General features: G+C 36.6%; 15 protein-coding genes across 28 annotated transcripts in view; 8 read left to right on the forward strand and 7 right to left on the reverse strand.

The window, feature by feature from the left end:
• Positions 1 to 10,451: 10,451 nt before the first annotated feature.
• On the reverse strand, positions 10,452 to 28,956 carry LOC139970728 (lysocardiolipin acyltransferase 1-like). Of its 2 annotated transcripts, none has more exons than XM_071976674.1 (5): positions 28,952 to 28,956; positions 24,063 to 24,251; positions 22,564 to 22,695; positions 20,598 to 20,729; positions 10,452 to 19,887 (listed from the first exon to the last, which is right to left on the reverse strand). In XM_071976674.1, exons 2-5 carry the CDS (start codon positions 24,244 to 24,246, stop codon positions 19,385 to 19,387), a joined length of 951 nt encoding a protein of 316 aa, XP_071832775.1. In that variant the 5' UTR covers positions 24,247 to 24,251; positions 28,952 to 28,956; the 3' UTR covers positions 10,452 to 19,384. The 2 variants fall into 2 exon arrangements, with proteins under 2 accessions (XP_071832775.1, XP_071832773.1); XM_071976672.1 differs by lacking the exon at positions 28,952 to 28,956 and adding an exon at positions 28,181 to 28,208.
• A 28,328-nt stretch (positions 28,957 to 57,284) lies between these two features.
• Positions 57,285 to 92,162, forward strand: LOC139970731 (MAPK/MAK/MRK overlapping kinase-like). The gene is made up of 13 exons (XM_071976681.1): positions 57,285 to 58,025; positions 58,755 to 58,869; positions 62,179 to 62,268; positions 63,259 to 63,329; positions 69,639 to 69,717; positions 70,577 to 70,625; positions 71,769 to 71,854; positions 73,451 to 73,543; positions 74,978 to 75,079; positions 80,653 to 80,829; positions 83,496 to 83,649; positions 86,365 to 86,580; positions 88,485 to 92,162. The coding sequence occupies exons 1-13, from the start codon at positions 58,019 to 58,021 to the stop codon at positions 88,566 to 88,568; spliced, it is 1,323 nt and encodes a 440-aa protein (XP_071832782.1). The 5' UTR covers positions 57,285 to 58,018; the 3' UTR covers positions 88,569 to 92,162.
• A 604-nt stretch (positions 92,163 to 92,766) lies between these two features.
• On the reverse strand, positions 92,767 to 98,910 carry LOC139970734 (putative 2'-deoxynucleoside 5'-phosphate N-hydrolase 1). 4 transcript variants are annotated; one of them, XM_071976683.1, is made up of 5 exons: positions 98,770 to 98,910; positions 97,939 to 98,091; positions 97,095 to 97,154; positions 94,900 to 95,010; positions 92,767 to 93,440 (listed from the first exon to the last, which is right to left on the reverse strand). In XM_071976683.1, exons 2-5 carry the CDS (start codon positions 98,066 to 98,068, stop codon positions 93,334 to 93,336), a joined length of 408 nt encoding a protein of 135 aa, XP_071832784.1. In that variant the 5' UTR covers positions 98,069 to 98,091; positions 98,770 to 98,910; the 3' UTR covers positions 92,767 to 93,333. The 4 variants fall into 4 exon arrangements, with proteins under 4 accessions (XP_071832784.1, XP_071832787.1, XP_071832786.1 ...); XM_071976686.1 differs by lacking the exon at positions 98,770 to 98,910 and adding an exon at positions 98,656 to 98,739; XM_071976685.1 differs by lacking the exon at positions 98,770 to 98,910 and adding an exon at positions 98,566 to 98,673.
• On the forward strand, positions 98,795 to 113,131 carry LOC139970732 (MAD2L1-binding protein-like). Its single transcript, XM_071976682.1, has 2 exons — positions 98,795 to 99,157; positions 108,035 to 113,131. Exons 1-2 carry the CDS (start codon positions 98,939 to 98,941, stop codon positions 108,659 to 108,661), a joined length of 846 nt encoding a protein of 281 aa, XP_071832783.1. The 5' UTR covers positions 98,795 to 98,938; the 3' UTR covers positions 108,662 to 113,131.
• On the reverse strand, positions 112,489 to 141,197 carry LOC139970730 (putative FERM domain-containing protein FRMD8P1). Of its 3 annotated transcripts, none has more exons than XM_071976678.1 (14): positions 140,930 to 141,197; positions 132,826 to 133,036; positions 126,601 to 126,768; positions 124,608 to 124,709; positions 121,390 to 121,448; positions 120,445 to 120,614; positions 119,292 to 119,498; positions 118,907 to 119,033; positions 118,241 to 118,396; positions 117,832 to 117,947; positions 116,573 to 116,629; positions 116,119 to 116,144; positions 115,362 to 115,448; positions 112,489 to 114,563 (listed from the first exon to the last, which is right to left on the reverse strand). In XM_071976678.1, exons 2-14 carry the CDS (start codon positions 133,013 to 133,015, stop codon positions 114,496 to 114,498), a joined length of 1,533 nt encoding a protein of 510 aa, XP_071832779.1. In that variant the 5' UTR covers positions 133,016 to 133,036; positions 140,930 to 141,197; the 3' UTR covers positions 112,489 to 114,495. The 3 variants fall into 3 exon arrangements, with proteins under 3 accessions (XP_071832779.1, XP_071832780.1, XP_071832781.1); XM_071976679.1 differs by lacking the exon at positions 140,930 to 141,197 and adding an exon at positions 133,243 to 133,523; XM_071976680.1 differs by lacking the exon at positions 116,573 to 116,629 and having other exon boundaries at positions 140,930 to 141,195.
• Positions 141,198 to 144,925: 3,728 nt separating this feature from the next.
• Positions 144,926 to 153,709, forward strand: LOC139970737 (protein arginine methyltransferase NDUFAF7, mitochondrial-like). Of its 5 annotated transcripts, none has more exons than XM_071976691.1 (11): positions 144,926 to 145,244; positions 147,213 to 147,544; positions 147,793 to 147,873; positions 148,158 to 148,268; positions 148,699 to 148,939; positions 149,898 to 149,956; positions 150,648 to 150,764; positions 151,273 to 151,416; positions 151,959 to 152,064; positions 152,640 to 152,707; positions 153,442 to 153,709. In XM_071976691.1, exons 1-11 carry the CDS (start codon positions 145,238 to 145,240, stop codon positions 153,595 to 153,597), a joined length of 1,422 nt encoding a protein of 473 aa, XP_071832792.1. In that variant the 5' UTR covers positions 144,926 to 145,237; the 3' UTR covers positions 153,598 to 153,709. The 5 variants fall into 5 exon arrangements, with proteins under 5 accessions (XP_071832792.1, XP_071832791.1, XP_071832795.1 ...); XM_071976690.1 differs by having other exon boundaries at positions 144,926 to 145,169; XM_071976693.1 differs by having other exon boundaries at positions 144,930 to 145,157; positions 153,442 to 153,707.
• Positions 153,710 to 153,995: 286 nt separating this feature from the next.
• On the reverse strand, positions 153,996 to 162,956 carry LOC139970735 (ESF1 homolog). Its single transcript, XM_071976688.1, has 11 exons — positions 162,809 to 162,956; positions 161,526 to 162,127; positions 160,533 to 160,879; positions 159,331 to 159,485; positions 158,544 to 158,657; positions 158,136 to 158,392; positions 157,312 to 157,461; positions 156,812 to 156,963; positions 155,720 to 155,819; positions 155,165 to 155,247; positions 153,996 to 154,962 (listed from the first exon to the last, which is right to left on the reverse strand). The coding sequence occupies exons 2-11, from the start codon at positions 162,085 to 162,087 to the stop codon at positions 154,516 to 154,518; spliced, it is 2,367 nt and encodes a 788-aa protein (XP_071832789.1). The 5' UTR covers positions 162,088 to 162,127; positions 162,809 to 162,956; the 3' UTR covers positions 153,996 to 154,515.
• Positions 162,957 to 163,051: 95 nt separating this feature from the next.
• On the forward strand, positions 163,052 to 166,130 carry LOC139970738 (COMM domain-containing protein 1-like). Its single transcript, XM_071976695.1, has 4 exons — positions 163,052 to 163,601; positions 164,433 to 164,588; positions 165,215 to 165,352; positions 165,855 to 166,130. Exons 1-4 carry the CDS (start codon positions 163,434 to 163,436, stop codon positions 165,954 to 165,956), a joined length of 564 nt encoding a protein of 187 aa, XP_071832796.1. The 5' UTR covers positions 163,052 to 163,433; the 3' UTR covers positions 165,957 to 166,130.
• A 969-nt stretch (positions 166,131 to 167,099) lies between these two features.
• On the reverse strand, positions 167,100 to 178,276 carry LOC139970736 (uncharacterized). The gene is made up of 13 exons (XM_071976689.1): positions 178,117 to 178,276; positions 177,564 to 177,718; positions 177,070 to 177,146; positions 176,111 to 176,233; positions 175,596 to 175,673; positions 175,233 to 175,326; positions 174,259 to 174,344; positions 173,726 to 173,925; positions 170,683 to 170,785; positions 170,226 to 170,350; positions 169,780 to 169,894; positions 169,043 to 169,086; positions 167,100 to 168,778 (listed from the first exon to the last, which is right to left on the reverse strand). The coding sequence occupies exons 1-13, from the start codon at positions 178,199 to 178,201 to the stop codon at positions 167,874 to 167,876; spliced, it is 2,190 nt and encodes a 729-aa protein (XP_071832790.1). The 5' UTR covers positions 178,202 to 178,276; the 3' UTR covers positions 167,100 to 167,873.
• A 1,666-nt stretch (positions 178,277 to 179,942) lies between these two features.
• LOC139970752 (uncharacterized) lies at positions 179,943 to 187,969 on the reverse strand. 2 transcript variants are annotated; one of them, XM_071976712.1, is made up of 5 exons: positions 187,785 to 187,969; positions 183,605 to 184,118; positions 183,395 to 183,490; positions 182,823 to 182,958; positions 179,943 to 182,001 (listed from the first exon to the last, which is right to left on the reverse strand). In XM_071976712.1, the coding sequence occupies exons 1-5, from the start codon at positions 187,863 to 187,865 to the stop codon at positions 180,120 to 180,122; spliced, it is 2,709 nt and encodes a 902-aa protein (XP_071832813.1). In that variant the 5' UTR covers positions 187,866 to 187,969; the 3' UTR covers positions 179,943 to 180,119. The 2 variants fall into 2 exon arrangements, with proteins under 2 accessions (XP_071832813.1, XP_071832812.1); XM_071976711.1 differs by lacking the exon at positions 187,785 to 187,969 and adding an exon at positions 185,974 to 186,208 and having other exon boundaries at positions 179,944 to 182,001.
• Positions 187,970 to 188,159: 190 nt separating this feature from the next.
• On the forward strand, positions 188,160 to 201,018 carry LOC139970753 (uncharacterized). The gene is made up of 8 exons (XM_071976713.1): positions 188,160 to 188,316; positions 190,196 to 191,044; positions 192,358 to 192,532; positions 194,347 to 194,666; positions 196,207 to 196,303; positions 196,820 to 196,969; positions 197,926 to 198,255; positions 198,899 to 201,018. The coding sequence occupies exons 2-8, from the start codon at positions 190,302 to 190,304 to the stop codon at positions 199,220 to 199,222; spliced, it is 2,139 nt and encodes a 712-aa protein (XP_071832814.1). The 5' UTR covers positions 188,160 to 188,316; positions 190,196 to 190,301; the 3' UTR covers positions 199,223 to 201,018.
• A 549-nt stretch (positions 201,019 to 201,567) lies between these two features.
• On the reverse strand, positions 201,568 to 206,063 carry LOC139970754 (cyclin-dependent kinase 2-interacting protein-like). Of its 2 annotated transcripts, none has more exons than XM_071976715.1 (5): positions 205,877 to 206,063; positions 204,953 to 205,136; positions 204,241 to 204,376; positions 203,489 to 203,615; positions 201,568 to 202,869 (listed from the first exon to the last, which is right to left on the reverse strand). In XM_071976715.1, exons 1-5 carry the CDS (start codon positions 205,956 to 205,958, stop codon positions 202,667 to 202,669), a joined length of 732 nt encoding a protein of 243 aa, XP_071832816.1. In that variant the 5' UTR covers positions 205,959 to 206,063; the 3' UTR covers positions 201,568 to 202,666. The 2 variants fall into 2 exon arrangements, with proteins under 2 accessions (XP_071832816.1, XP_071832815.1); XM_071976714.1 differs by having other exon boundaries at positions 204,953 to 205,139; positions 205,877 to 206,060.
• Positions 206,064 to 207,482: 1,419 nt separating this feature from the next.
• On the forward strand, positions 207,483 to 225,678 carry LOC139970741 (acid phosphatase type 7-like). The gene is made up of 12 exons (XM_071976697.1): positions 207,483 to 207,888; positions 208,448 to 208,645; positions 209,277 to 209,459; positions 210,225 to 210,348; positions 215,581 to 215,649; positions 217,812 to 217,926; positions 218,913 to 219,029; positions 219,658 to 219,694; positions 220,665 to 220,732; positions 221,801 to 221,872; positions 223,264 to 223,398; positions 224,354 to 225,678. The coding sequence occupies exons 1-12, from the start codon at positions 207,771 to 207,773 to the stop codon at positions 224,414 to 224,416; spliced, it is 1,299 nt and encodes a 432-aa protein (XP_071832798.1). The 5' UTR covers positions 207,483 to 207,770; the 3' UTR covers positions 224,417 to 225,678.
• Positions 225,679 to 228,030: 2,352 nt separating this feature from the next.
• LOC139970742 (acid phosphatase type 7-like) lies at positions 228,031 to 239,982 on the forward strand. Of its 2 annotated transcripts, none has more exons than XM_071976700.1 (12): positions 228,031 to 228,137; positions 229,846 to 230,043; positions 230,855 to 231,037; positions 231,450 to 231,573; positions 233,261 to 233,329; positions 233,988 to 234,102; positions 234,852 to 234,968; positions 235,573 to 235,609; positions 236,135 to 236,202; positions 237,102 to 237,173; positions 237,622 to 237,756; positions 239,022 to 239,982. In XM_071976700.1, the coding sequence occupies exons 1-12, from the start codon at positions 228,122 to 228,124 to the stop codon at positions 239,082 to 239,084; spliced, it is 1,197 nt and encodes a 398-aa protein (XP_071832801.1). In that variant the 5' UTR covers positions 228,031 to 228,121; the 3' UTR covers positions 239,085 to 239,982. The 2 variants fall into 2 exon arrangements, with proteins under 2 accessions (XP_071832801.1, XP_071832799.1); XM_071976698.1 differs by lacking the exon at positions 228,031 to 228,137 and adding an exon at positions 228,144 to 228,502.
• A 6,400-nt stretch (positions 239,983 to 246,382) lies between these two features.
• LOC139970740 (heat shock 70 kDa protein IV-like) overlaps positions 246,383 to 250,353 on the forward strand; it is a 4,231-nt gene continuing 260 nt past the window's right edge. Inside the window, exons 1-2 of the mRNA XM_071976696.1 lie at positions 246,383 to 246,687; positions 247,717 to 250,353. The exon at positions 247,717 to 250,353 is cut by the window's right edge and continues 260 nt beyond it. Coding sequence (XP_071832797.1) covers positions 246,497 to 246,687; positions 247,717 to 249,475 — 1,950 coding nt within the window. The 5' untranslated portion in view covers positions 246,383 to 246,496 and the 3' untranslated portion in view covers positions 249,476 to 250,353. The remainder of the gene's footprint in view (positions 246,688 to 247,716) is intronic.

Raw genomic sequence — 250,353 nt, forward strand, 5'->3', positions numbered from 1 at the left:
TCACAATAATGTTTCCCAGACACCTTTGACCTCCATTATACAAAGCAAGTATCACATGATTTTCAACTAATCTTTACATATTCATAGTGCATGGATAACTTGGGGTCACACCTTCATGAAGTACATTTAATATAATACTGATAGAGATACCAACAGACACAGTTATGGTCTCTTAGGAACTACAGGTAGCTCACATATAAATTTACATGATCAGATTTTGTAATGCTTTTACGGTTTGTCAAAGTCCCTTTAGTGCTTTATTGTGTTTAATAAAACGTTCCTAATATACACAGCTCATTCGCAGAGCGGTTTGAATGCTAACATTTGAGGGAAGGGATTGAAAAAATTGTATACAAGATCAGAAACTTCTTGTAACGTCTGAAGATTTTCGTCCCTTACAAGCAAGCAGTGTACAACTTGTGTACGTTGGCTTACAGCCCACTTTATAACTGCACTGAATTTTACATATTGTAATCAAAGGTCTATTATTAAAACAGTAAACAGTGATATCACGAAAGACTACACAGAGAGGCGTTATCATCTCCGATGGAAATCGACATACCAATGTAAGTTTCCACGCTTATATGAAGTTTATTTACTATCACAACCAACTAGTATAAATGATAATGCATGTAAGCAAGCTGCCATGTCAATAGTTTAGTCCTTAACCTTTCCCTCTTACTGCAAGTCAACCGGTACAAATGCTAATGATGTTGCGCATTGGTTACAGCGAATTTCGGACTTGAATAAAGGCCAAAAAGGCACATTTTCTGGGCATTCTGCCTCAGGGCAACTGTTTACCTCAGTCTGGGATTGCCTTGTTGCTTGCACACTGCTCGGTTTCAACTTTGTGAATACTAGTCAGCAATAATTAACAAGCATGTTTGCAAGGAAATTCAAATGGGATTTTCAACTACGAGTGTAGAACAGTTTTCTCTTCAAGATGAGTGTTACACTGTCCGCCACCGGAATATCCCTTTTTATCTGGCTTTTCATGATACAAAATTTCATGCAAATGCAGTATTACTCCTCATTGCAAGTGCAAGAGAACTGCTTAAAGATACAACTTACATACTCTTTAAGGCACTATACTGCCCTAAACTCAGTTAAATTCCCAACAACTGTTTTTATTACAATTTTAATGAAGTCCTGCTTTTCAGCAAAGAGACTAATCAAACAACGGACTCTATACTTCAACTTTCAACACATGTAGGTCCAAAACCAGCAGTGTACAGTGCAATTGTTATTGTTCTGGCAGGACTAGAGTCACAAGCTATTGTTATGTTCGACTAGCAGCTTTTGCTTTGAATATCCTTCACTGAAGCAGTTAAAACACCAATCCACCCACTTCAAAAGGAAGCACCAACCACACTATTGCAATGGCATTACAGTACTTACTGTGGCACCTACTTTTCTGTACCTCCCACACACACTATATTTCAATGGTGACATATGGCTGCAAGAATTAGCCTAAGTATGGAATGTAAATTTTCATGATTATTTATATACCCTAAAACATACACACACACCCAGACACACACAGTTTCATGAGAAACTAAACAAAAAGCCAGGCATGACAAATTTGGGCATAAATTTTACTGTATTAATTGGTTTATCAAAGAGTAAGAATCAAGTTTTGATACAAAATATTTATCGCAAATTACTTCCAAGATGAAAGCATCATCGCTTTGATTACTGCCATATTAACTATTAGCTTACTAAATCCTACTGGCAGGTGACAAACTGTAGTACATGACATGATGGTAGTCCAACCCTGCATGTTGTTTCAAGAAGTAACATCAAGTGAATGCTTTATTTCTTGTTCTAAGATTGAGATCTATGATCATAACAAAGTCAACATGATATAAATGTGGACATAAATATTAAAGATTACTAATACTAAACTTACCAGGTATCTGTTAGCGAATGGCTAAGAACCTACAGTGAGTAGATACAGAAATTAAAAGTATCCTTCTAGTCATGCCTGAACTGGAACTGGGATGTTGCCTCCGAGTACTACTTTGTGATGAACTGGAATTAACCAATGATGCTTAAGCTCTTTGCAACACAAAGCTCAGAAAATAAAATATTAATACTACTGTATACTCTACAATCCACACTACCCTGGCCTTGAGTGACCTTGGTGACATTACCACCAGTGTAACCCAAGGTGTAACCTATCCTACATTATATGGGACCATATTGGCAAAATCTCATCAAATATACTGTGTCCAAAATGATTTACCTTGGTATCACAAACTTTAGTTTACAGTAGGACACAAATTGGTACCAGAATCGTTGCGATAGCTCAAGTATGAGGCATGAGGACATATGAAATCGATATTTCAACCAAAGCAGAGTTTTTGCAAACATATGACAAGGTCTTCCCTAGTTCTGGAACTGAAAATAAGTTGGAGAGATCTCTCCCTGTAAACTGAAACTGAGACCAAGTTATTTTTCTGAACTTGACATGTCTAATAGCACAGACTTGGACTATTGAACTATCTGTGACTGAGCAGCATCAGGCTACATAATTAAGGATCACTATAAGTACTTGTAGATCAATTTCTATGATAAGTGACAGTATTTTCTGTGCTGAGCACCTATAAGCTAAATGATACACAGTATCCCACACGTGTATATAGTAGTGTTTACACGGGTCCAAAAATCGGGAACCGGGTACCCGAGGGCCGTTACCCGTCGGGTATCCGGGTACCCGGAAAAAATTGTTTACCCTCGTGTATCACGATTTTCAAGAAATTACTTATTGGATGCTGTAATAAATGCATTATATTCTCTACTGACAATGTTTTCATGTTCAAATACGTAGGTCTAAGATAAGGTATAAAACCTCCCTCAATAATTTTTATTTGCTTGTGTTTCTTAATTACTTAATTATAATTAGCATTACTACTATCATCGCACTGCCGCCGCTGCTTATGCTAGCTCGTGCACGTCTATTGGATCAAACCATATAAATATCCAATTTAGCTCTTAAACAGTTTTTAATACTACTACTATCTATTATGCAGGCCCAGGGTTCGCATTAGCCGCGAGATTGCGCGAATATTTGATCGCATTTGGAATAAACGATTAGTAAAAAGCCACTTGCGATTACTATTTTTTAGTTATCCCGTCTTTAATCCATAAACATCGCGTAAAATTCCTTGTCAGCCTTTCCTTCTTTGAAATAAACGAATGAATAAATAATAATTTCTTCCACATGGTAGCCTAACACCACACTAAGTCAATGCGAAATCTAGCTAAGCCTAACCATCTGTTTATTTGCTGGAGTTGTGACGCAGTTATAAGACATCCATGGAATACTTTCGTTATTGCTGTTACGTTCGACCACATGGTTGCCTAAAACCATACTAAGTCAATGGGGGTAGTCTAGCCTAGCCATCTGTTTATTAGCTGAAATTGTGACGCAGTTATAAGATATCTATGGAAAGCTTTCGTTATTGCTGTTATCTTCGAACACATGGTAGCCTAACAACACACTAAGTCAATGGGAAATCAGCCTAACCGTCGGTTTGGCAATTTTTTTTTTTTTTTAAATCACACTTTGCTTAGGATTCGGGTAATAAATTAGGAACCGGGTAATATCGCGTCGGGCGGGTACCCGGGTACCCGGATAACCCGTGCAAACACTAGTATATAGTCATCAACAATCCATCCCGTTTTATGTTAACAGTGAAAAACATACTGATAATTTGGCTGCTTCAAAAGTGATTGTCAGTTACAGCATGTTTTTATAGAGTGTAACAATTAGTTTTGTTCACCTGGATTTTAATTATCATCAGGATTTTAAACATTACTTCCAATGCTTTTGCTTCTGTGACTGCTTCCAGCAGGATATTTGATTCCTCTGTTAACGTTTGTGACTCACTGATGGAATTCATCATCGTTTAACGTTCCAACAAATGAGATGTCTGATTCATTAGACACAATTAAGAGATTGCAATTTGTACATCCTCTTGTCTCAGCTACTATCCATCATCCAAATCACGGAGGGAGTCGCATCTAGGTAGACACTCACACTTCAGTAATAGCTACAGTAGCAAGGGTGATTTGAGGTACATGTCCTTAGTGACACATGGAGAGAGTCCGTATAGGTATACTCACACTTGAGTAATAGCTACAATAGCTGGGGTGATTTGAGGTATGTCCTCCTAAGTGACACATTGAGTGTCTGCAAAGGTATAAACTCACACTTCAGTAATACCTACAGTAGCAGGGGTGATTTGAGGTATGTCCTCCTAAGTGACACATTGAGTGTCTGCATAGGTATACACTCACACTTTAGTAATAGCTACAGTAGCTGGGGTGATTTGAGGTACATGTCCTTAGTGACACATGGAGAGAGTCCGTATAGGTATACTCACACTTGAGTAATAGCTACAGTAGCTGGGGTGATTTGAGGTATGTCCTCCTAAGTGACACATTGAGTGAGTGTCTGCAAAGGTATACTCACACTTCAGTAATAGTTACAGTAGCAGGGGTGATTTTAGGTACGTCCTTAGTGACACATTGAGAGAGTCTGCATAGGTATACACATTCACACTTCAGTAATAGCTACAGTAGCTGGGCGTGATTTGAGGTATGTCCTCCTACTGTACGCGACACATTAGAAGGTTCTTCACAGAGTATCATAATTTACCACTTGAACTTTATTTCTTTCAAACTTAAACTTTGAAGCAGTTAGTGACAAGGTCATGTTTTGGATAAATGGTTCTTGTTTAAACTGGGATAAATCAGAAGTACTGTATATCAGGTATTTTTTATTATAGTACAAGGATAACATTCATATTGATTATCATTATAAATAGAAAAAGATGGTTTATGCGCAGATTAGAAATCGATGGCGGGCAATGAAAGTCAGTCAGCTTGCTAAATGGAATCAGTTGTCACACAGTGATAAACAATTAATATGCAAATAAGAGATGGTTCTATTAATGGCAACCACTAACCAGTGAAAACAAAGTTTTCAAATGAAACCATTTTTAAGGAGACATTTATTGAAATAAGTTATTGTTATTCACATAGCCAGGATGATCTCTTGCTTTAAGCACTTCTCTCTTCAGAACTTTTGTTTTCCTATTTTGAAAAAACAAGGAATCTTAACATTTCTGACCCTGATCCCATGTGACCTAAAAATTACTACATACTGCAATATAAAAAAAAAATCACACAACATGAAACCAAGCTTAGCAGCTACCAACTGCTGTGGATAAGAAAACATTTTATCATAAATTTGCACACTAAACAATGATCCCAAATGACCACATTTTACACTTTATAGACCAAGAATTCTAGACCCAAAATGACCAAGAAGTCCTTGCTCATTTCTTGGCAAGAAAAAATTAATGTCAGCCATATATTGTGAATATCCAGGTATTCCTGAAAATTAAAATTCATGTTTCATGTTCATGTAAAATTCATGTTCTTCCCCGTAGATTATTATTGACTGCACTGATCCATTGCAACATACTTTGTAATGCTTCACCCTACGTACACTGTAGGTGTAACATTTCATATTCAGGTAAAGGAATAAGGAGACTTCAGATGTGAAAATAGATATAACAAATATATAAGCATCACAGTTTCATAAAAAGTAAAACATCTAAAACATCATGAGTAAACATGCAAACTCAAGTAAATATCATGTTATCAGAGAATTCACTTAAATGAGAACATTACATGTATTTCTACATTATGTGACATGAATGAAGGGTAACCTGAGAAGCAACTGTAGTGGACACTGCTATTGCTGTTAATAAGGTGAAAGATGGTGTCATAATCAAGGGATGATTTTGGTGTAGACATGTATCAATCAGCACAGTTAAGATGAGACTGCAATGCATACAGATCTGGGTTGCCAGTTTTTCTGTGATGTAGTACAGCCAAAATAAGTGAAATACGAGTCAATTTGCTATTATATTACGACAATTGACCCCTGTATATATAGGTAGGGGTTTATGTGGTTTTGCAATTCGTTGCAATTGGGGGTCTCTAAGATGATCATTAGGGTGTGAAACTTGGTAAAAATTGCCAATGTTTTTACCGACACATAGTCCTACATAAACCTTGGGTCTGACTGAACAACAATATGAAGCCGAATTTAACAATTTTCAGCAACTAATATTTTCAAATTGGTAGGCCATTACAAAAAAAGCAAATGGCCAACATGCTGTTTGGCTGGAGCTTTTCTTTCCCTCTGGCCAAGAAAACTTGCAAAATGCCACATTATTCATAAATTTGGCACTTAAAATGCCACATTGGTTACACATGTACTGTACTTTGGGAGAAGACTATGCAGATATTGACTTGAAGATTGCATATATTGCCATGATTAACATAACTTTGCATTTGGGGACACACATTAGGAAATCAGCATAGCTATACCTATTTTCTGGTTTTTCTTTTATAGCAATAGCTCTATAGGTATTCAGGCAAGGGTAACATGTAATTGTGTAACTTCAGGACTGCAATGTCATGATGAGAATAGGTATACAAGGAAAGGACTAGAAAGTAAAAATAATAATATTTGTAAGGTTTTAAAACCAGGACCTGAGGGCATTGTAATGCACACAATTTTTCATCCAGATACCACACCAAAATTAAGTAGTTCCCAAATAAACATCAACAGAAGGGATGTTTGACTTAAGTAATCTCAGCACACCAAAAAAATAAAGGAACAAAATGGTGTGCTCTCTGACACAGAAAAGAAGAAACTCAAACTGTTGTCAAATTGATAAAGGAGAGCAACCAAGAACAAATCCCTGTGAAATTCTAGGCAATGTATCATATTTAGTATAAAAATATAAAGGTATGAAATATGCCTACCAAGTACTTAGTATCTTTGTGGTCATTTATGGATTTATATTTAAAGGAATTCTTCTCATGTATGCATGCTTTTTTTTAATATTTAGATGATAGTGAAACTACTAGAAACTAATATATATGCACAATTAAAACCATGTGGTTTCACTTTCTACAGTTACATCACAGGATTGCATGTGATGTATAGGCTGGTTATGCATCTCTCAGCTGATTGGGTGAAAGCAAGAGTGTCAACCCTACTCAACTGTTGATCAGGTACATGTATAACAACGAACAATTAAATTTATTGAATCTCCACCCAATCACAGACCAGTTGTTATTTCTATATGGCACTAAATCCTGACAAATGATTGTTGTCTGTTGTCACATCCTCTGTCATTCAACTGTCTAGTACTTAGAGTAGAGTGACCAGATGTCCTAGATTTCCAGGGACAATCCCTAGATTGCATGTATTTAGATCACTGAAAAGAACCTTACTTGTGTAGACATTACCTGTTTGGGATAAAGTGTCAACATAGGCAACTATTGTTAGCTGCAAAGTTCACCCCCACTCACAAATAAATCCAACCTTATGTTAGAACATTGAATATTTTGACAGGCTTTGATTGGCATTCTTATGCATTTCCTTGTCACAGTTTCACGCTTCAAAAAATCAAATTCCAGTCTTTTTCAAAATCAAAACATGTTTCATGGTTGAATGTCAAGACTACCTTTGGAATGTAAGACAAGCTAATGCAGAGCTCCCAACTGACCCGCAATTCGCAGGTTGGACCCGCATTCTAACACCCAAACCCGCTGAACTGCTCAAGCGTCCGAAAAACCTGCATTGTAATTGTGTATACATAAAAAAAATTGCATCAAATTTTGACTTAGCAACCATCATTTCTTTAGCATTTAGCATAATAGAGTATTAAACCTCCTTTACAGCATCATTTGAACCTCAAATTAGCCTATATTTCTTTTCATTGGGGCGAGCAGCGAACATTTTCATGCCACAGGAAAGAATGAATTATCACCTACTATTTAATTTATTGATGTTACACACAAAAAAATGCATATTTCTCAGAAAATTTTGGGCGACAAAAGCCTTTCTAAGTGCCACCATTTTACATGTAGGCATCACCAGGATTCCAAAAAAAAATCAAAAGGGGAGGGGAACCCCTTCCCCTTATACCCCTCTCCCAGGACGGCGATTCATGGCATGGACCAGCATTTGCCTTCTCAAGAGTTGGGAGCTATGTTAATGTTAGGCCTAGAAGTAGGTTATACTGTAAATATTACTGTCAGTAAGTAACCAACCACTTTGACAAAAGTCCAGCCCAACAAGTTGTATTAAGCCATCTTGTAATTTTGCTGTTATATGCCAATGTTAGGCTAGGCCTAGTGCTAGTAGTAGTAGTACATAGTAAGTAGTATGTCTAATTAAATTTAGGTTGGTGGCTAGCCTAAGATGGAAGGAAGAACAGGAAGAGTACAACTCAGCTTGAGTAAGAATCAGACTCAATAAGACTCAGCCTGAGTAAGACCAATAGTAAGCCTAGCCAAAACAAGGTCTAGGCTACAATACTTTAGCCTAAACAAGTTAGGCCTAAGGGTCTAGTCTAGGCCGACCTTAAGCATGCATTGTGTTGTTTTTTAGGTTTTTGATAGAGTGTAAAGGCTACACACTAGGCAAACGTACCTTGAAACGACGAGAGAACTTCTTCCTCTTCAAATGAGTAGCCTCGCTTTCCTGTACCTAACTGGCCATATCTTAGTTACGGCATGTTGTTATCTTAATGCAGAGCACAGAAAACCTTCTAAATGACCTGGCTCCAAAACATCCGTCGAATTTTATCCACGCCTTCACAACATACACAAAAATTTACACATCAAATTCTGTGCTTCACAACACTCAAACAGCTGCTTTGGAAGTCGGTCAAAAGTGATGGCGGTATGACAAAAAGCTTTGCAGAGCCGTAGATAAAAATATGCTCAAATCACAGAAATTTCTGTGGCTCAGATGTTTGGTGCGGAGACTACCGTGTTGATCAATTGCAAAGTTTCATATATTGTCTACGGTACAGGTAGGACATCAAATGCACATTCCCTCTGTTTGGCCAATCCACTCGTTTTGGTTAAAAACCCGGCTAGAAATAAAAAATCATGAATTCTGAGCCAAATATGTTCAACTGACAAAACCCTATTGTTGCAACGAAATACCCTGTGGTAACATGCAGTGGATATGTTGGTCTGGGATATCTGGTGCCGGGGTACGAGTTGTCGGGATATGAGGTGTCAGGCGGTTTGAGGTGTCGGGGAGGAGGGGCGGTGAGGAGGGCTCTGGAGATTTTTTTTTTTAAAAAGCGCAATTGACATAATTTAGAATAAGTTGCTTAATCAATACGAATGCCTTAACTGGTGATGAAGGATGAAACATTAACAAAAATGAACAAAGGTCATGGAACCCATCTCACACCTTAAATCAAGCAAAGAGCATTTACATCATAAAATGAACCATGCATTTCTTGCAATGCGAGTTCCTGGTGTTTTCATGTATTCAAGATCACAGGCACTTTTATTTCATTGCCATATATCTCCCACCAGCATCACATTCTACCCAATCTCTAAGATGTCTGCGATTAGTTGTTTATGAGCCTGGAGAGTTAATGATGACAAATTGAAAGGATTTTCTGGTGGCTGCAGCTGGTTGCTTTGCAAAATTACTGAGAATGTTCTGAGTTAGGTGAAACCACTTCCTCATAGCACTTTTTATCGCCAAGATATGAATTCTTCAAATTTTGTGATATTTTGTAAATGCAACTGGCAACAGCAGGGTGGTTGATGTCATCAGGACATTTCAGCTGAAAAATGGCTTTGTTTTTCTTCATAATTAGTCAATCATTGATCCACAGACGGAAAGAATATTTCTACAAAATATTTTACACTTTGATGAAATTTTAAGTACAGAGTATTTTGACAGCTAAAGCAAGCAGTCCCAATGTATTCAGGTTTCAAGGATAAATCAACAAGAAGACTATAAAAGCCTAAAGCTTTTGACGAGCATTTGCACAGATGACATCACAGACCCCCACCCCTCACAGACCCCCACCCCTCACAGACCCCCACCCCTGACCAACTGTGATCCAATCTCCTGGAGTATAGTTGAAGGTTAAGACAGTCTCTCTTCAATATAAGTTTCACCCTGTTTGTCACCAGCAAAATCACTTGAAGCCCCAATTCTTTCATGGAATCTAGGCTAGTTACCAGCTAGGAACTAGGCTGCATACAATAGCTCTAAATGCAGTAGTGAGGTAAGTTTTGACAAAGTGTTCATGCTTACTCACGTAACCAAGATTTTCTCAGTATCATTTGGCAATGTCATTTTGCTGAAATTGATTTGACAGCAAGAGAAGTTACATTGCAAACACATCTTGGCACAGAAAATAAGTTGTACTGTGTTACACATAAAAATACCTTCTGTCTGGTCCTAATTTTTGGTTTCTTCTCTTTTGCAATAGGAAGGCAGCACACAGCAGTAAAATATTTTCAATACAGTATGCAACGACACTGTTAGTTACCATTTGTCAAAATCTGAACGTAAAGAATATAGCTGAACATTACAATTATTTTTTTCCCTTTATTTCACAAATCACATCATATTAAAGAGAGCAGTTGATGTCCAACATTGGGTCATTCTCAAGTAGGTCACACAAAACAGAAGAAAAGAATGGATATTCCAAAATTACACATCAGCAAATAGTAGCACAGACCATTAACTCAAGAAAGGAACACACCATGAATGAGAGATAGCAAAACGAAGAAGAAAAAAAATTACAGACTGACTGACTTAACTCAAAAGTTAAACTATTTCATCCAGCACTTATACAGCAATGGCTAACTGTCTAGCACTTCTCACATCACCCCTCCCCCCTCCCCCAGTGGTATATTGGCCAATGCTTGTTACACATATTAAACTGGATGCACATAGACTGCAAGACTTGAAGCTCAGACAGAAAAGTTCTGGAAAGAACCTTTCTGGCAATTACCAATGTTCACCTTACAACAGCATCTCCCCCCCCCCCATATCCCCTCTTTTTAATACAGTAGTAAGTAATGAGCAGCTATAAGCATTAATTTGTTCTGCCTTTTGGGATGTCGCCCACTACTTCACCTTCATTAAAACACTTTTTATCAAGGCTTTACCAAACTTTGTCTTTGCAGACGCTGAATAACCCGAGGAATACAAACCCTGGCAAGTTTCACAATTTTTTGAAAAACCAGGCCACACATCTAGTCAAATGTGTGGCCGAGTTTTTTACCCCGCAACTTTATCGACTTTGGTTGTGTAGTTAGTTTGGTTTCTTTACATCCAGAACTGTATTATCATGGAGAAAGTGAATTATGCTATCTCATATTTATTCATATCAGTAAATGAAAAATGGAAAACTGACTGGGTAATTTAAGGCAATGGTAAAGAGCAAAGAAATTTGATAATGGTTCGAATCCCATTTATAGCCATATATTTTCCCCATTAAATAGTTATTTAAATCCTTGAAATAGGAGATAATCAGTCATATTCATAACATGATTAAAGACCGTTATGCAAGTCTTGACAAATCTCCTGCTTCATTAGCTGCTTCATGAAACATGCAGACACTAACAAATATAACACACATTCTTCAATGTTGACTTTCTCCTCCTTACCTCAACTTAACAATACAGAGGAAATAATTCTTAATTTCAATTCTGGTTACTCAAATTATGGCTTAGAAGAAACCTTCACTCAAATGTTGAGTAAGTTTATTAAAAAAAAAAAAAGTGAGAAAAAGAGCAAGAAAATATAACAACTTTGGTTCAAAATTGAACAAATCATACAAATCAATTTGCTCTAACCTGATTATGCATAAAAATGACTTCACAAAAAATAGAAAAAGAACAAAAAAAGGGACCTAAGGACAACAAACAAGTTGAGAAACTTTGGATGAAAAGTTTGGTTCTGTTTTGGAATGATGACATGACGATGAGGGAGGAATGATGAATAAATACAGAATATGATCTCACACTAAATACACAGATAGTAATATAATACATTCTCAAAAAATCCATATATATGCAGACACTGTACACTATGCTGAACCATGTCATAGTAACAAGGCTAGAGTAGTTCTTTGTTACTGTGACTATTATAGACAGATTTTAAACTGTTTCAAGCTTGGCTTCTTGGTACCCTGTCTGAAGCTGGCAGGTAGTGCTCATTAATCATAGATATATATATATATATATACTATGTAAATTAGCCAAAAGAAGAAAAAGAAATAGGAATCCTTACTAATTTAAATATTTACATATCATTATCAGCTAGCAGGTGTTTGTGTTATATTGTTTAATTTCCCTATCAATGATACATTCATACTGCTCCACTTATAAGTGCTTCTATATACTTATACTTATTTCCTGGTGTATATCTACAGAGCAAGTCTCTCCGTAGGTGTTCCATTTATAAATGCTTCTATTTTTGCTCCTTTCATATTTATTTCTGGAGGTAGATCTGGAGAGTGAGTCACTCTCTCTCTCTCTATCAAGTATTTCATCTAAACTCTGATTATTATTATCAATGGCAGTAGAGACATATCTTGTAAAATGATCAAAGTTACTAATCTAAATACAGCCAGAAGAAAGTTTTGCTGTGAAAAGGTTAGATAGTTCCCCAACAGCCAGGCTTTTAGCTTATCGACCTTAAAATTCATTTTATCCTCTCCATTCCAATGACTTTGACTCAATATACATTTTGGTTAAAAAAAAAAAAAAAAAAAAAAAAAAACAATTACAGTGATAGTCTTTTGGTATGCCATATAATCAACTGGGAACCATCAAGGAGAGGCAGACAAAGGTATAGCCAATCTCAACCCCATCTCCCCTCACCCACTTCTAAAATGCACTATGCAGGGAATGGACACATTCTTTTTTAGGTAAACTATTGTGCATGAATTGCCTGAATAATTAATATGATTTTAGTCACTTAAAACAATCACAACAAAACTTACCAGACCTTCAACCATTACATTATATAAAGACAAAAAGGCTTACATGTGCTTATGAAAAGAACAAGTATAAAAGAAACAGTCACGGCATTGACAAAATCTTTTTGTGACCAAAATAAGGAGAGAGAAATGTTGCATCCCTAGATATATAAGAAAGGCCAAAAGAGAAGATCCAGTGATTCACACAAATCACCTTAAGGCTTGTATAAATAAAAACAATTAAAAAAACAATGAATCACCACTAAAGCAACAGTAATAAACAAGCAATAACAAAAATACACACAAATAAACAAACATTGAAAATCAAGACACGAATTAATACTGAGGCAAACCTTGGAAAGCAAATAAAACAGAACCAACAGATTGGGCAGTTTCTCTCTGATGACAAGGCTAGCAGCCAAATGATACACCAATGTCATATGGGTAAACACTTATTAAATTAACAAAATAACATAGACAATTAATTATCATTATTAACTATTATTAGTTTTATTATTGCACTTTCTGGGCTTCGTCTCCGTTCATCATCGTCAGCTGACAGCGTGCTTAGCACCTTCGAGATGAGGAAACTTTTTTTTAATTTTATATACAACCTTCAATTCATTTCTGTACTTTTTTAACCAATTATTTTTCTTGATCATATTTTGAAACATATTGATGACACAACTTAAAGACGTCCAGCATAAATTCTTTCCTTAAATTTCATTAGTAAGCTAAAAATGTAAAAAAAAACTTTCAAAAAGAAAGATTATCCTATGGAGTACTTAAAGACCAACTATGGAGGCAAATTTTTTGGGGGGGATTTTCCATTAATTTGGGAGTTTACATACCCATAATCAACATGTGTAAAAAATAAACTTCGAAAACCTACTATAACCCATCAAAAAACGACCACGAAAATGGACATTTTGGGTAGTCACGTGACATGAACCTCTGGAATGTCTGAAAACAGAGATTGACCCAAAGGAGCCTCTGGTCACCGTGTGACGTCATTGTTTGTATACGAAAATCAAACGCTGATATAAGCACTGTTTATACACAGATAGCGAACAATTGTACTGTACTTGGCTTCCAATTTAGAGCATTTGAAAAGCTGTTAGCTTAAAACAAGAACACACGAAGGTAAACAAATAGTTTTAAGACAATTTTAAGAAGAAAATTTAGTTTAATTGGTTATTTTATTAGCAAAATTTCCACTCCAATGGAAGCATCTTTTACATAGCGGAGCGTCAATAGGTCCGTACGGTACAATATACTGTAGAACATGCAAGCAGCTTGGCGATTCCGTAATACAATTTGATCGCAAGATACCGTAAACTGAACAGAAGAATATACCTAAAAGATGCCTCATGCGTGATATGTGACGGAAAATGGCTTACGTTACTGTCAACAAATTACCAAAAAGACACTAAACATAATCGAACAACTACGAGAAGACGCTGACCTGAATCGACCAGGGTAGCATATACATGACTAAGCTTCAGCTGAACATAGTACTTACTCGTTTTAATATCCAAAAGTACAAACACAGAAAAAGTATCCTTTCAATAAACAAAATTTAACAGTGAATATCCAAATCCACGTTTCTCGTTCAATCCTGGGCGAAATACTACCGTGACTCTGTGTAATTCCATAGAGTTAGGTCTAGTTGAAACAGGCCTTGACCAGTTACATCCCACAATCACAAGACAGTCACTAACAAAATAAAACGTCCGATCGCTACATAGAACCGTTTTTATTCAACTCCTTGGACCATGCAGATGCCGGAATAAACATAAAGGACAATATAACACAATGTATCACAAACTCACGATACTGGAATACAACAAAGGAAATAGATAAATGCGATGAAATCCTAACATGACTATTTACACATGCTGTGAGCCAACTCACTACATGTACTAACAATGCTACCCTATATAGGCACGGTATATACACGGTCATCTCTTACAGTAAATATTATACTGTCAATTGCGTGATATAATGTTACATGTAAGGACGTCCAGAGCTTGTTTACGGTCAATTTCACATTAGCTATGTCCGACCATGGTCCGACACAGCTGTCGACAGTATATAATTTTCGCAGAATGAGACATTTACAGCATACACAGAAGCAGGGTCATGCATGTGGACTCGTGGGCTTGAGATACTCCGGGTGCTGAAAAATCTTTCCGCGTGGATCTCAAAAAATTGATCCAATGTCTGCGGCATTTTACGTCGGTTCTTTTACTCGGAAATCTAAAAAAGCTGATGCTTTTGTTGGATGAGGTATAACTACAACCTCCAACAACACAGAATTGTGGCATTTCGGGGGAAAAGGAGTAATATCGTTGATGTTTTTCGCAGCTCAAGTATACAACTTTACACACTAAAAGTATTGTTGTGAGTGAGGTATACAAACAGTGACGTCACAGGGTCACCTGATGTCTTCGGAATGTTTCAGGAATGTCTGAAATAGGTTTCATAAAAAGCTGACTTTTCTTCCCATTTTTCACGTATTTAACGTCCGAAATTGGTAAAGTTAATTACAGCAATGTAATTGGAGGATTACATTAAGGATTACATACATGCAAAATGGTGGGATTTTATGTTCATCGAAAAGTCTCCATAGTTGGTCTTTAATAAATAGCTTGTGCATTCTGTATGTCAGGGAGAACAGCTGCAACATCACAAAGAATAAGTCTTTGAGGAAGGAAACAAAGGCCAATTAAATATTCAATTTGACTTGTGTCATAAAGTCTTTGAGAGGTGGAACCATTTTGTTTCTTTTTTTGCCACTGAAAGCTAAAGCCAGAATACACAGGTACGTGGACTAAATATAACTGTTTTTAGGGCAGCCAAAAGGCATTTGTCTTAGAGTAAAAACTGATTGAAGAAACATACATTGAATGTTACCATAACTTCCTTTTAACAACAAATATACCAGCACATTTCTATTAAACTGTTCTGTTTAATGTTGGCATTTTAAGTATAAGTAGTTTCAGGGAAACATAACAGTCATACAATGGGATACTAGATATCACCTAGTCTTTAACCTTTTAATGGAACTCCCTGAAATGTGTAATTATAGATATATCCTGAAGAAGGGAACCATTATTAGTAAATGTCGTCAAGGGCAACTGTAAGGGCTAGTTCATACTCCACATATGTATCGCGGGCAATAGATGTAAACAAACCATATATGGTAAAAGAATACTTATCTTCATTGCACATTTTAAGCACAGCCAAGAATTTTAAATTTTGTTCATCTGTTACAGTGCTATAAATATCTCTGATGTGCTGCTTGTAAGTTCAAAGAACTATCTGATCTCCCAGCCTCAGATGGATGACAACTTTAGCCGACCAATTTAAGGAGCGCCGGCTTCATGTGTGAAGGTTTCCCTGTACTTTGAGACCACCAAAGAGCTGAATACAAAGACATCGTAAAGAAGGCGAAAAGATGGGCAGTAGTAGCTTCTCAAGAAGGATATCATTATAATAGTTTGCTATATTTTAGTTTATTGTGATTTTTTAGGGTTTGTTTAGGGAGGACCAATTAAACTATTCACATTATGCAAGCTAACTTGCTATGTATGCCTATACAGAGTATACTGTGTGCATTACCATACGTTCCACTGATACCTGGTAAACACATAGTTATAGCCGTTAAGTCTGAATCAATTACATAGTAACAGAGTGCGACACTGTTATAGTTTTAGACATAGCTACAGTGCCCATTACTTGAGTATGAACCGGCCTAGATTTCTATAAATTACTATTTAACTTTCGTGATTCACTGGAGACTCATTTCACCAATGACCACTTCCTTTCTTCTTACCAGGGACAGGTACATCCTCAGGTAAATTCTACTAGATTTTAAAGACAAGCAGATGAGGTGATAACACACTTATGAGTGTTAATTTTTTGCTGACAGGTAGTTAAACATTATCACCCTTAACCATGGCAATCCAAAACCAGACACTCAGTGATGTATCATTCTTGTATCATGTATCATTCTTCATTCAATTCTAAATATTTGGAATTCCTTTTCACACACATGACATGGAATTTTGGGAAATAAATGGAAAAGAATATTGCCAGGTACAGTACCCCACTTTATAACCAGGAGTATCTAGCTTTGGTATATCATTGTCCACTTTAATTAGATACTTTTCCTTAGAAGGAGAAAACAGAAGAAAACTGTTCTTGCATTTCTAAAAGTATCCTCGGCACATCACTTCAATTATAATCAGGGTGACACCTTAGAGCCTCTACTTTTGCTACAACAATATTCGTTCTTCCGTCAAAGACAACAAAATATATATATATACCATTAAGTAAACATTGTGCTATTCTTTCATCTCCATCCTATACACACAAAATAAACTTCATAACATATCCCAGCTAACTTATAAATACTTATTTTATATTTTGATCTGATACACGAGACCACATGTGACATGGAATGGCTTATTTATTGCTCAAAATTTGTAAAATTCACTACTTGTATTCTGATGGTATTGATTCTACATTAATGTTCTGACTAGTACACATTGAGGAAGGTCTTTGAATACTTAGAACTCATCTAGTCTGTAAATTCCTGTACTGAGATTATTTATGCTTTTGCAACTTTGTGAAATGATAAAAATTGAACTTTGTCCCATGCAGTAAGCAACATCGAATCCAGCTACATTTTCATCAACTTTGTACTTATTTGGAATTTCACTTAAACAGTAAATATTCACAATACAACCAAACCACCTACATCCGCTATTTAGTTTTGCACTAAATTCCCTTGTTGTCTCTTTCATTGTGTTTATGCATCTATGGTAATAAATAACCTTGACTCAGACCATGCATTAAATTTTATGACATATTTTGACAAGGAAACTCTCATGGACTACTATACAATCTTTATTTTCCCTAGATATAATTATATTATAATAAATTATAATTGCAAGCAAGAACAGGTTTGAAGCATTTGTTTACTACCGGTTTTTACTTTACTACTGTCCCCAAAAACTGATCGTTTTCTGCAAAATAAAATTCAGTCTTCATTCTTCCACAGATACTCATCCACAAAAATATCCCACAATACTGTACCCATAGAGTATCGTAATTGATAACAATTTTAGATATGTCCTAAAGGGTGTAGCAACGGTCACATAAAGGGGAAGTTTATTTTCCTACATTAAGAACATCAACATTTGTGATATTTGTATCAACCAATTAACACCTAATACCCTGATTTGGCAAGAGAAACTGGTTACACCATATAAAACAAAGACAAAGGGAAGGGAAGCCCCCTCGGACAGCACACCAGAAAAGAACGTGGGGACAAGAATTTTCAGATGACCAAACAAAGCTATGGTAAGTAACAAAACGGAAAATATGACACACAACGCTGCATCAATAAATAGAAATGATTCTTATCCTCTGAAACTGCTACCAGTCAACTGCCTAATATACTGCTCACATAATATACTTAAATACAGCACAAAAATCATGTTCATAGACAACACACAGTGTAACAGCATTGAATGCGACAGCCTACCATTGATTCCTTATTGGCAGTGTGCAACGAAAGACACTAGTTGTTTAAATATTACAACTTCTAGTACTATCATCTTTGCTTTGACTCTTGCACAAACTTCACATGTATATATATCCATGTCTATCCTGAGCAAGTAGCATGCAAAATGCATGTATGCAAACCACAACTGTTAGTCACACTGTATGCATGTACAGTATATCCTGAGCAAGAATCATGCAAACAGCATGTATTTGAACCATGACAGGCAGTCATCTGCTATACTTGTAAACTGTGACAGACAGTCACACAATTTGCATGTATATCCTGAATGAAAATAATGTGAAATGCATGTATTGCAATCCATGACAGGAAGTCATTCGATATGCTTGCAACCCATAAATGGCAGTCACATGTATACATGCATGTCTATCCTGAGCAAACATCATGTAAAATGGCAGTTATGCAATCTATGAATGGCAGTCACACAATATGCTTTGAAATCCATGACAGGTAGTCAGTCATTCAATATGCAAACCATAGCTGGCAGTTGTGCAAAATGTAAAAATCCTGACAATTATTCCATACACAGATATATCCTGACTGGTTAGCAGTAGTGACTGAGAGACACAAATATGCAAATATACTTTCGATGGGAATCATTCCATATGCATGTATACTCTGAAGAGGAGTCATGGAGATTGCAAGCATGTTAGACACATTGTAAATATGCATGAATGTGTCAACTGTCAGTCAGTCACTAATGCATGTGCAGCTTTAACTGGTAGTTTACTCCACCGATTTCAGGCAGTCTCACAATACACACCTATATCCCTAATTGGTAATCACTCAAAATGCAATTTTGTATGTTGTAAATCAGTATTCATTAAATATGCACATGCACGCTGACTGACTGACTGACTGACAGTTGGATTGACTGCAAGACACGATGTTGCTCAACACTCATTCACAAACATGCATTCACTTCTTGACTAGCACACAGCTGTCAAGAAAACAACTTACTGGTTTTACCATAACGCCAAGACATTGTACAGAATGCTAGCTTTTCGACGCCACCGAGTAGATTCACCAGATGCATCAGTATACCAAAGATTACTACCTGATATCTAGCTAGAGATGAATACCATAGTAGAGTCGGTACAAAGATAGCAAATATCACCCAGAACCCCATCACAGACCACAGGACAAACCTGTCTATAGTGGTAGATTTGCCTTGCACGTTGTTGGTCACGCCATTTTGATGGTCGTCATGGAAACATTTATCCTTCTGGTAAAATTTCTCCAGAGTCTTCTCTTTCTCCTTCCATTTTTCTATACACCAGTTCTCCAGGTCTTCGTCAGAGGTTGGGATGGTGTCTATGGAATGCCTGCGTATATGAAAGTGTACCTCGTCTGGGAAGTTACCGTACAGGGAATCTAGCTCTCCGCAGGCCGGTATTTGGCAGGGGTAACCAACGGTGACATCATAGATAGCATCGATAACACCCTCTGTGAAACATGAAAATTATGCAAAATTGCAAACAGGTCAAGCTTTCCCTTATGTTTCGACCATATTCATGAGTATTGAAAGCCAGAGAAAGTATAAACATGTCAAGGTTGAAAAGCATAAAACATATCAAATTCAATCAACTTCGCACCTGGGTAAAATGGGTGAAATGGTGGTGCGTATAAATAACCTACTTTCAAATGCTTTCTATTTTTTCAGGAAAAGGAATTGGGTATTATACATAACACAGTGACAAGTGACCATTTGAACTAATATCATTGCCCATATTCATCCACACATTCATCCAGTCTTACTCATGTTTATCTTATATGCCTGCAGTTCATGTAATATCTATGCCAATCAAACATTTGCTTGGAGGAAAACAGAAAGCCTGGATCTTAAAAAATCACTGATGCCATTTCGCTCTAAACATGAAATGTTTCAATTTTGTCAAGATTATATGACCTAAAATTTGGTCACTTAGTGCCAAAAGAGCTGGTATTGCTTGAAAACTTTACAAAGCAATATATCCAGCTGTGGTATGGTGACTTCTGAAGCCAAATGCAAGCATTTTTACTTGTATGGCTCACAATAGAGATAAAATTCTTGCCAACGCTATCACTCCACATTCACCCATTTCATCATCGGGAGCCGTCTTAGATGAAGAACCATTTTTTTACTACGCTAGCAATCCATGTCACAAATCACTTACTCTCTCTCATGGTCTGAGCGATGTACACAAACCCTGTGGTCCGAGGATGAAGGACATACTCAAAGGACTGCAGTCCGTTCTTTTTAGCGTATGAATGACTCTTGGACAATGATCTCTCATTCATGTCAGTGCCTGCAAAGTCACAAAATGTAAGCACAAAAAAAATTCAATTCCTGACATGGAACATGTTACTGCCAAACCGTAAGGAGAAACAAATATGACACAGAATACAGAAAAATAATTTAAAAAAAGTTTAATTGTTATATACAGGGATGAGCCTGGGGTTCAAAAAATATCATGGAACTTTTCAAATTTGCAATATAGGCTCCAGTTTGCGTATGCTACAGTGTGTTAGGATAATAGTTTTTGTCACCAAGGTAGAAAAGAAATCACGGATATCCCGCAAATTCGCGGAAAAAGCTCATGTCTGTATATCTGCTTCCACTCATCCAGTGGTCTGGGATGGAAGAGAAATAGAATGTGGAGAACAATCCTTCTCTTCGACTCCTCCTAGATGAGATGATTGACTTGGAAATATAAAGACCTTCATTTGTTTAACTCAAGAGTAAAAGTTACAATTAACAAAGAAAATAAATAACACTTCACTGAGGGCTCACAAATAAAAATAATAACAATAATCATAATAATAAAAACACATGAACTAAGAAGAAAAGCTTTTTTTAACAGGAAGTTTTATTTTTCTTGAACTGAAGTTGTGAACTAGTCTTTCACTAGAAACCAGTCCTAATAAGCAAACCATCTTAAAACTGGAAACAGTTTGAATTTAAGTTCCATTTGTTAAAGTTACATGGAAAAACAATTTAAAAAAACCCTGCAATAACTACAGTACTGGAGGAAAAGGAATTTGACTAATAACTCAACTTACTCAAGGTTTGCTTTGTTACGTTTTTATCACAACCTGACTTTGAGGCAGATCGCTTTCTTATTCAAACATTGAATAAATTTCAGTTAGTGTTCATTGTGCATGGTATGGTAGTGTAGTGTTTTGCTTTACAATATGCAGTAACAACTGTGATTTTCTGTTAAGATTGACCACAAAAGACTGACCTAGCATTGATTACATGTTTCGATACCAATTTGATTCATTTGATTCAATTGTTACTCAATGATGCAATGCTTCTTAGGGTGTCCCTTCATATACAACTACACAGTAGACACTGCTTTGAGAAGCAAGTAATATGAAGGAAGTTTTTTATATAATTTGTCCAATTGTTTCACCTCCCCCCCAGCCCCCTCTCTCCCATTCCAGATCCTCACCTCTTTCTGTGACCCATCTTTTCTACTTACATTCTTTGCTACTCTTTAAAAATAAAATATTAGAGAGTTTTGAGGTTACTGAACAATATATATTGTCTTTGATCCCTGCCTTCCTTCTTCGTTTAAAGTATCCAAAATACAAGTCCCATTCTTCATATAATGGGCTCCAAGCAACTTTAACATGTTGTAAATAATAAATGCAGCAACATAAATCATGATTTTTAAGAGTGACATATTGATAGACCTTTATCACACATCAACCTGTATAGATCTACAAACCATGTGTGAGGCTTCACAAGACTCCCCCCCCACCCCCTCTATAGACATCCTGTTTACAACATTGTCATCCATCAACATCTGTTGACCTCATGTGACAAATAACTTAAAATGTGAGATTCAATGCTACATTGACAAAAGTTCAGTATATTTGGGATACAACTTCAGAAAAGAATTCCAGTAACTCTGTGACCATAAATCTACAATCACTACATTTAATGCTAATGTAATATAAAGTTTTCTACACTTGATCAGAGGTCGCTCTATGTTAATAATGGCAAATTGAAAACAATAACATTTGGTACTAAATTATTGGCAAACTCTCTTTGTCACGGTATAAGTATGCAATTCTGCAGCTTCATAGTAAACATTTCAACTTTTTTTCAACAGATAACAACCAACTTCAGCTTACCTTCTGGAAAAATTAAAATTTGAGCTTTGTATTTAAGTTGCTGAAAGTAATCCAACATCATCTTTATCCACGGTTGGTCAACCTCCCACTTTCTTGCCAGGAATACATACATGGCAATCTGCATTGCCCAACCTGTTGAAAAAGACAGAACTAGCTGTTAAGATGCGAATCACTACTTTATTTAATAACAACCATCATAAGACACATGCAAGAGACAATGGCTTATTACACTGCACGTGGGGTGGTTATCCAATATATGTGGATTTCCATTGTGGAAAAATCTCTCCCCCTTCCTTTGCTTTGGCCAACCAGGTGTTGAACCAACAACCTCCCAGATGCTAGGTCGCATTGCTTCTAATACCACAGCCTCTATCCAAGGGACAATAGCGTTTGACCATAGCAGGCATGACATGCATGAAAGCTGCAGTTTGAGTTGGATTGTAACAGCGTACCATTCCAGCTAAAAATATGTAAATATATTACTAAATAAATTGGAAACCACCGTCAATTTCACTTAGGGATCTATGCCATTGACACCATTTTGGTTGCCCAACTATCGCGTTACTAATGATACAATCTGGTATGGAAAATTCTTGTCCCAAAAATTTTATGGAATGTGTGATTGTTTTATTGCCAAAAACTTAGGAATTTTGGACCCATTTCACATCTTCTGATGCAAATTTGACAAAGAAAGAGAGATGCTTTGAGTTGCCTTATCTTTCTCCTAAGACCATCAAGCTTTACAAGATTATGGAAACTTTAATTCAAGAGGGAGCTGTAATTTGAACTTCATTACAACATTCCAAGTTCAGTCGTACAAACTTGTTAACATAATTTGTTTCCAAATGACTGACTCCTTGTTCTATTAAAAACATGATGTGAAACACACCATAGTGATGCACCTGTTGATGCCACTTAGTGCAATAATTCACAGCAACATTTCAATTATCAGGATACTAAAAAAAAATCAGCCAGGCAGAGATCAGTATACACTTTTTATTCCATCTAAAAGAAGGGGAATGATGGGTCTTTAAATCTTACAGCCTGACCATGCTGCTATTGAATCCAAACCCATGGAGATAGGGAATAGTAGATATTTTTCATGATGGGAAGGAGGATAGTTTCACCCCTCTTCCCCATTTGGCCTACTTGTTGTTTGCTATAAAGTCAAACCTTTTAGCAGCGGCAAACTTTTAGCCTTTAAGCCAGGGGTTCCCTAACTGGGGTGCATGAAACCCCAGGAAAACTCTGGTATCCACAGGGGGTTCGTGGGGGGATAAAGTTAGGGAAACCCTGCTTTAAAGCAGTCTAGCAAACCCTCCATGAACAACACAATCAACCTCTTCCCTACCAGATCCAAGTTTTCACTTTCCAACAATGAATGTGTTATTTATTCCTAAAATGTGAAAGGAAAAATAACTGAAAGAGCGGAATTTTGATGCACTGTCATATATCGGGGATAATTCTACGAACAGACAAATTTTATAAGTCAGACTTACCAAAGCCAGGGACCCATTTTAAAGATCTTTTGAGGATAATTTTTTCACTTTTAACGGAACTCTGTTGCCAGAATACTTCCCAGAAGAATAGCCAATCGATGGTAGTCCTGTGGTTCATCATGATAAGGGAACTTTCATTTACTTTCAGTTTGTCTCCAGTGATGAAGAATTTTACATCAAACATCAGCTCTGTGACAAAAACAGGATACAAAAGAAGAAAAACAATTGTTTGAAAATGAAAACTGAAATGAGCCATACAAATAAAGTATCTCATTATTTTAAGATTCACGAGAAAGAATGCATTTATTAGACAGGAAGCTATCAGCTGGGGTATGAATCTGTAGAGGCTATTATGATACAAAAGGGAAATTGCTCTTTAACACTTTCAAGTTGACCTGTGAAAGTCAATTTCATCAGTCATCTGACATGGTACAAAACATCTGGACCAGTGTGATTTTAAATCTGATATTCCCACACTATCAGAGTCATGTAATAAGCTATTGTTGTTACTGTGCAAAAGTATGGCAAGTTGAAAGATACAGTGGGACTAATAGATGTAGCCAGTGACTGTGAATTGCAAGTAACTGTGATGGGGTTTATGAATATTCATGATATCACAACATGTTTTGACAGAAGATGAGTGCTACAAGTGGCGAAGGAAACTCTTGTGATATGAAGCACACACCTACTGTACTACTGTACTCAAAGAAAATAATGGGATAGCTTTTAGATTTTCAGATGACATAATGAAATGGACAGAATAAGGTTTAAGGGCATTCTCAACTGTTATTTATATTAACCACAAAAGAACCAAAATGTAGACTTGAACTAAGACAACCCGTAAGTTCCGTTCCTTATTAATAATTCATCCATAAAGCCTCATCATGCATTAGATCTTGCTCTAGAGAATATTTTTTAGGCGCAGCTGTGTCATAATTAATCACACAATCTTGACTATTTTGCCAAAAGCTTGGCCCATTTACAGAGATCAAGCTTTTGAAAATGTCAAGAAATAAGAATCCCTTGTTGGCGAATGTCTTGACCTCAAGAAATAATATTGGAATACAATGTCACCTACACAGTGAACAATTTTTCTCTGGACTCAGTATAGAAAAAATATCAATTGATCGAGGGCATTTATGGAATGTGTCCTGCAAGGTGCTCTCTATGCTACTGAAACATTATTGGGTAGGGAGAGAAAGGGACAATTACATAATGGTGCTGGTACGGTGATAGCATAAAAGAAACTAGCCTGGCGTACCGCCCTACGTACCGAAACGTCAAGACATATATGCCAGCCCCATTAATGTTTTGAACTCGACCGAAACAATGAAACATTCAAGACACGATGCATTTGTTTCAATTTTTTCATTCGCTTGATCTCTGCAAATGGACCAAGACTTTACCCTTAAAAAAAGTACATCATGATGATTGTGTGATAATTTACTACACAACATTACCAAAAACTACTTCAGGGTGAGGGATTGCTTAGTTCGTAGTTATAATGGAGTGCTTAATGAGGCTTAACAAAACATGCTGGCATAATGCATTAAGTGATCTTCACACTGAGTTGCTTTGATTTATGTGAAACATTATGATGGTGTAATGTGACACAAGGACATCCATTAGTCTAGATTTGATATTATTCATAGCACCACACTGTAACTGATAATATTTCAAGGCATCCCATGCTGGCTTTACATTGATCCTTTGTACGTTACTGTTACATCGAATTCTACAGCAGTACCTTTCTTGCCGACGTCCAAGATATAATCAATGCTACTAACCTGTGTTGATCATAATGTGCTGCCTGTTTTAGTTTTTAACCATGATACTCCCATGACCAAACAATTACATTAATAAGAGGAATCACTTTCCATTTCCATTTCAATGTACAATAAACATAAACTGGTATTCAAAAAACTGAAAATTCCTTTCAGGATGACTTTTGATGATGCATACTAAAGTGAAAATTATCAATATCCTTACTTGGCACATTTTAGTAGAAAGTCCCATTTCCAGATCTATTGATATTTAAACTGTATGCTTTTGCTTGCAAAGAAACTTCATCATTCTTTCTCTTCATTATTCTGATTGGTTCAAAGTACATCTTGAACATTTTATAACCTTCTCAATGTGTCTAATGACAAATTTGTGAAGGAACTAAGAAATAATTATTATGTACTTTCCTTTTAAATCTGTTACCAATTTGGGCGTGTCTTTACTAAAAGAAATCAATGATATGAAGGATTCAATTCCGAATTCCTGAAACATCAAACTACAGAATTGCCGTCTAAAACACAATATACCTGTACAAAGTTTAATTTTGTGTTGTTTTCCTGGTATCAAAATCTAGCAATTTGTCTCTTCAGTGCTACATGCTAGGTTCAGTTAAATTATTCTGTATATATGGGCCACCTGCCAGCAGATGTTGAAGATGGAATAAATATGATGGTATCCTATTATTATTAAAATATTTACCTAACAAGGGCAGCAATCATGAGTACCATTGGAAGTTACTTCCTGATAGCTCTTCAACCTTATAGCTCTTTGTCATGGGAATAGTGGCATGGTAAGAGTTTCAAAAATGGCAATTCTACTTTGATGTCTGTCTTTAAGTTGGTTATAAAAACTGCTTTATTGGCATTAAATTGGTAAAGTTTGATGTTTGATTCATATTAAAATTTACGGAACAATTTCTTTAGCTTGAGACTTCGAAATAATGAAAAGAACATAAAAATTTAAATTTCATACCCGTTTTATTTGCGATTAATACTAATATAGTGTAGGATTCTTAAACTACTCCTAAGCATTATATCAGTCCAAACCACTACCAAAGCTTCTGTACTGTGATCCCTGGCTATCTAAGAATAATATTCTGTATCTTGAAGATTTTGACTTGTGAATAAGCACAAACAATTGTTTTAATTGTTTGGGAGCATAATTTAAGACATAATGGCGCTTCAATTACTGAATACACTGGTACCAACCCACATCCTAAAAGGTGTAATGGAGACTGAAACCAATGAGAAATCCATGTGGAGTAAGCAACTGCCCATCTGTGACATTTCGACTGATTTTATACAACAGATCAGATTTGCTAATCTACGACAGAAATTAATTCCAGTTTTCATATTCAGCAAGAGGTGTGGTCAAGATAACGAGGAGCATATTGGCATGTTCTACTATAAGACCCAGACTAAGGTTGTTTTGGCTTTGTCATAAATGTTGATAAAATATGAATAAAACTGAGCACAGCTGCATTCTGACTATTGATTTAAATGTATGAGGCAGTACTCTGTATTTCACTTTACCCTGTTTCATTTTCCTCAGTGCTATATTGAGTCATTTGAAGATTTGAAGAGATGTACTTCCCTGATACTCGTCAACACAGAGCTGACATAGAGGACTATTTATACCCTAAGCCACTTAGTGGCGTCAAGGAAACAGGTCAGGCCCCTAAAAACTAAGTCACTGAGTTGTCTTCATGGAATGTTCATTTATGCCCAGGGGCCAGGTTTATAATTAGAATGGGAATAAATTATTTAATCCACTGCTTCCAGGGACCTCTTATTGATTCCAGGCCCAGGGCAAGAGTCCTTCTGACCCTCCCCCTCCTCTTGTCAGGCCTGCAATCACTACGGATGGGAGCGTGATATTTGCAAGAGGTTTAAGCAGGTTTTGCATGGAAAATTGACAATTCGATGATGCAAATATATTCATCACCTCAAAATTAAACTTGCATCCATGCATGAGTGGGTTTTTTCCCACTACATCCACGTAGCAATCTCTCTGACCTACTCCTTCTCAGGATCACTATCAACAAACAGGCCTCGTCCACACTCCAATTGCAATCTCGTCATTCACTATGCAAGGTAAATTGTCTCCCCATTGTACTACTATTAACATACTTGCCTACGTACAGTCTGTTGAAAGAGTTCATACAGTACAGCTAAGGAACATAGGATATTGCACACCGACACCATTAATAGCAAAATCAAGAACACTTACATTGTACACACAAGTTTACATGTAGAGAAGAGGACAGGTAAGAGAGGGGCGGAGTAAATACTTATCATTCTATACCGTATGAGATGACTGTTATATGCTACACCTACTTGTAAATATCATGGGCTGTCCCTAGGAGCAGGATCTCACGCCAGTATTTAATAATGTAAAGCTGATACATCTCTGAACTTTTACTAAGGTTTCTAAATGTTTATTGTGCATTGAACAGTTGAGCACACTAAAAGCCAATGAGAACTGCTACTAAACAGTACTAACTTGGCTAAAGTCAACTTCATTGCCAGTAGTCATTGCCCTGATTTTCCCTTTGATGTTGTAATACAACATGTGGAAGTGAAAAATAATCATTTCAAATAGGAAAATTACCATTGCAGGAAGGAGGATGTGCTCCATTGAGGTGAAGGTACACTAGAGTTCAAGTTGCGCATTGCTTTTTATTTACTGTATGTGTGCACGTGATGGTACCACACCATGTAACCTTGCTATTGGCTATTTTTGTGAAAAACATCAGAACATTGTAACTTGTGGTTGGAGATATGGCAGCATCACATAAAGTACTTGTCAATTCCATCGTGAACAGCACAGTATTCACAACATCTTTGTTGTGCTATTGAATGTGACTTTTCTTGCTGCATACAGTTATTATTTCTACTTGTGACTTTACAACAATGGTGATTCCAAACTCTGATTCCAAACTGAAATTTATTCACATACCTTTTTGACATTGACATTGATCCTAGGGGGGGAAAAATACCATAAACATTACATACTTATGCAATGCAGCAATCCATACAATACCAAAAGCTTCTGGTGAAGATAACGACTAGGCAAATACCAAAGATCAACTTCAATGGGCAACTCACCTATTAAACCCTGTGAATGAAGAGATAAAGAAAAATGGAATCTCATAATCAATTGTACAACATGTCATGTGTTTACTTTCATCAGATCTAAGGATGTGTGTAGCTAGATAGCACACAATACAATCCTTCCAAAACACTCAGGTAGATCTGTAAGTTCTTTATCATGCATGACTGTTCATTTAATTTTACCAGTCTCAACAAAATTGTTCTTATCTGGCAATGCTGATTGTAGGTTAATTGTCATATAGAAACCAAATGTAAGTGTCCCTTCCAAAGTATTTCTTGTTCTGCATGGCTTGAAATTCTGGCTAATTTTCTTGGTGCATGATGCTTGCATTAAGCAGGTCAAAATGATTGTATCTTAATATCTAGAGAGAGGCATCCATCACATAGACTATACAAAAAAATGTGCCAACTACTGTACTCATTTTCATTATGAGCTCTATACAGAATATCAACAAAGCTGTTAAGGTCATGATCTAGTAACAAGTATATTCAGACTCAGAGCGGTACCACAACACCCCAATCACACAATGCCCCAATCACACAACACTCCAATCACACAACACACAATGCCCCAATCACACAACACCCCAATCACACAATACACCAACCACACAGTATTCCCAACCACACAACACCCTCAACCACACAACATTCTCAACCACAACCACAACATTCTCAACCAAACAACATCCCAACCATTATCAGTCTTGTAATGAATACACTTATGTTACTGTAGATTGGATCCATGATAGTATGTACTCATTATAGTGTTACCAGCATCATGTCAGGGGAAAGTCTGTGCACACAATAACCATCTGCTAGTATTATGAATCTGGCATTTAACAAGCTCAGCGTACATGCTTAAGAATGAGATAAATGGAGATCAGTAGCACCATTCAGCTACTTAACTTCCATGAATTTGTGACGTACATTCTTTTATGGCTGATATGATAAAGAATCAATCCACACTTAACAATAATTTGCCAAGTTGGTAGGAACATTTTATATCACAAAGATGTCATGACTGGTGGTCAAACTCTCTCTGGCATATATGCTAACAAAAGTAGGTGAGGGATTCATTTGTTAGCATAGGAAACTGAAGAAATATTTGTTGTGTCACAAGAACAATACACTAGAAGTGGCCAAATTTTTGGTGATTGAAAGAAAGATCAACCCACAATTTGAATAAGGGGGCAGCGAAAGTTGCTCTGGTAAGAGTGTTAGATGTTGAATGTATAAAAATCTAAGAACAGTTGTATTGTATTAGATTAACAGTCTATTTCTGGTGCATTTATCTTGAGGACAAAGTGACCAAAATTTTGCAAAAATGCCAGGACACAAATGAGAGGGAGCCACTACTCCACTCCTAAACGGAGTAATGACTCAAAGTTGGTGTCAAGTTACTTTACCAAGCAAAATCAACACATAAAGGGCTTACCAATCTCTTGAGAGCCTTGGAGAAAAGATTATATGAGAACTTGACTTTAATAACAGGGGCCTTCAGTGATGCACACAGTATCACTTGTCATACTTTCACCAAAGTTCAGTATATAACTAAGATTCCTAGTACATCCATTTCCCATGCTTCTGATACAAGTAACTGAACTACGAAAGTTGATGCACAGTTTCAGAGAATGTTAACATTCATTCTTGTTTAAAAGTGCACATACTCACCACTGGAAGTATCAGCCAAAGTCCCATCAGGTTATCCATAATTTTTCGATACGTGTAAGGGTACAGGATCATTAATGGTAGCAGGGGGGCCATGATGAGTACAACGCCAATGCTGGCAGTTAAGAACAGAATCATGAGGTAGAGGAATCCTCCAAATGTATTCCTGAATATATGTGGCATTTTCTGTTGACAGAAATAGGAAGTTGTTTACAATATTTACTTTACTTGAGTTGACACTATAATAATCTGTTCATGACTTCATGTAAACATGTGAATAGCAAATTGATAGTTGTAATTATGTAGGAGGGACAAGATCAGTGTGTTTGTTAAGGACTCTACCATGTAAAGTAGAAAATAATTAAATGTAGCAATATTTCTATCTGTAATTTAAGCTACCTGCACTGGATACACAATATATAAAGAAATTATCTACAGCTCAGGGCAATGCTTTGTACAAAGGGAATGCAACATAAAACTTAGGTACATCAATATTTGGGGGTGGGGGGAGGGGGGCTGGGCAAAAGCATGATTAGATTAATACAGAGACCATTTACAATAAAGAAGTTAACTAGTAATAATAATAATCATAATAATAATCAGCAGTTATTTTAACGACGCTTAAACGACCACAAATGTGGGAGAAACCCGCAAGGGCTTATGAATTACAACTTACACGTCGGGCGGCTTCCAATTCAATATTTTAACTCAAATTTGGAATCTTTTCAATTTAGAAAGTCATTTCAGATGGGAAAATCGTAGATTGCTCTTGGATGAAAAACCCACCTTACTATGACCCGGCCGGGAATCGAACCCCAAATCTCCCAATTGCTAAGCCTCATTGCTTCAAATGCCACTGCCTTTATCCACTCGGCCACAGCACCGGTCAGGTGATAACTCACAGTAAATATGTTTCACCGTATTTTTAAACCACCTTATTCACGGCAAGAAATTGCTGGCAATAATTGGCAAATTGACAGTAAGATGACTGAATTTTCAGCCAGTCACAGAAATATATTCTATATTGTGAGTCACATAATTTGTTTTGATTCGTGAAATTTATGCCACTACTACAGCCAACAGGTGCTCCCAACATATATGGCCTACATAAAAGAAAGGCAAGATCGCAGTGTACCTACCTCAACCGTATGTCAACTGCAATGTTCGGTGACGATATTTACCAATTACTTACTTATGGCCAAGTCTGCATAAATAATAATAATTAGTCTTTAAAGTGCAGACTCCTATGTGCTATGTGCTTTATGGGGTGCTGAATGTGCAAAAACTAATAGATTAGAGAGAAAAGAATAGTTTTAAGACAGCGCTTGAATTGAATAATAGAATCTAAAGACCTAATTTCAACTGGGATGGAGTTCCATAAACGTGGTACAGCATTCAGAAAGCTACGATCACCCAAAGATCTTGTATGTGACATTGGAACCTGAAATTTATAATGCGAACGTAATAAGCCTGAACAACATAAATGTACCGCAATGATAAAGCAATTTGCTTGGCTAGTAAAACAGATATGGTTGTTATTACTTTGTGCAATCCTGCCACGGAGCATCCTAATATTTTTATAAAGGCGGTTATTTGGTAGTTAGGCATAAGATTTGGCTTATCCAACCATTTAAATATTTAAACATCAACTTCTTATTTTTCTTGGAAATATTGAATGAAATGCTTTTCTTCTTTCTGTATTTGCATTTCCATTTTTGTTCCATTTCTTTAATGCAGTGTTTGTTATCTCTGACCATGTGGTAAACTTTGTTACACCTGGCCTGACTGGTGATCGGGTACATGAGCATCACGGCAACACTTTTTTAACAAAAGATTGGATAAATATCTCATCCACCGATGATCAGGTAAATAAGTGAAAATACCATCCTTGTTTAACTATTGATCAGGTCAAGAAGCATTAGTAAATCACTAATTTAACAAGAATTGTACAAATAGTGCCCACCATTTTTTTACTAGTATTAATACAGCTGAGTTATGCCCAACGGCTTACCAGTCAAAACGTCCCTTAACCAAAACGTCCCTTAACCAAAACGTCCCTTAACCAAAACGTCCCCGCTTTTGGTCAAAACGTCCCCGTTGGTCAAAACGTCCCGTAAGTCAAAACGTCCCTGTCTAATACATTCATTCACAGTTGTTAATATATATTAATTTTAAGTTATTATTTGGCTAAGTTATCGGCATGCAAGTTGGATTACAGGATTACAGGCGCTAAATAAATCATGAAGAACTATATATATATCGTTTAGGGCAGAGACGGGAACGGGGGCTTTAGCCGTAGTCCCCCTTCTAGACCATCAAAAGATAAGAAGGCAGAATAAATTCTGGAAAAGGGTAGCAAAATAGGCAAGCAATCACGAAAATCAAAAATATAATGTGTCTTCAGAAAAAAAAATAAACGTATGTGCTGTAGGAAAATATATATCACTTTCATCCAGTCCGTCTCGCATATTCCAAAAGTAACTTGTTGTACATAAACAAAACAAAATTTTTTTTATATTCCCTTCCCTCAATATCGTATATATTCATTCATACAGAAACCAACTCGTGTTTAAAAAAAATCCTATTACCCTACAGCCCTCTTGCATTCCCTTTTCTAATATCTTACCTCAGAAAATTCAAAAATGTTTCCGCCCACATACCCAGCACTTCCCACTTCTAAAAACTGTGTTTTCAACCTAAACTATACTTATCCTTACTCTTTGATTTGAACTAAAAACATCCACACTTGCATTCCAACTGATTATAAAAGCGGGGACGTTTTGACTCACGGGGACGTTTTGACTGCGGGGAAGTTTTGGTAAAAAGCGGGGATGTTTTGGTCTTAAAAAGCGGGGACGTTTTGGTAAAGGGACGTTTTGACTGGATACCGCCCAACGTAGGCCTTGGTCCTTAAGTTTGGCCTAGCCTAGTTGGGGAGCCTTGCCCTTAGGCTAGATCATCTTTTCAATTTGATGAAGTAGGCTAGTTTCATTTTGCTTCATCTGGCATCAAGTCACTTTGTTATCCTACTGTCTAGGCTAAGTTGTTTGGCCCAAGTTCTAACGCTAGGGCCTAGGTCTCTACGAGTGCAGTCCTTAGGACCCAATACTAGTAATACTACTTAAAGTACTTAGGCCTAGGCTAGTAATATTATTATTAGTAGTAGTACTTACTCAGGCCTGGGCCTTGACTAGTATTAGCCTCTAGTACTAGGCAATATTACCAACTTTGCCTAGCCTAACCGGTAAACCTAACGTTGAATTACTAACTTCAAGTATATATGGTCGCTGGTGTATTCCTGAAACGTCCTTAGAAGAATTGGACTACGTCAACTGTGCATTTGTAAAATCGTCTTAAATTGCAAATGAACTTCATGAATAATTGTTGAGCCTGATCATCTTGCGTTAGACAAAATTATCGAACAAACAGAATGTTTTGCTTCGATTCGTGTCTTGGTCTACCATTCACGTACCGACCGACCATTATGTTGCTATGCAGCATGCTTGCATAATGCATTGTTTGGGGTTTTCATACAGGTTATCTAGCTAGCTGCAGTGCAGCCTACAAAAACCACCAAACCACCGGTGTGAAGACCGGTGTGAAGTTAGATACTTATTCCCCGTTCCTCGTTCGACATTCGCGAATGAGTAACTGCTATCGATTCAGTTACGTATTCGACAATGGTATCGACGTAACACCTCTGGCAAGACAAAAGCTTTCTTACAAGATGTTCAACATATGGTCGTGGAAAGAGGTTTATCTATGGCCCATGGGTCATATGAACTCTAATGACTATGTGGAAGGGTACCATAATGCATCTTGCCCGGTCCAAATAGTTTTTGACCAACTAAAATGACCAGTACTTCATCAGCTCTTAAATTAATGTAAAAAAATTACTTTAGGCCCTAATCAAGACTAGCACGCCTTGGACCACCTTACCAATGGGTCATATGAATTCTTAACACATTGTAGAAGGATACCATAATGCGTCTTGCCCGCTCCAAAGAGTGCTTGACCAATTAAAATGACCATTAAATCAACATTTTTTTTAAATAAATGTAACGGGAACTGAAATAAAAACATTTGGACCCTAATCAAATCCAGCACGCCTTGGACCGCCCAACCAATGGGTCATGGGAAGTCTGAGGACCTTGTAGAAGGGTACCATAATGCGTCTTGCCCGGTCCAAAGAGTGCTTGACCAATTTAAATGACCATTAAATCATTACTTCTTCAATGAGTGTAACGGGACCACGAAAAAGCTTTGGGCCCTAATCCATGCAGCACGCTTTGGACCACCTAACCAATGGGTAACATTAACTCTAAGGACATTGTAGAAGAGTACCATAATGCGTCTTGCCCGGTCCAAAGAGTGCTTGACCAATTTAAATGACCACTAAATCATTACTTCTTTAATGAGTGTAATTGGACCATGAAAAAGCTTTGGGCCCTTATCCATGCAGCACGCTTTGGACCACCTAACCAATGGGTAACATGTACTCTAAGGACTTTGTAAAAGAGTACCATAATGCGTCTTGCCCGGTCCAAAGCGTGCTTGACCAATTAAACTGACCATTAAATCATTACTTCATCATCGAGTGTAACGGGACCACGAAAAAGCTTTGGGCCCTAATCCATGCAGCACGCTTTGGACCACCTAACCGATGGTTAACATGAACTCTAAGGACATTGTAGAAGAGTACCATAATGCGTCTTGCCCGGTCCAAAGCGTGCTTGACCAATTTAAATGACCACTAAATCATTACTTCATCATCGAGTGTAACGGGACCACGAAAAAGCTTTGGGCCCTAATCCATGCAGCACGCTTTGGACCACCAAACCGATGGTTAACATGAACTCTAAGGACATTGTAGAAGAGTACCATAATGCGTCTTGCCCGGTCCAAAGCGTGTTTGACCAATTTAAATGACCACTAAATCATTACTTCTTTAATGAGTGAAACGGGACCACGAAAAGCTTTGGGCCCTAATCCATGCAGCACGCTTTGGACCACCTAACCAATGGGTAATATAAACTCTAAGGACATTGTAGAAGAGTACCATAATGCGTCTTGCCCGGTCCAAAGAGTGCTTGACCAATTTAAATGACCACTAAATCATTACTTCTTCAATGAGTGTAATTGGACCATGAAAAAGCTTTGGGCCCTAATCCATGCAGCACGCTTTGGACCACCTAACCAATTGGTAACATGTACTCTAAGGACATTGTAAAAGAGTACCATAATGCGTCTTGCCCGGTCCAAAGAGTTCTTGACCAATTTAAATGACCACTAAATCATTACTTCTTTAATGAGTGTAATTGGACCATGAAAAAGCTTTGGGCCCTAATCCATGCAGCACGCTTTGGACCACCAAACCGATGGTTAACATGAACTCTAAGGACATTGTAGAAGGGTACCATAATGCGTCTCGCCCGGTCCAAAGCGTGCTTGACCAATTTAAATGACCACTAAATCATTGCTTCTTTAATGAGTGAAACGGGACCACGAAAAAGCTTTGGGCCCTAATCCAGACCAGAACGCCTTGGACCACCTAACCGATGGTTAACATGAACTCTAAGGACATTGTAGAAGGGTACCATAATGCGTCTTGCCCGGTCCAAAGCGTGCTTGACCAATTAAACTGACCATGAAATCATTACTTCATCATCGAGTGTGACGGGACCACGAAAAAGCTTTGGGCCCTAATCCATGCAGCACGCTTTGGACCACCAAACCGATGGTTAACATGAACTCTAAGGACATTGTAGAAGGGTACCATAATGCGTCTTGCCCGGTCCAAAGCGTGCTTGACCAATTAAACTGACCATTAAATCATTACTTCATCATCGAGTGTAACGGGACCACGAAAAAGCTTTGGGCCCTAATCCATGCAGCACGCTTTGGACCACCAAACCGATGGTTAACATGAACTCTAAGGACATTGTAGAAGAGTACCATAATGCGTCTTGCCCGGTCCAAAGCGTGCTTGACCAATTTAAATGACCACTAAATCATTACTTCTTTAATGAGTGAAACGGGACCACGAAAAGCTTTGGGCCCTAATCCATGCAGCACGCTTTGGACCACCTAACCAATGGGTAATATAAACTCTAAGGACATTGTAGAAGAGTACCATAATGCGTCTTGCCCGGTCCAAAGAGTGCTTGACCAATTTAAATGACCACTAAATCATTACTTCTTCAATGAGTGTAATTGGACCATGAAAAAGCTTTGGGCCCTAATCCATGCAGCACGCTTTGGACCACCTAACCAATTGGTAACATGTACTCTAAGGACATTGTAAAAGAGTACCATAATGCGTCTTGCCCGGTCCAAAGAGTGCTTGACCAATTTAAATGACCACTAAATCATAGCTTCTTTAATGAGTGAAACGGGACCACGAAAAAGCTTTGGGCCCTAATCCAGACCAGAACGCCTTGGACCACCTAACCGATGGTTAACATGAACTCAAAGGACATTGTAGAAGGGTACCATAATGCGTCTCGCCCGGTCCAAAGCGTGCTTGACCAATTAAACTGACCATGAAATCATTACTTCATCATCGAGTGTGACGGGACCACGAATAAGCTTTGGGCCCTAATCCATGCAGCACGCTTTGGACCACCAAACCGATGGTTAACATGAACTCTAAGGACATTGTAGAAGGGTACCATAATGCGTCTCGCCCGGTCCAAAGCGTGCTTGACCAATTTAAATGACCACTAAATCATTGCTTCTTTAATGAGTGAAAAGGGACCACGAAAAAGCTTTGGGCCCTAATCCAGACCAGAACGCCTTGGACCACCTAACCGATGGGTCATATGATTTTTTAAGACAGTGTAGAAGAGTACCATAATACGTCTTGCCAGGTCCAAAGTGTGCTTGACCAATTTAAATGACCACTACATCATCACTTCTTAAATGAGTGTCCATCTCATATGTTATGTATCGTGCGTTTAGTGTCAACCGTTAGCATTACAAATTGCACTTGGGACCCTCAAGGAATGAAAAAGAGAGAACTCGTTTTAAGTGCATTCCAATTAATGGCAGAATGTCTATATACATGGCCAAATTCTGTCGGAAAGTTTTTACAATTTAAAAAAGCCTCTAAATGACTTCCGAATTCATCGATATGTTAGCATATAACACTTTAACTTACTCAAATCACTTACGAAATTTCAGCCTAATCAAAAGGGAAAAATTGCAATGTGGCAGATATTTGAACACGATGGCATAAAGCGACAGCATCTTTCTATGGCTGTAGCAAGGCCGTAGCAAGGCTGTAGCAGGCTTGTAGCAGGCTTGCACTGTCATGATAGCCCAATGAAGCTTATGAAGCTTACAGCCGGAGAAACAATCAAAGAAATAAACCATCCCCTATATAGGCCTACCAAGTACCATGCAGTAATGGTACATGCAGTAACGTTCAAACATTGAACAATATCACTTTAACTCTCCTAACGTGGGTCAGAGACATTCGTAGAAGGAAAGATATTCCGATATTTCATTCATTTGGGAATACAAATGCAAAAAAAGCAGTTAAACTGTCAACATGCTGCAGATTATTTCAGTTATCTATCAATTTTAATGGTTCGACGCAAGGGAGCAATCACGCTATGATAAATATGAACTCTCAGCCTTTTAAAGGTATTCCATGGACGTTAAATGACGGTAGGCAGTCAGCTCGTACATCGGTATCAATTAGTTCGAGCCTAATGTTCAAGCGCTCTTTTACGAGAGAAAACTTCTAGGAAACATCCTGAATGAATCATTCAATTACAATCAGAACGCATGGTCCTTTATTCCGCTCCTTCAAATTTATCTCATGAAGTATTGAGTAATAGTGTATGGAACATCTTTGCACATAGATTGGTAAAAGTGTATCAATTCTACCAGATTAAAGTAATTTGGCATGAAAATTTTTCTTCTGCAAGTACATTTCAATCCAATCAGAGAATAAATGGGGAGTGGTGGGGGGGGGGGGTGGATATTAAGCATGTAATATTTCTCTTGACTTCTATACTTCCATAATTGACTCAGCATATAGCCTAATTGATATTTACCGAAGAATTAATACATTAAATACAATTGTAAGTGATTAGAAAGTGTATTTTTGACTTAAATTAACAAACGCGAAATTGACCTTAAATCTAGCACTTTTGCTAATGGATTGAATGTGTTTTGTGTATTGTGTAAACTTTGTATAGCTAGATACAGGGACGTAGCTAATGCATGATGATTGGGGGTTTAGTGGCTGAAATTCCAACTGGATGGGTTTTGGAGCCAGAAAATTCCGACTGCTGCCTTGTACCCCCCCCCCCCCCGCACTATACTCGTCAACGATACGGTCAGTGTCAGTCAGACACCCTATCTTTCGCGACTGCACTTTTGTTCCAAACTTTTCTCGGTACATTTGTACCACTGGCCCTCACTTTACAAACTTATCAATCACTCTGGTTAAGCGAGTAAGCAACTGAGTACAAGTTATCTGCTTGATAAGCTACATAGACTACTGACTAAAAAAGCTATGTTAATGTAACAAAGGGGAAACTTTTTTTCGAAAATTATATTCGACGACATAGTGAATTACCCAAAAATACAGTGCTTTTTCCTAGCGGGCTTAATATTATTTTCTTGGGGGTGGGGGTGGGGCTATTTATCACTCACATGAATAAAAAAAAACATTGTTCACTTCATTCCAACTGAGCATTTGGAATGATGTGAACAATTAAACATTTTGCAGAAAAATGTTGAGTTGACGTTATACGATAAGTTGTCAATTAAACATTTTGCAGAAATTTTTTCAATTGCTCAATTGGAATGAAGTAAACAATTGAACATTTTGCCAAAAATGTCCAATTGACGAGATAAGATAAGTTGTCAATTAAACATTTCTCAGAAAAGTTTTTCAATTGTTCTTATGGAATGAAGTAAACAAATGAACATTTTGCAGCAAAAAATGACTAATTGACGAGATTTGATTAGTTTTCAATTAAACATTTTTCACAAAATTGTTCAATTACTCATTTAAAGCAAGTAAGCAATGCAACATTTTTCTGTTTTTTGATAACATTTTATCTTGTTATCTAAACAATTTACAGAAAAATTTCACCTTATGGGGCAAAGTTTTTCTTATGTTGATGGCATTTTTAAGCTTCCGTAGATTAGCATTGAGCGTTTTAATAGTATATGTTGTGCAGAAGTTCTATTAGGCATTTTTTTAGAGTATTCAAAATCATACGAAGTTTTGTATGGTGGAGTATAAAGATCGCGACATACAATTTCTCATTGTGACAAGGAAATCGTAGCAAATATGACTGATTCAAGGTCAAGTTTGACCGAAAATTTTAGGTCACTACAAGAATATTTGAAAATTCGAGTGCGCCAGTCGGAAAAATTCGAGTGCGACAGTCGGAAATTCCGACTGTCGCACAAAAATTTTCCAACTTTCGTCAGTTTTACCAAGATTGGGGGGGGGGGATGAGACACCCCACACCCCCTCTAGCGACGTCCTTGGCTAGATTATGGACGTTATAATTAATAATTAGGTAGAACTGAATGAAAGGAAATCAACTAAAAAGTCACACTAACTCTGGTCTATGTTTAGTTGGAATAAACCCAGTGAGACTTTTTATGGTGGATTTGCCTTCTACACTCCAATAGAAACTTTCTATTGAAAAATCGCTAAGAGAAAGAACAAGCACATGCATGGGAACACGATACAATCAAAATGCATAGAATGGCACTACAGGGTAACTTGGATGGTTCATTACCAACTATGGCTAATGGAGATCATAAATAAATCAGAAAGGGATTTCGGCATAAAATATATGTCTGGGTAGACCTATTTCACTTGAAGACTATTTTGCTAAATAAACTATTAAAGTCAGTTTATCTCCGCTTGACCCGAGATGACTGATTGTCTGTTTATAGCTCCATGGTCAGCTCTACAATGTAGCAGTGGAATCTTTCAGAATCTACGATGGGGGTTAAAGCGTTCAAAACCACTTTCAAGAAGAGAGGCAAGAACACTTCTTTGTTCTTTGAATCTGTAAATATGTGAAGGGTTGACGGGTGAAATGAATAAAAGAAATAAAATTTAGTTCTATAAACGAATAATTAAAACAAAAACGTTTTCAGTTCGTTGCCAGTTTACAGAAATCACTTCATTCTGAAAATGTAGTTGCGCTAAGGGCCCTCCCCCCCCCCCCCCCAAAAAAAAGAAGAAGAGTGCGCGTGTGTTTCTCCGGAATGGGAAGGAAACTTTGTATGCTGATGATTGTAAAGCACCAATAAGCATTAAACTTGCGAGCCAAAGGTGTTGCTTTTGTTTTGTATCACCACACTGGTACAGACGTAGAGTTGAAATTCAAAAAAGAAGATATTGATGAATCTACTGGATAATGATTGTGCATTAGTCGTTTGTATTGGTCAAATACTCTTTGGACCGGGTAAGACGCATTATGGAACTCTTCAACAATGTCCTTAGAATTCATAAGACCAATTGGTTGGGTGGTCCGAGGCGTGCTGGTCTTCACAAGGGCCTAAACATATTTGCAGGTCCATTAACATTCATTAACGAAGTAATGATTTAGTGGTCATTTAAATTGGTCAAGCACTCTTTGGACCGGGCAAGACGCATCATGGTACCGTTCTACAATGTTCTTGGACTTCCTGTGACCTATTGGTTAGGTGGTCCAAGGCGTGCTGGTCTTGATTGGGGCTCAAAGCTTTTTCGTGGTCCCTTTACACTCATTGAAGAAGTAATGATTTAGTGGTCATTTAAATTGGTCAAGCACTCTTTGGACCGGGCAAGACGCATTATGGTACTCTTCTACAATGTCCTTAGAGTACATGTTACCGATTGGTTAGGTGGTCCAAACCGTGCTGCATGGATTAGGGCCCAAAGTTTTTTCGCGGTCCCTTTGCACTCATTTAATAAGTAATGATTTAAAGGTCAGTTTAATTGGTCAAGCACGCTTTGGACCGGGCAAGACGCATTATGGTACTATTCTACAATGTCTTTAGAGTACATTTTACCGATTGGTTAGGTGGTCCAAAGCGTGCTGCATGGATTAGGGCCCAAAGCTTTTTCGTGGTCCCGTTACACTCGATGATGTAGTAATGATTTAGTGGTCATTTAAATTGGTCAAGCACTCTTTGGACCGGGCAAGACGCATTATGGTACTCTTCTACAATGTCCTTAGAGTACATGTTACCCATTGGTTAGGTGGTCCAAGGCGTGCTGCATGGATTAGGGCCCAAAGCTTTTTCGTGGTCCCGTTACACTCGATGATGAAGTAATGATTTAATGGTCAGTTTAATTGGTCAAGCACTCTTTGGACCGGGCAAGACGCATTATGGTACTCTTTTACAATGTCCTTAGAGTTCATGTTAACCATCAGTTAGGTGGTCCAAAGCGTGCTGCATGGATTAGGGCCCAAAGCTTTTCGTGGTCCCGTTTCACTCATTGAAGAAGTAATGATTTAGTGGTCATTTAAATTGGTCAAGCACGCTTTGGACCGGGCAAGACGCATTATGGTACTCTTTTACAATGTCCTTAGAGTACATGTTACCCATTGGTTAGGTGGTCCAAAGCGTGCTGCATGGATTAGGGCCCAAAGCTTTTTCATGGTCCAATTACACTCATTGAAGAAGTAATGATTTAGTGGTCATTTAAATTGGTCAAGCACTCTTTGGACCGGGCAAGACGCATTATGGTACTCTTCTACAATGTCCTTAGAGTTTATATTACCCATTGGTTAGGTGGTCCAAAGCGTGCTGCATGGATTAGGGCCCAAAGCTTTTCGTGGTCCCGTTTCACTCATTAAAGAAGCAATGATTTAGTGGTCATTTAAATTGGTCAAGCACGCTTTGGACCGGGCAAGACGCATTATGGTACTCTTCTACAATGTCCTTAGAGTTCATGTTAACCATCGGTTTGGTGGTCCAAAGCGTGCTGCATGGATTAGGGCCCAAAGCTTTTTCGTGGTCCCGTTACACTCGATGATGAAGTAATGATTTAATGGTCAGTTTAATTGGTCAAGCACGCTTTGGACCGGGCAAGACGCATTATGGTACTCTTTTACAATGTCCTTAGAGTACATGTTACCCATTGGTTAGGTGGTCCAAAGCGTGCTGCATGGTTTAGGGCCCAAAGCTTTTTCATGGTCCAATTACACTCATTAAAGAAGTAATGATTTAGTGGTCATTTAAATTGGTCAAGCACGCTTTGGACCGGGCAAGACGCATTATGGTACTCTTTTACAATGTCCTTAGAGTACATGTTACCCATTGGTTAGGTGGTCCAAAGCGTGCTGCATGGATTAGGGCCCAAAGCTTTTTCGTGGTCCCGTTACGCTCATTGATGAAGTAGTAATTTAGTGGTCATTTTAATTGGTCAAGCACTCTTTGGACCGGGCAAGACGCATTATGGTACTCTTCTACAATGTCCTTAGAGTTAATGTTACCCATTGGTTAGGTGGTCCAAAGCGTGCTGCATGGATTAGGGCCCAAAGCTTTTTCGTGGTCCCGTTACACTCATTAAAGAAGTAATGATTTAGTGGTCATTTATATTGGTCAAGCACGCTTTGGACCGAGCAAGACGCATTATGTTACCCTTCTACAAGGTCCTTAGACTTCCTATGACCCATTGGTTAGGTGGTCCAAGGCGTGCTGCATGGATTAGGGCCCAAAGCTTTTTCGTGGTCACGTTACACTCATTAAAGAAGTAATGATTTAGTGGTCATTTATATTGGTCAAGCACGCTTTGGACCGAGCAAGACGCATTATGTTACCCTTCTACAAGGTCCTTAGACTTCCTATGACCCATTGGTTAGGCGGTCCAAGACGTGCTGGTTTTGATTAGGGCCCAAATGTTTTTATTTCAGTTCCCGTTACATTTATTTACAAAAATGTTGATTTAATGGTCATTTTAATTGGTCAAACACTCTTTGGACCGGGCAAGACGCATTATGGTATCCTTCTACAATGTGTTAAGAATTCATATGACCCATTGGTAAGGTGGTCCAAGGCGTGCTAGTCTTGATTAGGGCCTAAAGTGATTTTTTCTGGTCCAGTTACATTAATTTAAGAACTGATGAAGTACTGGTCATTTTAGTTGGTCAAGAACTATTTGGACCGGGCAAGATGCATTATGGTACCCTTCCACATAGTCGTTACAGTTCATATGACCCATGGGCCATTGATAAAACCTCTTTCCACGACCATATGTTGAACATCTTGTAAGAAGCTTTTGTCTTGCCAGAGGTGTTACGTCGATATCATTGTCGAATACGTAACTGAATAGCTAGCTCAGTTACTCATACGCGAATATCGAACGAGGAACGGGGAATAAGTATCTAACTTCACACCGGTCACCAAACCTTCAATTTTACTCAATGGAGGCCATACAAAGGCAAGTCGTTTAGGCCAGTAACAAATCAAGCTAGTAAGAAGTCACTCTGTCTGTGGCGCTCATATGGCAAGCCGTTTTACTTTTTATTCGATATTTGATGATATCATCAAATATTTGGTGATATCAGCAAATAATTGTTGATATCATCAAATCATTTGATGATATCATCAAATAATTGCTGATATCAACAATTATTTGCTGATATCACCAAATAATTGTTGATATCAGCAATTCATTTGCTGATATCACCAATTCATTTGCTGATATCATTAATTCATTTGTTGATATCATCAAATAATTGCTGATATCAACAAATAATTGCTGATATCAACAAATATTTGCAGATATCAGCAATTATTTGGTGATATCAGCAAATGAATTGGTGATATCAGCAAATCATTTGATGATATCAGCAAATCATTTGATGATATCAACAATTATTTGCTGATATCATCAAATAATTGGTGATATCAGCAAATCATTTGATGATATCAACAATTCCAACATATCACTTATTCATTTGCTGATATCAACAAATCAATTGGTGATATCAGTAATTGATTTAATGATATCAGCAAATGAACCGTACATATCACTAATGCATGCTTTTGTTGATATCACCAATTCATTTGTTGATATCACCAATTCATTTCATGATATCAACAAATCATTTGCTGATATCAGTAATTCAACCGTGACGATGATATCAGTAATTCAACCGTGGCAGCCCGTCTTACAAGCATGCGCACACGATGTCAGTGTACTAAGCAGTACATGCAAATGACAGTGACGAGACAACATGGTACGGGTAGTGTTACTTTCACCTTGGCGATTGCGGTAAACTTGATGAAGCACAGATCGTTATTGACAGAAGTTCTCGGATTTTGGGCGAAGTAGAGAGGCTCTTAACTGGCAATGAGAATGCTTCTGAAGCGAAAGAACGTCTTCTCCAAGCAAAGAGAAATTTAGAACGGATTAACGCGAGCATCGATGAGCACAGGTTCAATTTAATAGCAGCTGTGCACGATCAGCTCCTTTCCATCGCAGACGCACAGGCACAGCCAGACGGAACGGAACGTTGCAGCCATGAGCGGCGATCATGGGGGGGGGGGCATATTTTAGGTGGGGGATATAGTATCTAATATCCCCCCCCAATATTTGTTGGCATAGTGTTTTTGTGTGGCTATAAATAGAAAATAATGCATGAGATTATTTATCCAAATCCTATTTGGCGGTGGCTAAAACTTTATCCAACACATGCGCTATGAGGTAAATGACTCTTCGTCGTCGTTTCTGTGACTTGTGACCGTATAGCATCTTGTCAATCATGATTATTATCATAATGTCTGTACATCTCTCGTGTATGAGTGTACGTACGTACAATCATATATATGATCCACATCGATATGGGTTCACTGGGTTTCCATTTGGCATGTTTCCTACAAGATTTCTAACCGCAGGCACGTAGCCAAGTAGGGGGGGGGGGTGGGGCGAAGATATTTTTTGTCTTTTTTAACGATATCGAAGTTTTATATTTATAATATTTGTACACAATAAATTAACTGTGTCTGAATTTTCGAAAATTCCCTGACCAACATTCTTCATCATACTTCCCTCTACTCGTGCCATTTTGACCGGTCTGTTAGGGGTTGAAGGTTTTTTTTCTATATTAGTTGACCATAGATGAAATTTTGTGCAACATTTATGGATATGTTTTGAAGTGAATTTATAATTCAAATTCTGGACAAATAATGGGCTTCAAACCTTGAAAAGTGGGGCTGACGGGTATTGTATAGGCCGTTACGTAGTACTACCTTCCAAAGCAATGATCCACAGGAGAAGCGATGAGGTCGAACATGATGTGTGACTGGTGACAATCTTGAAAAAGGTTATGGATGGAAAAAAAAACTATTGGGAAAACTTGATTCTCAGGCCAAAGTGTACAACTTGTTGATGATTTTCAAGCCCGAGAAGTGCCATTTCCTGTGATCTGGGGGGCTATAAAAACCAGAAATTTTCTGTGGCGCTCCCCTTAGATAGTAATTTGATCGCGCCCCCGGGTTAGAAAATCCTGGATACACGCCTGTATTTATATAGACATATATATATACATATACATATATATATATATATATATATATATATATATATACATATATATATATATATACATATATATATATATATATATATATATATATACATATATATATATATATATATATATATATATATATATGTATGTATGTATATTTATATATATATATATGTTATATGTATGTATATATAGCCTATATATATATATATATATACAAAATAACGAAGTGCGCGAACAATTTTAATTTGGGGGTGGGGGAATTGTTACGCGTCTGCACCCAAGTTAAAGTCCCCCCACCCCAATATTTGAAACAAATCGCCGCCACTGGTTGCAGCCACCATCGGGGAGCCAGTCTAATGGACACAGTTCCCAGCCTGTTTCTGTCGCCCGCCGACCAGGGTATACTTTTTACATTTTGGTATTTCATATTGAGCTACTTAACCACCCCGATATTATTTTTCATAGGTTTATAGGCCTGGCCTACTCGGTGCTTGCCCAATGTTTGTCTTCCCTGTCACAAGTGCATGAGTAGCCACGGTACCTCTCCCAGTGGCAGTAGTGGTACTGTGTAACTTAGTCCCCTTTCCCCTCCCGTTGATCGCTATAACCAAGGCTGAAATTAACCGCGCACCAGGCGCCTTTCTGTGCCCGCTACCAGCCAAACAGCGCCCTTAAGACCCAAAAAGAATGCCTGTTGATGGCGCTCGTTTCTAATTCCTTTTTGTAGACGTTGGTTCGATACGCTTGAATTACTGATATCAGCAAATGAATTGGTGATATCAGCAAATGAATTGTTGATATCAGCAATTCCAACATATCGCCAATTCAATTGCTGATATCAGCAAATCTTTTAATGATATCACCAAATCATTTCATGATATCAGCAATCCGGTTCCTCATATCACTAATTAATTAGTGATATGTCGGAATTGTTGATATCAGCAAATCAATTGCTGATATCACCAATTCATTTGCTGATATCAGCAAATATTTGTTGATATCAGCTATTATTTATTGATATCAGCAATTATTTGGTGATATCAGCAAATGAATTGGTGATATCAGCAAATGAATTGGTGATATCAGCAAATGAATTGCTGATATCAACAATTATTTGGTGATATCAGCAAATAATTGTTGATATCAGCAATTATTTGATGATATCATCAAATGATTTGATGATATCAACAATTATTTGCTGATATCACCAAATATTTGATGATATCATCAAATATCGAATAAAAAGTAAAACGGCTTGCCATACGCTCATACCACAGATATCTCTGTGTCTACTTTACAGGTTCGATGTAATAACAGAAGCACGTCCTCCCTCCCCTCAAACCACGTTTATGGCAAGCCAAATGCCAGATTCACCCAAATATCCCAGGCTTTTCAGTCGAAAACGTGCAATATGAATATCGGCCGATAAACCTAATCCGATAATCCACGTTTTTCGACCAGGTTTATCGCTCGATAATCCAAGTTTTTCGCCAATTAAATGGATATCTTCTCAATTGAAAAACTTGGATTATCGGTCAATTTTGGGGAATTGATAATCAAAATTTTTCGGAGACAACCCTGGACATTTTCTTGCGATAATCCAGGCTCTTGCGATAATCCAGGCTTATCGCCCTCTACACTTGGCAACGTTCATGAAACTTCAGGGACGGACATCTAATCCAGTCAATGTATATACACAGTGTCCCTTCCGACATTGCGATACACGTGATAGTACAGATGAACAAACTTGCTTGCTATAATGTTGGCAAACTGAACGTGAATATTTAGTACGGAATTAGAATAAAATTATGTACGGCGCACTTCTGATGCATGCATCTGCAAAGTTTTCAGTTAATGGACAACACCTTTAACTGGAATATGATTCTGGATATGAAATGGGAGATGAGCAGGGGGTGGGAGTATTGAATGTTCGTAAAGGGAGTTCTATATGCTAGTATACTAGCAGTTTGGTATAGTATTTCCCAAAAGATTACGGGTTATGTAGCTACAACAGCGCTGTGCCGTGCAGAACAATCTGCAAGACCATAGTTCTGCAAAATAATAGGAAACTGAAGACACATACACACACACACAATTGTTATCATAGCTGATTACAATGGCGGAATTTGATGTGTGAAAGTGTGGGGGGGGGGACTTGGGGGAGAGGTCAGTAGCGTAACTCCTATGGGCTCGGACCGTGCTGAGCCGGGGGCCCCGACCAAAAGTGTCCCCCGCTATACTGATGCATAAGAAAAGGGTACCTCTTTGGAAAGGGAGGGCACGATTATACTGGGATAGAAAAACTCATGCAAGACTGAACAAGACAAAATTCATATTTTCACGTGATACGGAATACGGACATCATGATCATGGGCTCATTTGGGTATTAATGTATGTATTGAGCTATGTGTGTTATTTATTATTATAATGAAAACAAAGTATATAATTTAAAACCCAATTCCAGCCAATGTTGTACCGAGTACAACATCGAGACATGATTTTTTGAAAAATTCTAAAACGATAACCCAACACCCCACAGAATTGAAACTGCGTTCATTTGAAAGTAAAAAGGGCAGGGCTTTCATATAAATATAATAATAAAAGGTAAGAATAAAGATGCCTTCGGGGCATCTGGTAAGTAACAAAGCACAATAAATTAGGCCTAGATGTAGACAAAGTTTCAGCCGAAATTAGGCCTATGCCTAGGTTTGATAGGAGTATTTTTTGGCAGAAAACATATACGCTCCGCGCCAACTGATGGTGGCGCTCCGCTTAGATAGTATCAAGTAACTACTTGACCTACTGAACCCCCCCCCCCACCCACCTAACTTGTGAACATTTCTGCGGACGCCCTTATAATTGCTTGGACCTCCCGATAGGGCCCCTTTGGGCCAGGAGCCAGGGCCCCCAGGCTCATCGTTACGCACTGGGAGAGGTCTAAGGTGTGGCGGTGTTTTGGATTTCATAAATCCCCTAGAAGTAATATGATGCAATATTTATAGGTTATTCGGCAGTACTAGTGTATATTTGAAAATGTAATTATGCTGTTTGCATAAAAGTGTTGTCCGATTTATTGAGAGACAAAAATATTAAAAAATGGTAAGACTCGTTACGATAGGTCGATCTTTTTAATTGGCTGTTTAATGGCATTATGAATAAGTACAAAGCTATCGCAGAGTTGTCTGTATTACTGTGATGATTTTTTTTTTTAAATTAACGACTATTTATTAATAGTGTTACATGAATTCAACATTATATAAGGAAGCTTTACTTGTCATATAACCAAGGTCGTACATTAACCATTTTCCAGATGGATATTGATTGATTTGTGCACGCAGTGACTAGTTGAGCAATGTTTCGCAAAATAACCAAAGCGGCAACTTTCTTTATAATTACAACTTTGCATTGTTATTGGCTGTTAGTGCTGGCACCCAGAAGCTGCAGCAGTTTTAGATATAGGCCTACTTGTTCGCCTTTGCAGCGCTCTTGGAGTGCAAAAATACATGCCAGAGAGATAATTTCACTTAAATTTCGCTGGAATGTATCTCAGGGCTCTACTGGGGTCCAGGAGACCAAGGGGAGGGGGGAGGGGGGGTACATGGAGTGAAACCCCAGGAAGCTCAATCCTTTTCAGATATTCCTTGTTCTCTCGTATCGAGTTTAAAGCTCAATATATGTGAGAAATATAGAGTGAAATTCAAGTGGAATTTACATCAGGCCCTGGTGGGGTCAAGGGGACGAATTCCTTGGAACTTGTAGGTTTTTGAGATATTTCTCGTTCTCTCATAGAGATTTTTAAGCACGACTAATCAAATGTCAGGAAGAGGAAATTAATTTCCGGGGAAAATATTCCAAGCCCCTGAAGCTGCAGTGCTATTAGACATGTTCTGTTTGGGCTATTTTTACGTAAGCACCAGTGGCGTAGCCAGGATTTTTTTCAGTGGGGGGGGGGCGCTGCAGGGGCTTGACCATTTCCTGGGAGGGCGTCTTGTTTCTATCTAAGCGGAGCGCCACCTGGGTTGGAATTTTTTAGCTAAAAAGGCTTCCTATAGATCGTTGGAAATGACACTTCCCAGGCCTTGTAAGCTGCTCTAAAGTTTTCTCAACAACCTTTATTTTGAGATCCCATGTCTTGATATGGTCATGAAATAGTCTAGTGATATAGAAAAAAAAAACCAGTCTGGTAAGTTACTTTGAAATATCATGACATATCTTTTGTGAATTTGACACCGGCATCGACATTTTTCGACAAATCTGCAAATTGCGCGTGGAAAATAAGGAAAGATTGACTGGGCTTTCAGGCAAGTAATATACTGAAATGACCGAACTATATGTAAAACTGGCATCAAAGATTGCGTCTGAATATAATTAGGGTGATAGACTGATTGGCCGGTAGTTTTCAGCGATACTATTGTCGCCTTTCTTGAAAATTTGGTTTTTTAGCGGTTTTAAGAGCATCAGGGCACGTCCCAAAAGTAAAAACCCGATTGAAAATGTAACAGAGTATCGAGGCAATGACGCGAGCAATGATGTGAGAAACCTGTATGACGTCAGCATTTTTTACTTTTAACATCTTCTTCGGCATTCCAGTACCTGGAAACCACCTTTCTATAAGTATAAGGGTATATAGTATAGCTCACTAGCTTGTTTGATCAGTTGATGCGCACTGGTTACATGATCCTGATTGGCTGTTTGTATTAGTATTTATTCAGGCGCGTAGCGAGGAATTTGCCAAGGAAAGGACGAACCTGTAGGAAAATAACCAGAGCCGTAGATTCGGCTTTGGAAACTATCTAAGCGTATTTTTGCCGAAAATGCCTCCCATATCGCTGGAAATGGCACTTCCCAGGCCTTACAAGTTGCATCTAAACATTTTCTTTTTTGAAATTACTAGCGATACCATAAAAACGTACAAAAAATATGCTCAAGGGTGGGGGGGGGGGCGGTCGCGCCTGTATTTATTAGAGCAGGAATTATATTATTCGACGGTCGTTAACATTCGTTTTCGGTAAAGTGCGACTACTGTAGATGTCTTCTTGGCCTATGCGCTATGTCACGTCAGGTTTTTCAGCAACTATAGCATACTGCCGGTCCGCGGTCGAAGGGTCGTTTCATGAGTGGTCATCATGGAGATTCGAGACCATTCAGACCAATGATATATTTTTCGCACATGTATTTTTTTTCGACATCCAAATTCCCAGTGGGAGGGCGACTGGGGGCGATAAGCTTTCATGGGGGGGGGGGGGGCTGTCGCCCCCACGCCCCCCCCCCCCCCGTGGCTACGCCACTGGTAAGCACAGAAAGACATCCAAGAGATTTCAATTTTATTGGAATGTACCGTATTTCAAAGCCCAGTAGGGAAATCCCCAGGAAGGAAATCTGGATGTAAGGGAGAATGTTTCAGTTTTGTATTACCGTAAACAACTGAAATGGGCAACATGGTGGGGGGGGGGGATGGGGGGGGGAAGCAGCTTGATTGGGGAAGGAGAAATTCCCCCATGCCACCTTGGCTCCTCCGAAAATGCTTACTCCGCCCGTACCCTTCCATAACCCTTCCTATACCTATATACTGTATCAGTCGGGGGAAATATAAATGTCTGCAGGGGCGGATCTATAGGATTTAAAAAAGGAAGGGGAGAGGCTTTAAGGTAGAGGGTATGGGAGTCCTCTCCCATAAGAAATGATAAGACGTGAAATGATGCTATTTGTAGCCATAAAGTTAGGCTATATAAGGCCTATAATTAGGTCTACACGCAAGGTTGTGATAATAACTATTAATAATATATATATATATATTCATAACGGGATGGAAAAAGATGAAATGCTTTCCCGCCGGGGTCTACCATTCTACCCATCGTCGATTTCATTCCTCACATGAAACCAGGTATTGAAAACATTGAGGGTGAGTATATAATTTGTGAATGCATGAGTGGTTAATAGTAAGATGCGCATGGCCATGCAATGTTGCCGGCCTTTGAGTAGGCCTATATAGTGCGTCCGTATGGCAAGCCGTTTTAACATTTACCTCGCAATTAGACTTAAGTCGAATACATTTCACTTAAGTGGAATACATTCTACTTAAGTGAAATGGAATTCCACTTAAGTGAAATGTATTCCACTTAAGTGGAATTCAATTTCACTTAAGTGGAATTCAATTTCACTTAAGTAGAAATGGACATTTCTATTTCACTTAAGTGGAAATGCATTCCACTTAAGTGGAATTGTATTTCACTTAAGTGGAATACATTTCCACTTAAGTGGAATACATTTCCACTTAAGTGGAATTGTATTCCACTTAAGCTAAATAGCCCATCTATTTCACTTAAGTGGAATACAATTCCACTTAAGTGGAATGCATTTCCACTTAAGTGAAATACAATTCCACTTAAGTGGAATGCATTTCCACTTAAGTGGAATTGTATTCCGCTTAAGTAGAATACAATTTCACTTAAGTGGAATAACATCTTTTGGGCGTCAATTTCACTTAAGTGGAATTCTATTCTGCTTAAATAAAATACAATTCCACTTAAGTGGAAATGTTGATATGTGGCTTACATATAAATACAATTTAGGGTAATGTTCGTCGTAACGCATTCAATTGCTCATCACATATGATGATTTAGTCGATCCTCGTTGCACGTGTACATCATGGCTACGGCTAATCATTCACATCTAACATTGCTGGAATGCGATCAAATAATTGTTGTTGTTAGAGACACAATTCGAAGTGTTGTTTCCTCACTTGCACAGGGGAACAATCAGTATGATGCACAACAGAGGCGACTTACATCTTGTTTAAGTAACATAGGCAGAATTCGTAACTTTTTAGATAGTGAAACTTTTGACGAAATAAAAGATTCCATCCAAAACCCAAAATCCACAAAAAGTAAAACGTTTTTTTGCCCTTGTCAATGCGTTTTCGGCTGTAGCTCCAACCACTTAAAATGTATTTGCCATGGCTTTATTTTGGTAATGGTATTCGTCAGGTACCAGGTCAGGTACGTATACGTACACACCTTGCACGGATGTTAAGTGCTAGCTGGATCCCGATGGACAGCCGATATTCATTGTGCACATATCGACACCACGTACGTACGTACACGTATCGCGGCAAGTTGTTTATAATGACGCGCAAAGGCATGGGCAAAGTTTGGCGGTAAATGTACTAGCCAATCACATTCCACTTAAGTGGAATAGACTAGCCAATCACATTCCACTTAAGTGAAATAGACTATCCAATCACATTTCACTGAAGTGGAATTGTATTCCACTTAAGTGGAATTGTATTCCACTTAAGTGAAATAGACAGGACATTCCACTTAAGTGGAATTGTATTCCACTTAAGTAGAATACAATTCCACTTAAGTGAAATGCATTTCCACTTAAGTGGAATACAATTCCACTTAAGTGGAATGCAATTCCACTTAAGTGAAATAGAATTTATCTTAAGTAAAATGCAGTGACAAGTTGATGAATTCAGCTTAAGTAAAATACAATTAAGCTTAAGTGGAATGGTTTTCCACTTAAGTGAAATAGAATTCCACTTAAGCTAAATAGTATTCTGCTTAAGTGAAATTGAATTCCACTTAAGTGAAATGTATTCGACTTAAGTCGAATTGCGAGGTAAATGTTAAAACGGCTTGCCATACGTCCGGGTGAAGAGGTTTGGCCTCGGACGAACTAGCATAATTTCCCACGGAAGCGGACTGAAGTCGGCAAATCAACCTAGCGGCCCAACCTGTGGCGCCTCGGAACCGGTGCGCCGCTGTGTCCGAGTAAACCGGCAGGCCAATCCGCCCCTGGGTGGGGAAGGGCTGATGAGATGGACCGGTCGTCTCTGTGATATTGCGTCTGGTGACTATCCATACTATCACAGAATAATCATTATACTTGAGTTGGAAATTTATCCCGTGTAACTCACGACTTTTGGGGAAACCTGAACGATTTATCTCAAAATTTCATCTCCGAAATATGACATTTTTGAAATAATGTCGAAATTTTGACGCTTGATCACGGCATTTCGACGGTCAACGTTGACATTTTATTTCATGATTTGAAGATTTATTTCGAGAATGTGACATTTTATCATCAAACTCATGCGTTTTATGTCGACATTCGACGCTTTATCTCGAAATCATGACGTTCGATGTAACCATTTCCGTATTGAAAACGTTATACGCTTAGCATCACATTGCGAAGTCTTCTTTCGAAATTTCGATGGTTTAGGCCTACCTCGAAATTGTAAAGTTTAGTCTCAATATATATAATTACGTTTTGTCCCTAAATTAAGATGATTTAACTTTCCACACTTCGCCTCAAATTTGTATTGTTTGATATCAAATAGTGACATTTTATTTATTTTTCATCTCGAAAATGTGACGTTTTGTCCTAGAAAATACCAGAATGTTAAAAAAAAAACGTAAATTAAAGTAGAAATTTTTAAGTAATATTACTGTGGCACGCCGTTTCGATATACACAGTGTTTCAAGGCTAACATAACGCGAATCGTGAGATATCATGTGTATTCATCCTTAATTTACGTTCACTGTCAGTTCTGTAAAATCACATGACGTTATGAACGTAAAGGCACAGTAACTTACCGTAAATTAACATTCACTATTTTCGTAGACTCAGAAGTTGAACGCACCATTAATTGCATAATAAGTCTAAATGGTGGGTTCAATGACTTGACACCCATTTTGTGTGAATAAATACAATAACACTTTATTACCGTTTTGTATATATCATTAACCATATGTCGGGACTGTTAATTAGCATATTCCGTAGTGAAGGTGATACTCAAATTTTGTGTGTTATATTCTTGTTAGGTGGTTAAGGTGCTTAAGTGCACATGTGTCTAATTAATCATGTAGGTTGTTAGAAATATTGTATTTATGACAGCATGTGTTTATTGCGTGAAACTGTTGATGTTTGTGCTAAAATAAGAGTGTTTCCCCTTTACTATTGCAAATACACAAGGTTGGTATAGGCAAAATGCTTCACTTACCGCTCGGGCAATTATATTTTATACAACTGTTACTTTCCTTCAATTAAAGAGTCGCAAATTGACCATTTTGCGTTAATCACTATAGCCTCTCATGGCAAAAGTACGGTAGTATTCAGATTAATGAAATATAAGTGTTAAAATTATGAAGAAAAATCAACCCGATAAAAGGAGAAAACTTTGCAATAGAGGAATTGTCATTGAACAGAAAATAACGACGTGAAATCACTATTTCTAGATAGCCGTAAGTAAACGTCGCACGGCGTTTTTTTTTTTTAAAAAAAAAACGGCTATTAAGTTAGCGCAGGCTGCCGGTATTCTAGAGTAAAAATAGAACATTTTTGGGTAACAGTGAACGATTTATTTCGACGCTTTATCTCAAAGTGTTGACGTTGTTTCTTAAACTATTTGCATTCTGCCTCAAATATGTGACGTTCACTTGCGACATTAAATTATACGACAGTTTCACTTGACATCCGTCGACAACCTCAAAATTTCGACATTTTATCCAAAAACATCTGCCCGTTTTCATCACAACATTAATTTGTGACGTGTTATGAAATTTCGGCGACATTTTCCTCTGAAACTTTGGGACGTTTCATCTGAGAGTGTTTACATTTAATCTCGATTGACATTTGTCTTAATCCACATAAAAATTAACATTTTCGGAATATGAGAGTAAATGAACCACACGAATGCTCAATTGTTCATATATGCGCGGTGTCAGCATCCATGACGCTCTTGTTAGGAGTTTTCGTCATGAGAAATCCCAGACTATTTGTGGCGACAAACAGACTTTGTTGGGCAAATTGACATCACCCCTTCAAAGCTCCCCAGTCGTCATACCTTAGTGACACCACTGGCGGATCTAAGGGGGGGGTAAGGGGGGCCATGGCCCCCCCCCCAAAGGTGAGCCAAAAAGTGTTTCCGAACATCCGCTAAATCATATGATTGGAAATTAAAAAAATCGAGAGGAATAGCAGTGGTAGACTAGTCTAAACCTTTTCGTTTTCTGGTTTAAAATTAAATGCAGAGCTCCCAACTGACCCGCAATTCGCGGGAATTAGGCCCGCATTCTAACACCCAAACCCGCTCACCCGCACAAGCGTCCGAAAAAACCGCATTGTAATTGTCAAGTATACATAAAAAAATTTGCATCAAATTTTGACTTAGCAACCATCATTTCTTTAGCATTTAGCATAATAGAGTATAAAACCTCCTTTACAGCATCATTTGAACCTCAAATTAGCCTACATTTCTTTTCATTGGGGCGAGCAGCGAACATTTTCATGCCACGGGAAAGAATGAATTATCACCTACTATTCAATTTATTGATGTTACACACAAAAAAATGCATATTTCTCAGAAAATTTTGGTGACAAAAGCCTTTCTAAGTGCCACCATTTTACATGTAGGCATCACCAGGATTCCCAAAAAATTCAAAAGGGGAGGGGGACACCCCCTCCCCTTATACCCCTCCCCCAGGACGGCGATTCGTGGCATGGACCAGCATTTGCCTTCTCAAGAGTTGGGAGCTATGTAAATGTATGAGCATGAGGATTTACAGTTTAACACCATTTTGCAGTTACAGGCTGGTTGTAAGAAATTTATAACCTATGAGAAATAAAATTTCTTGAGAAAGATGTGATCCCAACTTTGTTTTATAAATATTTAAGAAAATTACACCTGGGAAACATTTTTTTTAGAAGTAAATTAACATCACCATTGTACACTTTTGTCGCACCAAATTGCATCTGAGGGCATTCAGCTATGGAAAATTTTCCAAAGGGGAGGGGACCCCTCCCCTTAGACCCCTCCCCCATATCACTCTAATGCCACTTTGGCCCCTCCCAAACAAAGGCCCTGGATCCGCCAGTGAGTGACACCCCCTCCCCCACCCCACACCCGCCTCTTTCTTATCAACAGGCTCAGCTGGTTTATTTCACCAACTGATATATAGTCTCTTAACAATGAAAGCATTTACAAAAGGACACGTCGTGTTTTGCAGAATTATTTATAGACTTTGTCTATATCTTTTGTATTCGCTCTGTCCAGTTTTCGGGATCGCTTTTTATCAATGCCTCCTAGCTGTTTGTGTGTACAACGCAAGTCTCTTTTCACTGCTGTGACATGCATAAACAAACAGGTATAATAAGTCTCAACATGGTTAGCGTACTCGGTTGCTGTTAGCAACTAAATCTGGTACACATGCTGGGTCGATGAGAGGGCCTGGTAGATACACCATTGTGTTTTTACTGTTAAACTGGATTTGATATAAATAATGTTAGAAGTAAACACACAAATCCGACAGGGAAGCACTGTCTTGGTGCAATAGGACTGGTTTGGAATTGCTTAATAACACCGTGTGGATTTAATTTCATTTCAAGTTCACGAGTCGGATGAACTCGAACTGAAAATCACAAGCTAAACGAGTGTCGATTTCTTTGGACTAGAGTAAGATGGCAACTATCTGATGATAAGCTATAGCAGTAAGCGTAGGCAGTCATTTTCGGAATTGCCTTCTGCACTGTATTTGATTTTCCAGAGCTTCACAAGTTTCGTATTTCAGTTACAAGCTTTTTCGCCGACGTTCAATTCCATTCAACGTTCAAGTTTATTAGAAAACATGAGTGAATATCTGATGGACGGTATCGTTGTTTGTACTTTCAATTGCACCTGTCGTGTAAAAAATGCGTTAGCAATGGTTCTGTAAGCCATGTAACCAACTGGACACAATCTATACTGATCACTGAAGAAAAGGAATGATCGTGATTTGAACCAGCACCTGCGGCTCATGGAATGGAGAAAGCAAAAACATTTTATACATCGGTACTATATGATCGTTTGAAAGGAAATCGTTGAACGGTCAAAATGCACAGTAAGTTGTTGTGAAGTGAATGTTAGAATTAATTTGTAAGAAATTCGATCGACTGAAAGTGACTTGAAACGAAACCATCCCACACTAATTGGCCATTGGGATATTTCTGGTTATGTCTTACTTTGAGGGTCAATCGAGGTAAAGTTAGGCCGTGATTTCATTGAATGTTCCAAATGATCAGGCGAATGCTCCTATAATTGCTGCATATTGGGTAGTGGAGATAATGGATAGTCATCGAACTTTGTGCTATAGGCATATGTAGGCCTAGTCTAGGCCTAAGTTGTATCATGTATGCTGGCAAAAGGCCTAGAAATACGACATTTTATTAGGCTGCCCTTATCATAATTTAGTTGATATACACCTTTGTAATTGACAGATATACAAAGAAAACTATTGCCATAACACATTCATCATGCTTTATGCTAACTTCATTGCTTGTTTCTTGATAATTGAAACTACCAATATGAGGATTCAATGAGGGGAGTGGGAGGGAGATCGATTGATTGAGAGGACACGGTGACTGCCAGAAATCTGATTGTTTTTGACTTATATATCAATTGTAAATGCAGCTGGATCAATCAGAGATAAGTTTCAATGGAGTAGAACTGTTAATTGTAGAACATCGTATCATGATTTTCGTCAGTCCTATGCTATTATTACATTTGTAATACCCTTTCAACATGTTTTAATATACTTAACCTTGACTGTTTGTTTATACATTTTCTACAGAGTATCGAATGCTAGGAAAGAAGGGAGAGGGAACATTCTCCGAGGTTCTAAAATGTCAGAATATACAGGATGGCACTCAATATGCCTGCAAGAGAATGAAACAGACATATACCAGGTAATGAACAAAAAGTAACATGCAGGTGTACATTGTATAAAATTTAATGCATTTTACAGTAAAAGTTATTTGTAAATATAAGTCCTTTTTGTATGTCATTTAGCTAAAAAACACACACACACACATACACTTGTCTGTTAAAAACTTGCATAGCCAGGTATGCATTTCACATTAATTATGTTTCTCTTGGAGAATTTGTTCACGGTGTTAAGCTCAAATTGCTATCATTTCGATTATCCACCAATTATTGGTTGGCCATGAAGTACTGTATTATACTGAATGTGTGAGACCTGTACAGTTCAAACATACATATACATAAAGTTGTATTCTTGGTGAGAAGTGAGTCCCTGTGACCAAACTGGAAATGTGGGGATCTTCTCTCTTGCAGAATTAGACATGTAAAGCAATCCCATATATTTATTAGCAAGCATGTACATGCACGATTATAATTTATAAAGAGATAATTTCATTGATTCACTCTCAGAGGTTTATCAGAAGTGTAAGGTATATCCTAGAGTTTATAAAGTTTAATGAAACCAAAGTTATCATTTAATAACAACATTCAGCTTACACAAAATGCATATATTTTATGCTAATTAAAATGAGCAAATGTTTTCATCCCATGGGTGCAACATGATTGATAAAAGCATCGGGATGAATGTAGACATGGAGAGCATGCTTTCACTTGTCAAGGGACCTTCATCTTTTATCGTCAATTCAATTTTGTACACAGTGAAAAAATCAGCAAAGTGTTCTTTTAAGTTTAAATGTGAATTTGAGATAACTCAGTTTTCAGAAGATGCTGAACACGTACACAGCTTTCATTGCAACTTTTTCTTACAATAATAGTAAAGTCTTGAAAGTTTTGACACTCAACCAGTACAAATATATCTGAACTGAGAGATACCATAGTATAAAGTAAAATTATTTGTATACTGAATGTTAAAAGACACAACTAACATCACAATTTCTGTTTTTAATATTCAAGAAAGCAAACAGAAATCAAACACTCTGAACATTAATGTTGACAGTTTAGGATAGAAAGAGGTTGATCAAGCAGAAGAAACAATCCATAATTTTCAGTTGTAACTGTAGAAAGAAAAAAAACAGTGCAAAATTGGTATACAGTATATAATTGATTATTTTTAATCATTTAGTTTTGTAAACAGATAATAATTTCTTTGATCAAATTTTGAGTGCCAGTTTTGAATCATTGGAACTGTGTCTCTATGCAGTGCCATTGTTCCTGTATACGCATAACCTACTGTACATCTCTGCACTTGAATATATATCAAATTTCCCATTTTGCGTATCATTTTGCAAATTGATATGGGATAAATTGTTCCCTGGTATGGTCTGGAAGGTTTCTATTTTCTCTAGCTTCATTTTCTATTTTAATGTTTATATACAGTGACATTGTTCCTGTATACGCAAAACCTACTGTACACCTCTGCACTTTTATATCAAATTTCCCATTTTGCGCATTATTTTGCAAATTGATATGGGATAAATTGTTCCCTGGTATGGTCTGGAAGGTTTTTATTTTCTCTAGCTTCATTTTCTATTTTAATGTTTATATGTTGTGACGTCTAATGCCACATCTCTCCATGCCTCTATTTTTATTTTGCCACTTTTTAGTTAAAATTGTTTCCTAACAATGAAACTCTTACATGATTTGAATATATTTCAAGTGCACGCTCTTTGCGTCAGCTGCTTTGTTGTAAAATTTTGCTATTGATTAGTGAGCATGTAACAGATTACTTGTAAAATAGAGCTCTCTGTTTTAAGTGGGTCAAATACAATTTGAAATTTCATTTGTTGCCTAGTAACAGCTCTGTTGCCCATTGGAAAGCAGAGCTTGAACTATGGTCCTTTTGTATCGATGGGAATATTAACTTGAATTCTATATGTAGAACAGTGCAATTCTATATGTAGAACAGTGCAATTTTACCTATCATATTGTTCAACCTTTACCAAAAAAAAAAAACTGACAATGGTTAAAAGGAAAAGGTTAAAAGGTAATTAGATATTCATAAAAATGTGAATTAGGGTCCTGTTGGGTCCTTTACTCAGACATGTTGTTATGCAGTTTTTCCTTTGAAACAGTGAGGAGTAAATTTGGTCAATTAAGTACTACTCCCTTTTTCCCGTCACCTTCCAATAAACTAGTGTTGTATTTTTATTTTTATCCAAATATTTGTTCAGTAATATAAGCACTATTTTTGGACAATGTTTACTGTTAGTTGAGCATATTTAGAATAAGTGGCAATGCATGAAAACTTGTGGGATTGACTGATAACTGGTGCAGTAGTGCTTCATCTTTGGAGAAAGGAAGGGAGAGGTAAATTTTAGTCTTGCTTATAATGATATAAATATTAGGCATGAGGATATGTATACTCTTGCATGTCCCCGTACTCTGTTCTGGCCTTTTCAGTATACCTTGCTTTGGTCATAAATCACAACATTTAATTTGCCGCTCTGGGTCATTTAGCTGATGTGCGTAGTGGCTCCCTATTGGATAAATGGATCTAGTTCGTTTGACCAGATGTTACAATAAACTTTTGAAAGAATTGGTACAGTATATTACATCTTAAGTCATGTTACACTGCCCAGTAAAGTAATGAGTTAATTTGCCACCTAAACTTCTTTGGAATGGCAAGGTTGGCATTGCCTCTAGACCATAATAGGTCTCCTTTTTCCCCCTCTTTCTTATTAATAAATGCCAGAGCCTTGAGTTACAGTAGCTGGCCTCCCAATGATAAGAAATCTCTGAATAACATAGCAATTATGACATCCCTGGTAATGTAATATTTAACAGCTTATAAGTTCCCCATCACAGAGCCCCACTTACAGTTATGCAGTGGCCTATCAATAAGTACTGTATGAAGTCATTGCATAAAGTGTCAATATATATGATATATATTTATATTTATATATATAAGAAATGAATGTGTAGTAAGTGGTATGACAGATATATAGTAAATAAATAAAGATACTCCAGAAAAATCGTGATGAGTCCCAAAAGGAAACCGGTTGTGAAGTGGAATTTTTCTGGTGTGTTGATCTTTTTATATATATATATACAGTATATAAATATATATATTATATATATATATATATATATATATATTTATATATCCCACTCAGTGTCACTCTCTTTTGCTTTCTACTCAGAATCTGTTTCGTTGAACAATGTTTACTGCATTATTTAGAGTGCTGCCTTTCTCATTTGATCTCATCTGCAACATTTGTTATATCTTACAAATCACGCAAAAGGGGTTACTTTTTCTCTCTCCATTCCGTTTACAGCTTGGAACAGGTGAATAATTTACGAGAAATTCAGGCGATGCGTAGACTCAGCCCTCATGCTAATATACTGCAGCTGGTTGAAGTTATATTGTAAGTGGAAGTATTCAGGCTTGAAAGCAATGTTCGTTTTTTTTAATCCTCTGGCATCTCTCATTTGTATAGTGGAAAATGGTTTGTAAGAAATTGCAGGTGACATTAATGTCTTTAGGACTACTGCAGTTGCCAGATGGTGACAACAGGCATTATTTTCTTGTTCTATAAGATTGAGATTTCATTGAGAGTTTAATGAATTTTATTTTTAGGGCTTCAGAAGGATAGATTAACTCATTAGGGATTCCATGATATATATATTTATATTCAAGGTTTTTAATTTCCTTTCCCAGTTTGACTTCCCTGTGTTTATTTTTCTCTCAGTTTCATTACTGTTCTCAGATTCTAATGTCTGTGCAATTAATTTGTTTAAGGTTAATTAGTCAGCAGTATGATTAAGACAATGAGTGTAGGGCTGAGCTAATTTCATTTCAGACAACAAGAGGTTTGTTTGTAAAGTTAGTTGTCGATCGCTATAAAGCGGCCTTGAGAGCACCTTGAATTTGCCTCAACCTGGCAGAATACCTGAAAACATAAACTGAGAACAAAAACTATACTCAAGTCTACATGAAACAAGTCTTGTGCCCATCTTTAAATTTTTGTCCTCCCACCCCCCCCCTCACCTCCCTCTCCCTGAAATGTTTTGTGCCCGGCAAACTCAGAATTCCTAGCTATGGGTCAGCAGGTCTCATGTATAAACGGTAGGAAAACTTGGGATAATATGAAATAATGGAATTTATCCATATCCAACAGTATGTGATTTATTTCTCCATCTCTGCTGAGTTTATACATAAGTCCCTCCAATGAATTTTGCCTAGTGATGTAGATATATTAAAATTATAAATTGAAAATGTTTAAAAATATTGCTGTGTTAAATTTATGGAGTAACATATATGATTATATGAGTGAGAATATGTCACATACATATTTAATTAGCAATTTGATAGAAAAATGCCTTAATCTTAATTTACTCTGCTTTTTATTTGCCAGTGAAAAGAAGTCTGGACATTTATCGTTAGTGTGTGAATTAATGGAGATGAATATTTATGAAGTTATAAGAGGTAAGTTTAGATATTTTTTACTCCCATCTTGATTAATTTCATTGAATGTCGTTCCATACCCTTGTCATATTGGTGTCATTGTTTTGTTATTGCTCGGAAGTTCGTTAATATTCAAATAATTTAAATGTTTTCAAAGGCATGCTGGGAATGGTGACTGCACTGTTTGGGAGGCAGTTTAAATCTTTACGGAGGAAGAATTATCCACAGTAAACAAGATTGTTCATAAATGTTTTAATATTTTTTTTCAGTTAATTTTCTTGAATGGAGGGGGAGGTGGGGTTGGTGGGGGCTGGTAGGCTGTGACAGAAATGATCTTTTCCCAGAAGGCCTCTCATTGAACACCTTTGATTTAATACAGTACTACTTTAGCCATAAATTTCTTATTTTTTGGGCTACAAGTATTTTCATGAGGTTGATGACAATGTTACCATGAGCTATTTGCAGATACTGTATTAAGGTATCAATAAACAAATTTACTGGTTTATGAAAAGAATATTTCTCAAAGAAAAATATTGCCATGGCACTTGGAAAGTAAGGTGCTGAAAATGTTACAGTTTATGTAGTATATATGCCACTGTTGTATAGTAGCTTGTGTGGACAGATATCACTTGTAAAGTACATATACCACTGTTTACAGTAGCTTGTGTGGACAGATATCACTCATAAAGTATGCAACTGTTGTATAGTAGCTTGTGTGGACAGATTTTGCTTATGTACATGCCAATGTGTATAGTAGCTTGTGTGGACAGATATCACTCATAAAGTATGCCACTGTTGTATAGTAGCTTGTGTGGACAGATTTTGCTTATGTACATGCCAATGTATATAGTAGCTTGTGTGGACAGATTTTGCTGAAAAAGTATATGCCACTGTTGTACAGTAGCTTGTGTGGGCAGATTTTACTAATATAGTGTATATGCCACTGTTGTATAGTACTTAGCTTGTGTGGACAGATATTTCTTATACAGTATATATGCCACTGTTGTACGGTAGCTTGTATGGGCAGATTTTACTTATTGCCACTGTTGTATCTATAGTAGCTAAATTGTGTGTTCAGATTTTGCTTATAGTATATGCCACTGTTGTACAGTAGCTTGTGTGGGCAATTTTACTAATATAGTATATATATGCCACTGTTGTATAGTAGCTTGTGTGGACAGATATGCCACTGTTGTATCTATAGTAGCTCAATTGTGTGGGCAGATTTTGCTTATGAATACAGTATATGCCACTGTTTTATAGTAGCTTGTGTGGGCAGATTTTGCTTGTATACAGTATGTATCTATTTAAAATCCTAAATTTAAAAACCAAGTGAGAATTGTTCATATGTAGTGATCTACAACTTTAAAGTGCACATGTCCCACTTTCATGATTTTGCATGCCATCTCCACTACTTCTGTGTATTCATCGACTAAAACGAAAAGGTCGCACATCACCAATAATATCTCCTTCTCGGCCTAAAAGTAAGCACGCTCATTGTTTGTGATAAACACCATGTACCGTATTGATCGCATGCATCCTTGGCAGATGTTTATTCTGATAGTTGTAGATCTTTATTGCATTTATGATGTAAAAAGAGCTCACCCTCAGGGTCGATTAGAAATAATCTAAAGATGAAATCCTCAAGGCCTTGCTGCCTCTGCGCGTCGTGACTCGCCATTGATTGTCGTGATTGTATCTTTTGCTGAGAACAGTTCATGTGTGTGTGTATTGAAGAGAATTTGTTCAAGAAAGTGCAATTTCCTCTATTTCCTACTATGCAGTATTTATTGCACTTCTGAAAGATGTCATGTTACCTTATGTTCGCCCTGACCTACATGGAAACGATATTGAATGTGAAATTTTCATGATGTTTCGGTGACTTCTGTTTAAACCTGAATCAGTTTTGATCTGCACAATTGTGGTATCGGATTTTGAAAGCTGAAGAATAAATGGATGACTGTGGCATGCATGTAGAAGTACATTAGTAAAGTATATCTTCTATGTATAATTTAGCATTGGCCTATACTGAGTAATTGCTTCCAATCATTAGGTCCCAAGTTCCAGTCACTCCAAGATTAATGTATGTCGTCCAGTTACAGAGTTGTTTACAATTGACAACTCATAACCATGGACGTTAAATTTATATGAATGTAAGAGACTGACTTCGGTCAGCTTGCAGCTTTGATAAGCCAATGATGGCTTCTTTGCTAGTTCCTGCTTGCAGGAGGATAAAAAAATACATATATACTGTACATACATTGTCATGCATTGCACATGTATAGCAGTTCTTGAGATTCAATCTTTAAAAGTGATTGTGGTGTTTGAAGAAACTTGCTCTAATAATGCTTTAAAACATGCTCCATTTGCTTGAAAAAAAAAACATGAGATTGCAAGAACAATGTAGCTACTTCTTTTGGTAAAATTGATCTCCCCCCCCCCCTCCCTCCCCCTTTTAACTTAGTCCAAAAGTTCTGAATAGTTCTAGCAATCGTGATATTTAGAAACTTTCCTGTTCGCTCTAAGAGTACAGTCTTCATACTCAGTAGCCTGTAGTTTCTTCTTCGTCAGTGAATTTGATTTCCAGTACGGTGGGGTGAAGCTTTAAAATATGAATTAAGGGCTAGTTCATACAGAGAACAACTACCTTTCAGATGTAATTTATAGTTCCTGTGTTTGGATTTAATCTCTAATAAATCGGTTCTTACAGAGTGGGCATTTGAGTATTTCACAGCTCTAGCATTTCCTGTTAACTTTTGTATACTATACCATCCGTGATAGATACTTTTGTATGTCCTCACACAATTGCACCATAATGCCATAACCCCCCAATTTGTACTCGAAATTGCCCCTGGATCCATCGCTTCAACCGCCCCCCCCTCTCCCGCACTCCTTTATTCTCTACTGATTCACACACTTCCGCATTGCTGTTCGACATCCTTGCCAAATTTTAAGGAATGCCATCATCACTCTTGTGGATTTTGACTGCCAATTGCCTTAATTGTATCATGCCAAATTGATGTATAATGTTATGTTAGTACTGTATTTAAGTAGTTCCAATCTGTGTACATTTCTTGTACATTGGAATGTAAACCAAATATGTTTGTCTTTAGTAAGCAGATTATGCAGGGATGTATCAGGGCCACCAAAGCAACAAGGTACTCCCTCAGTGTAATAATTAAACAGACCTCTTCAGTTGAAATGGAGTTTTAAATTACTCAACCACTCCTAGAAGTTTTCATCACCTAGCTACCTTATCTCGTTTGGCTCTTAGTTTGGAATATAATCATTTCATCAAATTTGTCCATTTTCTTTTTTTTGAGAGGGAAGGAGCTTGTGGTGTGGGAGGGGGGGGGAGGGTGTAGCAAATGGATGGACTTTGAAAGTAGCTTCATGATTAAGATGATTTTTTTCGAAACTTCTTAGTAAGCGGTTACATTTTAAAATTATATTGAGCATTACCCCTGGTGTAGCTCTTTTTTTGTGTTGATGTTTGCATACTGTAAATTTTCTGCTATCTACTTGTGCTTTAAAAGTATAAGAAAGAGCTATATGATCAATTCCACTATTTTAGCAATCAGTTGGAGAGCATTGTTTGCATTGCTTTTGACATCATGTTGCTAGGTAACTGTTCCTTGGAAAGGAAGATCAGAGTAGTAATAAACTTCCTGGATAAAAGGGTTTCAAAATAAGGTATATGTCTCAGTTAAAATAGCTAGCCGTTATTGCTTTTGCTTAATTGTCGAAATGCTATCCCTTCGCTCTTTGTCACTTTCTGCCATCTCCCTCCGCATTAGCTCAATGAATGTAAGATGAATGAAAACGTGGTCTATTATGCGTTATTGAATTGAGAACTCTAATGAATGGATGGATGAGATAGAAAAGTAATTAAAAATTGTCATTTACAGTATGAATTAGATGTGTGACGTCCACGAGGTCTAAATTTTAATATAGTAGATTTAAAACTCATGATATGCAAAGAGATTTCACTCATGATAGTGAAAGATTCTAGCTGGCTGGGGAAAAGTGGAGATCATTTTGCAGATTGCCTTAAATTCATAGTTAAGTAATATTTAATAGATTGAAAGCAATTTTCTCATTGTAGAATTGCACTCATGCTTTACATGTACGTATGAGACTAAACTGCCATTTTCATGGTTTTGTAAGCTAGGCATCTCTGTGTGTCATCTGCACATACTGTACCCCGAAAAATAAATAAATAAATCATAAATTAATGATTAGCATATATGTAGTCTGATGTTTTTACTGTGTGGTGAATCTTGCACATATATGTTTCAGAACAAGAGTTATTACTGGTGAATTTCTGTGAGTACTTAGTATTTACACTGACATCTATTCTGTCATATCTGCACTAAGCATATATACAGCCTCGTCACCCATGCTCCATTTGCCGGTCTTGTAGGAGCTGACAATAGTCAACATTCCCTTGAATGGTGTGCACACAATAATATACTTAATGCATTTATAATACATAGTGGTAGGTCTCAGGATATTGATTTTTTTACATCTCCCCAGCATCTTGTAGACTGTTGTTGCAGCTGTCAATATCTACCTCTTTCTGATTTGCTTAATATCATATATGATGATTTTTTTGTATTTATGATCATGTTAATCCAAACTGAAATTTATAACAAAGTAATTTTGTATTGTATATATATCAGACTACTATCTAACCTATCTAGTTGTAGACTTGTTGTAGTCTGTGTTGTTTCTTAATAGCTAATATCAGATTTGTGGAAAAATTTCACGATTTGATTTCATTCGCCTTATTTAACCTCTATGCAGAGCAAGACACTGTACATGCAGCAATGTAACACTGAGTTATATCCCCCTTGAGATGTGTCAGAAGCCAAAAAATTGGAAACACTTTCAAACATGTCATTATGACCTTACACTGTGCTACTGTATAACAAGGTGAATGCAGCTATATAATTTACTGGCTACTCGTGTTTTGTTAAGTTGTTCAGTACATCCACATGTGTGGCATTCTACATTAGAAATATATAAAACACTGTTAAAATTTGCCATTTACTCTGTATGTATTTATTATGAGAGTGTTTAAAGCTGAATTCTACGTTTATTACCTGTATGTGCCCGAAGCATTTATATCAAATAATTCATACGCTTTACAATCTTAGTAATGCCCCAGTTTGTAATGTGCTTACACCTAATTGAATTGTACACGAATATGTACTCTACACAGAGAAGGTAATTTAGGGAGGTCATCGTAGAACTAGTAGCGAAGGTGTTCTGTTTCTCAATTACTTTGACTGGTGAATTGATACTGCACAAATTGAGTGTAATGAAGTATTCAAGGTCATATTACTCAATTAGATTTCTTTAATCTTGCGTTTATATTATACTTCATTTGAATAAGAGCTAAACACGCATTGGCCTTATTCAATATCTGTCCTCTACTCAAGGCTCAGTGGTAACATCTAGACATAAAATTAATCAACTGGAGAGGAAAGAAATGAACAGTAATAAGATAGACCTACAAAACCAAATTCGAATGAGAGTTAAACCATGGAGCTATAAATGAAAGATATAGCTTCATGGTTAAACAAAGTGACTTCATTTTACTGTGTTCTCATGGAGTATCACCAAGGTGAAATTGTATAAGATGGAAGGAATAACAGGTTTATGATTGCTAAGGTGTAATCATGGAGCTATTAATGTTAATGGCTCAATGGTGTAATCAACTGCCATACACTGTCCCTGAACTTGACACCATTTCTTCATGGTTTTCCTTTCCAGATTCCACTTTGTCTGTTAAATCCAATGGGTACTTCACTGATCAGTCTAAACCTCACCAATAATATCTCCTCACATTAACTGCACACTTGCTCTTCTCTCTCATCAAGGAACCCTTTCTGAGCATTTTTTACTTTTCTTTCTCTATGATGGGATCATTCTTGTATACTGCCCTCTGTATTTATTATGATACCATCAAAAGTTTGATAGTTTTTTATTGATTGATTTATTAATTTTGACAAGGGGGGGGGGGGGGGCGTTGAGAGGAGGTGGATGAATAAGAGAGATTTAAATCTCCAAAATCGTATGAAGTATTTTTTTTTCAATCAAAGTCACTGGCTTTCCACCAACATGCATGGCACTTCTCATAGCTCTAGTTTGCTTTAGTGGAAGATTACATGTGTAAGGACTGAATCATCAGAATAACTAACTTTAGTATTAAATATTGTTGGAGTCAATTCCTAGCTATTAATGATATGAATCCATTGTCCATCTGCTGTTTGTTGCCTCTGTTACTCAAATTTGCATGCTTAGAGACTCTTATTCTGTTTTCAGGTAGACGACATTATTTGCCGGAGTTCAAGGTGAAAAGTTACATGTACCAACTGTTAAAATCATTAGATCACATGCACAGGTAAGAATCCACGTTTGCTTCCATGGATTATTTCATAATTCTTCTTTTGAATTTAAATTAGTATTTCTGGTTAAATCTGTTACATTTGGAACGTATGCGAAGCTGTCAAATTACTTTGTTCTTATTATTTCATCAAAATGTATCATTTTTGTTAAAAATATTCTTTTCCTATTTTGGATAATAATTGACAAATTCTAATGAAAAACAAAGGCATTTTTAGCTGAAGTGCTCTGACGACATTCTGCTGTAGCCAGATGCCATTTACAAAATAAGACAAAATTTTGAAAATTCATATTTTAACGATATACAAAATACTATGAGGATGTGGTTTTAAAAATAGATTTAAAAAATAATTCATCAACTTTGGTAAGCAATCAACTTAAGCCACCAGAATACCCTTTTAATCAGGTGTTTCATTGAATTTAATTTTCAATTTATCAGAAAAAAAATATCATCAGTAATGATTAAAAAAAAAATAGTGATGTTTGCATTGAACTACAATAGTTTTTTCCAGTAACACTAACAGTTAAAGTGACCTTTGTTTTGTCATTTACAGTTGACAGAGGACCTAACTTGTCATTAATATTTGTTTGTTTCGAAATGTAAGAGATATAGTTAACAATTTTTAGCACAAAAAAACAAGAATAAAAGAACAAACAAAGCAAGGAATGGAAGTGTGGAGAGGGGGGGGGGGGGCAGGAAGTAATTTATCTGGTATCACAAAAAACTTCAATTTTAGAGCCCTGAGGTTCTGAGAAAAGGTAGATGTCACATTTGACGTAACTGTTGTTCTGTGTCTCATAATTTTCTTTCCTCCTATAAATTTTTTCCCTTTTATTTTCTTCTTTTTTTCTCTTAGAAACGGAATATTTCACCGAGATGTCAAGCCAGAGAATATTTTAGTTAAAGTATGTATCGATCTAGCAAAGGGAATGACACATTTGTCGTTAATATCAATATGCTTTAAATGTCATTCGGCCGACTAGGTTTAATGATACTCATTAAGTAGGGTAGTTAGCAACATTAGTAAGGATGGGATTAAATGTCAGCTTATTGGTTTTAAAGAGTGGGAGAATCAATTTATATTATTTCTAATTCCTCTATGGCATGACGTTTTTGTTTTTTTTGTCAACTGGGAATATTTCGGCAAAGGAAACAAGGGTGAGCAATGGGAAGGACCAATGATTTTACATAGTCCACCCATCCATTCCCCTTCCCCCTCCCCTCCCCTTCCTGCTTCCCTCCCCTCCCCTCCCAAAGCCAAGTAAAATATGTATCATATTTTTAGTTTCTTTGTACTTATGTTTTTGATTTCCTATTTTTTGCTCACAAAGTTGCTACTGAAATTTAGGGCTCTTCCTCACTTTTCTGGGGGTGGTGGGGAGGAGGGTCCATTTTGAAGGAAGATGGTATTAAAAAGCTTAGAAGCTCAAAAAAAAGGGTAGAAGCTTAAGAAAAGGTTAAAAAGGTTAAGCTCAATGGAAATCAGGACAGTTGAATGATTGTTAGAATTCACAATTTTCCTCAACTAGCTGACCAGCTAGATCACCAAGTCATAATCAAGAAAGTTTTCCACTTTATACCGACTATAAAAAGGGTGATTTATTAAGATTTGTTCATCCACCTGGATCCTCATGAAAGATAGAGAATAGGAGGACATGTCCAGGGAAATCTGTACATGTGTGACCCTGAACTTTGCTCAAGTTTGCTGATCTGGAGAAGCAAACTATGTTTAGCGTGTCCTTTTCCTTTCTCTCTTTCCCTCTTCCAATTGTTTTTCAATTTCAGAATTTCCAAAACCAAAAAATAATATTTATTTTATTGTCTGTATTAGACATTAGTTATATTATGCGTGAAACACACAAACAAATGCTCAATATGCATGTCATCTTTGGAGGCAATTACCCGTGTCCTCAATTACTTATGGAAGCACTTCATTGCACAGCATTAATTTTTTGTTTAATAATGCATGCATGGTCTACTTAGACTATTAAAAGTAATGACAAGCTGAGTCTGAAATTGTTTTCTGGTCGCCCGGTTATATCTTGCAGGACGACGTCTTGAAGTTAGCGGATTTTGGTTCTTGTCGTAGCGTTTATTCTAAGCAGCCTTACACAGAATATATATCAACAAGATGGTAAGCTAAGTAGAAATTTCAGGCAGTAATTTAGCAATGTTTTTTTCAGCACATAAACAAACTAGTGATATGTGAAAAGTAGCTAGAACTCTTTTGAATATTTATTTGATGTGGTTTAATATAAAAATGTTGTGGAAATGGATTTTGCGATACACATCTGGGCTTAGATTGTCTTCTCTCTTGCCTGTCCAGCTGTATAGCTTTGGTACACCTTGGATGGTATAGCCTAGTGCAGTATCATCTTGGGCAAAGTTACTGCTCTTCGTTTAGAACACGTCTTCATTCGTCAATTCTGGGTGAGCAGTGGAAGAGGTGGAGAGGGAGGGAGGGAGGGGGGGCGGGTTGTCCTGCATTGTCTAAGATTTCACTTCTGAAATTTTTTTTGAACCAAATATTTTGGAAAAAAATTTGGGCAATATGTTGAGAATTTTTCGGGCACCTACTAAAAGAAATATAATTTGCAATGTGTTTTTCAATGGTTAAACTGATATTATTATTAATAAAACAGCAAATGATTGTATGTATTGGCATGCGATGTAATAACCGATTCATGCCTAAATGATGTGCACATTGCACAAATGTTGGCTATATTTTTCGGGCAGCCCCCCAAATCAAATTGGTTTCCTACGCCTATGCAAACATGTCCTGTTAAAATTCGATGACTGGTCTATGAGTTAATAGCTTTGATTGAAAGGTCACTTTCTAAAAGCCCGAGCAACTGAAGCAAGCGCGCCGTACTTTACTAAATTGATTCATCGATGCCAAAATTGAGTTATACCACAACACATGAGAAAAGTGTAGTTGGAAATTTTTCAGCCAGTCATGCAATGCAAACACGGTTAGATCTTCCTGATTTCATTGTGTTCAAACCCTTATATATATTTTTCAGTACTTCAAACCCATCAACAGCTTGCTAAGAATAGCTTTTATACATAATTCTTGACTATTATATAATATATACTCTGTAGTAATAATCTAAAACAGAGCATCTCGTGCAACCTCAGTAATTATGAAATCATTTCTCCTATGTATTATGACAGCAGCAGCAACCATTCTTATATTCTTTCTGTTTGCTTTGTCACAGTCACTATAAATAAACCTTTAATCAAATCAGTCCATGACACAATCCTCTCTAATATTAGTTAAGCCGAAGTGTTAATTTGCTGTAGGAGGTGAGGAATTAATTTGCCACTGTACAATATATGACCTTCAGGAAAATGCAGAAAAAAAAAAGAAAAGCCAAACATCCCAATAGAGTAAGATGTATACTGTAGGTTTTTTGCTTTTTGGCAAGTTAATAAATTTCCCAGATGGCCGTTGCGGCATGGCTTTGATACATTCAGAAGCCTTCAGCAATTTGCAGAGACCTTTGTGTCTCATTTTTTTCTTCCTTTATTTAAATTCTGCATTTAACAAAACATGGTCTTGTTTTTATTAAAGCTGTAGATAGAAGGCTGCCTGAGGCTGGGGTGTTATAACAGTTGCTATGGTTGCAGGCATCATTCTCTAGAGATACTTAATGCATCTGTAATGTATAGGTTCACTGTTATCATGTCATCTGGTATTAATACTGTACGTTTTGTGTTGGATTGTCAGGTACAGGGCACCAGAATGCTTATTAACAGATGGTTTCTACACTTACAAGATGGATCTTTGGAGTGTGGGCTGCGTTTTCTTTGAGGTGCTAAGGTCAGTATTCCTAGTGCATCCTCAGGATTGCCTGATCCTGGTTATTAACTTTAAAATGAAATCTGCCAGCCAAAGATGAGTTTGATATTTTATGATGTTATGCTAAATTAGAAAGCCACACCTAAATCCAGGTTGACCTAGTGACTTTATATATAAATAATAAAAAATTAACTTATGCGAATGAAGGCAATATGTTAAGTACCAGCTAGAAATGTGTACTCACTGACCAATATCTCAGAGTATACTGAAAAGACATGAAGGTAATGTACAATTCCCACTTCTGACACTATGCAAAATACCCTGTGCAAATAATCTTAATTTAAGACAAGATAGAGAGTATCATCATTAAATGTGTATTTACTGGACATTTTCTCAAGGCATAATGATCAGAAAAGAAGGTATGAAGTTCCCACTTCTGACACCATGTAAAATGCCCTGTGGTAATAAAGTTAATTGAAAGATATTGAGTATCATTGATAAGTGTGTATTCACTGGACAACATCTCAAAGCTTACTTATTAAGAAATGACGGTTTACAATTCCCACTTCTGACACCATGTATAATACTTTTACAAATAATGTTAATGGAGGACAAGATATATCATCTATTATCATCTATAAATGTGTATTTACTGGTCAATGGCTTAGATTGATTACCCATAATTTATCCAACATTGTTAAATACAAGAAGATGTTAGTTCATATGGGTTTCATCTATCGTTGGTTAATACAAAATGCCAAAAGCAATATTTAGACACAAATGACAATGATTTTTTTTTTGTATTTGCTTCCACTGCCTTCCTCATTCTACTTTCCAAAGTTTTTATTTGAGGTTCTTATATTTTTTACACTGGATATTTTATCTTCGTTCTTGTTTACTATCCGACTTCAGGTTGAACCTTACAGTAGTAACATTTTTCTCATTTTTCCCTATCAACTATTGCCATTGCTCTGAGTGACTGTCTTTCCCATATAGTGAACTATAATTAGCTAGATTGGTTAGTGAAAACTTTGTTTTATGTATTCAAAACAAAGGCACTTTCTCAGGTCCACAGCTGAAACACTTTGATACATCTACATGTGCAACCTTTGCACTACTTAACAGGATTTGCTGCTAAAATGTTTACATTTGAGAACTCAGTGAGTGTATGTTATACGATATGCGTAATATAACGTTGCGATAAAGGGAGAGAGGAGTTGCCGCACAGAAGATTGTAACTGAAGATTTACTTCGCTCCTTACTTAACTGTCTCCTCACAACAACTGCACACTCGCTGTACCGTTTCTAGAGTGACCCGGTAACCTTTGTTGTGAGGAGATGGATAAGTTTGTCTCCGGTAAATATCCAAACCAGGTAAGTTTTTAGAAAAATTAAGAACTTGATGAAGACACTGGTTTTATCTGAATGGATTTATTTCTCCTCTTCCTCCTCTAGTCTGCATCCTCTTTTTCCCGGTGCCAATGAAGTAGATCAGATTGCCAAGATTCACGATGTCATGGGAACACCAGATGATGTTGTCATGAATAAATTTAGAAAGTAAGTAGATAAGAACTTTAATTGCTTGTTTGGGTGTCACTCGCCAGACTCTGGCGAGCCGTTGTTGAAAGAAGGAGAATGTGATTAGAATCCACAGAGGGATCTTGACGCCAGATAATTACAGGCAGCTGATCGTAAGGTAACACTCGAACTGAATTCGTTACTGGTATCATATGTTGGATCCATATGGAATCTTACGTTTGACATTACTACTTGCTCAAAATGAGTAAGGTAGCAGATAATCTGAAACTTAAAGTGGGAACAAAAATCAACCCACATCCTGTCATGCTTGAAGCTGTTACTCTGTGAGATGACACACTCATGACCATTTGCCAGATATTTTCCGTTCTACCTTGAGGACAATTTCTGATAAAAGTATTTCCATTGACGACCGAGTGCTCCAGTTCCAACAGAATTGCATGATCTTGGTCTCTTCAGGATTTATGTAGAGGTGAACTTTTGACACAGTTTTATTACACACACACATGCACACACACTTGTTGTATAGAAACCCTTGATTTTCGAATGATACAACAAAAATAAGACAGGAATTTCTCTACTTTGCTTTTTGAGAAATAGAGACCAATCCCAACCCAGTTTGTGAAAGAGACTATTAACAAGAAATACATTCTCTCACTATAAATTGAAGAGTGATATTAAGTGCAGAACAAAACTTTCAGCAGTGTTAGTAATGAGCCATGATTCTAGTCAACCATTCTCTAATATGAAAGGAGACATACAAACTTTGTGGAAACTGTAACTGCATAGATAAGAGGGGTTTTATGATTTGTGAATTTTTTAACATCTCCAGCAAATAACAGACGAAGTGAGTTCATCAGAGTAAATGAGCTGAAGAAGCAGTTGCACTCTTTGGAATGTTACCACATAAATAATTCTCTATTAATAAATACATTTTACGTAGAAGTGTATTCATATTTGGTTTCGATAATAACCGTAACCTTTCTAGTCATGTAGGCTGATGAGTGTGTGTGCATGTGTGTGTGACGCCTTGCTTGTAAACACGATATCCCAAGAAAAGAAACTTTGACCAATCTCATATGTAGTATGTAGTTGTGACACGTTGATTACAAGAAGCCTATTGTTTGTGGTGGATGTCAAAGGTCATTTGTAGTCACCAGGGGTCAAATTCTGGAAACCTTGTTTATAATCTACCGTATCTCCCACCGACCAGCCTATTAGATAACTGTGCGTTTCCCCTCATAAGAATCAATCTGTATGCTGAATACAAGGATAGTTTCCATCTTGGTCATCTACTGCCAATGTGAATATTGCTTGTCATATGTCAATGCTTTTTGCTGTATTACTTAGATTGAAGTATGTTTATCATCTTAGCTATACTCTACAGAGGAGTGTATCACATTCATATATGATTATTCATGTAGTATTATCGAAACCACACTGCAGTTTCGCTGTCTGGTTTTCTTTTTTTTCATGTCTGTAGTTACTGTGACATTAATTGCTTAGCTACTATTCCAGATTTGAAGTAATATGAACAAGAAAACACTGAATAGAAAAAGTTACAAGATTTTGCACTGAATTTTGCCTTCATAAAAATGCAGACAACCCACTAAGTTCTTTTTTTCCGAGCACTAAGTCACACTGCTGAAGTTAGATTGTTATAGATAAGAACAATATTCTGATCCAGCAGCAAGATCTTTTGAAAGGATGATTTTTTGTTCCAGTGTCTTCACTTTAATACACCCTTGAGAATTCCTTTCATTGGTTGATAGTATTTGTGATTAGCCCCCTCTATTTATCAGATACTTGCCTAGACACGTGTAAATCCTTGGAATTAGCAGCAGGAGAGTTTGTTTAATCAATAAGGCTTCATCAAGTTGTTCTTGCAGAATGAAAACGTGATGATTAAAGAATAGATATTGATCTTTATTGACAAAATCTCACATGTTCATTTGCCTCCTCGCAAAAGATGTTAAATACATCAGTGTAATGGTGATCGATAAATATGGTTGTTTGTTTTACCAATGCGGTTTGCAAATCTGTTCGGAAAATCTGCAGCGGGAGGATGATGGCTCATGCATGGTTGGTTGTGTGATCAAGTGAAAACAATGTTCACTTCTGGGCTGATCTATGTTAAAATGGTATTCAGGGTACTCCATATCTTTATTCAAATGGTACTTAAGGTACTCAATAAAAGAATGGTCAATTGGGATCAAGAAAAAACAGCTTGATATCTCAGTAAATTTGAGTACAAGACTAAGTGTCCATTTGTAGGCTGATCTTTGTTACAATGGTATGCATGTAAGGTACTCAATACCTTTGTTAAAATGGTACTCAATAAATGAATTGGCTTAATAGGGATCACCACCAATATTCAGCTTGATATCTCAGTTATGAGTATAGGACTTTGATATCCATTTTTGAGCTGACCTTTTGAATTGGTACCCAAGGTACTCTAAGGAAAGGTTAATAGGGTTCACCACCAGAACTTAATCAAGCACAAACTGGTATCGACAAGATTACTTCTGGTCTTTTACAAATGGTGTAAGCAAGCAGCTGTTTGCTCTTCAAAAAATTGTGTTCTCTGTATGTTAAATTAAATCTTCATTCAAGACTGACACGATGAGGCCAGCTTTTACATCATGTTCTCACATTATTGGTGTTACCTTTCATTGTACAGCAATTTAACTATCATTTACTGTGGTATGAATAATCTGCTAACTTAATAGCAAGATGTCAGTGTGAGCTTTAAGTTCCAGAGTTACAATGTGAAATATTTGTAGTATAAACTTAAATCACATCAACTGCAAATTCCATCTCACTTGGTGGGGTTTACATTTGGTCATTAGTCCCCCTCCTCCCTCATCCCCCCCCCAAAAAAAAATTAACCCAATTGCAAATGTATCAAACCAAACAAAAAACTTGTCATGAAATTTGATATTGCTTTTGAAAGTTCAAGATAATATTAAGATAATATGAATACAGTAAACTGCAAAAAAAAAAAAAAAAAAAATTAAGCAGGTCCTTTTTTGAAGTGTGGGAAATGTCAATAATGGCACCTATGCTTGGATGTAAAAACCGCTGACACACTCAGGCAGACTATAATTACTGGTATCTGGGAAAATTCAATTCACAGAGATGCTCCCTGCTGATGTGGAGCCAATGTGTGAAAGGTATACTCCAACCATCACAGTTATTGAGAAGGCTGTGAAAATTTGCAAATTTGGGAAAGCAAGGCATTTCTCTAGAGGGTAGGGATGGTAGATACGGTGTGTAATTATCCGATTTAATTTCGTTTGTGCGATCCATGTACTGTTATGAAAGTGTGTTGCACTTACTTTCTATAATTGAAGCGTTGCCCAAAAGGTAGAATGCAAAAGAAATTGCCAATATTTGTGAGAAAGACAAAAAAAGTGGTAACTTCTTGAACATGAAGTACTTACAAATATAACAGAGCTTTTGAATCCAAGCACCCTAAATCAAATAAAAACTGCTCAAAGTTAAGGGAAAAATTCTCCCCTATAGACCCCTTTCCCAGGCCACAACATCCACCTTGGAGGGATGCCAAGATGAAGATAATATTGGGGTCACCAAGCAAAAAATGTTTGAATACCATTGATTTTGGGTATATATATTCATCACAAAGGATACACATTTTGAGAAGTCATTATTGCATGATGTCGTCGCTTACATCTCCCCCCCCCCCCCATTGCACATCTTGTGACAGTTATGCCCTTCTTGCAACAGTTAACCAGCATTGTACATCAAGGACAAAGAAATATAACTAATCTCACATCCAGTATATTCAGGTAAAGAGTGTTAATTCAAAGGTACCATGAATACTCAAAATTAGTATTACATTGTCACCTACATGATGATAGGTATGCAAGTATAGAACGTTGCCGGAAGATCTCCATTAACAGATATTTACTTTAGTTTCATTCTGCTAAAAAAATAACATATCAAATTACAGATTGACAGGGAAATTCCCCAAGCCCTGACATCCTTCAAGATACAGCATACAAGAACAATATTGTCAATAAATTAAATTCCTACCATTCTAACGATGATTTTGATGAAATTTTGTAAATAATGACTATATTGGAGGATATAAAGGATCCAAATAACTTTGCATTGTTGAGTGATTTTCAAAGATGTCAACTGATTCTATCAGTACTCCTTATTAAAGCAACTTAAAGATGTTATCAGTAAATTCTGGTGGATTTGTTCAAAATTTGCTTAAAATGACAAAATTCCAGGAAACCTAACACCCTTAGGTTTAGACAAGTTGGTACATAAGAGATCATTTGACTTTCATAATCGGACACTTTCCTGGTTACCATTAAGATACCAATGATATTTGAACATATTCTGGACAGTCAGGCTGCATTGAAAATATTTTGTTCCTTCCAAGTGGCTGCCATTTTGCTCTGACATATATATGTTATCTCATGAGTTCGACCCATACACCTCATCAATCACCCGATACATAACAGAAGGTATTTCAATTTGAAGTTTTTTATAACCAAAGAGGGTATTACCCACCATGATGTTTCTACAGTGAGTGTTGTTTCAGTACTAACGCCCACAGTAGGAAAATGTTTTGCTTCACTCCAATCAAAACAACCATGACTATATCAAATAGCTTTTAGAAGGAAATCTTATCAATAAAATATTTTACCTGGTGTCATAATCACTCAAGTAGGCCTGGTGGGAGAAAACAGTTGACTGTGTATGAATTACCAGTGAGGGGGTGTGGGGGGGGAGGGCAAATCTTTGTGGTGTGAAATGCATGTCTGTGATCATCTTAGTGTACAAAAATAGGAGGGAGTGATAGATAGAGTTGAAGTTAACAAATTCAAGCATGATAGATGTTGATTTGCTAAACAATGTGTTAAATATTCAGATCCAGCTTTTGTGCTGAAATGTCAAATTCCTTTTGAAAAATTTCTTGTCAGTACTATTAAGTAATTACATCATTTTTATGACTACCAAGTTAATGTAAGTTGCATTCAAAGCTTGCCATTTAGTAGAGGCAAGAGCCAGGGGCTCCACCACCGTTTTTTTTTTACTGATAGGGGTGGGATGGGGGGGGGGGAAGAAGGGACTAAGAGTTTGGATAAAAAGGAGTGTTCTAAGATGCAAATTGGTGCTATAGTATTGCAACTTTTTGAAACAAAGCAGAATTTTTGACTGGTTTAGTTATACTGCATGCATGTGTTACATATTTATGTGTTGTACACTAGGAGTCTATATACTATCCTGTCTGCCAGTTTGGTGGATGGTGGTGGGGGGGGGGGGTTAGGGGGCGGTTGAGCTTCCAATTTTTACTCGGGATGGAGGAGTGGGACTAAAAGTATACATAGTTGTACTCCTGGCTAGAGCAATTCTTCTTATATTCTAGTGTGCTTTAATTGGTAACTTATAACCTTGTGCACATAATACAGTCACTCACCCTTCCTTTTATTGTGTGTGGAGGCTTTTTTGTCAGTCTTCCATAATATGTCAATTTTAACATTCTCATCGACAATTTGTGAAATAAGATTTTACTGTTTGATCCTTTTAAAATTGCCATTCTTCTTCTTAACTTACAGCAAAGCTAGAGGAATGAACTATAATTTTCCAAAGAAAACAGGTTCAGGCATTGAAAAGCTTCTATCAAATGCTTCAAAGGAAAGCATAGAACTAATTCATAAACTCTGTACATATGACTGCGATGAGAGGATATCAGCCAGACAAGCGTTAAGGCATCCGTACTTTAAAGAGTTAAGGTAAGTCACTGCCTTTTCTGTATTGATTTTTGGCAATTTTTTTTATATAGTTAATGTGATAATAATCCAATTACTAATTTGAATTTATTCATGTTTCAATTCAATTAATCAAGGAAATGTTACATCTTTCGATAATTTGCATTCCTTTCCTATTATCATCATTAATATAACAGTGTCTGCAAGAAATAAATGGGAACTATTGAGTGTCTTGCTGTTAATGACTTCATAATGAACTAACAGTTAGTGGAAACATCCAGGGGGTTGAAGTAAGCCTTTTTGTTGGCAAACTGCGATCTTATTTTGAGTACTGTACATACTCAGTAGACTTTAGAATTTGCCAGAAATTAGCCAACAAAAAGTTTTAAAAAAAACTGCTTGCATTTAGCATACAATTTATATTAAGGTATTGGGTATGTAAGCACTGAATGTATCGTTAGTGAAAGAGAATTTACTATAATAATAGAACCATGCCTACTTTAAGTATGAGTATTGTCAAACATGGGATAGGTACACTGTATGAGCATTTCGAAAGATTCAACAAAAGCAGTTTAAAGTGACATGGTATCTGTGCCCCTCTGTGCCCCTCCTTGAAAGTTTGAAACTAGGACAATTTAAACTGTCATGTATGAAACCCTCGTGAATGCATTTTATGAAAAAGCATTGTAAAATGGCTTGCATATTAGGTTTTAATCAATGAAGATTTAGTTCAAACTGAAAATTAAGGTTAGGCTTATGAAGTTAGGATTTCTCAGATTCTCATTTAGTTGATGGGATGTTGCTGATGGGATGTTGCTATAGTTTTGATCAGTTTTCTCTCCTTTTAATTTTTTTTTTCTGCCCTAAATCTGTAGGGATCTCTGTCCTGTCACAGGCTATTATGTTGGGACTTCACTCAATTTCTGTTCTTTGTTATACTTTTCTGCTAATGTCATTTTCAACTCGAAAGGTTTCTCTGTTATCACTTTCTTCAATTTCATCATGGCTTGCAAGTAATTCATTTGTTGCCATAGCGACCATTTACCCTGTCTTTCTTTTGAGTGCTAGCTTTGACGTACTTTCATCGGATTTTACCTCAAAGCTTTATTCACTTCAGTTTTGCACGTTGAGGGGCCAAATTGACAGAAAGTTGCACGTGAATGCCTAAAGCTTAACCTAGGGACGAACATATTCCTCCGAGTCTTCTAGTTGTGTGTATGCGTATGTGTGTGTGTCTGGTTTGAAGTGATTAGCACTGATCTAATAGGACTTTGACTGTCCTTCTTTGGACCATCTCAATATCTTGTGGTTGATTACTGTGTGTTTTTCCTGTTTTTATAATTCCTTGTGTACACTTTGTATTTGATAAGCAAGAGGGGATTACAGTTCATCAGTAGTTAAGTTTTTGGCATTTTGAAGTGACTGAACTGGAAGCTTTTAGGCTGCAGGAGATCAGATACTTGCATCCAATGATCACCAGTAGACCCACTGTCTGCTCCGCTCTCCTAAAGGCAACAAAACTTAAAGAACCATCAAAGGTGGAGAACAGAGCAGTCAACGTCTGTTGGCAAAATTGTTTAGAAATGCCAGGCAGGATAAATTGTTTTGTCTGTGAATAGTCTGGGTTTGGTATGAGTTGACAGGGATATGCTTTCAGATCTAGGAGAGAGATAGAGAGACAGAGTACCTGTGATTGGTTATTCAAGGTTGTCACCTGATTCTACGTAGGATGTGCCAGTTACTATGTTACTGCATTGTTTGGATCATGTTGAGAGGAACATGAATACATCCAACGTCATGTTTCGTTAGACGGGAGGTAGCGAAGCTTTGAATTAATTCAGAGGAATTGGAAAGAATCAAAATCGCTTGGATCGATTCTCAGATGGAATCTACAGGATCAGCAAAACAATAACCTTTGAATAAGTGTGCTGTGGCCTGCTTTTGACATCTACTGTACTGGGCGTGGAAATCCCTTTTTATTCGTGTTTTCAGGAAATTTCCAGATTTATTGACAAGAGAATGAGCTTCATTTGAGGGTTACTCGGACAGATCTGCCGCAGATAATCCAGTGAGATTGCTAGCAAAGGCACAATCTGTAGCTATCCCTGTGGAGTTCTGTCTGTGCATTTAACTTAATCATCTACAGTAATACTTGCAACTGCAACTTTAGAGAAAAAATGTACTTTTTTGTGTTGAATAATTTGAAATGGGCCCCTCAGCTCAATCTAAGAGGGAACTTGTCTTGGATCTGAAAATGAGTAGAGGTTTTAGGATGGCTCCAGATGTTAATATTTTATCCTTATATCAAAGGTATGATTGATGTTTTTATAAATTGTGTAACCTATCCATAGAGAATTGTCACATATTTGTTGCTTTGTTATTTTGTTTCCTTAACATTTCTCTTTTATACATACTGGTGGGGGTATTTTTTCAAGAATGGAGGTAAATTTTTTGGTCTTTAAATTCAATTGGAACATGACATATTTCTACATGTAATGGTTGACTTGGACCTATTACTCTTGAATTTCTGGTCTTCACTGTCTTGCAATGAATTATTTTTCCTTGATGTTGTATTTGGAACAAGATTTCAGGATGGTAACCTTTGCAACATGATTAGAATTACGTTGAAGTGTTTTACGATGCAACAGTTATCACATTGTTTTTTTTTCTCTTCTTTTCCCCCACGGTAGAGATGCAGATAAAAGAAAACAATTAGTAAAAGCTGAGAAGAAAGAGGATAACACTGACAAGTCATCTACGGTATCCGGGGAAACGGCAAAGGCTAACAACATGGTCAGCAAAGATAACGATCCTAGCATTAATCAGAATCCACACAGGAGACGGGTAAGTCGATTCTGTTTAAGAAGAATGAGATGATATGAAAGAGCTGAGCAACATTAGCTCACCAACTGTTCTCATCTTCCTGGTGTGAAGGGGTCGGGGAGGGATTGAAATTGAGGAGGGGGATGGGGGAAGACAATGAACCTCCCCCCTTGCCTCAAAGCAAAACTGAACCAGCTTACTTTGTGTTTAAGCATTTTGCGGAATGTTAGCTTTGTACCTCCCAAATGTCTTTTTGAATGACATTCAGTCAAATTGAATAGTCATCATTAAACCCCCCTCCCATTTTCCACCTCTCCCCCCCCACCCATTTGTTGTTCACTTTTACCAAATTTGAACATGCCAAGGATGTCAAAGCTTTCTGGAGGTTCTGACCCTCCAAATTCCGGTCAGACAAGGAATACTGTTGAATGATGCAGTTATCTTAAGTGTAAAGTTAGAAGAAAACGATGATTATGTTCCATTTTGGCGATGGTTGTAATCTGGTTAAAACAAAATCAAAGAAAATCTCAAGAGAGAGAGAGCCACCAATAAATGAAAAGATATGTTTTATACTTTCATAATTTGTCATCAAAATTAAGGTATTTCAAGTTAACTGAAGGGCACCAATGTTGTGTATTAAGTTAGATCATATGACATCTACAGATAAATGCTACATCCAATTTAGTAGTTTAGAATTGATTTTGTTTAAAGAAGCATTTTACAAGCATTTTTGGAAACATTGTCATAAATTTGCATCAATAAGACATAACTGTCTCTTGTTCTAGCTACTACACAGATAGAATATACAGAGCTCCTTTTAAAGACATGTTCCCACAATTTACCTATATGACACTAATCTACTGGTTACTTTTTGCTCGAGTCAACCTACTTTCCTGGAAACTTGTTTTAAATTCATTCTAATGACAAAATCAGTGCCTTTAGGAAAGAAAATCAATAAGAAGACCGTCAAAGTGAGATTAGTTTTCTGTCATTCTGTTTGTAATTCTCACAAACAAGATTGGAACACTAATTAAATAAATAGCTGCGATAGTATAGTACAGCTGAATGCTACAATTTTTACTCACTCTTTTATAAAAAAGAATCTGTTTCTTTCATTTCGTACCTAAAAACACTTTCTGAGTTCCATCGGCTGCTGAAAATGTTATACAAAGTGAAATACATCTTTCAATATTTAAGAAAAATCATACATGTGCAAGCAATTGGAAATGACTGAGTTAGCAAGAAGTTAAATTTTGTTTTTGCAGCATACTTAGAGACAAGTACTTAATTTTGAGCATGCTGACATTTCAACATAGATACGTCTCTAGTAATATAATTGTAATATAGCCACATATCCCAGGTACTGTGGGAACTATTATGATATCTCTGGAAACAACATAGTTCCTAACAAAACAAAGTTTACGTGGGGTTGGGGGGGGGGGGGTCATTTGCACAGGGCTATAAAAACAGATAAAGCATCTGAATAACTTTTTTTCCCCCATTTTTCTGAAGAAACTTAGTAACAGAAAAGAATAAGTAGAAATAGAAACATACTTTAGGTGGGGTATTTTTGCACAGGGTAAAGAACATAGCATCTTAATAATAATTTCCCCCTGTTTTTGGAAGAATTTATTAACAGAAAGGAATAAGTTGAACATGCCTACTGATTAGGTGTAACTACTATGTTTTTACCAAATTCATCGCCCAGAAGTAAATGTTTTTAGTTCATTTTATATTTCTCTTGGGCCTGCTGATTGGGAAATATATTGCAATATTATCAACAGTGTTAGTCTTCAGAGATTCTTGGAATTCTTAAACAGCAGCTGTTTCCATGTATCTCAGTGGTTATTCATCACTGCATTTTCCCTGCCTGGGATTTGAGGAAATGTTATTAGTCCCATATATGCAGGTAGCAAAGCTAAATACTTCATATCTTAAGTCAGGTATGAATTTATTATACTTGTTATTGTGCCATATATTTGGGGGAAGATATTAATAAATTTACTTGGCTTTCTCACTTACCTGTCTCAAACAACTGCACTCTTGATATTGTACCTGAAAAGCTTTGAATTTCACTGGGCAGAACTTATTAATTTACCTAATATGAAATTGAAGATATTCTTAATGATTATTGCATACAGCTTTACACATCATGTAATTCAATCATGACATCATATCATGTTATACATCCAAAGATAATGTATTTACATTATGTGACAGCACATTTCACACTGGTTTACCTACACTACAATAGTATTATTGTAATTAAACCATGTTACATGTTGTAATTTCAACAGGTGGTTAGTTGCATTTCACTAATGTGAACCATACATTCCCCAAGGTTAATAGAACGAAATAGTGTATGTTCACAAGAAAGTCAAAATTATTTTACTGCATTTCTCTCATACACAATCTGCAATTCTTACATGAAAAGAAGGCTAGGCCTACCAATGGCTACTATGAAAGTACTGGAAGGCTTAATAGGCCTAGAGGAATGATATGCATAAAAAGAAGCTTGCACTTTAGTGATGAATAATAAGTCTGTTAATTGCATCACTAACTCAACAATAGTTTATAGTTTGCACAATTGTATTTTATGTTGAAGGAGCTGGTATTACTGCAAATGCGTTCAAAGACTTTTCTGTAAAATTGATAAATAAATGAAAAAATTTATGCCATCTATCTGTAGAAATTATACCTTTTGTAATGATCTTTTTGTGTCTTTTCATATTTCAGAGGAGAGGGAAAAAGGCCTTGGAGACAGAGAACACTTACCATGGGTCATTATTACCAAAAGTGCCCCAAAGCAAAATTATTTCTCACAATATCTCCAACTACCCTGTCACAACTTTCCCATCTTCAACCAACTTTCCCAAGATACACAATGGGCCGTCCATGTTACCAAGTATAGCCAATACGCATTATAACAAGCACCATGCAGGAATGAAAAAGGTAAGCAATTTTATCCAGTGTTTGAAGTTTAGTAAAATATGAGATGAGATGGTTGCAATTGGCTAGAATCGTTTAATAATTATATTATCACAAATTCTACTGCATTGACTTGTTAAAAAATGTTGTTTTGTTCTTTCTTCTCAAACCTTGCTGCTAACGGAGCATCGGTTAAAGAATAACAAAATAAGAATATCATAAATAATCATAATGTGGGCATTGATCATATATTTGATGTTTCCTGAAGGTTCACAAATGTGTAGGCTATTTGGTCCTATAGATAACTGGAATCTAGAAAACCAAAGGTAGTATTTGGTTCCATTTGTAGATGTAATAGAAAGTTGTATTTACTTCTATCTATTCACAATTAAATATGGGTTAATTTGACCTAATTAAGTTTTGGTTTATCTTTGATTTAACATATGGACCCTTTAGTAGAAATACAATGTTTGTGTTCAATAGCAGAAATTTTTGGAGAGATCCATACTGATTTTTGAATAATGAAAAAAAAATTATTTGCAAATGTCTTGATCTGCACTACATACATTATTTCCATAGGAAACAAAATATTGCATTTTCACCACTCCCCTCCCCTATCACTTGTCTTGATGTGCTGTAAAGGTTAACCAAACAGTAGACACATTAAAAGTCTTTTATGATATCAATATTTAAACAAAATCCTTTTAAAAGATACTCAAATGACAATATTCCAGTGACCTTTAACTGTTCAACAATTATCTTAAAATAAATTTAAATAAAGAAAGAAAGAACTTAAGCAAGCCAATATCTCTTGTCTCTGGGAAATAGTGGAGTAGTATTCCCAGGATTACAACAGAGTACTTGAGAAGTGTTAGGCTGTAGAGCAGATTAATCGGAGACACCATTAGACTGATAAGGTTTCAGATATTTGGTCTACACATTGGAGTTGTTATGTCTGAGAATTCTCTTACCACTGTGGATTTTCTAAGAGGATCATTTTCGGAATTGGTATGGCATGTTGTCATGTTCTGTCAACTGATTCCAACTAGTCATGTATAAGAACTAATTAAATTCAGGCAGGAAAGAATTGGAGTAAGAGGATGAGGCGGGGTGTCTACCAGGAGGAGAAGGAAGACCGAAAGTTGAGTGAAATGAGATTGGTGTAAGGGAATGTTTGAATAAGTTCAAAATGGCGGTATTGTTTTATTGTCTGTTAGGTGGGGGAGAAATGTTAAAAAAAAAATACAGAAATCAAACGGGTTGAAATTGACAAAATGTACCGATAAAATTAAAAAAAAACTGGACCACGAATAATGATGAAGAACTTTAATTGCAAGTGAAACAAAAGTTGATGAAAGATTTTATCACTGTGGTACATTCAAGACTGACATTATCAAAAACATAATTTAGAATATGATGTAGAATTCAGTGACAGCACAAAGGCATCCATGATGTTTAATTTTACCATCTCTCCAACTGCGAACTGTTGTATAACATTGAGGGTTAGAGACTATGGGGGATGTGGAAGGTAAGAAACCAGAAAAAAAGTTAATTTAAAATATAACCCCATTGAAATGGACAGATAGCTCATAACATGGCTTTATGATTTTCAAAAACTCTTTTGACAATTATAGAGGATATTCTTTCATGGCACAGCATTTGTATGGATCATTGGGTTTTACACTGTCACCATAGTAGGACTGACTCGGGGGGGGGGGGGGGGGGTGACCATGTCTATTTCATCGAATGTGTCTTTCTTCAGGCAGGAGGAAGGAAAGATTTGTACTTTGTCAGAGCAACTGCCAAGATAAAAATGTTGGGCGTTTCAATTGATCAAACGTTTGTAAATATGCAATATCACACTGTTCTAGATGCCAACAGCTCATTACGATAGTAGCAATTGTTTGCATTTCTTATATTTTACTCAGAGTTACCAGCCCCCAAGTAAGAATGTGTATGGCCATTACCAGCTTCCCTCCATACATCACAAAAATAAAGAGGATCACTTCTGAAGTGAGTGCAGCTCCAGTTACTTCAGAAAGAGGCTACTCCAGAAAGTAATCTCAGCGAGTCACTTTGTAAAGTGGCTGCTCGGGGTACTTTAGACGGTGGATGCTCCTGTGACTTCTGCTCTTAGCTGCTCAACTAACTTCAAGAGAGTGACTGCTCCGGGAGTAACTGCTGAAAGAGGCTACTCCAGAAGACAATCTCACCGAGTAACTTGTGGCTGTTCCAGGTACTTTACACGGTGGATGCTCGTGTGACTGCTGATCTTAGCTGCTCAACTAACTTCTAGAGAATGACTGCTCCTGTAGTTACTTCTGAAAGAGGCTACTCCAGAAGTTAATTTCACCGAGTAACTTCGTAAAGTGGCTGCTCCAGGTGGATGCTCGTGTGACTTCTGATCTGAGCTGCTCAACTAACTTCTAGAGAGTGACTGCTCCGGTAGTTTATTAGAGTGACTCAGCTGTGTGGTCTGTATGCTGATGTGGGTTTCTGTCATGTATCATTACTGACAAACAGTCTTAACCGCATTTTGAAGACGGAGATTAATTACGGACATCGTTGGACGTTTTTGATCATCGTGAGGCCATTTCTAGGAAGGAACCAAACTAAGGGTGTCTTTCAGTGGGAGATTAAAACATTCCTGGGAGAAAAGACATATATTTTATAGCAATCACCGAATTGGCTCCCAGAGCAGTTTTATAAGAGTGCAATTGATAACTTTCTCCAACATCACAATGTCGGACTAGAAGACTTGAAGTGGAATTGTTGGAGAGAGCTGAACTTTGAAAAAACAGGGTATAAACTGTAAATGTACACAAACTACATAAGAAATTGCTGATCCACATCACCATGGTGACAGCCTGAATGAAAGCAGGCACAAAAGAGTCATGGAGATTCATCTCTTGAAAGATTTTTGCTTTTGCTGTGGATCTGTAATTGCATCATTTTGGTACGTTACAGTACTATCATGGCCAGTAGATTTACAGACGTTGAATAATAATCATACAAACATTTGTCACCATGGGGACAAGGAGATGTTTTGCCAGTATTAAACAGAGAGATGTAATATAAATAATGATGGATCTTTGTTCAAGAAGTAGGTCTATTCTGTGAAGTAGGTCTATTCTATTTTGTATCCTTGTACACCCTCTGGACGATAATTTCCTTCACTGGCACATTTGTTTCCAAACTGGATAGGAATCTTCAACAACAATGGAGTAGAAAGCGAAACAGTGAAAGACATACTGCTTCACTCATAGCCGAACATTAAACTATGAAAGCGATCCAAATCTTTGGTTATAGATTGCATTTAACAATTATTTATTCAGTGTGTGCTATAATATTATATTAAAGTTAAGTTTCAATTAAGGCATTCCATTGACTTTGAGTGCTAAGCTAGAAGTACAAAAGATTTAAAGTGAAATGAAATTATGCAGTTAAATTGCCACAATATGTGGGCAGCTTTGCTCAAGTCACCTGAACTTGATATGATCATTTCTATCAATTATCTCTGTTACTAATTAAGGCAGGGTTTGATTTAAATAAGGTTGCTGATAAAGGGTTTTTGTATTTTCCAATTGATTTAAAAAATCAAATGTTCAGTCATTAAACAAGTACTTAGAAGTGATCAGTTCTAACTGATAGCTCAGTTTATAAACCATTAAGATGCTTCATATCTTACCACAGAAGAAAAATAATTGGCAAATTTTTGAAGTTTGGTTGACATTCACAGTCAGGGACTCTGTTGTATTGGCAGTCTACAATGGAAAAATATCGCAAGTGACTTCACATTCAGCAAAATCCAAGAAAGTAGATGTTTTTGAAAGAGATCGTTGTATTTCTATTATTAAGTAGAAAACAGTCTATGCCAAGCAAACTGTTGAATATAGTTCATTTCAGATGTACTTGCCGATTTTGATAAATAATGGTAATCTAAATCAGTTGAAAATGGAAGCACAGATCGCTTAAATATTTTGGTGTGGTCAGTTTAGTCGTGATTCATGCTAGGGCAGAAATGCGCATAAAATTGATTTTACAACCAAGTAAACCCTATTTATGTTAATTAAAGTGCTGTTTGTAACTGGACTAAGTTGTACTTTGGAAGTGATTCTGTTTGTTAGACTAAAGTGATCTGTGGATTGCGTGTGGACTGTACTGTTGAGAGGGTAATCAAATATACACCTATACAGACTCAATGATCTTGCTAAAATTCTATTTCTCATTTCAGTACTAGGTGCTAACTTCTCACAAAGATGACGTTGGTTGTATTATAATTTAATAATTGTGAAAGCATCCTCTTAATTGTATGGTACCATAAACCTATCATGTCGTATTGTAAATTGTGTGAACAGGACTAGCTTTGTCTTCAGACTTGGTTTATGGAAATCGTGACAGAAAAGATTTGTTATTCTAGATCATAATATCGTCATAACGTCATCCAACTGTATGAAGTTGTTGTAGATCTGATTTATGAAGGAAGGATTTCATATGACTAAAAATTATAGGAGGCAATGATTTCATCTTTGGCGGTTAGGTTTTGTAATTTCATTATTAGTATCATATTACTCACAATAAATTGAGAAAAAACAAGTTTCTGTCGCACAATTACAGGAGAACAATGACAGGAATATTGATGCCCCTCTGTATTTCTAACAACCTCAAAAAAAGTTTCACAGGTTATAACCATTTTCATCGTTGGTATATTGTAAACCTGTATCATTCTATGCTTTGAATAACAGAATTCTTTGAAATTTCAATGTGGTATTTGAATTAGTAAGTTACCACAGAAAAGGTGAATATAAAACCATAGGAATGGTAGAATAACCCCTGAAGGCACTATTGAAAATATGACTTTCATTGTCTTAGGTAACTTACCTAAAAGACAACAGATCAAGTTCTAATTTTTTTTTCTTAAAACAAAGTAAAAAAGTCATCACACATGATACAGAATGCATTGCTATAAATTGTTAAGCATATGTTATGTTAAGCATATATTAAAGCATATATATATATGTTTTGCATATTAAAGCTATAAAAGCCTATGAGGTTTGCAAGCCAGTTAGAGAAAGGCAAGTATCAGTTTTTAAAATGAAAATACTTTGATAACCAACGGAAGAATTATAGCACTGTCCAGTGGAAGTAAGGACTGGTCGCTGACATAGAGGCCTTACTTTTATTGAATGACTCTTCAGATGAGCTCTTTGATGTGGCAAGTTGCATGAGGACAAGGACAAGTATGCAAATGATTGGTCAACAATGGCTTAGGTTTGTCTGGTCAAAATGTATTCATCTCCAAATGAAAAGAAAGCTTGATATCAGCTGCATTGTTCATATAAAAGTGAAAATGTCTCTAGTATACTCATTTAACCAAACCTTGTGGTGCCTCAAGAAAAAAAAAAGTCAGAAAATTGTAAAGGTTGCCAAGAAAGTGACAAGAGAGTTTTACATACTGTATGCATCCTTTGGAAAATTAAGATAACTGTTCAACCTTACATTGTTTATGTATTCAAACCATTTATTTTTCTTGCAACCTTTACAATCATGTCAATGGAAGATACCTTGCATAACCCCACCTTCCACCCTACAGTATAACTTTTTTTTACAAATAAAAGTGTTCCTAAAACACAGGTGAAAAACTGTTCTCAACATGTTAGAATATGGAGGAATGCATGAATGACTATGTAGGGAGATTCGGGGTTGCAACTTGTAAACAGGTACGTGTAAGAAGCATATGGACTATAAACAGAGTTAACAGGCAGAGCTTTACACAATTTAATGACTAATGTTGCTGTAGATACTTTGTAACTAGCATTGATTAAGCTCAGGTTGCATTCGTTTGAACATGCGAGTATTTCAGTTATTATCTCATCGCACCCATAGGGAGAATGAGATACTGTAGTTCCTTTGCCAGTTGGGTCACATACAGCTATGTCAGTTGTCATACCAACAGTTGCCATGTTAATGGTTAAGCTACCTCTAGGGGGGGGGTCATTCATAGGTCCATGACTGAGGGAGGGGGTAAAATGTTTTCGTTTGTGTGTCCAAGTTTGTGTCAATCTGGACCGAATTCCTTCGAACTTGGTGGGAAAGTACCCCAGGGTGAACCCTTGTGTCGCACAGACACAGATCAGAGGTTATAATTAGCTGATGTTTATTCATAAATAAAACTAGAATTGAGAAAAGACTTGTAAAATGGTCAATCTGTGATGGATTTTGATGGGAGTTGCATCTATTTTCATGATTTGTAATGCCTGTTAGAGTGATTAGGACAATGGTGTCTGTAGACCTTTAAAATCTACGATACCCAGTCTTATGACTGAAAGCACTTTTAAACAAAAGATTCTTTGTTTTATGTTTCCATTCCATCTTTGCACAAAGTGGTTCACTTTTATCCTTTGTTTGAATGCCAAATGTATATTTGAAGATTGTTTTAATCTATAGCTTAAAGTCTGTAAGATATGTTCATTGCTGAGAATGCATTAAAATATACCAAAGATGGAATATACAATAATTATATTTTATTATTGATTTTGTGTCAATAAATAAATATGTGGTATTTGAATTAATAAGTTACCACGGAAAAGGTGAATATAAAACCATAAGAAGTGGAAGAATAACCCCTGAAGGCACGATTGAAAATATGACTTTCATTGTCCTAGGTAACTTACCTAAAAGACAACAGATCTAGTTCTAAGTTTTTTTCTTAAAACAAAGTACAAAAGTCATAACACACGATACACTATTCAACAATGAAATTCTAGCAGACAATGTTTAGCTCTCTAAGAATTCCTTTAGAAGCTGTGGCACATCTTTCTCTGCATAGTCCTTCACAAGAAAGGTCTTGCCATTATCGGCCCCTCGGATCATTGCTGATAATGCTGCAGAGAGGGACAAAGATTAATGAATAATTACATCTAGTTGAAAAACTTAAAAAGAGGTTTTTTTATTTGTAGCAATGCAGTAGAAAAGTCAGCTTTTACAGTGACTGTCAAGTTAGTAATATGCCACTTAAACCAGTAATTCTTTGTAATAGCCGATATACAATGGAATTTCTGTTCAAGCAAGTACATAAGTGTTCACACACACAGTGTCACAGGGTCTAAAACTTTCCAATCAAGCTTGGACTTAGACCTGTCAATTGTTTGATCCAATGAGAAACAGACGCATAGGCAAGGGGGGGGGGGGCAAAGGGGCGACTGCCCCCCCTTGAGCATCCTTTTTTTGTTCGTTTTTTATGATATCGCTAGTAATTTCAAATAGATAATGCTTATAGATGCAACTTGCAAGGCCTGGGAAGTGCCATTTACAGCGATATGGGAGGCATTTACGGCCAAAATTTCCAATGCCGAATCTACGGCTCTGATAATTTGCCTACAGATTCGCCCCTCCCTTGGCAAATTCCTCGCTCCGCGCCTGATGAGAAAAACACAATGTTGTGAACAAAACTAAATGAAAGCATTGAGAATGACTCTCAAGGGAGATGGGACAGCATTTTGAGCATTTTTCTTCTTTTGCAAGCAAACTCGGATGTGATAACATATCACCCAATATAAATGTGTGACTACTGTGATAAAATTCAGCTATTAGTGGGCTGTAGTATCAGAGAGACTAAATTATAGAAATGTACACAAATTTTCACTTAGGATTCTTACAATCTTCTTCATATATAAGTGATGTTGTACTAGCTTGAGCAAGGTATTTGCCCAACCCCACTCAAGCTTGCAGTTGTCAAACTCTGATAAGAAATGCAGCAATTGTTGAGTCTTTCTTTTATACTGCATGAACAGGAGGAATAAATTATACATATAATGGTTCCCCATCCGAGTTCTTTATAGCTATTCCCAGCAGACCTCTGAGGTTTCTGCTCTCAAGAAGTTTGAGATTGCACTGCTTTTATCCATACTAGAGGAGAACTCAGGAGATGACAGGTAGCCACTGCACATCTTTTATCAATCTGGAGGATGGTCAACGATATTCTATAAATAGCACTTCACTCTTATTAAACTGAAATATAAGGATCGTGCAAGGGTAGGTGACAGTCATCCATTGTATTGGTATATAAATTATTGATGATACAGAAATCAAGAGAATGTGGATTCCCGTTTTCTGTTTTCCCCTTCTGAATTTGTCAAAGGCAGGTAATTGCTTACAGAAATACACACCAATCAACAGCAACAGTTTTGCATGTTTAAGAAATACACACAAGTTTTGAAATTACACAGCCAGTTGTCTAAAGAGCCTCACTTTGAAGGACATGTTTGCTCTGTCTTTTCCATGTTCCATTTCTGAATGCGATAATACAACTTCTCAATACAATGGACAATTAAAGAAACTCACACTTTCCTTCAGTTGGACGGTAAAGGCAAAGGATCTTTTTGTTCATTGCTACCGCTCTGCCAATCTCATAGCCAACTCCTAAGGACGTTTGTGTCACCTCTGCGACAACAACTGCAAGATATGATAAAGACAACATTTACCGACAAGTAGAGTCAGAGAGTGAAAAACCGCTTAGGCTAACGTTGAAAATCAGCAGTATGGACTCCAAATTTCAACATGTTAAATTATATATTATTCAAAGTTTGCAAAGAACTCTTCAGGAGGTTTTGACCATCAAAACTTTTCCCAGACATTGAGATATGTTGAATTAGATTTAAAATTTTACAGAGGGCAAGTAAATTGAGGGTGACGGTAGAACGTTTCTTGCAGTTTAAGCACGAGTAACCATTATTTAGTTTCCTACCATATTTGGGGGTAACACAGCTGTAAATATGCTAACAATGATACATGTCAACTGTGTTGAATGTAATGTCTACTTGATTCTAAATTCTGATCCTTAAATTTATCGCCAAACATGTGAACAATAAAAGTGTTAACACCATTGAGTGCAGTGACTACAGATACTGATTCTGTGGGTACTATGGCTTTCTATCCAATACAACTACTAAACATGACAAATATCCATTGTACCATTCATTTTTACTGGAATATCTTACTTAATGACCTAAGCATCAACTCTGTTTGCAGACTAACCATGAACTGAACATATGTTGACCCGCTAACCTGTCTGGCACCAAAATAGCTTAAGATAACAAAAATTCCAACTGAAAAAGCGGGAGATTAGGAAAGAAAATAGGGAGAATTTGGCAAAAACTTCCAACTAAAGCAAGATAGCGATATAGTAAGAAACATATATAGAACTCACTTCACATCTGTAATAATATAGGCTAATTTAGCACTGCAGAACACAATGGCATAGGCCTAAGCATTTTATTCCACTATTTTTATGAAAAAGAAAGTGGAATTTCTCCAAGTTCCTAACCCAGGTAAAAGCATACTTGCTGCCCATTTCACTTCAACATTTCGATACTGCTGTGATATGAGCCGGTGAAAATAGGAGAGCACAAGATTGCCTGTAACACTGGGTATCTCCCGGTAAAATAGGGAAAAATGGCAGGTCTACATTCTGATCTTTGAAACTTGGTCTTTTCAAATCATCCTTTTGTATTTTTGTCTAAACTTCCCTTTAACAACCAGCTTTGTTTGGCATACTATACTTCATATGGATTAGAGTTTCAATCAAGGACAATGATATACTGTACCAATAACACAAATACAGTGAGAAAAGTCACTGTTTACATCTCGATCACAAGGATTAGTAACAATATTGGGGTGTTACTAAAACGAATGACAATTGCGTTACACATAACGAATGACAATATGTTGTACACACTAAAAAAAAGCGTTGACTAAAACGAATGACAGTAATGACAGCACAGACATTTGCTTCAACCGGATATCACTGTTCAAACTTCGTGGGTATCTAGATCTAGTAAAGTACGGACAAGATAAAAACGCACCTTATAGTAAGCGAAATGGTAAGTCTGATTTTAAAAAGTAAATTTAACTTTATTTTTTCCGATATTAATTGTTTGAAACTAACAATACTATATTATCTTGAAATGGCTTCAGTTATTTTTTTATATTATTCTACAGAGGTAAAAAGCACAGCACTCAAGCGCAATCTCACACAAAAACTTTCCCTGATGTGGTTTCTATCCGTAAATTACACCAAAACCCTGCAACCACGTGATGCGATTTTCCTCAAATCATTTTTGCGCAGAAACCAATAACCGCATTTACTCCACTCCGTTAATCATTCATTCTCTTCTCAACACTGTCCTTCGTTGTCATTCGTTGTCATTCGATGTCATTCGCTGTCATTCGCAAATGATAATTAATCCTGTACAAAGTCAATTGTCATGCGGTCATTCGCTGTCATTCGTTTTAGTTTGTCCCCAATATTGCACCCTCAGTTTAATATAAACATGCATTTCTCACATGTAAACAACATTATAAGGAGTTTTGATGATCCTTTCCCCCTAGTCTGTGAAAAGTACTACTATGAAAAGACAATCTACTCTGCAGGCTATCCATCTCTCTAGATCTGAAAGAGTCTAAATATGAACAACCTAACCTCCCCTCACACCCTCCCCTCCCCCCCCTGTCCCTGTCCTGCAGTTCCTTCTACCTACCATCAGATTCTTGCAGCCAATCGCAGTCTCTGTCATGAATGTGTTTTTCAGAAGGGTTCTCTGAAAAGATATCAGAAGAGTTCATTATTGTCACAGGTAGGAGCTGAATATGTATTTTAGATCCTCCTGCAAGCAGGAACTCGCGAAGAAGGCTCATCGAAGCGGCAAGCTGATCAAAGTCAGTCTCTTACATTCATCATTATAAATTGTCAATTATCAACAACTCTGTAACTGTATGACATACATTAACCTTGGAGTGACTCGAACCAGGGACCTTATGATTGGAAGGAACCGGCGTTAACCACTGAGCTAATACTCCATTTAGAGAGCTAACACTCCACAATAGAGAAGGTTAACTCCCTGATTATTGCCTGTTGAGCAATATCAGACTAAATATCTGATTATTATGAAACCACATAGTGCTGCAATCAAGATTCCAAGTGGCTTTGAACTATTCTGGAACTAGTAATGATCATACTCAGCACTCACTCTATGAGTTTGCTTTGGATTTAAACCAAGCTCTGATTATGGAGAAATTGGAACCAGATTATATAGGCCTACTGTAGTTATCAATAATATAGAAATGTGGCTCAATAATATCATGTACAGACTTAAAGTATGACTTTAGGCAGAATTTTTAGTCTTAATATGATATAGTGTAAGAAACAAAAAAGAGCCAAAAAATGAGTGCTGGTAAAGTTTCTATAGATATTGAGGTTTTCAAGATATTCACCTTTAAAATATTCATAAAATATGGAATACCAGACTTTAGTTTTAAGGCACATATAGGTAAGTAATAATGGATGGGATTGCTTCTCCTTTTAAAATGAAGCACTTGACAAACCTTTAAAACTGAGGTCCCCAACATGTTCAGTAAGGACCTTTCCATAGGTCTTTAGCTGATTTATGATTCTCATGTAAAGGTCTGCATCTTGACGACCTCCACGGATACTTCCACAAAAGTAGATCTTCATCTTTAGAGTTTAACTTCCTGAATCTATTATAAAGTGAGATAGACCTGCATCATTGTGTGTTTCATGTAACCATGCTTGTGATCGACTTTTGGAGCAAACAAAAATAAACTGCTGAGTCTAACCATCGCAACTTAGTACCTTATTGCTACTGCAGTAAAAAAAGTCCAATGGAATCATGCATATTGGTCTATTACTACTGTAGTAGATACTATTACATTAGACTGGAAAAATTTCTTGCTACCAAATTATGGAAAGTTGTTGTATATCATACACGGAGTCTCATTCTCTTTACCCTTTCAGATCATTAATGATTAATAATTATTAGAAACAAAACGATTAAATCTCAATAGGGCTATGAATATGAAAATCCTGACTTAGGCTAGTAGTACATATCGAGCAATTGTAATGACTACCTCCCATGCCCTAGATAAGCTAGACCAGCTAGTATAGCCTAGCCTAGGCGCCAAGTCTGACCATGGAGGTAAAACAGACTTTACCTCCATGGTCTGACAAAGCTGATGTTAATTTGTAATCAGTGGAGCAGGCGAAGTAGTAGTAGAGCGAAGTAGTAGAGAAGATACTATTACTAGTAATACGCTAGTGTAAATGACTGTGACTGTGAAGTGTGAGGACTGCCACTGAAGCATCATGAAAATATGTCTTCATTTTAGATACTGAAAGATAAAATGCTGAGAACTTACACTTTGTAAAACCATGTACATCAAGTTGCATCAGCAAATCGTCAAGATTGTTTTTCATACGAAACCCTTAATACCCAAAACAATAACAGTTGGCTACACACTTCGAAGTTAATAATTATCTCGCGCGCTTTGTCGTAGAGCGCTCTTCAGTATACTTCCGGTGATAAAAATGACGTCATCTCAGCAAGAAATTTTGAATCTGACAATGGCTACGGCTAACACCAGAAATATCAAGCAAATAAGTCATGTTAGAGATATTGTTTTGAACGGTCGAATATCTCCAGAAGTACAGAGCCGACTAGTAAAAGATATACTGAAGTTTCTGCTCTACCACCGTGATCAAATTCCGTTACCATATGATCAGTTGAAGTATTACTTTGAGAAACAGGTGAATACATTTATCGTGGAAGGGGTACCGTACTATAGCTTGAGCCTAGTGCCTGTTCGGTGTCTAAATTGCATACTGCGGGTAACGTAGTGGTTGGGCGGAGGGAAGGGATCATATTAGTTACTAGCCTAGTGAGGGCCTAGGTGGGAGATATTCACCCACATTTCCCTTCGATAAACACTTCATTCATTCATTTATTTCCAGCAAGTAACAACTATTACAGTAGTATTATAGAATAAAGACCAGTGTGTACATAACACAAATGATTTTTACATTTGTTTTAAACATTTGTTTGTTTTATTTTACATTTGGCGGTAGCAAATTTAAAACGAAAGTACAGTATGACTCACCAATTCGTCTAGCACAGCAATAATAAGCCCGAGACGACTGCGTCGGATTGTTGTGAATGAACGTAATAGAAAATGTAGGCGATTAACGTAGTTCATCATGTTGAGCGGTCGAAAGTCGAAGTGGTGTAAGTTCGAGCTAGCGGTAACTACAAAGGTAATTCAGGGCGCCATCAACTGCCGTATCAGTATTGATGTCAAATTACGCTGAGACATAATCCCCCTCACAGATCACTGACGGATACAAAGAAAGAAAAGGGAGTAAAACAAAATGAATATAAAACATATTTAGGAAAATCCTTAATCGATATCGTGTCATCCTAAGCAAGGGATCGGCAGAAGTGCCTATAGAAGTAGCTTTGTTGGTAGACGATGTAGCTGGCACGCATGATAACTTAACAGGCGTTACGGGGAACACCCCTCAGTCCGACAAGTTTTCAGTCCGACAAGTTTTCAGTCCGAAAATAAAATACACGTTTTCAGTCCGAAAATGAAATATACGTTTTCAGTCCGAAAATGAAATACACGTTTTCAGTCCGAAAATGAGATACACGTTTTCAGTTGGAGAATGAAAGCATGCAGTTTTAATGCCATAATACCACCAATAAACGGTGACAGCCCGAACTGATAGTAAAGAAATCGATTGAATCTTTCGTATTATGTCTCACATCACCGGCCTCAACCCCTTAACAACTATCAGTTACAAACATATGTAATCCGTTCTTTGCTCCTTAATCCGCTTCCTGTATAGTCATGGTTTATTTGGTTCTAATTCCATCAATGCAATTTACACTTACCTAGCGTCATACTTTCATTGTGTTACATTTTGTACTTTTCATTCGACTGCCAAGTATTGCTGACAAAGGTCTCAATATATTTTCTAAAACTTAACTCCTTATTTGTCACTTATGAGTCATATATATATATATATATATGTATATATATATATATATATATATATATATATATATATATATATATATATATATATATGTGTGTGTGTATATATATATATATATATATATATATATATATGTGTGTGTGTGTATATATATGTGTGTGTGTGTATATATATATATGTGTGTGTATATATATATATGTATATATATATATATATATGTGTATATATATATATTTTTTTGTGTGCAATTTTTGCAATTTAATAAAACAACATTCAAATACTTGAATATGTAGTACAAAATGCACAGAAGGTCCACTTTGTTGGGGCAGTTTTAGGTGATTTTGTGGTTTTCCCCTTCATACCAAAGTTAAGTGTACCACTGCCCTTGGAAGTCACCCCCCCCCCCCATCCATAAACTGAACCTTCAGACTCACACATAGACTCGTAGACCTGACGTCAAACTAGGTAAATTGTTATTTTTACAATTGGACACATTCTACTAGGAGCAGGGATACTAGGAGCAGGGATATTATTATTATTATACGGTGGAGGGTGGGGCGTGACCGTTTGAAAATGTGATCATAAAGACCTCTAAATGCAATGATTATAAAGCAAACATTTAACTGATGTAACTTTGGACACTCCCTCACCCCTTCTCGGCCTTGTGCACCCCCTCACCCCCTTCTCCCCTTTTACACCCCTCACCCCCTTCTCACCCTCTTATATCCCCCTCGAACTCGATAATCTTGTTCATATACGATACTTTTCTTTCTACATCTTCTACAATACATATAAGCAATAATACAACCGTCATCTTGTATGCAATTCAGAAAAGGCTATAAGAAAGCCTTGTCGTTAAGCACTGGCAAGCAATAATTGATTCATTTATTAACGTAACGTTAAGTTTGACTTGACAAGACTCTTCGACCGAGGAGCCGAGGATTATGGTTCATTTCGTCTTATATGTTTACAAGAGGAACAATTAAAAATCAGTAATCGCACCAAATGAACTAAACTCGGGCTATGATTTTTTTATGAGGTAGTAATAATCTTGAAGCGAGCGACTTTTCTTTTTTTTTAATAATGTAGAATTTTGAAGCCGTGGTTGCTTCTATCAAGATTGATAATTTGTACACAATGATCAGTTTAAAGAAACACATGACGATAAGAAACCCTTTGTTGTTCATTTTAATTGTCTTTTATGGCGTTTAGAGATAATCGATTTCAAACTCATGTGTGCGGCCTTTGTACTCTCAGTAAGATGTATCTATTGAGACAGAAATGTTCATATATATTGGCCATTCAAGTGATTCAACAGGCAATATATAAACTCAACATAATACGCGGTATAAACGGGGAGGTTTTCTGCTGTCTCTTTAGATTGTTACAATTTTTTTATTATTATTATTATCACCACAAGCATTGTAAATATACTTTGATGTAAATATATCTATTCTTAGAATTTTCTTATAAAGTTTCCATATTGATATTTTTTATCGTCATATGGCTTTATCACTGCTTTGCATATATGCCTATTATCAATAAAAATGAGCAAGGTTCAGTATGGCCTATATACGGTATACAAAGCCAATTTTGAAGGAAAATGTAGAGAGATCTTTTAGAAACATATCATCTTTCTTGATGATTAATTTTGAAAGTGTCTAAATGGTTTGTATCATATGACTAATAATTTCAGTTTTTAATATAATATTTCCCCGTAGACGTGTGTATTCCAGAAAGAAAAAGAAAGAAGTAGATATTAAAATATTAAAAGTTATCGCGTCCTCATATATTTGTAACGAACATTATTTATTATGTGCAAATAAAGATTTATTTTCAATATTGTACCCTGTCACTGAACATTTATGTTAATTATATCATTTTCAATGTTACCTACATAAAAAGAACAGCATATCAAATTTTATGAGATGCAGGTAAACATTTACAGATTTACAGATATAAATCGAACGTAACGTATACATGCGCATGTAGGGAATGGTTACCCCCGCCCCCCCCCCTACGTGCACGGACTCCCATGGGGTTTATGCGAGACCTGGATATGAGTATAAAAATTAATTAGCAAACAGCATACTGCCTTGAGGGAAAACACTTTCTTCACCTTTTCCTCAGCTTATTCTATCCGAAACAACATATATAAATATATATATATATATATATATATATATATATATATATATATAGGCCTATATATATATACATAGGCCTATATATATATATATATAGGCCTATATATTTATATATATATATATATATATAGGCCTATATATATATATATATATATGATAATTTAATAATATATAGGCCTATATATATAATGAACAGAATATATTTAAGCTCCGACTGAGAATGTGGATTTTATGAGAACGTGGATTTTATTTTCAGACTGAGAACGTGTCGGACTGAAAACTCGTTTTTTTCGAACTGAAAACGTGTATTTTATTTTCGGACTGAAAATGTGTATTTTATTTTCGGACTGAAAACGTGTATTTTATTTTCGGACTGAAAACGTGTATTTTATTTTCGGACTGAAAACGTGTCGGACTGAAAACTCGTTTTTTCGGACTGAGAACGTGTATTTTATTTTCGGACTGAAAACGTGTCCGACTGACAACGTGTACCCGGCGTTACGTCTGTGAGTGTAAGCTGCAGAAAGTAAGTTATTTCATCCTGATCAGTCCACTCTACTTTAAGCCGGTCAAGCGACACTGTGTCGTGCTTAGAACTTATGTCTACCACAAAAGTTTTATCTCCTTTGGAGATGATTTGGCAAACTTTGCGTAAGGACGGTGGTTGAGGAAAATCATTAATAGCTTTGACCTTCGCCGGTAAGGGGTGAATTTCTTTGGAATCAACTGTATGTCCAAGAAATGCAAGTGTAGGAACTCCAAATTAATTTTTACCTGGGTTAATGACAACTCTTTTTTCTTGAAGTCTCAAATGATCCATATGTTTGTTGTTTGATTTGCTAACTAGTGATGATTTTATCATCAATGTTCATAGACATAACAAAATTCCAGTCCACGCATATTTACGCATTACCACATCCATGAAGCGCTGCAATGTTTGTTCCGCAATAATGAGACTGAATGTCATACTTTTGCATTTGAACAGACCGAAAGGTGTTGTTATTGCCGTTTTGCAAATGTCCGACTCCTTAAATGGGATGTGGTGATATTCTTGTACTAGGTCAATCTTGGAATAAACTTTGCGCCATTACGTGAAAGCAGAAAAGGCTTTTTGGTTCCTTGCTTTTTGCAAAGCAAGGAACCTATGCGTTCAACTTGGCGTGTGTGTGTATGTGTGTGTGTATGTGTGTGTGTGTGTGTATGTGTGTGTGTGTGTATGTGACGCTTGGCTTGTGTACACGATATCTCAATAAGGAAATGATGTATCATGATCAAACTTGTTGGGTGGATAGCCCATAGTAAGAGGAAGATCCCTATTTTTTTTGGTGCCCGCAAAGGTCACCAAAGGTCAGTTAGATGCCAAAAACCAATATATTAAAAACAGCAATAACTCCCATTGACAGGGTCCCACATGATTGATATTTTGGGAGTAGTTGTGAATGGGGTAAGGGATCGTTTTCAAACATAACGGTAATGTGATCCAAGGTCAACAAAGGTCAATTAATGATAAAAAACTAGTATTTTTGCGATAACTTGAGAACGAAATGTCCGTTGGGAGTTGCTTCAGAGTTATCCAATTGTCGACCCGCATCTGGGTGACCCTTGACCTCAATTTGACCTCTGGTGACCTTTACGTGTTTTGGGGGATTTTTACAGTTTTGATGCTATTTTCAGATGTCAAAGGTACCTTCTGATCATAAATGTCAATAGGTTGACCCCGTGTGACCTTTATGTGCGAAGATATATGGGGTCAAAGTTTTTCGGTCGGAGTTAGGATGGCTGTACAGACTTGTCGTTTTGTTTTTTGGAATCAGGAGATTAAACTACATCTGAAACCAAGGTCAAAAGGTCAAAGGTCAAATTTGAAAAAATGTGCTTATTTTGGGAGGAAACGAGCAAAAAAGAAAATGTTAGGTTTTGATGCTAGATTTGGATATCAAAGGTACCTTTCGATCAAAAATGTCAATTGGTTGACCTTCGTGTGACCTTCGTGTGCGAAGTTATACGAGGTCAAAGTTAATTTTCAGACATTTAATGCAACAACTCCCAGTTCCAAGGTGTGACATGCTTGATATTTTTGGACAAGTTGCAATTGGTATAGGGGAATATTTTCAAACTTAACGGTCATGTGATCCGAGGTCACCAAAGGTCAATTAATGTTAAAAAACTAGTATTTTGGGGGTAGAAAATGGGCAAAGAAAAAAATGTTTGAATTTGTATAGTTTGATTCTCTATTTAGGTCTCATCAATCAAAAATGTCAATAAGTTGACCCAAGGTGACCTTTGTGTGTTAAGTTATATGAGGTCAAAGTTAATTTTCAGACATTTAGTGTAATAACTCCCAGTGCCAAGGTGTTGCACAGTTGATATTTTGAGACAAGTTGCAAATGGTATAGGGGAATATTTTCAAACTTAACGGTCATGTGATCCGAGGTCACCAAAGGTCAATTAATGATAAAAAACTAATATTTTTGCGATAACTTGAGAACAAATTGTCTGTTAGGGTTGGGAGTTGCTTCAATGTAATCCAATTGTCGACCCGCATCTGGGTGACCCTTGACCTCAATTTGACCTTTGGTGACCTTTTCGTGTTTTGTGGATTTTTACAGTTTCGATGCTATTTTCAGATGTTAAAGGTACCTTCTGATCATAAATGTCAATGGGTTGACCCCCGTGTGACCTTCGTGTGCGAAGTTATATGAGGTCAAAGTTAATTTTCAGACATTTAATGCAATAACTCCCAGTTCCAAGGTGCGACAAGGCTGATTTTTTTGGAAAAGTTGCAAATGGTATAGGGGAATATTTTCAAACTTAACGGTCATGTGATCCAAGGTCACCAAAGGTCAATTAATGATAAAAAACTAATATTTTTGCGATAACTTGAGAACAAATTGTCTGTTTGGGTTGGAGGTTGCTTCAATGTAATCCAATTGTCGACCCACATCTGGGTGACCCTTGACCTCAATTTGACCTCTGGTGACCTTTTTGTGTTTTGTGGATTTTTACAGTTTTGATGCTATTTTCAGATGTTAAAGGTACCTTCTGATCAAAAATGTCAATGGGTTGACCCCCGTGTGACCTTCGTGTGCGAAGTTATATGAGGTCAAAGTTAATTTTCAGACATTTAATGCAATAACTCCCAGTTCCAAGGTGCGACAAGGCTGATTTTTTTAGAGAAGTTGCAAATGGTATAGGGGAATATTTTCAAACTTAACGGTCATGTGATACAAGGTCACCAAAGCTCAACTAATAATAAAAAACTAGTATTTTTGCGATCACTTGAGAACAAATTGTCCGTTACGGTTGGGAGTTGCTTCAATGTAATCCAATTGTTGACACGCATCTGGGTGACCCTTGACCTCAATTTGACCTTTGGTGACCTTTTCGTGTTTTGTGGAGTTTTACAGTTTCGATGCTATTTTCAGATGTCAAAGGTACCTTCTGATCACAAATGTCAACAGGTTGACCCCTGTGTGACCTTCGTGTGCGAAGTTATATGAGGTCAAAGTTAATTTTCAGACATTTAATGCAATAACTCCCAGTTCCAAGGTGTTACAAGGTTCATTTTTTTGGAAAAGTTGCAAATGGTATAGGAGAATATTTTCAAACTTAGCGGTCATGTGATCCAACGTCACCAAAGGTCAGCTAATGATAAAAAAGTAGTATTTTGGGGGGAGAAATTGGGCAAAGAAAAAATGTTTGAATTTTGACAGTCATGCTCTATTTAGGTCTCACCGATCAAAAATGTCAATTGGTTGACCTCTGGGTGACCTTTGTGTGTGAAGTTATGTATACAAGTTCAAAGTTAATTTTTAGACATTTAATGCAATTAAATCTCAATGTCAAGGTGTGACATGGTTGATATTTTGGGACAAGTTGTGAATGGGGTGGTGGAACATTTTGAAACTTAAAGGTCATGCCATCTGAGGTCACCAATGTTATCATATCTGTTGACACGCTTGTAGGTCTCTTATATTTCTTACATTTTCGACGCCATATTTAGATCTCAAAAGTGCCTTTTGATCAAAAATCCGATCACATTTTGTGATCACAAAAGTGTTGGCTACAGTGTTGGTTACTTTATGGGAACATGTAGGACCACCATAACTTGGACTATTTGAGCCCAATCTTGCTTGATAATATTATGTGTATTGTCATATACCCTAAGCAAGGAACCACAGTGCCCTTGGGTTCTTGTTAGATGGTTCTTAATAGAAACTACAGGATCCATCCATAATATAATAAAAAGTATGTTGAGATCCTTCACAAAATATGAAAAGTTTATATAACGAAATGAAGGAATGCGATTCCGATTAATAAATCAATAGGGGTCCGATAGGGATGTTTCCCAAATCAATGAGAACTATCCTATCTAAAATAATAAGGCGATTAACGCAGTTGGTACTCCTCGTTTTGAGCAGTCGAAGTCGAAAGTTGAAGTGGTTTAAGTTCAATCTAGCAATACTACAAGGGTAATTGAGGGCGCTATCAATTGATGGAAAAAGTAGTGGTGTCAAATTACGCTGCTACATACAAACTGTTATTGTACCTTTATTGCATGGAAAAGGATACAACTAAGTGATAAACTGGTGCTTGTTTACCCAATGGTTGGTTAAATAACTATGACACTCTCATATATACCTGATCGTCCGTTCAGAAGGCATTGCTTACTGTATCAACCAATCATCCGATAAATATGCCTTGTGGAATGCTTCGTTAACCAACTAGGGAACTTAACACAAATGTTGGCAAATGTCCAACCTGGGTAAGGGTCTTAAAGAGAAAATTTTGCTTTGGTTAAGGTGCTATCATTTCCATTATTTTAAATACATTCATATAATACAGTACATGTATTTATTTTTTAGCATGTGTTATTGAATGTAAGGCCATTTGCAAGAAAGTCTGAAATGTTATGTTTATTTGGGAGGTGAGGACATTGAAATTATTGTTCTGCTTATGAAGATTAATTTTGGTCTCTTACAGTGACCTCATTATGTCTTCCATTATGCAAAACCTCATTGTGGATCAGATATATATTGTGGATAAACAAAGAGTATGTTATTGTCTGAACTCTTTGAATGTGACCAAATTTTGGCAAAAAATGTATAAGTCATTTCCTACTGAATGGTATCAAAAATGTATTTATTTTTGAGACCATTGAGATTGAGTGCATAATGAGGCCTTAAAAAGATACAGCACCTGAAGGTTTACAATAGTGTATAATATGTTACAAACAAATACACATGATACATTGACGTGAACAGTTATAGTGGAATGCACATAATTATAATGAATAAATTTCACAATTTTATATCTCAACAATGGAACAAGTTAGCATGAAGCTAATGTTTGAACACAGATCCATGGGTCACTTTTTACATGCTCTGTATTATGTATCTTTTAAAAAAATTAAAAACATCTTTATACATTTAATACTGGAATAGTTTTTATATTTGTCTTTCCCATTTTCATCCAAATACAGGAGAACATTAAGAAAGGATCAGAGGCGAGCAAACTGAGCCAGCTCCTAGATGCTGTCCAAGATTTTTGCGATAATCTTGATGTAATATTCTCACAGTCGGTGTCTGTTGAAAGTCTTTGGATTCTTATTGGTCCAACTGTGGCCACACCTAAGGAGGTTTTCCAGATTCACTTTTCTAATCATTCTTCTTCAGAGCCATTGAGTACTATTCCATCGACCAAACTGTGTAGCCGTCTTCTACACAAGAGTCTAGTTACATACAATGCATTAATTGATACCAATCCACCTCCGATTACATCATTGCATATACTGTTTCAAGGTCAAAGGTCGAGTAATATACAATGGTTTAAACCCAAGCACAGTTTCAAGGTCCCTAAGAGAGGGCAGTCTTTTACATTTCATATTTTGAGCTATAAAGAGTTGTCAATGGTAGAGGAAGCATCAAATATGGCCAAAGAGAAAGATCCTCAGCTACACCAAAGAGAAGACTTCAACAGGATAGGAAACAATACCAGCGATTACAACAGAGAAGACGATTTGATATGGTATGCAGCACCAAAGGCAATTAAAGGTGTGAGAGATACTGTCCTATGTATACCAAAGCAAGGAGAAACATGGGTGCAATAAATACACAATATTGATGATGATAATGAAAATGTTGATGTGTGATGAATTTAAGGTGTACATTTAAATAGAATTTTAACTTACTAGAATCTAGTTGAACTATTTACAGTACTATTCAAGATAATGAGATTTTTATATATTCAGGTTTAGACATGTTTTGTTCCATCTTATTACCTAGATTGTATTTCGTTGGCTTTGTAAGTCAATGACATACAGGAGTCTGAATTGCAAGTACAGTATTATTTTACAGGATTTCATTTTGGAAGTCAAAACTCATGTAAATTAATGTTAACATCCAAAAATATTTGTACAAACTAAAGAAAAATGTTCATGTGTGAAAATTTTGTTTCATTTTATTTGAGAAGCATAAAATCTATGACCACTACCTGAAATATAATCTATGAACACTACCTAAAACATATACTGTGAGTAACAGTATACTGCGTATGTCAAATGTCAGGAACACACACAAAAATGTATCATTGTATTTACTACTGGGGTTGAGGTGATCCAGTTCTGTGTGTGAATCTGTTTGAATGTGGTACGGGCGGAGGGGGTGGGGGGATGGGGAGGAAGGGGGTGGGGAGGAGGATGAGGGTAGGATTGTGGTTTAGATTTGTGGATTATGATGTCTTACTGTGGTTGCAATGTAATTCGAAATACAAATTGGAGATTGGGTTCGTATTTTACCATTTTTGTAGATTTCGGTCCAACTCATTTGATAGTTGGACCAAGATATTCTGACTCCTATACTTAAGTTTCTTTACAATATCCGAACTGTTTCTCCAATCTTAGAATCGCTTTTATGAAAATGTAAAAAGAATTAAGTAACCACCCACCCACCCACTAAGTTTTCTCTCCACATACCTTCTTAGAAAGTGTTTGTAAATTGGGGAGGGGGGGGGGGGAGGAGGAGGGGGATGCAAAAGATTGATGCAGTGTAATTTAATAAACTTGTTTTAGTGATTGCACCTAACTTGATTCAAAGACTGCCTTTACAAGTCTCTGCCACATTGCATACCTCGGAAGCTCTACGATTCTCACAAATTTATGAATACCATGTAATTAATTATCTCCAAATCAGTCAAAGAAATGAGTTGTCAGCTTTTCAAGCATTGCCTGTTACTTTCTTACATATATCAGTTTTTTTTTTATGTTTCGATTTACTCGTTAACAGAGTGTGTGGACACACTGACGAGGATGGGTAGCTATGGATACTATACGCTGGAGAGGGTGGCTAAATATGGATACCAAATTACTGATTCCGTAGTTGTTATTACTGGTTAGTCAGAAATTCCAGAATGGTACCATTTTTTAAGGCTACCATAACATCTTGTTTTCTAGAAGTGCAGAGCTTTCACAGTGTGTCAGGGAGTATCACAATGTGGTTTTAATGTAAAACTGTGATACGTGTTCTGCAATTTTTTTCTGTTCCATTCGACATACTCTCAACTGGGACATCTTTCAGTGGTCATGTTAAAGTCAAGTATATCAAAAATTATCTCAGGGGTTGTTTTCTATGGCCCAGCGTGGTTGGTAGAATTGATCTTTTCAAATTGAATGCTCTGGCACCTTATACTTATTACAATGGCAAAACAGATTTTATATGGCAATTTTACCTAGTATGAAAATGAAATGAAAGTGATGTAAAAATCAGTATATAGCACTTGTTTGCTGGAGAAAGGATATCAAGATATGTCCATGGATTTGGTCGAGTTGCTTTCTTCATCGAGAAAGTTTAGATATTTCTCGTGAGCTTAAGAATATTCTATACCTCAATAGTATTTTATAATACAGAGAGTGTGTGAGCGATTGTGTGGGGGCTTCAGTTGTATGGTATACAAATTCAGCCAGGAGTCAGGACCCAAAATGCTAAATCATGTTATATATGGTTTCTGGAATAATATCCATAAATAATTAAGCTTCAGCCTCAGATATTTTTTTCTCTGTTTTAGCTTTCATAAATTGCAGAATCCAAACCATGTAACACAATTTGACTCTTGTTACATGAATATTCAATTCCACATAGCAACCATTTTGCAGTGATATGCCTGCAAGGATAGTATTCTTCACATGATGTCATTGAACAGAATACCAAGAAACAATTTCCAAAGCCCAATTATTTATATTTTTCTTTAAAAAAAAGGAGGCAACTTTCAGTTTAATATGCCACTATTAAACTAAATTTCTGTGCAGACTCCAAAATCTATGTTGTAATAGATGCTGTGTAATTACTGACTGTGGATGAGTTTTATTACCATAGCAACAATCCTATCAGCCCGGTTCATTTGTTCATCTTTCTTCATAACTTTTCTGTGTGTGAACTTACAATTGATCATTTGAGTCTTGGCATTGCACTGAACTTTGCAGACTTATTGTTTATGTTGCTAGTACAAATGAACAATTTATGTGAAAGATTTCTTTTATTATCAAATGTTCATGTCATATCATATATTATATATACTAGATCTTCCTTTTTTGATAATAAAATATGTAGAAATTTTTTATAAAATTGATTTCATTATTGTACATGTTTCCTTTACTTTAAAGTTTTTATACTTCCTATGTATGGGATTACAGAAATTAATAGCTGTTACATTTGTTGTACAGAATAAATGAATTTTCCTTTCTTTACATTACAATTGGCGAAGCCAATTTTGTGGGCTCGCGAGCATTGCCCCAGTAATGATTAAAAATTGTGGCATTTTTGGGGGCTGGTGGCGAAGGCACATGATGATGTTTCTTAGGAAGCCTCTTCGATGAAACCTTGTACAACGGGTAAAATTTACTCAACCCTAACCCTATAAGACTAGTATAAGAGAATTCGGTGACTCCCACCAACCACTGCACACTACGTATTAGGTATTTACCAAGGTTATGATGTGTGGAAGCCTTGCTCAATCGAACCCAGCTCTTCCCAGTGCATGCAGCAAGTAGTAATAAAAACAAAAATAATTTAGTACTAACATGCATTTATACGACTAGCCATTGATCGATCAATCTTCTAATTATCGGTTAATAATAGGTCAAAGATCCGAAGAAAAAAAGTGGATCATATTTGTCTACACTTGAAAAAATTGCGATTATTCGAAGGAAAGGGCTGTAGTAGAATCCTTCTATTTTCAATACAATTAACCGTTAATTGTATTGTACCTATTCTGCCTCGAATATGAGCAATAATTGGAATAACTTATACAGCGTGATATCTATACAGTCCGACACTTCTATCAGTTCTCCCGTTCTATTGTCAATACACAAAGTATTATTACGTTCTCTTTATTTGTTAATTTGTTTTCAATAAATAGAAATTACCTCACCGATTCGAAATATATCTCCTTTAATACTACTGGGCCTCATATGCACACGTCAAACGGTTTTGCTGCTTTTTTATTGCATTGTTCATCTCCATTTTTCTGCATTATTCTGATAGTGATAACGGTCACACATTTCTTATGAAACCAGTGTACCATTGAGGATTGCAAGAAATCTTTGAGATAGGCTCTAATTGGGCAGTACCTGTCATCTGATCACGGAGAAACATACATAGCTCTGATTGAGTCCCCGGGTCACTTGTGTCAAGAATACACTAATAAACGCTGTGAAATTGATTTTATGAAGTTGATAACTTTGCAGGGTAGGGTATGGGCTCGCGAGGACGGCTCGGAAGACGAATTGGGCTCGTGATCGAAAAAAGGCTGAAAACCAAGGCATTAAGAGGATAAGCCAATCAAGTACCCTATTTGAAGATTTAATTTCTGTCTTCATTGACATCAGTGAAATTTGTCATAACAAGATGAATGCATAGAAAGATGGACACAAAAAGTCACAAATAATTGTTTTCAATATTTTATTGCAGTTTGATCTCTCATGATGTAAGTAATTGGTCAATTCTAGACTTCTGAGTTTAATATGTTAGCATTGTATCTTAGCCTCAAAATTGAGAGTTGTTAATGTCAACTCGTAACACAACATTTAAGTTCAGATAATATTAAGTTAAGATAACATTGCAGAGCAAAAGCATTAATCTGCATTCACCTACCAGTTCTCTAAAACTAATTTGTAAACCTTGTTCTCTGTAATTTATAAATTAATAAGTTAATTAGATAAAAAGCAATGTATCACACTTTGGCTATTCATGCCTGCTGAAGGATCTCACTTATTATGGCTTGCTTTTCCTTCATTTTATTTTCATCTAAAACTAAGCATTAGACCTCGGTGTAAAAGAATAAAAGCCCCTTTCTCCATAAATATCAAATAACGGGTCAAGGACATTTTACTCTGTTTTGAAATCGAAGGTTAATGTCATTTCTGAAAGCATTCTGGTTAATATTATCAGCTTGATAAATAAACTCTTAAAATGTTAACATAAACAAAGCTTACTACAATATGACAATGAACAATTTTCCCATTGAAGATATTACATTCAATGACCTTTGACCTTCCACACAATCCTAACCAAAACGTTAAAATTTATATTTAAAAAAAAAAATGCATCACATTGCTAGAAGATTCTTCTCTGTTCTATATTTTGCCTACTTTAAAAGTTTCATATTCAACAGTTTCTAAACTAATATTTTTAGCAAATTTTGATAGACAAAGACATTTGTCAAGGAGACAGAATTTAGTCTCCTGACCAAAGAATGCAAAAGAGCAAATCTTTCACCTCCAACATGTTTTTTAATTTCGTGGAGCCTTGCAATCTTCTCTCTACTATCACCAACATGAACTGGACAAGCCAACCTCCTGTGGGGCAAGTATGTAACAAATCAAAAACTAATCTAGAAGGAATGATGCCTCACTGTCAATATTAACTGACATCATTTGTCTGAGTTGTACGTGAAAAAATCTGTACGTCTGTGCATCTGCTTCTGACACTTCAAAAAACTCATGTTTAAACAGTTCGACTACAACTCGAATGAGCATGCCTCCCTCGCTCAGAATCCCTTGAATTTTTTTTTAAGAACCTTTCTCCTGCATAAATTTTCACACATAATATTTCTGAATATTGCACAGAAACTATACAGGCCTTTTAAATTTTTAATGTACAATTCTCTTGATCGTGAAAGAAACGCATATAGTACACAAACTTTACAAAATATTACAAAAAATGGACCGTACCGAAACTGACACACAAGACTGGTAGCAAGAAATATGATGACATCGACTTATGAAGTACTATATATAGTAAGAAAGGAACAGAATAATAAAAAGCTGCACTGCGGTAGTTAAGTGTTTACAAAACATTGGTAAACTTAATCAAACAAACCTAGTGACCTTTATTATGTAGTACATAGATACAGATGGTATCAACATTAAGTACTTTTAGTTCAAGATGTTAATGTATACTGTTCTACATATACCATGGCAAGCCAAACGGATACAAAATACACCAGTTGGACCTCTCTATGGATTACCAACTTTTAAGTACTGGCTGTGTTTTGGTTAGGCGATCATAATTAAGTCGCAAATCTTCTTCCTGTATTTTTTTAGTTTTTGCATCCCTCCGTCGGCCATGATCTCCTTGGTGACCCAAAGAATATAAAATATTCACTGGCAGTTGGATTCTTGGCATAATCACCGATAAAAAGGTCAAAAGTAGTTAACTGAGAAGGCATCACCGTACGTCTTCTGTACAAAGTACTTTTTAAGATCACGATTATCCCAGCCTATGGATCCGACTATCTCGAAGAGTCTATTGTTTGTCTCCTTCCAATCACCGTAATATCATTTAGCAACATTTCCACAGAGGTATCCACACAAGAACAATGTTAGCACCATGTGTAACTGACTCGATTGCCCATTCAACCTCAAGAGTAGTGATAGGCAGAAAATATCAGCTACAACCTGAAAATACTAGGAAAGGTGAAAGGTCTCTTAACTTTGCACTTGCTTTCAATCAGCTCTCCTGGGAAGTGAAAAAAGGAAGGAAAGAAAGCATAAATCATCTACTAAGATCTCGGGAAGTATCGTCGTTTACAATACAGAGGGTCAATCCATTCATTTTCTACTATAGAAGGTGGAAGGGCATGTCAACATTATGATATAAACGAAGTCACATAACAATGTTGCAGTTTGCAGTCAACGTTATAAAATCTTCATTTGCAGTCAACGTTATAAAAGTTAAGAATGGACAGTACCTTGTTGATATTACTTTAAGTTTGTACATATCTGTAATACTTTACTACTTAATTTTCAGGGGAATAATAAAAGTTTACCAGTCGTTTATTCTTACCCAGTTAACAAGTATAATACCTCAGATGTTACAGTACAGTTGCCTTCTTGTTACTATTGTAAGAGTGTTGACAAATAAAGTTGCCTGCATATCGGGTAGTGACATTGTACACTAGCCTACTCACTATTCCTTCCTTTAAGGGTGTGTACTATCAATCTTGGCAGGTTATTGCCCTACAAAATGTTTTCAAACCGCTACTAAAGTGCAATCTATATTCCAGGGTAAGTCGTATACAGGCTACAGCACAACAAATGTTCTGAGCAGGACACTGGAGTTGAAGAACTTCCTCTTGGCAGTTTACTTTGTTTACTTAAGGAGAAGTAAAGACTTTCTCCAGACTGTGTAACAGTGTGTGATCTTGTCTGTGCAAACTTGTCCCTTTCAAACTAGATGCTTGGTACGGAAAGGCAGATTTCCTGAGTTTTTATTGTAAATACTGAGCATATTTGCAGAACCGAAGCTGACACTTACCATTATCGGAGTATGTGCTGAGACAAAGTCGGTTGGTCTTAGCACAGAGGCTTGTTTTGGGTTCCTTCACAGGCATACCAATAAGAACTGCAATAAAATGATGAAATGCTGTTAAGTGAATGGTTGGATTCACAGATACGATGCCACATTCAGTTTGACAAGATCCTCCCTGGCTTAAAAAATTGAGTTACTTAACCTCCGTTGCTTCGTTCGGAAGACTCAAAGTTAAGGAAAATATATTTGGAAATGTTTAGCAATGACTAATGTTATTGGAGACAATACATGATTACCTATACACGGTATATTGTTATACATAAGAATTGACCAAAATACAATTCCATGGAAAGCCTTAATACGTTCTGTGTCTGTTTGATTGGCATCATAAACTTGTCCACTGGCAATGATAGAGTCAATAACAAACAATATCTTTGATAAGCTTCTCAGACAAAGTTATTCAAAAAGATATGAGTCATGAGATTGTAAATTTAAAGTTCCAAAACAAAACATCGATAAGTTTCCTCAGCAACAGTGTTTGAACTGACTGATGGATTCATGGAAGAGAAGTAGAATTAATTTGTCACAGGTATTTTCCCTAAAAATGTTTGTGTATTAAACATTAAACTGACTGCATTGTCTATTGCCTAAGTTTTGAGTGCAGCAGTTAAAGCACAGTGAATAACTGTCCATTAAGTTGAAGTGATACATCAAAACTTCCTAGTTTTAGTAGCAAAACTTTCTTCGTAACCAGAATATTTACCTGGAGCAGATGTTTCGATGGCAACTCTGTAAAATATGAGAGAGAGAGGAGAGAGAAAACGAAATGTAAGTAAATGCAGCCACTTAAGTCAAGGCACTGCCAACTTGGTGCACAGGCACGTTGGCCTTTGTACAGAGTTGACAATCGTCAGGGAAAAGTTACATTATAACACATAAATTTTGCTATAAAACACTTATCAAAGTTAAGATAAACTTCTTCTCTGAAAGACGAAAGCATGCCGATAGGGGAGCTACGAGCAGCTGATTCGTGGAAAGACAAATAAATAATTCAACTTGAACATTCACGTTTACAACATGTGCGAGGCCACACAGCGAGGTTAAACGTTAGGTGATTAATCTTGAAACAATGACTGAGCCATTCTCATCAATCATCAAGCCACTGATGACTAATTTCATAAACAATGGTGAAGATGAGGTAAGATTTTTTAATGTACCTGTCATCAGCTGACCCAGATAGAGATTCCAGGACTTCGTGGTTAGTGTAAGAAGCGCTGCATGGTTAGAAATGGTGAGGAGGTGATACAAGGGATGTTAGTCGATTGGTGATGATGATCATGAATGAAGCAGTAAAATTGTCCTTGACAAATTCAACTTGCAGAAAAAAGTGTATTGCGGTTTGTTCGGCAAACATACAATTGTCGGTCGGATTTCTGTTGTTAATTTGCTTATATTCCTTTTATGAATGTTCTGGTAACGATCCAATATTTTGAGCACCTTCCCTCAAGATTTAAAGGTTTTTTTATTCTCCTTTCGTTTTGAAGATTATAATCAGTTTTAAAGGATTCCTTCTAACTTCATTTATGATCCAAACCCATCTTTTTTTTATCAGGGATTAATGCAGTGTTTGATAATACCTTCATGAAGCTCCTCGATATTTTTTACTTCATACTCCAATCATTTATTCCAAAAAGAGGACCAAAAACAAGATATTATTGCACAGTTGTCATGGTAACCAGAAATCTTTGAATGATTTGAAATAGTGAAACTGACAGGTTGTCTGCTTCCCTGCACAACTATTATCACCGTGGTTTTCAAAGGTAAGATGCAAACCAAATGCAATGAAAGAACAAGAACTGCAGCTTAATAATAAGAGGCACTCGTGAGGTTAGTAAGCTTTACAAATTATCATCAACTCTATTTCAGAAGAAAAGCCAAAAGAATACAGAAAATGAGCATGTAGTTTGCCAATGTTGCATTGGTTAGCAGAAGTTAGTAATAGCCAGTGTGGCTGAATGTAGTGGATGAATGGATGCAATGTTAGCTGCTGATTGGACAAGAGGTACTTGAAGACAGCTAGGATTAAGAAGTAAATTTTGAATCTACATTTCTGCATCATGAGGATGTGGATACTGAAATACTGAAAATACTCAAGTTCTGCTTATGAAAACTGCTATACAGCATTCCTTTTGTGCTAAATTTTGTTTCCTTTTTGTTCTTCAGCAGTTTGGTATGTGATATCAGCCTATATTCTTTACTAAGTAACCAAAATACCAAAATAAATGAGTTACGATGAAATGATGAGAAATGAGCAGACTATACAACAATGTAAACCTCAGAAGTATGTGCTGTTGTAAACTGGCAACTGAGGCTCAATGGTAACCTTGTATTAGTTATTATTTGCATTAGTAAGAACCTTTAAGACAAGCATAATGAGGTACAGTGAGGTACAGTTATGATGCATAAGCAGACTCACCTCAAGAGACCCCCGACGACACTCTTCTTCTCGCTGACGGGTGGAGGAGTAATTGCTCTGTCTTTCTTATTCAGTTCTTCTACACAAGCCTCAATCATAGCATTCATCATAACAGACTGCAAAGGAGAAAGAAAATTTCAATCATAACTACCATCTCCATTCGACATAATCGATTTCGACAGTGTCGACTAATTACCGTAACACAGAGGGCACTACAGCTGTGATACGGTCCAGGTAGGATTCCACTTCTTGCAAGACGACAGAGAAAGGTCTCATGGAAGACCAAGACAATGAGGAAAGGGAATAAAATGCAACGATCACCTTCTTCGTGGACAGAATTACAAGTTACAATTTTATGGCATCACTAGCTTTTCAACTCAATTCTTGATTTAGTAATAAAAGCTCTCACCTGTTTGGAAAATATTTGCAGTAGTTTACTACATTTCTGAGGTCCTTGGTCCAGATCAAACTCCAGCCACAGGCACGGCAGACAGTTGGGTTTACCCTTTGCCGGTTCCGTGTATTCCCACGAGATCGAATCAAACATTCTACCGAGTAATAGTTCCTGAAAGATAATCAGAAGTAGTTTGTCAAAGTAAGAGTAAGGAACTTCCAAACTTCAATGGTATGTTTAATGGCAACCATGTTACACAACCATCCAACCTTTCTCATATTAATCAAATATTAATCACATTTATATCTGATTTTTTTCTTATTTTTATTTTTATATACTAAATTGTCTAATTTCTGAGATCTGCCCTTTTTAAATGTGTCACAGTCATGACGAAAAAGAGGAAAGAGTTTTCAGATGCTTAAAGACGGATCTATCTTACAGGTTATTTAAACATCTTTAATTTAGTAGCATGTACTCTCAATCTGCACTGACCTAGATTGCATAGTAATCAATACATGGTCATCACATGGGTAACCCCACCACGCTTATTTCACTGACCTAGAGTGCAATGTAATCAATACATGGTCATTACATGGGTAGCCCAACCACGCTAACCTCACTGACCTAGAGTGCAATGTAATCAATACATGGTCATTACATGGGTAACCCAACCACGCTAACCTGTTTGCATGAATCCATGATGAAGATCCCATCTCTGTTGATTCCAACTCGTACCGGTCGATCCGGACAATCCCTCAGATGGATGCCCGATGAAACTTTCTCAATTTGGCCGGAGAAAAAAACACATCTGTGAAACAAAGGAATGGGGTATTAAATATACATATACACCAAAGTGAGCTGCAGTAACCAAGGCTACAGTATGTAAACAAGACCAGACTGCCTAAAAAGCAGACACATCAATTTTCTCTAAAGTGAGTGTGTTATATTATGTCCTTTGGCTGGCGTTCGATGGAAAATTTATTAAGTTGAACCTGAAAACTTGCTAAAGATGAGAAAACCGTGAGTTTCATCATTTTTTTTTATCAAAACATGGTTCTCCACTTACCCATAAAAAGGTAACTTCCAACAAAACTTCATAAACAGCTGCATTGCCTCTGTCTTGGTTTGAACTTTCTCTGATATTTGGTCCCACTGTCTGAATAGACGTTGTTCCACGATGCCAGCCGCTGCGGTAGCAGTTTTCCCTTTCAACCAGGACCATCTATCGCCCTCCCTGTACATGCAGGTTGGCACATACTCTGTGAGATTGGATCTAATAGGAACAGAAAAAATGAAGAATATTGCATGTTATCACAAAAATCTCATATGAAGAGGTGTTATATGATTATTTAATGTTGCGGATGCCTATCAGTGAATTGTTCCTTGTTGGACAAGAACAAAGGCTACACACCACATCACACAGTATGTTGACAACAAACCTGATTTGAGTGAATCTGATAAGAAGGGGAAAGAGAGTTTAAGGCATCCAGCTTTACTTAAGGTCAGACTCAATTTAACCTTTTCGGTAAATGATGCCTTAGTCGCAGGAAACCATAACCCCTCATGAAACATCCCGACGAATCTAAATGACTTTTCGTTAAGGTTATCCAGTGTATGAATGATGGACTGTCATAGGAATAGCAGGAGTATTTAATACCTGAAAATACCAGTTCTCTTCCCGCCATAAACACCTCATTCCTCACACCGGCCAATTATCGTTGATCTGAACATTATGTAGACAGGTTGAAGACATGATCGACTGGAATTGCTACCAGTGATGACTAAGTGTCATGCAGTATAACCCTCCAAGAGTGCTGACACTATCATGCACACATACAGTACAGATATTATTCACAAAACCATAGGCTTTGACAAATATGATTGATCTCCATGTCTCTCTGCTTACAAGGCCAGTATAAATTGCTTGAAGATACCCAGGTCAATATCACATACCCTCTATCTACTTTGATGCCCTTCAAATAATTTTTTTTACATTTTTTTTTTAAATGAAGAATTAAAATCTATTTTTTTTTTTTAGCCAAACAACCACTTCACAATGTTTGCCTTATCAAAGTGTACAAATTAAAAGGTAATGGGCATGAAAAAGACAAAGTTTTCAACCATTTCCCCCCCCTCCCCCGAGTAAAATATCACCTCCTATATGAGACTAGTAGTTGTGGGGTTCATAGCAGTCCTGATTTTCTATGATATAGACTTACTTGAGGAAACCGGTTGGGTGGATCTCAGGGTCGTATTTGCCATGGGCTAACCAAGATAGGATCCCTCCTAAATATTCATAGTCCTCACCGTCACAGGGATAATTGCCGGTCAGGACGTTACTCTTAGCCTCGCTGAATAACCAAACCAAAATCTTGGTATTGGAAAACATCTGTAGAGAGAAAGACAGTTTTGAAAGACAAAAAGTTAAAACTCAGGACAGTTACAAGCGGCTCTACATTACCAGAAAGGTTCTTTGTAATAACCTACATATCTAACATGGAAATTAAAATTGTGATTGATTTGAATTACCACAAATACTTCAGAGGTAGGGGATTGAAGAACACAGACCCGCAGTGCAGGCTTTGTTGGAAGCAGTTTTTACTGTATAAATTCATGTAAATCAATCAATGTAATGCTGTTTAGAGCAAGAAGACATTTTTGACAGGTTTCTTTGAGTCATATTCTTGCTAAGAGTTAAGTTTCTCTATACCATGGTACTACAGGGTGATTTAATTAGTTAAGTGGGTGGCCCTACCAGAGTCAGCCTCAAAGAAGTCGGCAAAATAAATCATATTTCAGTCCTTCCCTTGACTTGAATGTTTACTTTGCAGTGCTATCACAGAGTCACCACAATGAAAAAAACCCCCACTATTTCTGGTGATAAACAACATGTAAAGGGGATCTTCTACAAAATAAACAGTTTCTGCGGTAGAGGGAATCTAAACAAATCACAGTAGGATATATTTTTCAAAGTTACATGTTCATTGCTCCAAACTGATTGCAATGACAACAAACTACAAAGGGAGACATTGGACAGAGAAGCAACTTCTCCACTCTCACATTGTATTGTAAAAGATTCGGTCGTAAATTTGTCCATTCGATACGATTTATTTCCATGAACCGATGACAAAACTCATCTTGTTTCTACTTCTTTGAAAACTTACCTCCATTTCTCTTTCTTTGCAAAGGAAAGCATTCCTTTGATAGCACACCACTGGTTCATCTGTGAAGAACAAAGTCATGGGGGAGGGAATCTGTTAATAGAACATTACAAAATCACATAGTGACTAAATTCTATATTTATCCATTATGTAATTGTTACACTTCAAATGAACTCACATATTAAAACGGTTTTAAACAGGACGGTATGATCCTAAAAGCTCTATGCACAAACTTGTACAATGTTGACTCCTATGAGCTTCTGATATGGTTTACAACTATCACAGCATATCAGTCCCTAACAAATTTCAAATCAGTTAATACCAACCTTTCTTTCTTTCATTTTTTTTTTTCAATATTATTTTGGTAACATTGCTACCGCCACAAATATTGTTTTTCTCTTTTTAATCAAGGATCTAACGGTAACCTACTGCACTGTACCTCAATTTCATAACTGAACAGTAAATTAAAATAGCCTTTAAGGATCGGTGAAAATGCCATCAGAATACAGAATTGGGTACATGTGCTTATTACAAAATGTGTGGGATGGCTATGCAGTATTGTATGCTATTGATAGTTAGTTTATACAACAATTAGAAAAAGAAAGACAAAAGGCAAATAGACAACAACAAAAAAGTCAGTTTTGACTTTGTAAATGACATTCCCAAATTTTGAACACAATGTCAAATAAACCTAAACCATTCCCTTTGGTGGTTGATTTTTCTCACAACATGAGGCTAGGTAGTAGGCTTAGAGTGTATCTCTATTTTCAGGTAATACTATGACTGCCTGGCCAGCCAGTTTCATTCCTTTAACCACAAAAAATCAAATGATAAGATGCACAGACTGTAATCCAAAACTGCTCTCTGCTAAACAACATTTATCAACAGTTGTAAGATAAACTTCAGTCTCCAAGAGACAGATCTATACATAATCAATAATGTGCAAGGTTTATCAAAGTCTGAACTCTGAAGGCATTGCTACCGGAGAATACATTAGTTAGCTGATAGCCAGCCTGGCGTAACATGGTATTGACAGTTGTGTTTACATTTCATGATGTGTTTATCATGAACTGTTACCCTGACAGTCACATCACACCTCCTCTCAGATATTCTATCTACCTTTCAATTCATGATGTTTTTTTCTCTACAATAACATGTATTGTATTCCATTTTCTCCCTCCCCCCCTTCTATCACAAATTTTCTCCCTACAATAACATGCATTATATATACTTCTCTATCATTTGCAAACAATGACTTGCCTCCCTACAATTAAATGTATTGTATCCCTTTTTGCCCCCCCCCCCACCCTTTCATTGACTGACTTTGACAGTAACATGTATTGTCTCCTCAATTTCACTAAAAGCATCTTATTTTTACAAGCTCTGTCAGTTGCATAGGAAGTCTGTTACATCTCTGCCACAAAGTATTCTCTCAGTGTATAAATCTCCCACATTGCCCTAGGTATAGTATTGCAAGCAACCAAAGTGTGCGGTGACTCCAATGTGCCCAAACACAAACCAGACATCAACCCATCATTTTATGAAAGAAAACTGTTCCATCTCAGACTACCTCAGAGGTTCCCCTCATCAAAATTGCCTGGTTTTAAATTGTTTATTCAACCTCAAGTCGGGTTTTCACTCTTAACCTGCCATTTGCTCCATCAAAAGTCTAAGGCCTGCATGAAGTTTATTTTGTTTATGTCGGAGAAACAGATCGTAAGTCAATCCATTTTATCACCTAATACATGTCCATAACAGTTTAAAGAGCTCTCTAGAATTCATGAATATTCTTTAAGTTCAGAAAGTCTGTATCTTATCTTAATCTTAAAGTAACATTTTGAATAGTCCATTATGAAGGCTAGATTCCTTGCTCATAATTACCCCATTAACATGCAATTAATTATGTAGAATTTTATTTTGATTATTGAGAAGAATAAATTATATTACAATCAGTTTTTTGTTAGGACATCTTGTCATGAAGAGAATGGGAATCTCTTGGAAACAAATTTATCAATACTTATTGTATTTTGGTAAGCATTGGCTAAATAGCGAGCTTTGAGTGATAAAATACAAATTTAATATTTTGCCACATTTGATATCAAACTGACTCACTAACGGTGATTGGTATGCATTATTGTCTCATGTTGAGCTGAACAATGTTATTTTATAATTTCTCTTTATTCTACTTTTTTCTTATTACAGTCCTGTCTCTATGGTAACCCACCATAAATTATATCAACTGAAATGTCAGTGTATTAAAGTTTTAATTTTTAATTCTGAATGAATGTAGATGGTTCCTAATGAAAGATGATCGACATTTTCAATCATTAAATATTTCAATTCAAAGGAATGGATTCTAACTTCAAGACTGACACAACCAGAGAGATAAACGACAGCAAGCAGCTCATCCTCAGTAAAGGTCCCCTTTAATGTTTGACATGACATGACTTTATAAAGCACCCAGTCAGACTGGCGCCAGTGACAGATTATACCACACTAGGGTGACTCATACCAAACTTTGTGGTTTAAAGGCAGGGATGGATTCTTTAGCGACTATTCCTACAGTCAGCTGTTTAATCCAATCTAGGGCAACTGTGCAGGCAAATACTAGGCGGTAACAGTGGAGAATCCTTAATCCAGAGAACTTTAATTCAATTAGATAGATGGTGGTGAACCCGCGCTCCATTAAACTGACTCACTATGGCCTATTAATACAAGGCAACCATCTACAATATTACTGTTATGATCGAGTTCAACATCCAGGAAGAGAGAGAAAGAGAGAGCAGTCAGACAGACAAACAGACAGATCTACTCAACATTTATATTGCTGTCAACCTAAAATTTCAATTAATTCCTGTTCTAGTCTGCTTGAAGTAATTCAGGTCATATGACCAGTTTGTAGTTGTGACCTTTAGTAAACTTCAGAGCAAATGAGTTGATTAATCTTCGATTTGCTAACATACCACACTATGTGGAGGAAAAGAACTAATACTTGTTGTATATATGCATTTTTTTTTGGTACTTACTCTATCTAAAAGTCAACTTTAAATAGATGACCAAAAAATTATTTTACACTTCAATGTCATATTCAAACAACTGTATAATATTGAAAGAATTAGATTGCACATATATGTGACTTTCTAAGAATCTCTTCTTACATCGAAATCAAAGAACCTGGCTGAAAAGCTTTGAAGATATGATATCGTATCAGGGCTACTTACCAACAGCTTTTTGCTCATCTGTGGCAGTGGTAAATTTATCCAGCAAGTCATGCCATTGTCGGCAGAGTTTGAACGGAACGTGATGCGGTTTTAGCTGCAATTCTGTATTGAATGAAAACCAAAGATCTGGTCAATCATGAGTTATCACATAAACAATGTTGATAGCATTTTACTCTTTTTAAAATTTGGGACAAACTCAAGAAATATAATAAAATTATCATAATATAATAGTACTTATATAGCGCATTCATCAGCAACGCTGCTCGAAGCGCTTTACAGGAATTGAAACAATTAATATACAAAAAATACAGGAAACATCCAAAAGCAAATGGTATAAAAGTATCGCCTAAACGGTATAAACCATAGAACTTAAAATAGGATAGAAAAATACATTAAAGCTATGGTGATACAAAAATACTGTCACAAAAGTAAAATATTGAATATTGAAATACAAGAAATATTGTCACAAAATTACACAATACTTTCTCTTTGAGGATTATTTCCTGCTCCTTCCGATCTCAAATATGAACATCCTTCCCCCCTCCCCCTCCCCCCTTTCCTGTCCCATAGGGTCACTTTATATGTTCTTTAAAAAAGTCAACATTGGCATATTTCCAAATTTCATATTACTAGAAATGGAGATAACTGAATTTAAAAAAAAAAATTGTACTTAAAGACTGTAAAGAATGACGGAACAGTTTATATTGAATATTATCGACAAGTTGATTTGGAATAATCATAGAGCGCTCAATTCTAAACATTCGCCAGATACATCATAGAACCTGTACAGTATCTACTTCCTGTTTCGATATTGCTTACAATTGATAGAATGGCCTCCATATTTGTCTTATTGTTATGTTTATTAGGGTGTTCACTACTGGGCATTCCAAAGGCAATATAACAATAGATGCTTCCGAATGCACTTTTATTTCCTTTTACGTTGGCAATAAACACAAAATTATGCCGGTTTTGCACATTCTTTAGGTCATATATTGTTCAAATTGCACAAACTAAGCAACAACTGTTTACTCTGACGTACTGCAGCAGTAGAGAATTTTCCGAGTATAAGGCGACAAAAACTATATTTCAGATCTTTGTTTAAAATTTGACCTTAAATTAGCCTTTAATGAAGCATGAATTGTCCTTGAGGACTTAAAGTCTCTCTAGTGTTACGAGCAAGCTGACCTAAATTTTTAAGTACCACTAATTGTGCCGGGCCAATGTGAATGGAATACAATATAATGTGTACTTATACTGAGTACTCCAATGAAATCAATATAATCCATGTTACAAAGAAACGGTAATTGATCAATACAACCCCAATAGGAACCAGTTCAACCCATGGACAATATTCCTCCTTCATAAATCATTTCCTTCACTCTTTTCATACCCTTGGTCCCTCGGACATAAATTGATTACAGAACAATTCACTGTGGGAAAGTTTTGAAAACTTTTTACGGTTGGAGCTGGTCTTTCATGCTTTGTTAATGTATTTTATTTTCAGCTTGATTTCATCATTTCATAACCTGTCAAACATGATCTCCAAGTAATCACAATCTAATCTTCTTTTCATTAGCTTTTTTCTTACTTGTAAGTTATTGACTGGTCAAAATTAGACTCACAAAGCAATTGAGCCAGACACAATAGCTCCTTGCACTCAAAAACCCGCACTGAACAAAATAACAGCTCAGGAGCAGAAGTCTACAAGGGGGAGGGAGGTTTTTAGCCAGTAAACACACAAGAGAGTTTAACAATAAGTCAATTGGCTTTTTAATCTCTTTTGCTCTAATGCAGCTTTTCTGTAACTGTAGCATTTATAATGCCTCTTTAAAATAACAATGGAAACAGATTTATCAGTCTACTAGGCTAAGCCAATTACTTTTAACAGTCCACAAGGAGAGAATAGAATCACAAATCGAACATCGGGTGACAAGATTTTGCGTATCCATGCCAAAGTAAGAGCTGAATGAATGACGAACTAGGAGAAACTCACGAAGTAGAGGTGATGTTATCCAAAGTGCAAACATGTCTTTAGCTTCAGGTGGAATAGCCAGGCAGTCCTCCACCTTGAGAAGTAACTCGCTAGCATGCTCAGTCCATGCATTCTCCAGGTAAAGCTCGTGAACGGAACCATCTTTCATGAAAACGCACACTTCCAATGCTGATGGGGAAAACAGAACAGCGAATCAAGATTGAAAACGATTATTACTAATTCCAAACTTAAAGCAACTGGTTGTAATTTCCTTAATGTGAATTCATTCCTTACCATATTCAATCAAATTTCATTCAACTCATCAATTTTTTTTTTTTTTTTTTGTCTTCTGGTAAATTGTACTCAACAATTAATGACAAAAAAAAACCGAGCTTCACATCTGATTCTTATGCAAAGTCAAATATGTAAATTTGATATGAAAGTGGTCAATGTATGTTTTGAACATTAACAGACTGTTCTTAGATAATTTGGACATCATCTCATGTAATAACCGTCATAATAATAGTAAGAAGAATAATAAGAATATCATCTGCTATGACATCCATGCAAACTAACTAACAACATGTGCACAACAATGTTGCCATGCAATGTCAAGTTTGTTTATATAATTAATTATAGAGACAAAATAATGATATGACAACAAACACCAAATTCTCACATATTCATTTTTCTCTATTTAGTTTCATGAGTATTTTTCAATTGACTTACTTCTTGTAAAATGATGTGAACCTAGTGTGAGTGCAAACATTATAACCCTGCATTTTGATCCCATTTCCTTCTATATTTATGTTGAATATGATATTTTGTTACAGATGACGGTAGTTTTAAAGCAATTTGCGCCATGTACTTCTGCCACGCAATGGGCACACTTCAAAGTCACGTGTGTACTAATAACACACTATTTGTACTATTCATAGCTTGCACATCTTAATACAGTATATATCATACGATATACATGCATAGTCACAGCATTGCCACAATTAACGTTCAAACTGAATCAGTCAAGCAAGCAGAAGTTAAAAATAATGCTAACTGAATAAACAGGTTCTTCAAATAAAGGAAACCGCCAAAGCGTAGAATGCTGGTGTTAGAGCAAGTCTGTATACACAACCCTTTCCCATCCAAGCATGAAATTATATGCAAGGATTGCTGGAAATGGCTGTTACCAGTATAACTAAATATTATAATACACTCTATAGTGTACTCTTAACACAACCAAACCACACAAAGTCATAAACCCCACCGGCGTTTCTAGTTTTTCTTACCAGAGAGATCAGTGTTATACTGATGACTAAATTATTGTTACATCCTGAATTACTAGAAATGTCATCAATTTCTGATTTTACTGAAAAAAACCAGTCACATGACAAAAAAAAATGATGTCTGAACAGATAACATATTATTTTACAAATTGACTTTAACTACATCAGTTTTTAGTTAAATTTGTTACCAAAAGGAATGTGTTCCATAATGAGTTAACATATATACAGTATATGTATTTAACACATTTACAGATATTATAGACCTATTTATGGCCACTTTTCATTTCACCAGGTAGTCGCTAGCAACTCCCTGATTTCACAACAAGAAATCAGTTGAAACGACAAAAATACAGTGACAGTACATCAATACTGTACCTACCTAGAAACTTTTCAATTGAAATATCCTATTTTTTTTACATATCTTAAGAATCAGTTACTAATAATTATATTTTAATGTATGTAACAAATTGTCACCACATTGTTAATGTCCTCAGCATGCTAGTGTCAAACAGTTCAACAAGTTACAACCGCTGGCTATGTTACTAACAATATTAACTATAACTAGCACAGGCATTGAAAACATGTTATCTTTAGTTATAACAACACTATGCACAAGGTCAGTCAAGCTATTATCATGTTATGTTAGAGGATTGTAAAATGTCCTGTTATTGAGATCATTGACAGCTAATGTGTTTCACAAATATGATCTTAGTAAATCACTATTATGATCTACAGTAGGCAAAAGATATGCTATATTTTTTAATTTATTTATGGATGACTTGAAATGATTTGAAATGATCAAGCTTTCCTTACAGATCTTCCAATATAGATTGCAGTAAGAATAATTAATCAGTTCAATGCTACAGTAAATATACATTATCTACATTTTGCAAGCCCTCTTTTGACATTCAAACCTTCCTTTTTTTTTCTTCTTTTTTTCTTTTTTTATACAAGTCTATTCTACAGTATTTGTATTTACCAAGATAAAATCCAATGTAAAGAAATGTCTCCTTAGAATTGAACAACTGGTTCGAAACTCATAAGTAAAACCCTATGAATAAAGAAGAAGTCGTTCCATACTGCTTTACAGTACATGTCCCTAATAACGACACTGAGCAATCACACAACCAGAATTTAATTTTGTTTTATAAGGTGAAATCTTATTAATGACACCAGTGTAAATCTTTACTTACACAGCGAACGATATGGAATTGCTGTAAATTAATAGTCATGAGCAGAAGTAGGCCATGGAATTAACAGACCAGTGCAGACTAAAAACAATTAATATTCATGTGCAGAAGTAGGCCATAGAATAAACAGACCGGTGCTGACTAACGACGATTAATATTCATGTACTGAAGTAGGCCATGGAATTAACAGACTGGTGCAGACTAACGATGATTAATATTCATGTACTGAAGTAGGCCATGGAATTAACAGACCGTTGCAGACTAACGATGATTAATATTCATGTACTGAAGTAGGCCATGGAATTAACAGACCGGTGTGCGAACTAACAACGATAATGAGACCGGTGTGATGAATTGGCCATTTGCCAACGTGTGAAGACACTATAATTTGATTAAAGATATCGTCTGCTATCAGAACACCACATCTTGAGCTATTTCCATGATGTACGTGGTTTGGGTTAAATTGATGAAGTATTTAGTTTCAGCATTTTCAAGATGTTTGACAGTGACACTCTTCTACCAATAGTACAAATTTGCACACACTGACTGCTGGTTTACCGGTTAAACAATTATCTGGATGTACGTACTGTATCTATTTGCATGAACCCGACTACCCATCATCCCGCTGTGCTAACCGTTTCTTACTCGTGAAAGTGGACAGACATAGTAGATCTACCTTCCGTGCCTCTCCCTAATATTACGGTCACCATGGACACCCCTTTGAAAATAAAGCCACAAACTTAATATCCTGACGGTATCAATGTCTCAAAATTTTGTAGCCTTTTTATATTGTACTTCAGAGTAATATGCTCACTGTACCGCTAAAAAGCTTTTCTAAAAATGTATAAGTAATTGAATCGCAAGACAGGCTGACCGCCTAGCAGCTGTTGTTTGTTTCTCCAGCGCTATTGGTTTACAAAAACGAACGAGCTTTGCAGCATCTCCATTTGACAAAAGAGTGAATTTTCTCATTCATACGTGATATATTTTTGTTTTTTTAAAGCAGATCTGATAAAGACAGAGTGACGGGAGATCCAATCTGTTACAATTCATGAATAAATTTTGTAGACGTCATTCAACGCTGAGCTGATTACAGCTAACTAGGAACGACTTCCTGCAATAAATTGAGCATTATTGCAAAGTCACATTAATAAGGATGATTCAAGATGAATAAATGAATGCTATTTACTAGATAGAACAAACTTGTTTTTTGTTACTTCATTTGTTCTGGTTTTTCTTTGCAAACTTTTTGTTGTCACAATAAACACCCTGAATTATTTGAGATTCTTCCACAGTAGGTCAAATTCAATCATTAACCCTTTCATGTAGCTATTCAGCAGACTACACTTCCTTTTTTATGTCCAATAACAAGGCTGAGATACAGCTTAACACCTAAATGTGGTATACCTGTGTGTAGGAACTTTGCCTCACATAACAAGATACATATACTGTACAACACTGTTCTTGTGTGGAATGGCTGATACAGTAAATGTATTGTGAAGGCAAAATATCCACCACATTAATGTTAATGAGTAACATATTAATAGCCATGTAATACAAAGACTCATTGTTCCTTCTGAGCTAGTTATATATTGTTATTTGAATAGCATTAGCAATTAAAAATTAATATACATCTTTAATTAAAGGATGTGTGTAAATTATATGCCTTTGTGTAACAGTGTAGCTCAATCGCACTGGGGAACTTAAAAAGCGGCTCCCCAATGATATGTATGATGTACAGTATGTGTTTGCAGGCAAGTGTGTATATACTAGCTACCAAGAGGATTGGATCCATCACTTACTGTCACAGCCTAATCATAACAAACTGCTAGAGTTGCTTATTATAAATTGATACCATAATCAATCAAATCCTAAGTTTATAGTGTGTGAAGCAGTAGGTGGTACTGCCCATTGCTCTTGTCAGTAGACTTATATGTTGTATAAACTCCAAACTGTATCTAGTCTTGTAGTGTACTACAACTGCACACTAACATATAAACTGTTCAAGTTTTGGTTCAATCCTATCACAGTTTCAAACACAGACTTTTAAATATACACTGACTTTTAAATTGATCCTAAACATACATTAATCATTAAATTGAATCACTTTTGACCATCATAAAACTGATATTTTTGACCCTTTGACATTGTAAGGAAATATCTATAATCTATTGACATTACAGCAGTTTTCATACTACCAACACCTTTTGTGGGCAATGGGTTGAAAGGCCATAAACTTTAACCTGAGAATTTTCAACTAAGTGCAGAGAAGAACTGATTCCATTATGATTTTAGATTTGACTTGAGGGTACATCTTAAAAGCCCTGATGTAAATCTGCCTGTCAACTTCAATCAGCCTGGTAATAAAACACCAACCTCATCATATATCCCATACTGTGACCTTATCAATGACCTCATGACATGACCTCATTGGTACAAGGTACAACCTCAGCGGGGCTCTTCTAAATTAGCTTCATGAGCTCAGATTTCCCAAGAAAGATGGTTCTTCCTTTCCACATAAAACGTTCAAGTTCCGTTTTTTTATTGTAAGCTGGAGGGAATATACTTTTTGATGAGGGTTCCGGCACAGCATGAGAAAATGATCTCATTGGAGCTTAACTGACATTTACGATCATGGCATTATCTTTAAACTTAATTATTGACAGATGCTTGACTCACATCTCCCAACAAAGGATATCATTTACCAGTTGCTGGAGAGAAAAAAAAAAACTTTGGAAAAGCACAGAGCACTCATGAATATGAAATCAAACAAGCTCTCCTTTTGTACTTTGCTGTTTGAATTTTATTTCATTTTATGTTAATAGCAGTTAGGTTAGAAGTGTTTCTAGACTATAGATTGACTGACATTGTGACTAAGAATAAAGAACAACAGTATATATACTGTATTGTATACTGTGGTAGTACAGTGGTAGCGTGTGTTTGGTTAACAAACTCTGACATCAATACAGTCTACGTTTGCTCTGCCTTCAGTAAACATCGTTGCATATTGAAAAGCATATTATTCACAATGATGGGGATGTCAAACCCTAAAAACTTAAAGTAAGGCTCACTAAAGCTAACACCATTTTGCTTCTTCACACTTCATTCAGCTGGGACGTGTGTACAGTGTACTGAACTAGTGGTGCATGACACTCTGCAGCTACGCAGTCATTACCTTATCGTGCCACACCAGTTAGTCAATTTATCACTGATAAGAATTTATTTGAACAGTAATCCACTGGAAAAGTAAATGACTGCCATAAAAGACTGCCAACCCTGATTGTAATGTCGCATCATTTAAGAGTGAACTTTGAACAAGATTCGATCGCACAAGTTTAATTGAAGTTAACTCAGATTATATCCCCAAACAGTGCTATCTTGAATCGAACTTAAATAGACTTATAGAACTCTATGTATCTGAGTCCTTATCAGTTAAGTGCTCTCCCCCTCCCCCCCCCCCCCCCATCATCAAAAGTTAATTAATCAGACGTACTTATGATGTACACACAGTTGAATGCTGTGGAGCAATTAATCATTATGCAGTTTTCTAAACCATGTCTGTTAGTATTCAAGTTAATAACATAAAAGATGCCACAGCTCAAGATTAAAAAAACTTACTGATTTATCAAGAGATTGCAACCAAATCAGATCTATGCAAATTGACTGAGAGCTGCTTAATAAGCTAAGAACTGTCTTCAGAGACAACAAAAACTCATCAATAAGTTTAGGCCACATAAATTAATTTAAATTACAAAATTTATAAATTGACTTACATTTAGCTGACTTAGAGGATGAAGTACTGCTCCCCAGTCTCTGAATCTCTGGTCGCGTCATGCTGAGAGGAGACGGACAATCGGGGAAAATGACTTGCGAGAGAGGACTCTTGATTTGAGGGAGATGTTTTATAGAAACTTCTTCGATCGGTGAATACTTCTGACGAGTAAGCACCTGAGCCGATGCCATCACAAGCAAATCACAAAGTATCTGAAAAGAAGACAACAATGAACCGAGAGATTAGTTGATGAGTCATAAATACAGAACAATTAGATGAAAACACAACATTTTTAAACAATGTCGCAAGCATTTTGTTTGTTGAAAAAAAAATGTCAATTTTTGATAGAAAACAGCGTCAGACACTTTAAGGCAATTAAACTCTGACGATAAGACACCATCTTTTTTTTCTATCTTACCGATTTTGAACAAAAACAACTGCCTGCAAAGATAACAGTTTGTGGCGGTTGTCCTTTATTATCAGCTCAGATTGCGATTTTATCAATAGGCTTTACCATGAAGTACGGAATGATTCACTTCCAATATCTTTCAACGATTCGAGAATCAAAGCAAAACAATAATATAGTAGTCTTGTTGATAAGTTGATGCGATACTATCAGAATAAAAGTTAAGATATTCTACTCTCCTTGAGTGTGTATATAATATGAAAACAGAGACCAGATTGTTAATATGTCATGCTGAACCAACTGATGAGGGAAATATATCCCAGGAATATATCCTATAAAGATAACATAGATGTTTAATCTTCTGACAGGAAGTAGTAACCATAGAAACAGGAAGGAAGTTTCAAGAATATAGCACAAAGGTTGAATGGATTTGTTACAGATCAAAATTGGCTAGCTCATGATGACGTTACTACTTTTTATATACAGTATATACTTATTACAGGTGTTATAAATTGCTGTAAAGTGGCAACATTGAGTGACTAAGAGAGGTAATTTTAGGAATTTTTAACAAATAAAAGTGACAAAATCAACTATCAATATGAATACTGTAGGTTCAATGGTTGATTTTAAAATCAACAAATTAACCACAGATTTTAAAGTTACTTTTGCCAGGCTTTCACTTTCCCCACTGCCATCTTGATATTTTGATTTGATAATATTTAACACTATATTCTGTGTTTTATTTCAGAAACTTTTCTTAAAAACCTGGTTTATGGTCAAAAACTTTGAAAAATACATTTCATAAAAGGACTGTTGAATAAATGTGCACACCAATATTATAAATTCCTTTTTTTTTTCCTTTTTTAAAAGACAAAACAAAAACAGGACAGTTTCAAGTTACTGTTGTAATGTATGTCAGGTCGGATATCAAAGCAGGAAGCAGGAATTACGGTGAATCTTGGCATGTACAGTGCATGAACTAATTTTAGTTTCTTTTATATTCATTCAAACAGGGTTTCCTTTATATTGATGGATCCACTCTTTTACCACAAAAAAATGTGGCTAATTTGGTTTCTTCTTTCAAGAAATGACTTCCCTTGACCCTTGTCAAGGCTATTTATTAAACAAAGCAGTTTACAGGAAACTATACAAAACCATTATTCTATCACATCCTTTTACCTCTTTGATTCAAGTATGACGTAAATTGCAGTTTAAATTAAGCAGAAAGAGTTGGACGACGTTTGTCAAATATTCCTAGAACTTTTTGAGGCAAACAACAGGGTTGGTCAGCTACAGCACTAGCACCCACATATATGCTTGAAAGACCAATAATACTACTGGTCAACTATCTGTGAACATCTTTAATGTATCTCTTTGACATCATGTCATCCCAATGATATTCTGAGACACATCATTGTAAAGATTAACTAATCCCCAAAACTGGTTACATGATCACTTTCCCCACTGCCATCTTGATATTTTGATTTGATAATATTTAACACTATATTCTGTGTTTTATTTCAGAAACTTTTCTTAAAAACCTGGTTTATGGTCAAAAAATTTGAAAAATACATTTCATAAAAGGACTGTTGAATAAATGTGCACACCAATATTATAAATTCCCTTTTTTTTTCCTTTTTTAAAAGACAAAACAAAAACAGGACAGTTTCAAGTTACTGTTGTAATGTATGTCAGGTCGGATATCAAAGCAGGAAGCAGGAATTACGGTGAATCTTGGCATGTACAGTGCATGAACTAATTTTAGTTCCTTTTATATTCATTCAAACAGGGTTTCCTTTATATTGATGGATCCACTCTTTTACCACAAAAAAATGTGGCTAATTTGGTTTCTTCTTTCAAGAAATGACTTCCCTTGTAAAGGCTATTTATTAAACAAAGCAGTTTACAGGAAACTATACAAAACCATTATTCTATCACATCCTTTTACCTCTTTGGTTCAAGTATGACGTAAATTGCAGTTTAAATTAAGCAGAAAGAGTTGGACGACGTTTGTCAAATATTCCTAGAACTTTTTGAGGCAAACAACAGGGTTGGTCAGCTACAGCACTAGCACCCACATATATGCTTGAAAGACCAATAATACTACTGGTCAACTATCTGTGAACATCTTTAATGTATCTCTTTGACATCATGTCATCCCAATGATATTCTGAGACACATCATTGTATAGATTAACTAATCCCCAAAACTGGTTACATGATCATAATCTCAATAAGCTCAACACAGCACTTCCATTATTTTTGTTTTTATATTTTACATAGATTGACCCAAGCAGAAGATATAATATCATATGGCATTCCAGTTAAACATAAATTGCATTTTTTTTTACACAAACTTAAAATCTTTTTTGAAACTCAAAATAATGTAATGGCTTTTGCAGCATGTTTTAGATTTTTAGAGACAATTGTTTGGATGAAGGTATTAGAGGCTAAAATTCTATTAATTGCCTAAGTGTTTTCATATTTCAATATGTGGCTTAGACAAAATCTTTCAAGTCTTCATACCCTGAGAAAATGCACCATTTCTTAGAATTTGATAGACCATTCTCAGAAACACCATAGGTGAACAAGCATGAGGTCATAAAAACCTGGACAGAATGTGTGCCAATGCTCACAAGTTCACATAACAAAGTCATCTAAATGATGATGCCAACGAGATTGTTTTTAATTATTGAAATGGTCCTCTCTGCCAAATTTATTTTGACAGCTGGAACCTCTAGGGTAACACCTTTGAACTGAATGAACTCCATCCAGTATGAAATCTGACATCACTAGCCTGTGAGATAAAAATATGTCTGAAAAAACATCCCTGCCTCCTCCTGACTTCCTCCACAGCCACAGCTGTTTCTTTATCTTCAATGAATGCTTACTAACACACAAAACATTCCAAAGATTTTCTGGTTAGGTAAATAGGCCCCAGGAGTGAGGGCATGAACATTAAACTGGTCAGGAACAGACTTCACACTTCACAAAAATGCTTGCAATCAGACTCCCTATCACTTCTTTCTCACTAATATCATTTTCAATTTTTCACTGTGATGTGATGTTACTTTGAAATAATCCTGCAGCACCAAGACGAAAATGAAAAAAAAAAAGACATTATCCTTGAAATGTTCCTAATGTCACTATGTGCTGTACACATCACTGAAACAGTCAACATTTGGCACCAAATTCCCAACATATTAGCAGTAGACAAGAGTCTGTAGGCACTTAGTGTAAAGTACAGTATACTGGTGAAAGGAAGAGACCATAGTTTAGTACTATTTTCCTCTTTAAATAGTGTCCTTGATGAAATGATACAAATGAACAAAACTGAAAATATGTATTTGAAATAATAATTTTCTTTGTGGATGAACATTTTTCATTCCTAATTTCAAGAATGTAAAATAACATTGTATGATAAGATTGGCCATGCTACTTTATTAGCAGTTCAACTTGTGTGACACTTGATTTAATTCAACTGAAATTGACAGCACAATTTCCATTGAATTGTACATGTATGACAAAATGAAATTAATAGACATGTGCTAGAGTGACAGGGCCATGGGTGTGAGGGGACAGGTAAGTAGGGAAATGAAATGAAGACTACCACGTCCAGCCATGAGGGATAAATCAAGTGGACCTTTAATTCGACCCCAAACTGGAAGGAGCTATATTGTAAGTTATCATGAGATAAGATACCAACCACCTTCTATTTTCGTCTGGATAATCAGTTTTAGAACTATTGTAAATTCAGAGTTTGAAACTTTTAAGATGTTCAAGGCCGAAGCCCTCTAACAGGACCTTTACAACTTCACCCTGGTCATTGGTTACTTGTCACACCACACACCAAAGTGTGCAAAAATTCAATCAACCTATCCTGGGGCACCACAGAGACATGTCCCCCTGGGGACTTCCCAAAGGTTGCAGCCATAAACAGGTGCACACAAGTATATTTACAAGTTACCTTGCAAGTCCCCATTCTTTCAACACCTGGATGAAGGGAGACATGCCAATGGAGATAAAAAGCCTTGCCCTAGGACACAACGTAATGATCAGGCCAGAACTCGATCCTGTAACCCTTAAATCACAAGTCCACTGCCTTAACCACAACACCCCAAACCCCCTCCTCCTAAACTACAAAAGTTGGTCCTTTGTCATATATACAAAACTTCTATTAAATTGTGGAAAATTCTCCCCTTTTCCATTCTTATTATAAATCAGTTTCGGTATAATACCAGCTATACCACAAAAAACCAAATAAAACCCACGCAACAATGGCAAATACTACAGATAATGGTAGCCTACTTGGTTATACAATTGTTGGGAGCGGGCCTTTCCCCCTTCTTAAAACCCAGTCACGCATAAGAGTCGCTGATAACACACTTCTCTTGTATTCTATTGACCTTGTCAACACTTGTTTGTTAACACCAGCTATTCATCAGTTCTTAACAGGTAAGAGGGATTCAAAGTACACAGAGAAATATGAAAGAAAATAAAAGACTTGTTCACCTTGACTGCTTGCCTTTGTGAATGATTAACTGGAGGTGTAAACAAGCCAACCCTATCCTCTTTCGATTTTAAATATATAGTTATAAATATGAAACTCTCGAGTTACCGGCAGCCAATAGTGAATCACTACGTGTGCCATTTTAAAAAAAGGGTAAACAAATCCTCACGTGGGGGTTAAACAAAAGGCAAAAGGGTGGTCAATGGTTACTTTATAATTTGTATTGAATGAAAGGGAACAATACACCAAGGTTTTTTTTTGTGAGTGTGTATGTGTGTGCGTGTGTGTTCAATTGACAAACACAATTCAGCGTTGTAAGGAATTGTAAGGTACTATACACAAGACAGTTTTTATATTTTGATTTGAATGAAGGCACATGTGATCATTAGGCAAATTCTGCTGTACACAACCTTTTATAAGGTGACACTGTATTAATTCCATCCTGCAGTGTAGGATATACAGTAAAAGTCTTAGGAATGACTTGCACTGCCTACTTAATCACTTCTCACAATTTTATTTTTGCATCCCATCTCACATTCACTCTGAAACAGTCAAAACAGTGTCAGTCAAATTGATGCCAGTGTTAACTTAACATCAACAATAGTAAAAATTACCACAAACTTTTGGATGACTACATTTTCATTTCCCCTTCACGCCCCCCCCCCCCCTTCACATCTCCTCCCCCCTTCCCCCCTTCAACCAAAAATGTCTGTAAAACATTTCATCTGACATGCCAGATCTTAAGATGCTGCATGCTGCCTCCCCATCTCATCTGCAGTAAGAATTTTATTTACGTTATTTTATTATTCTAAATCAATATCAATTAATGTTTCTTGTTCAATAGAAAATTGAAAAGTGAAATAATCTTCATGGGATCAAACATGCATTAATATCACTCAGACAAACCAAAATGGGGATCAAGTTATAAAACAGGACCTCTCACCCAATTGATCCTTTCTTGTAGCAAAGGTGAAACTTTGTATGCCATTTGGTTAAAACAAACCAAAGAACACTCTAAGTGTGCTTTGGAGGTTAAAATGTCTATTTATACAGACTCTAAGAATGATTAATTCTCTGACTTTGCTAGCCACTTCAATGGCCTTTTGAACTAAATGTCCTCCAATGTGGGAAACATTTTCCATTCTTGATAAATCAGTTTCCGGTATAATACCAGCTATACCACAAAAAACAAAATAAAACCCACACAACAATAGCAAATACTATAATGGTAGCCTACTTGGTTATACAATTGTTGGGAGCGGGCTTTTCCCCCTTCTTAAAACCCAGTCATGCATAAGAGTCGCTGATAACACACTTCTCTTGTATTCTATTGACCTTGTCAACACTTGTTTGTTAACACTGGTCAGCTATTCATCAACTTAACATCAACAATGGTAAACATTACCACAAACTTTTGGATGACTTCATTTTCATTTCCCCTTCATGCCCCCCCCCCTTCACATCTCCTCCCCCCTTCCCCCCTTCAACCAAAAATGTCTGTAAAACATTTCATCTGACATGCCAGATCTTAAGATGCTGCATGCTGCCTCCCCATCTCATCTGCAGTAAGAATTTTATTTACGTTATTTATTATTTTACATCAATATCAATGTTTCTTGTTTAATTGAAACTTGAAAAGTTAAATATTCTTTATGTGATCAAACATGCATTAATATCACTCAGACAAACCAAAATGGGGATCAAGTTATAAAACAGGACCTCTCACCCAATTGTTCCTTTCTTGTAGCAAAGGTGAAACTTTGTAGGCCATTTGGTTAAAACAAACCAAAGAACACTCTAAGTGTGTTTTGGAAGTTAAAATGTCTATATATACAGACTCTAAGAAATGATTAATTCTCTGACTTTGCTAGCCACTTCAATGGCCTTTTGAACTAAATGTCCTCCAATGTGGGAAACATTTTAATTCTGTTAGCTAGTGATAACCGATAGCAAACCATACACTGAGTTGGCTTCTTCAAATTTACATTTCGTCTTTAAGCATACATCTCCCAAGGTGTATGAGACTTGTCTTATTACATAATCAAAGACCTTGCAAGGCCAGTGATTGACACGTGCGATTCAAAGCCAATTAAAGCTCAATTTGAAGAAAGAGGAGAGTTCTTAGACTCTTAGTTAGCCGTTACAATGTAATTTTTCCATACATAGTAATAGCATTAATCTAATCAAAACTTGTATAGAAAGTTGTAAAAGAAATACAGTTTTGATTACATTGATTATCTTTTGGAGAGAACAATTTTTATATAGTTGACAAAAATGTGTTGTACTTAAAATTAATTATCAAAGTTTTATTTTTAAATTTTGATTTGAGAAATAAACACTACAGGACATTAAAGGTACTCTTCAGTATGATTTAACTTAATTTTCATTCACAAAAATATTTGAAAGGGAAAAAGTCATTGTGCATTTAATATCTGACAAGAATATTCAATAATGCAAACTATATTTACAACATATTAACTGTGAGGACAAAACTCTCTTCTTTCTTTTTTATTAACAGATAATATGAATTAGTTTTGCATTTGGGCATAAGACTTAAGAGGGCATATAACCGATGATTAGTTATATATTTAAGATTCCTGGTTTTATAGTGTTTATAATTGTAATGTTCAAGCCTTATTTCAGAACCACACTGAAATATTCAATGTTTTACCAAAGGTTTTGGCTATGACATAAAGACTAGCAAAAGTGTTCAATGGAGGTCTGCACCTGAACAGGTAGATAGGCATATTAAGTCTCAGTCACAAAATAACTTACTATGACATTTGTTTAAGCAGTCAAATCTAGTATTATTTATTTGTTACTGTCAAAAGTGTTACTATCAAGTAAATGACTAACATACTAACAAGTTCACAAAACCCAGTAATTTACATTGGCTAATTTCTCCTGTAAAACCACGTAGTACGATTTAATCAAAGTTAGGGGTTTATTATCTCATGTGGCAAATTTAGGTAACCTGCTGTCTCTAGTCCATGGGAATTTCGAATTGCCGTACTACGAGTACGACTAGGCCTAAATCTAAGAATACGGTAACACTGTTAAGTGTAAGGTCTATAACAACAATACTGTAATAAAATGATGAACAGTCCATGGTAAATGAGATCAGACCTGCGTCCTATAGTAATATAGTAAACAGTATCATGTAACCCAGTATTTGGGTAAAATTACATACCGTAAAAGTATCGGATCTAACAGATCAGTTGAACAGGACTTGATTCTGCAGAAAATCGAGAGTGTTTGATCAAACAACTCCCTGGTTTGATCAATTAACTCTTGGCTTTCGTTCCGGTTATCCTTGATGGCCAAGGAACTTGTGTCAAAACACAGATCGTAAGATACGATGGATGGTGTGTGGTTGTTTTGATTCTGACTGTTCTTCACCACTGCACTATATTGACGGAGCAAACGTGACACTCGCCATGCATACACAATTGGCCGCGGCTGTTAGTGTACAACAGCTGAGCTGCGATAAAATGACGTATTTCAGCACCGTCCATTATTCTCACAGATAGTAACATACATAAACAGTTAATTAGAAATTCTCTTATTTCAGATAACTTAAGTCTACTAATAATTTGCAGAAGGGAATTAAGAAAGCAAAGATTAAAAAGATTTCAATAAACATACGATACATGTCAATGTAACTACCGTACATATTTTATTTCCCCTACCACTGAAAGTGGAATCGTCCCGATACTCTCTGGAGAACGGATTACCTGGAATTGTTACGTATGTAATTCTCGCGTTCGTTTACATGCACTACATAACCTCTCCCCTGATTTACTCTGACTCACGTCTTCTAGAAATTACTGCCGAGAGAAAAGATAAATTGTTTGAATCAACAAATTTAATCAATTGTGTTTATAAGCTAACTTTGCATCTCATATATGTTATGACTACAAATTTAAGTTGAAATGTTTAGTGTTATAACATGTAGCGCAGGCTAATCTGAAGGAAGGGAAAGTAGCTGACTGTTTAAGGGGATATCGCCGGAATCGCTCATTTGTTTAAATTATTACCAGTGCAACACTTTACAACTTAATACTCCTGTAGCTGCTGAAAACAGTAACGGTTCACGGCCTGAATCAAATAGACACCTACGCATGATTGGCACATATGAAAAGTATCCTTCTTAAAAGTTAGCACATGGTCTACATTCATTTATAGTGCAACCAGGGAGCTGCTACTCTAACAGCAGCTCCCTGGTGCAACCAACATTAGGACCAAATATAGCTCTTTTCACATTTTTATTGCTGCATGAGGGGATAAGCAGTATATACTTGTTTCAGACTTAATCTAAGTTATTCGTCCTCCGTCTCCCCAACCCCCACCCCTTGCTAACCTCTCCACTAATGGTGCAAGGGTTGACGTGTTTCTGTGTGTGTGTGTGTGGGGGGGGGTAGGGGAGGTGGGTTTTGGGTGGGTGGTGGGTGACCCGATCAATACTTTTTTCAAGCTGGCAGTCAGTAGACACTCTAGTCCGTGCACTGCCGATTTCCCTCCTGAAACGTCAATATATCGAAATTTATGAATACTTAGTACTTTCTTATAACTGCAGGGTACCGTCTTTATGTAAATAAACATAGACCAATGTATATATATTGGTACTAAGAACAAAATCGTCGGTAACAATAGTTAGAGTTATAGCATGCGGGAGTTGCCATTTGTATGGCACCTTCATAGTTCAAAATAATCACGGTACATTTCATACAAATACACTTCGTAGACTTTGTGAGTGCGCCCTCACTTTAGTTTCACGCGCTCTGGTTTCATAAAGAGAAGTTTACATGGATCTTTGGTGATCAAAATGTTTAACGGCTGTATTTCATTGATCACGTTTCTTCTGAACTAAAAATAGTGTCCTATTTGCCGTGGCAGTACTTAAGTTACATACTTTGCGTCTGTAACAGAAGTCTACATTCAAACTATTTCTGGTAAAACTGTAAGAAAAAAAAGGATAAACCACGGATATCGGAACCAAAACCGAATTCTAAACCGTAATTAGTGAATATTTTAATTTAATATAGAACATAGCTAAATATCTCATCGACACTTTTCGGAAGTGCACTTTGTTGGTAACCTTTAATATTCTTGTGGCTATTTAAACAATTATTTTGTTATCCGATCAGTATTAAATTCAAGCTAACTTACAGCGACTATACTTTACTTCTACCGCAGACTTTGATCAGTGTACTATATTTATGGCAGATCTCCACTTTCACATGTCAGAAAGTTCAACTCTTCCATCATCGTAATATTTGCAATAAAGTATCACATTCGAACGCAAACATACACACACACATGTGTTCAGACGTATAACGGTCAAGTGGCACCGACGCCTTGCAAGGAATTAAATTATTAATTAAAAAAAATGAAAATTCATGTTTGCGTTATTTTCAATTAGACCAGAAATGTTACCATACGTAAAGTAACAGTTTGTGTGGATAACCAAAATTCCTTTACTCGATGGATATGGCACAATCCGATTGGCTAATGCATTGACAAATTATTTTAATAAAGCAATTTACCGAAACCCAACTACCGTATCATTTTCAGCGTATATGATACAGAGCCATATTTGGGGGTATCATCTTTCACATCTGTGATGTCATACCGTAGTGCCACTAGAATTTGAGATCTTTGATTTTCTATTTCAGTTACTTTAATTTTGAAATATTTCGAAGCAGAATGTTAACAATGTTGATATTGAATGTCGCTTTTTCATTGAGTTCAGAGCTGAATGTTACATACTCTAAGGGGAAGATTCTATTTTGTCAAATCGGCTCTAGAACTTCCAGGAGAGCTGTTCGTTGATGTGCAGACTGACCCTTCTGGGAAACTCCCCAGAATCTGACCACAATCTCAAGTACTAAATGAATTTGTGAATGCAACTTCTTCAACACCTCTATAAAAAGTGCAACCGGATCCGGCAGCAATTAAAACTCACAACAAAGAAGTAGGATATCAACAGGGAATTACCCTCAATACCACTTCACACCTAACCAGGACGGCTAGGCGGAAGATTGTTAAATCTGGTGGAGGTTATGGCAAGCCACATGTGCAATAATTCGATAAACCGAGTTTATCGCCGTTAAACTCTGTTTTTCGATCGATAAACTGAGTCTTTCGACTGGATAACCGTGTTTTTCGCGATAAACTCAGTTAATCGAGCGAAAAGCAGAGCTTAACGGCGATAAACTCGGTTTTATCGAATAATTGCACACGTGGCGTGCCATATCCAATTCGATAAACTCGGTTTATCGAGCGATTAACTTAGTTTATCGAGCGAAAAACATAGTTCCCATTTGATAAACTCGGTTTATCGTCGATAATCTTAGTTTATCGAGGTAACCCTGCTTTTCGCTCGATAAACTGAGTTTACCGCGAAAAAGACGGTTATCCATTCAATAAACTGAGTTATCGGGTTATCGGTTTATCGAATTATTGCACATATGGCTTGCTGTAGGAGGAGGTGGTGGTAGTGGCGTATGTTTTTATGTGGGGGGTGGTTGTGGTGGGGGGGGGGGGTTGGCACAATCTTGGAGGGATAGTGGTAACTTAAATTTGAGCGTGGAAAAAATGACTATAAAACCTGAGAAAATGATAATGTTTTTCATACCACAAATTCTAGTATTTGCATGCTCTTTTAAAAGCGTTTTATTAAAATGAAATCCGCTTAAATGTTTTACCAAAACGACACTTTCATATAACACAGGTCCAAAGATTGGTAAATGGTCCTTTTCATACCGACGTATATCACTTCCGTTGTCATTACGTACGCCACGCCATACCTCACCGTAAAGCTTGATCACGATCATAGGGTAGCATACGCCCAATATAAGCCCCATTGACTTACACACTAAATCACATAAGTAATGTGGTTTCTGAGTCTAGATAGAAGTTTTCACTAGCTAAACGCTACCATCACCGGATAGCTGACAAGTTGGCCTTTCATGGCAGCATCAATTTTCCGTATCATGACCATGTAGATTTTTTGCTATCCGAGCCGGAAGTTTTCGTCACTTGTAATCAAACCTCTTCACTCAGTAGTAAACAATTTTCCTACGCTGCTCCTGGGAGGCCTAAAGGGGTCTAAAATTGACCCAATTTTCTCACAACATGTACTTCCATTCATATTCTTCAACATGCAAGCACAACAAACTAGATCATGATTGATAACAGGTCAAAAAAGATGTTCTCCTGCTGCTTTTGGCACTTTTCCTGAAACAGGAGAACAATCGAGCGGATGGAGACTCGAATAGGAGTATGCCACCACAGAGCAGAATATATTCTGCCCTGTGATCACGATATAGTTTTGCGAAACGCAGAGCCGTATCTAACTTGCGAAACGAACACAACATTACAATTCTGAGGAATTGTTACTAGCCATGCTAATCTCAGTATGTTTATATGTATGTATATTTAAGATCCTCCTGCAAGCAGGAACTTGCGAAGAAGCCATCATTGGCTTATAAGTTATATGAGAGGTAAACTGGTAATGAAACCCAGAATCTACCTTAACTAAGGTCAAAAGTGACACAAGGATATTTTTCGGTATAGGGTAAGCCTACACTTATTTAATTGATCGCAGGCTCTGCAAACATGCTTAACTTCGCAGATGTGTAGGCCAAGGGCCTTTACCTAGGATAGGTCCCTTTCCCTACAGTATAGCCTCGTTAGCCCACAGGACCTCCCAAAGATTGTCACAACTCCCAGGTCACCAAGTATAGCACACGTCTCTAGCCTCTGTGGTTATCGTAACCAGGCCGATATTAAGTTATGCAAATGGCTCAAGTTACACTTGTTTCAATATTATTGTGGATTTGGTAGAAGTCTAGGTTTGAGCCTATACTTTACTGTAGACATAACTAGTACTAGCTAATATAGTAGCATGTTTGGCTCATAATTGACACACTTAAAGATCTGCTTTATTGGCTCCAATTATAGCACGCTATAACTAGGAAAGTTTTGTGATTATGTAATTGACCTGCCACGTTCGTAAATTGACCTCAGGCTTAACAATTAGCCTGCATCGCTTCATAACACCATTAGGCTCTTTGTGTAAACATTGAGTGGAAATATGTTCATGTCTACAGTGTTTTTAATCATACAGCATTCACACAAAGACCCACATACAAGAAAAAATATGTGGGTCACAGACTAATTGTTAAAAAGAGGTCATTTCATGACCAAAGGCAGGTAAATTATGTAATCTCAAGAAATTTTTCCATGAAAGCTTGCTATAGTTGGGGTCTATACAGCGGCCTTTTAAGGATTTGATTAGCGATGCCTATCAACAAAAAATTGAAATCACTCAACTGTATTTGTTTTCAGATGTGTAGTTAATCAGAAATGTAGTGATCTCAAAATATTTGTTGTTCTGTTGCCTATGCAACATACAATTGAGCAGAATTTGACCTCAAAATGTCTGATGTGTCAAGTTCATCATACCCCTAAATTGACACATTCGTCGATAAGCTAACTGTAGTGTAGGCCTAAGTATCCATCCATTGAATTTGGATGCTGTTTGCTATGCTTTGAGCCTCTAAGCTCAGACAGGTCAGGTCCCAGTGAGTAGTGGTATTATACTGAGGTAATTTTGGTTCTTTGTAGGGAGTAAGATTTCCAAATGCCTAAAAAATGTGCAAAACTGGTGGAGGGTATTAAAAAGCTTTAAAAAAAAAAAAATTTGATCAGCATGTACCTGAAATGGATTTAAACTCATCAAATATGTAGTTCTGCTTGACTGCAAAAAGTTTAGGTTGTTAATATTTCAAGGTGCGTCAATTACGAAGGTGCGTCAATTATGAAGCCTTTACTATACTACTAGTAAGTAGTAGTACTAGTAGCCTATTAGGCCTAGTAAGTTAGATTTGTGCTAGGCCTACGTATATTATGTTATGCAATACTTAAAGGTCTCAGCTATTCACCAGCAGCCAGTGGAAAGAGAGAAATGCGGTATGTTGACAAAAAAGGTGCTCTCACTATTCACCTGGCTGAGCTCAAATTAGGGAATGTAACATGTTATTGCCCCAACACTAGGATGAATAAGGTCTAACACTTACATTTTTCTCACAACTGCTAGCCGAATGAGAAAAGAAAGAATTATAGAACTGATTGATAGATAGATGATTGACATATAAAATGATATTTGTAATTTGTACTTTCAGACTAAGAGCTGGTTGAGACAGGAGGTTATTGAAATGGCACCTAAACTTGCTAGAGTTGATTCTCATCACATCATCAAAGCATTGATATTGCAACCTACTTTCAAATCCATTTTAATAACCTTTCATATATGAAGAAAAGGCCTTTTATACCAGAAAGGATCTTGAAATAAATTTGTATGCATCATTATTTGATTTGTTCCTCAGTAAATGTGTTTCCAGATTTTTTTTATTTTTCATTTTTTGTTACAATTTAATTTAATTTCATACTTTTCTATATAATTTCAGGGATCATTGGAAATGGACAAGACCAGCAAGGAATCATGATGAAGAATATGAAAACAGTTTGCAACATTTTATCAGTAATATTTCACTCCCAAAGTGGTCCAAGCTTAGGGATTGCCACATTACCCAGTCATAGAAGTACATGTTGCTTGTCTTCATTGACAAGAAATGGGTTTGATGGAAAACATTCCCATGTGAGATGTCTGTACACAACACCTAATGTGTCTAAAGGTGAACGGTTATCCACGCTCGACATTATCAAGACTCGCATCAACGCTGCTGGCCCTCTAACAGTGTCAGAGTTCATGACTGCTGTACTTACAAACCCAAATACGGTATGATTCAAATAAGTCAAAACATATTAGTTCCGCTTTTTCAATAGCTGTGTAATTACCTCAAAGTTGCAATTTCTAATATTAATAAAATAAAATTGTTAGCAAACTGCTTATCCACTAGAGAGCCTGTGTAAGAGAATGTGTATAAGTAAGTTGGCTTGACGTTTTTCTAATATAGTTAGGAGAGTTGCAGTTGATATAATTTCAAATAATGTTGACTTGCTACTTCTTGCTTTTGTTTTCTCCAGGGTTACTACATGAAGAAAGATGTCTTTGGGAAGCAGGGAGACTTCATTACTTCACCTGAGATAAGTCAGATGTTTGGTGAGGTAAAAATCATTTTTCACCACATCTCCTACCCTCAGTGACATTAAGTACTACTTGATGGTCAGAATAATATATTCAGTTTTATAATTGAGTAACAGATTTTCCTGCATTTCTAGTTTGGCTAAGCTGGATTGACAAATGGATGGTTGAAAAATTTGCTTCTATAAAATCATGTTCAAAGAAATGTCATTGAACCCTGCAGTTTCTAGGCCACATATGATATTGATATTATGTACTGTTCTGTTTGTAGATATTAAAGTAGTTTCTGTTGGTTTTTATTTGACAGTTGTTAGCTGTTTGGATTGTTCATGAATGGTCCCAGCTTGGTTCTCCTACCCCTTTCCAACTGGTTGAACTTGGACCCGGCAGGGGAACATTGGCTGATGATATCTTGAGGGTAAGTAGACACCAACGATGGCTTTGGTCAAAATCTTTCTGTCAATTATTCTGAAATTTCTTACTAATTTTTCTTTTTCCAGTAGACCCTCACTCATCTTAGATGATTTGATGAGGTTGTACATGTTTCTCTCATAGTCACTAGTAGCAACTAGCTTTATAATGGAAGTTTCCATGTAAAGCTATTGATACATAATCATTCAAAAATTGAATGTTGTCTTGGTCACTTATTACTCTAAATTGATTGCAACAAATTTCAGAAAAAAAAAACAAGAAAAAAAACACTAAAGAATATGGAACCATAGTTTTTAAGCACAACTGCCCTAATTGGCCCTCCTACTTCTAACAACACTTAATCACATATTTTTACTGCTCTGATACAAACTTAAAGTGAATCAGTTATCTTTTAAAATAGAATCTGAATTTTGCAGGTGATCCATCGATTAAAATTGCTCCCTAAAGAAGATCTCTCTTTGCATCTTGTGGAGATTAGTCCAAAGATGAGTGAGCTGCAGGCAGACAAACTAACAAGTGGAGCTACCGGTCCTGATGAGGACATGAATGTCAATGGTCAACCTCACCAGCAGGATAGAGGATCCCCTTACAGAAGTGCTTGCAGTAAGACTGGTGTGCCTGTTCACTGGTATGACACCCTCTCTAAAGTTCCAAGAGGTACATATGAGAAATTTAAAAGTGGGAAGGAAATGGAGAGTTTGAAAATAAAATAACATTCAAAGTCCTTTGTTTCAGACAGCTACAGGTAAGACAACATATATGCCAAGATATCTGAATAATATCAGAGTCAGACCCAATTCAGACATTGACAAGGATGGTTCAATGGCTTTGGGTGTTTCTGGTATAAAGAACAAGTTAGTTACTTAGTTGCACAAAAGAACATGAAAAATAGTATTAAATGCCAGGCAGAGTACCCAACGTCATTGGAGGAAACGATGGTGGGAGGGGGGGGGGGAAGCTTGTGTATTTAGGATGAATTCCGAAGTAAGATGATTTCCAGGAACAAAAAAATGAATTATTTTCCCATAAATCCTTTGATTTCTTCACAAGCAAGACCATTTTCCAAGGATTTATTGGAGCAAACATGTGGATAATTGGGTGTCGCTGAAATATTGTTATGTACATTCTGTATTAAATAGCTTATGAAGTCTCCATTCCTATCTTATTCTGTGCCCCTATCTTTTTATTGATCATTCAGTTCTGCGTCCACAAGAAGTCTTCCACACTAGTTAAATTTCAATGTATTCAGACGCGTAGCGAGGAATTTTTTAGAGCCATAGATACGGCATTGCAAACTATCTAAGCGTAGCGCCACCATGGGTTGGGGCGAAAATTTTGGCTGAAAATGCCTCCCAGATCACTGGAAATGGCACTTCCCAGGCCTTGTTAGTTGCATCTTAGCATTTTCTCTTTTGAAATTACTAGCGATATCATAAAAAATATGCTCACGGGGGGGAGGCTGCCCCCTTTGCCCCCCCCCCCTTGGCTACGCGCCTGAATGTATTACTTTTCATCCATATTTCAACATTCGGGGGAAAAATGATGACGATGGCCCCAATAACATAAAGTTGCTCTGTTTTATTAATGACAGTTACTTTCTATTTTACTGTCACAGGCTGCTCTTGTTTTATTGCCCATGAATTTCTTGATGCTCTTCCAATTCACAAGTTCCAGGTAAGATTTGTTAAAATTTCCTCCTCTTTCTTTATACTCAAAAACATTTGCTTTTTTTGGCAAACGTGTGAGATTCTCATTGAAATACTACTGAATACATTTTACCGTAAATACCTAGGCTTATATACTTTTTCGGTGCAAAAAATAGAGTTTCAATTGAAGTAGCACGTCCTAGCTATCAACAGATTTAATCTTCAGATCATTGTTCTCCTCAGAGATGTGACTTTTCAGCTTCCTTTAAATTTAGTTTTGTGTCTGACTGATACTCATTGAGGTCTCCGTATTGAAGACAATTAAAAATAGTTGAATATTCATCGTTTCCAGGGTTGGAAATACTCTCTCATGTCTCTTTTCATGCCATGTGTATTGAAACCTTTCAGTTGAAGACATTGGAACTGATCTGTCATTTTAAAATTGTTTCTGACAATCTTTTGAAATATTACCCGGGTTGAAAATTGCTAGAAGTATCTGCAACCGTTGTGATGCGTCTAACATCACCACAACCACAACCACAAGCATGTAATACTGAAGAGCTGCTGCACTGCATTACAATTCAGCAAAATTTACAGAAAAGTGAACTGAAAATATATTAAAATTGGGATAAAACTCCAGAGAAGTGTGTGATAACATTGATACTTTATACCAGATGATGCCACAGTGGTTAGCTCTGTTCATTCTTGCTTGTTCTCAGAGAACCCCCTCCGGGTGGAGAGAGGTCCTCGTGAATATTGACGAGAGCGATGGACCAGATGAGCTGTGCTTCGTGTTATCAGCTGCTGCTACCCCTGCCACTACTGTCCTCATTAGGGTAGGTTAATTATAAAAAATAGATTGTATTGGCAAATAAAAACATTCAAGATAGGTTTTTAAGACAATCTAGAAACATTTAGTATTAATTGGTGTGTTATTTCCTCCTAATTCTTTGTGTCTCTAGTACCAACTCAGTCTCCTCGCTGGCTGTTCCAATTGTTGGAGGTGCTTTAAATACACTCCTTAGATTGTGCCAGGTGAGTGGCTGCATTCAACCCCCTTATGTTTCTAATTTTGGGCCAAAGTCTATATCTTAGAAACATTTCTAATCACCGGACATAGCCACAGATGAAAAGTCACTCAATTTCATGGCCGAGTCACATTTATTTCCTGTTAGTTCTCTGACTGGACCTGTTGCTGCAGGCACTGTGTCAAAAAGAACCCAAGAAGGCGGACTAACGTGTTAGATTCTTTCATTTTCTCGAAAAAGTTTGAGAACTTTTGCATTACAGCTATCTTTTAATATCTGGTATTTATTGATGTAAATAATGCATTGCATACTGCAGGAAGATGAGAAGAGAGATCACCTGGAAGTGAGCCCTCAATCAGGAGTAGTGGTCCAGGAATTAGCAGATCGCATTAACACCGATGGAGGTATGTCGTTAGTCATTGACTACGGACACAGTGGCGAGAAAGAAGACACGTTAAGGGTAAAGATCGTTTGCTTGTTTTAGCAGCACACAGTGTCATGTATGTGTCTGTCTGTCTGTTGTCTGTCTACTCAATACTATTTTAGTTATTTAGGTGGATTGGGTAGGTGAGGTGAGTACCTCTGAGGTATCCTTCACTTGTACAATGCAAGTATAAGGCTCAATGTTCTCAATAGCTGTTTCTTAGTCTGTGTTACAGCTGCTTTTTCAATAGAACATGAATTCTATCTGTTGACATTGTTACATTAGCTCATGCACACACTCACATATAGACAAATACATGTAGATACATTTACATATTCATCACTCACAGGAATGTTTCTAGATATTTTTTTTTATCCTTGAAATAAGATTAGCTTTCATTTGTCTACTGTATATTGCAAATTTGAACTAACAAAACATCAATGTCGATTGTTCAACAATGTTTATTAAAGATGTGCTGTGCAAAGGTTGTGTAGATGTTTAGAAAATTCTGCATAAAAAAGCTGTTTTCTATCTTTGTGAAATAAGCAGAAATGTGTTCATGACCTTATTTTCCACAGGCATTCAAAGAGCATAAACTACACAATGTTTTGAAAGAGCCCGGTACGGCTGACGTCACTGCAGATGTTGATTTTAGCTACCTTCAAAAGACAGCAGGAAATTTAGGTGAGGCTTATAGTAGATAAGACCTATATAAATCATGGATAGTGTGTAGCTGAGATGCAACTGTAGTTGAAGTCAGTGGCTACACTTGCCTTGAGAAAGTAGGACTGGCCTCACTTTCAAATTGCCAAAAACAAACGTGGCCAGACATTTATCAACAGCCCAAATATTATTAGCTCTACATCAAACCATTGGATATATATGGTATTTCTTGTTTAGCAGGGTGTGTTTGTGCATTTGTGAATGTTTGTTTCTTCAGTTCATTGCAACAGGGTGGTGACACATTTCTGAGTGCTGCTCATTGAGAGACACATGTATAATGGATCAATGCACATGTAAATTGCCTGCATATATTTTTTGTTTCTTTTCCTTGAGAATGATACCATTTCTTCATCTTGCACATGACATTTGCTGTGAATGCTATACAATCGGTTAGCCAATGAAAGTGCCCTCAGTATCACTGTGCCCTCAGTATCACTGCATCATAACTATATAGAGCTAAATGTTACCGCTTTTATTGAGAATATTTCATGTTTGATTCACACCATGAACTCATCTATGTCTTCTTTTCTCTTTAGTCTCTTCCTTTGGACCAGTTCCTCAAGGACAATTTCTTCAGATGATGGGAATCCAGACAAGATTAGCAGTAAGTTTTGCCGTGGATGGAAATTGTGAAATGTAGAGGGGCTAAGTTCAATGAGTCTAATGATACATGTGGAACTTTAAGTGGTTTCCCGATAAATATTACACATCAAACATTGGGAGTTGCATCTTTGATTAGGAAGAACTCCATCAGAAACTGTTTGGCATTGTTATATTGTTATCTATGAAAAATGCCTTTATCCAAACGATGGAGAGTTTTTAATATATATTCAACTGTCTGAATGACTGGTTGTATGCAGCATAGATTTGAAGGTAGCAACACTGAGGGTCCAATGTATTATTAAGGAGACAAACAGAAATACAACCATTTATGTCTTCACTAATGACATTGATATGCATATTCATTGCATGTCTATTGATTAATGTAATAATTATGTAATAACATTCAAATATAGATCAAATATATATGGAAGTCATGTTACAAATTTAAGGCGTAAGTATGTTTGGGCGTTTCATATTTAACTTTCATGCTTCGTAATTGATATTCAATTGTATTAAACAGTGTGTAGATTGTGGTATCCACTCCTTGATGAAAAATGTTCGGATTGTATCCAATCCCTTGAAAAGTCTTGGTGACCGGTTTTTATGTACAGTAAATCATGCAATTTTAAACAAAGAGTAAAAGAAGATACTACTTCTGTGTCAAAGACAAAGCACCACCCCATTGTCATTTAGTCTTGTCTTTCTCTCATAACTGTTTCCATTTTACTCTTTCAGATGCTTTTGCGTCAGGCCGACCATAAGCAACAGACAGATTTAGTGAGTGGTTTCAAAATGCTGGTGGATCCATCTCAAATGGGGGAGAGGTTTAAGATGTGGGCAATGTTTCCTCACCGAAAAGACAACTACAGACCTGCCGGTTTCCCTCCTTGATGCGACTAAATTAGTAGTACGATTTTGTGATCAGGACGAATTGTACTTGGGACCATGTTCAGAGGAGGCTCTATGATATAGGAAATATGAGCATGAAGAGCAGAGCTATGTGCAGTTTACTATGTTATAAAGCACTGTAATAATGAATCGTGATGTGTGTTGAGAGGGCCGTGGTGCCATGATAATAAACAGAAAATGTACAAAACACTTTCTCGATATTTTTTCCTCTGTGCGTACTTGAAGATGACTTTGTAAACATCCTTAAGTTTAATAGAATCTTAAATGTCATACAACAAACCAGCAACAATTAAGATGAAAGACAGGTTCTTGCATATGCAAGTAACACTTTTATTGGTTTTCAACTTTTCATTGATATTTTGTTTCAAATTGTGGAAAGTGGAAAGTAACATGTAAGTAAAATCTGGCATATTTACACTGCCACTTACAATTGATAAAGGCCAAGATGCATTTAAGATATATCCTAACGTACTCCATACCATAGATAAGATATGTAACATGTTCTGCCATGTTTGACTAAATAGGTAACATCATGATCAATAATGCTCAAGTACAATTTGAATGAGTAGGTGAGACCAACCAGAAACTTCCTATACCTTCAATCTAAAAAGGTTGATTACTTCATGGTATATTGTAGTATATTAATTTGGATGTGCCATGCAAGAGATATGATAGAATAGAAGACACTACAGATCCTTTTGTTTCTCTTTAATAAGTATGCTACAAGTTTATAGCAAATGTAATTTGTGCAATTTGTATTACTACAGCTGAAACTACAATGGACCAGTTGGACTTGTGATACAGCAGACGTTGCATCTAGTATCTTTGATCCTCTTGATAAACCTGTTACTATCTCAAACAAGGTAATAATGTGAGTTCAGTACACTAACAACTCTTTTGTCATTTCTTTATGCTCCTTGGCTGGACCTTCCCTGCTATATTACTAGTATTCCGCTTAATGGACTTTATCAGAGCAGACACTTCACTCTTCGATGCTACTTTCTCGTCCAACTTGGTTTCCTTGTCTTGATGTGTTTTAGTAATTTTCGATTCCCCTCTCGCTCTCCTAGTCTGGTTTTCTTCCATTATCGCCTGCATTGATTTGGTACATTTAAAGTGAGGATCGGACGGATCTATCGCAAAGTGATGAGAAGAATAAATGGCATCGAATCTAGAGTCCTTAACGTCAACCTCAAATGTGTCCTCTACTTTATCATCATCGTCTTCATCTTGCGTCCTGTTCTTCCTCTTCTTCTTCTTCTTAGGTTTCTCTTTCTCCATGATGTCCTTGAGATTGAAATGTTGTTTATTGTCTTCATCATCCATCATCAATAATTCCAGTTCAGCCTGACAAAAACAGAAACAAACAAAAATGTCACAATGGCAATGACAATATTAAATACTACTGGCAAAGTGGATGCCAGTATTCACAGTATGACTAATACTATTTTGTAGATGTCACAACTTCTAAATTTATGGTCACTTAACATATTAAGGTAAAAACAGGTCAATTGAAAAATAAAATTATCAAAACCTCTTCAATTCTTACTTTTCTCTTTAACTTATCTTCTTTGTCTTCTTCCTCATCTTCATCATCTCTCCTCTTTGAACCTTTCCTGTTTTTCTTTCCGTCTAAAGAGAACAAAATATATGTGTATAGTGTATGATACCATGATCTAGTTTTGTCAAAATCTTGGAAACTCTAAACAAGTGTAATAGACAAACACTTAAAAATATGGCATATTGCCTCGTTCTTTTCAAGGGAAAAACAAAACAAAAAACAATCAGTTTACATAATGATATGTTGAACACCCAAGCAACTTTAGATCCTGTTATACACATTGTGACAAGAAATACTAGTATTATTTATCACCATGTTATTACTATTTACTTTTCTGTTTTTCTTGGCAAGGATCTCTTCTGATGACACACAAACTATAGTTGAACTGATGTAACATATAACTCTCATCCTATCAGCTGTACATATGGAAATACCCCTCTTTTCATTTGAAGCCATGTTCACCAAGTTTCTTCTTTCTGTTCACATCTTGTAATTGACTTTGCCAAACAAGCTAAACTGAATAGTATGTTTTGTTTTACAAACCTTTGGGTTCTTCTGACGAGAAGAATGGGTCATTCAGGTCAACTCCCTCTGGTAGTTCGTCATCGCTAAATGCATCTTCTCCATCTGAGCCTCCTCCAAGCTAATAAAAAGAAGACATGAATCTCTAATGAAACCACTTTACCTCGATTACTTCATGAGATTATAGAGTCAACTACAAATCAAGCATTTCAATATTTTGAAAGGTACTGATTAATTGTTTTCATCCTCTATAGATTACAACAAATTATATCAGAGAACAACATCCTGTTTATACGATATAATTGGAATTTGGACCTACCCTTTGTTCCTCTTCGAAGGTAATTGCAAGACAATACAATGTCTCACAATGGGTGGGGTGGGGGGAGATGGGGGAGGGGAACGAGAGGGGCTTGATAAGTATTAATCCTTTCATCTCATATGAACAATATAAAATCATTTCAATTAGGTAAACCATCACCAATACTCGGGCAAAGTTGCTGAAATGCAGCATCCAGAAAATACACAAAAGGCTTTTACAATTTATATGATATAAAATACAAATGATTCATACCTGTTAATTGTATATAGTGAAGGATAAAGTTAATTGTGCAATGCACATGTCCAACAGTTAAAGACAACCATTTGAATACTCTGATAGGCTTTACAAATGGATACAGTACAGACAGCACCTTTAGAGTACCTTGGTTAAACTAGATACTAGACAATTGTGGCATTAGAATTACCTATTGCGATCAGACCTTGTTGCATAGTTTCTGTTTTACTGGTTAGGGACTACTTTTGTAATTGTTTTGTTGCTCCATAGGTCAATAGTAGCTATGTGGTTCTTAAGTATTATGACTCAGAGCTCCAGTAAACGTTTGGTGGTCAATGGTGTAATAAATAATATGTTAAGTTTCTCATAGTCGATTATCGATAATGAAACTATTGTCTGGGTCTTTGTACACATGTCTCTCTGTATTCTAGATAGCAATGTACGACTGTTACACAAGCACAAACAACTCTAAAGTCTCCTTAAATTCATGTTGGTTATCTTTAATGTCCACACAATCTCATTCACACTACATTTAAGGCTTGACATACAAGCCTAGTCACCTTTATATTTTTCTCTTTCTCTCTCTGTTCAGTTTCCTTCCTCTCCTTCTTTTTCTCCTTTTTCTTGTTGAGATACTGTTGCCATGGAGAGTTATCAGTTTCCTCTTCTTCCAGTTTCTTAGTTACCAAGTCTTCTGTTGTCTCCTTCAAAGCTGTTTTGGAAGAAGACCAGCAATATTTTCTTTGAGTAAGGACTGTTTGCAAATCTGCCAGTACACTGCTGCTATCAGTGCACTAGGTAAACAATCACAGATTTTCTTTAGTTCCCACAATGCTATATACCTGTGATTTCATATGGGGCCAGCCTATCACTTACTTCAAAAAGACCATGCAAACTTGCTTAAACAGAGGTAAAGATGTCAAGAATTAAGAATTCCAGAAGTGAAAGTAGTTTATCAACAAGACAGATCACCTAAAAGTGAAATAATGATATTCGTTTGATTGCATTATTATTCTACATGCTATTTTTAATGTTTATCATATTTGACTGTGATTATGACCTGGTTCCCATGTTATCTCCATCTCAGCATCCACATCTTCTTCCTCTTTCTCCCTCTCCAGGTCTTTCACCAAAGACTTGTATTTCTCCAGTCTCTCTTCCTCTGTGAGATGAGGCAGATCTCCTTCTTCATCTGAACCTTGATTGTCCTCTGATTAATAAAGTAAAGAAACAGATATCTGATGAGGTTCTATAGACTATATGGTTGGGTTTCAACCTATTTCGACTTCTTTTCGACTGATAGGTTCAATGTCACATGACACATGATATGGTGAAACATTGATTCTTCACGTTCACCTTCCGCTGCACAACCCACAGTCACAACAGACTTAGTTTTGAAACCCAAAGGTGACGATTAAGGATGAAATACTAGCTAACTTCAAGTTTACCCTTTTTAATGAGGCATGTCAGTGATCACTTTCACACCCATTCCTGCTTCATGAACTTCCACACTCACCCCCTTCTCAGATACTTAGGGAGGTGACAACACACACTTAAACATCACTGTGGTACGACATTTGGCGAATGATGTAACACTATATTACTGAAAGCAGTGAAAGACTGCAATCTAGCCCTTACGTCTCACTGTACAAACCTGATTAGTCTGCCCGTCACTACTGCACTGCAAAAAATTGAATATGTTAAAGAATATTGATCTAGTCTGTTTTGAAGCTGGCAACCTGTGGAGCAGACACTCTTACCACTGCAAGAGGCCTACACCATAATTCCAAACCAATGCATCTTGAAAAACTAGTTCAGGTTTATATGCAAGCAAATCTCCATGGTAACCACATCTACTGAAATACCATGTAAGTTTCAGCTTACCCCCTTCGCTATCATCCTCCTCACTGCTTGAAGCCAAGTAAGCCTTGAAGTCTGCCTTCTCTAGCTCCTCTTTGTTAAAGGATCCTTTCGTATTCTTGATTCTATCCGGATCATCTTCGTCCCATGTCAGGTTGACCTTTGACTGCTGGAGAGCTGAGTTGACAAACTCAGACGGTTTGTAAAAGTCCAAATCCAAAGAATCGCTTTCTGCAACCTCCTTAGGCTCACGGTCGAAGGTCATGTCATCTGGAATAAATCTACAAAACAACAGAAATGAGTTTGATCGGATTGTGCTAGCAACTGTTGATTCACAGTAGAAAAAGTGTTGCCAAAAGTAAAATGAGGGATTGAAGAGAAGTTGATATTACATGTGATTAAAATTATTTTGAAAAAAACAAATCTATTTACCTTAGATCAAGTTTCACAGCACTGCTCTCAAATTCATATCCATCACATTGTTCATAAATGTGTCCAGCTGTCTGTACACTGTCACATTCCACAACTCCATAGAAGTACTTTAGTCTGGTGATACAAAGCAGAATTAAAATAAATATTTCTTTGTTAAGATTTATATCTGGATACAACAGTAACATAACTCTAACGGAAACATAGAGCTGATTTAATTACAGAACTTCCCTTATTATTTTCTGAAGAAAGCTAGCAGCATATTTCTTTTTAACAAACTTTTTGACATTTACGTCAATTTGAGTTGATCCTACCTCCTTACAAATTGAAGGATTTCAAAACTATTGTTATTTGTGTAGCAAATTCAAAATGTGCTAAAGGAGACACAAACCTAACCATTATCTTTGGTCTATATGACAGAGATTTTTGTGAATAGCAACTCCCTCAAACAACTGAGAAAATCTTGGTCCCTTTGAAAAATATCCTAGTTTAAAATCGTGTACGTGACCTGTCCCTTTGTAAATCGGTGATGTCACAGTGGTGTATGGATCTGAAAGCATTTACATTTTTTAGTTTAAATACATATTTCTTTATATTTTCAAGGTAGAATATTAACTGAAACCAAGCCCTCATTAGTTGTTAGGTTAAGAGGTTCAATGTTTTAGATTTATCTATTGCAAAACATATTTCTCATACAGAAAACAAACATTTAATAAGTAAAGACAAAAACAACTAAAGTACGAGTGGATCGATGATCTCATATTTAGACTTGGTCGACTCTTCTTGTTACCTTTGGAGTTGGTATTTCCTTAGTTTCTCCCTAAAATATTTCTTCTCTGCCAGTTCTCCAAGGTTCTCAAATTTTTCATCTTTCTCTACCAATTCTCTTGGGCCATGGATATCTTCATCTTTTATCCTCTCAAGACCAAGATCAGAGACGTATATCTGTGAAATTAAAATAGAGCTCTTGTTATGTTAGTATGCTCTAATAACTCTGTTCCTCTTGTAACATCTTCATATCTTTGGTATCATATATCATGGTGGTACAAAATTCTAAATTTTCAACTTTTGGAAGAGGTTCTGACCCAGTATTAGTCTTAAAATTGAGTTATAGACAGTAATTGTCATGGCTCAAGTCATCGTCTATAAGATGACATTAGAAGCCTTCCTTTTGGAAAAGTGCGACTAGAGTCATGACTGATAAAAACCTAGGTAAAGCACTGCAGAATACCAGAAGAAGAAAGAAATTTCTAAGAAAAAAAATATGTAAAATAGGTGACCATTAAAATTCTTTGAATGTCTAGGGGAACCACAGAAAAAACATAGAAAGTCTGGAAAGTTCTGAAAACAGTAAATGCAGTTTAAACACTTCAGCCATTTCTTAGTTTTAAGTGAGAAACATTGTATCCACCATTTTAAGTTTTATAAATTAAGTTATAGACAGCAATTCTCATGGCTCAGGTCATCGGATGTAAGATTAAATTTGAATCATTTCCCATTGGAAAAAGTATGACTAGAGTCATGAATGATTAGAACCTAGGTAAAGCACTGCAGAATACCAGAAGAGAGAAATTTCTAAGTAAAAAGTATGTAAACTAGTAGACCATTAAAATTCTTTCAATGTCCAGGGAATCACAGAAAAGAACATAGAAAGCCTGGAAAGTTGTGAAAACAGTAAATGCACTTCGTACACTTCAGCCATTCCTCAGTTCTCTATTTGAGAACCATTGCAACCACCTTTCTTTGGTACTTGGATGAAGCTTACATCCCATTAACAGATCAAATAATGGCACAATACGCTCCACATTTTTCATTGTAATCTGAGTTTTGATTTTTTTCAGAAAGCAAACCTTTTAAGTAAACTTCCTTACCCCTACATTGCAGAACCATCCGAGGACATAATTAACACCATACAGTACACTCATTCATTAGCTACAAACATGTCAGATACTAATATATGGACCTATGATGTCCTACATAGCAGGAACATACCTTGACAGATTTAATGATGCTGCCTGGAGGTTTAAAGGAAGATAGGAGAACTAGGATATCGTTTGCTGTAATCCTATCCCAATCCATGTTGCAGACAGCCAAGCGAGATGAGATCTCCTCTGTTCGCTTGGCCCCCGTGTCCAACTCTCCCCATCTATGCTCCACGTCAACATCCTCATTGCCCTCTGAATCACTTTCGTCTGAGCTGGAGGACTCCATCAAGACCTCCCCTCGACTGTAATCGACTCGCCTATCGGTGGAGGGCCCTGCTTCATCCGAAGAATCGTCCTCATCTGAAGAATCCGACGAGGATGATACTGATGATGATGGGTTCTTGAGAAGGTCACCTGTAAAAAGGTATGATATAATATTGAAGGGTGTGATAAACTGACACCTATACAGTTTGGAACGTACTACCCCAAAGACATGTAATCAAATAAATTCTAAATAAATCATTAATAGAAGAAACTGAAGAAAACTTATGAATGAAAAGTTACTTATCTGCCTCTGCATGTGAATGGGTAAAACCCATGATTATGATGATATCAATATCACTATTTCAATTTCCTGAAATAATTAATTTATTAGTAACCTACACATCTCAACATTCCACAACACTTCCTTCTTTTAAACTCAGTTTTCTTCAAGGTTGCTTAACTCTCAACAAAACATCTATGTAATGATCATGGACTAGCATTGCGATGAATAGGAAAGCAAAGGCTGACTTAATCTAAAATGTGTGTTTGAATAAGTTCATGCATAAGTTGATTAAGTTCAAGTAAAATCAAGGACATCTTTAACATTTTCAGTACTTTAGTACTATAGCTCATAGCCTCTTTGTATTTACTTCTAGTTTTTATATAGTTAATCAACAAATCAACTTCAAAAACTAAGGAGACTGCTTTAAAGTTATCTTGCCGAATCATTTGCAGAATTCAATGGAGAAATAGGTTACATGCAAATTATACAAAAACTGATGAACTTGATAAATACCTTTCCCCACGGAGACCTTGTGGACAGCATCTTCTTGCCCATTGTCCTGCTCGCCTTCCACCTGTTTTTCCTCTTTTTGTTCTCTCTCTAGTTGTTTGTTCGTGCCTTGGGTCTTACCCTTCTTTTGATTGCCTAACTTCTTCCTCTGTAATAACAATAACTTCAGTTCTTCTCTTCCACTCCGCCTTCTCTTTTTAGTTTGTGATTTCCCATTTTTTGACAAATCCTCCTCCCCTGTTACACTTATTAATTTTCCAGACTCTCCATCATCCCTCTCTTGGGAGACCATCGTTTTACCTCCTTTAATTTTCTCCTCTTCTGCTTCATCATCACTCAGTCCAGAGTCTGAATCTGAGAGGTCATAAAATCTTTTCAAGGTTTCATCAGACCTCTGCTGTACGGGACGCCCACGTTTATCAATCGTCGATTTAATTTTGAATTTTTTGTCTTTAAACATAGCTTCAAACCGTCTGTCTATTTTTACTTTCCTCTCCCGTTTGCGCATCACTTTAAATCTTGGATCGCTTCCTATAGTGGAAAATCTTGCATCCTCTTCCTCCATAGTGCAGGCTTTTACGTTCTCCAACGTATAAATATTATTCCTTTAAAATCAAAGTGAAATTATGGAAGATTACTTTTCAGGAGGATAACTTGATCATGAGGTATCAGGTTACTTAAATTATCTGGTTTTTGAATCAAATGGAATTGTTCAAAAGTTTCATTGAGTGAAAAATTGTAGCAAGTCACAGTTTGTAAGATTGCTATATTTTTATTTCTACTTTGCTACTTACTGTTATTCTTATAGATTTGGGTAACATTGTCAGAAATTGGTTACACATTGCAAAAAGCTGTATTTAGTGCAAATGAATGATGTTTCAGTTGCAGTAACCAAATGCACTCGGGATGTTGTGTCTGATACCTCATAACCTGCTTCATGAATCATGAACTCTGACAGGGACTTGTCAAAAACCAGTGCATAGGCCTCCAACAGAAGGGTGGTCCCTCTCATCATGTAATGAAAGACATTGTTAATGTGCTCTAGGCCTAGTCTAAGTATTCACGTCATAACTGCCTGATTGAAACTATTATTGAATGCTTAACGTTTACCCTTAACACTGCAACTTCGTTGCACAACGTACAAGCCTGGCATAGATGCGTCAAATACGTTGTCTTGCTATACTCTACTATTTACTATTACGTGGAGTGTAATATAGCGAACAACAGTACTAGTGGGACACAACAGTTATGACCTATGCATTGATAGTTGGCCTATGATTCCTTACCTTTATCAACCGGTGTGATTTCAGATATGTGGCTAATACTAGAAATGTAACAGCTGTTTCCTGTATTCAACTTTCAAAATATAGTATACTGCTGGTGAAGATTGAACTAGGTACTCTGTTCATAACTACTGTACTTGAAGAGCCGCCTGTAGTGTCTTGATGACAATCTAAGTTGTGTAGCAGGTTGAGGCACATGTGTTTTTAAATGTTGCGTAATACTACGACGATTGTAACCTATGACCTGCAGGTTGGTGACTGCCCTCAGAAGTAATGTTGTTGCGCCTCCGACGGAACATTTATTCACGATAAATTTATACCCAACCAGCTGAAAGTGTTAGGACCACAGCATCCAATTTTACATTGACGATTGAGGAAAGAGTATAGATTGCTGTGTTGCTTGGATATTTAAGTTGTATTATTAGTTGGGTTACATTGTACGCACGAACAGCATTCATAAACACTATTACTTACTTGGCCTAGGCTGATACTTCAGTAGTATTAGTAATACTAATACTAATTGTAGGGAACCTTTAATATGCTTAGTGATCGTGTATAAAGAAATTCAGGCTATAGTGTGGACAACAAGTTTCGCTCAGCTATTTAAGCCGAACTTAGACACATTATTATGGCAGACGAAGGCAATAGTACTGTAGGACTCCTGAATGGGATAGCAAAACGTGAATACTATGGAAGCACTGACATAACCGATGAGTTCCTGAAAGAAGAATTGTTTCCAAATCTTTCCACCGAAGAATTTACAGCAGTTTACGCAAAATGCAGTCATCTGTTGAAGGTAACTAAGGATTAACTTTCATTACCATTGCATTCATAAATTAAAAAAATTGTAGCCAGCAGTATCAATGCAATCACAAATTTAAATTTGCTTTCAGAAATTTGACTGGATTATCATTTTTAAAGGCATTGAAGACTCGCCCGAAACCGCGTGCTGCGCTCTGAAAAAGTTTACTTTCCATTGCTTGCAAGTGAAGTTTTCTTCTTGTCGCTACAAAATGCAGACAGTAAAGAAATGTGACACCTTGTTATCTTTTATCTAGCCCAGAGATGTCCATTGTACACTGTGTTGTGGGTATTGACCATAGCTGTATGTATTGACTGTACACTAGTGTCTAATTATGGACGGTAGCAAGCTGTGTGTGTATTTTCTGTGATCGTGATCTGTGATGGTGGTGTCTAACACTTCTGTTACACCTCATTCGAAACTAGGTCAGATACCCGGCATGAGACATTTCTTTGTGCGCGAGTCTTCACACCCTTTAAGTGCGGGATTGCAGTGTTGCACTTTATATCTTCATGAGTGAAAACGGTTGTGAAATTGCAATAAATGTTCAGCATCACAATTCCTTTGATTTGTACAAATTTGTAGCACACTACATTTGTAATGCCTGTATTATTGCGACACTTTTGACAAGTTCAACCTGAATGGGAAATTTGTATTGTATACTACTGTATCAGCCGAGTACAAACTGAAGTACCTTTAACAACTTGTAGTTATTGGGTCAGCCTCTGAAGAACCTCCTGATAGGATTGAAACGTCAGGCCTGCTAACTTTTTCATATTTACCTACACAAAGTTTTTGCAACATTCATTCTGTTTTGCTTCACAGAGTATTGCATCAGCAGGAATGGACTTCAATCAACTTGAAGCTTTTCTAACCAGTCAGACTAAAAAGAAAGGTGGCCTTAGTGAGCCACAAGCTGCTGCATTTTCTAAATTTTGGAAGAATAACAAAACTAAAATACATAATGTTATGGTCTCGAGAGTAAGTATTTCCTTCTCTGTTGCTTTCTGCTATGAATGTGTGAAAATCAGCATTTGTTAACAGATAGAAACTTGAAATACCTTGTTTTGTATACAACAATGATTTCAATATTTCTAGGAAGAATAACAATTTATTCAATTTTTTTTATAGAATTTAAGGCTTGTTTTGAGTCTCATTCAACCATATTCATCTTTCCCTAATATATCCTACTATATAACAGATGGTTGCATGGATTCTCAGGGCAAATATTTGTAAGAATTTTTTCTGAGTTGTCCTTCAGACAACCAGGTCTCACTTTGTTTGTGGTTGCTGGAAAAGCAACTTTGATTGTACGAAAAAGTGTAGCAAAATAACAAAGAAGAAGAACCAATATTTACACAGTAGGATAGAGATGTGTAGGTTTCTATTTCATCTCCAAAAGTAATGGAGGGTGATACCAATTTATCATTTGACCTATTTGGGGATAATTAGTAAAAATGCAATCTGAAGTTAACACTATTCAATTTTGTCATAGACCCCCCCCCCCCCCAAAGCTGATTTTGGTTGTCTGAAAATTTGGTCTTCTTGGATAATCGTTAAAAATTTGCACTGCATCATCTTATCATCACTCTTTGTCTTCTCTGCAGTCGACATATGGAAAAACCTTGAAAAATTTGAGCTGGAGAATAGATATCAAAGCCCAGGCAAAGAAAGTGGATCAGATAAATACTCCAACAGCAATAGTAGAATTACAACTAGCCAACAAGAACCAGTCACAAAGCAAGGTAGGTAACAGATTTGTAAATATTAAAAATATATATGTCAGAAGGTTATTTAGGCTAGGAGTGAATTTTTACCCTTTTCATGCTGCTTAAATAAATAAAGACTACGGAGTAATGTTTTTGTTTTGTTTTTCCGAAGAGGGATTAGTACAACTTGTCTGATTTCAAGTTTATGGGGAGAGGAGGGTGATAGTGGTTAGAGAAATGACTTCCCTAACTACATTTGTATGAGGATCACATGCCCCAGAGTCATACTGTGCTGGCAAGACTTTCTTCCAAAAATATTTTAAAACAATTTGAAAAAGAGAGGGGCAATGCCGCAAAGAATTGGATATCAGTAATGATGGATGATCCGTCTGAGTATATTGGCACTATGGGGTCAAAAATTTTCATATTAAGGTTAGCATTTTGAAAATCTTTCAGCTTTGTAAACATTTGCCATATCAGATTAACATGTAAAGACAAGGTTATTTATTTTCTTCCACCCTTCTTCCTTTCCTTTTAGGAAGATGATGTAGTGCAGTTTGAGTTGGATGAAGTAATGCTGGGTTCACTTACAAGGAGCTTAGAAGAAATCGAAGAACGCCTTATTACCTTCGCTAAATGATTCTGTGATTTATAGGTCATTGGTGTTGCACCCCAATTATGCTAGACAGTCAGATAATGGTCACCCATCTTCAATTTTTTAACAAGCATTTTACTGTCTTTGTCTCTAGTTATCCACAATGAGACATTTAATAGTCTTATTTTTATTATCCCTCAATAACTGAATAAACTAAAACACTAGAGTATCAAGAAAAAAAGTACTTTTGAAAACTTCTTGCAGTTTTTAGCCTGCTAAAATTTGCTGCCAACACTGATGACCTTTTAACATGAAACATAAAGTTCATCAATTAAGGGACCAAAGCACTTATATTGAATCATTTCTATGAGTCAACATTCCAACGAGAGAAGTGTTGCTGTGAGTGACTATGAGATAATAATTACCTTAATTGCAGTTCTTTCCATTTAGTATTTACTTTATAGTGCTCAAACTTCCTGAAATTCTTATCTTACTAAGCCTAAGGTGTTTGTGAAAATGAGAGTCCTGCTTTGTAAGTTTTATATCAAAGTGAATATTCTTTTCCATATCGAGTTTTTGCAGTCATGCACACCAAATGTCCATCTCATGTTAAGACATTTGACATACAGACCACAGAAGCTTGTACCACAATTTTGAATTAACAGTGTAACAGGGAAGTGCGATGGGTTTACTAAAATCTATGCTGCAAGAGACATTTACCAGATTTTATTCATCCTAATGAAGCCAGTCTCTTTTAAAAAATGAGACACAATTTGCCAAGATAATATTTTCTTTGTATTTAAGATGTACATGTACAGTAACCTATTAAGGGAAATATTATTGCTACAAATATCAGACAAAAGCATTGTTTTATCTAATTTTATGGTCGGAGAATTTAAAATTCCTTGCTATACCTGTAAAATTGATTTATTACTGATGGAGCATGGGGGTGGATGTGATGCTGGGAGAGGGGGTAATGATGCAAGTTCAATGATCAATAGTCATTGAGGCATAAATTGAAACATGGTGTAAATGTCAAATTTCATTTGGATAGCAAATTATTTTTTATACATGAATATTCAAAACCTGGAATGTAAACTCTTGTGCCACATGATTTGCTCGCCTCTTGAAATTTGAACGCAGGCTCATGTATCAAGAAGAATAAAAGAGAACATGAACAAGATGCAATAGTGTTTAACTCTTTTTGTCTCATTGTTTGATTTTTAAATATTAAATTCTCACACACAGACAGAAATATCAGAGTTCCCCGGAAGACAAGACTGTTTCATTATTTTAAAATATCATTCTTAGTAAGGATTATGCATTGTGAATCATGACTGTGGTCTACCCATTCAAAGTGACAACAAGATAGGTTGTACCATGGAACCATTTTTGTTGTTGTTGACAATGTCAGTACACCGGAGCACCTGATTAACAAAACGGAAGATACACATTGTAATTAAAGACATAAATAGATGAAAAACAAATTTTCCTCTAACAGTAGCACCTTGTTAAGAAAAACAATTTGCTACAAATTAAAGCATGTAAGTGGACCATGTGTTGAATGCAGTCGGTAGTTAACACAAGCATATGATACTGTGTACAAAAGAGAATACACAATCGTGAAATTAAAACCAGAAAGCCAGTTGGCTTAATAGTGATTCCATACCAATTTTGAATAAGAACACTAAGCAGTAAAACAAGATTTAAAGTGTTGACCATTACTGACTTCAAGTGACCAGATCTATTGCCAAAAAACAAACAAATAAATGCCATCCAAATTTGTAAGAAGGATTTGTCTATTTTCATATACTAGGTATGTAATCAATGAACACAACTTATATATATGTTCCAGCCCTGTAATTTTTACACTGTAAATGATATATTACTTCACAAGCCCTTCAATCTTTCATTCCAGCATCTTTAACTAACCAATCGTATAACCTTTCTCAGATAATTTACCTATATATCAATTATAAACCTTTTCTTCTTTTTCCTTCTCTTCTTCTTGTTACCATTGGTTATGTTACTCTTTAACACTAAGGCATTCATTTCAGCAGCTGATCTTAAATCTAGTCCATTGTTATTATTTCCAGCTTGCTCAGCTCCTCCCGAAGGACCGGCAATGTTCGTCTGTCTTTTTACCTCCAAAGATGCTCTTTCACTTTCATCATAAAGAGAAGAGTGATTCACATTCTTCTTCTTCTTCTTCGTCTTCTTCTTCATCGGAGCAGCTGTTTCTTGTTTCACTGTAATTGCTGACTGCATCTCATGCTCTATCAGTGTCTTCTCAGATGCCTGCTGAGGATGAAAACTCAACCTATCCTCTTCATCGGTATCTATGTTTTTCCAATGTTTCTTCTTTCTCTTCTTCGAGATGACATCTGAGTCCACCACAGGAGTTGTTCCTGCCTCAGATCCTAAGGGTACCTCTGTGCTCTTTTCCATTCCGGGAGAATTTAATCCTATCCCATCATAACCCAATTCAGCTTTCTGTCTCTTTCTCGTTTTGTTACCATTAAGTGGACTAGTTCTTATTCCAAGGTTGTTGAGAGGGTCACATTCATCTGCAGCTTGTTCAGTACCTACTTTAGACCTTTTAAGTTTCTTTTTGGCACCATGAGAGTCATCTGTAGGTGCATTTGAACCACTCAAAGTTTCTGACATCATTAACCATTCATCAAATAGTTCTTGCTTAGAAATATTGCTGCTCAGTTTATTTTTTTTCTTTTTCTTCTTCTTGGCAATATTAGCTGGCTGTGTTTGCTCATCCTCAACTCTGGGATCATCTGTCAATAACTCCATATTTACCAGTTCAATAGCTTTCTCACCTTTGAGACCTCCATGTTCCCCCTTCAATAAATGATCTGGAAATTAAAATTGGGAATTGATCATTATTATAAATGACATAATCATAGCATTAAATCAGTTTCTTCTCCAAAGTACAGGCTAGAAACTAACCTTGAATGTAATAATTTACTTCCCATCAGTGGCACTATTTTGAAATTAATTTTGCCTTTTCAAATCTTCAAGATTTCTTAATCTTAAACAGTGTGCAAAGTTGGCCTCTGTTAAATCGCTAATTACAATTGTTTCGTTATTCGTTATAGTAACACTTCCTTCACACGAACCTTGCATGAAAGTTTCCTCCTTTTGTATTGGCTGTTCCTTCATCCTGAAACGAGAGAAAGATAAGTTCAGTAGTTAATCCATTCACTTTTGCAGAATTTGAGGAAAGTAAAGGATAGGGGTAGATTGTATGGAGGAGGGAAGAGTTGTGTGTTCAAATCTAATTGAACAATAGAAGGGCAATGTTGTACTGAATGTACATAGTAACAATAATAATAATAATACTGATAATAAACACACACACACGTACAAACACACATGTTTGTATTACATTTCAACCGAGAACCCCATTGTATTTTCCATTGTTCAAATCCACGTACCCTAACCTTAACAATACCCCATACAATAGAATTCTTCCGAGGACGTGGTGATTCTTTAAAAATCACAACCGAGGACCTGGAATTCTTTTGTTCAAGTGCTCGGTCAGATAGAAAAACAAACGCACGCATTCACACACACATCAATCCACGCATATGCACACACATACACACATACATATCAATGCATTGACACATACAAACACATACAAATACACAAATACATACACACATACAAATACATACGTAGAGAAATTCTTTCATACATACACATTGTCATGGATGCCCGTTCAGTCATTACAGCATATAGCTTGTAAAAGTATGGTGAATACTATACAACAAAGTTAAATTTCAAAGTTCTTGCTTTACATGTAATACTCATATGGCTTCACATTAAGTTTCTATTCCTTTAATCAACAAACCTTTTATGAAAATCACTGTCTCCAAACAAATCATCTTCATTTCTCTTTCTTTTCAGTTCTTTCTTCTTTTTCTTTCTCTTAGTTTGTTCCTGGTGTTCCTCCCTCGAGATTGGAACTACAAACACAAAACAAGAGTACATAAAACCTGTTTGATCAAGAACTCTGTTCAACTTCAAATCGACTTCTCATATGTTTACACAAATGCCAATATAAGCGTAAAACCAGAAAGCGAGAAGGCTTTTGTGATTTCCTTGCCTTAAAATGTTGTATGCAGTCACCTGATTGATAGAGAAATTGAGGAAAAGTTCAAGAACCAGAACATCAGAGACTTCCAGATCCTTCTTAGGGTTGTTCAGGGTCATATGAGAAAGTGAAGCCCCCTCAAAGCTACTAAAGGAACAAAGATTAAACCGTCAAATCCTGTGACAGTTAAATGTAATGCTTACCCCCAAGATCTTGTGATTGGTTGACATCAACTTCAGATTTGAAATAGCTGGTCTGGGTCTCCTTCAATTTATCTTCTCTATTTTGCCCGTTATTCTTTGTCGATAGTTCTCCATCCTTTGATATCCTGCAAACAGCGACAGAATAGCTAAAGTAATAATTACCAGCCTGTTCGTTTTGCATCGAGTATCAATGTACAGAGTATCAATGTACAGGGTACATACAAAAGATGTCTTATGGAATGCTTGTGGACTTGAATTAATAACAATGCTTTACTTTTTTTTCTAATCTTGATCATGTATCTTCAAAGTTGATGCAGCGATGATAGTTTGTGAATAAAAAGTAACAATATTACAAACAAAATTTCTGGTGTTAAAGAAACATGGCAAAGGTCTCACCCTTGGAGTGACAAAGAAAGGATATATAATTTACAAGGAACCAGTGAAATGAGTCTCTTACATATTTGGTGTAATTTGATCATTGTCTTCCAGTGTCTTTGACTTTTCTCTTCTGCTTCCTTCACCCTTCTGTTTTACCATTGATAATGTTGAACTTTTCTTGACTGTGAATAAAAGACCAGAAAAATACAGTTACTATTCAATACATCTATACATTAGTGGCTAAGCCACAGAAGGCTTTATATGCCCCCCCCCCAAAAAAAACAAGAGCCCAAGGGCACTGTGGTTCCTTGCTTGGGGTATATGAAAATACACATAATATTATCAAGCAAGATTAGGCTCAAATAGTCCTAGTAATTGTGGTCCTACATGTTCCCATAAAGTAACCAACACTATAGCCAACACTTTTGTGATCACAATATGTGATCGGATTTTTGATCAAAAGGCACTTTTGAGATCTAAATATGGCATCGAAAATGTAAGAAATATATGAGACCTACAAGCGTGTCAACAGATATGATAACATTGGTGACCTCAGATGACATGACCTTTAAGTTTCAAAATGTTCCACCACCCCATTCACAACTTGTCCCAAAATATCAACCATGTCACACCTTGGCATTGAGATTTAATTGCATTAAATGTCTAAAAATTAACTTTAAACTTGTATACATAACTTCACACACAAAAGGTCACCCTGAGGTCAACCAATTGACATTTTTGATCAGTGAGACCTAAATAGAGCATGACTGTAAAAATTCAAAACATTTTTTCTTTGCCCATTTTCTCCCCCCAAAATACTACTTTTTTAACATTAATTGACCTTTGGTGACCTTGTATCACATGACCGTTAAGTTTGAAAATATTCCCCTACACCACTTGCAACTACTCCAAATATATCAACCTTGTCACACCTTGGAACTGGGAGTTATTGCATTAAATGTGTGAAAATTAACTTTGACCTCATATAACTTCGCACACGAAGGTCACACAGGGGTCAACCCATTGACATTTATGATCAGAAGGTACCTTTAACATCTGAAAATAGCATCGAAACTGTAAAAATCCACAAAACACGAAAAGGTCACCAGAGGTCAAATTGAGGTCAAGGATCACCCAGATGCGGGTCGATAATTGGATTACATTGAAGCAACTCCCAACCCTAAAGGACGATTTGTTCTCAAGTTATCGCAAAAATACTAGTTTTTTATCATTAATTGACCTTTGGTGACCTCGGATCACATGACCGTTAAGTTTGAAAATATTCCCCTATACCATTTGCAACTTGTCTCAAAATATCAACTGTGTAACACCTTGGCACTGGGAGTTATTACACTAAATGTCTGAAAATTAACTTTGACCTCATATAACTTAACATACAAAGGTCACCTTGGGTCAACTTATTGACATTATTGATTGATGAGACCTAAATAGAGCATCAAACTATACAAATTCAAACATTTTTTTCTTTGCCCATTTTCTACCCCCAAAATACTAGTTTTTTAACATTAATTGACCTTTGGTGACCTCGGATCACATGACCGTTAAGTTTGAAAATATTCCCCTATACCATTTGCAACTTGTCCAAAAATATCAACCATCTCACACCTTGGAACTGGGAGTTGTTGCATTAAATGTCTGAAAATTAACTTTGACCTCATATAACTTCGCACACCAAGGTCACACGGGTGTCAACCAATTGACATTTTTGATCGGAGGGTACCTTTGATATCCAAATCTAGCATCAAAACCAAACATTTTCTTTTTTGCTCGTTTCCTCCCAAAATAAGCACATTTTTTCTAATGTGACCTTTGACCTTTTGACCTTGGTTTCAGATGTAGTTTAATCTCCTGATTCCAAAAAACAAAACGACAAGTCTGTACAACCATCCTAACTCCGACCGAAAAACTTTGACCCCATATCACTTCGCACATAAAGGTCACACGGGGTCAACCTATTGACATTTATGATCAGAAGGTACCTTTGACATCTGAAAATAGCATCAAAACTGTAAAAATCCCCAAAAACACGTAAAGGTCACCAGAGGTCAAATTGAGGTCAAGGGTCACCCAGATGCGGGTCGACAATTGGATGACACTGAAGCAACTCCCAAACCTAACGGACATTTCGTTCTCAAGTTATCGCAAAAATACTAGTTTTTTATCATTAATTGACCTTTGTTGACCTTCGATCACATAACCGTTATGTTTGGAAACAATCCCTTACCCCATTCACAACTACTCCCAAAATATCAACCATGTCGGACCCTGTCAATGGGAGTTATTGCTGTTTTTAATATATTGGTTTTTGGCATCTAACTGACCTTTGGTGAACTTTGCGGGCACCAAAAACAATAGGGATCTTCCTCTCACTATGGGCTATCCACCCAACAAGTTTGATCATGATACATAATTTCCTTATTGAGATATCGTGTACACAAGCCAAGCGTCACATACACACACACACACACACACACATACACACACACATACACACACACACACACACGCCAAGTTGAACGCATAGGTTCCTTGCTTTGCAAAAAGCAAGGAACCAAAAAAAGAAAACTAGCTAAATATAACCAAAACAGAGTATGTACAATACCACAGGATTCATCCAGTACAAGCAACATACCTGCCATAATACCGTTTGAGATTCTCAAAGTTTAGAGTTTGCTAAACCCATGCTACCGGACTCGATAAAAAAAGAAATGCTCACTTTTTCTGCACACAACTTTCTATACTAAACCAGCATGTTAACTTCCATAAGCTAACCAAGTACTACTACTTTAGGTCCAATAAAGCAAAACCATGATTTTCTTCAAAACATTCTCCACCCTTCTTTTCTTGAGTATCTCATTGTCACTTAAAAAGTAGGTGACAGTCTGAATATTCTTCTGTATTTAGTCTTTGGAACTATGCCAAGTTGAGTACAATCCAGACATACTCAAATATTGTTCAAGGATTTCAATTCACGCTTGAAAAGACATACAGTATTTCGACCATTTGCCCCCCCCCCCCAAAAAAAAGAGGCAAGTGGGACCAATGGGCACAATTATCAAATTTTATAGAGCGAAAAAGAAACGTCAGACTGTGAATGTCACCTGATAGATCTACAAGACCATTGAAAATGTCATCTAGTGACATCTCAACACTTTTCATGCTCTCTGCCTCTTTCTTCATCCCTGAACTCTTGGACACCACGTCATCTTTCAAGACCAACTGGGGGAGCATATCTTCAGAATCTCTCATGCCGAAAATCTTGTCTAGAATTGATTTCTTGACATTTTCCTTCTTAGTTCCCCTGAAAAAAAGGTAATAGCAGCCATTTTTGTGTGTGTTGAATGAAGCAACCACTTAGAGTTAGTTGTGGAAGTGCCTTTCTAATTTGCAGCCATCTTTCCTAGAATTAATTAAGCTGACAGAAAAATTTAAAGAATTGCAACGGAGCCAGACACAGCAAACTAATTAGACAGTTTCCCTTAATGAACTGATGGTTGCTTGATATGAACATCTTCATGAGCAAGTTTAATACTAGAATTGATGCTTTTGTCTTTTTATTAACAGACAGTATTTCACATATGCTGCCTTGTGTCCTGAAATAACATTGATGCTTTGATAGATAAACGTGACTCACCTCTGTGAGGCAATATTTCTGAGTTCGACCAGTTTACTGCCAAGTGCTTCTTCTACACTATTAGGTAGGGTGGCTCCCTCCGGTAGCTGTTGAAGATAATAATAAATACACTGATAAGTGCTTGAATCTATTAGTCTCTACAATAGCATTTGGTTATTTTGGTTTTTCATATAGTACTACCTCAAAATCTAACTAGTAAATATCTTTCCAAATTACCTGAAAACAATGAATTATGACTAGTTTAAGATGAAAGCAGCATTCATTGTTTCATAGAGCTTCAAGAATTCTGTCATTGAGGTTCACATTATTGACTGTTAAACCCGGGAAATGACAAAAGCATCTCAAAACTTGGCACACAAGGTGAAAAGAAGGTTAATTCAAGTAAAGTTGGGTTCTTTTCATGGATTACCTTAAAGAAACAGATACCCTAGGGAGTAAGATATTGAGATGGGATTTTCAGCTATCACTTTGGATTACTTGAATCTATCTTGTCGGTATCACACACTCTACCATTGTCACATTAGACATCGACATTGGTGGATCTTTTTGCCTTTCTTGGTTTTGCTCTTTAAATGGAGTTTTCAACCTTTTCAACAATATCACAATTCTTTTAATATTCAAAACTCTGATTGGACAAGAAATGGAGCATTTGCATCATCGTGCTACTGCTTGAAAACTCAGAAATTAGTGAGATAACCCTGAGGCACTACATTAGTGTAAGATGCATACAACTGAAGTCAGTGTATGTAGTGCATCCAGATTATCACAACAGATAGTACAGACCAGTTTTCACATTTCTACGTATTCTCATTACAAAAATGTTCTGTATTTACAGACAGGAGTTAGGTAGTATTTTTTAATGAATACAAGCTATGCCAAAGGTAAGCAAGTGAGCTACCTCACAAAATCATTCTAGTTGATATTTACAGTTCAAATTTACAAGTGAAATGTAAATAAATCATTAACGTTCTTACCCAATCAGCTTCTAGCTTTGGTAGACATTGCAACCACGGGTAGAGGACAGTGTACCAGCGACAAGACTTCTCAAGAAGATGCTCTGAGAGAATCCTGTTATTGGAATCAGAGAACGATAGAGAATGAATGAAAAACTGTTAACCTCTCAATGATTACGATGGGAAATTCTTAATTTGAGATTACAAAACTGAGAAGAGCTACTTTTCAAATACACACACTTTCTGAACAATTGAGTGTTATATTGTAATTGATACATAATTGTTCCATTTAGTATTAACTTGACAGTCCAGTTGGTCGTAACTGATTGTCTATACGCAGATGTTCAACATCCGTCTTGTGCTCGACGTTTGAAATTTACTTACTGCATCCGAGATATGCAACCAAATTTGGAGAAGTGCCGGAAGAAGAGGATATTTTTCTCTATGTTTTGAAGTAACAGTCTGAAAGAAAGGAATGCAAAGATGCAAATGTTATACAACATGCCAAGACATAGCCAAATTTAGGAATTTGTTTCAAAAGTTTATACCGTCAAAATTTACTGACATTCTACTCATTTTAACATCCATAAACAATTCTCAAAGCCAGCAAAAGATTTGTCTGTATCTGAGATGTTAAATTTTTTTTTTTTTCACCTTGAACCAAACACAATCTGTCAAACATAAAGGCAGGCTTCTACATAGTCTTGTTTTTCATTTGACTGCTAAAATAGAGCAAAATGTCTTCACTAGACCACAAAGTACATCAGTATATAAAAAGTGACCAGGCTTTTCGTTCCCAGTTAAATAACAGATGGTGAGGGAGGTATGAGTTATTTGATACATTTCAAAACGATGATACGAAGGAAAGATCTGCAAGAAAAATGTCAAAGGTGACTTACTGATTTGTCTTATATCCCTTAGACCAAATATACTGACAGAGGGCAGCAAACCCAATAAGCCTGACAAGGAAGTACTCCAACATCTGACAGCTTGGCCAACGGTTGGATCCTTGTAAGTTATCACTGCAGGGAAGAATAAAGCACATGGCAATTTATGTCCATTCTTTTGAGCATGCAAAATATCTTTCTAGTCTTGCATCAAAACGATGCTTTAACCTAGCCTTGGATTGGTCATAAATAGGGTTATGTTCCAGAGGATGCACACAGCTAGCAAGTGTAGGCTTATCTATATCAAGATCATTTCAATACACATATAAAGAGCATCAATAAATGACCTGAAACATTCTTTGCTTAACATATGACGAAAATAATAAATCGTTTACTGACGGGCAAGACAAGATTTATTTCACAGCTCATTTGGAGTACCATTTCAGATGGGTAAACTATAGGCCTTTCCTGGATGAAAACAGCCAGGTTTAGCCGGCCAGGGATCGAGCCCACCTACTTCCAACTTCTAGGTTTCATTACTTTTATAGCCACAAGTTTATCCAATTTACAATAGTACTGGTCTATTAGCACTTTTACCGTTGCAACATAATTAACATAATAACAACTTGGTAACTTTGATCACGAATATATTGAACAGTTTCAACATCAATACGTAGGCTGCAAAGCTCTTACAAGCGAAATAATCAAGTTTGCTGGCACAGTGGGTTATTGATGCTCCAGCAGGTGAAACTTTTCACAATTTTAACAGAAAAAAATGACAGAAAAGAGAAAAACATGGTTCATACAAAAAATCTTGCTGTAGTGCTTAAAATGTTTGTGGTTTGACATGTAAAGTTTGAAGTGTGCAAAGAAAATGTATCTTGTAGGATATTTGGTGCTGTGCACAATTTATTTCTTGACGTCAACACATGCCCAAATTATGACATTATCGTAAGGAGGAGTATACTCACTTATCAGTCAGCGGTTGCATAGCAGCAGTGATATCTTCAATCTTCATCTTTCTTAGACGATCAAAACAATTCAAAATCTAAATGAGAGAGAAAAAAAACAAGTTAGTCACTGTATGTTATTGTTAATATTACATGGATGATGGTTTCTTCCAGTGGTTCATACATGTAATAAATGCTTTTACCATATTTTCAAGAAGGAAGAACCATAAGGCAGTTATCATTACTCTTACAACATTGTGTTGTACAACGTACTCATGTAGTCTAATGAAAATTAATCCAGTAAATTTTCTTCAAATAATTCAATGTTCTTTTACTTGTCTGAATGTAACAAGCTCAAATGTCTTTTTTGATCAATGGCATTCCTCTAATTTTCATTGAAGGAAAAGGTAGTGCATCTGTGATTTATGCCATATTTCATAACTTTACCAGACTTTCAATGAGATGTTCTCCTGATAACTCAAATTATTATCTCTCTTTTTCTAGTTACTTCTCACCGCTTTACACTCACGAAACCATTTCATGTTCTTCTCAGATTCTTCACATTTGGAGAGAATTCGATGAAAGATCCAAGCTTCTTTCTGCATGACGTTGAGGAGTCTGAGCTCTGCTTTCATATCTGTAAGGATTGCCTGATACTTCTGAAGGGTAACTAAAAACATAAATGGAAATATATACTATTTGCATTTGAGGTACAGTAAATTGATCCCAGAGAAATCTGGGTGGATGAAATAAAAACAAAGGCTATTTCACTGTTTGATCACAATATGTCAATCTCGGTTTCACTTCCACTGAATAGGTTTATTATTTTATTGGGCATAAACAGTACCACAATATTAGCCTGGGCTATGCCTAGTCCTTATAAGTACAGTACTACTAGTAGTACTAGTATTACCGAAGTACACGCTGAGTAGCAACTAGCATATTAATGGCAGCAAGGTTGTGCTCGTTTTCATAATAAACTTCATGTAGACTAGGCCTAGGCTTAGTTACGCAAAAATATTGAACTACACTAAGCGGGTGTTTAAAAAGCTTAGATCAAACACAAACCATTTTCACTGAGGGTAAATGACACAGGTAAATGGACGATTGGTGGACTCGTCAAATTCCTCTGATTCCAGATGGGGGTCGCCATCTTGCTTCAAAAGTTGAAGATATTCTTCAATGTAAACTCATTCATCATGTAATTCTGTATCTAACTTGGGCGGAGGGGCGACGTACGGAAGCGTAGAAGAAACAAGTACATTGACGACGTACACACATTACAAAACGTCAAAAATCTATATATAAAAAAGTGTTTTGCACACTTACTATAATCTATCCAAACCCGATAAAACTTTGGAAAACAGTAATAGATTTTGACCTTTTTTTATACGCAACGTATATGGATGTAATGTGGTGTCCTTTTTACGCCACCGTGGTAAACGGTGAAGATCTGAGTAATACCCTAATTGTGTGCATAAATCTGAGCACATGGGGACCATGAGTGAGAAATATTAGAACCTTGCAAAATAGATGAAAGATCAAACCGACCATCCTACCTCCTCCCCTCCCAAACAATAATAATGTTATTAATTCTCAGAGGTGACCGTATGTACTTTCATAGCTTCTAAATTTAAAGAATAGTCATACTGTAATGAAAGCCATAGCCTACCATAAAGTAGAGAGTTTGGACTGGAATGCTGTGACGGCTTAAGTTCCGAAGTTATCATCATAGAGGTAGCCTTGAGTGTTATTCAATCACGTGACAGAGGTGATAATGTGGATGAACAATGGTCTTTATAGATTTGGAAATTGTACTCCAATTAACAGTCCATCGCCAAATTACATAGTACGCTGTACTTACGACATACGCGTTTAGTATGTTTAGTTTTAATCGTTTTCTTTGGTCATACGGTAACTCATGAAATCATCAATCGGGTAGCGAAGTAGCATTTAGCGTTCCTATATAGTGGTGTTTACTAGCATTCCTACATCCACTCAACATCCACCAAACTTGGATTTCTAGGTGATAATGATAGCATTAGTTTCATCACCGGTAGTAATATATTCTAGCTGGTGCGGTATTTTATATTCCGATTGGGGTCTTTGTTGCGCCGGTTACAACTTAATATTAACTATCAATTAGTTCAGATACTAATACACTGATATCGTTAGAGCAATTCTTCAAACTCGGCTTATATCCAAGGTGTTTTTTAATCGGCTCATGCATGTGTCTGATTAGTCACAACTTTCACTTCCTCCGTCATAACATACACCAGCTGAATGGTTCTGGTTCACAATCTCAAAATAACTGAATTCCATGCAGTAACTCATGCGATTATTCGTGTGAGGTCACTTCCCAAAGAACTTTTGTTCAAGTTCGGTCCTTTCATACATTTCGATAGCTTAACTAACTGTATAAGATGTAACGACGTAATGACAATTGTTTGCAAACGTACAAATAATTCGATTGGTATTCCCACATATGGATCTTACCGGGGGGGGGGGGGGACCGGGGGTGCGGAGGGGGGGGGGCAGGAGACATCTTCTTGTTCTTTCAATTCTTTACAACATGAGCTTATAGCTATATACATTTACATATAGCAGAATAAAGGCGAGAGTGGTTAGAGGTTGAGGCTCGAGTCGCTATTCTGATTTCATTGCAAATATGAACCAAATAGCCTTTGTTAAATATAGTATCACAGAACCTTAAGAATATGCAATTCCAGCATGTTATGATTATAGAATATTTAGATGAAGTACATACTCTTCTATAACTGGTGATGTTACTGGGAAATTGCTTAACCATCATTCCAAACACACATACACACCCATGCAAACAAACTAATTTCTCTCAAGCAAAGGATTTAGTTTTTTATAGTGTTTTATTTACTTATTCTTTATTTATAGTTTTTTATTTACTTTTTCTTTATTTTTAGTTATTTATTTCAATATCAGTCATCATCAAAAGCATTTTAGCAGTTTAGAAAGAATGTTTTTTAATAGTATTTTAGCAATTTGGAAATCTTGTTTTTTATAACATTTTGTTTAAATATATAGCAGACAAAAATTTAATTGAAGAAACGATTTTGTATAAAAGTTATTGTGAGGAAAAACAAGGTTTCTTCGAGATTCGGGTACCGGAGACCGTTTGGAAGACTTCCAGTGCCGGTGAGTTGTTCGGTTATCTCGGTGCGAAGGTCGTTACTGCGGTTGGCGGTTTCAACGATATGGTTATGTCGAAGAGGACGGATGATATAGTCAGTTGCCAGTGGTAACTCAAGGGTGCAGGCTCTATTTCTGTTTGGAACGTCATTAGCCTGTATCACTGCAGAGTCAAGGCTACCATCGCAGGATGGAAACAGTAACTCCAGGTGGTAGGAGTCGTCGTTAAATGGATCTTCGTCTTCATCAGTCGTTAAGCCGGTAGAATACTCAAAAGAGGAGTACTCAGTTGGCTGGTAGGTAGACCCGCCAGAGCTCATCAGAATGTCATGATTATTGACGTCATCGATGACGTCATCTTCACTACTGATCGATGAAGTAGACGAAGAGGATGCCAGGCTGGAGGTGATGTCACTGGATGAACTGCTCAGGCTGGAGATGGTTGAGATGTTCTCAAACCCGAATGGTAAATCCAATCTGCGAGGTTCATGGCTGTGTGGAATGTCGTACATCTGCGTGAATTCAGCGCTACCAAACGAGTTTGCAAATGGTAATTCAAGGTGGTAAGGATTACCGTAATGGGACACTTCATCTTCATCGGTCTCTGAGTCCCAGGATGCCTCAAAGTCAAATGGACTGCTTTCGTCTGCCTGTGACTGGGTGTTAGACCTGTCAGATGCAAATATATCATCAGCAAATGGATCCACGTAGTCCTCTTGAGTTAAAAGCGATGAAGAACTGGAGGGAGATACCAATCTGGAACTCGAGTCACTGGAGGGAGGCGATACAGTGCAGAAGTTATCAAACTCCAATGGTAAGTCAATGGCGTATGCTCCATTATTGCGTGGAATGTCGTTCTCTTGGATCGTAGAGTAGAGGCTATCATCGGATGATGGAAACAGTAGCTCGAGATGGTAGGAGTCATCTTCAAATGGATCTTCGTTTACTTCAGCCTCTGAGTAAAGGCTGTCAATTGCCATGACATCATCAACAGATGGTGCTATGTAGTCCTCTTGACTAATAATTGATGAAGACAGCAGGCTAGAACTCGAGTCACTGGAGGGAGGCGATACAGTGCAGAAGTTATCAAACTCCAATGGTAAGTCAATGGCGTATGCTCCATTATTGCGTGGAATGTCGTTCTCTTGGATCGTAGAGTAGAGGCTATCATCGGATGATGGAAACAGTAGCTCGAGATGGTAGGAGTCATCTTCAAATGGATCTTCGTTTGCTTCGGTCTCTGAGTAAAGGCTGTCAAATGCCATGACATCATCAACAGATGGTGCTGTGTAGTCCTCTTGACTGATAATTGATAAAGACAGCAGGCTGGAAGTCGAGCCACTGGAGGAAAGCGACAATCTTGAAGTGGTATCAGTAACCGATGGTAACACAAGAATGCGTGCTTCGTTTCTGTTTGGGCCGCCGTATTTCGTGCTCGTACCACCAAGGGTCGATTCATGGTTGGAAGCAGATGTAGAGGTACTGATCTCGTCTGGTCGGTTGTGTGCAGATCTCTTTCTATTATTCAAGCCGCAGATGACGTCTGGCGTGACAGTGAAGAATGACGAATGACACAGAACTGGGGGCAACCGACTGAAACTGCTGACTATGGGTGAAGATGACCGACTGGAGGTGGTAACAGTTGGTGAAGATAGCACACTAGAGGTTGTGACGATGGAGGTGGTGTAGACAGATGACGAAGACTCATGACGAAATACATCTTTGATACTCCTGGCACCATGGTCAATTGTTATTGTTGGTGAATAACGAGTTGGGTGTAGGAAACGTCTAGGAAACAATAGATAAGTAATATTTTACAATCGTTGAAAAGCTACACACTAATCGTTTGATAATACTGTAACATTTACTCAGTCTAAGATTCAGGGGGTGCCTAAATATTCCCTACAGAGGAATGGTGGTGGTATGGAAACAATTCGGTTTGGATGGTTGTGTGTTAGTAGCGACGAGCTTTGAACCTCGCTATTACATGCAGAGAATATAACACATAGATAAACGAGTAAAGAACGAACTCTGAGATTTCGTAATCTATTACTACAATCAGCCACAATACATCGGCACGAAGCCCTCAATAATAAATAGAAAACATGTACTTAAACGAAAATGGTTACAAACGAGGTCTCGAGATTGATCCACCTTATATGATGGACAGACGTCACGTGATATGTATTACGTCACTGTCCACATGGAAAGCACATGTGGCTAAAAACGTTGACATGTAGCCTGAATAAATAGAGGGCGACATATATGATGACCAACGCCATCACACTACAATATGATTAATTTCTCCACCTAATTTAAGTTAAGTCCAGTTTAGAAAATTTACTGAGAGGGAGTTCCATGAAGGGGGAGAGGGGGGGGGGCATCCTTTTATCTTAATCTTTACATTTATAACTTCCCTGTTTCTCCCATATAGTTATCACAGTGGAACTATGATTAAGGTTCACATATTGGGAGGATAGAGAGGAATATTAGTAAGTCGTCTTTAATTTATACTTTGCAAGGAAAGAAAATGCCAATGAGTTGCTTGCAAATGTTAGTTATTTTGTTTATTTTGTTTGCCACTATTATTCATCATTGCATGGATTTACCTCTGCCGGATTTTATGACCGATGTTTTCTTCAAGTGCACGAGTGTCAAACGAGGTAGATCCCCATGGCAATAGCTGAACAGTTCTACATATCCTGTTCTGTTCGATGTTCTTGTCCTTAGGAATGCCACCGTCAGCTAAAGGGAGTTGAAAAGGAATATGTTTGTATAATCTGATTTTGTATCTGCAAATGAATAATTGGATGGAGAGGAATGGCCAAGATATAAAGTTAGCTTAAGACATGTAACGTAGACAGATTAGCTGCACTAACCGAAGTAACTAGACCGTGTAAAGAAATTCAACCAGTGATTATTTGGTTGGCCTCTTAATGAAGAATTCATTTACTTAAGTTTTGTTATTAACGAATATACTGACCAGCTTTGAAATAATTATGTGACATTGCCGGGAAGACGATAACTGCTGTTAACAATTAAGGAGGTATGATGTACATATATAAACAATTAAAGTTAAGATGATGGTTCTTCGCTTGCAAATCAACTTAACAACTGACTAAATTACACAATGAGGGTACCTATAATTCTACAGAAGTCGCAGCCTAAGAATAATTCTTACCATTATCATAGAGGGCGGGAAGGTGTTCATTTGGATCATGATTTCTGTTCGAGAGTCGCCTCATGTATGTATGCAGCACGGTCTGGATGATTATACCTGAAATAAAAGAACATAAATAATTAGAATAACAACTAATCAAGTTTAAATAGTTATGTAATTCAATGTGACAACAGTCTTATGATATTATGAGATGAAAACACCAAGACTTACCACAAGTAAGTACAAACAGCAAGGTGGTCATTTGAAGATCAGAGAGGGCGTCCTTCAGTCGATCATTCTTGGTAGTAGTTGGGCAAGTCATATTCCATTGATAATCCATTGAGTTCTCAGTTGGAATCTGCTCGAAGTAACTAAGCATACCGAAGAAGACTTGATAAACGAAGGAGATGAATTCTCTTTGAAAGACTAGCAACTCGTCCACCGCTGATGAAAGGATGTCAAAGATGTACTTCGTCCATGAATGTAGATCCACGAATGCTTCTCTACTTATTCGCTGGACTCGGTGGTTAACTTTGTGGTATTGGTCAATCATGCAGTAGACGAGGGATGATAAGAGGTGCTCAGTGTTTGCTCCAGTAGTCACATGATCACTCTCAAGCTCTGAATATTCATCGTCAATATTCGTCAGATTTGTGAGAGACAAGTTTCCTTTACTCTTTCTGTCGCTGTCGAGTCCGGAAGAGTCCATACAGTATTTGGTGTACCGATGCTGTGTTTGTGTGAACTGTGAGAAGAGAAGATAAAAAAAATCTATAAAAATATGAAAGATGAAGCATATGTTCAAAATGCAAGCACGCATTATTCATATATTTAATACAACAACGCCACATGGGATTATCAATTAAAACATTGAGTACAAGGGCGAGGAAAGTGAGTATTTGTAGACACATCAAGGTAGTATCACATACACACACACAAACTATTTCTCTTCCTGATAACAGACAGACAGGTCTTGAAGCTCAACGTCAGATCATGCAGCAATTATAGATTCCTATCTTTTAGAAAACCAGAGATTATCTAAACGATGACCAAAAGAAGTCATTTATACAAAAATTTCCTTGTTAACTATAGACATGGAGATATTATCGGTAGGGTGAGATAGGGAAGTGTGGGGGGGGGTAGGGCTTTAAGCCTTTTGGTTTTTCAGTTTCAGTTTATTTTATTGTTTTGATGCTCCCAGGACAAGAAAAAATCATTACATAAGGTACGGAGAAAGGTAAGAAGGAATATGAAACAGTTGCCTAACCCTGTATAAGTCAACAAGATAAGAGTACTCAGTACTTAATGCTTTTTATAATTTCACGACAAAGACGCAAAACATTCTTAGTTTTAGTTTGAAAAGAGACTTTTATATGTGATGGGATTCAGCCTGTAGTACTGGATATATGAATATCTCTCTTGTCTGAAAATGCTGAGTATTCAAACACTAAATGGATTACATCAACCATTTTTCACTCCAAACATTTAAATTACTAATCCTTTCATGAAATACAAAGTTCTGGAATTTGCCGATAACTGAAAAAAGCGCATTGCGGTGTTATTACATAGTATAGTTGAACACATGCTTATGCGGCCAAACTTTTTAAATTTGCTCCGACTGAGCTATACAAAACGTGAAGTAGTACGATACTTATATTCATTTAGCTTATTGTATTTCACTTGACTTCTCTAATCGGCCGTTGTAAGTCACAATACGACATAATTAGTGACACTACATTTCAAGCGTATAGGAAACAAGCTCATTACTATATATCATTTGGACTAGAGTTCCTTTATGAAGGAACTCTAATTTGGACTGTCTGGACAAAGTGAATCTGTCTTTGGTCAAGTTTTTTTGTATTACATTTTGCTATCATTGATATGCGAAAACTTCTGGACTGTTTTTAATATGAATACTTATTTTTTTTTTGAAAGAAGTTGGAGGGGGCCGGGGGGGGGCGGGATAATAATTTTTAGCTATTGCGATATTCAAGATAATCACCTTTAAAATGTACCAAGCCTTTGCTCAATTAACTTGGATAAATTGATGATGACGTTGGCTCCTCAGTGCTTGACTTAATGTTACTGTTAATCCGCTGTTTCATAAATTCCAACAAGTCGCTTGTTTTTTCATATACTCCATTTAAAACAACAGAGCACACTCGGATACATTCAACACCATTTTCCACTGACAAATTTGTTACACATTAATAACATGTGTTGCATCTGAGGAACTGATCTTGTCATTTGTGTCTTAGACTACATTATCCAGTCACTCTAATGGTCATTCCTGAAAAATTAATCGTGTTATATGATACCACGTGGATTGATATCAGTGATGTTAAACGGTCCACATCATATCAACTAATAATTGTATGCTTTAAGTCTTAAGTTTCTGTAATTCCTTTTACACTATGTTAACCTTACTTAGCCTGGAACTCTCGATTACAACATTCTGTGAATTGAATACCATACGTTTGCGTTTGTTTGTGCGATATAGTCGAGACTGAAATGGTCTTGATACGGAATATTGATATGAATGCGTCCATTAGCCTTTATGATAGTAGTTGTAGATAAACGCGTAACGTTTAATTCCTTACCAGGTTGAGACTGTTGACGATTTCAGATGCATTTACTTCAGCAAAAATCCCAACACTTTCCGAATTAACGTGTAAATCCACATCAATGATAGTTCGTGCAACCAAACAGAACAAAACACAAGCAGCTCCGAAGAAGAAAATGCGAACCATTTCACTTCGATATAGGTAAACTGGTATTGAGAGTCTTGTAAACGATTTATATTAATGATGAACCGGTCAGCATATGAATCTATGCATATGTTGTTGGCAAGCAATCTTTTAACTGTTCGCGTGTGACGTCACAGATACAGTTTCATCCAATCAGAGATCAACATACCATAATTGCGTAGAATATATCGAAGTTTGTAATTGGTCAATCCACGTTACACGTAGATACGAGAACGCGCGCCTACCCACAGGTATGTTGTATAGTGCATCTTTGGGCCAGAGATACATGCTGTGTACAAAGATCGCAGGCTACACAGTGTGCAGCGCGCGCGTATACACTCAATGATGAAGTCAGCTTCTTGTGTGCGCCAAAGATCTTGAGCACCTTGGCTCAAGACATTTGACTGTTACATAAATTGTATTAATGAAAATATTAGAAATATTTTCTTTCTGAATAATAGGTAAGGTACACCTTAGCCTAAAGCCAAGTAAGTTTTTGCAGCAATGAAGTTCTCGATCCATTCGTCCTTACATCAGACCCAGGCATACAATTTCATAATTTTTAGCCACTTGGTGAAAAAAGTGAAATTGCTACAAATCCACTGTCTAAAATAAATTCCCAACGGACATGTTCTTGAATTACACCACACATCGTTACTCTGCAGACTAATGAAAGCAGCGCAAACATATTTTCTGATAATAAGCAATAATAATTTTCCCGGTACGTTTTAGGTACGCAAATAATGCAATTTTTAGACGGACGATTGCTACACCCGACTTATGTGTAGCCTACATATTTTAATGTTTACTGGCAAGAAATTCAAGTTTTTCCTTCTAACGGCACTGAATCCACCGTGGCATAAAGTTTGTATATAGCCTGAAGTTCGAGGCTTACATTCCTTTGTAGGAAGCAATGTAACTCTAAGCTTAAATTTGACCTCTGAAAAAATTAGATTTGATCGCTGTTGTATTACAAATATGTGGCTAAGTCCTTGCCACATACTTCATACATTTCACCGTTGGATATAGGCCAGACACAGAGCACCAGGACCGTCCATTGTTACCAGCTAGGCCTAGTGTGTAAATTTTTTAGTTTAGATATAAAACTGTCAAACGAGCCTTTTTTTCAGTTTTTAAGATTTTACCATTTCTTGTCCGAGCCAAAGCGGAGAGTGTAAGCTTTGATTGATTGACGAAACGGGTACGGCCAAAATGAATAAAAGAATGATAAATGATAAAGGCCTATATATGATACTGGTCAGGCCATGTATATAGCATGGCGTGGTCTGCTTCTCAGATATATATACTAAACATAAAATGCGATCACTCTGAACAAGTTAACTTTGATTCAGTGATGATACATTTAGTCTCAAATCGGTTTGCATCTTATGGCACTTGTTTGCCGTCTCTAATGAAAACACAACATCGCCATTTGGATCAATCGAGATATGAAATACCTGCGTATATACCTACCATGTACAGTATGGATAAATGTTTGATCATATATAGTTAATTTGCACAGGGCGCCGTAGCCACTTGGATGATGAAGACACGGTGCCTGTAATTCTCCCCCTGTCCCCAAACATTCGATCATATGGCTAACATCTTATAACACGCACGGACGCAAAGTCTACACAAATGTAGTTAAAAAGATGGAAACTTACATATTTTTCATCTAACCACCTTACCGAAACAAGACACCCCTGCAATTGGATCAACGTATATCCTTTCCCTTTCACCGCCATGTGCCAAATTCCGTCCCGTCTCCACACGGGCGCTGGATGTCATTTTTGTCCCTATTTTATAGACAGTATCCTGGTTCAAGCATGTTTCCCAATTGTCAATTGTTGGACCTGTCACTTTAAAACTAGTCCCTTGGTAATCCCCTTGCCAGGACCTCGACGTGTTTGCTTCCGGTTGCATCACTTCATATCCAGGCAGCTGTTTCCGTTAGTTGAGCTGTAAAGTCTGACTACACAGCTATTTATACTTAGAAACGCCGTACACTTTAAATATACATTTGTTGACGTACAGACTACCGTACTCAATATAACCAGATACTGTGCAACTTCCATAAGATTAAGAAGTTAAAAGACGAACAAAGCGGTACCTTTGTTCAAAGGAAAGCGTGAAAATCTAGAAGAGATTAATTCTTTGTCAGGCCAAATGAGATATGACTTCGTGGCTACAAAAGTGGTAGAAAATATATTTCATATTAGGACTGATTGGATTTTGTAATATCATTTATCTGTCGTTCAATTGACATCATACATGATATTTGATACAGTAAACGTAAGCCTAAGTTAGGCTAAGCTTGTAATACTTTAGTAGTACTACTACTACTAGTAGGAATAGGATAGGCCTATCGTATATTACAATGGCTAGGCCTATACTGTCTTACCGTATTGTATTGTAAGGTGGGAACGGTAACTTCGCTATGCTAAACGAACAAACGTTCATTTAAATGACAAACTTAATGATAATATATTATATTGCTCTTTGGTTTAGTTTTATCCTTCAGATACAGTATTTCATCATTATTTTGATCAGATTCCTCTAGAATAAGATTTATACTGTTTACAGTAATAAAAGCCGGGTGAAAAAGTGGAAGGAAAAATTTCCTGAACTTGGCACATGTTTTACAGTATAATTCCTGTAAATGGGTGAAATACTATGTGAGAATGCATCAACTTACATAAAGACAGACAGCTAAGTTGGATAATTGAACCAGGTTAGTGGTCTCTCCAACCGTCCCTTTTGGATGTGTCTGTTTCCCTTTCACTGTTTCTTAAATTATGAAGATCCTGCTAGGATCGATAAGTATGGCACTCATACTTTTGAATATTTAACTACACTGGCTCATGACAATAGATAAGCAGTTTTATAATGTTGTTCTCACATTGATTTTCACAGTTAGGCCTAGGTATTTAAATGCTACATCCCCAAAAATCTGTAGAATTGGGTAAAAATAGGCTGAGTTGCGCAAAATCCGTCTTAAACAAGGTAGCAATTTTAAAAGTAATATAGGGCCTATAAAACATCTGTGGGTTTTACACATCCACCTCTGAAGTAGTAAAGGCTATGTAAATTGAATGGTCTCCCTAACATCGTTCCTGCAGAACACAATGGCAGAGCTAATTTTTTAACAATCGTAGGATCATCCGAGACGACCCAAAGTTTAATCCTTCACCAACTCTTTCTGAAAATTTACACTAGAAAAATTTGACAAAGAATGTAATGTGAACATGTATCATTCTTACATGTTCCTGCAAAAAGAGGAAGTTTCATTAAAAAATATTTCAGCATTAGGAGATGCTATGCAATGCGATATCTTTGAAGTGAAGCAAGGTTACTGCTAATGACAGGTTGGTGCAGATATATAGTTGGTGATCAGTATAATTTAGCTGCTTGGCTGGATATTGCCGATCAAATTATGAGTTTCTATATTTATCGATAATCAAAACATTAATATCTTGAGTAGTAGATAGAAGTACTTGTAAAGACAAGTTATAAAATTCTGCCAGTATATCACCATCAAATATGCTCCTCTTTTTTAAGTGTAATCAAATGTAACATAATGTAATTGTGTCACTTTCTCACTAGTTTGAGAATGAACACAAGAGACTTCTATAATGTATGTACATCTAATCAGAAATGCATCATACTAGTAAACTTATGATGAATGTTTATTAAGGCAATGACAGAATATACAATATATGATGATATGCAGCCAGAGTGAATAGCTTGCTAATCACGTATCTCAGAGAGTCAACTATAATGCACGGTGACGCTTTTGAGTTTCAAGAATGTGATTACCCATTGAAGATTTGTTTTACTTTTAACATTATATACATGTACAGGCCAAGGATGCTTTTGATTTGAAAAAGGCTCAATTGTATTCTTTACATAAAACAATGAATGGCATTGTTTACCTTCAAAGTTTCTGACTTTACCATTGTTTCCTAGATAGGCTGCTTTGAATTTCAAACAAATAATACTCACCGAAAAACATAAAACGATTGTTGATACGTTAGTGTTAAATGACTATCACATAAATTCTTTCCCACCCTGGCAGGATTCATGTGAAGTTGGGAAAAGCCTTCATTGAAGTAAGACCGAAAAACTGTACCAAAATGCAAACCGCAACGATTTCTTAAATTCTTGGACTACCTTGTAACAAAATGGAAGAGAGCAACACAGTTGGCCAACAACCTGAGGATACAATGCTGTATCCATTGGTTCATACATCTCTTGAAAAAGATTTAAGTATACCATCAGGAAGTACACCATCTGTGGATGATTTGATGAATCCAAGTAAGAGCAGCAACCTCTCTTTGCCTGTCGCATCGTGTCACGAGACGTCCTTGATCCCGCAACAGCCGTCTTCGACCTTACCCTCGCAGCAGGTGGTCAGCACCAGCATAACCACGTCGGGTTCTAATCCCTTGCAAGTCTCTGTAAAGACAGTTCCCGGTACAAATACCATCGTTAATCAGGCGCTCATCAATAATATAGTTAATTCAGAGGCTGTGCAGACCCTGTTGAGAGACAACCCCGGTCAACCTATCACGATCGTCAGAATGCCAGAAACCTTGCAGCTACCAAAGGTAAACTATCCCTTCACGCCGATTAACAACTTGAATTTGAACAATCTCAAGACCAGAAAGAGGAACGGAACAACTTTATCTTTGAGAGGCAAACGAGCGAGAAAGCCCAAAGTTGAGGGAACTCAGGAGGAAAAGACAAATGTTCTACAGTTCCAGAAATCCTTGCAGGTCAAAACTAGGTCTGGAAGAGTTTCAAAGCCACCTCTATACAGGGTTAAGGAGACGTTGCGTCCAAATTCAGGAGAGCAGAGCAATAAGGCCAAAGATGGATCTGTGGTTGAGACGGAGGGAGTAACCATCCACTCACAGCAAGACAGGTATAAATTTAGAACTTACAGCTTAGTCATGTCAGTAAAATAATATAATATGTCCTTTTGTAACTTTTTCCATTATCCAAATTAGTGCAAAAACTTGAGGAGGTAAAAACAACAATATTTTATATAGCCATGCACTAATGGAAATCTGTCTATATTACGGTTTACTATATATAGATCATATTTTGATCAGTTTGTAGGCATTAACGGTTTATCTTCAAATTTGCACAGTTGAACAAATGGTACATTTGTTTTTTGTTTCATGACAATCATTTAATTAAGTACATAAGACTTTCGTTAAATATTGGTAATTTGCACGGTAAGCTATGAACTAGTGAGTGTAACACCTCTCCCTACCACTATTTTTGTTTTATGTCAATATATCCAAAGTAATGTAGTGTAATCAAAATTTATGGTTGTTACCTATTTGGGAGTATTTTGTTACAACGCCATCTGAATTTGATACAAGCAACTAATTGTCTTGGACCACAACCTCAATAGCTGATTTTTTTTTCTGTCCGAATATTAGAAAATTTTGGTTGTTTCAGATGGTAAAATTTGCTCTATAGAAAATGTTTTTAGAGTTATATAGAACTTTATATTTGATTCACAAATATGACTTACATTAAATATTGGTTCTATCACAGCTGAGTATCAGCCAGTGGTTAACCACTGCCCATAACAGTAGGAATTTACGATGAACTGCCCAACAAATTTGTGTAGTCCAACATTAGAAGAAAACTGACACATTCTGTCCACCCTTTCCTTTGCAATCATTAAGATAGTGTTACAGATATGTAGTACGGATAATAGTTCACAAGACCTTTACCGCGAAAATATCTATGCACAGTCTATTCCACAGTCCAAAGTTAATTTGCTGATAATGAAATTAAAGTACATGACATGTGAATATCAAACTTCTATCTTAACTAAGAATACTAGAATACCATCTGATGGAATAGGCACCCTTATATGACCCTCTGCATTGCTTATACTGTACCACAGTGGAGTTGAATGTTTTTGTGGCTTAGGAAAAGTTGAATGAGATTTTTGTTTTTCTGTAAACTTTCATAGCATCTTCAGTATCATTGCACTGATGATGAAAGGGTTGCTTTCATCTCTGTCTATACTTGAAACAGGTAATGGCAGACTATAAGATTGTTGAAGGTGTCCACACGGAAATAGTGGATGAGTCTCGATTGTTTGCAGTATTTCTGTGAGCACTTGTCAGGACTCGGGAAGTACAAACTTACTATTCCGTAAAATGATATTGTAAGTTATTATTCTGAAGTCGTATAAATGTCTCCCTTTCTTAGCTTGCCCCTCGAAGAGACAGGGCACACAACAACACCTACCGCTGCCATCAGGGGTCAGCATACCCCACGGAGAGGTCATAGAGGTTTTAGAGGTTACAGCAGGGGCAGAAGGAGAGCTAGAGGTCGAGTTGGGAACTTTGGTAACAGGTTATCATCTTCTGCAAAGTTAAAAGAAGTAAGTAACTACAATATCATGATAATTCCACACAGTATATAGTCTTTAATACGATTATTTCTTGTGTTGTGTATAGCACCTCGATGCATGACATGATGGGAGTAAGGGCTTGATTCTTGCATAGTGGTATATTTATATTTAATATAAACAACACATATACCAATAACCCTTACAGGTACATAAATTTGTGAAACATGATCACCTCACAATCATTTCACACTGTATAGTCTTCAAACTATATCCATCAATGAATGAGCTTCTTGTGTGCATCATGTACAAACAATGATCAAGTCAGCTTCTTGTGTGCGCCAGAGATCTTGAGCACCTTGGCGCAAGACACTTGACTGTTGTACAAACTGTAATGTAAATATTACAAATATTTTCTTTCTGAATAACAGGTAAGGTACACCTTAGCCTCACGCCAAGTAAGTTTTTGCAGCAGTGATTCTCGATCCATTCCATATGTTTCATATGTTTCATATCGCGGCTCGTCTTAATAACACAGTGAATTTTTTAATGTCAAAACATGTGAGGGCCCCCTAAATGTGGGCGGGGGGGCAGGTGTCACAGCCCTGCTTAAGCCGCCTTTAACCTGGTACTGAAAGCAGGGTATTCTCATTTAACTGCTGATTTCAAAATTTTCAAATCAAAGGAACATTGTGAAATGTGTCAACAGAGAATTGAAGACAACTTTTGTAGGTACATATTTTACCTTTCGATAGCACTGACTTTCACTGATAAACATTGGTAATTCATCAATCAAAGTGGCTTGACTACCTACTGTAAGTGTAGGAAACAGCCCTTGAAATCAACGCAAAGTCAAAAGGGAAATAAAAGGGTAAGACTTATTTACGCTTCATTGCATTATTTTGTCGTTCAAAAAGGGAGGGAATCCATCCCCAGGTTTCTCTCTTGTTTAGTTGAAGCTGAAAGAATATTTTTATAGAGTGAAAAATGTTTAACCAATGAGGAAATAGGAACTGGCTTGGTCACGATCATGAGGTTTTAACAAATTGTCAAAATAGGTTTATGTGGTAGCTAAATTACCTTGAAATGACAACAAAGAAATCTCAATATTGGTGTAGAAAGGTTGCATATACATCAATGTTATTAGATATGTTTTGTATACTGTATAAACATTGAACTTCTATCTAATGTTATCCTTGATGGTTTGTTATTTGTTTGACCATATTTCCAACCTCTTCAAAGGTAATATTTGAGGCAATAGTGAAGGATTTAGTTGGCCTTGCACTGACAGGGAAGTGTTGAGTCCCATAGATCTGCGATATCACTTTGCACATTTTCTGTACAAATCATGGAACATGCCATTATACCATAAGTGCAAGACTTGGAATTCAGGCTGTTCTACTGGCTAACTGCCGGTAGATTTTTCTGTTTGCCAGTAGAAAAAAAAGGCACTAGCATTTTTTCTGCCTGTAGTATTTAAGAACATAAAGGTTTGGTAAGTTGGTTAACAATCGTCAATCAAAGAATCCAAATGATTTCCTGATTGCAGCATATAATCAGCATACATTATTGGGCTGCTCTCAACAGCCGGTACAGTAACTGATGTGACCTGCAATACAGGAAAATGACAACTTTGATTTTAACCAGTATATGTTTTAAGCACTTGCAGTTTTTAAAGCAAGTGGCGAAACGTTTGGAATTCTAGGCCTGAAATGGTGAAATTTTGTACTATATTTATCGATCATATGAGCCAATGTTATGATTAATCCAGAGAGAGATAGAGAGAACAGGATCCCTCAGCTGGCCAAACTAACAGCCAATTGATATTATTTAACTTCTCCTTTCAGCTCCTTACTGAAATACCAGATGAAGATCTAATCTCTTTGACTATGCCTAGACTTTCTGAAATATTATCACCTTGGGATTTTCTTTTGATGAGGGCATTCAAAAAAAGGAAGACAGAACCGGATAAGATCAGCTTTGTGACCCTCTTGAAGGAGTTTGAGGATTTGTTGGATCAGTTAAAGACTGTAAGCAGGGAGTGTTTGGTCTCTGACAGAGAGACAGACGACCGACCAATGGTAGAACTCTCTGGAGAACTTAGTGGAGTGTTAGGGACGAGTAAGGGATACATCTGTGATATCCGTAAAGAATCTTTACCACCAAGGTGAGTAGTGTGGTATTACCAAGTTGGACTGTTCAACGTGATATTACTTGGTCACTCAATATGGCATATAAACAGTTAAAATGGATGGCTTATTACATGTTATTACTTGTTATGAATATTTTTATTACATCAGTAACCATGGCTCAATTTTTTATTCAGATATGAGGGCTGTTTTTGATTGTGCATGTGTGTGGATGGTGGTATAGTTTTACAGATTTTATTTTATTTTTTTAGGGGGGGGGGGTGATTTATGAGAACTATTCAAGGTTTTTTTTTCTCTATCAGTACACTAAATTTAACAACCTTTTTTGATGTGTTTTTTTTCTTATACCGTACTTAAGGTTGGTACAACAGCAATCAATGTATTTAATAGATGAAAATACATTAATTAAATGTCAAGTTACATGAGTTGGAATGGTTCTTTGAATATATTTTTTAAGCCACTTCTGCTACATGTATGAAGTAGGCTGTGCAAATATATTCCTGTAGCAAATTTGTTAACATTGGGTCTTTAGACCTTTCAACAAACATGCCACACAAACATGCCACACATATAATATCTTGTATATGTGAGATTGCGAGGAGATATGACATGTAAATGCAAAATAAAGAGATTCTTACAAGTGTATCTTATCATAGGAAACAAGACTCTTCTTCACAAGGGACCAGTTTTTAATTTTAATGATATTGGCTTTGCCCTGGTATTTCTTACTAGAGATCTATTTTCATGCTTTTAAGAACGAACTGCCCATCGCCCTTCGACCCTCTCAACCAATAATCCATAGGAGGCTAAATGCAGGTTATGAAAGTTGACCAATGCTAAAGGTGTTCAAGCTTTTAGAACTTGTTTGTCACACCCTCAGAATGTGAATACTTTTCATGTTTCCATCGTTTCATACTTTATAATAAAATTAAAAGTTTCATATGAGATTTAGCACAATTGCACTAGTAAGAAAAGTACAGTATTTGTTACCAACGTTTTACTGTACTTGGTATCGTGAGTGAAAGAAATGCTCTCGCCATGGTGACTGTGTGTGACAACAACAAAGTCATCAAGAATTGGCAAAAGGGTGTAATCATTGTAGTGTTTCATTTTATGTTAATCACTAATATAGATACAGTTGCTGTTGTCACAGAGATATGTTGCAGTATATGCTGCTACCATATAAACTATGTAATATTTCCATGTTTACATTTTATTGAGAGTTTATGTTAACTTGTACATCATAAACATAACTTAGTATCTGTATACTAAAACAGCTATTGTGAATCTTCCCATTGAAACAATTTGACCGTTTTGCGTATTCAACAGTCCATGTCCATTTTGCATATTCAACATGCCATGTCCAATTTGCATATTCAACAGTCCATGTCCATTTTGCATATTCAACAGTCCATTTTGCATATTCAACATTCCATGTCCATTTTGCATATTCAACAGTCCATGCCCATTTTGCATATTCAACATGCCATGTCCATTTTGTTATACCAGGCAAAGTGCACTATGTGTGCAATTGAATCCATCTGTTTATATTTACAGTGTCGTTAAACTGATGGAATCGACGTCGGAGTCTGCAAAATCAACAACAGTTATTGATGAAGAGATAACAGACGTTGATGCACCCTCGTTGTCTTCCGTGAGTTTGCACTGAGTTATGATCTATGCATAGTGACATGGTTAAATAACTCCTCTTACCCTGACAACTATCCTCAATAGCGAGACAAACCAAGTACCATTTGTGAGGCACCGATCCGGATCAAGCAATGTCCTATTTCTGCAATATGCAATGTTTGTAGCACCTTCAGAAAGTGAAATATCTTTAGCTGTCCATTGTGTATCTCTGCATAGTATCTTCCTGCAAAAGGAGCACTTTTACATACCAGTGTTTGTAATATAAAATATTTGATTAGTTACAAAAAATTTAAAACTGTTGAAGGTACAAAGCAATCTGTTTTAGCCAACCTTATAGAAACGACTTTTCTTCCAAGTGTTGATGTACGTGTTGGTTTAAATGGCATGATCACAACATTTAATTTAATTTCTGTCTTCTGATTTCATCTCAGAAAGTAGTGACGAAAGTCGTCGATTTGTCACAACTCTGGTTAAGGGTTTCTGTTTCATAGGTGTTAATATGGAGATTTATATCTTGCAGGAACTAGCAGCTGCCCAGGGATTGTTACAAGTCCCTAAATGCACAAAAATTGGTGATAAAATTTTGGGAGTGGAAACCATCTTCCCTGATAATGCCTTGAAGAGCTCAGCAACCAACACAGTGGCAGAAACAGCAGCCAGTAAATTATCCGTAAGTAAATATACTTTGGTTCTCATCGGTCTTTTAGGTTTGGTTATGTTTGATATTTATACATCACTACTCACTTCTTAGTTGATGATACAGGTGAATCAAAGCCAAACAGATGTGCTAAAGAATTCAACTAAAGTCAAGCAGCTGATTGTCCTGGTGGAGGGGGGGTAAGTTGTTATGTCACCCACGGGAAAGGGTCTAAGGGTGGCCCCTCCCTTTGAGAAAATTTGCTTGGATGCAAAATGGTACTATTTGTTAAAACTTTTGAAACAATGTTGAAGAAGTAATCGCTCACAAGAAACAAATCAGAAAACTGTTGAAATTTTCCATTTTCTTCATTGATTGAAATTGAAAATGGACTAGTGAAGTGACAGAATAGCATTGTTATTGCGTTTATGGTGTACACTAGATTGAAAAATGAGCAACCTCAATGCCAAGAAAAAGGTGTAAGTTATCAAATGTGTTGCTTTTGTTCAAATTAGTGGCATTTTATTAATTTATTATAATTTTTGCCACATTCTTGTAAGGCAGGCAAAGCATGGTAACCATGGAAACACAGTGACCATGGAAACAAAGTGACCATGGTTGTTGACTTGGCACGTTTTATGCCTTGTAGCTGAACTGGCATATTACAATGCAAGTACTATTTGTGTTATATTTCTTGTGTGCCTGGGCCAGTTTTGTGCTGAATCGCAAACACGAATTAAGTTGATGAAGAAATTGTTCAGCTCGGACACAAGTCCATATTTAATCGTTTTTTGAATGGTTCAGTATAGAAATCTGGGTAATGAACAATCCTAGTAGTTAGACGACTGGATATTAATCCAGCTTTGTACTATAAATGTTTTTTGTTTACATTAGAGAAGTGTCAGACTAAATTTCCCACCCCCCCACCCTTGTTTTGGCCAGTTGTAAAGAGATCACCCATCAGATAATGTAATATCATCAACTCACAGGTCCCAACTGTGAAGACTCTTATTCAGATTCAGCCGTGCAGTGAAGCATCTGTAGATGTAGGTGGTATGATTGTCAATGTCGAGGAGCTCGACTCAACAGTATTAAATTCAGGAGCGGACGATCTCAACCTGAACCAGACGGTTCAGCCTACTGACTCCTCGGTTCATTTGGAATCTGAGCATGGTGCTCTCCATGAGCCTGCCACTGCCCTATCTATTCATGACCCAGCCAGCTCCCTCACAGAGGCCATACCTCTACAGGAGCCAACAGACACCTTGTCCAATCCATTGCCGCCTGTGGTATCCACGTTAAGTGCCGATTCGGTCCAGGTGAGTCTCTGAGTAGTTTTTTTTGGGGCTTAGCTTACTTTTATAGAGACTGTCCAGGTAATTTGTCCCATCTTTTTTCCAGGGACTTTCAAGCTGTTCATAGTTCAGAAACTCCCAATTCGCACCTTCAGACAGTTTTGATTTCTGTTGTTTTCTACAGTTCAATAAACAAAACAATTGTAAAGTGTCAACCTGGATTGAATTTCTTATTTCAAAGTCACAAAAATTTCACAACAGCTGAAAATTGAATATTCAGAATACTTTAAGTTGTACTCTGGATGATCATAACCAACGATTTTTGTTTGAGGCTTAAACTCACTATAAACTTCACTGTGAACTACAGGACCAGCAACCATAGCACCAGTTGGCAGAGGTTTTGTGAACATAGCTAAGTACTTGCCAATTAAATGTACCTAGAAATATTCCATTGATGTTTTAGCTGTATTTCCAGTATTGAAACACACAGGGGTATGTTTATATTTAATGTAATTAATGCTATACATGCCTCTTTGTGTGGTTCATAAAGGTGTAACAAGGCATTGAATTCCCATCAATGATCGTTTGGCATTGTTGCAAGAATTTCTTAGAAAAATGTATAGATTTTGGCCAGCATAATTGTTTACTCTTTCACCTCGTTTTTTAGGATCACTCGACAGTCATCCAGGCAATGGTACCAGAAGCCTTGCCATCACCTCAGTCGTTGCAGCCTGCTACTACACCAATGGTTCCAGAGGGGAGCACCATCCTACAAATGTCAGATGGCAATTTCCTAGTCCAGAAACCTGATGGTACTGCAATGCAAATACAAGCCCCTGAAGGCATGACCATTGAGACCATTCAAGCTCTACTGACTGTTGAGACTGAAGTGTTTGATCAGGGGGATCCTGAGAGGCCAGCCGTACCTACATCAGTGCAGACCACAGATCAGGTACCTTTCCTTTCTGTGGAAGATCCTGTAGCCAGCTAGTGTCATGGTATCTGGTCCTTTTCAGTGTCTGGTTCCTACAACTAAAGATGTGGTAACACCTCATTTAAGCTAATTAAGTTGGGAGACCTACTTAGGCTTGGGTGAATTTCCAATACACATTTGGAGTTCCCACGTGAGATGGAGTGGATGCCATCAAAACAGCTAGGAGTAATCCGATGACTAGCCACAGTTGTCATCTCCAGATAACAGTGGGTTTATGGTCAGTCTTTTACTGTAATCATTTGAGGGTCATATGCCGGTGACTAGGAGTGTCTACTCGATGGATACCAGTAGTCCAGTGACTGGGTGTGACTGTAATCATGAAATAAATGATGCCAGTTGCTGCTTAACATATAAACAGTATTCCCTTGTCTGAATGTATCTGTAATCATATAGAGCTCTTTATGCCAAATCATGCTAGTGCCAGATCGCAGAAGTCTCACAAACTATATGGTACTAGAATGTTTGTATCATATTGTGAAGATTGAAAGATTACTGTGATAACACCATGTACTGTAATTGTTGCACCATTAATGGTAGTGACTTTACTAGGACATGAAAGCTTTATAAATTGACTGTTTATTGCATGATAATAAGTAATTTTGTTGCTTTTACATTACTTTTGATGTATACATAGAAAAGTACAGGGATCTTTTACTCAGGAAATATTTGAATATCAGAATGAAGCCAAAAATAACAAATATGACATTCCCTAACTTTTGGTCATCCTTCTCTCAGTGTTCTGCCATAGCTACCTTCTTCTTTGATCTTAATTAAAAAAATAAAATTATGCATTTTGTTTCCTTCAGAGTAACGTTCAAAGATTTACACACAAATTATACAGGCTGAGTTTCTTTATTTTCCTTCTTCGTCTTGAAACTGCAAACTTGCATGTTGATATTGTGAGCTGTTTTGAAAGTTTTTTGGCACCCTTTAGGCCAATTCTCTTGCATATAGATATGGCCATTTCATAAATTTTATGGATATAGAGTGTGATTGACTTATTGCTAGATTGTTTATGAACCTTGTAAAGTGACCTTTATTTAATAGTAAGATATGGTAAGTGCTATAAGTAAGAATAATTTCTCATTTTTGAGCCATGAAAACTAAGTCTCAACATGTGTGTGTATGTGAGCAAGAAACCAGTCTTGAACACTACAATCAAGCAAACAGGATATAAATCTCAGCAGCTAGCTGAAGCTTTGGTTCCTACTATTAGTTGTTTTGTTACTATGCCAAACGAAATAGGTATTGTTCTACACTATAGTCCATCCCTTAAAAAAATACTTCAAATCATGTGCTATCTGGATGTGTTTTATATCTTTATATAAGCTGGAAAAAAGCACTTTTAATAGTAAGCCAGTTCCTATAATTGTGTATGTGATGTCACAAAGTTTTCAGGCTGAAAGTTGAAGTTGCCACCTTTGCTTCATGTTTAAGAAACATATTTGAGGATGGTTATGTTATTGTAGAGACATGACTATGAGAAATAGTCTTCAAAAAGTTAGTCTAGGAGGGAATTTAAGTTATAATTGATAAAATAAAAACATTGTAAAAGCATTCTTGCAACATTTGCATTCAATTCCTATGTACTGCTTTTGAGAAGAATTTGAAACATTTTGTACCAAAGTGAACTTGAAGCATACATTTATGTAATTGTAGGACACAGATAAAAAAATTACATTGCTTTGCTCTGATATATTGACCTTGGATTGGATAGGGTGCCAACCTTACCTTAAAGTTGTGTAGATAACCATATATATATATATATATATATATATATATATATATATATATATATATATATATATATATATATATATATATATATATATATATATATATATAGGAAATGTATTGCACAAGTGGTGTATTCATGTTGTGACCATCCCAATTTTGAAGTAGTTATTTAAATGCACCCCTGTGACATCACAACTGTTTGCTTCAATACCCTTTTGGTTTCAAATCTTTCAGTATCTCAACTGTGGTATGTGATGAATTCAAATTTTTCAAGAATGTTCCATGTTTCTCTTCCATTAGTCAAAAGTAAAATAATCCCTGTGCTAGTATTATGAATTGCATTTTAAACACCCTATAGGTTTACTACTCAGTAATATTTTATCATGGTTTTGAAATGCCATAATACTGTAAATCACCTTTAAGTTAAAAGTAATATTGCTTACTTTTAATAAAAGACATTGTTCATACATTTTCTGTGTGGTTTCCTTTATTCAGTTCAATTAATTTATTCAGCCAATGTATTAAAATATTACACATCGAAAAACAGAACATGCCTTCTGTAAGTGGGTATGTAACATACTACTGTCAACTTGAATAAATGAAATACCATTTATTGAATGTACCCTTCCAGTCTAGTTTTAGAGATTCTAACATCATTCCAAAATTCTCATAGCTACTTGTTGGTGCTGCCACGGAAGAAGTCCCAACAAATTTTAATCACCAAACAAACAGCTTTTATGATCCCAAATTGTATTAGCAGATGAGACTGACAAGAAATTTGCCTTTATCTATCAGTGTTACAAAATTGATCAAATTTCTGCTGATAGTCATGAACCATGGAGCCAAATAATTTACCACATCCTTGATGAAATACTTGATGACATCAAATCAGATGTGAAGTAAAAGCAATTATCGAAAGGAAAAGCTTTCGAGCAAACATCTGTCCTGGGTATGCAGCTTGGAATGAACAAATGTGATGTGTGCTTATCTTTGGACAACCTGACCTCAAATGGAGGTGGCACATTAACATGAGTAGTTGGAATTATAAAAAGCGATAAAAATGAATCATGCACAGAGAAATGAGGTAAGTCAGCATTGACTCAAGTGTATTCAGAATGTATCAAGAAGCATGTTGGTAGTCTGTATTAACACAAGCATATATCTGTCTATTGGATACTTTTGTCAAGTTTCAAGTTAGTCTAATTTTTCCTTGAATCACATTCATCTCCTGGAAACCATGGTCCTTTAGAGAAAAGGGCACAAATTCAGGGAATTGCTGTTGGAATAGACTGATCAAAATATACAAATATTGCTGGCCTTCCTTTTCTATGCAAACCCTGGTATATTGCTAACCCTTCCAAACACATTCATGGTACCAGCACACACCTTGCTGTGCACACTGCTTTTTACACTATGTGTCATTCCATATTAGCAGCAGTAGCCTGGAAAGCTTTCAACACAATGCAGTCCATGATACCAGTAGACACATGATACCAGTAGACACTGCACTGTTCTATGTATAGTAGTATCTGTGCTGTGTACTTGGAACCAGAGCTCTTCCTTGCATCACTGAATATTGTCACCAATGTCCTGATGGTCCTTTCAATTGCTAGTACCTTTAAACATACCCAACTTCATGTTGCCTATACATGCAGTGCATACTGTTCTATGAGGTACTACACTGAATGCTCACAATGGTAATCCTCATGGATCTACCCAGCCAGTTTCCAAGAGCATGCTTTTTAACATCAAATGATTCCTTTCTTCCAGATAGGGCTGATGATGCCAAAGTGAAATGTACGTCATCAGAACGTCTCGGCTCATCTGGTGGGCAATGTCCTGAACGATGCTTTCTTTCAATTTAATTTCTTGACTGTACATTCCCTCTAGTTCTTCTGATATTTCACCTGGGAAGTAAGAAAGAAAAGATATTGAGATCCATCTGTTATGCAATGTATGGACTTATTGGACTTATTTAATAAGACTGGTTGAAGACTTGTCCAGTGCAAACCATTTCATTCAATTAAAATGATTCTCATATTTTCTAAACAAATATCAATGTTTTTCCAATACATTAAATTATTTGCCATGTAGGTCATTTAGGCACCCTCCCAGACTCCCCTTCCAAAAATCAGTCAAACAAAGTGAAAATAATAACAGGGATAACTGTTGTGTCTTATACTAAAAATAGTTAAAAAATCAGCAGTGTCAGTATCTTGGATGAACCAAACATGAAAGACAAGTCCGAATAATAACTGAGAAAGATGCAAAGGATTAAAAAATGAGTGCCAAAGGTATTCTGCAAATAAAATGCCCTGCGACAAACAGTTAAGTAACTAGAATAACATTTTGGCAATTGCAATCGTCTTCAGACAGTAGTGTTAATGTTTCATTACTCCATGACAGAAGATATAAAACACAGGGCAGGGTGTATTGCAAATCGACCTAGGTAAAAGTCGTTTAGCTGGTTAATAAACAACAGGACAATATCTGCTTCCGAAGATATTATCCAAGTTGACTACTTACAGAATCGATCAACCGTCCAAGTGTCAAACAGCGGTTCTGGATCCTCATCAATGGAGGTATGATATTCCAGTCTTCGCACACCCTCAAAATGAACTGTGATGTTGTGCATTTTTTCGGCCAAGTGTTTCTGTAAAGAAACAAGACATGAGCTGAAGGGATTCACTGGCTGAGCAGTTCAAACCCAAACAAGATACACTGAGCAAGAAACCTGTCAGAAATAGCAGACAGTCACGGTGTGATGTTAACAGAGAGATGACAAATGAAGGTACATTTGAGTCACATAAAATGTTTGACCCAACCTAGTAACCTCAAATTGTTTCTAAAGCTTCAAAGTCATTATAAAAGATTTTACTTATAACATGTCTCAATAGGTATAAAGTGACTAAAGTCTCTTAAGGTGGTAGAAAACCTTAACTTTACTTGTACAGCAATAGGTAACCAACTTTAAGCTTTCTAACATTTTAGTTGAGGTCTTTTAAGGTCAAAGTCTTTTCATTACTGAGTACTACTGACTTGAATGTCACGACTTGAGTCTGTGTGCATATTTTCCATGGAGGAGCATAACTCTTTAGAGTACACTACTTATAATTATAAAGCGATTATATAGACAGCAGAAGAAAACTACTGGAGCCTTCAGTGTGCAATAGTCTCCAGCCATTCAGTCTCTCATCTTGGTCAATAAACGTACTCTTTCTCTTTTCCCATTGTTGATGTCAACTCAATATCTATCAAATTCATACATGTCAACTCACCAGTGAAGTGTAGACATCTGCAAATTTGTTGCAGAGATCTTCCAAACCCTCGGGGTAACAAATTTCATCTTTCGTCTTCTCACTTTCAGCACCAGAATCATGTGCTAGTAAAGCCTCTGTAGATTGTACCTGCTTTCTATATGAAAAATGAATAATGGAGGAAAAAAGCAAGAAGAAACATTTACATGAAATGACAAATATTTCATTTTGTTCTTGCATGATGAATTGCAGTACTACTATGTAAACCTTCCAACTGAGAACCTAACCATCAGATGTTATTTTCTAACAAGGAATATTCTGAAAAGTTTACATAAGGGCATTAAATTTAAGCAATGAAAAGCACTTCAATTAAAACTTCTAAAACAAAAACACAATTAACAACTAAAACTTCAATAAAACTTCATCATTGCAAGAAAGCTCTAAGTCATTGATACAAAATTTTAAACTTCAAAGTAATTCCTGTTATGTTGAACAGAATGACTGGTAAGGAAAACTACCAAGACTACATCACACGGAAGGTCGATCAAGCTAAAGAAGACTGTCCTTGGTAACCACTCACTGACTAGAAAGTCGGAGCTACAAGGATTGGCTTTTCATATCAAAACTTGGCTCAAAATCTTGATGTTAATAGGTTCATAAAGTAGGCTACTTTACTTCAATTTCTAGATCATAATCAGAAAGTAGTACAGTGTACAGTAGGTGAAGAACTCACTCTTGATGAAGTTTCAGATTGATAATCTTGTTTGCTAGCTGAAATCCTTTATCATTCAGTTCATCCCATCTCTCCATAAAATTGTTCCAATCAGCACAGTGATCTTTTATAATCCGAGCTGAGCCTTGTAATCGTATTTGTGAAAGGTTTGCTGGGCTTGCTCTGTGACTTGGCGTTTGAGAATCTTCTAAAATTTAAGAAGGTGATTTGCAGTGTCATCTTTGTTGGCAAGACAATTCAATGACAATCAAAATGACATTATATGTTACATTTTGACATTATTGTGTAATATTTTACATAGGCTAGGCACAGGCTGCAACTCCTCACCATTCAGTGTAGGTATACTTTTGGTTACTACTACCAATATGCATCACCTCTCATTTATTAATATTAAAAAGGATTTGCTACGAATGAGACCAGGAAAAAAAATCCAAATTCATTTAAAATTTCTCAGAATTGTTTTTGGAAGAGACTTCAGAATACAGTTAGGTGTCATCAGCAAACTTCTTGACTATACACAAAAATATCACGGTCAATTTCATTTTACATAGGCAACAAACAACAAGGGACCCAAAACAGACCCTTGTGGAACCCCACTAGCAACTTCATATAATTGCATGGAAAAAGGTTAGCCTACAACGACCTCTGCTTTATAATTGAGAAGTAGCGCCTATTTTGCCTTTTAAAACAAGACTCCCACTCTTCCTTCCATTTCTTAAGGCTAAATGTAAATGACACTCTTGAGTTTTCGTGGGCCTAGGCCAATACGAATGATATTGTAAGTTGTAACTACAAGCAGTATAAAGCACACATGTGAATTGTGATAATCAGCATAGCCATGTGCCCCTACTACTAGTAATAGTACTATGTATGAAAAGTCATTATTAGAACAATTTGTATGATCATTCACAGGGAAAACGGTACCTTCCCCTCTGCGATTTTCTCTATCTGCAGGGTTTCCGCTTCTTCCTCTCCTAGGTTGGGGAGTCTGAGAGTTCCCGTTCATGGTTGTTGCAGTGTAGATCAGTGTACAGAAGTCACTATAGTATAGTATAAGCAACTGTGTTGATTAAACTTAGGCGCAGGCCTAGATGTGCGAAAATGGTCACGCTTGTTTGTGTACCTAACTTGAGTAATCGAAAGATTTCTATGGGACGCCACGAGGTAGAGCTAGTTTACGATGCGTGATCATTATAATGTGATAGATACAACTCCCCAAACAACTTTAAAAGATCTTCTTCCATACGGGAGAATCGCATTTTTTAATGTTCCTCCACACACATGACTGAAGGCCAAAATCGTTTCATTCCAGACATCTCACAGTCTTTGTTATGTTAGGCCTACATGACGTGGGTTACTGGAGTTCTTCAGTAAATTGAAGTACCGCGATAATTTACTTTTATTGAAATCGTAGTGAGTTGGAAAAACCAGAACAGTGAAAAACTTACAGCCTCTACCGGGATTCGAACCCAGGCCTCCCGCTTTATATGCGGACACCCTCATCACTAGGCTATGGACGCTGATTGTCAGTGGCGGAGATAGGGGTATTGGTCAGAGGGGGCGAGAATGGTCTGTAGGGGCGCTTTCAACACTATCTAAGCGGAGCGCCACCGCACGTTGGCGCGGAGCGTACAGATTTTTTTTTTTGAGTAAAGATACTCCCTAGATCGTCGGAAATGACCCTTTCCGGGCCTTGCTAATTTGCAGATAAACGAAGAATAAATAGCCGTTAGAGCTTTTTTCCAGAAAATTACACCCAAAAAATGTGACAAATGTCAATAGGTAGATGAGAGCGCAGTAAAATGTCAATAATCGCGAATAAGTAAAAAGTGGTAAAAAGCTGAAAAGGGCGCCAGCAGTCCATTTGAGTCCGTCAGGGGGGGGGGGGGGGAAGGGCATCCGCCCCTGACTGTATGGACGCTCCACCACTGCTGATTGTATTTCAGGAGGTTCCAAACCGGTAAGGAAAGTTGTATTCCACTATAGGCGTTTTTCACCTGTATCGAACAATACTAGTTCTGTATATATATATATATATATATATATATATATATATATATATATATGTGATTGAAATTGTAGTAAGTGAATCCAGAACAGTACAAAAACTTCCAGCCTCCACCGGATTTTCGAAACCGGTTTCTACCGTGGGGGCTTATTAAAATACATGTCCACAAATATTTTGTTTTGTATATTATGCGGTACATCACGACGCATATACGATTGGTCAATATTGCTTATGTATAGTAGTACTGCCGCAGTCGCTACCCGGTTTGTGTTGATCAAAAATGTATTCTTTGGAAACAAAAACAGGAAAAAAATAGTCTGGAAACCAGAAACATAGTCATCAGAAAAAGCTAATAATGTTTTCGGAATTTTTTGTTTGTTTGTCCAGAATACAAAAATTAACTTTCTGAAAACAAATAATTTTCAGAATGTAAGTCTTGTCGCGTGGCTCGAATAGGCTTCCGTAGATTTATGCAATTCGAAGATCATAATTACGCAAGAATCAGCTGATCAGCAGTTGTATAACGCATCACTGATCAGTTCAGTTGTACTTTCGATATGAAACGATTGTTTCCTAAAATAAAAACATGGCATGCCATATGCCCACAAAAGTAGGAACGTAACAATGGTAGGACTACACTTTAGTATTACTGCCTACGTGACCTTTGGCCAACCACCTAAAAGCGGATATTAGAAGGCAGTAGGCCTCCGTTCAATTCGTATTAAACCAATTGACAATCCGACATATATTCTAGCTACGACTCGAGCTTGGTACAGTTCTCTCTCTCTCTCAGTTTTTTTGAAAGTTACCATGGCCCAACTGAACCTGACGATGGCCTGTTCTGTTGTCTGGGCGATAATGCTCAGTGTTGTTTCCGTGAAAGCGATTTTGGAAATTCAACCGGAACAAATTCACATTTCGTCCACAAGTAAGTGCGATGGATTGATCCTGGAATTGCATATTCTACATAAGTTCTAACATTTACGAAAGATATTTGTCATGTAAAACTTTTCCCTGTATCCACTTTGTCAAAAGTGCAGTCCAGCTACTTGGGGCTGGAGGCTAGCTTTCACTTGAAGTTGAAGGTATACCCATTGTGACCTGCTTATTGAATGAAATGTATAAGTTTTCATGTTTTTCTGTGTTGTTTCAGGCATTCTAGAATCTAATCCCTGTTTTAAGTATCACTTCATTCATGATTCATTTGCTGTGGAGAATTGAAAAAGGGAGGATAGCCTCCACCCTGGTTAATTTGTCAAAATGACAAAGTGCAGTCATTCTAGGAGTTTGCCTTCAGTTTGCACTAGCACCCGTCGAGACATGCCCTGTTACTTTTCCAACCCAGCAAGACGTATTCTCCCCCATTACCCTACAGACCCCACCCCCATGTTAATAATTAGTACCAGATTACCTGCAGATGTGTGCAAGTTCTTTCAATAACAATGTTTAAAAAGTTCTGCTTTGTTCAATATGTGTCTTCCTTTCAGATGACATTACAGAGATGGTAGTTACATGGAGTACTTTTAACAACACAAACACATCTGTGGTGCAATTTGGCTTTCATGGGAATCTCTCATATTCAGCAGTGGGATCATCAACTAAATTTGTTGATGGAGGCCCTGAAAAGCATACGCAGTACATACATCGAGTTAAAATGACCAGTTTAAAACCAAATTTAACATACAGTAAGTAATCATGGTATATTTGTGGGATTGCAATATGTTTTCCATCTCACGGTACCTATAATAATAATCAGGTAGTTATTTTTACAACGCTTCAGTGACTACGAATGTGGAAGAAGCCTGAAGGGCTTATGGATTGGGGCTTATGGATTACAACTTTCACGTTGGGTGGCTTCCAATTCAACATTTAAACTCAAATTTGGAATCTTTTCAATTTAGAAAGTCGTTTCAGATGGGAAAACCGTAGATTGCTCTTGGATGAAAAACCCACCTTACTACAGTATCACCCAACCAGAGATCAAACCCCTGAACTCCCGATTGCTAAGCCTCATTGCTTCAAATGCCACCGCCTTTATGACCTACACACAGGACACATGTTGATTCTGTAGGTACAGAACTCTTACATGGTATGGCAAAAAGTCAACTCTTGCATCTAAAGTGATAGGCAAGATCTGCATATGTTTCCTTTTCATGTGTGCCCATTACATAACAACATTATCACCTGGGCATACCTTTTGGTAGAAGCAGATTTTATAGTTTCAATCAATAAGTTCGATTTTTGTCATGCAGTCTTTCTTTTACTTTGATATAAACAGGTTAACATTTCTTCAATTTATCTTTTCCTTTTTTTCAGCTTATCACTGTGGGAGCCCAGGTGGATGGAGTCCATTATTCACCTTTAGGACTTTCCCTGAGGGTACCAAGTGGAGTCCTCATTTAGTTGTGTATGGTGATATGGGTAACGAGAATCCTCAATCACTCGGCAGACTTCAGGAAGAAGTCCAGCAAGGAATGTATGATGCTATATTGCATGTCGGTAAGGCTGAGCAAAAATTATTATAATATTGTATTTACTGTTCAACATTTAAGTAATAAACTGGCTAGCATTTTTAAGTTCAATGAAATGGCATAAGAGATGGTGAACATTATATATGGCATGCAAATAAAGTAGTTTTAAACTGGAATAAGAAATGGTACCAAAATGGAACCAAATTCATCCATATGGTTATTCTGTTTCCTTGTAACGACACTGTGAACACAGCATGTCTCACAAGGTGAATGTAAAAGGGAATGTAAACTGAGGGACCCGTTCAGGTTGTGCATAACATAGTTCCCTCGGGTAGAGGAATTATGGCTAACTATCTGAATGCAAATGATTAATGAGTTTGTGAGAGAGCATAGATCCAGAAGCAGGGATTCATCAGCTGAAGTAAAAATGGAGATTAGGCATGCTAGACAAAAGGAGTGAAAATAGACCGTGAAATTTATACAAAACCACCCAGAGGCCAACCTGTTCACAGCCATAGGGATGTTCCACTCACAAGTGTTCTGCCTAACAAGACATCTAACAACAACTATCAAGGAATACTTATCCTTTGAAAACTTGTGAAAAATTGGTTTGTAAGTTTATGAAATATTGCAGTATAATTCTAGCACATCAAAAAAATTTGGTGGTCACTTTATAGAATCCCTTTAATACATATGAAACTGAACACTCCATAAATAGTACTTTGATATTAATAATATTTACTTTACATGAAAAGTTGTATATAATTGTATATAAATCTCCCTCATTCTTCAGGCGACTTTGCCTATGATTTTGATTTTGACAATGCCAGAGTTGGAGACAGTTTTATGAACCAAATTGAATCTGTTGCGGCCTACCTCCCTTACATGACATGCCCAGGAAATCATGAGGAAGCATAGTAAGTTGACTAGTATCGTTAAGCATAATTTAGACATACAAAATAATTTTAAAAATCTGATACTTTTGTATTATTAAAGGCTAAACAATATGTATACAGGTAGGGGCCCCTCAGAATGTAGGTGTTTTTTGTAAGTCACCTACAGCTCACCAGTTTTACATTATTGGGTAAAACAATGAATAATTATGAAGATTATCTATTAACTTAGATTGCATTTGGGTCCAAACATGAAAATATTTTTTTTATTATTTTTTTTTTGCATGGAGAAAAACCACACTAAAAAACACTTGCCCCTCAAAACGTTGGTCAACAATTTTGCTAATAATTTTCCAGGAACGTGATGAATTAACAACAAATTTTGACTGGTTCACTCATTTTAAACTCTCTAAGAGTTATATAAAAATTGATTGTGTTTCTTGTATTTTTTCCCACTGAGGTTCCCAAAATGCTGGTGTATTGCCCCTCAGAATGCTGATTTTCCCTAATGAAAAATACAAAACATGACACCTCCTTTTCAAATTTTTTGTTTGTTTTCCCATTCCTTGGCATATTGACAGTCAACAAATGGAAAAATATTCCCCACTTAAGTAATAAAAGAGCAAAAGTAACCAACAAACATCCTAAAGACAATTAACAATACTTTGGATTTCTTCTAACTCAACTATCTACACTTGTACATATGGCTCCTGACATTGCTGTCAAGTACATTCCAAATCTTCTTATATCAACAACTGAACGTGGTTCTCAAGCACATGAATCCCTGTTGTCAGCGTACAAGTGATTAGATTGACTCTTACAGTAGCAGCACAGAAGGTAGCAAGACCAGTTGTCATTGTTTCTGATGGCCACAGTTCCAGATTTGATGTTGAGGTTCTTGAGAGCAAAAGAAATGCATCTTTTCATCACTCCACTTGATACCACTGGAGTCACACAATTACATGACCAAATCAATCAAAATTTGCACTGTGAATACCATAACAGCAAGGGAGAACTCTTTTCAGCAGAATGCACAGTCAACAGGGATGGTTTCATGAAGAAATTGGCAGATGTTTGGCCACGGTGGGCAAACAAACTTGAAATAATAACAAATTCAGCAAAACGTGTTGGTGTAACCATGGAGCTATTAATCCCAGGTTTATAGCTCCATGGTGTAACTAACCATGGCCTGAGTGTTGAATGGATGCAAAAGGACAAATTTGTTCAAGCATCATCTGTTATTCAAGATGAAACTGATGAAACAGCAGGACCTTCATCATCAACTTCCAACACATCAATGGTTGAGTCGCCAGTTGGCATCAAGAAGTACACCAAGCAGTACTATATGCAAAAACTGGAGAACTCATTAGAAACCATCCAGAAGCTTGAAGATTCATTCAAGAGTACACCATTGGAGGAGATTGATGGACTACTGACAATTAAGAAAGTGAAGCCAAACCAAAGGTGGCAAGTAACATGAGGGTAACTCAAGTCTATGGATCCATGGAAGGACAACAAATATAAGAGTCAGTGGAGTTATTGAATAAAGAGAACGAAGCAAGGGACAAAGCCAGACAAGACAATAAGTTGAAGAAACAGTGTAATCTAGAGACATTTTTGAAGTGCAAGTCACATTTGTTTGCTTGAAACCAGATGGCAAGTGTGAGGCAGAGAAGTTGAAACTGTGTCCCAAATGCTTGAATGTGCTGGCTTCCCAATTATATGCAGTAAAGCTGCATGTAAAGATGAAAATGGAGTCAAGCCTGATATGATTTTTCCTGCTTGCACACAAGGGAAGCCTGTGCGTTGGCGACTTCTTGTTGATAACTCATCTGTTGAAGAGATGTCTGTAGATGATATTTGAGGTTGAAGGTGCAGAAGAGGTTGAGGTTGATGGTGCAGATGACGTTGAGGTTGAAGGTGTAGATGCTGTCGAGGTTGAAGGTGTAGATGTGATGGTGTTAAGAAGGTTGGATATGAAGGATGTGAAAGTGTCGATGTGGGTTAAGGTGAAATATGAAGAAGAAGTGTTTATTGGTACAGGTAGAGTTCTACAAAAGGTGGAAGATGATGTCTGTGTGGGATGTTTAGGGAAGCCATTTGGAGTAGATAAGGGTATGCCACAGGAAATGGAAAAGAGTCTGCTTCCATATTTTATGGTGAAGTGTATGAAGCAGACGTGCAACCAGGGATGGTGAAATGTGGAAGAATGTAGAAATACATTTATCACTAAACATGTGTATGTGAAATGAAAAATTGATTAATTTTATAGTTTAGTTATTACCCTTTACAAGTTTGTCTTTTCTGATGATGCTTTATTTGTTTCATTAAAGTTTCAAATGATAAATTGTTTATTACCTGTTAAATATAAATCATTACAGTTAAAAAAAGATTGTTCTTTCTTCAGCTACATGAAACTGTTACATGTGAATGTAGGTTCTTTAAAGTGTAATTAATATTCGTTTATACTATATGTGTGTGGTACTGTATTTTGTGCCAACCCATAAGCACCAACCCAGTTGAACTGACCCACAATGTTAAAAATCTTAAAGGTAGCAAAACTTACATCCAAATGAGATCTTCATTTATATAGTAGTCATTTTGGCAGTATGTTGTGAATTGTACATATCTTAGTAAATGTAATGGACATAGAATTGAGGGAATACTGTAGAAGGAAATAGTAAATATTTCTCAGAACATTTAAAAAAAAAATGAGAGCAACTTATTTAACGTAGTTAAATTACAAAATATGTGAGGTAAGTGTTTATTTTTGGTGTTATTAGTGTAAAATTATATGTTTCATGTAAAAATACAGTTTTGATATTACACTATAATGGATTTATTAATTTTTCATATTTGTTTTTATTGACCCTCAAAACGCTGGTTTAATGCCCCTCAAAATGCTGACTCTGATCAAGTAATGATGTTTTCAAAAATATCAAGTTACGTACAAAGTGCTATATTTCACTGATCATCATTCTACAAACATGTAATTTTGCAATGTAAATTACCCCCTAGTTGTCCGTTTTCGATGCAGTGCCAAGAAGGTACACTTCAATTAATAGCAAATTTTAGATGCACGGTAAGCAAATAGATGATTGTACCCATATATTTTTTTGGAAACTATAAAATAATTTTTGAGTTGTTGGCAATTTTAAATTCATCATACATATATCCTATCTAAAAAGTATAATAGAAAGTTCATGACAGGTTCAGTTTTTTTTCTAGCCAATAATATTTGTTCACCTACATTTTGAGGGGCACCAGCATTCTGAGGGGCCCCTACCTGTAGATATGATATCTACACTTTGGGAGCAATAAAGATATTAATTTTAATATTACCTGTACTATACCCACAAAGCTGTTTATTGTGATGGGTGTCAACTTTGTGAGTTTGTGTCACTCTGGAAAAACTGTAAACTATTTACACTAAGTGAATACCTCTCGGTCTAAGAGATGGGATTACTATGTCATTGAAAAATTCTCAGTCTAACGAAGAGATCTATGTGACTAACAAATCTTTGAATACCCCTAAGTCTAACTAAGAGATTTATGTGAGTATGTCATTGATTACACCTCAGTCTAAGAGATCTATGTGATATTGTGATTACTATGTCATTGAATACTCCTCAGTCTAACTAAGAGTAAGAGATCTATGTGATAACATCATTGACTAGTAACCCTCAGTCTAAGAGATCTATGTGATATTGTGATTACTATGTCATTGAATACTTCTCAGTCTAACTAAGAGATCTACTTGATTACTATGTCATTGAATACTTATCAGTCTAACTAAGAGATCTATGTGATTACTATGTCATTGAATATTCCTCAGTCTAACTAAGATGTGATTACTATGGCATTGAATACTCCTCAGTCTAACTAAGAGATCTATGTGATTACTATGTCATTGAATACTCCTCAGTCTAACTAAGAGATCTATGTAATTACTATGTCATTGAATATTCCTCAGTCTAAATAAGAGATCTATTTGATTACTATGTCATTGAATACTTCTCAGTCTAACTAAGAGATCTATTTGATTACTATGTCATTGAATACTCCTCAGTCTAACTAAGAGATCTATGTGATTACTATGTCATTGAATACTCCTCAGTCTAACTAAGAGATCTATGTAATTACTATGTCATTGAATATTCCTCAGTCTAAATAAGAGATCTATTTGATTACTATGTCATTGAATACTCCTCAGTCTAACTAAGAGATTTATTTGATTACTATGTCATTGAATACTCCTCAGTCTAACTAAGAGATCTATTTTATTACTATGTCATTGAATACTCCTCAGTCTAACTAAGAGATCTATGTGATTACTATGTCATTGAATACTCCTCAGTCTAACTAAAAGATCTATTTGATTACTATGTCATTGAATACTCCTCAGTCTAACTAAGAGATCTATTTTATTACTATGTCATTGAATACTCCTCAGTCTAACTAAGAGATCTATGTGATTACTATGTCATTGAATACTCCTCAGTCTAACTAAGAGATCTATGTAATTACTATGTCATTGAATACTCCTCAGTTTTACTAAGAGATCTTTTTGATTAATATGTCATTGAATACTTATCAGTCTAATTAAGAGATCTATGTGATACAACCAATTTGCTGTTTCGTGTTATTAACAATTTACCTAAATGACCTATTCGAGTGTATACAGTACACTTGATAACACTTTCAGTATGAGCCACATGGACAGGATTAGAGTTAAAATTGATTGCCTTTGATGTATGTTGTGCATTACAACAAAGTTAAGCTAACAAGGAAATTTAATATGACCATAGACAGGTCAAGTAAACCATCACACAAAGTTTAAAGTAGCAGCTGTCTCCATACGAAGGCCACAGACAGTGTTAAGCCTCTTGTCAGTACAGCTGTTACTGTAGATTCAAGTTGAACTGCATAATTGATGGTTATCCAGTCATGCATGTTATAGGTTCCAGCACTCTTCCTAACAGGCTAACATACTTTAGAATATTGTGGATGTGAATGAGAAAGGTCAGTGGGAACTATACTGGCAATCATGTAATAAAGACCATGCTAGAATCAGGCCTAGAATTTCACAACAGTTTAATAGCCACTTGCTAAAATATTCCTGTGCTTAAGAAAGCAACTGGCTATAAATGATGTTACACCTTCCATCTCTCTGACACACTTTCCCTCCGAACACCCCCCCCCCTCCTAAAAAAAAAAAACTAATAACAGTAATTTCTCTTTATTTTCTCCCTGCAGCAATTTTTCCAATTACAAAAATAGGTTCACAATGCCAAATTATGAGAAAACTCAGAACTTGTGGTACAGGTATGTACTATGTTTTAGATTTGCTTGATCTCTTAAATGCTACATTTTGCTATGTTCTGTTCCATTGCCATATCGAACATGTTGTAAAGATGGCCGGGCGTTAATCTGAGGTTGCAAGTTTTAAACAACAAACTTCTCTGCTTTCTGCTTTGTCATTAAAATATGTACTTGTATTTGGTTTGACATGTGTAATGTATGATTGGTAGAGCTTTTAAAAAAAAAAAAAAAAAAATTGGAGCTTGAGAGAATAGAGAGAACATAATGTTAGATTTCAGGTCATCTGAATGAAGAAATGGGTCGTCGTTGTTTGTCAAGTAAGAAGTAAAGAGTGTGGGTGTGTTTACCCACCATATACTGACTATCTGTGGTCTTACAACCTTTAAAGATATGCATTTGATTGTGAAAGTAATACTTTCTAGTCTGAGAGACGACATAAGACCGCCTAAACCTAAGTCATACATTGCAAAGTATTTTTAGACTTTGACAACATACTGTAGACAGTCAATTGTATGTATTTCCTGCAGTTCAATGGTCACAAAGTACCCTTTATACAGTTCAGTCAATGATTGCATTACTAACATGATTCAGTTCAGGTACCTTTTTTTTTATATAATGATAATGATATGAAACCAAACAGCAAAACTGCAGTGTGGTTTCGATGTCTACATGAATAGTTCTTTTATGAATGTGACACACTACGCTGTAGCATATAGCCAGGATGAACAACATACTTCAATCTAAGTAGTACAGCAAAAAGCATTGAGATATGACAAACAATATTCACATCAGCAGCTGATGGCAGAGATGGAAACTAGCTTTTCTTGTATTCAGCATACAGATTGATCTCTACCAAAGAAAACAGGCATCTTCTCAACAAATATTTTTAAAAGTACTCACCATTTGGCGACCATGACTAAAAACCTACTCCCCAAATTGCAAAATTCACTCGCCACTATGGTTCTTCAGAGTACAGATCTATAACATTAATACTTTCTGTGAACAAAGGTTAGGCACTTAGGCAGATACATGGTGCTACGTAACTGCACATAGGAAATTACGTTTCCGTGCAGTTTGAAATTTGGACTTTTTTATCAAAAGTAAGTGATGTACAAAGTAAAAACATGTCGCAAAATCATAAATAAGCAGCTAGGCCTACTGTAGTGTCTCAAACAATTTAAAGAAAAAAGCATCTGCAAAAATACCTCCGAAGATAGATAGGCTTCTGTTGCATCAGGGCTCTTCTAGTACTAGACATTATACTATACAGTAGCTAGGTGTGGGCGAGTCGTAAACCTATACAGTACCTGCTACTTTGAATCGCTACTGTATCAGCCATTAGATTAGATCTTAGGCCACCTTAAGTGTATTAGTATTCTGACACGTCATATATTTTCTTCATGTTTTGTGTTGATGAACCCAATTTCATCCTATTGATATATTGGTATTAAACATTGAGGCCTAATCAACTCGGCAGTTACATGCTTTGTTGTCGAAAATATTTTACCAAAATGACTGATATATATTATGTACTGTTGATTTGTTAACTGCAGATCAAGTCTAAACTTATAAATTTTAATATCGCAGAACTCGGACTAAAGTGACCTTTGACCTCCACCAAAAACAATAGGGATCTTGAACTCAAGGTGTCACACATACATGTTTACAAGGTTTTCACAATTTGACCCCTGGTGGTCCCAAATGACCTTTGACCTCCTCCAAAAAAAAATGTAGGCTTCTTCTACTCAATGTGGTACTCCTACACAGGAAATATGAGATTGGTCCAAGCTTCCCTTCTTGAGATACATCATGTTTACAAGCAAGGCTTCACGCACACTTACTCACACACACACACTCACACATGTTTGTATTACATTCCAACCGAGGACCCCATTGTATTTTCCATTGTTCAAATCCACGTACCCTAACCTTAACAATACCCCATACAATAGAATTCTTCTGAGGACGTGGTGATTCTTTAGAAATCACAACCGAGGACCTGGAATTCTTTTGTTCAAGTCCTCGGTCAGATAAAAAAACAAACGCATATCCGCCTGCATGACTACATAAGTCACAATTATCATCGAAACCAAAAATTGAGGAGAAACCATCATTTATGAAGCTCATTATTATTTCCTTACTTTTTCCCCCTCACTATGTCGCAGTTGGAATATTGGACCTACCCACATCATTTCTCTGTCAACAGAGGTTTACTTTTTCTTCAATTATGGTCTTCATCAGATCAAAAACCAGCTCGAGTGGCTAATTGCAGATCTTGAGGTAAATTATAGATTTAAAAGGCAGTCACCATCTGAATATTACTTTTACAGTGCAGAAGTTGTTAAAACATGACAAACCATTACTGTGTGAGGTCTATTATTCTGAAGCTACTAAGGGTAAGTGTTGGGTGGGGGGGAGGGGCTGGTGGAATATGGAAAAAGAGCAAACTGGCGGGGACATGGCCAGGGATCATGAAAAACACCCATTCACATGGTTGAAATACCAGGTGCTGGTGGATCATTTTGGCCTTGTGGGTTGTGGCCACTTCAACTATTACGTAGAAAAATGATACTATTTTATGTCGATGTATGTGAAAATGTGTTGCAGAAAATAGGGTAAGGGGAAAACCCACAAGAAAGTTTGCGTTCAATAGTTCTCCAACCCTAGTGTATAGCATATGCACTGTACAAAGAAGAATGAACTTAGTAGAGTGTTGTGGTATGGTATGATTATACTTTTATCAATTGAATTGTGCCTAATATGTTGTTCTCTTGTTATCAGAGCAAGCGATATTAATGAGAATCTGTTTTGATGAGGGGAGGGGTGGAATGGGGGGGGTGTTTAAATGTAGGCCCGACTAAAGAAAGTGGATCTTTTTGTCTAAATCCTGACATGTCAGCTATAAATGGGTGTAATATTAAAAGCAATGTTAGAATTGAAAAGTAAATATTTAGTGATGTTAGCAAGAAAGTATACATTGACAGCTTGCCAAAATGGCTCAGACATTTATGCAACGATTAGTGAGCATAGGAGTGGTAAAGTTGGGTGGTATCCTTGCAGTGTGCTTGTTGACCAAACACAGATCAGTAACACTGATACCCTTCAGGACAGTCCTGTAGTATTATACTGCCGAACAGTGCAGTGTAATCACAGATTATCACCATGTTAGTTAGCTCATGATTATAAAAGTAAAGCAAAAGGAGCATTGTTGATCTTGAGATGACTAAGGTGTCTTTGGTTTAATCTTAATTTAATGCACCCACTAGGAAGCCAATTCTCCTGAGGCAAGGAAACAGAGGCCGTGGATCATAACTGTTGGCCACAGACCACCATACTGCTCAGATACTTTAACCAGACAATGTGAATTATTGTATTCGGAAACAGTAAGTGACACATATGAAAGTATGGTTGAATATTCAGTGAACCCTGGCGTAATATAAACAAAACATTGAGTGTTATTTATAATTTGATTGAAATTGGATTTTCTAAAAGTAATTTTCGGTTTGTGATCAGTTTTGTTAGCTATGAGTTCGTGGAAGTAGTTAAAATTCAATATTCCTTTCGTTTATGAAAAAGAAAAAAGAAAAAAAATCCAGCAATGCAGCAGGATCTAAAAGCATTGTCATATTTCATTTCCCACCACATTCACCTACATAAATATTACAATGGTATTTATGGGCTGCAAAATATTGCCTTGTCCAACTTTTGCAAAAATTGATCTCTTATTGACGGATTATTTGTCCATAACAATTGTCTGCCTCTGCCCTGAAAAATGGTAGGCTAGTTTGATCTGGTATGAAATGGGTTATATAGGCCAAGTGACAGTGAGATTGTCATGTCACCCTGGAATTGTTTCTTGAAGTCCAAGGGCACCAAATTGTACCAATTAAATATCTTAATGAGGAATTGACTAAACCTTAATATATGGTTGTCAAATTGTAGCATAGTTTTCAATAGCTTTGACCCTTATTAATAAAGTTATATTAATTCATTTAAACTGATTGTTTCCAGGTAAGAGGTGCATTTGAAGATATCTTTTACAAGTATGGTAAGTACTCTGTTTAGGTCAGTTTCATTTTCAGTACAATTAATTTTACCCATTTAACTAACATGTTCAGCTTCCTTTGGTTCATTATAGAGATACAACTTAAACTTTCTGTTTCACTACTGAGACTTTCATCTTCTTAGCTTGAAACAGAGAATGATTCGTTACAGAGTTAGCCTTCAAAAGGTCATGCTCCACCGACATTCAAATCCTGTTTACAAATGGTCTTGTGTGGGGGGGGGTTGGAAGGTGGGTTAAAGAGAAAGACTCATCCAATCCATGGAAATGCATTTCAGTAGACTTCCCTAGTCAGTTTGCACAATGAATTATGCCTTTAATAACCCACTTTTTAGAGTCCAGGTTTCAACAGTACTGTTCCTCCCCTCTCTCATAGCACCTATCGATTTCCATGAAACTGATTTGAGGAGTTAGAGAAGTTATCTTTCAGAAATGTCACCGTGATTCTAATTGGCAGAGGTTTGCCACAGGTCAAAACTTTGGCAAATCAGGATTTGCCTCGAGCAAATCACTCGAAATCACGTCAGTGCTACAGATGTATAACACTATAACAAAGCAGTGGGTGTATAAAGTCGACTTCACATGTTTCATGCTCAGCAGCTATGAGTCAGGTCAAACCGATGACTAGCATTTTGGATGATTACTGTGCTGTGATATGTGCCACAAAGAAATGATATGTGATTAGCCTACCACCATTATTGTTTAAATTGCTTTGAAGAACTGCAGCTAAATATGTGCAGTTAAAGGGTTATTTATTTAGTAGTACAACCTACCACTTACAGGGCAATACCTAAGTACCTTTTGTAACACACTAATATTGAAGCCATTCAGATGGTAAAAATGTCACTAACCCTGCTAAAAAAATTGCCACATGGCTTTTGTGTGACTGCTATTTGGAATTTTTAAACTGCTGGTTTTAGTAAATACTTAAAATCTTTCCTTTTTTCTTTCTCAGGTGTTGATCTTTCCTTTTGGGGTCATGAACATAATTATGAAAGATTTTGGCCTCTCTACAATTACACGGTGAATATTTCATTTTGATATATAACCAAAGTGATTTTCATTGGCTCCAGTCACTGTTCTTGCTACATCACACCATTTTAGTTCTGGTTTAAAGTAGACCATAACAACTCATGTGAAACGGGAAGGAAAGTATAAACGTTTCCTCAGACACAATTCAACTGTTGTTGTTGTTGTTGTTGGATATCCTGTTGAATGGTAGATTGTTGACAAATTCAACAAACCTCAGCAACTTCCTATTGCATCATAGAGACCCAATTCCAACTTTCTCTTTCACTACTATGACGTTCTTTGTTTTCTTAGCTTGAAACAGAACTTGTTTACAAATGGATTGGTGAGGGGCAGGGGGGGGGGGGGCCAGGGGTTGAAGGTGGGTTGAAGAGAAAGACTCATCTAATCCATTTAAGTAGACTTCCCAATTCAGTTTGCACAATGAACTATGCCTATGGTAACCCATTTTAGAGTGAAGGTTTCAACAGTATTGTTCCTCCCCATCTCTCATAGCACCTATCGATTTCCATGAAACTGATTTGGGGAGTTAGAGAAGTTATCTTTCAGAAATGTCGCCATGTTTCTACTAATGATATATCCTGTTGAATGGTACATTCTTGAAACTGTGACATTACCAACTTGGATGTACTTTTACACTTGGTGTAATGTAATTATTAAAATTAATTGTAACATGAAATGTGAAATATTTGGCTCTTCTTGCTATTATATTTTTGCAGATGAGTAAGACATTGAAGTGCAGCAATAGAATAACAATTTTGAAACAGTAGTAATTTTATAATGTATAATTAATATCAGTAGAACTGTATGGTATTTTTTTTTATGCATTTTGGATACCAATTGAATATTACCTCTGTAGTCAAGTAATCAGATAAATACTGATTTATCGTTGGCCACCAAAGCTTACTAGTTGTGCAAATTTAGGAAAGGATATAAACAAATTGAGGATGTTTTATTTTCATTTTTACTTTTCGTTTGGATAATCCTAACATGGAGTTTGAAGAATTAATACACATAAAAAAAAAACTGTGTTGTCAGCTTCTTCCATTCCCCTTTGTCTAGGTCCACAACGGTAGTACCTCAGAGCCATACACCAATCCTACATCACCTGTTCACATCATTACCGGATCGGCAGTAAGTGTTCTTCCATATCTTTCTCATCTTCTATTTATCGATTAGCTGAAATTGGGCCTTCCCGCTGCAAACAGTCTTTTGCAAATGGCATTGTTTTTTTAAACTGAAAATAATTTAGAATAGAGAAGGCTTTAAGTAAGATGTTTCTTGTGTCATGTGTAAACATGATTTGTGCCATTTGAGAGTGGCATGCATAAAGGGTGGGGGGGGGGGGAATTAGACCACTACTACTACTACCACTACTATGGAGAAACCCCACCCCCAAATTGTTTACTAGCACTATCTTGCGTTTAGAACTACTTATATAGAATTAACTTACAGTATAGTTTAAAATCTCTAAATATGCCTCATAATGTACCATTTGATGTCTAAGTATTTCATTTTTTTCTGGGGTAGGATGATCTTCTTTCAATGGATTTGGCTTCAAAGGGCAGCATAAACTCCTTTATAGAATTCTTGATTTACCTCTGCTCCCAACCTCTCCCCACCCCAATTAAAACTTAATTATGTATATTATTTGGGTTAGCAACTTTCATTAAACATTTGTTTTATGTCTTTGCCATAAGTAGCATCTACTTATTCAGTTAGTTTATAACAAAGTCTTAAAAGTCACTCCTTACAGCAACATTTCATGGTAAATTTTGAGAAGCACTGCATGCATCATAAATGGAACTTTCAAAAACTGATACAATAGCACTAATTATTATCTATGAGACAGCGGGGTACTCAAGGTCATTTAAGTGGTCTGCTGTCAATCATGCCATCCACAATTTCAGACAAGAAAAATTGAAAATTGTTTCGTTTGAAAACGTCAGTCACCACTACTGCATTATCTAAGAAGTGAGTCAACAAAAGACTGAAGCTTCTGTGTAATCATCATAGATTAAAAGGATAGCCCAGTTGAAACTTTTTTGGGGGGTTTATGAAAGAGGAACATGTTTGTCAGCAACCTGATGTAGTTGGCCTTCAACTCCTAACAACATATTAACAGCAAATGAAGTTGACAAGTTTTGTACCAAAGGGAACTAAAAGGAACGTGCAATGTCCTTGGTGAAACCTTGTTTTTGTTTTTCAAAAATTTACATTTAACTTCCTATTTCGAAAATTGGGCTCTATCGCAATATGAAGATCTTGCATTTCATTGGGATATTGTTAGATATTTACAGTTGGAACCCTATCCAATCCAAGGAATCATTATTTTGTCAGCATATATGGGTAATAACACACCTTGAGAGCTTACATGATGATCTTGGATACATCATAAATAAAGTTTAACTCTGAGTAAATGCCATTGAAATTTTTTAAAGTCTGTTCTTTCAACTAGATGTTATTATTGAGTAGTTTGTGTAGCTACTGTATATTTTAGTTTGCATTTTAATCACTTGTTCCAGGGTTGTAGGGAGGCACACAGTCGTTTTGGACCCATGAGGTACTACGATGCCTTTAGATCCAGTGACTATGGCTATACTAGACTACAAATCATCAACGATACACACATTAACATGCAGCAGGTCTCTGACGATCAGGTTGGTGGTCAGTTTTTTTAATTTTAGCAGAGACTTGATAATTTTCTAAGGGGATGTTCAATTTCTGTCAATCCTTTGCTCACCCTGAAAGAAGCAACAATTTGCTTAATTATTAATATCCTGACATACTTAATCTCATCAAGAATGGCTTGACAGGAGGTGGCAGTTGGTAAGTTTTGTCATAGGGTCGGAAATAATACTCTTTGAATTGGCATTTATGTATGTGCCGTACTTACAGCATATACAATGGGATACTGTATTGGCATAGTAAGGAGCAACAGGGTCCCAGTGTAGCAATGGAATTGGGCCCTCAAAGGAGGGTCCACATTCACCGAAGCCCAACCGTGGTTTGGGTGAGCCATTTTTAATATTTGGCACTGCCAGATGCCTGGATATGGCCCTCTCATGCTTTCTCCTTTGAGGACAGGATTTTGTTTGAATTCCAGTTTTGGCATATGGCCAGCGACTGGCACCAGCTGATGGTTAGTTATGTTTGTTTTCCCCTCACCCCACTCAACTGCTCCCACCTGCCACACTGGGGTAGTTATGGCAACTGCCACCACTCACCATCAGAAGGATACAGTGTTAACTGTGATCCTTCATAGCAAGTTTTAGCTTAAAAGTCATCTCTCTCTCCTCTAAGTCTCAGCGTACTGAACTTCTAGAAATTTGCATCCCTCAACAAGTTGCCCAGACATTGGTGGTGAAAATACTCATCCATTCATATTCTGTTCTTTACTTTGCAATCGTGCTTAGTTGACAAAGTTATTGCATCAACTGTTATTTTATTCTGTAATCTCTGTTAAACCATAAACAGAAAACAGTTTTTTTGAGGCATTTGTACGAACAAAATTCCATAGGATCCAATTGAAGGCATATTGCGTATAAATGCTAACTTGAATCATAAGAAAATCATATTGCAAGTTACTCCTATAAATCCCACTCATGTTCACAGGACGGAAAAATCGTGGACAAGGTGACACTTGTCAAGACGAAACATGGAATGAGATGGAACTAACATTTGGAGGATCTTTTGGAAAGCTTCCTTTGCATAGGAAATCTTATCAGATCTCCATACTCAGCATTTGTCCTTGGTTTCCATAAGACCTCTTTGCATAGGAAATCTTATCAGATCTTCATACTCAGCATTTATCTTTTGTTTACATAAGACCTCATTGGCCATGAAGTCGTTTTCAGATGTGCAGGAAGTTATAAGCTTTTGATTTCCTTTTCTTTTTTCTAATTGACATACTTGTGTAATAGAGTAGTATAGCGTTATTTCAATAACTTCAACTGAAAATTTCTTTCAAATAAAAACTGGATAAATTAATCGTTCTTAAAAGTATTGCTTTTGGCTTTGTGAGTCAATATTTGGACTCTTTCTTTCTACAGTACCTAGTAAAACCAAGTTTTGCACTTCTGTTTATAAACAGAGTTGATTACTTTGTATTTGGCAAAATGTAATGTACTACACAGATAAATGTATCCTTGTTTGGAAGTCCTAAGTCTATACTCGTGTGTGTCTAATTAATCAAATTATTTGTTTTATATTAAAGGAAAATATTGTATAAGAAGTAATCAACTTTTGTATATTTCTGTAGAATGGAAAATGACAAACACAATTTTTTTATTTTTTTTATTCATCATCCTCAAGTCCTTCATATCCCAATTTCCATCTTTTTTAACCCAAAAGTGTCAAGTTTTAATAAGAAATTTGATAGAGAAATCTTGTCTCTTGCTTTTCAGCTATTTTTTGCTCTGTATTGATTAAACATTCTGACTTGTTCATGATTCATAATGTATTGCAATTAGAACAAATAAAATTTAATAAGAAATGTGTATCGTTAACTATTCAAAATGCATTATGGACGAATCTTTATTCTGTCTTTTTATAAGTATAGTTTTTGCTCTGTATACACCAGGTTTTTCTAGCAAGCTAATGTGCAATAGTGCATTGCAATTTAACCAAATGGTGTAAAAAGGACAAGCCTTCCTGTTTGTTTTGTGTAATATGTGTATTGTGAAAGCTATTCTGTACTCTGTAAGAGACATTAATAGAATATATCTGGAAATTAAACAGACATAAATACATGGAATTTGTTGCTTAAAGTTCCTTGTTTAGCCTTAAGTGAGTTTTACCGCAGTATATATTGAATTTGATGTCTCCCACTTTTCATATTCTTGTATTATCTACTACTTTTAAAGAGGTTTTCTGTATATGATGATATCTTTTTTATATATTTGAAAGATAAATACAATATATATATATACTACAACAAACGCCTCTGGCATTTTTTGGACGTTAGATTTTTTCTTGTCATTTTTAAGGTGTAGAAATGGTACTTGAAGCAGAGTCTATGTTCGCAAAGGCATCAATTTGGGAGAGCATGTGGTCAATATGTCCCCCCCCTTAACTACTTGGTTACACTAATGCCCCTCCCACATTGTATACTTTTTAGTTCTTTATGTAGGTTCACTACAGAACTTTTCTCCTCTCCATTGATCACTTGTTTCATGAATAACCTGCATCCTGACACAGATAATTGAAATAATGCCAGGCAATCAATTATTCATACTTATTATCTCAAAATTGTGGATGAAAAGGCAAAGTTTGAACATGTAAAGTCAAAAATAACAATGAAACCCTCATAGTTCCACACTATATTTGTTTCCTTTCCTCATAAAAGGTGGCAATTTCAGTAAAAAGACAAAAGCTAAAAATGTTGCAATTTTCAGATAGAATATATCTCATAAATTTGAAAAAATTAATGAAATAAACTAGTAATTTCGCAGAATGTCAAAAGTTTGATTTAAAATGGTGGAACATATATACTTTTGATATGAACGTTCAACCTTTCAAGCAAACAGTCATAAATCCGAATATATATCTAATATATAAAAAATATAATATAGTCAAATCGTTGATATAAAATTTCAATAGAGAAGGCCAAAATTTTCAAATGAAGGAAAACGTCAAATTGAAATTCCAATTTTCGAGCAAATAGTCACCATTGTGAGAAGAATTAGCCTAAATTTTAGGGTAAATTTTAAGGGTGAAAATGTCAGTGTAAAAAGTCGACACTCTGAGGAAGAAAGTCACCTAGATAGACAATTCTAATTTCGAGAGAAAAAGGTTGAATTTTCCAATGGGCGTCTATATGGGATAGAACTCCTAACCCAGCCGGTCATCTTCCCTCTACATGTTTTCTTCCTTTGACACATCATTGCATCTCTCCTCCCTCCCCCACCCCTCCCCGCAACTCCGTGGATTGACAACTTCTTCGCAAATTTAAAAAATCCACGACATGCCTTGGATTTTTAGGCAATCTTTGTACTCGAAATGCAGTTGATAATCCTGGTTTTCTGCATATTTTCCGGCAAATTTTATGTTATCATGATGTATAACGTAATAGCCCTAAGATTATGACTGGAGTGGAAGTGATATATCATAATTTATGGATTAATTAGACAACTTAAGAGCCTCTAATTAAGACGAATACTGGAGAAATCAAGCGCTCTTATAAACCGACGGCGCGCACAGCAGTTAGCCATCGGTTCCTGACCACTTGCCGAGAACTGTGCTCTGAAAATCACCCTTTACTGATTGCCACAACTAGTGTACTCCTGCAAATTAGTTTCTATAATAGTTACAGTGGTGTAGCCAGAGGGGCAGAGTTCCCCCAACCCCAACATAAATATTCGGGAACGAAACGAGGACGCTCAATAAATTGCACTCACGTAACTTAAGTCATATACCTAGGATATAACACAAATGTAGTTGAAATGATAGCACTTGTTTGCAGTTAATCCACCTCCAAATTAACATACCGCAAATTTCTCAAAAATTATATTTGCAACTAGAATTGCAAGCCAACTGTGAAATTGAAGATTTGTCGACAAGAATATATTCTGACTAAGTATATTCTGTAAGATAGGCCTACGCATTGTCGACTCATGAGATGAGGTAGCCTGTACACCTACACGTTGTTACTTGACATTGCAAACATGTCAGAGCATGAAAGGACCATCAAACAACTGTAGGCCTACTTGACGCGGGCCGTTAAAACGAAAAAAGAAGAAATTGAGGGGAACATATCCTGATTAAAAGTTGCCTGTGACATACTCATGTAAGTAGCCCACCAAATAACGAGATGCTGGGCCACATGTCGATTTATATAACCGAAAAGGTCATGACTTATTGCCGACAATATCATCGTTCTGCTATAAAAAAATAAGTTTCACAAGCAAGCCATTATATAACATAGAAGTTGTCGAAATAATAAGTTTTTAACTTTAATTTGTTTGACAAATCTATAGACATAACAAATTGCGATGTCGTTATTTGACAACTATATGAGACTGTCAAATTAGTACTATAGTATGTCGTTACTTGGACAATACGAGTATAGGCCTACAATAAATAGGTCTCATTGTGTTTTGGCATGATTGAGGACGTCAAATAGTGACGTTTACTCACTGTTTTATGACACTGCTGATGAAGAAGGAAGAATGAAGTGTGTGTCGATCATGTATTCCATGCACTGATCTACAGTGTAGATCAGTGATGGCATGCCATATACGACTTCGGTTGCTGAAGTTTAGTCTATTTTTGCGTTCCATACGTATTTGATCACATAATAGATGTAGTTTGGTTTTCGGTTTCAGTTTCAGTTTTGTCGAAAATGAAGCTGTTTACGAATACGATTTTAAAGTGGTCAAGTGCATGTCACCTAACTTTGGTAATTTGGAAAGTTGATAGTTGTTAACATTTTAAATTTGTTAAAAGTTTCACTTCAATTACTACTGGTAGGCCCTAGATCGGGTCAGTGACATGAACCTGCTTTGTCGTCTACTGCCTGGTACGACCAAACTTGGCCTAGGCTTCGTGATATGCGACTATAAATTCATTATCGACGGAAAAGGAATGGATTTTATAAAGCCATTTGTCGAAATAGCATCAGAGTCAGGGCTCGAGGTCTGAAAGTTACCATGGCAAAACTGTGTCTCACATGGAACGTTATCTGTATGGTAGTGCTGAGTTGCATTGTTTCGGTGAAATCGATTTTGGAAATTCAACCGGAACAGATCCACATTTCATCCACAAGTAAGACAGAGCGAGATCATAATATCATGGTCTCCACAGCATACAGGCCTATTTCTCAATTTTTTGAATAGTGTTGTAAACTTTGCTCATTTCTATCATTTAGTTTGGCGTCCATCATCATCATGGGCGGCGATCCTGGGGGGGGAAGGGGGATATATCCCCCCCATGAAAATGGACACCATATCCCCCCACCAAATGCCAGGGATAAGAATATTTTCATGCCTACATTTATGCATCATCGTGAATGTACGGCTCTTTTTTAGCTTCATTTCTCGCCTACCATAAAGGAAGTGCAATCTTTTCAAATAAACCGTCTTTATAAAGCAAGAATAGTTGACTGTAGGCTTCATTGGCCCTATAACAACAAAATGTATTATTGCGCCCACGGTATTGATATAGTACATATATGCACCCTCATAGTATTCATATAGGCCCTATAGAAGGCCTTCACACGTACATGTTCCCTCGAACAGCTGAGAATCTCATGTTGGTAATGCTTAATACACGTTTCACCTGGATGCCCTAGCAATCGGTACCTAGGAATGTAACTATGTGTAATTGTGTATTGCATGTGTATAGGCCTATAATATTAATGGCCTGCATGAGGCCATTTTCTTCATCGAATAATATAAAAGAGCTCTCGAACATTCTAACGTAGCGTCTGAAACAAGGTTGACAGTGGCAATTTTCCCAAAATAACACCCGAAATTAAAAAAAAAGTATTTTGGATCCTGATTATGAGATATTTCGGACATGATATCCCTACTTTAAAGTTGGGTATATGCCGCTTGGAAACCTTGGGAAGTGCCGTTTCCGGCCATCTAGAGGGTTTGTAAATCCCAAAATTGTCTTGTACGCTTCGCACCAACCAATGGTGGCGCTACGCTTAGATAGTCAACAAGGTCATATCCCCCCCCCACTCGGAAGTACGGATCACCGCCCATGATCATCATCACTCTAGCTTTTGCCCTAGCCATTTACAGGATTGGGAACCCCAACATCCTACATGTCCCCAAAGTTTTGACAGTTAAACTAAAGATCACCAACGAGGCAACGAATATTAAAATCTAATTACAGCTAATTGCTTAAGTAATGGCCTTTCCACTTCCAGGTTTTGTCCTTGTCACCCCTTTCCCAGCCCATCTTATTAGTACCTTACCAGGACTCTATTCCCCTGTAAGCCTGAGCTTATAATAAGCTATTGTTATGGTAAATGATCTAGATGTATTTGACTTGTACAGGATGTCTACTTCAACCAAAAAGGTTTTACTTCAGATAGCTATAATGCCTAATTGTAGTTACCTACTTTTCAGTCACAGTAAACTTTTCATGTTTTCTTTCAGATGACATTTCAGAGATGACAGTAACATGGAGCACATTTAACAATACAAATACATCTGTGGTGCAATTTGGGCTTCATGGTGATCTTTCTCATTCAGCAATTGGATCAGCGACTAAATTTGTTGATGGAGGCCCAGAAAGACATACCCAGTATATACATCGGGTGGTACTAAGTGGATTAAAACCAAACTCTACTTACAGTAAGTCATGATACATTTGACAGTGCTGTACTTGCTCTTAAAAAAGCTTTTAAGATGCGAGCAGCACATAAACAATATATTCTGTACTGATAATTAGTATCATGTCAGAATGATCAGGGCTCTAATTTAACGGTCGTCAGATTGTCTGACATAATAGACGTAACAGAGTACAGACGCTTGCTTTCTGCCCCACGGCCGCACGCACGTATGACAAGCTAGCTAGAGTATAATGTGTATGCAGTAATATACTGTGCATGTAGGCAAACCACATGCTCATTTTTGTTGCTGCAATGTATATGCTGTAAACCCTGAGCTTACCCTGTCTCTGGAAATGATCGAAAAACGATTATGGAAATCATTTTTCACTACCAGAGAATTCCTGCAACCCAACATGATTAATCATGAACAGTGCCATACCTGTACACCACATAAAATGTCTATAACTCCACTACAGTTCTATTCAAGACTTACCTAAAAGTCCTAAAACGAATGGCTCTCGCGCAAAGCATGCCGTTTTAAAAATCTAAATGCTTTAAATTTGTACACCCAAAAAATCCTTCGGACATCCAAATATGAAGGCAAGGTTTTCCGAAGGACAACCTTAAAATTTTCTTAAAAATCAGCCCTGAAGATGATGTCATGTAGGTTCTCAAATTACTCTGGGAGCTGATAGGCAAACGATTTTCTTATTTGGTGTTGTGTTTACATGTATTGCCAGGTGCATGGATGAACATGGATGAACACAGATGGTGTTGGACATACATTGATGCTTAACATTCTCTAAACATTTGTTCACCTTTCCTGTTCACAGCTTATCACTGTGGGAGCCCAAGGGGATGGAGTCCATTATTCACCTTCAGGACTTTCCCTGAGGGTACCAAATGGAGTCCTCATTTAGTTGTGTATGGTGATATGGGTAACGAGAATCCTCAATCACTCGGCAGACTTCAGGAAGAAATCCAAGAAGGAATGTATAATGCTGTATTGCATGTAGGTAAGACTATGTAAGAGTGTATATAGATCTGGTACATCTATAATGACGTTTTATTTTAGCAAGAGATAAAAAAAAAACGATGTATCGAGCAAAAAGTTATAGTATTGATGGTGTCACTGATTGAATTTAGTGACTAGGAGGTGTACAGTTCCAGCTGTACCACTTTTGTTTCATTTCAATTCATCAACCAGAGTGACCATGATAATTAATGTAAGTAAAGAACTTATCGATTACCATCTTGAATAATTTATCAAGTATATATTCCTCACTGCATGATACATGGAAGTATTTGTATCTACAAATTTGGCATGCAGATATGTACAGATAGGGTTATAGAGGGATCAAAAAAACAGAATACACCACATTACAACAGGCTGTAAGTATGCATGTAAATTTTCTTATTTATTTTCAGGTGATTTTGCTTATGATTTTGATTTTGACAACGCCAAAGTTGGAGACAGTTTTATGAACCAAATTGAATCTGTTGCGGCCTACCTCCCTTACATGACATGTCCAGGAAATCATGAAGAAGCATAGTAAGTTGACTAGTAATGTTAAGCAGCATTTAGACTTGTTGACTTGCATTGAACCTTATCATGAGTATGATTTAAATTGTATGCCATTTGGGTGCAGTTGTGCTGGTTTTACCATGTTTAGTGATTTATTCTCCTGTATAAGCCACCATTTCGTTCTGTCTACATACTGCTCAATAAGTGTTCCTCAGTTCCTCCAAAACATGCCAGAAAGTCCAAATATGGGTCACCCTTGTTACCACTTTTCTAACCAGTATGAAAGAGAATGGACTTCGACACTGACATTTACCTTGTCTGAGCCTTTAGTATGTCAATGTGTTCTAATTTATGAAGAAATGAAATTATCTCATATAAACGGCTTCGTGCCTCAAGCCATACTTATCATTTGTTTTAACTTACATGTGTCAACAATCATCACCACTATCAACTCAAGGTATAGGTATATATGTGTTGAACAGAACATTACTTCGATCTGTACTGTACTATTCAGTTATCATATCTAAAGCTGAAACTTTGAGCAATAACATTGTACACTGGAAAAGATGGGTTTTAAGTGGCAAAAGATCTCATTTTCAGACGTCATGAATCAGGAAGAAACCAGCTCATATCAGACTTAAGTGGCTCCATGGTTACAACGATACAGTTTGTAATGTTTTGCCAAGGCAAATGGCGGAAAAGTTTGTAATAATTTAGTGTTATATTTCGCCCAGTCATGTTTAGAATGGTAGCTATCATATATCAAAGAGAGAGAGAAAAGGTTGTAACAAACTGCTCATTTATTACCTAAAAATATACAAAACAGGTATTGTTTTCCATTAAATACTGTAGGCTCAGTGAAAGTACTACAACACTTCGCTATAAACAGATAAATTGTTCTCTGCATGTGACCTTAAATCAGGTCAGGTTAACCACTAAACCTTTCGCAAAAGCTTAATTATATAAAACTAACAAAAGCCAACCAGCATTGTTGAGTCTCTTGTCACCTGTACAGATGGTGGTAACAATCTGCAAATTGATTGAAAGTCTCTGACAGTTCTTCTAAGATAGCTATTGGGAGACAAGATTAAGATATATTTGGATTTTAAATGCATCCTGTACCAGTAAATTACAACAAGGTTAACATCAAAGTAAGTGGGTATACAACTATTGAAGGAGGAATTAAATTTTAATGTTTCATCAGATCATTTTCACCATTGCACAAAAGATAATGTTACTGTCATGTAAGGCCACAGACAGTCTCTTAGTCAATATTGCTGTGGTACTGCCAAACTACAAATTGATCGTAAGTCACTGATCATGCTTCTCAGAGGACTTAAAAAAGTAAGATAAAGTTGATTGGAATAAAATGCATTTTGTCGTATTGAGTGCAAGACACTTGTTATTAGTACTTCCAAACTACAAATTGATTGACAGTCATAAGTGCATCTCAGATATAGCTTGTGCAGTTTAAAGATACGTTAGATACATTAGGAATACAAAACTACAAAGTACATTAGAGTTTGGACAGATACTAAGATGACACACTGATTGATATGATTATATAGAATTGTATTATCATGGAAAAGGCAGTTAAATTCTTTTGAAATATTGCTAGTCATTTGCATTTGAAAATGTCACCCCTTTTGCCATATACAAACATTCACACATACAGAGAGGGAAAGAAAAAATAACAATGTTTTTGTTCCTTCAGCAATTTTTCTAACTACAAAAATAGGTTCACTATGCCAAAGTATGAAGAAACAGAGAACTTATGGTACAGGTATGTAATATTTATTGCTGTTATTTCATTTGGATGTTTAAGGTACCAAACACTCATTAGCCTATATTGTAACCATTGCAAGAAAATAATTCTTACTTGATTAACAAGTACAGTAATTACTAATGTTTTACAAATGAGAAATTAATGTTGTGTTTGTGTATTGTCTAGAGGTGTAACACAATAGGAGAGGGGATATATCCAGAGATAAAAAAGAGTAAGCCCAGTCTCTGTTTAGCTATATTAAAAGTTAAATCTTGCAATACCCACATCAAGTGACTAAATGGAACTTGTGTAGGGCATAAAAAATGTCTACTGACAGGAACTATACGAATAGATTTACCGAACCGTGCAACTGTAGAAAAGAAACGTGTAACCATTTGGTAGTCCCTACCACTAACTATCTTTGCTGACACAAATGATACTGTTGTTGCTGTGACTAAATTAATGACTAGCTAGAGAAGGATGGGGGAATACCAGAATGCCATTGCACTGGTTTATTGTTTGATGTCAAAACTAAAATAAAACCCCAGTTAACTCCTGCTGTGATCCATACCCTGTTTCATTTAAAGTGCATTTTCTCCAAGTAACAGACATAACTTACATTAATGTGAACAATTGTTGAGTAATTGTCATGACATATATCCTCGCTATGTTGCAGTTGGAATGTTGGACCGGCTCACATCATTTCCCTGTCTACCGAGGTTTATTTCTTCCTATTTTACGGTCTTCAACAGAAGAAAAACCAAATGGACTGGTTGATTGCAGATCTTAAGGTAAAAATAGTGTAGTTGGTTGCTACTGACAATGATATTTTAATGTAATTTGGGATGTCATAATAATTATAGAGGGAAAGTGAAAGTATCCTAAGCAATGATGGGCAGATTTTGTGCTTGCATTTATTGTGAAAGAACCAAGCAAGATTTCAGACTTGTGAGACCCAACAGTCTATGGTGTGACGCAAAAGGTTCCTGTGGGTCAATTGAACCCTCCCCCCTCCCCATCCTCCACAGCCTCTGCCATTGATCAAACATTATGATTTAACTGCAGTTCAAAAACATCATTTTCCTCATCACAGCTTTTATTTGTAAACATATTCATGGTCAGATTGACTCATCTTTTGGTTTGTGTGTTACTGAAAACCATTCTTTACCTTTGAAAGGGAGTGTTAGTGTTTCTCAGGCACTTGATGTGTCTAGTAAATAAACATCAACCTTACATCAAACGGTAAAACAAGCTAATACCAGTCATATGTATTGCCAACTATGAATACTCTACCACAGAGATGTACACATGCAGAAGGAGAAAACACAACAGGCACTAGTAATCTGTGGAAGTTACCGTTGAGACATTGCAGTACGATGTTTACTTTCATTGGCCTATCTTGCTATCTCTATATCAGAGCATAACGTAAGATAAATTGTAAGACACATGTACCGTAGTAACTCAAATTGATTTTGCTAATCTTGGTATAGCTACGTGGAATGTTATAGAGGTATTTAACATAAATTACTGTGTCCTCTAGGAAGCCAATTCTCCCGAGGCTAGAAAGCAGAGGCCCTGGATTATAACCATTGGCCACAGACCACCATACTGCTCCGACGTTGTAACCAGACCATGTAATTTAGTCTATGCAGAAACGGTTAGTGAATGATTGTAACATGAGTTTGTGCTCCTGTAGTGAACATTTATCATGTATGATAATGTAGTATTTACTGTTTGAATACTTCAGCCTTCATGAAGAATTAATAATAAGCATCGTACATGCAAATGATATCTATTCATAACATTCAAAGAAACTTTCGTTTTCAAAATTCGGTTCAAGATTATCTGTACTTTCCATAAATTTTAAACTGCTTGACTCACAAAAATAAGCCAAATCTACTTTCCTGCAATTTGTATAAACCCTCCAAATAATTGATCATAGTCAAACTTGGTCAAAATAAACAATTGAATATCTCAGTGAATGAAGTTTCCTTTCTGAAATTTAAGAGAGGTTTAAAACTGAACATAGGTGACCATTTTGTGTCTTTCTAGCATATATCTGGATATTGAATCAATCTAAGGAGCACACAACAATTATGCCTGTCAGCCACCATCATCAGTAATCGTTGTATCAGTGGTTGTAGAACAATAAAACATATTAGAGCTTGCCTTAATTTAACTAATGGTGTAAAATGAATAGTTAACTTGCAGTGGAGTCGGATTTGAGTTAATTATAATTTTTTCACATATTTTCTGTCTAGGTCAGAAGTGCATTAGAAGATACCTTATACAAATATGGTAGGTTAGCTTGTTTTCCTTTTTGCCAATTTTAAACTAGTCTTGCATAAACACCTAAGGTTCCGGTTGACAAAGTGCCATAATGAATTCTCCATATGAGGTAAATCTTATATGGATTTTCTTCCCTCCACACAGGTGCATAGTTGGTCTTCTTTCTTAGGGGGGGGCTGAATGCTTTTCTTGGGAAGAGGGGGGGGGGAAGGCAAAACCTATTTTCTAAAAAAATCAATTCTGACATTTTCATTGGAAACAAATATTCCACCCCCTCCTCGATAGCTATGGCATCGCCCTCATTAGTTCAGATTACATGCATTAGTTCAGAATAATTAACAGCTAACCAACTCATGGTTTTCACTGGTCATATATCTATATTTACTATCGTAAGAAATATTCTACTGACGAGAGAAAAAAATCTGGATGAAAGGTACTTAATTATGTCATTTGTTTTGTTACACAAGGTACCTTGTGGTAGTCAAGAAAGCTGGTTTGGTTTGATCATACTCTGTATTTTTTTTTCTTTCTCAGGTGTTGATCTTTCTTTTTGGGGTCATGAACATAACTATGAAAGATTTTGGCCTATCTACAATTACAAAGTGAGTATTAAACTGCATTGTCTTCATTTGTTCAATTGACTTTGCTTTTACCTATGATTTATGTAACCCACACATTTATCAATATCTGTTGTGATTTCAGAATGTATATTTTACAAGGTCTCACTTTTGGGATAATTTTTAGTTGCAGTGTTAATGCATATATGCAAGTAGTCTGGCCCAGGTTGACCCCTTGCTGGCCCAGGTTGACCCTGTAGGCATCTGGCCCAGGTTGACCCTGTAGACATCTAAATTTTTCTTATCACAAAGTACACACACGTACTAACTTGATATAGGACTTTTTAATGCAGAATGCAGTATAAAGCTATGAATTTGTTGTTTTTTTACGCTGCATTGTGTTGGAAATTCCCTACCCCATCTTTCTTCCATAAGCCATGCACACTATGCAAAGCTTGACAGTATATAGTTACCACATTTCACATCCCTATCTTGTTTAGTTAAGGAATTATAGCAGGGTAGGATATCCTAAACTTCCTGTGACATTTAATCTTTGATTGGATTGAGGTATTAAACATGATACTTCCCTACACATGGGAATATTTCATATATTATTCCATTTCATATTAGCTATAATACATTTAGCAAGAGTTTTTTTCTAATAGCCTAACGGAAACCTCAGGTAATTAAGAGAAATAATATACACTTCTAATCTTCATTGTTTACCTCTCGTGCTTGTGACATTTAATCTATGATTGGATTGTGGTATTAAACATGATATTTCCCTACAAATAGGAAGTTTCATATATTATTCCATTTCACACTAGCTATAAAACATTTAGTGAGAATATTTTTCTAATAGCATTACGGAAACCTCAGGTAATTTAGAGAAAAAAATATACACTTCTAACCACCATTGTTTTACCTCTCGTGCTCTTGTTAAGGTCCACAACGGCAGTTTATCAGAGCCGTACACCAACCCCACATCTCCCGTCCATATCATCACAGGATCAGCAGTAAGTCTTTTCATTGTACTTTTTCTAGGGATCATTCGACAAGAAACAATGGCCTTTCAAATTGAAAAATAATGTTGATATGCTTGTTTTGAAATGCTGATGTTTTAGAAACTCTTTGTGCATCGAGTTCACCAATACAGAATTCCTGCAAATTTACCAAACAAAATGTAACTTATCTAGTTTGTCCATATCATATTGTTCTGTATAAACACTCTGAAATTCTGTATGAGAAGAAGCAACCCAATTAAAACTTAACACTGCAGTGGTATTGTTTGCAACTCTTTGTAAGTTTTGTTTCCCCTGTTGATTTAATATTGTTTGTTCTAATAGATAGTATTTGATAGTGTGTTTGTCCCACAGCCTTTAATTATCACATCTTGGTGGGTGACTGATTTAGATTTTTTTGTGTGTAGTTTTCATCACTGTTGTTGCATTCATTTCCATGCAGGGTTGTAGTGAGGAACACAGTCAGTTTGGACCCATGAGGTACTTTGATGCCTTTAGATCCAGTGACTATGGCTATACTAGACTACAAATCATCAACGATACACACATTAACATGCAGCAGGTCTCAGACGATCAGGTTTGTGATTTATTTGTGTGCTACTACTCAATTTAAAGGGACCTCTCTTGCCAACTTTATACAAACAATATGCAATGTATATCAACTTGGCTTGAACAAATACATTCACCAACTCACAATTTGTGAGTAGAAGTTTGGCTTTTGTGACTGAACACGAAGTATGCTTAAATTGAGGATTGCACAGGAATGTCATTTGCCAAGGTTCTATAAGCAGTGCCATGTACATGCCTATAGCCTATGTTAGAAGTATATAGTGTTGGATTTGTTTACTACTTCGAAGTAAGTACAAGGACCTAAAAAATGATACCTTGAAAAAAAATCATACCTTGTGGAAAGTACAAATGTTCATATTCACACTCGCAGAATAGCTAGTAGTTATAATATTTGTTGTCAGACTTAGTGATGTACATATATACACTTTAACTTGCTAGTTTATACTCACCTCCCTCACTCTTATAAGAGGCGGTACTATGAATCCGTATGACAGTAACTTTAGGGGTGACACAATGTGACATTTATTTACATTATCTGGATGTTAGCCTCCTTGTGAAAAGTAGTTTGACTGTACTTGTAAAGTACATGGAATGGACTATCCTTAGTTACGATGCTAGCTTGGGAAGGGAAACATTGTAATGTTTTCTTGGTGTTAACACTTTTAAAGAATGTAATACTGGTACTATGTGCCTTGCAAATAGTAGTGACTAATATTACAGCTACTACAGATAGATATGTAGTTGAGGAGGTCTTAATTTGCTTTTAAATATATTTTCCTCTTTAATAGTTAATTAAATCTGAGCAGATTCATTGGACATTGCTGTAAGATTCAAATCTATTTACATCAAGTAGCACAAATTATCTGGCCTTTTTATTGGGTGGGGATGGCAAAGAGGGGAGGGGAATGGATGTTGTGGTTTTCAAAGATTTTTTTTAAATTTGGTTTTGAACTTAAAAGGGGACTGTTTAGCTAAACGTTTAAGTACTGTTACACCTTCTGAGGTTCAGGAGTTGCATCTGGAAGGAAAAATTGCTCACCCAACCAACTGCCATTGTGTGAAAATGCACATGTTAACACGAATAATTTGTTTACAAGCGAATAAGAAAGTATTCCGTATTGTAGGTAATGGTAAAGTGTTAATTGCTAATGGAAAAGTCCTTCGGTAAAATAATAAAAAAGGAAATGATAGTAGTTGAGGATTACTTACAATTGCCTTGGACTCAATTTGACTTTTCTATTCTTCGACTTTCACTTCTCACTCCTCTCACAGGACGGGAAAATCATAGACGAGATGACACTGATCAAGACCCAGCACGGAATGAGATGGAGTTGATATTTCAACATTTTAATTGCCAAAGAGTCTTTCCAAAGAGTCTTTCCTTTGCATAGGAAATCTGTGCATATTTTACACTGTTTGTCCATTCGTTTATACTATAAGATAATAACTGGTTACTCCATTTGTTTACATAAGATGCTATTAATTGGTTGTTATAAAGTTAATGACTGTACTTTTCCGATATGCAGGAAGTAGTCAATCTTATTGCTTGTTTGTTTCTATTTTTTTTATTGGATACATTGCTAGTATTAAATATCAAAACATGAAATAATCCAATTAAAAAGGTTCCTTCCTCTTTTCTAATAATAGCTGCAAAGATGGTTCATTATTAGTGATTGGTTTGCTTGAATTAAAAAAAAATGGTGCTAATAACAACTTCATGGCAAATTAGCACTTTATTATATATATTGTTTTTATTTCAAATCGATCATATAAGTTTCTATATTTAATGTTTTTTTCAAACAAATGTGAAAAGATTATTGTTCTGTGCTGTTGTGTTTTTTTAATTATTTGAAATCTTGAACCCACATTCATGTATTTAATTTATGGTAATTATTAACACATTTTGCATAAAATTGAAAGAGTTATATACTGTATATCTTGACTGAATGACACATGTTGCACACTGTGTGAAGTCAAGACTATCAAAATGGTTTCTACTTTGTACTCTAAGAATAATTTTCATATGTATTAATCTTGATATTTCATATTATAATTGTATATTTTTATGCCAGCAATGTGTTAAACCAGTTATTAGTATAATAACTGTGGTTAAACTCAAGTTTGGCAAAGGTAATAATTAACTTCTTTGAGCTTTTTATTGCAGTTGAGCTGTATCTGGTCTGTATAAACCATGTTTACTAATGTGTTATAATATATTGTCAATGTTATAGTATGCCCTTTTATCTGTATTTTCATATGTGTATGTAAATATTTACATGGTACGTTTGGTACGTTGGATTGGCATCTACATGGCCCAGAGTGCTCTATGTCCGGTGGATAGAGTAAAGTATAGGTGAGAATGAGTTGAGACCAGTGAAACACTAGTAGTTGTTACTCAGAGTTTCACGCGTTGAGCAATCATCAGACAACTATATATAGAAATAGAGGGCATATCCCTCCCCTCACCCCTCCCAACCTCCAGTTTTGTGAAAATATATGATAAAAGCAACTTCCCAATTATAAGAAGTGCCATTTAAGTATGTATGTAGGAAAGTATCATTTATTCTTGCATGTTTGGGCCTTGTTAATTTGCAGATAAACAAAGAAGAAATATGTGTCATTGCCATTTGCGACAAGTCGGAAGTTTATATGGGTGTTGAAAGTACATGCGCTTCATCACAATCCCTGTGGTATCTTTGTGAGGCTCATGTTTTTCGAAAATATAGAAAACCCCGTACAGTTCTTTGAAAGAGTTTTGTACCACAGAATTAAGTGCTGATACATTAAATACCGCCGTACGTCAGAGCATTTTGTCAGTAAACTACACCAACAAAATGTGACAAATGTCAATAGGCAGATGAGAGTGCAATAAAAAAGTCAATAATCGCGAATAATTAAAAAGTGCTAAAAAGGGCGCCAGCAGTCCATTTGAGTCCGTCGTGGGGGGGGGCATCCGCCCCCTGAATGTTTGGACGCTCCGCCACTGTTGGCCGGTAGTTCTCAGCGATAGTGTTGTCTCCTTTCTTGAAAATTTGGTTTTTAGGCGGTTTTAAGAGCATCAGGGTACGTCCCAGAAGTGAATACCCGATTGAAAATGTAACAGGGTATCGAGGCAATGACGCGAGCAATGATGTGAGAAACGTGTATGATGTCAGCATTTTTTACCTTTTAAAATCTTCTTTGGCATTCAAGTACTTGGGAACCACCTTTCTATAAGGGTATAGTATTGCTCACTAGCTTGTTTGATCAGTTAATGCGCACTGGTTACAAGATGCTGATTGGCTGTTTGTATTAGTATTTATTTGTATGTTAGGGATTATGGATATTTAAAAAAAAAAGTGACAAAGGCAAAGTTTGCCCGAACAGTCGAACACACAGATTCAGTAGTAAACATTGTGTGTTGTAGTCTTGTAGAGCAGGAATTATATTATTCGATGGTCGTTAATATGCGTTTTCAGTACTGTGCGACTACTGTAGACTTCTCGGCCTATGCGCTATGTCACGTCAGGTTTTTCAGCAACTATAGCCTACTGCCGGTCCGCGTTCGAAGGGTCGTTCATGAGTGGTCATAATGGAGATTCGAGACCATTCAGACCAATGATATATTTTTGGCACATCTAATTTTTTTTCGACACCCAAAATCCCAATGGGCGGTCACTGGGGGGACAAGCTTTCATGGGGGCTGTCGCCCCCCGCCCCCCCCCCCCCCCCCCCGTAGCTACGTCACTGGTATTTATAAGCTGAAAATCCAAGTTTTGGCAACTATTTTCCCACATATCAATGAATGTATGTAAGGAATACATAAATCTGCCTGTAGTCACATGGGCATGAAATGTTGAAGATAGCTAACTGGAATTCTATTGTGAATTGAATAATTGATGGGTTGAAATTAATTTTGATATACTGTAGACTACTAAAACAAAACGTGTTATTAGTCCATGTTGTATTTGCATATCACTTTAATTTTTGAGAACTAACCCTCTGACCCATCTAGGGCTCATCAATAAAAGTGTTGGCCTACTTTAGTCTTTACAGACAGACCATTTGGTCACTTTTCTCCCTTTGTATCCTCACAGAGGTGTTAAAGACTGGTAACATTTTACTAAATATACACACCTGAAAGCAAACAGACTTTGTGATTCCTTGCTAAATTTTGTATGAGACCATTAATGAAGTACATACATAATTTAACTTTTTTTAACAAGATTTTTATACTTTAACCTATGTAAACCGCAAATGACCTTTGAGCACAAACAGCAGTGTTATTGTATTCCATAGTGTGGACCCACATATGGAGTATCTAGAGTTTACCCAAACTTAATATTTTCAGTTGTTCATGCATAGATTGCAACAGTTGATCTCCGTTTGCCTGAAAGGACCTTTGACCTCCACAGAGTAGATTAGAATCAGTGGCGGAGCATCCATATTGTCAGGGGGGGGCGAATGCCCCCCCCCCTGACGGACTCAGATGGACTGCTGGCGCCCTTTTCAGCTTTTTACCATGTTTACTTATTCGAGATTATTTACTTTTTTATTGCGCTCTCATCTACCTATTGACATTTGTCACATTTTGTTGGCGATGACACCTATTTATTCTTCGTTTATCTGCAAATTAGTAGGCCAGGAAAGGGTCATTTCCGGCGATCTAGGAAGTATCTTTATTCAAAAAATTTCTGTACGCTCCGCGCCAACCTGTGGTGGCGCTCCGCTTAGAAAGTGTCGAAAAAGCGCCCCTACAGACCATTCTCGCCCCCCTTGACCAATACCCCTAGCTCCGCCACTGATTAGAATGATTGTACTCACTAAGCTGAATCCATGTTGACCATCCTACATGCATAGCACATCCAATCTTTACTTAGAAGTTATTGTGCTAGTATATTTTCAGACTTAAGTTAACCTTTTTTTGACCTTGAATGAGCCTTGACCACAAAAAAAACAATTGCACTCAATAAGGTGGATCCATGTAACGGGTATGGCATTCATCCAAGGTTTATCATGAAAGCTTTCAGAGTTGGAACTCTGTAGGCCTTAAATGACCATACAGTTTACCTCCACAGAAAGCAATAGGATTCTTGTACCTTATATGGTGGACCCTCATACATGAGTATAAAGTGCATCCAAGGTTCATTTTTTAAGATATCATGTGTACAAGGTTTCAGATTTCGACATTTGCTGACTCAAAATTATCTTTCACCACTTGCCAACCAAAAAGACTCTACTTAAATTACGAAATTGAATATACCTGTCAAAATGAAGTTCATCCAAGCTTTACTTTTGCAGCAATTGTGTATACAAGGTTTTCATACTAACTGACTACTGTTGATTTCAAGTGACCATCGACCGCCATCAACATTTTGATAGGGTTCTTTACTTACCAACTGGATCTACATACCAAGAACGAACAGTATCCAAGTACTAGAGTTTGACCTCTGTTGATATGAAAGCTCATTTGAGGTCACCAGAGGTTAATGTCTGAAATGCTTGTAAACATGATAACTCCACAAGTAAAGCTGGGATGAACTTCATATTTAGTATCTCGTTCCACAATAGTGAGTAGAAAAACACATTAGTTTCTGGATGTTCAGCTTCTCTAGAAATGCTCATTGGCAAATTGATTTACACAATCGCACCAAAGAGATATTCTTGCCAGCGGGCCACCAAGCAATCTGCCCTTTCTCACCAGATTTCCATACAGCATTTGAATTGCTTGTTAGCTTGGGGTAGGAATCGAACCTACCTACTTTCAAGAATATCTGTTGTAGTGCACAACCTGAAATAATTATTTAATTTTGTTTTTATTGTATATTTACAATTGAGTGGTAAGTTGAGAATTTTTACCATTCAAATATAAATTTTGACACCAGTAGTATGTCTGCTAAACCAGTTGGAAGGCCCGTGACTACCTTGCTTGGAAAAATAAAGTCGCAATTCAAGGACATTAATATTAACAGTTTCGAGGAAGCAATAAACCTTGCGCAAGATCGTAAAACGTGGCGAAGGTTAATCACTGAGCATGTCAAATAGACGAGACTCAACTTACTACTACTACTAGTATGTCTGTTAAATAATATGACAAACCTTTTATTGTATCATATAAAGCTATTATTTGGCATTTGTTTCCAAATACCAATTATTAATTTCCTTCAACTTTAAAAGAAGTGATCTGATTTTTGTTTTCTTCTCCATGCAAGTGCTACTGTACTTCAGAATCAAACCATTAGTGGTGTAAACCTTTGCTGAGAGCTTCTTTTTTTTTGCTGGGGTAGCAAATGGGTCAAAGTAGTGAGGATGTAAAAAGGAATGTGGTGCAGGACTGCATGATAAAACACACAATAAAAGAAACAAATGTGTTACTACAGCATTAGTTGTTGATAGTCACATCTGGTCTAAGCACTTTGGAGAGTTTTACATTTACAGTACTTCATCATGTTAATATACACAGCCCGTTTACTTCACTTTAAATGAAGAAAGTTCTTCACAACATGTCATCCCAAAATATTTTCCTCAAGTGACAAGACCTATGCCACCTACCAGAGAACTGGCTAGAACTATGTTTGGACTGGATCCCATTTTTCACTAAACAATTCCTTTAAGGATTTGATCAAAAATGTCTATCAAGGAAAAGCTCCAATCAATCAACTGTATGCATTTTTCATAAGTGTAGTTCCTCAGAATATATGTAACGATCTCAAACAATTTAGTTCTGTGCCTACACAATGTAAAAGTTGAACAGAATTTGACCACAAAATTTCTATTGTGTCAAGTTCTTTCATACCCCAAATTTGACACATTCATCAATGAGCTTACTGTAAGTATACATACATTGAGTCTGGATACTGTTTTCTGTGCTCTGAACCTCTTAAGTTCAGGTCCCAGAGAGTAGTGATATCATGTTGAGGTAATTTTGGTTATTTGTTGGGATTTAGATTTCCAAATGCCAAAAATATGTGCAAAACTGTGGGTAGGGTGTTAAAAGTTAAAAAAACACAATTTGATCATCACACACCTGAAATGGATTTAAACTTATGAAATATGTAACGCTGCCAAAAGTATTGGTGCTTTTTACGTGACCCGCCATGCGGGATACAAAACGTCACAGCCAAACAGCACTACCGAACCATCCCATTCTGACAAACGAAATTCAGGTCAAGCGAGCCAAAAAAAATAGTATTGGTTGCCTGATGTGTCCCCTACACTCTACTAATACTAATAGTAATAATAGCCTATGCCTAGGTTCGTGTTGTATCCCAGGCTGTGGATAGTGTAAGTCAAATTACAAGCGTGTAACTGTACGCCAGGAACAATCAGTTTGCTATAACCTTGAACTAGGCTTACAAACCTCATACATCGAATCCGTCATTACTTCAGCCCAATGTTATCATAACTGAAATCTAAGTTAGGACTTACGTTAGCAAAGGGCCTAATTATGTCTAAATTTATCTAGCGTTAGGTACAGTTTACGCATGTACTAGGCCTACTACTAATACTATACTAGTCACTAAGTAGTACAATACAATACAATACAAGTAGTAGTATAGTCAAGGCTTCATAATTGACGCACCCCCGTAATTGACGCACCTTCAGTTATTACTAGCAAAGATACAGCAGGCAACCTAAACTTTTTGCAGTCAAGCAGAATGACACATTTTATGACTTGGATTCAACTTCAGCTATTTGCTGACCATATTGTTGTATTTTTTAAGCTTTTAACACCCTCCCACAGTTTTGCACATTTTTTTTGACATTTGGAAATCTTACTCCCTAAAAATAACCAAAATTACCTCAATATACTACCACTTCTCTCTGGGACCTGACCTGTCTGAGCTTAAAGGTTCAGAGCATAGCAAACAGCATCCAAAGTCAATGGATGTATACTTAGGCCTACACTACAGTTAGTTAATCGACGAATGTGTCAATTTAGGGGTATGAAAGACCTTGACACAGCAGACATTTTGTGGCCAAATTCTGCTCAATTGTACGGTGCATAAGCACAGAACCTTAAATCTTTTGAGATCATAACATTTCTGAGGAACTACACATATGAAAAACACATACAGTTGAGTGATTTGGAGTTTTCCTTGATAGACATTGTTGATTAAATCCTTAAGTGCGTCAATTATGAGCCCACCATGCTACAATACAATACAATACAATACAATACAATACAATTGTCAGTAGCCTAACTTAGGCTGGTAACGATAGTGTTCGATTGCAAAACATACTCAGTTTTCTACTCAAGAAATTTTGCTCTCTGTCACTTTGCCAGTTTAATCCCAAAATCTATATAAACTGCTCTGAAAAGAAAGCCCTGGAACTTTCAGGAAAGGCAGCCAACCGATGTATACCGTCGCGCAATTGACCGAGTCTTACAAGTTACAATTACGATAAAGTTACAATTACGATAAACGATGTTGATGACGTAATTAGAATTATGGACAGAAAGGTCGAGAAACATCTAGCAGATCCGACAGAAGTCATTTGACCAATCAGAGCTAAGTATGTTGTAAGCCGCGAAATTTCCATCAAGAACAGTAGAACTTTCGCGAATCGAATCAACTCAAAACGTTTAGAACGTTCCAGTAACGTCTTTCTGTGTTTCATTTCAACTTAAAAAGCGAGAGATAGGGAGAGGAGAATCATTCGAAAACTGCAACAAGAGACGATAGCACGGCTGTACATGATATTCGAGTTGAACATTCGACAATATCATTTCAAATTTTATTCAGAAACGTAAGCAAAGTCACAAAATGCCTGGAAAAGGGACATCACCTGCAATCGGCATTGATTTGGGGACAACATACTCATGTGTGGGAGTGTTTCAACATGGAAAAGTCGAGATAATCGCAAATGACCAAGGAAACAGGACAACTCCAAGTTACGTTGCGTTTACAGACACAGAGAGGCTGATCGGGGATGCTGCCAAAAACCAAGTCGCCATGTAAGTACACAACTAATATCAAATCTCTTTTTTTTTGTCTTTTTTTTTCTATTCCATCGCTCTTCGTTGCCCTCGCATGATTTGAAAGTAAAAACAAGAAAGAGTGCTATTAGCATTAGCAACAACTGATTGAAATTGGCTACCAGTATTGCATATATATATATATAAATATATATATATATATATATATATATATATATATATATATATATATATATATATTTATATATATATATATATATGTGTGTGTGTGTGTGTGTGTGTGTGTGTGTGTGTGTGTGTGTGCTTATCGTCATCTGTATGTTCAAACGAGCATGCGTACAGTGTGCCGCCTGGGCTCCTTAACAAATTTCAGCAAGTTTGTAGCGTGATACAATTATCTGACTAAACCCATCTTCACCTCCTGTAAATACTTTCGAGTGTCTAAAACGTCAGGAAATTTCTTTTAAAACCTTTTGAAAAATATTTTTTAAAAGCGAATTCAATATTGTTGCAAATAATGAAGGCATTAATGTTACAGAGAAAAAATAAGTAGCCAGGGAAGAATTAGAGATGTCAGTTTGAAAAGCAAGAAAAAAAAAGGAGTAGCGCTAGGATATGATTGACATATTGATATAACAATGAGATTATAATAATAATAATCAGCAGCTATTCTTACCGTTAAGCGACCACAAATGATTGCTGAGCTTTATTTCTTCAAATGCCACCGCCTTAATGCACTCGGTCATACTTAAAGAATTAATATTAGCAAAATATTAGTGGAGTTGAGTCATTATATACTGCAGCTGTTGTTTCATAATTCAAATCCTCATCGTTCATCGTGTGGGTCTTTACCAGGTGGGATGGGAGTGGAACGTGCAACATTTTCACGTAATGGGAACACCTGCCTGGAATGCGTAATTAACACAAAGGATATGATAATGTCATTTTTTTCAGATTATGCCAATAAGAAGTATGGTATCCAAGACTTGGTCTTTTCAAGCTGATAATGATGAAAACTAAACTAGAATTTCATTCCTTACTTGACAGGAACCCAACAAATACCATCTTTGATGCCAAACGTCTGATTGGTCGATCGTTTAGTGATACAGCAGTTCAGTCTGATATGAAGAACTGGCCCTTTAAGGTCATTAACAAAGCAGGGAAACCAGTCCTACAGGCGGAACACATGAATGAGTTGAAGACATTCAACCCGGAAGAGATTAGCTCGATGGTTCTTACAAAGATGAAAGAAACGGCTGAATCATACCTGGGTCAAAAGGTCACCGATGCTGTAGTCACCGTACCTGCCTACTTCAACGATTCACAGCGACAAGCCACGAAAGACGCAGGGGTCATCGCTGGACTTAACGTTTTGAGAATAATTAACGAGCCGACGGCTGCAGCTCTCGCCTATGGGCTCGATAAGAAACTTAAAGGTGAACAACACGTCCTCATCTTTGATCTCGGAGGAGGGACATTTGACGTCTCTATCCTCTGTATCGACGACGGAATGTTTGAAGTCAAGTCAACAGCGGGAGACACACATCTCGGAGGAGAAGACTTCGACAATATTCTTGTCGATCATTTCTCGGCGGAATTCAAACGTAAACACAAGAAAGACATCACCGGTAATGCTCGGGCTCTGCGTCGACTGAGAACTGCCTCGGAGAGAGCCAAGAGAACATTGTCAAGCAGTGCGCAGGCTAACGTGGAGATCGATTCGCTGTTTGAAGGAGTAGACTTCTATACTTCTATTACCCGAGCTCGTTTCGAAGATCTTTGTTCTGACCAATTCAGAAAATGCCTAGAACCAGTAGAGAAAGCAATAATCGACGCTAAAATTAGTAAGAGTGCCATCGATACAATTGTTCTCGTCGGAGGTTCGACTCGAATCCCTAAAATACAGAAAATGTTGACGGATTTCTTCAACGGTAAAGACTTGAACAAGTCCATCAACCCAGATGAGGCTGTAGCTTATGGAGCGGCTGTACAGGCGGCAATCTTGTCTGGAGATCAAAGTGAAGAGGTAAAAGACATTTTGCTAGTTGACGTAGCTCCCCTGTCTCTGGGTCTTGAAACAGCAGGGGGTGTCATGACAACACTTATTGAAAGGAACAGCCGCATCCCTTGTAAGAAGGAACAGACATTTTCAACGTTCTCTGATAACCAAATAGGGGTATCGATTCAGGTATTCGAGGGTGAAAGAGCATTGACGAAGGACAACAACCGCCTTGGTCAATTTGAACTTTCGGGAATCCTTCCAGCCCCACGAGGCGTTCCTAAGATAGAAGTGACCTATGACATCGACGCTAATGGAATTTTGAATGTTTCTGCTAAGGACTCGAGTACTGGTAAATCCAACACAATCACCATCACGAACGACAAAGGCAGATTGTCAAAGGAAGAGATTGATCGCATGGTGGCTGAAGCGGAACAATACAAGGCGGAAGACGACGCACAAAGGGAACGCATCACTGCGCGCAATCAACTGGAGAACTACGCATACAGTGTAAAAAGCGCAGTTCAAGATGCTCCAGAGGGAAAATTGAGTCAAGAAGATCGAGAAACCGTCATGAAGCTAGTCAATGAAACGACAACGTGGCTGGATAGCAATCTCCTTGCAGAAAAGGATGAATGTACCTACAAATTCGAGGAACTGCAGAAGACAGTCGCGCCTATTATGACGAAGATTCATCAAAATGGAGGAAGCGCAAGCGACGGAGAAGCGGGTCCTTCCAGCTGTGGGTCTCAATCTAACCAGGGGCCAAGCCAAAGTCATGGGCCAACGGTCGAAGAGGTGTATTAATAAGTAAATTGGATTAAAGAAGTAAATGGAATGGATATTATCCATTAATATGCTAAAATTTTAAAAAAATTGTAACCTTATTTTCAAGCTACAAGAAGTTAATTTACTATAAGCTACAAAAGAAAGAAGTCGTCGCTGAGTCATTCCGTTTAGTTGCCTATACAGAGATCTTGATTTTTTTAAAATAACTTGATGTTTCGAGATCTCAGACAAACCGTGCCTGGACCATCTGGGGTCGCAACACCATTTTTATCCGGGGTCGGGGGGGGGGGGGTAGCAATTAATGCCGTCCAGGGGAGGGGTGTTCCCTCTCTTTTAGAAAATTTGGTCAAGTGGAGGGTGCTGAAGTGCAACTTAACTATACATAGTGTTTCAATATTTTGCAAATTTGGAATCAATGTTGAACACTTTTCGACCGCACATATTATATATTTATGTATACAGTACACTAGGATTCTTTGTTATATTCCGTCTATACTAATGAAAGCAGGGGCTGAGCCCATTTGAATTTATTTGGAGGGGAATGGGATGGCGTTAGCCGGGAAGACAGAACCATATATAGTAACGCCCTGTATTCGGTATACTGATTAATATTGTGCTACAATGTAGTGTATTTGAAGTAGTAGACGGTGCAACAAGTCACTATCATCAGGATCGGAAACGGAGTGATCTGATATATTTACTTTGCTTTCATTATATTCCATGAAACAGACATTTCAGATTGATGCAAGTCATCAATGTCAGTTTGGATTTCATGATATATTGTATTCCTTTAAGTAAGTCAAGCACCTTAAAATGCTGCTTTAAAGCCTGTTTTTGTCAGTATTTCATTTTATGCGAATTTTTGTTTTAAAAACATTAGTTTTCTTACAATTATC

The sequence above is a fragment of the Apostichopus japonicus genome, chromosome 8 (genome assembly GCF_037975245.1).
Source record: "Apostichopus japonicus isolate 1M-3 chromosome 8, ASM3797524v1, whole genome shotgun sequence".
In the NCBI taxonomy this organism is placed as follows: Eukaryota; Metazoa; Echinodermata; class Holothuroidea; order Aspidochirotida; family Stichopodidae; genus Apostichopus; species Apostichopus japonicus.

Bases quoted from the DNA above. Each gene is read 5' to 3' on its own strand.
- LOC139970728 (XM_071976672.1), bottom strand. The intron at 20,730-22,563 runs GTAAGCTGAAGT...GTGACTTTGCAG, and splicing joins AATTTTAATTTTTCCAGAAG to GCACTGACATGAATGAGAGA. The intron at 19,888-20,597 runs GTAAGTGATTTG...CATGTTTCACAG, and splicing joins CGCTCAGACCATGAGAGAGA to AGGGTGTTATCGATGCTATC.
- LOC139970731 (XM_071976681.1), top strand. The intron at 62,269-63,258 runs GTAAGTGGAAGT...TTTATTTGCCAG, and splicing joins CAGCTGGTTGAAGTTATATT to TGAAAAGAAGTCTGGACATT. The intron at 71,855-73,450 runs GTAAGCTAAGTA...TTGGATTGTCAG, and splicing joins GAATATATATCAACAAGATG to GTACAGGGCACCAGAATGCT.
- LOC139970734 (XM_071976683.1), bottom strand. From the start codon at position 98,068: ATGAAGATCTACTTTTGTGGAAGTATCCGTGGAGGTCGTCAAGATGCA. The intron at 97,155-97,938 runs GTTTGTCAAGTG...ATATCTTTTCAG, and splicing joins TGGGGACCTCAGTTTTAAAG to AGAACCCTTCTGAAAAACAC. The intron at 93,441-94,899 runs GTGAGTTTCTTT...CCCTCTCTGCAG, and splicing joins CCGTCCAACTGAAGGAAAGT to CATTATCAGCAATGATCCGA.
- LOC139970732 (XM_071976682.1), top strand. From the start codon at position 98,939: ATGACGTCATCTCAGCAAGAAATTTTGAATCTGACAATGGCTACGGCT. The intron at 99,158-108,034 runs GTGAATACATTT...ATCCAAATACAG, and splicing joins AGTATTACTTTGAGAAACAG to GAGAACATTAAGAAAGGATC.
- LOC139970730 (XM_071976678.1), bottom strand. From the start codon at position 133,015: ATGGCATCGGCTCAGGTGCTTACTCGTCAGAAGTATTCACCGATCGAA. The intron at 118,397-118,906 runs GTTAGCGTGGTT...ATTATCTTTCAG, and splicing joins TCATGGATTCATGCAAACAG to GAACTATTACTCGGTAGAAT. The intron at 116,630-117,831 runs GTGAGTCTGCTT...CTAACCATGCAG, and splicing joins GTCGTCGGGGGTCTCTTGAG to CGCTTCTTACACTAACCACG.
- LOC139970737 (XM_071976690.1), top strand. The intron at 148,269-148,698 runs GTAAGTAGACAC...TGAATTTTGCAG, and splicing joins TGGCTGATGATATCTTGAGG to GTGATCCATCGATTAAAATT. The intron at 151,417-151,958 runs GTAAAGATCGTT...TATTTTCCACAG, and splicing joins AGAAAGAAGACACGTTAAGG to GCATTCAAAGAGCATAAACT.
- LOC139970735 (XM_071976688.1), bottom strand. From the start codon at position 162,087: ATGGAGGAAGAGGATGCAAGATTTTCCACTATAGGAAGCGATCCAAGA. The intron at 160,880-161,525 runs GTATTTATCAAG...ACCTTTTTACAG, and splicing joins CAAGGTCTCCGTGGGGAAAG to GTGACCTTCTCAAGAACCCA. The intron at 156,964-157,311 runs GTCATAATCACA...CTTCCAAAACAG, and splicing joins GGAGATAACATGGGAACCAG to CTTTGAAGGAGACAACAGAA.
- LOC139970738 (XM_071976695.1), top strand. From the start codon at position 163,434: ATGGCAGACGAAGGCAATAGTACTGTAGGACTCCTGAATGGGATAGCA. The intron at 163,602-164,432 runs GTAACTAAGGAT...TTTGCTTCACAG, and splicing joins AATGCAGTCATCTGTTGAAG to AGTATTGCATCAGCAGGAAT. The intron at 164,589-165,214 runs GTAAGTATTTCC...TCTTCTCTGCAG, and splicing joins ATAATGTTATGGTCTCGAGA to TCGACATATGGAAAAACCTT.
- LOC139970736 (XM_071976689.1), bottom strand. From the start codon at position 178,201: ATGGCGACCCCCATCTGGAATCAGAGGAATTTGACGAGTCCACCAATC. The intron at 170,786-173,725 runs GTGACATTCACA...TTTTATTCACAG, and splicing joins TGGTCTTGTAGATCTATCAG to TCAAGAAAAGTTCAACATTA. The intron at 169,087-169,779 runs GTTTGTTGATTA...CTCTCGTTTCAG, and splicing joins GACAGTGATTTTCATAAAAG to GATGAAGGAACAGCCAATAC.
- LOC139970752 (XM_071976711.1), bottom strand. From the start codon at position 186,123: ATGGTTCGCATTTTCTTCTTCGGAGCTGCTTGTGTTTTGTTCTGTTTG. The intron at 184,119-185,973 runs GTAAGGAATTAA...CTCTTCTCACAG, and splicing joins TCGTCAACAGTCTCAACCTG to TTCACACAAACACAGCATCG. The intron at 182,002-182,822 runs GTAAATCCATGC...ATTGTTTCCTAG, and splicing joins GGTCATAAAATCCGGCAGAG to ACGTTTCCTACACCCAACTC.
- LOC139970753 (XM_071976713.1), top strand. From the start codon at position 190,302: ATGGAAGAGAGCAACACAGTTGGCCAACAACCTGAGGATACAATGCTG. The intron at 196,304-196,819 runs GTGAGTTTGCAC...TATATCTTGCAG, and splicing joins ATGCACCCTCGTTGTCTTCC to GAACTAGCAGCTGCCCAGGG. The intron at 196,970-197,925 runs GTAAGTAAATAT...ATCAACTCACAG, and splicing joins CAGCAGCCAGTAAATTATCC to GTCCCAACTGTGAAGACTCT.
- LOC139970754 (XM_071976714.1), bottom strand. From the start codon at position 205,958: ATGAACGGGAACTCTCAGACTCCCCAACCTAGGAGAGGAAGAAGCGGA. The intron at 205,140-205,876 runs GTACCGTTTTCC...CTTAAATTTTAG, and splicing joins AGAAAATCGCAGAGGGGAAG to AAGATTCTCAAACGCCAAGT. The intron at 204,377-204,952 runs GTGAGTTCTTCA...TTTTTCATATAG, and splicing joins AATCTGAAACTTCATCAAGA to AAAGCAGGTACAATCTACAG.
- LOC139970741 (XM_071976697.1), top strand. From the start codon at position 207,771: ATGGCCCAACTGAACCTGACGATGGCCTGTTCTGTTGTCTGGGCGATA. The intron at 207,889-208,447 runs GTAAGTGCGATG...TCTTCCTTTCAG, and splicing joins AATTCACATTTCGTCCACAA to ATGACATTACAGAGATGGTA. The intron at 220,733-221,800 runs GTGAATATTTCA...CCCTTTGTCTAG, and splicing joins GGCCTCTCTACAATTACACG to GTCCACAACGGTAGTACCTC.
- LOC139970742 (XM_071976698.1), top strand. From the start codon at position 228,388: ATGGCAAAACTGTGTCTCACATGGAACGTTATCTGTATGGTAGTGCTG. The intron at 235,610-236,134 runs GTAGGTTAGCTT...TTTCTTTCTCAG, and splicing joins AGATACCTTATACAAATATG to GTGTTGATCTTTCTTTTTGG. The intron at 237,757-239,021 runs GTTTGTGATTTA...CTCCTCTCACAG, and splicing joins AGCAGGTCTCAGACGATCAG to GACGGGAAAATCATAGACGA.